Here is a 288,358-nt window from a genome sequence, read left to right as displayed (position 1 = left end):
CCTGGAAACACTGGGATCCAGGTGGGACTCCATGTGGAAACACACAAGGAGTTGATGCAAAGATGCTGAAAACCTGCATCTGGTATAACCATTCTTGGAGGTGACCAGGTGAGGTGTGAGTCCTTTCTGGCTAAGAGCTGTACCCACCGTTGGCATCGTCGCATTTATAACCAGTAAAAATCCATAGTACCATTGTTCCCACTCTGTTTGGTCCTCCCTGGGATAACCTAGGGGGCTTAAAAAAGACAAATATCTGAACCCCACTCCTAGGAACTCGAATTTGATGGGTCTGAGCAGGATCCAAGCATTTGTATGTTTTTAAAGCTCCCCCAGGTGATTCTAACCTGCATCCTCAGTTAATATTTCCAGATATTAAATGAAATAAAAGGAAAAGGGATGAAATTTAAATAATGGGTGAAATAGGAGAAAATAACCTTGCTGCTATCTCTCTGGGGGTTAGGAGAATGTTCTTCATATATTAACCATATACTTTTCCCTAGTATTTCTCATCCCTCCTTTGTCCTTAATCTCTGTGTACTACTATACTTCTCTGCCAATTCAGAGAAAATATAATGGCAGAAAGGAAGAATTAAAGGAGCCTCCACTGAATTCTCTTTTTCAAAAAACTGGAAAGCAAAACTTGTCCATCTCTCCCTAGTAGAAAAATTTCCCAGTACAGACAGAAGGGTGAACATTGGAGGTTGAATAATTTAAGTGTACCCATCTGTAGTATAGATATTTGAGAATAAACATAGTTCAGAAAAAGAGCCACGGAGTACATTCTTGAGGACGGAAGACTGACCAGTTCCTAAAACATGTGAAGTATCCAAGGGCAGAGGTATCCTGAGCCTTATTTCTTAGGTTCGGTCCCAGGGAGGCAGGCTGATTCCAGAGGATGAGAACAATGCATATATCTCTAGAAGGGGATTTAAGCACCTTCCTATAAGTATTTTATACAAACAGTATGTAGTAGAACAACGGACAGGTTCCGTCACCCATGAGGTACTGAGAAGGCAGAGGATCCCTGGCTCTGGAAGGAACTAGGACATCTCCATGGTTACCTGTGTAGATGGCTGATGGATAACTAGGTCACCTGGGCAGGGGGTGGGACTCAGCAGAGACTAAGAACAAGATGTCTGCCCCTCCTCCCAAGGCCTTGGCTTTGTTGTTGTTGTTGTTGTTGTTGTTGTTGTTGTTGTTGTTGTTGTTTTAAGTAGGCCCCATGCCCAGCATGGAGCTCAATATGGGGCTTGAACTCATGACCCTGAGATCGAGACCTGAGCTGAGTTCAAGAGTCGGATGCTTAATTGTCTGAGCCACCCAGGCACCCCTGGCCTTGGCATTTTATAATACAAATTTTAGACACAATCCCAGAAAGAAGCTTAGGAGTCTATAAGTTGTCCTATTAAATTTCTGCTGCCCAGACAAAATGAGGAATTTAAATAAAAATTAAATTTGGGGGAAAACAGGATTTAGCTCTGCATCTCTGGACTGATATTGGTACCCACTGTACCTCAACTCCAATAAGCTTGCTGTGATGCACTCATGTTCTCTGATTTCATTCACCACATCTATCCTGCTTCTGCCTACAAACACCATCCTTGTGTTTCCCTTCAGAAAACTGTCCTCACCTTCCGAAGCCACTGTGCCCACTGAAACAGCAAGCCAGGACTGTTTTGTCTTTCCAAGGGCCGCCCTGAGCCAGCGACAGACTGATGCGTGAGTATAAAAGCCCAGCATCCTTGCCTGAGGCTAGCATGACTCCCATATGTGACTCCAGAGTCCCAAGCGGGGTCAGGCTGAGTCTGCCCTTCATGGCATCTCCTTCTTTGCTGTTCTGCTTCCCTCACTTCCTTACCCATTTCTCCTGGGAGCACATCCTCCAAATAACTCTCATGGATCCTCATCTCCGGATCTGCTTCTGAGGAACCAGACAGGAGAGGAAGCCATAGTACTGCCCCATGCAAACTCTCTCTCTTCGGGATGACTCTTTCCTCCTGCCACATTCCCCTTCCGCATGCCAACCTCTTTCTTCATACAAGGCCTTTATTAACCTGATTGGCACCCACCACTCTGCTTTCTTTCCTCTTCAATCCCTGCCTCACCATTTAGATTCTAGGGACACCAAACTATAGTTCCTGAAGGCACAGACTACATGTCCATGTTTCCGCTGTGCCAATTACTCTGCACAGAGTACCCCTCCCTTCCTTGTCCTTCCGGAGAACTCTTATTTCCATCATAACACACAACCTTCTCAAAAAACCTGTCATGAGTTTTATAAACCATCAATCTCAACCAAAAGAAGAAATCCCTTATTTTTACAAAGGCTTAATCCCTCCATCTCTATGCTTTATCTCCACTTTGCTCCTAGTTCTACCTGATAGTTAGCACACCTGATTTTACTTTATCTACTTCCCTTTACTATTGGATAGGAAATTCTTTGTTGACAAAAACTGTACTTACCCCATACTGTCCTCGGTACATAGCAAATAGCCAATAACACTGGAAATGTTATATTATTTCTCTCCTCAAGAACGTTTTCCATCACCTGTCAATATGATGAAATCCCAACAATTATCCATAAGCCCACCCCCCCTCCCGGTATGAATATTGTTTCCTAAAACATCCAAATATATGCAAATGTTTCTTTTCTGCATAAGTTTGAAATTCTGGAATTCTTGTAATCTATAACACTCATTTTGCCATTTTCCCTATGCTTTTCCATTCTGCCACCATTAGGGTTTTGTAAAATCTAGGTTTATCCCCTCTCTGATGAGGTCAAGGACTATATCATATTCATCTTTGTTCCCTCTAAAATGTACTTGATAAGTATGTGTCAAACGAGTGAATGAATAAGACTAACAGATGTAACTCTTGCTTTCCTGATATTTCAAAAATCTTCAAATGCAGACTTATGACTTAAACTTTCTTATGTCCCCAATAGGGAATAGTGCCTTGCAGATGCTCAATAAATAAATAGTTGTTGAATTGAAATATTAAGTGTTTTAATAGTTAATTTCCACATGAGTTAATTCCACACTACCTTATTTTACAGGAAATGGAATTTAAGTTGTGGGGATCTGTCTAGAATTTCAAAAAGCTCCAGTGAAAAACTGAAGATTAGATATCATGGCTTTTGATTCATGACCAAGAATTTACTCCAAAAAGTCACTCGGTCTCTTTAAATTATATATAGTCAGCTCCTCATTATACCCTACGATATTAACCTAATGAATTATTCATGAACCTTGATTTACTTTCCATCATCGATTCTAGGCTGGTTATCATATTGCCAAAATCAAGGCCACTACTGAAAAGCCTGCATACAGAAAGAGTAGGAGAGTATTTGAGTTCATGTCCTCCAAAAGTACAATATATTTAACACCTACTGTATGCTAGGCATTGTGTTGGGTGGTTTATTTACATAAGCTCGTTTCATCCCCAACAAGTCCTTTGGAAGATTCTGGTATAATAATTACGGTGTAGGTCCTTAGCTAACTGGACTTCATAGTAATAGAAGAACAATGTCCATCTTGTCCACTTAATCCTTAGTGCCTGGAATACTATATTGCAAATAGTAAGTGTCCAGTAAATATGCAGTGAATGAATGAACTTGCCTGAGGCTGTGAAGTTAGCAACACAGGAGCTGGGATGTAAACTGAGGTTCCTCTCCTCTTCCCATTATGCCATGCAGTATCTTCTGTAGTTTTGCACCTCGGGGCATGGTGATCAGCATTCCCTGGGAGTCTACTAGAAACACAAAAATGTCATCCTTTCCACCCTCAGAACTACTGAATTAGAATCTGCATTTCACAAGAATTCCAGGTGATCCTTGTATGCACGGTAGCTTGAGATGCACTGTTGGAAGACATCTTTTATGGGATATGTCCAAAATCGGTAATAACTCTCATGATTTATTGACATCTTACTCTCTTCCAACAGAAGTGGAAATCAAGACAGTCTGGCTCCACAGTCCAGGCTCTTAGCCACCACCCAGCCTACTAAAAAATGGAAGAGGGCTGAATATCCTCAGCGCAGTTAACAGTGATGCTGCTGATCAGACCAGAGAAGGAAGATGCAGAACAATTTAGAAGTGGTGCCAATCCAGTTGTAAGCCCAGCTTAGGTTCTGCAAATCTGTCACTTCATTGTTTCAGACACATGTGCATAAATCAAAACTGACTGTGTATTTGTGTGTCTGTATCATAAACTCTGATTATATACAAATATATATGTACAAACATGCACATATGCAGACACACATGTGCACACATACACACATTAGTGGTCTTAATTCAGGAATGGAAATCATTTCAATGTCTACTTCTGTTTCTTTTGCTAAACTTTTCTGCATATTCCATGGGAACCAGATCATTTGTTCTACAGCGGTTCTCACCATACTCATCTACACTACTGGAGGGGCTTGTTAATAATTCAAATACCTGAAACCCTCCCTAACCTACTGAAAAAAAAACGATCTGCAGGGTTGGGCCCATGCAACTTTCATTTTTAACAAGCTTAGGGAATATGTACTTTTTAAATGAGCTCTTCAGGCATTTGTAATTCTCAGCTAAGTTTGGGAACAGATGCTCTTTCTTGACCCTTAAAAGTGCCTTCACGTTACCTGGCAATCTTAGTAAGACACAGCGTCTGGTTCAGCAAACCTGAGCTCAGGCCTGAGATTCTACATCTCAAGCCAGCTGCCGCTGCTGGTCTATGCAGCACACTTGGAGTACAAGGCTATGTATCCATTGTTTTAATATTTATTTTCCTTTTTTTTTTTAAAGATTTTATTTATTTGAGAGAGAGAGAGAGAGAGCGGGGTGAGGGGCAGAGGGAGAAGCAGACTCCCCGTTGAGCAGGGAGCCTGATGGGGGGCTTGATCCCAGAACTCCAGGATCACGACCTGAGCCGAAGGCAGACGCTTAACCAAAAGAGCCACCCAAGAGCCCCTTAATATTTATTTTCAATATCCATGGTAGCACTCTGTAAAACTAGAAACAATGCACTTCATCAGTTTGAGGACCTAAACCACTGTGTAGGATAGGAGCATCCTGGACTTTTGAGGAGCAAGTGGAGAGTCTTTTGTTTGGTGTTTGACATGAACCAAATAAAAACAGGTTATTCACTGCAGGCAGGAGGACTGTTCCGTGTCTTTAATACCACAAAGTTCCCTCCGTTGCTTGAGAGCATGGGTACTTGCTAGAACACAAAATGATCATCTACATGTTAACAAGTTGTCATTAAAGAGTGATGCCCACTTTCAAAGAACAAGTAATCCCTGACATCCTATAAAGAGGTGATAGAAGACATGATATTTTATTCATCGCAAGGCTTCATTAACAAACTTTCTTTAAGGCAGCTGGGACTCTAGCCCCTTATCTGAAGAGCTTCACCACTGACTGGTATAGTCATTAGTTAAACCTAAAAGTTGTGAAGATGTATTGGCAAGAGGTGGATTTCATGGGGAGTAAAGAAGCAACTTCTGAATGGAGGCATGCAAAATGTCTTTTGCCAACTGCACACCCAGAGGTCTGAAATCGCATTGCTGGAGGCATGCTGACATAAGACACTGCCTGCTCACTGTGCAGGGGTTAGAGAAGCAGGGTGGAGGAAAGCCATCTAGTTCCCCACCTGTGCAGCCCACATTTCCAGGAGGACATATCAGCAAATAATAAGAGATTAATAACAGCATAATACTAGAAGTAAGAGCAATCATCGTCATCACCATGCCAGGGAAGTTATAAGTGATAAAAACCCAACTCAAATTGGCTTAGGAAAAAAAAAGAATAATTTATCAACTTACATAATTTTAAAATGCATAAATGGACTGAGGAGCCTTAATCACTGACATGGTATTTTGCTTTCTCTCCTATCGTTCTCTCTTTGGCCTACTTCTTAGTGTAGGTATCTCTCCTACGCAGACCCTCTCCACCACACAGAGGCTTATAGGAACATGGGGTCTCATGGGCCCATCTTGGATCATATGTTCATCCCTGAACCGATCAGTTGGGCTAGGGGATGGAAGTGCCTGTGGGCCTGGGTCACATGACCAACTCATGACTTAGGTAGGAGTTGGGGAAGGGGAGGGCAGTTCTAAATCAACTAAATGACAATAAGCAAAACAAAGAACTGTTATCAGAAGAGAAAACACTATCTAGAGCGGACTACAATTCCATTTGATCCTCACAACACTGGGAGATAGAGATGTAGATACACTATAGATATGTTACATACACAAATAGGGACATATTCTGTTTTTAAAATGTGAAAAATGAAGCTTAGAGAGACGTGTTATCAGGATTCCTTTGGTTTCAAGAGATGAAGCTTCCTTCAAAACAAGAAAAGGGGAAAAAAAAAACCTCTCCAAAATCATAGGAGAGAAATACGTGTTGGTTCACACAATTGAAAAATTGAAAGTTCTGTCTCCTATCACAGCTGAATCCATAAGGCTGTGTCTCCCCCCCCCCCCCCATTCATCACAGTACTGGCATGATGTGTAGGCAATCGCTTCCCTTACAGTGGTAAAGTTCATGCCAATAACTCCATGACAGTCTTGTCTTTGTGGTGAGACTGGAGAAAAGATTAGTGGTTTTTAAAAAAATGTTAGCAAATTTCCCTAGAAAAATTTGTGTAGTTTATAATGTATAACCATCTTTACACCAGCCACTGTGGGCATGGGTGATACTGACCAGCCTGAGTCACATCATTTTGTCACAAAAAAATACAGGGATGTGATCATCAGTTCCATCAGGCGAGCAAGGGGCAGGTATAGAAAAAACACAGCCCAAAAAAGTGTTTCCAAAGTGCCTGATAAGGGCACCTGGGTGGCTCAGTTGGTTAAGTGTCTGCCTTCGGCTCAGGTCATGATCTCAGGGTCCTGGGTTCGAGTCCTGATGCAGGCTCCCAACTCAGTGGGGAGCCTACTTCTCCCTCTGCCTCTGCCCCTCCCCACCCTGCTCTCTCGCCCACTTACTCTCTCTCTCTCTCTGAAATAAATAAAATCTAATAAATAAATGAATACATGAATAAAGTGCCTGATATCTACTCCAAGAGATTAAGTAATTTATCCAAAGTCAAACCACAAGAAAGGACTTACCTTCCAGCTGAAATGGAGTAACAGGGACCAGACTGACTGTCCCACCTACAACCACAATCACAACAACAAAAATAAAACGAATAAAATGTATGAACCAGTGGTTTACAAGACACTGGAGACTCTTCTTCTACCCTTCCCTTAGACATTTCCTTAAGTGAGTCAACATCTCAATGCCTGGCTAAAGGGTCATAAACCCAGGAGTGCTAAGTTTAATCAAAACAGTTAATTAAAACCCAAACATGTTCTTGGTGACCATGTAACCAAGCTTCAGGTACTCTCTTTTAGACAAGGGCTAGCAAAATATTCTACCCAGAATTTGATTTATGAATAGTGCAGGATGAAGTGACTAATGGGCAAAATAATGAAGATGGAAAGGGAGTGGGGGAGCTGGTGGTGCTTTGCTTACGGAATTAAGGTTCTGGAAATAACTGAGGACAGGATATGTTCCTCAGACATAAATACTTATAATGAGTGTGGTAACACATAAACAACAACTTACTTAAACACATGTTGCCTATCAAAGAAAATGAACAGATCAGGACTCATAGAATGGAATCATTCTATGGCCCAAGTTTTGAGGGCTAGTTCATGACAGAACCAGAATTTGAAATTAATCAATCTATGTTTAATCACAATCACTAATCCATAATCACAATGCCATGCTACTTGTCACTAACATCAGTACCTAAAATATAATGGTATGAGGACCTCTGGGGTCCTCATCCACCTCTGCCCTTTCTCAAGCGTCTATAAGTGTCTTGGTGAGACCCTAGGGGTATTTCACATGGGTTTAGAGCCTGCCCTCCAAGGTTCTTCTGGATAAGAACAACAACCTTGCTGATGTCCCTGAGGTAGGTAGAATTCTAAAACATCTGAGATTTCTCAATCCCCTGGTATACACATCGTGCATCATCCCTTGGCTGAATATGGTGGATGGATTTTACTCTGTGGTGAGGTTACATTATATCCATGATATAATGGATGTAATGGAATATATATCCATATATATAATGGAAGTCACAAGTGACTTCAAGATATGGAGATGATCCACATGGGCCTGACCTAATCAGGTAAGAGCAGGGAGTTTTTCCAGGTAGGTGGCAGGAGAATGCTCAGAGACGAAAGGGGACTCAAGGATAGCAAATGAGGACAGCCTCCAGGAGTTGAGACTGAACACCGCAGACCAAAAAAATTGGGACCTCAGTCCTACAGCTGCAAGGACCTGAATTCTGACAAGAACCTGCATGATCCTGAGAGTGGACTCTCCCCTCGATAATCTGGCCTCCAGATCAAAGCCAGCCTGGCCAACACCTTGATTTTGGCCTCATGAGATCCCAAGCAGAGAACCCAAGTAAGCCCACCTGGATCTTTGACCTACAGAACTGTGAGATCATAAATGAGTGCTAAGTTGCTACATTTGTGGCCATTTATTAGGTGCCACAGCAAGGGAATATGGTTCCTGAGCCACAGTCACTCGAGGGAGGGGACCCAGCATGGTCACTTCAGAAAGCATCCTCCTTGAGACCATCTCTGCCCTTGATGCTGCCTTGCTGCATGCAGAGCCTTCGAGGTGGCAGTCCTGGCTGGCTCCCTGCAGCGCTCCCTGGGGCAGTCTCTGCGCATCTCACAGACCTGGGGAGAAACTTCTCACACAAACCTCAGAATTCTCCTGCCCCCAGGACCTGAGCAATACTGCCTATGCCTGAAAGCAGCCAGCCTCCTGGGGAAAACAGCCCGGGCCACCTTAACTCTCAGCCCTGCCTTCCCACAGACCCCATCCCGAGCCTGACGGAAAGCCTGAGAGAATATCCCCTCCCACTTCTATTTCTCTCCTCTCTCACCCTGGTCATAGCCTCAGGGCATCCAAGCTAGACATCTGGTCCCCAGATTTTTGTGGAATGATGTGAGTGAGAGAATGTTATGGGACAGTAGGTTTGCGTCCTCCCAAATGTATATATCGAAGCCCTAACCCCCAGTGTGATAGTATTTGGAGGTGGGTCTTTGGGAAGTGATTAGGTTTGGATGAGGTCTTGAGAGTGGGGCCCCATGATGGGATTAGTGCCCTCCTAAGAAGAGGAAGACACCAGAGGCTTCTTTCCCTTATGAGCACACAGCAAGAAGGTGGCCGCCATCCACACGACAGGAAATGGGTTCTTACTAGACACTGAGTGTACTGGGACCTTGATCATGCACTTCCCAGCCTTCAGAACTGTGAAAAGTAAATTACTGAAGCCACCCGGTCTGTGCTAGATCTGTTAAAGCAGCCTGAACTGAGTAAGACTGAGAATCTCTTGGGTTCTGTCCCCCCTGGGGCTGCTGAGAGGCTCCTTGTCGGCCTGAACAGTTTACAGCTCCGTGTTACCACCCCCAGGAGACCTTGCCTGGGAAGGAAGCCAGCTTGAGAAAAGAAGAGCAAGTGGGGTGGGGGGCTCCGGGACCTTGAACCTGGATCCCATTTTTTAGACAAGAGTCAATGCATGCATTTTTTTTTTTTTCCACTCAACCCTCTTTGGGTTGGGTTTTTGGCATTTACACTGAAAAAATTCTGACAAAGTAGTGTGGCTCATTCCTATAGAATTCCTGCCGGCCTCCTCACCCAACCTCTGCTTCAGTTTGCTCACTTCCAGCCTCCCTCAACTACCCTTATCCCATCTGACTTGCCAAAAGGTTTGGTTCACGAATGCGGTGCTGTTTTCAGTCCCCATTGAATGTTTGCGGATGGATGGAGCTTTTTGCATTTTTTAATTCAATTCTTGTTTTTAATGCTCCATTTTCTTTCCTATGTAATCTCTCCATTATCCCGGACAAATACCAACCAGGTAAAAGTTTCCCAATGCCCTTAATGAAACTTCATGAACTCCTTCTTAGAGAACTTGAGCCAGCTACCATGGTCAAATAGTTTATGATCTATCCAGGCAAGGAGTGCGGGAGAAAGGAAGATATAGAGGTACCTTAAACAATTGCCCTGGGCACTCGGTTTGGAAGATGAGACTGTCAGGGGAGAAATAGTACACATAAAAGTAAAAAATGACTTTGGTCCCCATGCAAGGGTGTTTGTTTTGCACTTATATTGGAGATTTGGAAAAGCTCTCCAGAAGTTTTAAATGGAGGAGAAATGTCATCCTGTCCAAGAAGTCATCTCTGCAGATGGGCTTCTTGCAGTAAACAAGAGTTTCTGCACACTGGGTGAGCCTGAGAAAGTTGCTACAAATCTTTTTTTATTAAAGATTTATTTATTTATTTATCTAAGGGGGAGGGGCAGAGGGAAAAGGAGAGAGAGAATCTCAGGCAGAGAAAGGAGGTCTTGATCTCACGACCCTGAGATCATGACCTGAGCCAAAATCAAGAGTCGGACACAACTGAGCTACCCAGGTGCCTCAAATTGCTATGAATCTTAACTCATTATTTTATTCCCTCCATGGGGGCAAAGTCAAACCTATTCTACAGGTGCATGTTGCTGTTAGAAAACTCAAGATCGAGCGGCATGATGATAACTCTCATTGCCCCATCCCCGTTCACCACCACTTACTGGGCACTTGATCAGTGGCATGCACTGGGCTACACACCTTACAAGATCTGCAACGTGAGTAATATTAGTATCTCCCTTTGACAAGTTTCAGGCAGGTTAGAGTACTTACATCAGTTAGCTAGTCTGTGTGTGAGTCATTCTTTAACCTAAGTCTCTGATTCCAAAATCCTTTTGTGGAGAGGGAACCCATCCACATGAAATGCATAGTGCATGACTGCTATTTTCCTAATTCACACCATCACCTTCTACACAGACCCATATGCACCCAACATAGGCACACACTCTTCCCTGCTCCAACGGCTCCAACTTTGCTTACCCTCAACCCCAGATGTTGTGTTCTAAGAAGGAGACCCCACACAAAGCCTGAAGTGTAAGTATTGATCCATTTGAGCCAATCATGGCAATTTCATCCCCCTTCCTTAATTTAGTTAGAAAGTCGTCTATGACCCAACTCTGTCTAAGGAGACACAGTGAGAATACACTGCCAGAGCTTCATGAAAATGTTTCTTAGCTCTTCAAAACAGAAGAGATGCAAGGAAGAGAAAGGCTCTTTTTTCTGTTTCTGAACAGTGATGTAAGCTCAGGAGCCACTGCAGCCATTGTGTGATCCTGAGGAAGTGAGATGGCATGCCAAGAATGACAAAACAGAAAGTCAAAAAAAAAAAAAAAAAAAATCTGGGCTCCTAATAGTAGCATTGAAACTCTGAATTGGCCTGGCTAGAAGCTATTCCAACTTGACATTTAATATTTGAAAAATAAATCCCTTTATTTATTGAATCATTGTGACTTGGATCTGGTGCATCTTGAAGTCAGATACTTTTGAAGATACTACTAATATTTCACTGCCCATTTGTGAGAATTCCAGTAAATGAGAGACCGACTGATTTATATTCTACGCCTCTTCTCCTCACTTTTGAGTCCTCCCATTCTGTAGGCGGCAATGGTCTGTTACTCACTAAAATATTCTTTTTGCTACAAAAATGAAAGAATGCAACCACCCATGACATGATTATTTGATTATGTTGCATAAGATGCAGCACACCCATCTTGCCAGACTCCTTTATTCCCATGACAGCCTTGAGCAAACAAGCAACCACATTGGGGAACCCCAAATAACAAGGAGCTTTAAGAGACCTCTTGATGCTCAGGGTCCAGCAGACAACCAACAGGAAACTGAGGCCCTCAGTACTGTAGCTGCAAGACAGTGAATTCTGCCAACTGTGTGAACTTGGAAGTGGGTTCTTTCACAGCCAAGCTTCCAGATAAATCCTCAGTCGTGGCTGGCGCCTTAGAGACAGTCTCACCAAGGACCCAGCTAAGTCGTGCTGAGACTCTTGACCCATAGAAACTGCAGGAAAAGGAATAGGGGTTATTTTAAACCACGACACCTGCAGCCATTTGTCATGCAGCCATGTGAGCTACCACAGAAGTTGGCATTTGCATCACGCTAAGAGTAAGCACTTCCGGCAGTTTCCTTGTCTCGCCCTGGTTCCCTCCTTGATGTAATATACTTTGGCAGCTACAGAGTTTGAGTGGAGGATTTGACAGAACTGAGTCATATCTTGCCTTATTCTTTTCAATCAAACTAGCATTACTGTTTTTCCCCCTTTAAGAGGTGTTAAATACAGAATGATTAAAAATGTTTAGTGCTTTGTAGCGTTGACCTAATTATATCTTATAAAAAGCACAGTTTTTTTTGAAATACCAGTAACCACTGGGTTTTGCCTATATCCATTTTTACAACCGCTCATCTATACAGTCCAAGAAAGTACCTATCCTTTATTTCTTGCCATCTCTGACAGCTCCTGGTAAAAACCAATGTTCAAGGAAAGAATTTAACAGGGATCAGGATGCAAGCCACAACAGGCAGAATTTCCAGGGTTGTTTTTTTTTTTATATAAAAAGTTCAGAAGATCTGCATTCAGAGAAACTTGGGTTTAATTCCAGCTAATCTCTAATTCACAAGGTGTGTGACTTGAGAAAATTATTTTTCCGCTAGCCTCCTGTCCCCTATCTGAAAAATGCCGAGACCAATAATAACAACCACATGCAAAAGCTTTCATGACATAATACCGGTAGAATTCTCAGCACAGTACTTGGCACAGAACACACAGTCAATAAATAATAGAAAACATTTCATAAATACCAGCTATGTGTTAGCTACCGAACCAAAACTTTACTCCCATTAGTCCATTACACTTGTATTGCAAACATGTAGTTGTATCATACCCATTCTACACATGGCAACACTAATCCCTAGAGGGAGCAAGGAACTTACCCAGAATTCTGTAGATCATTAGTGAATCAAAAGAAAGCTGTTTAATTCCAGAGCTGACATCACCATGCTCCTCTCTCCTCCCCACTGCCCACTATTATCTACCACTCTTTAGCAAAGATATCATTTCCCTGTACTTTTTTTTTTTTGAAGAATGGGCCTATCTGCTAACATGCCTTGCCCTGTATTATAGGGTAATGATACAAGGAAATGTGTCTCAGGTTGTCTTTTGAGAATTGCTTTGTTGTAAGTAACACTTAGGTCTCCTCAGCTTTTAGAAAAAAAAACTCCTTTTCTTTTTTTTTTTTTTTTAAGATTTTATTTATTTATTCATAGAGACAGAGAGAGAGAGGCAGAGGAAGAAGCAGGCTCCCCGGTGAAGAGGGAGCCCAATGTGGGACTCGATCCCAGGACGCTGAGATCATGACCTGAGCTGAAGGCAGACGCTTAACCATCTGAGCCACCCAGGTGCCCCCTTTTCTTTTTAAAGGGAGAGATTGGGGCTTCTTTGCCCTTTTAGTCCCTGTTCATCTCATCTGATGGACTCTTCAAATGAAGTTATGAAATATCCAAGTATAAATCAGTGGAGTCATTGGGCAATCCCGTTAAATTATTGCCTTTCTTCACACAAACACATAATGCCCCGAAGGAGACCCCCTCCTCTTTCTTCACCCACTCCCACCTACTCTAGCTCACTCACACAGAGAAGGAAGAAGGATCTTATGGATTTCACCCCATCCTCTATTTGCATGTGAATGATCAGATTACTCCGAAGTGAATTTTGAGAACAACAACAAAAAGAAGTGCAAAACAAAATACAATGATTATGAATAGGAGTAGAGAGAGAGTCTGGTCCAGATAAATACATACTAGTCATGAGTTTCATATAGATCAGAAATATTTCCTTCTGCTCCGCCCACTGAGGTGGAAAATTGATTCATCTGCTCTGCCAAAGCGCACTGTGTCTGATCTCCATAATCCAACGGCCATCTTAATTGATGTGGCACTGACTGTCTCTGGTTGGACACATAATCACAAGTTAGTTCTATTAAGTATTTTCTGCTGTAGGAGGATGAGGAAAACAACCTACAGGTGTTACATTGCAGAATTTCATTGGATTATCTCTCCAACCTGCCTTCAAACCAATCCCATGGTTTATTAATTTTGTAAACCTAGATATCATTCATTAAAGGTAAGATATTCAGGTATTAAATTCCACTGATCATACAGGATGGAATAGTTTAAATGGAAGCTGAATTACCTTTTCACTTATATTCAGAACATATATTCAGAATTTGCAATGAATATTTGCATCCTGCCTCTTCAGCATCTATTTTCCCCCGTTTTGCCAGCCATCTGTGGGTTTTTAAGGGCACCTTCCAGCTTTCCATTCTCAGCATACACGATCAATCCTAGGACTGAACCAAAGAGCCAGACAACTTGTCTTGAGAACACTCAGATTTGGGCATGTTATCTAAGCCCGATCAAGGAAAGTGCATGGTGGGGCTTTCCCCAGAAATAGGAGGGAGAAAGGGCTCGCTTTTCTTCACTGGATTTGACTTCAGAAGGATTTAGCCTCAGGTTGTCCTAGCAACCACACTGCAAATAGAAAAGAAAGGTTGTCTGGGAATAGAATCAAGAAAAGATGCGGAATTGAATGATAAAGAAAGAGAAGCAAGTAACTTTTGTCAATGTAGCCCAACCTGAACTAGATCTTGCCCTGTTCTGTTCAATTGTGTGAGCCAGTAAATTTGAGTTTTCTGCCTAGGACCAATTGGAATGGATATTTTGACCCTTGCCACTAAAGGAGAGCAAAAAGATACAATCTCTGATGGTTGTTAAATGGATATAGATCATTTCCTTGTCCATTTTGATTAAAGCAAACAAACAAAAAGAGGCCCCGTTGCACATCTGCATGGCTGGAAGCACTTTCCGTCAGAGGCTTGCTCCTCTAAGTTCGGACTGTTTCATCCATCTGACCCATGTGACCCATAAAGCATGAGTTAAGAGCTCAGGCTAGACAGCCAGACCAACTGATTCCAATCCTGTTTCACTAACCATCATGAAACCAGCAAGCCCTTTCACCGCCCTTGCTCCAAGGTCTCCTCATCTATAATAAAAGCATTTTCCTTCTAGGGGTATTGTAAGGCAAGAATGAGATATTTATGAGAACCATAGAACAGTATCTGGCATGCTCTTAAGTAAATGAATAAAATGTCAGTCTTAAAATCTCATTTGCCTGAGAGTTGTCATATTTATAATAAATGTTCTGTATCAACCGACACGAATATATATCAACCATGGGTACCCATTTTTAAATTTTTAAACATTTACTTCCTTGTCTAATATCACCCCTTCCCTGCTGGGTACCCACTGCCATTTTGCTCCCCATGGTCCGCCATCCCATATGTACATCGAAAAGAAGCTCATAGAAATTGTTTCCCCGCTTCTTACCATTTTGTCCCAAACAAATTAAACTTAGAAAGGCACTTATAAACTGATTCACATGCATGAGAAAACATTGGTTATAATTAATGCATTGACCTTACTCTGTATGTATAACCCATCTGTTTAAAAATGAAGAACGTGCCCTAATACAGAAGAATAGGTCAACAATATTAGAATCTGAGGGACATGAAATAGGTTCATGGAGCAGTTATTACATGACAGAGGAAAACTGGATACAAGAAATTAATTTGGCTTAAATGGTCACCTTTTTAGGGTCTACTTAGATCCATGATCCCAAAAGAGACATTTCTAGTCAAGGGACTTAATTAGCATAGTCCTTCATCAATTCTTCTATATCACAACATCTATTAGCATCTACTTGTGAGACAGACACTCTGAGAGAGAGTTACAATAACTGACAGTATATAATTCTTATCATGAAGTTGTTCCCACTGTAGTGGGGGAAGACAAAACCAAAATAATATAAAAGAAATGTGATAATATATTTCAATAACCATGTTCCAATTCTCTCCTAGGAGCTATATTAAATGCTGGTGATACAAAGATGAATTTTCACATAAATCGTACAGTTAGAGAACTCACAGCCACATGCCTGAGCCATATGTAAGATGGTAAAGCCAATGCAGTGCACAACTGTGTCACATGGCAGAAGGAAGAAATTAATGATGTCTCTGAAGAGGAGGTTGGCTGGAAGGACTGCCCAAATTCTGTAATAGATTTTTTTTTCTTTTTTTTTTATTCTTATGTTAATCCCCATACATTACATCATTAGTTTTAGATGAAGTGTTCCATGATTCATTGTGCATAACACCCAGTGCTCCATGCAGAATGTGCCCTCCTCAATACCCACCACCAGGCTAACCCATCCTCCCACCCCCCTCCCCTCTAGAAATAGATTTTTAATAGGATGCTCTCTGGGGACAGGTTGTTTAGGAAGGTTTTGAGCTTTCTTAGACTAAAAGGAAATCTAACCATGACTGGATCCCCAATGTTTAGCAGGGTACTTCGTAAATAAATCTCAGCTTAACATGAAGAGCACAACTGTATTTCTTCCTATCCCTGTCAGTGTAAATTTTATTGGCTGAGAAGGCATCTTTATATAACTTGGTGAAAAGACCCACTCAAGTAGATGTCATCTTTCCTCCAAAGAAGACAGCTTCAGTGAGCAGAAAGGAAAGACCACAAGACTTCCTCTACCAGAGAAGTATTGCCATGGGCAGAAAGTTAGATGAAATCTAAGAACTCTGGTCAGCATATGCTCCATAAACAAAATTAAAGGTTTACCACAAGACGGGGTTATGTGTTTGCAGAAAGGGGCTTGGCATCCTTATAAATCAATGAGCAAAAAAGGCATATTCCCAGCATACAAGCCCCATGAGAACAGGGCCTGGGTCTGTCCAACATGCTGTGTGTCCTCCGTGCCAAACCAAGTGATCAGCACAGACAAGGTGTTCAATAAATAGTCTCTGCATAGACACCTGATTTGAAATCCAAATTATTGATGATTTACAGACTATAATTTCCAGGATGAAGGGGGAGAATGGTCACTCAAATGCCATGGTGGAAATATAATTTGATTTGAACTTTAGAGCTTTACAAAGAGCAATTTGGCAATCTGTTTTTTTTTTTTTTAAAGATTTTATTTATTTGACAGAGAGAGACACAGCGAGAGAGGGAACACAAGCAGGGGGAGTGGGAGAGGGAGAAGCAGGCTCCCCGCAGAGCAGGGAGCCCGATGCGGGACTCAATCCCAGGACTCCGGGATCATGACCTGAGCTGAAGGCAGTCGCTTAACCAACTGAGCCACCCAGGCGCCCCGTGGCAATCTGTATCAAAAGCTGTGAACATGTGCTTCATCACATCTCCATCATCATCATCACATAACCTCAATATCTTTTAGCTGATATGACAGGCACTGTGCCAAGTACTTAATATGCATGCATTCATTTAATCCTCATCACGGCTTATGTGCTAGATTTTCATAGTAACTCCAGGCTCACATGCAAGGAAGCACTCTTGGAAAGAGACATGCACCAAGTTACCCAGCGAGCAAGTGGCTGAACCCAAATTCGAACACAGCCACTTCCGACGTGAGACTCAAGCAACTCACTGCTCTGGTACATTGTCCCTAAACAGATAACGTAATGCATTTTTTTTTTTTTATTGTGCAGTACCATTTGCACTAATTATTTGGGAATAATTAAGTCCGTGCTTCAAAATCCAAAGTATAAATTTTGCTTAACGTTCTTGTCACGTCATTTTGTGTCGTGCTAAAATTATATTTCTTGAGCTTCTGGTTCACGTTTCATCATAAAAATGTCATTTCCATTCATTAGTTTGGAGAATTGGGGGGGGGGACACAACAGCTTAAAATTAAACATCAGCTACCATATATGTTAAAATCTGTTGGTCCACACTGCAGACCCCGACTGGCTGTCTCTCTTCTCGAATCACCACACCATTACATTTCTAGAATGAGCTTCTTCTACACCAAGTTACTCCTCTCATTTGTTTTTATATTCACATCTACAGACCTCCACTTTCGGTAAATAGACCGTTCAGCGAATTGGCTTTCAATGAACTAGCCCATACTTTCTACTCTAGGACCACCAGGGGAAAACATACGGAGTTCCTTCATTATGCAGAACAACTGACCTCCTTCAACTCAATTGCTCTATTTTATTTTTTTATTTTTATTTTTTTTTAAAGATTTTATTTATTTATTTGAGAGAGAGAGAGTGAGAGACAGAGAGCATGAGAGGGAGGAGGGTCAGAGGGAGAAGCAGACTCCCCGCCGAGCAGGGAGCCCGACGCGGGACTCGATCCCGGGACTCCAGGATCACGACCTGAGCCGAAGGCAGTCGCCCAACCAACTGAGCCACCCAGGCGCCCGAGTTTTTAAATTTTTTTTTTTAAAGATTTTATTTATTTATTTGAGAGAGAGAATGAGAGACAGAGAGCATGAGAGGGAAGAGGGTCAGAGGGGGAAGCAGACCCCCCGCCGAGCAGGGAGCCCGATGCGGGACTCGATCCCGGGACTCCAGGATCATGACCGGAGCCGAAGGCAGTCGCTTAACCAACTGAGCCACCCAGGCGCCCTCAATTGCTCCATTTTAGAATAGACTCTGGGATTGGTTAAATAATTTACAGTATAGTAATACAATAGAACTATAGAGCAAATAAAAATTACATTGTACAAGAACAGTTAATAATCTGGCAAGACATCTAAAATGTATTGAGTGAATAAATACATTAAGGTTACAAAAAGGAGAAAACATATCACACCCTTTCAAGGGAAAAATTTAAGTTGCATTTGTGTTTATAAAGACATACATCACAGTTTTGTTTTGTTTTGTTTTTTTAAAGATTTTATTTATTTGACAGAGAGAGACACAGCGAAAGAGGGAATACAAGCAGGGGGAGTGGGAGAGGGAGAAGCAGGCTTCCCGCTGAGCAGGGAGCCCGATGCGGGGCTCGATCCCAGGACCCTGGGATCATGACCTGAGGCGAAGGCAGACGCCTAACGACTGAGGACCCAGGCGCCCCCATCACAGTTTTTAATAATAGTTTTTTTCTCTGCATTGTGGGATTATAGGCTTTTTAAAAAACCTATATAAATACATTCATAAATACATACAATTGCTTACATTGATGAAACCTGGAAGAAAATTCAAGATGCTTATCTGTATTGTCTGATTACTCTCAAATAAATATTATAGGATGTGGCTCCACAAGGGCAGTGGATTTTTGTCTGTATCCCATTCTCTAGAGTGACCCCTGAAATGTCATAGACACTTAATATATAATTTTTGAAGGAATAAATGTATATTACTTTATAATTTTAAAGGCTGTTTTTTAAGTTAAATGATGCCGAGAAAATTAATCATCTGTAAAGTAAAAGAACGGGTATCTACAATATACCATGTACCAAAAATAAACTGCAAATAGATACAAGGCTTAGATATAAAAACAAGACTCTGGTCCTATCTCCCATCTATTCCTGATACAGTCTGAGTGATCTTTCTACAACACACTTTCGGTCATATCATTCCTCTATTTAAAAACTTGGAAGGCTTTCCCACTGCATTGGTATTAAAGTTTAAAATATAAAAAATACTCAGCATAGCCCTGAGGCCCTGCATGGTACGGTACCCGCCCACCACTCCAGTTCATCTTGTTCTCTCTCTCTATCCCAGTTGCAATGGGACTTTGCTCTCCTCTGAGAGAATCATACAGTCTGTATGCTTTCAGGATTGGCTTTTCACACTCAGCAAAATTCCCTGGAGATTCATCTGGGTTGTGGTGGATATCAATAGTTTGTGACTTTTTATTGTTGAGTAGTATTCTATGGTATATTAGTTTGCTTAAGGTTGCTAAACATTTGGGTTGTCTTTTTCTTTTTTTTTTTTAAGATTTTATTTATTTGACAGAGAGAGACACGGCGAGAGAGGGAACACAAGCAGGGGGAGTGGGAGAGGGAGAAGCAGGCTTCCCGCCGAGCAGGGAGCCCGATGTGGGACTCGATCCCAGGACCCTGGGATCGTGACCTGAGCCGAAGGCAGATGCTTAATGACTGAGCCACCCAGGCGTCCCTGGGTTGTCTTTTTTTCCAATTTTGTGCTGCAATGCATAAAGCTGCTATAAACATAAATGCACAATTTTTTAACTGAACATAGGTCTTCATTTACTTTAGATAAATGCCCAGGAAGGTATTTGCTGGGTCATAGTATGATCACATGTTTACTTTTTTAAGAAACTGCCACACTGTTTTCCAGAGTGGCTGTACCATTTTATATTTTTCACAGCAATGTATGAATAATCCAGATTCTCCCCATCCTTACCAGTATATGGGATTGCCATGATTGTTTTTCCAATTGTAGCTATTCTAGTAGACGTATAGTAGTATCTCATTGTGGTTCTAATTTGCATTTCCCTGAGAGCTAATGTTGCACATCTCTTCAAATGCTTACTTTCCATCTACATATCTTCTTTTCCCCTTTGTGGCTATTATAAACAATGCTGCTAAAAAAATCTGTGTTAAAGTCTGTGTGGGCATATTTTTTTAATTCTTTTGGGTATATACCCAAGAGCAGAATTACGGGGTCATATATAATCCTATTTTTAACATTTTGAGCAAACTGTTCTCAAAAGTGAACAGTACCATTTTACATTCCCACCGAAGTGTATTAGGGTTTCAATGTCACTGAATTCTCACCAAATCTTTGTATTGCCTGTCTTTTGATTTTAGCTGTTCTGGTGAGTGTAAAGCAGCATCTCACCGTGGTTTTAATCTATATTTTCCTAATGATCGATGAAATTGAGCACATTGTCACATGCTGACTGGTCATTCAGACATCTTCTCTGGAGAAATTCCTAGTCAAATCATTTGCCCACCTTTTAAATGGGTCACCTGTCTTCCTATTACTGAGTTGTAAGTGTTCTTTGCATATTCTGGATGCAAGTCCCTTATTTACTTGATTTGCAAATATTTTCTTCTAGTCTGCGATTTGTTTTACTTGACTTTCTCGGTTTTTGTCTTTTGAAGGACAAACATGTTAAATTTTTATGAAATTCACAAGTATTTTTCATTGATGTATATATAATTTATATATATGAGAAAATAACTATTTGGAAAAGACAAACTGAACTATAGATGTGTATTTGTCATATACTTGGCTCAGGATCACAAAGATGAAGTAAACACAACGTACAGTTATAAGGGAAGCAGTCATAAAGAGAACCATAACCAAGTACCCATTCTAAGCCTCATTATGAAATATGGGGCACTACTAAATACACAAATCCCTAAGTCTGTCATAATATCATTGTCCTACCAGTTAACAGGAGGTTTCACCCAGTTTAAATGTCAGTCTTCTTAAGTGAACCATAAGGAGCATCATTAATGATGACTATGTGGGACACTATGAAGCCAGTCTAGTGAGCACATATATTTTTGTTATAATTGAAGTACCACTGAGACATTCTTATTAAAACCTGAACTTTTGGGGCGCCTGGGTGGCTCAGTTGGTTAAGCGACTGCCTTCGGCTCAGGTCATGATCCTTGAGTCCCGGGATCGAGTCCCACATCGGGCTCCCTGCTCGGCAGGGAGTCTGCTTCTCCCTCTGACCCTCCCCCCTCTCATGTGCTCTCTCTCTCATTCTCTCTGTCAAATAAATAAATAAAATCTTTTAAATAAATAAATAAATAAATAAAATAAAACCTGAACTTTTGGGGCACCTGGGTGGCTCAGATGGTTAAGCGTCTGCCTTCGGCTCAGGTCATGATCCCAGGGTCCTGGGATCGAGCCCCGCATCGGGCTCCCTGCTCTGCAGGAAGCCTGCTTTTCCCTCTCCCACTCCCCCTGCTTGTGTTCCCTCTCTCGCTGTGTCTCTCTCTGTCAAATAAATAAATAAAATCTTAAAAAAAAAAACAAAACCCTGAACTTTTTCACACCACGCATCTTTTTACTATTCATTAGGTCATCCTTTGAAAAAAAGGTTTGTATGAAGTGAAAAAACAAAACAAAACATTTCTCTTATAAAAGAAAATGATCCCGAAGTGGAAAAACACCTCTCACAAATGAAACCTGACCAATAAAAAAATATGTATTTCAAGCCCAATTTATGATAGTCTCTAGAGAAACAATGTTCTTTAGTTTTTTTAAAATGAGTAACAAACCGATGTTTCAAATACCTCACTTATTTTCAAAGAAAATATATTTAAGAATTTGAACACTAAAAATAATGGAAAGTGGATGTTAAAAAAGTACATTTAGAAAATTAGCCTTTAAAATTGTTTTTCCTCAGAAGAATCATCTTGAATCATCAAGGAAGAAACACTGCAGCCCATTTATTCTCAGTACTTGGGAAACAGAGAATGATGTTAGTTCCACGTTAGAGACATAAAAAGCCAATAGTTAGACGAGAAACTGACTACCTGCGGATGGTATTTTAAAGAAGGATACTATGCCCTAAAAATGAAAACCAGACTAGAATTCCACTAGGAAACTGTTCAAATGATCCCATCAATAATTTATACACTACGATGTTGAATGAAATATTTTATTTTAACAAAGAACATTCGGTATTGCATGTTTAATAAGAAACGAGTGCATTTGGATACATTATAAAATGTTATCCTACATTGCCTTGCTTTTTTTCTCTTCAAATAGTTATTAATAAATTATTACACTCAGTTAAGCTGAACATCAGTTCATAAAGTCCCAATTATCAGAATAATTATTCGGAGATAATCCCTGCATATTTGCTGACCTGGAGATTCAATATTTGTTCAGTGAGGCAAATGGTATTGTCCTAGGGTTTGTCTTTTAAACATCTACATTTTGAGATGAAGTGTTCCCCTGTCAAATGTTATTGACTATTTGATGAGCAAAGCCCATCTTAAGCATTAGTCTTGACTGCCCCCTTCTCATTTTGTATTCAACAAATTTGTAAAACACTAGATATTTGGAAGTATGCATGTTGCCAATGCTTGTAGAAGACTTGCTAATGTAACATGTTAAGCACTATGTATATATTCATACAATAACCCTGTATGAATGAAAATTAGATACTTCATTTTAAGAGGAGGAATTTGAAGCATAAAGAAAATCAGTAGCTTTCTCAAGGGGTCATACCGAGTAAATGGTAAAGTAGGCTTTTTCTCTTTAAAGCTCAACTCTTAACAACCACGCCATACGGTCTCCTTATTAAAAATTGAAGTGTTTTCCAAGCAAACACAAGTCTACAATCCTTTATCTGAAACCCAAAGGGCAGAATTTGATTCTGTGTTGAGAACTTTTCAATTCTAGAAGGGGAATATAGTTACGCGGTAACCAATCATCTTACTATTTCTACAGCCGAATGCATGACTGAGGGTTACTCTTGCCTCAACTCGGTTTAGGTTATGTTTTACCACCACATGAATTTTGGCATAGAATTTTACCAAAAACTAAAAGTTTCATGTTCAGAACCTTTTGTACTCCAGAATGACAAATAAGGGATATTTGAGTCTGTTTTCCAACTCAGAGCTGTTGCCAACTTAGTGTTGCACAGAGTTCATCTAGAAGCTCATGACACATTATACGATCCCTTCTGCCTGCCCAAATTGACTCTTCTGCAAACCACAGTCTTCTTTAAAGATGTTGCTACCATACACACTCAGATTCTGAGCTTCCACAGCCCCTGAGACAGCCCTGGTGTAATGACCCCAGATTTAAAGCACCTGTAGGAACATGAATTCAGTGGGAGGAAAAAAAGTCTCATTATCAAATAATTTTTTTAAGTAATAACCTCAAAAGTTATTTTTTAAAAAACTTTGCTTAGAAGTAAACTGCTTATACTTTTATATATAAGGAACTAATCTCACCTAAAGTCTAAAAGTACACCCACAATAAAAAAAAAAAAAGGACAGGAAAGTATGCTAAATTGTTAGCAGGCTGCTATCAACAATGATTTCTCATTTTACCTTTTCATATACATTTTTTTCAGTTTTCTATACACATTTTCATTCAGTCAGTAAACATAACATCTGTGTTACTTGCTGCTCAGGGAATGAATACTGGGTGCTTGGAATATAACAAAAAGTTTCTGATTTCCTAATGTCCACAGCCCGGTAGAAAACCAACAATGAATTTCATTAAGAAAACATATAGGAAAGAATGCAAATAGTACTTTATTTTTTTTTAAGATTTTATTTATTTATTCATGAGAGACAGAGAGAGAGAGAGAGAGAGAGAGGCAGAGGGAGAAGCAGGCTCCCAAGGAGTAGGGAGCCCAATGCGGGACTCGATCCCAGGACCCTGGGATCATGACCTGAGCCGAAGACAGACACTTAACCATCTGAGCCACCCAGGCGCCCACAAATAGTACTTAAAATATATGCACTAAAACATCACTGAATTACTTAAATTAGGAGGGAAATAAAGACAAATATGAATTAATTTAAATGTATGGTTCTTAGAACTTAGAAAAATGCTTACAGTTTTATAACTTTCAGCAGTCTCTACTAATATTACTAAGGAAATGGAATAAAGAAAGATAACATTTCAAGTGAAACTGAAAAGTTTTAGTACATTCCAGGAATATAAAAACTACTGCATTGGAAAGTTGATTAAAATTTACTTTTAGTTATTTATCTTATTTCATTACTAATTTCCTTTAGAAACCCCCTTTTAAAAATTGTACAATGATACATTTTACCACACAAGGCCTGAAACATGGCAATTTTAAAAAGAATGAATTGCAGATTAATATGGAATGCAGGACAAATATTGGCAATTTGCAACGATGTGGATGGAACTAGAGAGTATTATGCTAAGCGAAACAATGAGTCAGAGAAAGACAAATACCATATGATTTCACTCATATGTGGAAATTAAGAAACAAATCAGATGAATGTAGGGGAAGGGAAAGAAAAATAAAATAAGATGAAAACAGAGAGGGAATCAAACCATAAGAGTCTCTTAACTCTAGGAAACAGAGTTGCTGGAGGGGAGGGAGCTCAGGGGATGAGGTAATGGGTGATGGGCATTAAGGAGGGCACTTGATGGAATGAGCACTGGGTGTCATATGCAACTGATGAATCTCTAAATTCTACCTCTGAAACTAATAATGCAATATATGTTAATTCAATTGAATTTAAATATTTTTTTTATTTATTTATTTTTTTAAGATTTTATTTATTTGAGACAGAGAATGAGAGAGAGAGAGCACATGAGAGGGAGGAGGGTCAGAGGGAGAAGCAGGCTCCTTGCTGAGCAGGGAACCCGATGCGGGACTCGATCCAGGGACTCCAGGATCATGACCTGAGCCGAAGGCAGTAGCTTAACCAACTGAGCCACCCAGGCACCCTTATATATATATATTTTTAAATATATGGAATGCAGGGGCTCCTGGATGGCTCAGTCGATTAAGCATCTGACTTCGGCTCAGGTCGTGGTCCCGGGTCCTGGCATCGAGCCCCACGTGGGGCCCTCTGCTTGGCGAGGAGCCTGCTTCTCCATCTCCCACTCATCCTGCCTGCACTCTCTCTCTGCCAAATAAATAAAATCTAAAATAATAATAATAATAATAAAATAAATAAATATATGGAATACAGTATCATCTGCAAAATACCTAGGAAGTGATCGATAACCACTACATAAACCAAAGTATAACTACAGTATACCATATACAGTTGACCCTTGAACAACAAGGGGTTTAGAGGCACCAACCTTCCACAGAGTCGAAAATCTGCATTTAACTTTTGACTACTCCAAAACTTAACTACTAATAGTCTACTGTCGACCGGAAGCTTTACTGATAACATAAACATTAGATCAATACATATTTTGTACATTATACATATTCTATACTGTATTCTTAAAGTAAGCTAGAAAAAAACGTTATTAAGAAAATCGTGGGTGCCTGGGTGGCTCAGTCGTTAAGCGTCTGCCTTGGGCTCAGGTCATGATCCCAGGGTCCTGGGATCGAGCCCCACATCGGGCTCCCTGCTCTGCGGGAAGCCTGCTTCTCCCTCTCCCACTCCCCCTGCTTGTGTTCCGTCTCTCGCTGTGTCTCTCTGTCAAATAAATAAAATCTTAAAAAAAAAAAAAGAAAATCGTAAGGAAGAGGAAATACATTTAGTTCTGTATTTATTGAAAAAAAGTCCGCACATAAGTGGACCTATACGGTTCAAACCATGTGGTTTGAGGGTCGCCGTGTAGCATATATAGTGCAGATGTATGGGCATAGCATATATCCCGTAGCATGTAGGATCCCATCTAGCTAGCTAGCATCCCACCTAGCTATAGGATACTAACTACAGTGTAGCTAAAATGACCTCTTGAACGATCTCAGTAACAGTCCCTTGGCCTAACCTAAAATGCAGTTTCTCTATTTATGGTTTTACAATAACTGATGGGAAAAATTCAGTCAAAACTCCACCTTTGATTTTAAACAAACAAACAAAAAAAACAGACACTTAGAGTGATGGATCATTTTTCTTACTGAACTGACGATTTGTTTACCCATCTGTGGTCAACTGCACAATAGAAACAATTGTTTCAAATGATGAATTAACTGGCAAATATGGATACTATTTCTTTTTTCCTAAGGAATTATTACATGCCAGGAACTATTCTAATATTACAGAGGGCTGTTTCATTTAACCTACATGTAACCCTATTAGAGAGCAGACACTATTATAAAGCCTATTTTATGGTCAAGGAAACTGACCTACTGAGAGCTTAAATAATTTGCCCAAATGCTACAACTAATAAATTGTGGGACCGGGATTAGATTCTAAACAGAATTATTCCAAGTAAATTACTTCCTTAATTTGTAAATCAGCTGAGAAGAGATGAAAACAGAAAATTAAAATGAGTTTAGCATAATCATTTAAAAGGACTGTCCAGACATTCTCACCACAATTTCCCCAGAGATCTGTTTTTCTTGCTTTCAAAACTGATCAGGCCCTGAGACAAACTGAACACTGTTAAATTCCCCGCCCTGCCCCCGCCCCCACCAAAACAAGTTAGCTATAATGCCAATTTATTAATTTGAGAGAAAAGTCCAACTGTCAAAGGAATGATGAATGCTTGGGTTGGCAAGATAATATGTTTCCTTTGTTGTCACATAACAATCAAGCTCCATGGAAAATCAAGTCATAATCAGAAGCCATTTGAAGAATATGCCATGAAAAACTATTCTCATATAGACTGGAATTATTCAAAGTCCATTTGTTGAGTCCTTCAACATATTACATAGAGATTATAATACTGTTGATAAAAAATGCAACAAAGAAGTAGCTCTAGCTGAACCAAAAATGCTTTAGCATCAGCTGAGATTCACTTGTTAATTCCATAAGCATTGACTGAACTCCCACAATATGCCAGAGACTGGGACTACTACAGTGAATAGGACATACTAAATCTGATAAAGATCTAACCTGGTGCCTGACAAAGACATGATGAATTCCTTCCACACTACAGACTGTTCTACTAAGTAAGTCAATCAGAGAAAGACATGTATCATATGACCTCACTGATATGAGGAATTCTTAACCTCAGGAAACAAACAGGGTTGCTGGAGTGGTGGGGGGGGTGGGAGGTTTGGGGTGGCTGGGTGATAGACACTGGGGAGGGTATGTGCTATGGTGAGTGCTGTGAATTGTGTAGGACTATTGAATCACAGATCTGTACCTCTGAAACAAATAATACAATATATGTTAAAAAAAAAAAAGAAGAAGAAAAAGAAGATAGCAGGAAGGGAAGAATGAAGGGCAGGAAATTGGAGGGGGAGACGAACCATGAGAGATGATGGACTCTGAAAAACAAACAGGGTTCTAGAGGGGAGGGGGGTGGGAGGATGGGTTTGCCTGGTGATGGGTATTAAAGAGGGCACATTCTACGTGGATGGGTGTTATACACAAACAATGAATCATGGAACACTACATCAAAAACTAATGATGTAATGTATGGTGATTAACATAACAATAAAAAATTTTTAAAAATAACCATTTATGTAAAAGACATTGCAATTAAATGTTTTGCAAATATTAATTTGCTTATCACAACCATCCCAGGAGGTAGTGTTAAAAAGAAAAAATTATTCATGATACTTGTTAAAAGGATAAGGCAGACTTTTTTTCGGGGGAACTAGTGCACTGTGGTTTTGCAGCAGGGGAGAGAGATTAGGTTCAGTTTTGAATACAACAAGGAAAAATGGGGATTTATAGCCAGGGACCAGAGTGGGGAGGCATAGTTGGCAGATGGAAAATTACTAAGGGTTTAGGGTAATTCTTGCTAAGTAACCTGACAGGCAAAGGCAAGCCAGGGTGCTAAGATACTAATATATTACCTGGGGATGAAGAATTTGGTCAGATATCAATGGAGATCCCTGTACCAAGCATGGGAGATTCTGGCTAAACTTAGACTTAGCAGGATTCTTGTCAAGGGTAGAGACATAAGCTCAAGGTCAGGCAGAGGGCTCAGAGGAGTTCCACTAAAGTTTGGTCAAGGAGAGAATCTCTACTGGTAGGTATTATTATAATCCCCGTTTTACAAATGAGGAAACCAAGGCAAAATGTGGTTAAGTAACTAGGTTAATATCATACAGCCAATAGATAATGGATCCAGGAAATCAGTATCAATGCTGCTTTAAGAAGAACTGTATATTCTCTTGGTTCCCTTCCCCCAACACACACACACACACACACACACACACACACACTGCATCATCTTCATATAAATGCATGGAGCTCTCTAATTTTAATTCAGATTTCCTTTCCTAGGCAGTACTTAGGATGGGAACTGCCAACATTTCTCATGAACAATACTTTTACTATATTTCCTCTGCTTGCTGACATTTTCTTTATTAAATAAAATAAATCAGGGACCTAATCTGAAATGAGTTGGCTTTTTTTTTTCTGCCCTGTCCAACAACATGTCGATTTTATATGTTAAGAAGGCACTGTTAGCTGTATACAAGGATCTTTTCACTGAGTTTTTTCTATGTAGCAATCTACTCGGATAAAAGGTTCACCTCCCCAAACTTCCCTGTAGCAGGGGTGGACCTGTGACAGAGTTATCTATAAAATTTAAGCGGGAATCTACTGCATGGAAAGTTATTACATTCCTATAAATGGGGGTAGACCTGCCTGGCACTTGCCTTGTGGCCTCTGCCCTTCCCCTCTCCCTACATATCATAGGCTTCTGCAGTCATGCTGAGGTCATGAGTGGAGGCCACATGATTGAGAAAAGCAAAGCAGAACTACATACAAATGCAACATGGATCCATGCCAGCATCATGGACCTACCATTTCATCTTGGATTTCTTCTTTAGCCCACTTACTATGTGAGAAAAAAGAAATGCTCATTTGGTTCATCCACTACAGTAGAGCTTATATCTCCCGCACCAGAAAACAAGCAGAAGTAATACACACACCAACTGTGAAAGAGAAATTATTGATGTGATTTTCTCATTCTTGGTGAACATCTCACTGTACCTATTAAGTGCTTACAGTAAATATTACCACTGACAAAATGTTATTCAATAAAGTGAGGTGCATATTTTAAGCAATAACATGCAAAAAAGAAAAAAGAGATTACTCAGAAATTGCTTTCCTCTTGTTTCTACCTGTTGTTTCTAGCACTCTTCCTTCTTCTGGTTATTTTAGCATGGACTGCTGGAGAAATGTAAGTTGCTTTTTGAACTTAGGCCCTTTGGTATTGATCAGTTACTTGGAACAATGGTGATCCTAGAAACATAAAAATGGAGGGGTTGAGATGAGTATTCTGAAATATCCACGGAATACAATGTAAATCATGCAGCCTCAATTTCTGATATAATCTGATCTGACTTCAAAGAACTTGAACAGGTCCTTAAATTCACTCTTTATGAAAAGGACTGCGAGGTTTTCAAAAGAGAACACATTCAAGTACATTCTCACTTTTCTGAAAGCCCACTCATTACTTTTCAAGCACCTTTGCCTCAAAACCCACCACTTCCAGAAAGGCAATCTCTTCATCTGTAAGTGGTTTTGTCACAATGATTAAGGAAAGAAGATCAGAGAATCCAATGGTCCAGATTATTTCGGGAGAGAGGTGGCATGAAAAATGGTCCCTGGCATATAATTTCACTTTTTGAGAAACAGAAAACCTAGAGGGATAAAACAACAACAACAACAACAACAACAATACAGACGCAAGGTCTCTGAACTGCCTTGGAAAGAGAAAAACAGTTTAGCTCACTCTGCTGTTATAACAAGCCGCAGAGTTTATTGTTTTGTTTGCAGACTGAGGTCTGCAGAAAATAAATATCTGTAGCTGAGGGAATCTAGAGATAATGAACATCCAGAAGTATGACTACACCCTGAGGTATATGGGGAATCGTCTTACTGACAGAGAATAAAAAGGAGATAAAGTAGCAGAGAAGAAAATCTTAGCAGTGGTGAAACAAAGAAGAGATTTACAAGAGAGAGCAGTGGATGGGGAAGGCATAGAATTCCAGCCCCAACCAGCAGCCACATCTACGCAGGGCTGATTAAAGAACAGGATTCACTTGAATTCTGCCGTCTGGCCTTTAGCATCTGGAATGCTAATCAAGGGGAGAAACGGTTACAGTCCCACAGAGCCGAAGGGCACCCCTGTTTCATTCTCTTCCATCAGCTACATCCGCTTGCAGAGAGCACACAGTAAGACCATCACCCGAAGGAAGGTTCCATTCATGGACATTTTCAGAAAATGCTTCTAAGTGAATGGTACAGTGCTGATGGTACCAGAAAACTCAAGTCAAAAGAAAAAAGAAAACCCAAGTCAGTGAAGTTCATTTCTCTTCTCCTTCTATAAATTATGTGTCGCTCTACCAAATGATTTTTTTAAAATGATGCGTTGGAGTTTTTGTTTGTTTTTAATTCATGTCTCAGCTCCCAGATTATTTCTAATACCTCGGCAATTAACATGGAACATCTGGGTTATTTGGTGTTCTGGAACGCAAAACTTTAATATTCCTGAGGTGAGGCTGACTCGTTGCAAATTGACGAAGCGTCTGATGAATCAAGTACCTATTCAAATTGCCTTTATTCACTCACATATGAATTTATTGATTCCACGAATGTCTGTCTTGTACCTCCTGTGCCCAAAGTATTCTTCCAGGTGCTGATCCATCCAGGCAAGGGTGCTAAACACAGATTTTGCCCTCAGCATGTATAAGATATGATAGAAGCAGAAAACAAGCATATTTATAAGGACGTGTAAAAAAGTAGGTGAGGACTTCAATGATATAAAATAATCTGGGAAACCAGTATGGGAACATTTTCAGCTACGAGATAAGGAAAAACTTTATGGACACAGTGTGTGAACTTGACCTTTATTACTATTTAAAATTTAGTTATGACATAGGAGCAAGAAAAGAGGAAACAGCTAAGGCATTATAACTGGAAAATGTGTTGTTTGTGGAGAAAGGTAAGCTATGTCTGCAGAGCAGCATTCATCAAAAGTCAGAAAGTGAAATCATGTCCTAGGATTACTTCTCCTATAATCCAGTTACAGCTGTCCTGTCGATATGAAGTTTGTATATCAACTCACTTTCACTGACTTAATATTTTTTTGTTAAATTGATTCATTTTTTCCTTAACAACACTTTACATGGTACTTAAAAGCATTACAAACAAGCAAAAAAAAAAAAATCAGTATTATTTGACACAGTAGAAAGTGGACATACATAAAATTTAACTGAAAATAAAGCAAAATTTCTCCAGGCCTTGTTGGTTGCTTGAGGTCTGTTGTCAATGTTAAAAATGGAGATTGCTGAGAGTCAGGGAGGGATTAGTACCTACTAGAACCAAACCAGGAGTTTCTCCTTGAGACAATGTAGAAGAAGGAACCAGAAGAAAAGAAAATCAATGTCTCATCATTGAACGCTGCTTAGTGTTATGTCTGAGTTCCACAACAACATAGTTTTACCAAAGATGTAAGTGGCACCCTTTGGGAAAATCAACCTACAGGAAGGCTTAGATTCAAAATACAGTTCTACAATAAAATAACTAACAATTCTATGTGTTAAACTTTGTTGAAAAGATGTTTGTCTCTCTCTCTCTCTCTCCCCCTCTTTTTCCCTCTCTCCCTCTGTCATACATATGTGTGTGAATAATATATATATATATCATTATAGTGAATTATATATAGCATTATAAATATACCAATTATATATAATCTGTGTCATATGAAAGAGTATATAAATATTGATATATAGAGAGATAGATATATACAATTGACCCTTGAACAACACAGGTTGGAACTATATAGATCCACTAACCTGTGATTTTTCTCCAAAAATACAGTACAGTACTGTAATGTGTTTTATCTTATGATTTTCTTAATTTTATTTTTCTAGCTTTATTGTAAGAATACAATATATAATACATATAACATACAAAACATGTGTTAATTTATGTTATCAGTAAGGCTTCCAGTTAAGTTTTAGGAAACTCAAGTTATACATGGATTTTTGACTGTGTGGGGGGAGGGAAGGAAAGGGGAGGCTTAGCACCTCTAACCTTTGTGTCACTCAAGGGTCAACTGTACATATAAAAAGAGAAAGGGACAGAGACAGAGAGAGATATCTAAATGTACATTTATTTTTTTTAATTTTTTATTGTTATGTTAATCACCATACATTACATCACTAGTTTTTGATGTAGTGTTCCATGATTCACTATTTGCATATAACACCCAGTGCTCCATGCCCTCTTTAATACCCTTCACCAGGCTAACCCATCCCCCAACCCCCCTCCCCTCTAGAACCCTCAGTTTGGTTTTCAGAGTTCATCATCTCTCATGGTTCGTCTCCCCCTTCGATTTCCCCCCTTTCATTCTTCCTCTCCTGCTATCTTCTTCCTTTTTTTTTTAACATATAATGTATTACTAAATGTACATTTATATTTGTATCATTTAATGTCAATATATACAGATATACAGATATATAGACATAGGTAGATAGATAAATATATACATATAAAGAGAGAGACATATAGAGAGAAGCAGACAGAGAGGTAGAGAGAGACTTCTAAATGTACAGCTGTCTATTTATCTATCTGCCACAAAGAGAGAGAAAGAGAGAGAGAGATTCATATATACTAGACCTGCAATATAGTATCACAATCCTACAGAGTTAGGTAAAAGTTTGGGACCAAATCATGGGACTTCAGACCTGACATCACTAAAAGTATATATTTCGGAAAAACAAAAGCACATCAGAAAATGAGTGTAGCATCATAAGCAGGATGGGACACAAAACATTAACTGAATTCCAAACTTATAACATTCAATTTTAAGTGCTAATCAATATTCATGTCTATATATACCAGCATATATAAATTTGTTTTAATTTCAGAAAATTTTGAAATAGTTTACATATATTTGCATTATCAAAATTCTTCAGTAATGTTCTACATCTTCCAGGCAAAAAGGGAACAATTCAAATAACCAGCTGCCATCTATAGATCTCAGCAAGCAATAATTTTGTCCTTTTTGTGGGTGATGGTATTCCCCCAGAGATTTTCCTGATCTCTTTTTTGTTTGGTAAAATGACTAACTATTTGAGTATTCCAGCAAAAGAACATAAGTGACTGTTGCTTACAGTCAGACTCAATTATCCATATGCAAATAATTTCCGATGTGTTCGTTATCCCAGTCTGCCATTATCCCTCTGCCAAGAAGAGTTTTCTAGGCCAATTTTCCCCACTGCTGATTGGGATATACTTAGAAAATTCATAGTGGTTTCAGTATGAGCTTCAGCAAACCATAATTAGGTGAGTCTGCTGAAACAAAACACAGCCAAACTAAATAATGCATTCCAAGACCAAGTATTGACTACAGTAGATGCTATAAACCTCAGAGCTGCCATCCATTGGCACAGATAAGTGAAAACTATGTTTTATCTTCATTTTATACTTGAGTCTATATGAAAATGGAGGAATAAAGCGCTTGATTCTCACATCTGCCCTTCTCACCCTAGGTACTCATTTAAAAAAGAGAGTTGAGAAAGTATTTGTATATCCAGAGGAATTGTCTCTGTCTGTGATGCTGAGAAACCCAATTTGTCATTCTGTCTTTCTTTATCATCTAATTTGAGAAATCATACCATTTCCCCTCACCTCTTTCCCAGGGGACATAAAAGAAAAAGAGGATGTATCCCACTTGATGATATGAATGTACAGTTCACAAGTTAATCAGTAGTGGGCTTATCCATCTAGCGATTCTAACTGAAGACAAACTGATGATGCCCTTGACTGGAAGAACAAATTGTAGGCGATTTATGGTAACTTTCATTTTCTGAGTATTGTCTGAACATTTACTATGTGCCAGACACTTTCCTAAGCATTTGTAAAATGAATTGTGTTACATAACACACCCTGTAAGATAGGAACTGTAGGTATCCTTATTTACAAGTAAGGAAACATATTCAAAAATATTAAGTCCCTTGTCCAAAGACACAGTGAGAAAGTAGCTGAGGCATGGCATGAACCCTGGGATGCCTGACTCCAAAACATAGCTTCCCGCGCCTTCTTTTCCATTTCCAGATCCATGGACACGATAGCAGTAAATGATCACAAGCCAGAAATGTTCACTATGATCAGTTAAAGTTAAACTTAATAGCTTGCATGCTCAAATGTGATTGAAGCTTGGAGTCCTCACAAAGGAGAGACACAGAAGCTGGAAAGTATCTGGTGGCTGGAGGACAATGAAATAAAGGCCAGAAGCCTGAAGGTCATGTCATCCCCCCTGCAGATTTCTGTGTTGGTTATTTCAAGGTTGCTGCTTAAATTTGTTGTCTTTTCTAATCTATTTATTCAAAAAAGGTCATTTCACACTCAATGTCTTCTTGATGGTGACATACTGATCTTAATCAGATTTTTCAGCTGGATTTACTAAAGCCTGAGAAGGTCAATGGCATTGAGTCACAGGCTCGGACCACCCTGCAGTTGAGACTCCTTGGCTCACTGCTCTTTGTTCTTTCGCTAATCACTGCCAGTATTTATTTAACATTGTGGTTCATCAGACAAAATCCCTCGTGTTAGGCTAAAGGACTCAAAGATTCAACACTACTTCCCATCCAATGTCTGCTATAACCAAGTTTCAATTAGGTACAATGCATTGGGAAAGTAGGAAATTGTATTTTATGTAAGAGGAATCTCATGCATTACATTTATTTTCAAAGAGTGCCAAAGCATGTGCCAAGTGCTATGTAAGGAAAAGCCAGGGAGAGAAGTTTTCTGTTCACATGAAGATTACATGCTCGAGGGCATCTCTTGTGTATACACCAGTCCCCTTTACTCCTTCTTCTCATCACTGAAAACTGATTCTCCTTTGAGGAACCCAATGCTCTGCCTCTCTGAATCCATGTGTTTGGGTAAATCTGGCCCAACCCTGGCTACTGAAGAAGGGTGGTGTGTGAAAAAGGATGAAACACGTGACCCAGCCCTGGCCAATCAGCATTGTCCATTTCTTTAGTCATATTGATGGATTCCAAGATGGGTGTATGACCTAAGTGGGGCAAATGAGACTTACTTTAGGACTTTTTCTGGAATTTTGAAAAAAAATGGCTGCTAAGTAGGATGGTAGAATGTAATCCTGGAGCAGATGGTGGCCATCTTGCCACCACAAGGAAAGAGAGTGCATGAGAGAGAAGAATCCTACACACACACACACATACACAGTAAAAAGAAGTAGAAAAATTCGTGTGATGCTATTTGAACCCACAGATCCAGCTGCAGTTGTATCTATCCCAGAGCCTCTTAAGTTATAAGATAATGAATTTTCCTCTTTTCTCCTTTTCTTCCTGGGCTAGGTTAAGGAGGAATTCTGTTCACTTATAAGCAGAAGAATTCTGATTAATAACTCTAAGAATAATTCTAGCTTTTATCTTTTTTAAGGCTATTTTTAAAATGAAGAGATCTACTTCCCTCCCATAATAAATATAGGCATCATAAGCATTCCTTGCTAAGTTAGGGTCTTACGCAGAACATCAAATCTCAGTCTTAGAGATGGAGGAGGAGGAGGAGGAGATTGGCTCTAATAATTTTTGGCTCTGAAGCCACCCTGGAAATACGGGATTATAAAATAAGTAGTTGATACTCATTTATTTCCCTTTTTCTCTAAAAATCAAAGGAAGTATTTAAAATGTTTATATGTACATATACATGTAATTGATAAACGATTTTTCTGATTGATAGAGACAGAGGCAATTTTACTAGTAGGTCTTGAAAGCCTATCTTCTACTTCGGCAAAGCTAGCTTACACCTAACCTGATTTGTCATCTGAGCAGCATGCTTCCTTCCATGCCCCAACTTTCTAAAAGTCAGAGTGGCAAGTGTCATATCTAGTTTGGTGAAAAAGAAATTGGAAGGAGACAAAGCACCAGCCAATCACTTGAGGTCCTAGAAAAGGATTTGTCATTGGTTTTCTCTAGTCAACCAAACCAACCATTGAAAGCCAAATGATGGGAAAAACAAAAAAAGAAACCAGCTGTCTGGGGTAAACATATAGATGTTTGGTCATACAAAGGTTACAGAGTCATAGACTCTTAAAGCCTCAATGGCCTCAGAGACCATCTAGCTCAATGGCTTCATGCTGCTTTGGCTCTCTGCAGCCCATTTTTCATTCATCAGCAGAGATATCTTAAATGAAATGAAAGAATACAATAGAACAGAATAGAACAATACAACAAAATCTTGAGATACCCTACTGAAAAACCTCCAACACTTCCCCACTATGCTTAGGTCAACATAAAAACCCTTAACCTGGTCTATCAGATGGCCCACATTCTGATTTATGCCCACTATTCTCTTCATCTGTCTAGACTCCCCCTACTGCCTTACTCTCTGGTTTTTCTCATTTTCTCACATGAGTTCCTTCCAGACTCAGGCCTGTTTACTCTCTTTAATCTCTTTCACCTGGACAATTTCAATTTTTCCTACAATCTTGGCTTACAGTTAATTTACTTAGAAATTTTCTTTGGCATTACTAAATAATTAAAACTTCTCATTTAAATGTTAATTAAACACACTATATATTCTTTACATTTCCCATAATCTTTCAGTATATAGTTAATGTATACATCTTTCAATGTTTGTTTGCCCACTGGTCTTTAAGCTATGAGGTCAGGGCACTTGTTTGTTTTCGACATGGTCCCAGCATATAGCAGGTATTCAACAAGTGTCTTTAAAGAATTAGTAAAATAAATGGGATGTCTAGAGAAGTGAAATAACTTGCCCATAGCACCAAAAATGTTTTAGATGTTTCCATTTTTTTGATCCATAGATTCCAATGACTCTCTGGCCTTTGTTCTCAGTGGTAATGAGAGACTGACATATATGTATATATAAGTCATGGATGTTTATATACACTGTAATTTCTTTTCAATTTTCTGCTAATTATATTAATGTGCAACTGTTTTAACAATATCATGTTATGAAATAAAATATAAAGAAAATATAACTGAAAGTATCAGAATGTACTGTATGTCATAAGGTGGATGTTATCTCATATACTGTTTTATACAGAATAGACATGTCTATATTCTACATATACACACATACATATATATATACATATACATATGCAAATATACACATACATACATGCACATCTATAAACACATGTCTGGGTACAGTAAGTCATAATACAAAATATATTTCTCATTGTGAATTTGCTTGAAAATCACCAAATTAGTCTTTCAATAAGCCCTTTTAGCTTCTAATTCTTCAAAAGCATTTTTTTCTCTAGTCCACCACCACACTTAGAAAGGTCACTATTGGTATCTTGGGGTGCCCGGGTGGCTCAGTCAGTCAGGCGTGTGACTTGGCTCAGGTCATGATCTCAGAGTCCTTGGATCAAGTCCTGCTTCGGGCTCCCCACCCAGTGGGGAGTCTGCTTCTCACCCTTTCCCTCTGGCCCTCCCCCCAGCTCCTGCTCTCTCTCTCAAATAAATAAATCTTAAAAAAAAAGAAAAGTCACCGTTAGTATCCTATCTTGTATTTTGTGTGCTTTGTTACCCAAAATGGTAGAATGAACTTGGGATTCACCGCCAACTCATATTCATGGAGAAAAAGCATGCATCCTCACTGTCTGAAAGTACCTTTCAATATCATGAAACCACAGCACGATCAGTAATTCAAAGCACATGTTCCTGAATCCATCCAAAGGCTTAGAAGTTCTAAGTTTTCTAAAAGAAAGTATAGATACACACACTCACGCGCACACACACACCACTGAATATTTTTTTTCCCTCAGTCCCTCAGGGAGTGGCTGCCCACAGAGAAACTAGTTCATAGCTCAAGTGAAAAAACATGGACCTGTAAGTCCGGGAAACAAGTCCTTCTTAGGTGAGGTTTGCGGTGGGCGGGGGGACTCAACAAGGAATTATAAACGAAAGAAGAACAAAATCCTGTGCCTGAAAATCTGTTAGGAATCTGGCTCGTATTTCCAATGACTCTTACGTCTCTGTTGTCTTTAAGAGCTAGGCTCTAGAATCTGTTGGATCTTAGTTAATCAATTTTAACCAGACCTTTAGTAGAGGCCAATATATGATGGAAAGGAAAGAAAATTAGCAATGGCAAAGAAGGCGTTTTCTAAGACCAAACTGCCTGAGTTTAAATTCCAGTTCTGCCACTTCCCACAAGGGAGCTCTTCACCAACGTACTTGAGCTCACCTGGTCTCAGATCCCTCATCTGTAAGGGGGACACTGTCAGGGCCTTGCCAGAAGGACAAGATGCGGGCATCCAGGGAAAATTATAAGCTGAGCAGCTGGCTCATAGAAGGAGCCAGGGTGTATTTGCTACTGTTGTTACTTCTGTTCTATTTATGGTTACCATTATTAAACCTAGTACAGTCTTCCCTGACTAAAACACAGCTCCTCTGATTTTCATTGTATCTGCATATTTCAGTTTTATGTTCCTGTTTCTTCAGTATGTTGGAAGATCTAAGTTCCAATTCTATTCAATTCAACACCAGACATATTTGCTGAGGATCTACTATGTGCAAGTCAATAAGCAAAAGTATTAGTGATAAAGACATAAGAAGACACAATGCCTGTTTTCTTAAAGATTCCCTTTAACACTGTATTCTTCAAAAACTTCTGGTATGATGGCTGATGGTACATACCATGTCCACAGTTTCTTCTCTTTCAGAAAGACTGACATTCAGTAAATACCGCTGTAATATATTACCCATATAACAGTGTAATAATATTGATCAATTCAAAAAGTAAACAGTTGCTTAGCTACATTTTAAGCAAAGCTTTACTCACCACAAAATGAAACATACTCTGTTATCAAAGCTTATCTTCTCAAAATCATTAAAGCCAAATGAACAAATGAACATTTTTAGGTGTTTTCATCAAATTAAAAAAATAATAAAACTTGATATTTGAATTAAATTTTAATAAGAAACAGGACATCTGAAGGTGATTTTGCCCATTATTTGATTTCACACAGATAATTCAAAGTTCATTTCTACAACTAGCTAATTTTTTTTCAAGCACTTATTTAAAAATAAGACTTACACAGTTATTTTTCAGTGAGTCATTTGAACTGACTGAGGGTTTCAATATCATGGGGTCAATCCACAATGTTGAAAGAATAAAAGTAACTAAGGATGGTAAACAGCATATAATTAGATACATCACTCGCTTCTGGAAGGATCAGAAATCAGTCTGTCTTCAGTAATTCTTTTATCAAATTTCCCAGGGGGAAACATGGTATGGTCTGCTTTGATTCAGAACACAGATGCTCACTTTTCAAATACTTGACCTCGCTCCCCAACCTGCATGTGGTATAACTGGGCTGGGTGTTCTGGAAAGGGAGAATGGGAAGACCAACATGTTGGAAACCCCAGCCCTAACCTAACTCAACAGCTATTATCCCACCTTACCAATGAAGCCGCTTGATAGATCAAAAATCTTGGCCATCTCTTTGTAAATAAAATATGCAACATGGTTAGCCCACATTTTTACTTAAGATGATCCACTTTTGGGGCACCTGGATGACTCCGTCAGTTAAGTGTCTACCTTCAGCTCAGGTCATGGTCCCAGGGTCCTGGGATCGAGCCCCGCATCAGGTTCCTTGTTCAGCAAGGAGCTGGCTTCTCCCTCTCCCTCTGCCCCTCACTCGTGCTCTCTCTCTCTCACTCTCTCTCTATCTCAAATAAAGAAATAAGATCTTTTTTTAAAAAGATCATCTACTGTTTTTGCAGTTACTATAGTTGGATTTTCTATATTCCTTAGCAAGGCTTGAACCTTTTTTGGAGGTTGCTGAGGGGAGGAAGGGGACAATTAATTAAGCTAGAAGTAATCACAGTGCAAGGGGCTCAGGCCAACTGGAAAAGCCACCAAGATGCAGAAGTGCACCACCATCCACACCAGGACTTCCCCCACGTGGGAAAGCCTCCAGCTGGAATAGACAAAGAAACCCTCATATTTACAACTAAACCCATTCCCTCTGGATCTTATCCTGTGTCTAGCAGATCATGTAAGAGTCATAAAATTCATAGGGCCAAGACCCAATAAGTTAGCAATCTGAAATCAGAGATCCATGTTAGCCACAAGAGTCCTATGGCCCAATGCCCTGTGAGCCCCTGTGTGTATCTGGTCCCAAACTTCTCCCCAAATTTCCTCCAACACCATTGGAGCCCAAATGCCCATTGCTCTACCCAATTACAATTTACTGAATTTTCATGTGGCCTTCTCCGGACCATCCTGGCATGAAGGGGTGGGGGAAGGGCATCCCATAACACAGACATAAGATCCCATAACAGAGACAAACAAGGAATGGGCCACACAGGCTCAGCTTCACCTCTGTTCCACCTGGTCGAAGCACTCTCTCGTCATCACAAGACTGTAATGATTTTGCAGTCTCTCCTTTTCCATCTTGCTCATTTTTCTCTCAGTGTTTACATTCTCTTTAATTCCCTTTTACTTCAATCAGTTAATGTGTAAAAATCCCTAAACATATTTAATCTCCTAATTACAAAATCTCATGATCTACAAAATCTCTTGCCAGAAAGGGCTCTATTGAGAACCTACATGACAAGAACTGGTTTGAGGGCACCCATGTATTCAAATAATCACTTCTTACAAAACTCTCATGGGTAGTTACTACTATTAACTCTCGTTGTATAGAACTGAATTAGAGGTAAGAGAGGTTAAGTCACTCTCTCAGGGTCTCACAGCCAGTAAGCTCTGGTGCTGGGCTGCAAATGCAGGCATTTTGAATGTAAAACCCACACCTTTAAGTGCCATAATTACATTCCATATATTAAATTCCTTACTTCAAATACATAGGAAAATTCCAAATAGCATTATTCATCAAACAGTAGGGAATCACATGGAAGGTGAGCCTTGGTACATCAGATGACCAAAAATCCAAATTCATGCCAGGTAATATCCAGACAGGTGGATTAGAGGCTGCCATAATCTCTTGCACTAATCACTGTCCCCCACTTCCTTACTCCTCCATGTGGAGACCATTTCCCATCCTCTCAAAGGCTTATTCCCAATGGGCCCTGACAAGCAGGCAGAACCCCATCTGACCTCACTGCCCCAGGATCACCAAGGACTCCAGTTAGGCCCCTTAGATTCCCTACCCCAGAGATTTTGGAATTGGATTTAAAAGACTCACGCAGGCTCTGAACTTGAAAAGCTATGTACTGGTAGGTTGGGATGGCCTAGCTGTTAAAAAGATAGAGAACAAATTATATCTACACAGACAAGCAGAAATAGATTCCATTTGAGTCGTGAAAGATAGAGTAACTTTAGTTTTTAACTTTATAGTTTCTGGTTCCATTCTCTCAAATCTGTGTATATTTCCTCCCCCTGAGTTCTTAAGACACTCTGATCCTCCCAACATAGTTATACAAACACAAACATGTGCAAATATATTTTTTTCTAAAACTTAATCAAGTTGCATTAGGTTTCTGTCACTTGGAACCTAAAATTACCAGAAACAAGAATCAAAGTTATTATAACAAAAATAGCAATGAAGCTAATTGCTCAGTGGGATCTACTCTTCATAAATAAAACACTAATATTTCTATACCGGCAATTCAGTCAAAAAAATAACCACATAAAAAATCAAACTCCCTATAATTTACTTTGGTACCTAAATTGGCCACATCTCTTAATGACCTTTATTTCATTAAATAGACAAATTTTATGTTTTCCTTGCATTGGTCCCCTGGGGCAGAGGTCTTCGGGTAGCTTCAGAGTCACAGATTAGGACTAGGAGGTGATACTGGATCTAGCAGATCATGTAAGAGTCATAAAATTCATAGGGCCAAGACCCAATAAGTTAGCAATCTGAAATCAGAGATCCATGTTAGCCGCAAGAGTCCTATGGCCCAATGCCCTGTGAGCCCCTGTGTGTATCTGGTCCCTAAGATGTTACTCACAGGTCACAAAGGGTTGTCTTGGGGGAGACGTGGTTTCCCCAGCGAAAAATGCAAAGTTCTCTTAGGACCCTGTGCTGCTCCTTCAGTCATTAAATGGTTCAGATCCTTGGCTGCATATTTACTTCCGGATCAGACAATGTGCCCATAAAATGTAAGGTAACCACAACTGTTGTGAAGGTAAGGACATAGTTCTCTGGCACCCGACGGATGCGAGATTGATTACGCTACATGCAGGAACTTCCCCAAGTTGCTTACCTACCCTGAGCATCAGGCTCATGGCGGGTAAATAAACAGAACAATTCCCCTTTCATAAGGTTGTTGTAAAGAGTTAATATGAGGATGTTTTGGAAGTTCCTGGAGAAGCCCCCCAGCAGAGAGTAAGTGCTCATAAATGTGAGTCATCATCACCATCCGCCCTGTTAGGAAGCCCCCCAGGACACACAACTCTTGATTGTGGCTGTTAGATTCAGGTAGTAAAGAGTATCCCCCTCCTGCTGTTAATCCACTTGTATCCACTTACCTATATTGCTGACTAATTTAACAGTCATAATCATGCTTTTTTGTGATCTAAACATTTAAGACCAAAGGCTCTCCTTTTTGAACTCCCTTTTCATACACATCCTATTTCTTACCCCCTCAAATCCTATATTCCTAGCCATGTGAGTCTCCTAAGACCAAGAAATTCTGATGTGGAACTAAATGGGCTTTCTCGTAGTCTCCTTTGGAGAATGCCACTTGCTGTTAAAGTTACTGATGGACCATTGTTTATTTCTTTAATAGTGTTGTCTGATTAGGAAAACATGCTGATTTTATGGGGTGTAATGTTTGAGACCTGAAAGCAGGAAGCCTAACACCACTTAGCTTGTCTAAAAGACAATATTGACACGTGGCTCAGGTTGCCCTTAGGACCTACAAAACTGACCTCAGGGCAAGAACTCCCAGAGCAGAGAAAACACATAATTTTAGAGACAGTATCCTCCAAATGCTGTTGACCATGTTCAAACTTCACATTACAAAACAGCTTTCCTGCATTTCCCTGTGTCATTCATTCATGTCTTGTGGTTAATATTTGTATAGTTTCCACTGTTATTCTGAAAACCAGGTGTGAGGTCATGTGGCAGGTACACAATGACATTTTGCTGCTTTAATCTCCAGCACATTCCCTAATTAATGTGAAATGTTTGGTCTGGGAGAGGACATTTTCTAAACGAAACCAGCGATAATCATTTCAGAGATCTGTTCTGAAGCTCATTTGCTTTATCTCTTTTGAATTAACTATTTGCTTTCTCTTCCCATACTGTTTCAAAACACAATTAATTCCTTTCTTGGGTTTGGCACAGTGGAATATGCATTCTCAATGTGAAAACTCCACTGTTGAGAAGCTACATAAATACGAATACCATCTCCATTCCTACCATTCAGTATTCATCTGCCTGCAACTGTTGAATCACAGGTGGCCTTCTGCGAGGTGGGAAACCCTACAGGGGAACAGGTGGACCAATGGGAGCAGGGTAGAGCTCCATGGAAGAATTCCATATCTGAAAAGCAAATAATTTATCCCATCTCTCATCTCCACTTCTACGAGGACATCAACAGGAAACAACTAAGTTCTCCTTCCATTCAGAGCAGCTTATGTTTATGCAGAAAATGAACCAATGCAGAGTTATATCCAGGAACGAGAATACACTATGACCCTTACTAAGGTACATCTTTAAAAAAGATTAGGTTTGATGTCTCATTGGATTAAACAGAGTGAATCCAATGTGCCACTTAAAGGATTCACTGAAGGTCAGAATTTAGGATTGGTGACAAGTTCTAAGAGGAAAAGGAGCTGGAAGCTAGGACTAAAGCTTGCCTGGAAATGTTAAAGAGGAATAGAAATTTTATCTCAAACATGGAGAAAATTAAAAGTATGTACCAAAGACGATCACCACTAGCTTTATTGCTATCGCTCCTGAATCTATGGGCCAAAACTTTAAGGTGGCTTTACCCATGGACCCCTGATTATTTCATGGTCATTGTCAAGTGTTTGCAGCATAGCAAGCCTGCAATCTTTTCTCCCCTTTATTATGGATGTCTCAGAAAAGAAAGTAAAGTGTCCTGGTCAAATCTTGAAAATAACGCTGATGATTGATCAACCGGCAAATTCATGAGTGATATTCACTAGTAGGAGAATCTTTATCTATGAAATGCTTTCAGTAGAGTGTACCTGGTCTGTTTGGGGTTGTTAGTGGTAAACAAATCTGGATTCTATGGATCTATGGGACATGGTTCCCTGAAAAATGCTGAATGAGCTATGTAGCTATCAGAGTATAAAGAGGAGATGTTTGTGTAAGTCATGTACCCGCATACATTTCTTAGACACCTTACATGTTAAATTTCGCTGGAGTGTGCCCAACTATAGCAAGAAAGGACCTGGGGAGCTACACTTGGCTTCTCCTTGCTTCACCTACACTTTATTTTTTTTTTTAAGATTTTATTTATTTATTTGACAGAGAAAGAGAGAGTGAGAGAGCACAGACAGGGGGAACAGCAGAAGGAAAGGGAGAAGCATGCTCTCCGCTGAGCATGGAACCTGATGCAGGGCTTGATCCCAGGACCCTGGGATCATGACTCGAGCCGAAGACAGGTGCTTAATCGACTGAGCCACCCAGGTGCCCCCACCTACACTTTATGATCACTTGTGTCCTTGAAGTAATCAGGAAAGCTTGATACTGAGTAAGACCTTAGTTTCTGTGCTCACTTAACAATTTAGTCAATGCCTCAATATGCAAAACAATAATGCACTATTTAATAGTATAAATATCATTACTGTACTTTCATTAGTTATTTTATATAAACTCAGAGTGAAATGCAGATTTAAATTATTACAGAATTGGATATATACTAAAATACCACTTATTAGAATGTATACATGCACACACACACACACACACTCTTATAAGTACTTGGGAAATATCAAACTATTATAAGTAGTGGCTATTGTAGATTAAACTGAGTGGAGGAGATTTAAGAGTCTCTTTCTTCTTATATTTTTCAAGTATAACCACGTATTATCAAAATAAAAATCTAATATAGACACATTTAAAGTAAAAGTATTTTATATGCAATGCAATGGCTTAGAAGAGCACAGCATATTTACATTGGTGCTTAGAAAAGGTAGCTCTAGGGATGCCTGGGTGGCTCAGTCAGTTAAGCATTCAACTCTTGATTTCAGCTAGGGTCATGATCTCAGGGTCGTGAAATCAAGCCCCTCGTTGGGCTCCATGATCAGCATGGAGTCTACTTAGAGATTCTCCCTCCTCCTCTCCCTCTGCCTCTCCTCCTGCTGACTCTCTCTCTAAATAAATAAATGAATTAGTTAAAAAAAGAAAGAAAGGAATGGTAGCTCTAGTCTCCTATGATTCTTATCAACCAATTTATTTTTGTTTTTTGCATTGCATATCCTACAGAATCAAGTCAATCCTGGGTTATACAGATAAGCAGATCCAAATGCTAAGGCATTTTTCAATTTCCTTTCAAACTTTAGTCTTCAGTTGACTCATTCAAAAGCATAAGAATGAGGTATTAATCATATTTGTTTCAAAGTTAAAAATTAAGAATATCTAACAAATGCTTGATTTTGTAAGAATAAATACAAAAATGAGACAAAGAAGGATAGCCCAGCAATTCCACTCTTACACGCGTACCCTGGAGAAGCACTCACACATTTGCCTAAGGAGATGTGCGCAGCCACATACCCACTGCACCGATCTTTGTACAAATGAAACATTGTAAACAACTTATATATCCATCAAATGAGAGAAGGATAAATTCATTGGGATATATTCTTACAACAGTATTACTGCACAGTGATTAAATAAATGACATAGGGATGATTTAGTAGCCTGAATAAATCTTCAAAAAAAAAAAAAAGTTGAGTGAATAAGGGAAATGATCAGAGGATGCTGCAGAAAGATATATTTAGCAAAATATTATTTACCTGGCTTAAAAACAAAAATATGATGCCACATTTTAAATAGTGGCCTGTGGACCATACATTTATGCTAAAACATTAAACTCAGAGATGTGGAAGATACACAGCAGCTTCAGAATAGCATTAACCGGAGGTGGGAAAAAGAGGCAGATAGGGAAGGAAATGGAACAGAGTAGAAGAAATTGCATCTGTAGTGTTTTGTTTCTTTAAAAAATTAAACAACTTTTAAAGTTAATATTTATTCTATCTGGGTAATACATACATAAGTGTTGATTATGCTATAATCTGTATCTTTCTCTATTTTTGAGATATTTCACATCTCAAATGATATAAAATGATATTTTATAGAATATATACATATGTAAAATACATGTATCTCCCACGATTTGTATGTTTATATATTATAAAACTATTACTCTATTGCAAATGTTCATATATTTGTACATATACAATATAGGGATACTTATGAAAGATACATATAAAAGATATATAAAATATATAATGTATTTAATAAATATATATAATGCAAAACGGGAACATTACAAGTGCTCACTTCAGTAGCGCATCTACTACAACTGGAACAATACAGAGAAGATTAGTGTGGCCCCTGAGCAAAGATGAAAAACTCGTGAAGCATTCCAAATTTATGAGTATACTTATCGTGATGAACACTGAGCAATGTATAGAACTGTTGAATCACTATACTGTACACCTGAAACTAATATAATACTAGAATTAAAAAATTTTTTAAAAGAGAGGGAAAATGACATAGTACATAACATACATTATAATCAAATGAGAAACAACAGGAAACACCCCCAAAATAATATGATAGCATTCGGAGAGATGTTATACATTTCCCTGTTATCACCTGTCCTTGCACCAGTAGCTAATGATATATACAGTATCATATAGATATGGTGAGGGCAGAGCTGCAAACTTTCCAAATTAATGTTGCATTTGCAAAAAGTTCATATAGGTGAATGAGATGGCAGGTTAATTCTGAGCTCTGCATTGCAGTAGCTGCAGTAACAGATAAGACCTGACATTAATCTTGTGTTTCCTATGCACCAGCCTGTTACCTATTTAAGTTCATTCACTTCTTTTTTTTAATATATATACATATTTTTTATTATTGTTATGTTAATCCCCATACATTACATCATTAGTTTTTGATGTAGTGTTCCATGATTCATTATTTGCGTATAACACCCAGTGCTCCACGCAGAACGTGCCCTCTTTAATACCCATCACCAGGCTAACCCATCCCCCCACCCACCTCCCCTCTAGAACCCTCAGTCTGTTTCTCAGTCCATAGTCTCTCATGGTTCATCTCCTGCTCCGTTTTCCCCCCTTCATTCTTCCCCTCCTGCTATCTTCTTTTTCTTCTTTTTTTTTTCTTAACATATATTGCATTATTTGTTTCAGAGGTACAGATCTGAGATTCAACAGTCTTGCACAATTCACAGCGCTTACCAGAGCACATACCCTCCCCAATGTCTATCACCCAGCCGCCCCATTCCTCCCACCCCTCACCACTCCAGCAACCCTCAGTTTGTTTCCTGAGATTAAGAATTCCTCATATCAGTGAGATCATATGATACTTGTCTTTCTCTGATTGACTTATTTCGCCTAGCATAATACCCTCTAGATCCATCCACATCACTGCAAATGGCAAAATTTCATTCCTTTTGATGGCTACATAATATTCCATTGTATACACACCTTCTTTATCCATTCATCTGTTGATGGACATCTTGGCTCTTTCCACAGTTTGGCTATTGTGGACATTGCTGCTATAAACATTGGGGTGCAGGTGCCCCTTCAGATCACTACATTTGTATCTTTGGGGTAAATACCCAGTAGTGCAATTGCTGGGTCGTATGGTAGCTCTATTTTCAATTTTTTGAGGAACCTCCATACTGTTTTCCAGAGGAAAGAGAAATTAAGGAGTCGATCCCATTTACAATGGCACCCAAAACCATAAGATACCTAGGAATAAATCTAACCAAAGAGGCAAAGAATCTGTACTCAGAAAACTATAAAATACTCATGAAAGAAATTGAGGAAGACACGAAGAAATGGAAAAACGTTCCATGCTCATGGAACGGAAGAACAAATATTGTGAAGATGTCAATGCTACCTAGAGCAATCTACACATTCAATGCAATCCCCATCAAAATACCATCCACTTTTTTCAAAGAAATGGAACAAATAACCCTAAAATTTGTATGGAACCAGAAAAGACCCCGCATAGCCAGAGGAATGTTGAAAAAGAAAAGCGAAGCCGGCGGCATCACAATTCCGGACTTCCAGCTCTATTACTAAGTTCACTCACTTCTTACAAAGCTACGTGGGTTAGGTATTACTCCTGCGCCCATTTCCCAGATGAGGAAGTGTATCACAAAGAACACAAGCAATGTGCGCTATCACACGGCTGGAAAGCACTAAAGCCGCATCGGAATCAGGCCCTCTGGCTCTAACGTCTAGATTCCTAACTAAAGAGTTCATTTGGCAGCTTCACTCACTTTCACTGGGGCTTTCCAACTACCTTATGCAAGTTTTAGAAATAAAATACAGGGAGGTGCCCAGCTGGCTGAGTCCGCGGGACAAATATTCTTACTTCGGGTTTCTAAGCTCCAGCAATTAGCACGGAGCACAGCTCTCCCCCACCGCTCGGGCCCAAACATTTAGAGCACAGCAGTGCGCCCCGGCTTGACCCCGGCCTGGCCATGTTCCAGGAAGGCAAAGCTGCGGCGCCCTGGGCGGCTTTACGCGGACGACCCTGGCGGACCGAAGCCAACCAACTCGCAGGTGCTCACCGGGGTTGGGCTCGCTCCCTCCAACCGCAGGCCGTGGTCCTCCAAGTTCAATTCCAGCCTCCCCGAAGCAGCCCGGGGGCGCACCCGGCGCAGCAGAGCGCTCGCAGCGCCTCTCCGACCCGTTCTCTTGTCGGGAGGGGGCCGGGAGGTCAAGAGGCGCCGCGACCTCCGCTGACCCGCCCGCGCCGGGCTTTGGAGGCTCCCGGCCCGCCGCGTCCGTGGAGTGTGCGCCTGCGCGTCGTCGCCCTTGAGCCACTTTCAAGGTGAAAATGAGGGGGCGCCCCGGGGTTGAGGCCCTCTGGACGGTGGACGTGGCTGGGCCGCGTGGAGGCCTCTGTAAACTTCCAGATGCTGGAGGGCAGCGTGGAGCGGAGATCTCCTGATCTCCCGCCCAAGATAAGCCTCTTCTGCCGGTTCCCTTGCGGCGCATCTGGAGGGGCTGCCTCTGACTTGTGCTTCGCCTCGCCACGGCGGGCTGCGCGGCCGGTTTCCGACTTCACCCCACTCCCGCTGTTGGAACCAACGTCAGGTTCCACGAGGTGGAGCCGATGGCCCGAGAGAGGAAGGACGGCAGGTACTCTCTCAGCAGGGCAGCAGAGCTCCTGTACCCCCGGACCGCTGTGACTCCCACTCCCTAAGAAGATGCTCTGGTGGCTCATCTTCTAAGGACCCTCCGTTGCGACGCTGTCTCTTTGCCCAAGCTCGATCCTCGGCCTTCTTGCCACGTGCCTCAACTTTGATTCTACCCCACCTGTACTCTCCGTCCCTTTCTGCCGCGACCCACCTTCCGAGGCAAAGAATCTGATGGGACCAGTCGCCACCTCCCCGACGCAGAGCATCCTTCCCAGCAGGACTCCTCCAGCCAGGTGGTCCCTGAGGCTCCTGGCTTCTCTCCTGACTTGGCCACTTCCAGGTTTATGTCGTCTTAGGAAGTTCCTTACCCTCCCTGTTCCTCAGTTTCCTGTGTATAAAAGAGGAGTTATCACAGCATAGTTTTTCAAAGACATGATACATGGGGAGGTGTTCAGGTGGTGTAGGCTGTGTCCTGTGCCTGAACCAGGTTGTCCAGGCGCGTCCCAGGTCGTACTGATCGCCCCAGCACAGTATTAGTGAAGCCTCTTTCTCTCTCAGTATTAGCATAATTTTGACCATGCGTTATTTGGACATCTTAACCTATGCCCATGTTATATTTACTTTTGGAGCAGACATCAGCCTCTAATCCAGGTTGAGATGGCTGGGTATCATAGTCCCATGGCTCAAAATCTGGCTAGCAACCCTGCCAGGTATTTTGTGCATAAGGACCATGTAAGTATAACAGATTCTCAACATGTCAGACTCCTCTCTGTGACACCCATGAGTAGTACAAACCACTGATTCCAGTCCTCAAAGAACAAGCATTTTCTATAGAGAAGAACCCAAACTGCATTTATCTCATAGAATATATACATTAGGACTTTTTTTTTTTTTAACGCCCTTAAACTTTTTTTTGTTAACACCAAAAAATAGGTGACCTCAGTTTCTCTTGGTTGATCTGAAAAATTATAAACCATGCCTGGATTCTCTTGTTTTTCTGATAGATTAGTTCTGGCTCTTCCTAAGGCACAGCTAAGATCCAGATGACCTTTCTCCTAGCCCTGGGCTTCTACAGACCATACACGTAAGAAATCAAAAGCCGAGGAGAAAATGTAACCCGACAGTCTCTCCATGCAGAATGTCGAGAGGTACTCGGAGCTGCTCTTCAACTGTTAAAGGCTTCAGGATTCCAAATGGCCAGATCAGTGCAAGGCAAGTCTCATGCAGTACTTGCCATGGTCCTTTGGGTCAAAAGAAATTTCCAGAGAAAGATCAACAAAGTCAGTGCCTTTATGCCAAGATTCAACAGACCAGAGTGAACATAACCATCTGTACTTCTTTATTGAACTGGGGAAAGTGGCAGAAGGAAAGACTGGCAGCTACATCTGTTGTCTAGAATTTATTAAGCTCGCATACACATATAGAGAGTCTTGAAGTTAATTTTTTTCTTGTGACTGACACATGCTATAATGATATCCTACACTTACTAGAACACAATAGCAATGTTCACATACACCAGGAATGAATTTCACATACCAGACAAATTTCTAAGAGTGGAGAGATTAGACAAGCCCTGGAAGCAAGTATTCAGCAGCTAAAAGAACTGCTAAAATAATTGAAATAGGGTATTTTTATGTCTCTTCAAGGAAGTATTGAAAACACTATGCATTATTTATTTATTTATTTATTTTTAAGATTTTATTTATTTATTTGAGACAGAGAGCATGAGAGGGAGGAGGGTCAGAGGGAGAAGCAGACTCCCTGCTGAGCAGAGAGCCCGATGCGGGACTCAATCCCGGGACTCCAGGATCATGACCTGAGCCGAAGGCAGTCGCTTAACCAACTGAGCCACCCAGGCGCCCTGCATTATTTATTTTTTAAATGGTGTATTTTTCATTGTGTCAGCTAAAAATATTTCCTTCATCCTGCTGATAAAACAACAAGCACTACAACAGAAATGATCCGTCACAGAATCAAAGATATAAGGAACAGAGGAATCTGATTATGGTGTCTAGCTTTAAAATTCTCACCTACAGTTTGCACTTTGTGCTACATTTGCATGATCTAAGTTCAAGTGAACAGAAAGCGAATAAAAAGAATCACAAAAACTGGCTTTCGACCATTTGTTTTGACTTTGAGATGCAACCCTCCTCTGTGTTCATTCTATAGGCTTGAAGAATTCAAGCTAATAATATCCTTTGGAGGGAAACTGAAGAGAATGACAAAATATTAATATGGAAGTCAAGATGCTTGAAGAGGTGATGATTGCTGCACTGTTTGAGATATTAAATTCCTGAAAGAAAAGAAAACACCCCAAAATAGCAGTGGCTTAACCAATTGCTTATGTATTTCTCTCTTGGTGTGTCCAAATTTCCTCTTCTTAAAATAAGGGTACCAGTCAGATTGGGTCAGGACCCACCTAATGATCTCATTTTAACTTAATCCCTGTTTCAAATACAGTCCCATTCTGATGTACTGGGGGTTAGGGCTACAACATCTGAATTTAGGGGTACAGGAGAGAGACACAATCCAGCCCATAATGGATAGGTACCATATAAGCACCAAACACGTGTCCTTGGCCTCCTGTTCTTCAGCAAAAGAATGGATTCTTATTTGGAGTCCACTTTCTCCCCTCTGGGTCTACCTGGATTGAGGAGAGGTCTAATACTAGCTTCAGCACACCATGTTCTCCAGGCCACAGTAATGGGTTCAGGCATGAATCCAATCAGAGTGGATCTCGGGAATTCTGTAGCAATGAGTCAGGGCTTGCTCCTTCTGGGTAGACTTTAATCTATGAGGTTGTACAGTAGCCAATTTGCCATCACTGAGGGAGAGCCTGGAATGGGGTGGTGGACAGCATGGTACACCACACGGACATTGACCATAATTTCAGTCCTACTGAATGAAGCAATGAGAGATCAAGAGAAAGTTCCATTGACATCATGTGAATCCTGAATCTGGCCACATGCCTAGAAGCAACAAGACCCTCAACTTTTCAGCTATGTTTTCTAAAGTGAATTTGAGTTGTTTTTGTTTTTGTTTTTGTTTCTCTTGGAGCTAAAAAAAAGTCCTAACCAATCTAATAGGTACCCTACGTTATGGAGATGTTAAACTTTGAGCGGTTGCACTGGCATTCCCTTTCTTAGAAACAAGAGGAAAAAATTAATGACATGTTCATGTCATAGAACAAGTTTAGGCATTAGAAATGCTGCTAAGGTTCATTGAAAAATCACCTTGAGTTCTTTGAAACCGTGCCAGATCAAAAGCCCCATCTTTCTGGTAAGTAGCAAGCATCTCACCAGACTTGAACACATCTATGTCTCATGATACTGAGACATTCTGAGGACCATTTTTGCCATCCCCCTCAAATGGTCAATGATCCCGTGATTCTCCCTTGAGTGTTTATAATAGGCTACAATTCTCTACAAAGCATAGCATCATGTTGTTGTCTCATCCAAGGTCAACATTTTGGGCAAAGGCTTCAAACACATTGAAACTACCATTCCAGCAACTTCAGAATCAAGGATACCTGCCTTAAAAATGAATGTGCAATATTGTGCACACACATCTAGCCTGTTGCTTTGGAAACTTAATGAAGATAAATGTCATTGTTATCAACTTGGTATCGCACTCAGCTGGCAAGACAAGCCATTCTGGTATAAGCCAAGCCCTGAGTGTACATTATGGGAGGATGTTTATTTATGATGCACTTCAAGCCAGCCAGAATGCTACCTTGGCATTGCTAGTCTCTAGGAGGATACCCCAAAGCAATTGCCCTCTACAGACTTAAAAGATAAAACAAAATAGAGTAAAAATGAAATCCTAGAGTCTCTGCATAATATATGTGTGTGAGAGAGAAAACACACCCATTAAACTGCAGCCTTTCAGAGCATGATGTCACAAGTCAGATCCTATTAAAGGAAGCAGAAGATGAATGTTTGCTCCAGGCAGCTGGAAGGAGTCAAAAAGAAAATACATTGTAAATCTTTCCACTGCGTGCCTAAATTGTAAAAGATGATTTTCAGCATCACACAGACTTCTTCCAATGAATAACTTCTTCCCAAGGAAGAAATTCCAAACAGTCAGTAAGTATAATATACGGATAGTCTGTCACCCAGCCACTCCATCCCTCCCACCCCCCACCACTTCAGCAACCCTCAGTTTGTTTCCTGAGATTAAGAATTCCTCCTATCAGTGAGATCATATGATACATGTCTTTCTCTGATTGACTTATTTCGCTCAGCATAAGACGAACCATGAGAGACTATGGACTCTGAGAAACAAACTGAGGGTTCTAGAGGGGAGGGGGGTGGGGGGATGGGTTAGCCTGGTGATGGGTATTAAAGAGGGCACGTACTGAATGGAACATTGGGTGTTATATGCAAACAATGAATCATGGAACACTACATCAAAAACTAACGATGTGGGGCGCCTGGGTGGCTCAGTCTTTAAGCGTCTGCCTTCGGCTCAGGTCATGATCTCGGGGTCCTGGGATCGAGCCCCGCATCAGGCTCCCTGCTTGGCGGGAAGCCTGCTTCTCCCTCTCCCACTCCCCCTGCTTGTGTTCCCTCTCTCGCTGTGTCTCTCTCTGTCAAATAAATAAATAAAATCTTTAAAAAAAATGTAAAGAAAAAAAACTAATGATGTAATATATGGTGATTAACATAATAAAAATATATATATATGGATAGTCTGATTAGCAGAGGGGGACTTGTGTGTGATACAGTTTATTGCCCCAAATCAAAACCTGACTGAATTTTGAGGAAGAAGAAGATGATACCCGGGGAGGAACCAGGGAAGTGTTAGAATCCACACCGGACGAAGTGGATGGGTTAGAGCATCCAGAGTGACTTGATTCACACAGACACCCCAGCTGAACACATCATTTTCTCTAAGGGTGGAGATGCACTTGTGATATTTCCCCCCAACCAGACTATGTGTGTGATTACCCCATCTCTCATGCAGGGGACTTCATGCAGTCACCTCTGTGAACCCAGAGCATTGGTTTCATTATCTGTAAATGATGTTGATGGAATTTGATTTTGGAAAGTTTTTTTTTTTTTAAAGATTTTATTTATTTATTTGAGAGAGAAAGAATGAGAGAGAGAAAGCACATGAGAGGGGGGAGGGTCAGAGAGAGAAGCAGACTCCCCGCCGAGCAGGGAGCCCGATGCGGTACTCGATCCCGGGACTCCAGGATCATGACCTGAGCCGAAGGCAGTGGCCCAACCAACTGAGCCACCCAAGCGCCCTGATTTTGGAAAGTTTTAAACATGACAATTAAGAATGACATTGGGCCTGTCCTCCAGCACAATTTTGTGGGCACACGTGGAGACAAGTATGCACCCTCTACCACTATTGTGTTGCCAGAGAGAAAGGAGGTCCTCCAGTAGCCCAATATACGGAGGAGGGAAGCCCTCTTTGGAATAGGACCAAGAACCAAAAACCAAAGCTACTGTAGAATTTCAAACTATCGCTAAATGTCTCTCGTATATTATACACACAGACATCTGCACGCATCTGGGCAGACAGCCACAGCATATGTCTTTACTTCCGTGACTGCACCACAATATGTGCCACAGAGCAGCTTAGGTGAATGCAAAGTAAAGGGAACACAAAAAGAGTGGGGAGAGAAAGAAGAGAAACACAAAAGAACAAAGTGAAAAGGAAGTATGTGGAGAACAGAAGTACTGAGAAAAAGATATGGATGGAAAATGGCAGCGTTGTCAGTTTGCTTTATTAAGCATTGTTTGGCATGCCTCCAGATTAGAGACCCATACTCTACTGAGTTGAAATTAATGAATGACTGCCATATTGAATTGCAGAGGTATTGGATATTGGACAGAAAGTTAGTTTGAATTTAGAGTGGGAATTTAATGTTCCAATTTGTCATTCTAAGATAACAGAATTACCCTAATCCCCTAGATCTATTGATTGACCTTAACATCTTTTGGGAGGAGGAATTCTGCATTATAGATTTTCATATAGCATTGATTACAACTTTCTAGATATCCACCTTTAGATTTGAGAATGGCTGTTAAAAGATTCAGAGGGACTATTTTGCAAAACTCCCAAAGTTTAATCTAGCAAGTCTAGAGGTATCTTTCTAAAAATACTGATATTAGAACATTGACAAACTACAAGGATTTACTATATAATATTTGATAAAAGAGGGACATGTGGACAGATGTCAAAAAACAAAAGAGCAATGAGAATAGAATCAAACCTCAGATTTGGGAAATCATCTACAGACTCATGTGTGAAGGAACTCTACAAATCATCTCACCTGGGCATGACAGATATTCTTCAATTTCTATGTCAAATCCAATTCCAAGTCATTATCTGTGTTAAGAGGGATTCTGAGGCTAAATGGGAAAACAGCTGGCTTTCCTTTATTCACACCAATTCTGACAACAAATGTGTGGGTTTTTCTCCCACTGACCAATTTTTCAACACCAGCTGGGTATCCTACAAATCAATTCAATTCCAACATTATCTACCTGGAGTTAGCATCAGATCTCACAAGTTAAGAGCTTAATGGCAAAAGATTGCCTCTATTTCAGATGTTAATCACAAGTTGGAGCCTCCCATACTTCTGACAGACCAGTTACAAATTGGAAGTTCCCAGGATCTCCTCCTCAGGTTACTATAATGGCTCAAAAAACTGAGGGAAACACTTACTTATATTTACCAACTTTTTATATAATACAGGATATCCTAAAGATTACAGATGAACAAAAAGGTATTTAGGGTGAGGTCCAGGAGGGTGCCCAGCTCAAGACCTTCTGTCCCTGTGAAGTTAGGGTGCATCACCTTCCCAGCACATGGATGTGTTCACCAACCCGAAAGCTCTCTGAACTCTGCACTTCAGGGATGTTCATGGAGGCATGACTGCTTATTAACTCAGTCTCTAGCCCCTCTTCCCTCTCTGGAGGATGGAGGGAAAAGAGGCTGAAAATTCCAAGCTTCTAATCATGCTTGTTCTTTCTGATGAACAGCTCCATCCTGAAACTACCCAGGAGTCCCCTAATTAAAACAAAAGACACATCTGTCACCCAGGAGATTGCAAGGGTTTTAGGAGCTCTGTGTCAGAAACCATGGTCAAAGACCAAATGATAAAACAAAAGAAGCTCCTAGCACTTCTATCACTCAGATTATAAGGATTTTAGGAACTTGTGTCAGGAACTGGGGGCAGAGACCTATATATAAAGTCATGAATATAGGGAAGTGACATCTCCACCTCATTCACAGGTGTTTCTGTTAGAGTTAAAAAAACTGAAGCCCTTATCTTTAGAAACATTAAATAATTTGTATAATGTTTCGAAGTGAATTGCTAGAAACTCTCTTACAAGATCCTAAGTTTCAAGATATTCTTACCATCCTCAGTATAGCATTTGTTGCCAAGCTGTGTTACCTCCTATATTGATGGTCTGGTACATTTAATATAGAGTTGGATCAAAAATGTAATCAACTCAATACTTACAACAGCAGATGGCCCATTATGAGCAACCAAGTTATGAAAATTTAACCCAGCCAAGCCGTCCAAAACATGACCTCACTAGACAAAATGGCTACCAAGAACTTTTCCAAGTTATCATCTTGAAGAGGAAAATTCCCAAACCCAAATCAACTCAATTCTTCCTTTACTTTGTAGTTTCCTAAATTATAGTACAAGGAACTAGAAAGAGAAAAGGAGACGTACCACATATCGTCAAGCAGAAATGTCAACCTGTTGGCTAATTGTGAACTTGTGATTAACCAAAACCTCACCATTTTTCGAAAAATAACCTACACACATACAGACATCAAAGAGACAACAAAGGCAGTTGGGTTAAGAACGTGGTCATCTATACATGTTAATAAAAGGATTTGTTTTAATCTAATTGAACTTTCACTTTTATGCCTGTTCCAGGTGGTCTTTTTGGTTTGGATCTATCATTTTATAATCTGAGGTATTTTTCAATGTGATTCCATTGAAAGCCCTTGCTAAACTTAGGTCATTTAAAAATTTGAGAAGCATGGCTTTAGAATTCAAGTTGACATTCAGGTAAAAAGGCAATTTGGAATGCTGATCTGTCATTTAAACATCTAATTTAGCATGTAGTATCATAAGAGATTAGAAGTTATCTCATACTATCAACCCAACGTGGACTCATCAATTAATACACATTGGCCATTGTTAAGATAATCACATCCTACGTAATTGTGCTATTATTTAGCCAATTTCTTCCTTCTGTCCAGTAGTATATGTTGAAAAAATTTTGCCAAATATTTTCTGCAATCTCAATATATCTTCTGTCTATGCCACTCATCTCTTTTAATAATTTGATTTACCATTTTTTTAAGTTTGACATTTATTTTTGTTAACTCACACTAGGGAGTAATCAATTCTTAGTGTGCCTGCTTGTTTAATAATGCATTCCAATATATTCCAGCGATTGATCGCAAACATTCTGGTCTATGGTTCCCAGAAGTGACAATTTACCACCTTTTAGAAAATTACTACACGTCTGTCTCCAAATTTGATCCTTCACTCAGCCAATACCATCTGTTATGGATGGATGGCAGACTGATTCCTTAGCCATGTGTCCAAGTTTTTCAGTATGTTATTATACTTAATAGTAGAGAATGTCATCTCACATTGAAAGTGACTAAGTAATCTCTTCTTTGAACATCAGGAAACTGTGGCCCACGGACCAGCACATATTTTTATAGTGCTCAACAACTAAACATTTTCTATAAAATAGTTCTAAAACATTGAAAAAATTAAGAGCAGAATGACCTTGCATGACATGTAAAAGTTACATGAAATTCAAATTTCAGTTTCCCTAAATTAGGTGCTACTAGAACATGGCCCCACTTACTCATTTATATATCCTATAGGCAGCCTTTCTGCTGTGACAGCAGAGTTAAGTAGTTGCCAGAGACCAGGCTCCCTAAGCCAAAACTATTTAAAAATTCTAGACCTTTCCAGAAAAACTTTGCCAACCCCGGATTTATTTTTAAGTTGTAATACGTCTTTAACTGACTGAGCCACCCAGGTGCCCCGTAAGTTGTAATATGTCTTTAGTCCTCCCCTTAATGATGCTTGTTTGACACTTTCAGATTGAAGGTCAGATTTCTTGGTAAAGAAGATACAGACAAAAATGAATGAATGTGCCACCATTTCACTTCCCATTACGCCCCAAGCAGATGTGCTGATTCCAATTTGTCTTCTTGCCTGACACATCTTTGTGAAGCATTTTCCCCTTTAGATAATATTTCCACAAGGTTTAATGCATCACAACCTTCAGTCTTCCTATAGATCCTATAGATCTGTGATGACTTCCCCACTCTGCTCAAGTTCCTGAACACTTCAGACATCGACCTGCCTGCTCACATTGGCTTCTTCAGATCTTTCTTTCCCACATGACCAGATAATCACATATTAACTCTAAATACCTGGTTATCGCCTTTTAGTGACAGTATGTTTTAGAATCTCTTTTCGAGTGATTGTCCGATTTCTACTTCTTTTAAATCTGATTTTGTACAGGCAAGTATGGGGATTGAATTTAGGTGACACCAGCCCTCCACTCTGTAATTCTTTGTACATCCCAGACATTGCTAAAAGTTGAACATGCTATTCACTTAGCCCCCAGCCCGAATGTGATCTTAGACCTCTGATTGAGCAGGAGATTAAGAGACCAGTCAGAGTCTGGAAGCCCTGAGTTAATCTCACAGTCTGAGAAGCAGAAATCCCTCATTCAAAACTAGACTGATAGTATTTATTGAAAGTTGCAAAGTTTTTGAATTACACATCTGGTTCACTGAAGTTCTATAGCCTCAAGATATTAAAAAAAAAAAAAAAAAAAATATATATATATATATATAAAGGGGAAATGCCTGCTCAGGATTTGCTGAAGTGGAAATTTTAAAAACCAAGATGTATTTGTTAGGAATATAATCTCTATCTCTCAATGTAAGAACATGAGAAAATGCATTCTGATAAGAGACTTCTTCCAGATTGCATGTATATTTTTTTCCAGTGAAGAAGAAAGAAGGCATTTGAGGAGAAATTGATCCAGATTCTCAAGTTATTCCTGAGAAAAGGAGTAACCCAGCTGCCCATCTGAGAGATGTATCATCTGTCTTGTACAACATTCTGGGGGGAAAAAATGAATGATAAAGCTTCCTTTTTTCCTTTTTAAAAATTTATCTAGTATAAGTGGATGTGTGATACATTCACTAACAGGTATAAAAAATCTCAAAAATCTCATCTATTAGCTGAACATATGAAATTACTGATATTTGACAATTTTTGATCATCACAAACTATAATTTCATGCTTAAACCTAATGTTTTAGAATGACCCAAGTATGAAACACAATCAAACCTAAAATCATTATGAATGGAGCTTGAAGTGAAAAATCCCGATGACAATATATATGGATTTTTTTAACCAAAGAATAACTTTAGAAGCTCTGCTTGCTACCAGTTTCTTCATTTATTAAGACCAAACAGACCCCTATCAGTTCAATTATTCCATATAATAGTTTTTAAAAATTAGAAAAATTAAGTTTATTTGGAGGCCCCTGTTTAGGTTCTTTGAAACATATCCTAAAAAAAGTGATAACAGGCCTTCAGGAAAGGATGTACTCTAATGATGAGCACCAATCATCCACCAAGATCTCCAAAGAAATAGCCCATGAAACAAAAGGCAGCTTCAGGATTGAAAACAAAGAAGGTTTGTCATCCAAATATGCTGAATCTCCAGAAATTACTATGAGAGAGTACATGGAGTTTCGGTAGTTTTACAGAATCCTCAGAAAATCATTCTCTTTCTGTAAAAGAGTATATTGCCTGGGATACACTAAGAGGAGATCCTGGAAAAACCCCACTAACATGAAGTCACAGGATGTGCACTCTGAACTTCACAACTTAAATATATTTGCTGGATGGAAGATGGAGAGGAGAGAGGGGTAGAGAGAGGAGAGTAAGGTAGGAAGAGAGAAGGGGAAGGAAAGAAGCAAAGGTTAGATGAATTATAACATCAAAAGGAACTGAAATCAAGGAGGGAAGTAAAATAATGTAAGATAGCTACATTAAACACTACAAAAGATTACTGAGATAAATCAAAGAAGAACTAGATAAATGGGTATATATACCACAATCACGGGTTAAATCGCTCAATAGTATTACAACAACACCAGTCATATATGATTTATTGGTCAATGAGCCATCTACCCATCCATTCATCATTTATTATAATGCATGCCCTGAATGCAAAGAAGAATTATACACGATCTAATTGTTAAAGAGTTCTCAGTTTAGCTGGTACTTTAAACATGGACGATATAATTAAAATACAAATATGTACACATATATAGATAAGTTTAAATACATAGCATTGTTGGAATATAGAGGAAATAGTAGAAATGCCTTAAACTGTGTCTAGGAAACTGACTAGGCATGTAAAATGTGGATAATGGAGAGAAGGTACCTCTGGAAGAGGAATGGGCGTGGGCAAAATGACGGCCAGTGTTGATAGAGCGATGAGTTTGAAAAAGGATTCAGTAGACACAAAGGAGAGCAGGCTAGTAGTAGGATGCGACCAAGACACAAAAGCTGTACACGTCCTCAAAGAAGCTTTATGCAACAGAGAACCAGTGTTTAGGTTTTTTTTGTTTGCTTGTTTTGGTTTTATAAGCGGATGATATCACGTGGTTGGTTTTGTACAAAGGTAATTTGGTAAGATGAATCCGCAAATTTGCATGGAATGGTTAGAAGCAGGAAACCAGGTACTCCCATTTAATATGTAAAAATATCCCCCGGATATATTTTCTCCCTTGAACACTGGCAAGACAACTGCTAACCACTTAGACCTTGGGAAGAATTTTATTTCCCTAAAATGTATTAATGTACATCGCCATCAGCAAGTAGAATATTGAATGATTGGTTATAAATTATTCTGTCATTGTGCAGCCATCAGAAGGCATTTCTGAGGCATATTCCCATTTGGGGGCTCCTAACAAATTATTAGTGTTTCAGCACGCTGTGATAGCCACTTTTTCCCCAAGCTCCAGTGAAATCTGTGTGATCGACATGTGCTTACTCTACCATTGATGCTTAGAGATCAATACCAGGGAAGAAATACAATATGAATGTAATTTCAAGTTAATTCAATTAACATTTTTCATGTGCCTTCTGGACCCAGATTCCCTTTTTGCCATATGAAAACTTACATAAATAAGCAACGAAAACATCAGATATGACTTGGATCTATCACTCCCCTTGTAGACACTAGGGAAAGGAATTATATCTCAGGAGCCCCCTCAGTCCCGCTGGACTACACCTTCACAGGCTGTGCTCCTTAGGGGCTGTATTAGTCAGCTAGGGCCGTCATAACAAAATATCACAGACTGGTGACTTAAACAGCAGGAATCTATGTTCTCACAGTTTGGGAAGCTGGAGGCCCAAGGTCCAGGTGCCAACAGGGTTCTCGGAAGAGGCCTCTCTCCTTGGCTGGCAGATCCTATGCGCTCACATCGTCTTTTCTCTGAGCGCCTGCATTCCTGGTGTCTGTTTTTCTTCCTATCAGGACACCCGCCCTATTAGATGAGGGCCCCACCTTCTGGCCTCATTAACATCGGAGCTCAGGGCTTCAACCTAGGAACGTTAGGGGGTGGGCTGGAGGCGGGAGGGAGACAATTCAGCCCATAACAGGCACTTGACACAGATCAGCTTAAAACAACACGGGAAACATTTTACGACACATTTTACAGAAAAAGAAACAAAGACAAGGGCAACGAGCCTGTTTACCTAACGTCCTACTGCTAGCAAGTGGGGGAAATGGGGTGAAAACTAGGTCAGTCGGCTTCCAAATTCTGTCCTCCTTCCTCTCCACGGGGCTGTCCCACCAGCTCTCTTTGTATTTTTCATCTGTGTAATATTTGTATTTTTCAAGTGTGTAAATAGCATAGTTACTCAAGAGTCCTAAGTGGAAGTAAGGGCATCAGGGATGGCAGAGTCACTTCACATATCCACCCTCGGTAACCCTGTATCAGTTTGGGATTTCTACTGTCACACGTGACCACAAACTCAAGGGCCTAGAGCAACTCACATTATCATCCCACAGTTTTGTAAGTCTGGGCAACCCTCAATTGGCTTCTCCGCTCAGCGTTCCACAAGGATGAAGTCAAGGTTCAGTCCGCTTGGGATTGTAGCTGAAGGCTCTGGTGGGGGGACAGGCCACCTCCAGACCCATTCAGGTTGCTGGCAGAACTCAGTCCCATGTGTTTGTATGACTGAGGTCCATGTTTCCTTGCTGACTGCTGGCCAGGAAGATTGCTCAGCTTCTAGAAGTTTCTGTCCACATTCCTTGACTTGTAGCCTCCTCCATCTCCCAAGCCAGCAAGAGTGTATCCATCCCTCCTCTTGCTTCCAATCTCTGAACTGTTTCTGTTCTCAGTCGGGAGAAAGCTCTATTTTAAAGACCCATGTGGGGACACCTAGGTGGCTCAGTTGGTTAAGTGTCTGCCTTCGGCTCAGGTGATGATCCCAGGGTCCTGGGATCAAGCCCTGAATTGGGCTCCCTGCTCAGCGGGAAGCCTGCTTTTCCCTCTGCCTGCCGCTCCCCCTGCTTGTGTTCCCTCTCTCTCTTTGACAAATAAATAAATAAAATCTTAAAAAAAAAAAAAGACCCATGTGATTACACTGGGACCACTCTGATAATCCAAGATAACCTCCCTATTTTAAGGTCAGCCTATTGAGGTCCTCCCTATTTTAGCAAACTTAATTGTATCTGCAAAGTCCCTTTTACCAGGTAACATAACATTCTCAGGTACAAAACTAGGGATATCACAAGGGCCAAAATTCTGCCTACTATACCCACCCAACACACAAACGTATGTGAGCATAGGTCTTCACCAGTCATGTTAATCTCCAGCTCATGGAATTGATGATAAACTTGGAAATGCATATAAAACTAGAGGGGAGGGCGCCTGGGTGGCTCAGATGGTTAAGCGTCTGCCTTTGGCTCAGGTCATGATCCCAGGGTCCTGGGATCGAGTCCCACATCGGGCTCCCGGCTCAGCGGGGAGCTTGCTTCTCCCTCTGACCCTCTCCCCTCTCATGCTGTTTCTCTCTCGCTCGCTCTCTAAAAAATAGATAAAATCTTTAAAAAATAATAATAATAAAAATAAATAATAAAACTAGAGGGGAATGGATCACCTCTGTTCTAGAATTACTTTTTTTTTTTTTTTAATGCATACAGAATCTGATTCCTGGTATGAAGGGAATGCAGGGGGATTGTGTTAAGGTGGGAAAGGTTACGTGGACATGTGTGCAGTAATCACTCACTCCAAGAGGGAGGTAGATGGGTTTTGCAGAGCTTGAATCATCCACCTGAATCAAGGAAAATCTTGTATATATACAGTTCTAGAAATTTCCATAAAGTTTGTGGACCACAGGCCCTTCTGTCCAGAGGTACCTGCAAGAATAAGGTAGGTTTCGGGGCACCTGGGTGGCTCGGTCGTTAAGCGTCTGCCTTCAGCTCAGGTCATGATCCCAGAGTCCTGGGATCAAGTCCCGCATCGGGCTCCCTGCTCCGCGGGAAGCCTGCTTCTCCCTTTCCCACTCCCTCTGCTTGTGTCCCTGCTCTCGCTGTGTCTCTCTCTGTCAAATAAGTAAATAAAATCTTAAAAAAAAAAAAAAAAGAATAAACTTGGTTTCTTCTCCTAACCCTAATTGCTATAGCCCTGGTATTATGGTAAACTGAATAATGCCCCCTACAGTTTTCCATGTCCTAATCCCCAGAACCTGTGAATGTTACCGTATGTGGGCAAAAGAGACTTTGCAGATGTAATTAAGTTAATGATCTTGAGATGGGGAGACTCCTGGATTATCCGGTGGGTCCAATGGAGGGTCAGAGACAGTGATGTGGAACAGAAGTGGAGGCCAGAGACAGAAAGATTTGAAGATTCTGGGCTGCTGGTTTTGAAGACGGAGGAAGTGAGCCAAGGAAAGCAGGTGGCCTCTAGAAACTGCAAAAGGCAAGGAAACAGATTCTCTCCTAGGGCCTCCAGAAGGAACACAACCCTGCTGGCACGTTGATTTTCGAACTTCTGACTTCCCGAACTTGAGATAATAAATCTGTGTTCAGTCCCCTCACTGATGGTGATTCACTATCACAGCAATAGGGAACTAATTCATCTGGCCATATGTTTGAGCCATGTAAGCTCCTTGGCCTCTCACCCTCCATGTTTTCCTGTTCCAACAGAGAGATCTTCTTCCCTCTCGGGATAATATGTGAAAAGGAAATATTTCAAGGTAGACATCGGATAAAAGTCCATTCCCTTACCTGACAGACAGCCCTCAGTCCAAAAGAGGTCCCCTGCCTCTCCAGGCTACATTTCTCTTTCTTTGCAATTGCATTTTTAGGGAAGACACAAGGAATGAGAGGGGAGACAAAAGACTCCAGAATTTTGTCTCATTTATTGAAACTGTTTTGATGGCTTCTGTCCTTTTATTTTGTTATTCGACAACCCTAAATCAGTAACAATATGAATAAGTGAAGATAGGTTTGTGCAAATAAAATCGTGGGAAATTAACATTTTATTACACGTAAGAGCACACTAATGTCACATAAAACCTGCCACCTAAGCACTAAACATCTGTGCAAAGTACAGGATGGAACGTGGCAGGTGGACACCAGGCAGCTTACCTGGGAACACAATCGCCAAGTTCGGAAGCCGAAGCCAGAGTAAGAAACCATTTTGCCGATGGTGATGCTGAAACATCTTCCCGGACCCTCTGGTCCTGAAAAGCCTTTGCTGAATCCTGAAGACTCATTGAGATTTCATTGCTTTTTGTCCCCGCCTCCAATTTATGGTCCCCTCCTAGCAGAAGCTTAAGTGACAAGCTCAGCTCTTGCTATCCCACCTTCACATCCGGTGACAGCTGACAACCAAGAGTTGAAACTTTCTCATCACAAAGTTTATTCCCTCCTGATGGCTCCATTGTGTTTTAATGCACATCCAGCTGAAATTACAAATAGAAATGTAGCCCAGGCTCTGGGAAATGACATTTTATTCTTTGGCTCTTCTCTCTGATAACTGTTTTTGTTATCCTATTAGCCAGATGCAGACAGACCCTGAAGTCATCTACCCAATGCTTATATTCTTGTATCATCTTTATGAAAACAGGTTTTGTTCCCTTTCTTTGTGTGAGGGAGAAAAAAGATTATATTAAAGGTTTCAGACACCTCTGTGGCAAAAATGCAGAGAGGCCGCAATTAAACTTCAGTGGAGGATAATCATCGGGAAGTTGCAAATAAAAAGCAATGCACATCATCATGGATAAGGAACTGAGGTTGCAAATAATCTTCAGAAAGTTGCATTCTCTGTAACTTGGGCTAGACCGAAGCTGTGACTCAATCTTCCTCATCTGGTAGCATTTCTTTTTTGCTTTGATTTTGGCTGTCTGGTTCACAGTTGTAGTGATAACAAAAGCCTTGCAATTTAAAAGCAATGAAATTCTCAGTTGATAGGGCCTGGGAAGATATAACCAGCGAATCTGATTGTGTTACAAACAAGTTCACTCTCAAAAAAGGCAGCAGATGCTACAGCTGCCCACCAGCCAACCCAATCCCCACTGAACTCCACATCTACAAAGATAATTAAACTGTAATTAAATGCTCTGTACCCTTTTAAGCAATGGATCATGCAATTTAAGCACTCTTTCATTGCGATGGTATAGTCACGTGTTCTGGGGACAGAAGACGACTTTGAATTGATTTTGCTTCACTGTGTAAACAAGTAAATGAAATAATCCATCTGAGAAGCAAATGGCAGGAAGTAACAGGCTTGGTCCACCCCAAACCTGGTCTAAGTGACATATGCATTGCATATGGTTGCCTAAGATCACTTGCAAAAATAAATGATAGAGTATAGCAGAGGAAATCACCCCCAGCCAGGGAAGGGTTGAGCTGGTTGACCCTGTGAACAGAATCTCAGTTTCTCAAGAAATTGATGGTAAGAAAAAGAATATTTCAAAAGTAGAGACTTAGGGCTATAATAACTTTCCCTCTGCCAATGTATGCACACACATGGACACACACACACACACGGACACACACACACACACTTTTTCCCTTCAGTCCAGTGAGGATGGGAAGATGCTGTGATTTGCCTGGAATCACACTGCCCAGTTATGGAAATCTAGCTTCCCATCCCTGACCTCTGCACTCTGGCTCACACATTGATATCTCAGTGTCCATAAGCCTGCTTCTTCCAGCTCCAAAATGTGGGTGTTTATTGAAAGACTATCTAGACAGATCTGTGTCATTAATTATGAAAGGATACAAAAACTAGGAGAGATTATTGCAAGCATATCTGTCAGGTTCTATTCTTAAGACTTGGTATGCTCAGTTAATCCTCATAACAACCTTCCAAAGCAGATTCTGCCTCTGCTATTTACCTCCTCAGAGGGGCCTCCTCCAACTATCCTTTCTAAAATACTTCCATTCTACTTGTCCCTCCCCACTTCTCACTAACTGGTACCATGTTACCCAAGTACTTGTTATTTCTTTATTATCTCTCTCTGCCAGTGACATCTAAGTTCCTTAGTCACGAACTTATTTTATTTTTGTTGAGTCGTCTAACGAATTATGATCTTTTTGCTCCAAAATGTGTAATGCCAAAGGTAATAAAGCTAAAGTGGATCTAGGATTCCAATTGGAGTTCATCTGAATCTTCAGCCAATGTTTTAAATTACAAACCAGTCTTGTCTCCTTAAACATGGCCTGCCACTGCTCTGCATAGATATTACTTTCTACTAAATATGGTTGGAAAATAATTGAGAAGCAAGATTTCAAAAGACCAGAGATCCAAGTACTATATTTAACTCACGGTCTTCTTAATCTCCCAAAGAGAGAGAGAGATAGAAAAATAGGTCCATATTTAAAGAAATATATATTTACTTCCCCAACTACATTAGTCCTGCCTCTCCTCAGATTCAATCTAGGGCATTTATTCCAGATGTTTACAATAAGCAAGATGGTTCCCCAAAACAACGACCCATAATGTTGGTCAAGGTTTTCCCTAATGTTTATAATGATGCTGAAGTTACTACCGCTGCTGGCAATGCTGGGCCCCTGTCATACCTACCCATTCAGTACATTCAGAGCCATTTATCAGGCACAGGGTTAAGGAATTTACATTTATTATCCCATAAAATGGTCACAAATACTAAATAAGGTGGGCGTTATAGTTATAGAGAAAAAACAGGTTTAGAGAGGTTGAAAAACCACCCCCAAGGTCTCAGAGCCAATCAGTTGTAGAGATTCAAACAAACCAAGTCTGTCACTTGACCTATCAAGCACTAGTCTGTGCTATAATCCTTTACTTGGGGCTCTGAAGCTAATACATGGTTCTATATAAAATAAGTAAAACCCAACAATTAAAACTCTTAAATACCTCCAAATGAGTGAGATAGATAAATTAGAAAAATAGCAACCAAGGGCACTGAAGAGCTGATAGTCTCATATACTGTTGGTAGAAAGAGAAAATCTATAGCCCTTGTACTGTGTAATTTGACCACATCTTGCAATAGTGAATTATACTTACCATTTAACCTAGCCAGCTGTGGTGGGCACACCCTAAGTGACCCCCAGCGTGTCATGCCCTTATATAATTTCCTCCTCTTTAATGCAAGCAGATCATATGGCATGCTTCTAATCAGTAGATTAAAGAAAAAGTGATGGGATATCACACCCATGATTATGTTAACAGAGCAGAGGGAGAGAAATTTACCTGTTTACGTTGAAGGAGCAAGCAGCCATGTTGTGAACTCTATGTGTACAGGGCCACATGATAGGAGCTGTGGGCACCTCTAGGAGCTAAGAGGGGCCCTAGACCAATAGCCAACAAGAAAATGGGACCTCGGTTCCACAGCTGTAAGAAAATGAATTCTACCAACAGTCTGAGTGAGCTTGGAGGTGGATCTTTCCCCAGTCCAGTCTCCAGATGAGAATACATCCCAGAAGATAGCTTCATTGTAGTCTTATGATAGCCTGAGCAAAGGACCCACTTGACCCATACCTGCCCCACAGAAACTGTTAGATAATAAATGCATATTGCTTCAAGTAGCTATATTTGTGGTAACTTGTTATGCGGCAATAAAAAACTAGTACAAACCCAATTTGGGGACTCTAACCTATAGGAATGAAGTAGAAGCACATGAGGATATATGTTCAAGGGTATTTGTGGCAACATTATTTATAATGGGAAAGGTAGAAATAATCTGAATATACATCAAGAGTGGAATGGTCGAATAACTTGTGGTTTGTTCATATTATGGATTATTACATAGATTAAAAATCAATAGGTTACCAATTTCTATTGAACTGGAGGAATGCTTTTGATGAGTTAGTTTTAAAAGGGGATTTGGAATAACATTAATAATATAATAGTTAAGAAAAAGTGAATATTCTTGTTTGTTTATATTGAACATAGAGAAATATTTGAAAGGATACCCTCTATGCTATTAATATTAGGTATCTAGGTGGGATAGAGGGAAGCTAATGGAAAGATAGTGGAGGCAGAATATGGAGGTATATTTCATCTGTGTCATTCAATCATTATTACAACTGATATTAATTGAGCATCAATTATGAGCCTTGATCTAGACATGAAGGTAACTTTAATCATCTTGCTATAGGAGGAGCCAGACAACCAAATTAGCAAATAAATGAGCGAGATCATATCAGGTAAGAATAGTTGCTATAGAGAAAATAAAATAATGAAGTGTGAATCAGATGGGATGGTCTCACTTGTCTTAGTGAATTCCTAGAACTCTTTCAAGGTGTCTTATGATGCTAAGATTCCCACAGGGATGCCATTCAGTTTTACAATTTTGAGTTTATTTGTTGTCTACCTTTAGAACACAATTTAGGGCTGCCAAAGTTTTAAACATATACCCCAGAATTGAAGACAAAATTTCATTCCTGTCAAATGTTGCCTGTGCATTTACTGATGCATTACTGTGTCTTTGATGCTGAATGGCAACCATCGGAAGGTGTTGTTTTATGTCACCATTTGTGATAAACATGCTTTATTTGTATAGTTTTTAAGAGTCCTGTTTTTAGGAGCGTCTGGGTGGCTCAGTCAGGTAAGCGTCCAACTCTTTTTTTTTTAAGATTTTATTTATTTATTTATTTGAGAGAAAGAGAGAATGAGAGAGAGAGCATGAAGGGGGGAGGGTCAGAGGGAGAAGCAGACTCCCTGCCGGGCAGGGAGCCCAATGTGGGACTTGATCCCGGGACTCCAGGATCATAACCTGAGCCGAAGGCAGTCACTTAACCAACTGAGCCACCCAGGTGCCCAAGCGTCCAACTCTTGATCTCAGCTCAGGTCTTGATCTCAAAGTCATGAGTCCAAGCCCCATGTTGGGCTCCATGTTGGATACAGAGAGTATTTTAATTAATTAATTAATTAATTAATTAATTAAAAAAAGAAAAAGAGCAGTGTTTTTAAACTAAGAAAAAAAAAACCTACGGGAATGACAAGAAACACCAACCTTGAGAATGTTGAACTAGAACTCTTCCTCAATCGCAGAGCTTTCCAGGACTGCCATGCACCTGCCTTCCTTCCTCCCACACATTAGGTCTGGTGACCGACTTGCATGCTATTCCAGTTTGTCAGCTGTGTACATGGTAGAGCTGTTCCTCTTTTATTTTCCACCCCTTTTTACACACTGGGAAGGACTCAGACTGCTGGGAATGTTTCCTCACCAATACCTTTCCTTCTTCCCTAAATTTGTCTCTCCCTGATTCACCCTCAGCATGTAGGCATATCACTCACAGACGCAGGGCCGTGACGTGGTTTTTTGTTTTGGGGTTTTTTTTAAGATTTTATTTATTTATTTGACAGAAAGAGATAGCGAGAGAAGGAACACAAGCAGGGGGAGAGGGAGAGGCAGAAGCAGGACCCCCGCTGAGCAGGGAGCCCGATGCAGGGCTCGATCCCAGGACCCCGGGATCACAACCCGAGCCGAAGGCAGATGCCCAACAACTGAGCCACCCAGGCGCCCCTGTGACATGGTTTTGATGTCAAGATTCAGAGCCACAGAGGACGTCAGAGATCATCACAGGCAAAGGTAGCATTCTACAGAGGAAAGAAACAAGAACTCAACAAGCAGAATAAAAAGGTTGACTGTGTGGCCTTTGGATCCAGACCCTGAGCATTCCCATCCGAGTTGATCTACTGCCCACATGACCTTGGTACCACTTGGTGTGTCGTGGATTCAATTCAAAATCAACAGACATTCAGTAAACACCGTGCTCCCGTAGGAGGTGCACTGAAGAAAAGCAAATGCGCTCTTGTATGAGGCGCTTCATGGACTTTACCATCTAGTGGGTAGTGTAGTAACTGCCTCCTAGTGTGGCTGTGAAAACTAAGTGAGGAATATTAAGAGAGTATTTAGAGCAGTCTGTGGCATGTAATAATAATGATAATACAATGATATTAATTATACCATCATAATAATGAAAATGTTGTAACAACAATTGTTGCTGTTATGTTCTTATTTAATAATAATAATGTATATAATCACCACATCATAGGGTCAGAGTGAAGATCAAATAAATAATTTCTTTTTTTTTTTTTTTTAAGATTTTATTTATTTATTTGACAAAGAGAGACACAGCGACAGAGGGAACACAAGCAGCGGGAGTGGGAGAGGGAGAAGCAGGCTTCCCGCTGAGCAGGGAGCCCGATGTGGGACTCGATCCCAGGACCCTGGGATCATGACCTGAGCCGAAGGCAGACGCTTAACGACTGAGCCACCCAGGCGCCCCCAAATAAATAATTTCTGTAAAATACTTAGTAAAATACATCTAGAGATCATTTTATCTATTATGATTATGGCTATGTCAAGTGGTTTTGCCAAAGGCACAGAGTACTGGCAGAGCTGAGCTAGAATTTCTGCCACAGGCTCAGGCCATTTTGCATACCTAACAGGCTGTCCTACGGTTAATTGATTTCCTGCCTGTCTCCTCCAGTCAGCCTTGAACCCTACATTTTCTCTGGCTCAGACTCCTCGTGCCAGGCCCCAAGTGGGATCTCCACTCACCACGGCCTCAGCGTGAAAACACACATGATCGTTTTAGAGACCTTCTTGTACCTTTGGGGACCTTTTATCATTATTCATTTATTCAACATTCACTTAATATTTTGTGAGCTCCTAATCAGCACAACATCCTTCCAGCTGAAGTAAAACCCGAGGACTGTGCTTTATTCCTCTCCTTGTTTTGGTCATGACCCTTACCAAAATTTGCAATTATTTTAATGTTCGTCTGTTTACGTGTTTCTGTCTCCCCAAAAGGAATAGAGAACTCACACAGGGATGGGTCTCACGTATTCATAGACAGCTCTTCAACATGTGGTGTGTAGTAGGTGTGCTGCATGATCAATATTCATGACCTGGACAAACATGCCAGGTCCCTGCCCGCGATAAGATTAAATTCTGGTAGAGGAACACAAACTCATTTATTTGATTCCAGCTGTGAGAAGTTCCGGGAAGGGAGAGTTCAGGGTCCTGATCGCCTACCGCAACCACAGTCTGAGGGCAGGAGGTCAGGAAGAGCATCTCTGGGAAAGGATGGTTTAAGTTGAGTTTGGTTGGGGTAGCAGAAGAATTATTAAGGGAAGGATAAGAGACGCAGGTTGTGAGAGGCTCAGGCATGAGAATGAGCATAGCCGTGGTGGCTGTTGGAGGAAATGAGGGAGGAAGGGCGATATCCATGGGGCTGCAACACAGACTTGACAGAGGAGAGGAGCTCCAGGTGAGGCCAAAGAGAGCCTGGGATGACAGCCACAAAGGGCCTTTTAAGGACTTAGTCATGTAAGCCATTTTGGACCACCACCAACGGCTGCAGTGTGGATAATGGGATTAGATCAGGCAGCTGGGCAAGAGTCCCTGCAAAGACTCAAGAGGGAGCTGTCCTTAACTTTTAGATGGCCTTGGTTTCCTCCCCTAGTTAGCCAAAGGATGGGTTTTACATGCTATCCCCATAGAGACTGTTTGACCAATGTCCTGTTCATTGCTGATTCAGATCACATTAGGAAGAAATCAGAAACATGTCTACTATGCAAGTCAGATTTATAAAACATTTTTTTAAGATTTTATTTATTTATTTGAGAGAGAGAGAGAGTGAGCACAAGCAGGGAGAACAGCAGAGGGTGAGGAGAAGCAGACTCCCTGCTGAGCAGGGAGCCAGATGGGGGACTCGATCCCGGGACTCCAGGACCATGGCCTGGGCCAAGGGCAGATGCTTAACCAAGCCACCCAGGCGCCCTATAAAATATTTTTAAAAGATATTTATTTTTGAGAAAGAGAGAAAGAGCATGAACAGGAGAGGATAAGAGGGAGAAGGAGATAGAATCCCAAGCAGACTTGTCACTGAGCATGGAACTCAACACCGGCTGGATCTCACCACCCTGAGATCAGGACCTAAGCCGGATGCTTAACCCACTGCACTACCCAAGTACCTATATATAAACACTTGAATCCAGACAAATTTGACTAGAGAACACAAGTTCATCACCTAATTGAAAGACTTCAAAGAAAGCCTCCTAGAATTTCCCCGAGAGCTCAGATAACCCCACCCTCACCAGTAAGCTGAAGCCAACTTTCGGGAGATGGTCCACTAAGAGCAGAACAATGGGAGAGAGCCTGGGTTTGCAGCCAAGCCTTAGAACTGTGGCCAAAGATACCAGGCAGATCCTTGATCTGGACAAGATATACTCCACAGATGCTCACTCAGATACAAAACCAGATTACTTTGGTTGTAGGAGAACCAAAACATCCATTTTCAATAAGAGCTATTTTTTGAAGAACTCCCATTTAAAAAACATTACACACACATGCACACACACACATCCTATATGAAACATCCTGTGGTCTCATTATGAATTATTTCTTTTATTGTCCCGCATTCTTCCAAAAATACACACAGCACTTCATTAACGCCAGAAGGCTCTCTCTTGAGTCATTTTACATCAGTGGAGAAACAAGCATTCTGTGTAATGAGAGCACCAGCTTTTCCCAGCACATTCTTACAGAGCCATACAGTGATCAAGGACATCTTATAAATCATCTTCCCTCGCCTGTGTTTCATGTTCCTTATAGCCTTTCCCCCCTTTCTCCAGCATCCCCGCTTCTAGCTGCTGGTTAAGAAAAGGGAGGGTATGGGTCATCACTCTCTGCTAATATGTCCCCAGGGAGGATAGGTAGCAGGTCAGAACCTCAAAGCGGCTTCCACAATGACTTTCTTATTGCAAATTAAATGGATTGTGTCCCCAAATTGTACATATTTACATGTAACTTTATATACGTGCATATACACGTGCCATATTCCCCTTTAGAAAAACAAGGAAAATGGATGAGCCTCTTAAAATGTTGAAGTCGTATTAGATAACACCTCTGCTTAAAATCCTCCAGGAGTATCACATTTCAGTCAGAATGAAATGCAACAGACAGGGTCTGCAAAGCTTTTTATGGCCTTTGTGATCCCCACCCTCATGGCACCAACCTCCTTTGCTACCACTTTCTTCCTACTTTGTCAGAGCCATACTGGATTCCTTGCTATTCTTCCAAAACATTCCTTTCACTTCTACCCCAGGACCTTTGCATGTGCTGTTCTCACTGCCCAAAATGTTCTTTCCCCAGAGAACTGCTTTGCTCCTTCCCTCAGCTCCCCACCAAATATCATTTCTATCACACAGCCTTCCCTTCTCACTACCCTTAATTTTCCTTCCTAACCTTATTGCCACCTGACACATTGTGTATGTGCCATGTATCCCCACTCTAATGAATTCTCCATGACAGCAGGAAATTTGTCAAACTCATCTCAGAGCCCCCAATGCCCAGAATGGTGTTGGGAGGCTCTGTAACGTTTGCTGAATAAATGAGGCTGGCTTGATCCCATTGGACTAGACTGTTGCCAATCACAAAACTTAGAGCTGGGAGGGATTTGGAAACAGCAACTCATGCACCCTGCCTGCCAGGATGGCAAGACCACACCCACCCATCACACCCAGGTGAACCTGTGCCCTGAAATCAAAGTCCTGAGAAACCCATCGCAGTCCCGAACAGGCAGCTCAAAGAGCCAGCTTCTAGCAAAGGGCCCTTTAAGCACAGACTCTGGGGAAGGTTCTAGATGTCACATCCTTACCAAGCCAGTCAGTGAGGTTCTCAGAGCTGTGGCTTAAATCTGTGGTGCCCAGCGAGGAGGAGCAAGCAGGGCTAGGTGGCTGCATGCTCCTTTGTAATAAGAAGTTTCTCCCTGGTTTTCAGGCTTGCTGTCTCTCTGGGCAGGTTGGGCTGAAACCTCCCGACGCTAGGCCCACTGATAAAAAACCTGCAGCTTAAAAATCAACTTCAGCCAGCTACCCGCAGACCAGATGGAGTCTTACACACAAAGTGCATTGCAAAATGATATAGTCTGCTGGCCACAGCTGAAGCTCACAGGGCAGACTGCGGCCAAGAGGAGGACGTCCTGGGCACCCAGGCCCTACCTGTGATGCCCCTTCAGGAGGGAAGTAGCAGGCAGGCCACATGCGCTGCCCCCGGGGAGCCCAATGCTGAAAGCAGCTCTAGTCTGCAGCTCCTGCTCTCTCCCCCCGTTGTTCTACCCCATCTCACCCAGGGTGGGGCACAGTCCACCCCAAAGAGATGTTCTTTTATGTAGAAAAGGACCAGTCTTTGCTCCCTTTTTCATGGTGGGAAATCCAGGAGGTTTGCAGGCAATGGATGCACACGATCACCTTCCCATCAATGAGAGGAGAGGAGAGATGCGGAGAGGCCAGCCGGCAGAGGGCCGACGGAGAAGGGGGAGAAATGCGCCAAGAAAAAAGGAAGAAATGATTTATTCCCATTAGAGGAACAGAGGCAGATTGTGAATGGACAGGTATGAGAAACAGAACTGGACAGCGGAGAGGAAGAAGGGACCAGAATTGGGGCGGGGGGGGGAGGGGGATTTCTGTAGAATAAATAGATTAAATCTATTAACACACCTTGACCTCCAAGAAGAAAGGGTTAACACTTGCTTAGCACTTCATACCTGCCGGCCACAGACAAGCATTTCACAGGCATTGCATCCTTCACTGGCTTGTGCACCGGCCCCTCGGGTCCCCACGATGATACGGACCGTTGTAACTCTCACACGGAGAGCTGACCATGAACTCCTATTGACGTGCCCTGATGCAACGCTGTCACTTGGGGGTTGAGGACATCTACACGGGGTCTACCCCACCATCTGTGGGGTCAAAGAAACAAATGAATCGTTTAAAGCCTGCCTGCTGGGTGTTCTCTCTCTCTCTCTCATCCTCCACCTTGCCCTCACAGCTCTGGTATTTGCACCTTGCTGACTGTTGTGCAGAAACAGCCATTCACTTCTGATTGGGTGCTTTTGTGCTGAGCTTCTCCAAATGGACAGGCTGGGGAAAAAATCTTTTAAAAATCGTTCCATATCCCATCACTTTAAATGGCTCTTTGGGCAGCAGACCTTCTGTGGGAATCCACAGGTCTTAGAAAGCTGGAATGGAAGCTACAGCTTATTTTTTCTACCCTCATCCTCCAGAAAGTTCTCCGACCATCTATGCGCATGTACTTTTATTTTATTCTTTCACTTTTGCAGCAAGCTTCTAGAGAGGAGGCCCAGAATAATACAGACGTTCCCCCTTGTATACGGTTTGCATAGCAATTGCTACAGAATAAATATTATGGTCTTGGTGTGGCAAGGATCTAAGGAGAGTACCCTAAGATAAATAAAAAAGGAAAAGTGTGTAAGCTATTTTTACTTTATGAGCGATAAACCCTGGCTTAGGCAGGAATCAGAGAACCCAGCAGACATCATTAAACAAAAAGTTGCTCATGCTTTTGTTCTCTTTTCCTTTTTTTCCAAATGAGAACATCGCCACCTGCTGGGAAATTTCTAAATCGCCACCTGCAATTTTGGAAACCGTCCCGAGACAGAATTTAAACCCAAACCCAACCCCAGAGGTCAGCTGCTGACAGAAAGAAGGAACTGTAGATAATAGAAGGAGCACAGATTTCAAATTGCTTGCTGACCTTTTAGAGTCCCTTATATATGACTTATTCTCAGGAGACCAAACATCTTCCAAATCCTCCTTTGTTCTACAACTCTTAACTTCCCTGCACACGGTTGCCCAGATCTTGCGGCATTCCTTGCTCCTGTTACTCAGATTTTCCCTACTATTTAATGCCTGGTGCCTTACCCATCATATCAAAGAGTGCAGAGACCATCCCGGTGGTCCATGTTGGAGTTCTCCCACCTTAGGCTTCCCCCATGGAGCTCATTCGCCGTAAGACATACAACTTGACAAAATAATCTCATTATTTTATTGCCCTGGGCTGTTTCAACTTTCTCCTCAACTAAGGTATGAGCCCCTGGATCTCTTAAATGACTATGCCAAGGTCTCTAACTGGGGGCCACAGAGACAATCCAGCCTGGAGATAAGTTGGGTTTTTGACAAGCACATTACAAAAACAAGCAAAAGCCACTGTTTCAACATTAAAAGATTTCCCATAAGAATTTGGATTTCCAGGTTTACCAACAGAAATCTTAATATCTTCCAGAGCTGGGTCCACACGGAATAGGCATGTTCCTATTTTTCCACAGTCCCCACCCCACCCTATTGTCCCATTAATACCAGGTGTGAATTTCAGTTGCCACTTACCATTATGTTTGCTCTGAGTTTTTTTATTCAAGAAATATTTTTATAATCATGTCTCTATTAAAAGTGGGGAGATAAGTAGTAGCCCAAGCAGAGCATATATTCATAAAAACCAATGGCAGAAAGTATATTTCTCTGGGATCTTACCCATGTAATACACAAACATACAATCCACTTCATCTATTTCTGTTACTTGTCTGGCCTTTGTGAGCCTTGAATTTCTAATCTCTGGTTTGCTGTAAGCAGCTAGGTTTTTGCTCAACCCCAAATGCTCTTCCCAGTCAGCCCATCCATGCGTTTCTCTCCCTTTGCATATAGAACAGAGGCTGGGAAATCTTTTTCCTTAAAGAGCCAGACAGGAAGTATTTTTGGTTTTGTGGGCCATACAGTTTCTTTCACAACTCAACTCTGCTGTTATAGCATAAAAGCAGCCATAGATAATAATGGAAACAAATGAGCATGTCGGTGTGCCAATAAAACTTTATTTACATAAACAGAGAACAGGCAGTCAATCACTGCAATAGGATCTCTATCCATCCTTGGATCCTCCTTTTGACATTATTTCCTCCAGCTTAGTCAGGCCTTGCCTGCGGTTATGTTCTCAATGAAATAACTCTCGGTTTCAAAACTGTTCTTCCCTGCACCAAACCCCAAGGCCAGGGGCTCCTGTATCTGCAGGGCCATTGGCAGTCACAAGATACACGAGGATGAAGCTGAAGGAATGACCTCGAAGGGTGGCAGGTGAAGGCTGTAACAAACTCCAAAAAGTTTTGAGATTGTGATGAGATTGAAGTCGGCTGCTTCTCTCTCTGGTAACACATCTGAGCAGAAGCACTTCACAGCTGATATGGGGCTCCTCCCGCTGGATCAGGAACCCAGGCTCCCCCCAAATTGTAGTTCTGTCCCCTAAGACATGACACCCAAGGGTGTTGTCCGGGTGGCTGGACCAGTTCCCACCACCATGCTCGTGTGACAAAGCTTAAATTCCAGAGCATGTTTCCCAAAACATAGGTGAATGTCAGTGAAAGTACATGGAAGAGGTCATATCGTGAAACTCTGCCACAACCCTTTTTATTTTACTTACTCATTTGTCTATTAAGTAAATTCTCAATAATAATGAATTATTGTTACAATTCAAAACATGCCCCCCTTCAGACTTCCGCATTGTTGCTGCCTGGAATGTTCTTCAAGATTTCCTATGACTCCCCTCCCCCTTCACCCAGGCAACCCCTCCCCCTCCCATTCTCTATCAGTTTGCTCTCATTTTTTTTTCATAGAACCTAACCTGATAGTTCTATTTGCTTATTTGCTTACCATCTGTCTCACATTCAAGAGTATAAACTCCATGAGGAAAGGGAGGGCCCGCTCCTTAGGAGGCCTTCAATAAATATTGATCAGTAAATGAATCACCAGGGGCACCTGGGTGGGTCAGTCATTAAGCGTCTGCCTTTGGCTCAGGTCATGATCTCAGAGTCCTGGGATCGAGCCCCGCATCGGGCTCCCTGCTCCGTGGGAAGCCTGCTTCTCCCTCTCCCCCTCCCCCTGCTTGTGTTCCCTCTCTCGCTGTGTCTCTCTCTGTCAAATAAATAAATCTTAAAAATAAAATAAAATAAAAATAAATAAATAAATAAATGAATCACTGCTAAAGAGAATTCCTAGTTCTATACAATTCACACAGAGAACTGAACAACCCAAGGCCAAACTCACTCTGACAGTCCCGGTTTGCTTTGAGTCCAGCAAGAAGAGAAATATCCTTACTCAGATCACACCCACTGCCCACATCCTGTTGCCCACAGATCCTGCATTAGAGGTTTGCTTGTGACTGCTTCCTCTGCTAATGTGTGTGCGGCTGGAGTAAAGATCAATGTGTTAATCATCACAGGATTCGCTAGAGAACTGTGAGCTCGATGTTTAAAGAAGACAAATGTGTTTACTTATGTATATGCTCTCTCTCCAAAAAGGACATTAGTGGGATGTTGATTGCATAAAAGTGAAGAGTTCACAGAGATTAATTCCTTTGACTTAAATATGTCCTCTTTTTAATGAGAGCCACCTCCATGTCATCTGTCTCAAACAGGGACTTCCAGACTTGCCACAATTTTCTATTCGCCTAATGTAGCATAGAATTAGTAGAACCTGGACCTCAGAGATAAAATGAGAAGTGAAGCAGAAGGTATCTCAGCGCTTCTTAGTGCTTCAACAGAAGACCCCAGGACCTTTGTACGACCCAGGGGAGGCACAAGCTTTGGTGGTAGCAGAGAAAGAGATTTGTCTATCAATCCATCCGGATGGGGCCCCAGAGAGAAATGTAATTGAATTGGAAGGAAACTTAGAAATGTCATATTACCTAGCCTTCTTGAGCTTGCAGACCCAGATCCATGCCTACCATCCAATCTGGTCAGGGAAGGAGGTTTCCACATATCTAGCAACCAGCCTAGCACCAGACTCATTCCTCTGCCACGCCGACAGAAAGCAGAGTACCAAGAACAGGGATATCTGCACCTCCCTCGGGGAAAAGTACGTCTTTCTGTTTGAGAGGCACAGAGCTGTGAGCTGGGCTGATTGAAGGACAAATGCGCCCAAGCAACCCCTCACCTGGGGGACCAGAGTCATCCCCTCACTGATCTCCACGCTGTCATCCTTCTGCCCTAGCTTCTCCTCTCCACAAAACAAGGATCCTTTTAAAACGGGACCACTCTTCTAAAACCCCCAATGGCTTCCCATCAAACCTGGGAAAAAGTTACGTCCTTATGGTGACCTTCAAAGCCTATGGAGGCCACCCTGGGCTTCCTGCCACAGGGTCTTTGCTCTCACTGTTCCTTCTATCTGAAATGCCCATCCCCTCAAAATTTCTCATGGCTGTCTTTCTCACTTTATTCAGGCCTCAGGAAGATCGTTCTCGCCTAGTCTATTTTAAATAGCCTTTCTTTACCATTCCTGCCATACTCTCTGGTTGCCCTGCTTTACTTGTCCCATAGTAATAATCATACCTGACATGTTAATTATTTATTTGAATGTTGTCTGCCCTCTCTTAGAATACGGCTCTTGGAGAACAGGGGCTTGGTTTTGTCTACACTTGTTTCCCAAAAAAATGGCCTGACATAGAGAAGGCACCCAGTAAAAACTATTTAATGAGTGAATCCATCCATCTAAGCATCCACCCACCCACCTACCTTCTAGTACTTTGTTTCATCAATGGAATGTTCAAAGAGGTAGTGAGCTCACCATCACTGGAGACATCCAAATGGTGTCTGAACTACTCTTGCAGATTTTGTAGTGAAGATTCTGGTATTTGATATATAAGAGCACTGAGAGGAGGTTTAATATCCTAAGATGCATGGACATCTACATGAATAAGCTCAGGGAGCCTGAGATCTTGTAGATTATCTCAAAGTTTCATGTGCATGGTTGGATTTTTCCAAAGAGAGAATTCTAGACATGTTTGCTGGCTATTCATCAGAACGGTCTCCCTTTGTTTCTATGGAGCTCTGGATGGTGCATAATAACGCGACTGCTCCAGGTGCTCTAAGCCCGGGGTCTCCCGGTCATATCCTCATGTCCTCATTAACTTTCACAAGGACAGATTCAGGAAATGCAGAAGATTCAGGAATGAACAAGGCAGACACAGTGGCTGCCCTCATGAAGGTTCAGGTCTAATGGGGTCAACAGATGACAAAGAGTTCAAAAAAGTGCTTGGGATCCCTAACTGAGGAGTTCAGGGGGCCATGGCAGGAGCACTAAAATCAGTCTTGGGAGTCAAGGAAGTGACTTTTGCCTGAAAACACAAGAAACGATTGGACCAGCTCAGGTGAAGTTGGAAACCAAAGAGGTCTAGAAGAAGTGACCTGGGAGACTCCTTCCCAAACATGGCAGAAAAGCAGGCCCCAAATGGCCCCGTCAGGTGGACGATACTCACACTGTTTAGAGCTAACTCTCCTCGCTCTGAAAGGCAGGAATTATCATTTTCCTGCCAAAGTTTGACAACAGTCAAGACACCAAGTAAGGCCTACAAGAGCGGTGCCCGCAGAAACGCATCATTAGCGATTAGCGCCACAGAAGATGAATCTGTCCTTGTGAAAGTTAATGAGGACATGAGGATATGACAGGGAGACCCCGGGCTTGGAGCTCCTGGAGCAGTCGCGTTATTATGCACCATCCAGAGCTCCATAGAAACAAAGGGAGACCATTCTTTGCTATTCCGCGTGAGTGCAGGGCGGGTATTTGTATAAAGTCTCCAGAGCCCCAGATGTGGAGAGCTTACCATGTGCTTAATGGACTCTCCAGCCCCTAGGAAAGGCTTTGCACGAAATGACGCCCTACCGCTGGTAGAGGCGGAGAGGACCCACTGAAAAGAGTAGTTTCACGTGAACCTGTCAGAGCCTGGGGGCCTGGAGAGCCTGCCCTGATCTACTCAGTCTCCAGAACAGTCCAATTAACTTCCTCAAGAAAGCCAAACGCGGGCGCCTGGGTGACTCAGTTGGTTAGGCGACTGCCTTAGGCTCAGGTCATGATCCTGGAGTCCTGGGATTGAGTCCCGCATCGGGCTCCCTGCTCGGCAGGGAGTCTGCTTCTCCCTCTGACCCTCCCCCCTCTCATGCTCTCTCTCTCTATCTCATTCTCTCTCTCAAATAAATAAATAAAATCTTAAAAAAAAAAAAAAGAAAGCCAAACACACTTTGTTTTAACCGTCTCAACTGATAAAATCAAAGTCAGAAAAAAATGCCCCAGAAAAAAACCAAGAATCCATATTTTATAAATTTTAGGTTTTCCAGACTATAAAAGTGTTATTCCCTGCAGGAATCAGACAATATAAATGGACATTCATTAAAAAAAAGAAAGTTTAAATGTACACTAAACCCCTCAACCTAAATGTTAATACTTAATGCGTAGGCTCTGTGTGTACCCTCATGGACTCATTGCATACACATTCGTTGCCTTCACTACTCACACACATGTATATCTATGTAAATATATGCACATATATAAATCCACAACTTATCACAGAAATGGTGTTATTCATGTGCACGGTTCTCTTTCTCACTCAGGAACATGTCATCCATTCAACAAATATTTGCTGAGCACCTACTATGTGCCAGATACTCTCACAGGTGCTTAGAATAGCTCAGTGAACAAAGCAAAGATCCTTGCCCTTATAGAACTTAACTTTCTAGGCAGGGGACACAGCAGCAACAACAAAATCATGAAAAGGGGTTTAATGTCATGATATGTTAGAAAGGGATACACGGAAAGGGAAACAAAGACACGCTGAATAGACCATCGGGGATCACAGGTACGGTCAGAAGTGGGCAGTAGGCATTTTTAAAGAGAGCTGTCAGGCTAGGACTTTGAGGAGGATTCATTTGAACAAAGATCTTGACAAAAGAAAGCAAATGAGAGATGGGAGGTACTGGCGAAAGGGCAGTTGAGCAGAGGGGACAGGCAGGGCAAAAGCCTTGAATGAGATACAACCGGAAGGTTCCGAAAGAACGGGCGCCAAGGTGGGAGACAGTAGGACCCAGGGTGAGAGGGGGAGGAGAGGAAGAGAAACAGCAGGGGCAGGGGACGTTGGAGTGGCAGACTGTGTGGACTTGTTTAAGGCCATTGTTAAGGACCTTGGTCTTTCCTCTCAGCATGGCAGGAATAAATATTGTGATTGATGGGGGATGGCGGCCATGGACACAGAAATGGAGGCAATGGGTGAGCAGCTGTCGTCACCAACAACGAAGGTGACATCCTTGGGCCCATCATCCGATGATCCCTGTCAGCCCACTAATTTATGGAAAGGAAAGTATGGTGGATGAGTTATGCAACATGGGCTTTATATTTCAAATTTGTGATGGATACAGTGGACGTTCTGAGACGTAATTCAAACATACCAGTGAAAAGCAGATTCAGCTTTTTCATGCAGTGATGGAAAAGGTGCACATGTGCACACACATGCACACACAAGGACAAGGGGGAGAAGGTGACTCTGGACAGGAGACCGGTGTTGGAGATCAGTGGATCCGCACACATTTTTCTAGTGAGTACAGATCCTTCAGCAGTTCAGGGCTAGAGCTCAAAATCTTGCACAACTACCACCTGCTCCGTGGTCTGGATCTAGTCAAGGACAAACAAAATGCTCTCTGGGCTTTTCTCCCCTCTGTCTTTGCCATGCTGCTCCCCACACCTGGCCGGTCCCGGCACCCTGACCTGCTCTCCCATCCACAACCCCCGCCAACAAGAAGCTCCCTTCGCTCCAGCAACACTTGGTCCTTGACATCCCTGCCTTGGGCTTCTGCTCTCCCTGCACCCTTCTTAGAAGGCTCTTCCTCTAGACTCTGTGAGGTTGACCCACTTCAGGTCTTTGCTCAAAATCACCTCATGGCGACCCTCCGTGACCCCCCTACTTAGAATTCCAACACCCCTCCCAGAACTCCCCATGCCATTGCTGCTTGGCTTTCTTGGTGGTGCCCATCAGCAGCTGCCAGACCACAAATATGCCTATTCTTGACCTCCCTCCACTAGAATAGAAGCACCGTGAAGGCAGAGAATTTTATTTTATTCTATTTTATTCACTGTGGGATCTGCATTGTCTAATGCACATAAGAGGCCCTCAGTAGACACTTGCTGAATGGGTGAATGAGTGAACAACTGGAAGGAGCCATATGCATGGACAGGTTTGCCTTCTTTTGTGCCATCACAGCATTTCTCTTTAGCAAAAAATCACAGAGACCTGTCCTATAGTCCCTTGAAATAGGGGAGAAGGGGCTTCTGCGCAGGGCAATAAGATGGGCAGGCTTCCTGCATGCCACTCCAGAGAGGGGACACTCGGGGGCCAGACACCGATTGTCGCTACCACACTGGGCTCTCTCACCCCATGGCCAGACAGCTAAATCTACCAATCTCCTTTATTTTCCATCAGTTTTACAACATTGTCCTTCTCTTCCATGGCCTCACCCTCCTCCAAGGCTCTAAAAATCCTCTGGAGTGTCCCGTGTCCCCCCTCCACAACACCTACCTCCCCAGGGGGCAATGCCTGTTTAGGCTTCCACACTCTTCCTCATTCTTCAGGCATCACCTCCTCCAGGAAGCCCTCCAAGGCCATTCCAATTAGGATTAGGTCCCTCTCCTCTGGGGTTCCAAAATACTCAGGACTCGCTTACCATCAGAGACCAATCACCACGCTGAACTGGTACCTCTGCCCTCTCAGAGGGCATGGTATTAAGCGACTTGAGAAAAATCACTTCAATATGTGGTCCTTTATGTTCCCTACAACCTCACACAATGCTTGGCACATATCAAGGGCATTCGTCCATTTAGGGAATGAATAGATAAATGAATGATTGTATGTATATGTGTTACTTCGGGCTTTTTTGATGAAGACAATACAATCACTCCATTCATGATTACTCCCTGCTCTCCTGGGTACATTCAGCTTTAAGCAAAACAGTATGTTGAGAAAAAATGAAATGAAAGACTCAACAGAGAACATATCTGGGGGATCCCAGCATTCCTAACGTCCCCAAATTATTTGTTCACATAGTTAAATAATGTGTCAGATATGTTTGGAACGTCAAACTATCGGATGTCTTGAACATACATTTTTCCAAAGAAGACCTCCAAATGGCCAACAGACACATGAAAAAGTGCTCAACATCACACGGCATCAGGGAAATCCAAATCAGAACCTCAATGAGATATCACCTCACACCAGTCAGAATGGCTAAAATTAACAAGTCAGGAAAGGACAGATGTTGGCGGGGATGCGGAGAAAGGGGAACCCTCCTACACTGTTGGTGGGAATGCAAGCTGGTGCAGCCACTCTGGAAAACAGTATGGAGGTTCCTCAAAAAGTTGAAGATTAGAGCTACCATATGATCCAGCAATTGCACTACTGGGTATTTACCTCAAAGATACAAATGTAGGGATCTGAAGGGGTACGTGCACCCCGATGTTTATAGCAGCAATGTCCACAATAGCCAAACTGTGGAAAGAGCCAAGATGTCCATCAACAGATGAATGGATAAAGAAGAAGTGGTATACATACACAATGGAATATTATGCAGCCATCAAAAGGAATGAGATCTTGCCATTTGCAACGATGTGGATGGAACTGGAGGGTGTTATGCTGAGCGAAATAAGTCAATCAGAGAAAGACATGTATCATATGACCTCACTGATATGAGGTATTCTTAATCTCAGGAAACAAACTGAGGGTTGCTGGAGTTGGGGGTGGGTGGGAGGGATGGGATGGCTGGGTGATAGACACTGGGGAGGGTATGTGCTATGGTGAGTGCTGTGAATTGTGCAAGACTGTTGAATCTCAGATCTGTACCTCTGAAACAAATAATGCAATATATGTTAAGAAAAAAAAATAAGAAGATAGCAGGAGGGGAAGAATGAAGGAGGCAGAAATCGGAGGGGGAGACGAACCATGAGAGACGATGGACTCTGAAAAACAAACTGAGGGTTCTAGAGGGGAGGGGGGTGGGGGGATGGATTAGCCTGGTGATAGGTATTAAAGAGGGCACGTTGTGCATGGAGCACTGGGTGTTATGCACAAACAATGAATCATGGAACACTACATCTAAAACTAATGATGTAATGTATGGTGATTAACATAACAAAAAATTTAAAAAAAAAACTACTGGATGTCTTAAAGCGAGTGCCCTGTGGGTTGCTAGGCACACCGAAGTCATCATCCTCGTGGGTGAAATAAGGGAAAGGAACATCCAGCCGCCAGGATGGCCCATGAGGGTACATTCCAGGCTTCCCCACACAACAGGAGAGTGGGGAGGAGATTTGGCAATGACTGAGTGAACTCACTCCACATCTGCAAGGCTTCAGTGGAATTACTCCTGCCCCAGGGTGGAATCCAGTGCCAAACACTTCTCTCTGGCACACCTCTTTGGGATTCCTGGGCCCCAGGGGACGGGAGGGCTGAAAACGGGCATATTTAGAAAGAGGGAAGGTGATCTTGAGTCTCTATCTCCTGCAGAAAAGAATCACTGCTATTTCTTTCTTTCTTTTTTTTTTTTTTTAAAGATTTTATTTATTTATTCATGAGAGAGAGAGAGAGAGGCAGAGGGAGAAGCAGACTTCCCGCAGAGCAGGGAGCCCGATGCGGGGCTCGATCCCAGGACTCCAGGATCATGATCTGAGCCGAAGGCAGACGCTTAACCATCTGAGCCACCCAGGCACCCGAATCACTGCTATTTCTTACAGAGAATCTGAATAAGTTGGTACAAGGGAAATTTCCTCTTCTCTACAGGCAACTTCACATTAGGAGGTTTTCTTATCACAGCAGGATCTATCATGTGTTCGTCTCGAATTCACTTGGTGTGTTTTTCCGCATGCAATTGAAAAAATAAAGGAAACTAATCTTTTGTGTCAGATATTTGCATACAAATGATATCTGGCACTTTTATAACATGAATCTTCAAGGTGCTCTGATGTGTATAATCTTATAATGGGGAAATACAGTTTTCTAATAACCAATTGCTTTCTTCACAGATGGATCTGTAAGGGAGATCACAAGGCAGACGCCTTTGCCATCACAAGGCAAAAAAAGAAAAGAAAAGAAAAAAATCCCACAACAACAAAAATAAACCAGCTCTGAAATTCTGACAGCTTCTTCCAATGAAAGGTAGTTAAATGGGTCTTTGAATTACCGGAGCCTACACTGCGGTCTGATTGCCTTGCTGCTGCCCGTGGGCCTTCAGATCATCATGGAATAGATACATCGATCAGTCAATCTATTTTATAAAACCGATGCCCGAGGAAACGAGCCTGAAGTCGCGCTGGGGTTCAAACCCGGTTCTGCTGAACACAGAAGCCCTTTCTGGTGCCCCTGGCTTCCTCTGTTGAATGAAGGCGCGTTCTTGTAGCCACAGAAGGAAGATTTGGGAACGGAAAATGAACAAGAAGCGAGACCAATTCCTTCTTGAAATGAAGAGATACCCCAGGTCACATGATGACTTTCGTGGGCCTATAAGTACTTCTGCCTTCGTGGGCCCCTTCTTCCATAAAATGGTATTAAAATTTATATTATACAACTGAGTTTGTAAAAAAAAAAAGACCAATATAAGCCAAGTTGGATTTTTCTTCTGATTTTAAAAGAGTGTAAAAGATTTTTATGGGCTTTTAAAAGTATCATGGGTCCCAGGCACCCCAGGCCATGTACCTACCGTGTCTAATAGACAAGTAAAGACGCCATCAACTAGAAAACCCGCACACAAAAAGGATATACTCAGCCCACAGGCCTACAGATTTGTGATGCCCACAACGCTTGCCAAGCACCATGGAAATAAATACCTAACAGTTCAATTACGATTATGTTTGGTTCCAGATACTACAGACCCACCTAAGTGGCTGCCCACACAGGAATTTTGCATATGAAATAATTCCAGGCAAGGCCGTCCAGGGTTTGCACAGCTGCCCCTGCGGGGTCCACAGAGGAACCATGTCCCTCTACTCTCCTCTCTGGCATCCTTCCCACGTGTCTTTGCTCCTCGTGGAAGGAAAAGGATGTCACCTACAGGCATCCCACCTATATCCCAGGCAAGATCCAGAGGAAAGCGCCAAAGCTGAAGGATAAAAGGCTTTGTTTTACCGGGGAAAGGAAGCCTTCTGCAGGCCAGAATTGGGTTCTACGATGTTCCAGAGCATCTGGAAAGGTAAGTACTTTCAAGTGGAATCATTGCTTCCCTCACAGGAAATCAGGTTCATAAGGAAAAGGGTCAGGGGCGCCTGGGTGGCTCAGTTGGTTAAGTGACTGCCTTCGGCTCAGGTCATGATCCTGGAGTCCCGGGATCGAGTCCCACATCGGGCTCCCTGCTCGGCAGGGAGTCTGCTTCATCCTCTGACCCTATCCCCTCTCATGTGTTCTCTCTCTCTCATTCTCCCTCTCTCAAATAAATAAATAAAATCTTTAAAAAAAAAAAAAAAAAGGAAAAGGGTCAGTAAGGGAGAAAAATGGAGCCCAAGCAGGCAGGCAGCAATGGTGTTTCCAATGGCCCTAATTTCTATAGAACAAAACTCTCTAGTTGCGATGAATGACCAAATCTTTGAAAATACCACTCAGGTCAGGAAAGTTTGAGTGTAGCAGAAAACAGGGAGAGGTTTTAGGCTTCCACTAGAAGGAGAGAATCCGGGCCACTCTGCCCTCCGTCAGCCTCCTGGGCAAAATGAGGAGGTGATGTGAGGTCACGCTGCCACAACCACGTCCCCAGGCTGTATTCATTTTCATAAATCACTTATTTGCTGGTACAAGACCCTGGCGGTGTCTTTCTAGGCCAGTAAAAATAGGTGTGTCATTCGCATCTACTTCGGCCTGGCTAAATCTTACCGACTTGCTGATTTTTACCTCAAGTGCTATTCCCTCCACAGGAATGTTGCTGGATGCAGCCCAGCAGGCAGAAAACACCTCTGGGTGCTCTCCTGACCTAAGCTACCCCAAACTCAGCTCAGCGGGGCCTCTCCCCCTGGACAGCAAGGCACACGGAACCCTCGCTACTGAACGCGGTTCTTGGGAATCAAAGCTCACGGTCAGGGTTGGTGAACTGAACTAGGAACAGGACTTGACAGAATATTCTGTTGTTCTGCGAGGGGAGGATTCGGGTAACCAACTGTCTGGTTTGCTTTCTTTCAGTGCTTCCCAAATGGGGGGATGCTCTCCCAGGGGACATGTGGCAACGACTGGAGATACTTTTGGTGATGGGGTGATGCTACAGACATCTAGTGGATAGTGGTCAGGGATGCTGCTAAACATCAGGCCGGCACAGAACTGCCCCCCCCCCACAAGGGGGAATGACCCAGCCCCGAATATCCATAGTGCTGAAGCAGAGAAACCCTACTTTATTTGAATCTGCACAAAGTCTTGCGACATAGAAGCTGGAATCTGAGCAAGGCTAAGGGTCCTGTGGGGGTCAAGGGACCCATAAGTGGCAGAGCAGGGACTAGAATCTGGGTGTGAAGCCAAAGCCCATGCTCTCGACTACCCAGTTTTGGATGCCTTCCTGTCTTCTCTGCAGGCAGAACACACATCTGCTTCTGCCTGCTTTGACTCCTGCATCCGGCACAGGGCTTGGCAATTCAGAAGTAGCATTTGTCCATTAGCAGTTTGATAATCTAGGAGCAGCCAGAAATGGGGCTTTTTTTAAGTTATATTTTTACTCCTATTCTTTTCTTTCTCCAGTCCTAGCACCTGTCTAACCACATGCCCAGTGTTTAATCTTAATCTCCCACAGTTTGAATTTTCACTTGTCCTTCTGCTGGTTGTGAAGACTTGATCTTTGCTTCTTGAAGACCTCACTTCCCTCATCTGTAAGAGGCAGATAGGCCTCTGTCCAGGCTTGTGGGGAGGATTAAATGAGATAATGTGTGAGTTCTGTGCCTGGCACAGTGGTGAACACACAAGAACACATTAGCTCTCCTTGTTCCAACCTCCAGTCTTCTGGCTGAAAAACTGGCTCAGATGGCAGGTGAAATGGAAGTTAATTCCATGTATCAGAGAGCATTTTAAGACTATTAGAGTAGGATTGCTTTTTTTTTTTTAAGAAGCTTTTTTTATTTTTATTTTTTGAGAGAGAGAGAAAGAGAGAGCGAGCAGTGGGGGAGGGGGAAAGGGAGAGAGAATCCCAACCAGACTCCCCGCTGAGCATGGAGCTCAACGTGGGGCTCGATCTCAGGACCCTGAGATCCTGACCTGAGCCGAAATCAAGAGTCAAATGTTCAACCAACTGAGCCACCCAGGGGCCCCAGGATTGTCTTTTTCCTTTCGTTTTAACTTTGTTGATTCTGGCACACCGTGAAAAATGTCGCTTAGGTTACGAAACAGGACACATACACAAACCCCTAAAACAAAAGGTTTACATCTTATACTTGCTGTTACTAAATAGGATTCATTCTGATATTTTCTATTTCAGTTTTTTTTTTTAAATGCTGGCTGTAACACATTACATTTATTTTACCTGCAAGTTAAGAATACTATACATTGTAGGATTCCATTTATATGAAAGTCTAAAACAGACAAAACTATAAGGGTGAGAAAGCAGATACGTCATTTCCCAGGGCCACAGGGGGAGCTGACAGCAAAGGGACTGGAGGGAAATTTTGGGGTGATGGGATGTTCTAGATCTTGATTGTGGTGGTGGTTATAGGACAGTGTAAATTTGTCAAAATTCATCAAACTGTCCAAATAAAAAGGGTGGATGTTATGTTAACTGGAGTGCTATAAACACGAATTGTTTCAGAGTTTTGGGATAGTTAAATGCCAGTGTTCTATTCTACTTGATTTGAATTCCTTCACGTTCATATGACATATTAGAGGAATACTCATATTAACTATCTAAGAAGCAGAGAACCATGCACCTTCGTTGGTCAGCCATCAAAATAGCCATTGTCGGGCGCCTGGGTGGCTCAGTCGGTTAAGCGACTGCCTTCGGCTCAGGTCATGATCCTGGGGTCCCGGGATCGAGTCCCGCATCGGGCTCCCTGCTCAGCGGGGAGTCTGCTTCTCCCTCTGACCCTCCCCCTCTCATGTGCTCTCTGTCTCTCTCATTCTCTCTGTCTCAAATAAATAAATAAAATCTTTAAAAAAACAAACAAAAAACAAAATAGCCATTGTCATCAAAACAGATAATTATTAGCTCACTCAGTGATCACAACTAACTCTGAGTTAGAAGTTGTTTCAGTGATTTTAGAGAGGAGAAGACCAAGGCATGTACAGGTAACAACACCTGTCCAGGTTTATGTAGCTAATAAACGGTAGAAGGTGAGATTCAATCCTAGGGTCATCTGTGACACAATAATTCATGTTTGGTCTTTACCCAACACTTGTTATCTCCGGGTGATAGAGTTTAGGTGAGGAATGGTTGCCAGAAAGACCAAGACTTGATTAGAAGATTGGAACTTTCAGCCCCACCCCTGACCTCTGAGAGAGGAGAGACTGGAAATGGAGTCCAATCACCCATGGCCAATAATCTCATCAATCATACCTATGCAATGAGACCTACATAGAAACCCCTAAATAACAGTATTTGGAAAGGGATTGGTGACCATCCTGTGGTCCCGGGAGGATGATGTCCTCCATGCCCTTCCCTCATACCTTGCCCTATGCATCTCTTCTGTTGGGCTGCCCCTGAGTTGCATCCTTTATAATAAACTGGTAGTAGTAGATAACATGCCTTCCTGAGTGCTGTGTGCTGACCTAGCAAATTACTGAACCTGAAGAGATGTCCTGGCAATCCCCGATTCATAGTCAGTTGGTCAGAAATGCAGGCAGCAAGCTGACATGGGGACAGTCTTGTGGGACTGAGCCTTCCCGCTGTGGGGTCTTCATGAACTCTGGGGACTCAGAATTGAATTGTAAGACAACCTGCTGGTGCCAGAACTGGTTTCTGGTCTGGAAAAAAAAATCCACACATTTGGTATCAGAAGTGTTGAGAGTGAAAACAAAGCAGACGCTCTGATCCCATGGCCCATGGTTTAACCCTCGGGGGCATGACCTCCCATATTGAGGCAAGTCTTTATTTTCTATTCCCCTCAAAGCACTCCCAGAGTCATTTGGCTTCAATGACTATCTGTCATTCTTAAATGTTGGATCCAATCTGCTGCTGCCTCTCGAAGAAATAGATCTTACATGTTTTGACAGATGTTAGATGTTCCATATCAAATAACACTCCAGCACCAAAGCAATATTGTATCAGTTTGATTTTCTATAAGAAGGCTGGTGAAGAACAACAAATACAAATTTTTTTCAACAAATTTAAGGGAAAGCAAAGACCAAGTTCCCAGCATTTGCGGTCTTTCCAGAAAACTGTGGTTTCATCACACTGGCTAGTTGACTAATAACATCTGGACAAAGGTATTTACTGAACTGTCATGTCTATGACAAAATTTCCCATGCTGCCATTGCTAAAGAAACTGAATTAAGGGACTAGAGCTTTAAAGTCTCAAAAATGGCTCAGGGGGGAAAAAAGAACAAAAATATTAAATAATTAGAAGAACAAGATTAAAAGAAGAAAGGTCCCTGTGTCCTACCCTGAGAAACATGGTGCCATTTCCCTGTGCATTTCAACTCTTGGTCTCTGTCCCCACTTGTAAGATTATTTTAGTAATAGCTAATAACCATAGTTAATACCAATGCAAACCCAATTTCATTTGGGGATTTATATGGAAGGTCTACTCTAGATTTTAGCTCACAGATGTTAATTTTTCCTTCTATCTTTGGACCTAGGAGGCATTAACCAGCACGGATTCTCTTTATATTGGCTTATTATTAGTTTCCAATGTTTAAAAGCTGGGAAATTTCACAAATCCAGAGTTCCAGCTTTGAATTAACCAAAGACACAAAAACAAAAACCCTGATGATTTAGCAACTCTTGGCCTCACGTTTCTGCATGGCAACACTTGGCTGCCCCACTGAACCAGGGCTCCATTACTACCCAAACGTGGCCCAACCTCCCTTACTGGCATTACTTGTCTGGCCCCCACAGGCATGTGAATTTGGCCTTCAGTTTAAATATGACCATTACTAATTATCTTAGTAAAAAAAAACAAAAACAAAATCCAAAAAACTAATGTTGTCTCTTACTGCTGACAGATTGTTCAATGAAATAGTGACAAGCCCACTTGTAATTCTCACTGGTATACTCTGGAAAGGCAGCCAATACCTTCCCATTGCGCAGCAAGGAACACCAAGGCCAAGCAGAACAATGTAATTAATTGCTCCCCAGTGTACCAGAAACAATGCCTGTTTTAGAATTCTGACCAGCTTAATTCAAGGCAATCCCTACTCACCGGTTGTGAGAATTTAAATAATTCTGCTACCTCTCAGCTTCCTCTGCATCTCAGCTTCCTCTTCCTAAAATAATACCACTCATGTGTAGGTGAGGGTCAGACAAGGTAGTTTATTAAAAATCTCTGGAAAATAGCAATTTCTCATTCAGTATTACTCCCTTTTTCTCTCTTCTACAACATGGAGGTGACGGTTGTCTCATAAATAAGGCCAGAAGCATCTTTCATTTTAAACACAGTCTCTCATTTCATGCCATCTTGGAGGAGAGGCACTTGATTTGGGAAGAACTCCAAAGTTTAAGTATTTTTACAATTTTCAAAGAATTTTGGCGCCTATGACTTCTGGGGTCTTAACCACATGGGCAGGCAGGAGAACACCTGCTGTTATTTTGTAGATGGGGATATTGGGTCAAGAGTCTGCATTTCAGCTATCTCTGGAACTTTTCCAGTTTGTACTCTCTTTTGTAGTAGCCTGCAAGGCATTTTAAAAAATAACTTTTATTATTATCCCAACATCATTGAGAGAAGAATCCAAGAATCCTTAGAGAGGTTAAGTGCATGGAGCAGAGTAACACAACTACTCGATAGCTGAGAGGCACCCAGATGGAGATTCTTTCCTCACACCCATTAGTTCCTAAAATGGGGTCCTCACAACCCCAATCCTAAAGGATGCCCCAGGGAAAAGAGCTCTCCTAAATTTCAGAAACTACTGTAGTATCTATAATAAAATTTAAATTCATAAAGACAACAAAGAGGGTGATATAGGAGGACGTTCATTTTAAGCTACACATTTCATACTTGCAACACCCTCATTGGAAACCTACATTCCAGAATTTATGAGCTGGGATCTGCAAAAAGAAGAAAACAAAACAAAAAAATACTCCTCAAATCCCTCACTCCAAAAGCAGCTTCTGCTGTCTTTATATCTGGTTAAGACCAGAAGTTTTGTGCATTAGCATAATGGATGTCAGAAGTGGTTTTTCGGGCACCTGGGTGGCTCAGTCGGTTAAGCGGCTGCCTTCGGCTCAGGTCATGATCCCAGGGTCCTGGGATCGAGTCCCGCATCGGGCTCCCTGCTCCTTGGGAGCCTGCTTCTCCCTCTCCCTCTGCCTGCTTCTCTGCCTGCTTGTGTTCTCTATCTCTCTGTCAAATAAATAAATAAATCTAAAAAAAAAAAGAAGTGGTTTTTCTTGCTGAATAAAGGGGTGTCTAAGAATCCATGGAATCACTAGAAAAGCTGTAGACATTCTGATCCCTTTCAGGATTAGGCAGTAAGACTCCTGCAGACCCAGGAACCTTCACCTGGCAAAATGGTGCCCTTGCAGGCTTACGATTCCCAACAGGTCCTCCTTTCGATTGATAGCTGGGAGACTCTCCCACCTCCCACTAGAAACTTAGCTCAATCTTGCTGCTAGAATATGGTCTCATCCACCTCAGTGAAATCTTTACCACAATCAGAGCCTCTGAAAGTACAGGGAGCTCACCCCTCGGGCCATATCACTGTTTCTGTACCTGATGGCTAGTTACTATTAGCAAATGTTTGAAAATTGGTGCAACTACATTGTAAATTGCTCTCCAATGGCCATGTGTGAGAGCGAGGAGACCTGCCTTCACCTACCTTTAGTCACTGAGAGCTGCTAATTCAGTACCAACAACAACCTGACAAACAGGTGTAAGTCCAGTTGCGACAAAAATTCTGCATCCGATCACCTATTCTAGACTATTACATTACGTTTACTCAATGTCTGGCTTCAGGAAGTTCACAAAGTAAAAAAAACTAGTCTGACTCTACATTTACCAAAAATTCACTTAAGGACAAAACTGCCCTCCTCCCGCCCTCCCCCCCCCCCCCCCCCCCCCCCCCCCGCAACCTGCATTGGCATCTCCTGGAATGCACTTGAGGAAATCCTGGTCAAGCCCTGTCTGACCCTTTCACTGTTAACTGACATTTCCCCCAGGCAACGAAAGGACCAGAATTAGATATTGGGCTTTTATAACTTCAGAGCCCGTTCTTCCTATTGTTCTCTGCTCTTTTCTTCCTTCTCCAAGTAAATCACAGGATCATCAGAAACCCTATTGAAACCTTTCTAGGACTGCACTGTGATCTTTATCTTCAAAGCCATCCTGCTGGGCCTCTGGCTCACGATTTGCATGACAGCTAAAGGAAAGTAAATTTGGGGGCTGGCTTCCTTTGATAACCAAATGATTCTCTTTCTTTGTTATGAAGGTACAACTTTAAAAGGAATTCAGTGATGAGGAAAATAATTCTACAGTATTTAGCGAGGTGCAGTCACTGTGACTGGCTTGGGGCATTCGCTCAAAATAGGAACTGTGCCCCATGTCTTCAATAGAGGTCAATTATCAAATGACTGGACTGGAAGCTTAAAAGGTGAGCACCAGTTCTGGGTGGGAGGCTCGTGTGGAAGCAGGAGAGAGGCCCAGAAAGACACCCAAACATAATCCGCTGTCCTGCTCACCTCGCCCTTCCTTCGAGGAGCACCTTCTGCACGGGACTGGCCACAGAATCTGTGAGACCAACAAAAATGCAGAGCTCCTCGTGGAAAAAGCAGAAGTGCCGGTTAAGGAATATGAAATGTCATGAAATGCCAAGCTCTCCCCTACTCATCACCATGTTTCTCACTTGCTATTAGGTCATCGTAGGAAAAATGAAAATTCTAAGTTATTAGCATGAGTTTTACTGGTCATCTTTATATTGTGCAGTGTCCGACTTAATCCCTTGCTAAAGTACTTCTGCTTTTTATCAGAGCAAGTTCCCAAAACCCAGCTTCCCAAAAAGGGCATCACAGAAGTGAATTTAGTGTGATCTAATGTGGAAATTGAACAGCCTCTAGCCAGCAGTTCCCAAGGGCCCAATACATGTTGAGTACCACTGTCTCCTGCAAAAACTCAGTATATGCACAGCACCCCTGTGAGTTCATTGCGGCACCCCAGGGCACCTTAGCATACAGTCTGGGAAACCCAAGTGTAGAAGTAGAGTGTCGAAACTGGAGTTACACTGTCCTGGAGGCAAGTTGCTTCGAGTCTCAGTGCTGTAGGTTCTACTTCATAAAATGGGGGACAGGAGGTCACCTCACAGGGATGATGTAAGGATTATGTTCAGCACACACAAGTTCCAGAAATGTTAGAGCTTCCCGGCATGGACCTCTCTATAAGAGAGAGACTACTCATCCGAGGTAGAACCCATATGACGTATACCGTGATTTAATGATGCATCTGTTGTGGACTCACTTTCCATTTCTTTATAAAATGAATATTTATTGAGCACCCACTAAATTCACTGGGTATTTTGTTTAGTACCGGGAGTACAAAGCTAAGCCAAACAGACATAACACCTGCTCTTAAGGAGCTTGAGAAGCATGGAAAAGGCAGACAATCCAATAACCACAGGAAAATGTCATTCTAAACAGTAATGTGTGCTATGCATGAACGCTTCATAAAAACTTAGGACTGGTGACTTTGTCTGGTCTGGGGGTCTCAGGAAGGAACTCCGACAACCTGGTGTATAAGTTGAAGTCTCAAGGGTCAGTTTGGCAAGAGTGGAGGAAGGTAAGATTTTTCTAAGCCAGTGGAACTGTAGAAACAATGACCTCTGCCATGGAGGAGGGCTGAGCACTCCCGTGCACGGAGAACGTTCATTTCACAGGTAACACCGAAGATGGGAGACATGTGCAGTAGCAAGGATCTTAGCCATCAGCCAGGGGACAGCCGGGCTCATACAGAGCAGGGCCCAACAAGCCTTTCCATACAGCCCTGTCACAACCACTCAGCTCTACAGATGTCCCATAAAAGCAGCCAGAGATAACACATAAACCAATAGGCATGGCCCTGTGCCAATAAAACTTTATTTACAAAAGCAGTTAGTAGGGGCGCCTGGGTGGCTCAGTTGGTTAAGCGTCTGCCTTTGGCTCAGGTCATGATACCAGGGTCCTGGGATCTGGGATCAAGCCCTATGTCGGGCTCTCTGCTCAGCAGGGAGTCTGCTTCTCCCTCTCCCCACCCCTGCTCATGCCCTCTCCAAATAAATAAAATCTTAAAAAAAAAAAAAAAGGGCAGGATGTAGGTCGACTTTGGCCAGTTTGCAGACCGTTTCTAAAAGAGGGCTTCCACGTGCGCCACATTGTTTGGGCCTAGAAAGGGTAACTACCTACTGAAAAGACAAATGATTAAAACTGGTTCTTTGCCTCTTAGGGTTTCCAATGTAAACAAGCCAATAAAACAACATGTAAACAATACAGAGACCCAGAGCGGAGCCGTCACGGTCTGCCAAAGCTCAGACCAAAAACGCTGATCTTTACCCATCTTCAACATCTTCAGTTCGCTCAAGCAGCTCCTGCTTTTCAGCAGAGGGAAATGCAACAGTACCAAAGGCTAAAGAAAAGCAAGTTGCTGTTGCAGTAAGGTTGGGAGAAACCTGGGGCAGGAGGAGGGGTGGGAGGCCGGCTGGCTAGTGGCTCAGCCCTGAGTCGTCAACAATAGCAACTGGACTCTGGCCCCTTCCTTACCCTGCTCATCTTCTCCAGTCTGTGCTTTGCTTTCACAGGTAGCTCTTGGGGGGCGGTTTCCTATTAAAAAAGAACAGTGTGGGGGCGCCTGGGTGGCTCAGTCGTTAAGCGTCTGCCTTCGGCTCAGGTCATGATCCCAGGGTCCTGGGATCGAACCCCACATCGGGCTCCCTGCTCGGCGGGAAGCCTGCTTCTCCCTCTCCCACTCCCCCTGCTTGTGTTCCCTCTCTCGCTGTGTCTCTCTCTGTCAAATAAATAAATAAAATCTTTAAAAAAAAAAGAACAGTGTGGGAAGACCTTGCACTTCAGGCATCTTAGAGAAACAAAGAAGGTCAAACCAAGTCTCCTTATTAGTTGTTATAGCAACAAAGAAAATATCCCCAAGGCGCTGAAAAGGCCATGTGGGAGCCCACTTCCAGAGCCACAATCACAATACATCTCCCCATCCTGTGGGTAGCCCACATGCAGAATCACATTTGTACCTCTGTGCCCGAATTCCCGCATCTGCTGGCATCCCAGCTCTTCCTGCTGACTTGCTGGCCATGTCCTGGTTAAGAACACCTTAATGATTGCCTCTAGGGGCCAAATCTCACCATTTCTATCTCCTCAAGGTTTAAGACGGGATTTTATACCACCTGCCCTAGAATTACCTAGAGACACTGATCGGAAATGTAGAACCACGGGCTCCCCAGTATCTTTTGCCAACATTTGAGAACTACAAGCTCAGAGAGTAGAATGCGGGTGGCTCCATCTTATTCAGCACAGCTGTAGGCAAATGATTATCACAAGGTCCTGCCTTGGCTGAATGGAATTATCACAGATTGAGCCAATGGGCTTACTCTGAAATCAGCCAACTGTTGACTTTCTTCAGAAGATGGGCAGCCTTACCTCCAATATTTAACCCAAAGAACTTAAAACCTCAGTATGAATGGAAAGTATTGAGTTTGCTGTCTTAATGGGAATCTGAGAATGGATGTAGTTTTTTCCTGGGACTAGAGGGAAGAAGATTTTGTTAACACAGGTGACCCTTGAGCAACACAAGGGTAAGGCACACTGAATCCTCCTCAGTTGAAAACCTGAGAATAACTTGATTCCCCTTAACTTAAAAACCTTAACTACCAACAGCCTACTGTTGACTAGGAGTCGGATTTCCAATAACGCAGTTGATTAACACATGTTTTGCATGTTGTATGTATTATATATTATAGTCTTATAATAAAGTAAGCTGGAGAAAAGAAAATGTTAAGAAAATTATTATGAGAAAATACATTTACAGTACTGTATTTATGGAAAATAATCCACATATAAGTGGACCCACACAGTTCCTGGAAACTCCCACACACAGCCAGGCACACCCAGGGATGATACTGAATAAATACTTGGGAAATGAATGAATGACTTTCAGAAACCCAAATAGTCTCACCCTAGAAAGCATTTTAATAACTACTACATTAATCGGCCTCAAACTGAGTAAAAGATCTTTATATCACTGGCCCTGCATGCGAAGGGGACACACAGAACATATACTTTATTCACCAATCCCCCCATCCCACCTCCCACCAAAAAAATTGTTGCTTTTCTTAGTATATAATTAAAGCAGAAACAACAACTATGTCAAAGAAGAATTCTGTAGCTTAACCTCCAGATTCAGCTCATTTCCAATGTTGGCATGGGTGCTTGCTTTAGAATATAGTTTGAATCACGTACAAATCCACATGGCTTTGAAAACCTCCCCCTTTTCTTACATTACATGGTCATCACCTGGGTTAGAGATTAGAAAAAGACAAAGAAAAATCAGTTCAAGTCCCTATTCCCTTTATTTAAGCTCCAGGATTAAGGCGTTTAAATTTTTCATGGTTTCGATCCCAAACCTGAAACCAATAAAAGGGAGTATTTGAGGTTCTTATAATTTAGAGTAGGGGTTGGCAACTACAGGGTGGGTGAATCCAGTCTGCCACTTGCTTTTGTAAATAAAATTCTACTGGCACACAGCCATGCCTATCGGCTCACGTATTATCTATGGTTGCTTTTGCACAGCAGAAACAGAGACCATATGCCTAAAATATTTAGATTCTCACCCGTTAAAGAAAAGCGTACTGCTCTCTAAGGCAGCACGTGTTAGGGCTCGATATAGTAGGCTCAGGAATCAGACTGCCTGGGTTCAAATGTGAGTCTGCCCTTTAGTAGCTGTTAAAGTAATTAAACAAGGATGGGGTGGGGCTAAGGCGCCAGGAGCCCCCACAAGCCAACCAAAACGCAAGCCAGAGTCAATGCATGGGAATCCTAGAATATGAAACTCAAGCACAACCAATCACGAGACTTTCCCAAATAAAGCAACCACTTAAACTAGAGTCAGTCAAATGATTTCTTTGCTTTGCTTCCTCATCGTCTCTATAAAAACCTCCCCCTGGCTCCTGTCTGGGATCTTGTCCCCAGAGCACCCCTAGCCACCTTTGGTTTGGCGTTGCCCAATTCAAACGACTATTGCTCAAATAAACTTGAAAACGTTAATGTGTCACCGTTTACCTTTCAACAAAGCTAAGAGATCTTGGGCATATGATTTAGATTATTAAGGCTCCTTAAAGCTCAGTTTCCCCATCTATAAAATGGAACCAAGAATTCTACTTACCTCGTGGACCCATTGTGGAGATTAAGTAATACAGGTAAAGCACTTAGAATGGTGCTTGACAATAAATAAAAACCATTAGGAAACCAAGTAGGACTCTAATTCTTTTTTGGTCGAATGTTTCTTTTTTAAAAAATCCTAAAGGAGCTTCTGATGTGTAGTTTACTACATTCAGCGACATTTCTTTACACGCTCATTAAGCTTTAGACTTGCTTCAGCAATTTTGACTTCATTAAAATGATAATTATTTCTTTAATTCCATTTCCTTTATCTCTTTCTTCAACATCAGCCCCCATGTTGGCAGCCAAGGCCCCGGGAACCAGGGAGAACCTCTTATGAGACAGTTTTAGAAGAGAAAGAAAATAAAAACAAGAGCCAGCTAGAGTTAGGATAATAAATGGTGAAGAAATAGTCAAATGTTTGTGGCGAACCAGATTTTTAAGAAGATGAATCTGAATACACCTGGGAGAAGGAGGATGAGCTAACATAATGTGGAAAGTAGCTACACAGAACACAGAGAACACAAAAGCATTCCAGCAAAGCCATTAGCGCTGTGTCATGTCTGTGTCCCTAATCTGCTAATTCTTAGCTGAATTTAATCTTCCTTCCCCCTCCCCCCCGATTTTTTTCCACCTCCAAGACAAACACATCCTAACCAACAGTGTCCTTGGAAACCCCAACTAACTCAGATCCAATGGGGATTTTCGCTAGGCAGACCTGGATTTTAGCAGGTCCTCTGGGGTTTCATTGGTCAATCTCCATTTCGAGAAATTATGCACTTTTGGGAAGGAGCACAAATGAAAGTGAACCTTTTTTATGGCCCTGAGTAAAACTCACTTTTTCCTAGAAAATACAGGAAAGATTTTTCTGGGGAAAACTAATTTTAGAAGGGCCTAGCTCAGTGTCTGGCACTGAGAAAGTCCACAATCAGTATTAACTTGCCTCCCCTTATGGGAAGAATTCTTTCGCCGGGATAAGAGTTTATTCATCTATCCATTCAATTATCACGTATTTTTCAAGCATGAGCTACGTGTAAGGCACAGGTCTAGAGCCTGGGAAATAGGACAGTCAGATTTAGCAAAGAAAAATACAGAGCATGCCATCAAATTTCAATCTGAGATATACAACAAATAATTTTTAGTATATCTATATCTCATGCAATATTTGGGATATATTTACACTAAAAACTTAAATCATCGTATATCAAATTTAACCAGATGCCCTATATTGTATCCGGGAATACTACTGACAAGAGGGTAGTGACCGAGACACACACCATCCCTCCTTCCCATGCAGCCATAACCATTCTAGCTTCAGGACCTCCCAAGATGGAATTCCCATCTGGCAGATCCCAGTCGGAAAGCCTGGGGCATAGACTGACCACCTCTTCAGAGGCACATGACCGCTGGGGACCCATTTAGCGGTTGTCACTCTGTATTATAATTGCAACTTGATTTCCCTGCCATACTCCTCTGCACTTAAGGTGACAGGGCCTTCGTCTCTTTAGCCCTCCATCCCTGGATTCTATTGAGCACAGTGTCCGGAACTAGAAAAAATGCTCCATCCAGACCAGCTGAATGAGTAAGTGGGCGAATGTATAAATGGTCGCACTAAATCAAGGGCAATGCCAGACCTCTCATGGCTCCTAAGGAAGACAGTCACATACCTTCATAAATACCGAAGATAGAAGAGAAAACCAGATCACCAGAATCCAAAGAACATAGGGGTGAAGAATTGCGCTTTTATTTATTTATTTATTTATTTATATATTTTTTAAAGATTTTATTTATTTATTTGAGACAGAGAGAATGAGATAGAGAGAGCATGAGAGGGGGGAGGGCCAGAGGGAGAAGCAGACTCCCCGCTGAGCAGGGAGCCCGATGCGGGACTCGATCCAGGGACTCCAGGATCATGATCTGAGCCGAAGGCAGTCGCTTAACCGACTGAGCCACCCAGGCGCCCCGAATGCTCTTTTATCTTAAAATGTTTTACGAAGGGACTCCAAACAAAACAAAGGCTTTAAAAAAAAGGAAGATAGGGGGTAGGAGGAAGATGGTGTGAGAGCAAAACTATAACCCTGAAAAGAAGACTAAAGGGTCCTTGAAAGTTATTTCTTAACCTAATAGGTAAGAGCCAGTCAAAGCACTGATTTAACTAATTGGTTACGTAATAAGAAATAATTTCCCGTAGTTAACCAGAACCATAATATTAACAACTGAGGAATACGGTATCAACGAATAACAAATAACGAAGAACCATTTTATTATCAGTACTGACTGTCGTACAATTGAAACACTCAGAAGGAAAATCACAAGAATCCACAAAAGGATAGATTCAGAGAAGTGCAAGGGACATAGTATCTACAATAGAAAATCATTCTGTGGCATCGACTCCTTTCTGTCCAGCTGTAAAAGAGGGAACAAAAAGTCGGTATCTATAGAGCATGTCTCAATCACGCTAAGATTTTTTTAAAAAAAGAAAAAAGAAAGAAAAAGACAAGTATTGCATTGCAATTTCCCAATGACCAACACAATTAGCCAGGACTTCCCGCCTCTTTCCATCGTGGCTCCCCTCGCTGTCATCCTGTGGCCTCCTGGTGGATCTGCGGTGGCCAACACATCACGAGTGTGTCACACAACGATTCTCGATTCTCGGCAGCTCCTGTCAGTGCTCCGATCGGTAGGCAGGAAAAGTCTCTGTCCGATGAAGCTTCAGAGGGCTGGTGACATCTTTTCCGAAAAGAATTTAAAACCGGCGGTTATATTTCAAGAAAGCACGCGATCAAATTAGCTAGCAACAGGTTTCTATAGCAGAGAAATAAGTAACATACAACATCAGATTTTTTTTCCGAGGGCGCTCAAGTAAGAGTCAGGAGAGACTACATGATTAACATCTCATTTGCACGTGGTCTTTGTACTGAGCTATGATCAGACTACTAGCGGTTACTTTCCTCAATTTTTTATCTTCATCAACTCCTTGTTCAGGATATTGAAGGGAAATGAGAAGGAATCATAGGACTATGAAAACTTTTGTCTAGGACACTCTTTGGAAACCGGACTAGAAATAAGGCAATACTGGGACGCCTGGGTAGCTCATATGGTTGGGTGTCTGCCTTCGGCTCAGGTCACGATCCCAGACTCCTGGGATCGAGCCCCACGTTGGGCTTCCTGCTCGGCGGGGAGCCTGCTTCTCCCTCCCTGCTTGTGCTCTCGTTCTCTCTCTGACAAATAAATAAGTAAAATCTTAAAAAAAAAATTGCCAATATTATATTTATACTTAGGAAATTTTGTTGTAAGGACTCCTTAGGCTTTATCAATTTCAGGCTTGGACTCCAAACCAAGATAAGTGAAGAAGTCAGGAAGGCAACACAGAGGGCCCATGTCAGCAGCCTCTGTGAGATAAGACAGGGGTTGGCAAACTTCATCTATAAAGGGTCAGATACTAAGTATCTTAGATTTTGCAGACCATACGGTCTCACTGCAACCACTCAACTCTGCTGCCCGCAGCATAAAAGCAACCACAGTGCATACATGACGAATGGGCATGGATGCTCCAGCAAAACTTTGTTCACAAAAACAAGACAGTGGACTGTCTTTGGCCGGCAGTCCCTGGTTGGCCGATCCCCGCAAACAGAGCGCTTGATTTTATACAAACAAGAGGTTTTACTGCCACCTGCTGGCAGTAGTATTTAAACCCATTAACACTGTCTCTGTGTTACAGTGTGTGGGTATGAATATGTGTGCAGTGGAAACAAAATACAATCTGTGTTCAAAATGGTTAGGAGGTTGGGTTTGAGCCCCGTGTTGGGTGTAGAGATTACTTAATGAGTTTGAGGACTTCAGGTAAATACCCCATACATCTTTATTACAGTTTGATAAAAGTTCCCACAGGAAGCAGACAAGTGTGCAAACGGCATGGATGCAAAACCCAAATCTTCGGTCAAGAACAAAGCCCTTCCTGAACTTTCATTTATCACTGCTTAGATTGTAAAAGTATGTGAGAAAAGTGACTGATAGTATTCACTTGGGGTCACATCAGAATGGAAGCCCCTGCAGCCTCGATCATCATGCTGGCTAACAAATCTTTCTGGTTTGGTTTCAGTGCTATTTTTAGCTTAAAGCCAGGAAATGGATAGAATCACCTGCCCCATATTTTTGCAGGTCACACAAAGGTCATGAGCTGGGACCAGCCCGTAGACCCTATCTCGGCCCAGACTTCTTCTCCGGCCTGCACAGGTCATAAAGCATTTGGAATTGATGGTCAATAGTTAACTTCAAACTTCCATAAAGGTGTCTATTTCCCTGTTCTCTTGTCCCTTCTTCTGCCCCAGGGTTCCTGGGATTCACCAGGGACCCCACCACGCCCATCCGTGCCCTGTCTCACTGTTTGCACATCCTCCCTGATCCTGATAGACATGAGAGCTTGAGACTTTCATTTATTTGTTACCCTTTCACATTTGCTCAAATCTTAATCTATTCTCTCTTAACTGATGCACACACCACATATGTGACTGTGTTAGAATTAATATTGAAAAACCAGTGTTGATGTCTCTGAAGTAGCCGCTTGCTTCTAGGAATCTACCATCGTTAAAATAAACATGAAAATTGCATGAGCTCTTTCCTCTGGAAGAGCTCTTTCCTTTCTATGGTATGTGCCTTTGAGACACCCATGGTGGCAGAATTTCTTCTCACGGGTAAGAACATACGATAAAAGAAAGGAGTTTTAACGCTAGTCCCTCCACCCACTAGCCATGTGATCTTGAGCAGGTACTTGACCTCCAAGCATCTCAGGTTCTGCCTTCATGGAAATGGAGAACACAGTCCTGCTTTTTCCAACTCCAAGTGTTGTCAGGAGAACCATATACGGCAACGTGAAGGATATCAGGAAGATGGTGACACAAACATCTGGTGCCAATCTCTGATTTCCTAAAATTATCTAAAGTCAAATCTGATAAATGATACCTATTTTCTTCTTGTTTATAAACAAGGGACACTGTCTTCCAAGGCAATTCCATTAGAAGGATTCTGGAACTATTAAGCAATGGAGCACCTTTGAAGTAAAAGAAAGATTCCTAAGAGGATAACTTTGAAAGGAAGTGACAGAGTTTAAGAAGGGCCCCCACTGAAGAGGGACACACCTGCTGTCTCCTACCGCCCCCAAGCAGGTCTTTAAGAAAGGCTATCTTCATAAAAGATACTCATTCAGTATGTTTTGTCTGCCTTGTGAGGAACAAATCTAGCACTTCACTAGTGGTCTGTTCATGTTTATTTACATTAAAAAAGGAGCGAACAGGTTTCATGTGCAAATAAATTTGCAGAGTCTAGTTTAAACAAAATTAAACAGATTCTTTATGGCAGGACAGTGATTGGCATTCTCAAACTCCAAAAGGAGAATTTAACGTAACATGGAGCATTTCCCCCAAACTTACTGGACTACAGTACTGTTTTGGGAAAGAACCATATCTACTGAGGCTAATACTCCACGGAACACACTTGGGAACCCACCGCTCTGTGGTTATTTTAGGCGATGCATTCCTGAAAGAACCCTGTGAATACAGTGTTCAACTTGATAAACGCTTCTCTTTCATGAATTTCCTCCAGGATTCATGATAAACCTCTTTCACGTGTTGATTTTGTATATGCTCAACCCTCAAAGGCATTTCGATATGAAAACTGGAAATGGGGCAGGAGAGGCAGTGATGGTGGATTAAATCTGTCTTCACCCACCAGGCTGTGTCAAAGCCAGCCCCTCTTGCCCACCACCGACAGGAATAATAAGAGAATAATTCCAAAACCAACCAGGAGGTGGCTCTGTAGGACTGAATTTGGAGAGGAATTGACCTGTTCTCCAACCAGATGGACCAATGTCCCTGTAAGGGTCTATATGTTTTCCAAGATTAGCTTCCAGATCTGTCATCTGGAAAAGTCATCCTGAAATACCCCCCAGGCAAATGAGCTGGCCAGAGGAGTCACAACGCACAAACACCATCAAACAAGAAGACATCATGGGCCATGTAACCTCAATGTATGGCACACACAGGCAATGATGTCATTCATTTTCTTCCAGTTTCAACTTTATTCTGGGGGTGGGGGGAGGGGAAGGAGGAAGACAGGTCGCATATGCAGATCAACACACGAACTGATCCTATTTGTCATGTAAGTGACCACCTCTAATAAACAAGATAATTTTAGGTAGTCTGAGAACTTTTTTTTTTTTTCTTAAGGTAACAAATTACTGGTAAATTGAGTCCCATACGACACATAGACCACATATTGGCCCTGTATCTCAATGAATACTGGTGACTCAAAAGCGATCCACAAGATAAAACAAATGTAGACAAATCAACGCAGAACATGTAGGTGAAGAAATCTCTCCGTAAACATTGGTACAAATTAAATATAAAAATTAAACACATTCACCAACACAGGGAACAAAAGTATGTAGAAGCAAATAATCTGATGGAGTAACTGGTACCAAAACATAAAGCAAAAAATAACTCTGAAACAATTATCATGCCATTTTCATGCATACAGATACTCTAAGATATTAGAGTATTCAGCAAGTATTATCCGTGTGCCAAACAGGGAAAAACTGTAAGAACTCAAACGGAAATTCATGTTCAATGAACATCATAATGTGACAAAGAGCAACCAAGAGAAGCTTTAATTATCACCTTCAAAACCTAGAACACAATCATCTTCAAAACCTTATAGAGTATCAATACAAAGCTTGAGAATCCATCAGCTCTGCAGGAAATCTGTGGTATTCATTCGCATTGTGGTGGCCATTAATCTCACTAGAAATTAAGAAATCACTATCCTCGAATTACTGTTCCGGGACTCCTATGTCTGTGATCACTTGAAAAATCTATACCAAGAAACCCAAACCTGATTTTACAGTAATCTCTCATTATTTTTGAGTGATAGATTGTAGGGATAATTAATAATAAAAACAATAAAGGGAATAAACCCAAGTTTAATTCTGATGAGTTGATTTGTGACATGCTAGTGTTGATAAAAGGAAATAATGGGAACTTCTCAAAGAATGGGAATTTCTTTCTTTGCTGTTATGCTGTGTATAGCTCTTCTCTACTTCTAGAGGTACCATTATCACTCCTATTACTTTGGAATTAGGGGATTACTAGTCTTTGACAATCATCCCAGACCTGTGAGCTGTGTATGGCCTTCCACCCTTAATATGGGCTTTTTGCGTGCAGGTGAATTTGCAAATTTTGTTGTTGTTCTTGAAAAAATGTGTCTGTATGCTGTGGAAATAGAGCTGTTTCCTTCATAGTAACCAGATGTAGATGTTGTCAGAACAGTCTTATATACCTTGGGAGCATACAAACAGAGTGTAACAGTATCCACAACATCCTCTTTATACCTAAAAAGATGTTTTTTGAAACTCCAAAAGATTTTGTAAAGTATTATTATACCATTAGGGTCCTGATAAGACCCTCAGGCTTTGTCATTGCTGATGAATGTCTGCTCATTTGGGTTAAGGATAGTTTGATAAGTTAAGGAGAGGAAGGTTAGTATGCTCTTCATATGGCATCTTTTCTTAAGCTTTTCTTAAGCTCTGGGATATTCACTAATAAATTCTAAAACTGCAACATATCCTAAGTGTTCAGGTTATCCCACTGTCAGTGCATCTTTGCAAACATGCTATTCTAGGGAAATCCCACCATACATCACCTTTGATGCAAACCGACTTCTCAAATTACCACTCAGTATCTCAGGAATTAAGGTCACTTATCAATTTCCTCCCTATGAAGCCTACATCACTTTGGTTCCCAACTTTTCTTTGCAGGCCCGACATGCAGAATCTAAAATGACAAACTTTCTTGGTAAAGATCATCTTGGTTAAGTGTAAAAAGTCAAGTTACAAAGCAATTTAATAGCTTTGTGTGAATTTATGTTATTCATACTTCTTTAAACTTTCAATAATTACTATTTATCTGAAGGGGGGGAAATCGGAGGGGGAGACGAACCATGAGAGACGATGGACTCTGAAAAACAAACTGAGGGTTCTAGAGGGGAGGGGAGTGGGGGGATGGGTTAGCCCAGTGATGGGTATTAAAGAGGGCACGTTCTGCATGGAGCACTGGGTGTTATATGCAAACAACGAATCATGGAACACTGCATCGAAAACTAATGATGTAATGTATGGTGATTAACATAATAAAAATTTTTTAAAAATAAATAAAAATAACTGCTATTTATCTTATTGTATATTAAAAAACACAGCCAGTTGCTGGGCTCCTGGGTGGCTCAGCTGGTTAAGCGAGTGCCTTTGGCTCAGGTCATGATCCTGGAGTCCCTGGCTCAGCAGGGAGTCTGCTTCTCCCTCTGCCCCTGCCCCCCTCATGCTCTATCTCATTCTCTCTCTCAAATAAATAAATAAAATCTTAAAAAAAAACCACCGCCAGCTGCTATAATAGTATAAAGGCAGTGGCATACAATTTTCTTTACAAAAAGGAATTTATTTAAGGAGACGAGACCGTGTAAAATTGAATAATAGTACAGAGGGTATGCATATGAGAAAAATGCTGATAATGTAATTCGAATATTGCAAAAATTTGTGAACATGCTAGGGAACAAATGGTCTTCGGGACAACCTGATCTAACCCAACTCTCTCTCTCTCTCTCTGTGGGTATGTCCTGGGAAGTAAGCTTGTTCACTCACACGGGCACTCAGGATATATTTTCTGAGCATCCACACTGTGCCATGTTCTCTGCTGGGGAGCAGAACTTACAGTCACAAAGACTAGAATGTAAGTACCCTCAGTACACATTCGTTCAACAAATACTCAGGATAGCCACTGCGTCAAGGCACTGGGGGGATAAAATGATGAGGACAAAAGACCCAGCTCTCCTTGGCTTTACTGCTTCCTGGAAGACGAGTCCACTAGCCACACAATTCAACATGATGTGAGCACTGGGATAAGGACTCTAAAGAGGGGGGTCAGCACCCTCGTCTTGGGAGCACATATAGTCAAGATCCCACGCCAGTTATACGGGAGTCCGGGAGGGCTACCTTGGAGTCGGGAGGTAAGACCTAGAGATGAAAAAGAGTGACCTAGGATGGGGGGAGAGGCCCAGGCTTCCAGGAAGAAAGAACGGGAAAAGCTCTCTGGGGGAGAAATGGCCACCAGGAAGGGCTGAAAAGGCTCAGTGACTAGCGAACAGTCAGTGCTATTTACGGCCACCTCTGTGGCCCTTCATTTGTTCTCAGATTCATTTATTTGACAGATTACTGCATGTGAACTAGGTGCCGTCTCGCGCATGCCCTTCAAAGTTCTGGCGTCTTCCAGCTGATCGTGCAAAGTTCTTCAGCAGGGGTCCCCCCCAGAGGCCTATTTATTTTTTATAAGTTACATATGCACAAGCTATTCTTGCATACTGTAAACCATAAAAACTGCATTTGAGAAGATAAGAAAATGTTTAAAATTTTTTTCCAATTATTCCTGCTGTCCCCACCATGGGCCCTTCTGTATCCCGCTTCTGAGCCCACTTTTCTGGAAGACAGGCCTCCTAGGGTTTGCTTAGAGTCCCCGCAGAACCAGAACCCAGGGCCCTGCCCAGGGCATCCCTTTCCAACAGCACATGGCTCCTAAGCTTGGGCATTCGCGAGAATCACTTGGAGGGCTAGATGAACACACAGATGGCTGGGCCCCAACCCCAGAGTGCCTGATGCTGGAACTTTCAGGATCCCCGAAGGGGCCTGAACATTTGCCTTCTAGCAAGTTCCCAAGTGATGCTGATGCTGCACTACTAGCCTGTTTTCTCACCGCGTGGACCCCACCCCTCTTGCGCACACCCTGTGCAGGTGTTTGATCAAGGTGGTTTGCTCAGCCACTTCCAGAAGAATCTGCATGTTAAACTATTTCCCCAGGACGCTGTGATCGAGGACGTGCCCCGGAGTGCGGCCTCGATGGGGGCCCTGGCCCCGGGGGAAAGGGGACAGCCAGGCTGGCTGTGCTCCCCCACCACAGGGCTGCCAGGCGCACTGCCCGGGCACCTGGCCCCGCGCTTACCTTGCAGGTGGCAGAGCTGTCCAGCGCTGTGCTGTCGTGTGATGTGCTGCCAGTAGGCACTACGGGGCAGGGGCACCATGGTGCTCAGGGAGGCGGCCCGCTCGCTCATCTTCATCTGGAGCTGCACAAAGGGAAGAAAGGAGTGTGTCAGCGACCCTGGGGCTGGAAAAGACTTGACTGAGAACTGGGGCACTGGGAGTCAGAACCTGAGAGCAGCTGGTGGGCAAATCGATGGGCATTTCCCCGCCGAGCCACGGGGCCAGCTATTGTTTTTGCTTAGTTAGCAGCATCCGTTCTTCCCCCTGCTGGCAACAGTGTGTCCACTTTCCTCTGGAGAACCTCCCCCCAGCTCAGCCCAATCCATCCGGTTACAGGGCGCTGACCTCACCAGTGATTCTAGGGATGGTTGGTGACCCAAGTCAGGCCAGTAAGACACAACCCCTGGGAACAGTTATTAGAACTTTTGTGGAAGAGAAAATCAACAGAGGTAAGCCAAGGGTTTTTGCCTGCGTGGTTCACTGCTCTCTCCCCCAGGTCCAGAATATTTCCTGGCACGTGGTAGGCGCACAATAAATACACGTTGCGTTGAATGAATGGGCTTCCTTGTGGGGCTGCTGGGGACAGGAGATGAACAGGAGCCTGCCTTGGAACAACGAAGGGAGAGCCTGCCAGTCAATGAACTGATTCCGAGGAAGACAGCCAAGAAAAGGGGGTGACCTTGGATCCCACCTAAACCTGGAAACTGGCCCTGGACTTCTCAATTATATGAGCCAATTATCTCTTTTCAGTTCAAGCTGATTTGAATTGGGTATTCTGTCACTAGCATCAGAACAAAACACTGTCTGCTCTTCCAAGCGCCTGATCCTTGTTCCAGATACTGATGGAGGGAAGGGGAAGCCAGGGCTCTTGGGCCCGGGTCCTGGGGAGTCGTCTGTGGCCTGTCTGACACACTGGCGGAACCGGCTTTACAAGGGACGTTTCAGAGAGAAGGTGGCCTCGTAGGATGGGTAGGAGTTGAGTAGAAGGACAGGTACACAGGGACAACACAGCTGGAAGAGCATGAGTGTGATGTGAGGCAGCCCTCCCCGCCCCCCTCTCATCTCAGCCCCATCTAAATGCAATCATGGCTTAGTTTTATTACACATTAACAGGAGAAGTGACTACTTGCAATGTTTGATTTCCCGGAGTTGTCTGAATATCAAATAACGAACCTCAGTTTTACAAATGTGCCCAGAAATACACAGATCTGCACAAGCTTATGCAGTGGGACATAGTTTGCAAGCATCGCAAACCAACCAGAGGCAGCTTGAGTCTCTACTGCTGAGGACCTGGTTATTTGCACTGAGACACTAGGACATACTTGGCAACTGCAAACCAGAGGAAGTTAGATTCACGTCAATGAAAAAGGAAACATTTATATATTGTATTGTTAGGGAAATGGTGAGTTGCAGACCACTGTATCTAGTGGAATGTCATTTTAATTGGTTGTATGAGAAGCAGTGACATTAAATGCCTGCCCACTTGGGTTGTATTAGAGTTCAGTACCTGCTCAGCACCTGTCTAGCACAAACTAGGTACAGGAAAAAAATGAGGGATATAATTATTATTATTATGAATTGCAAGGCCCATTTAGAGATTTTTTTTTTTAAAGAAAACTCAAACTCTCCATTCTACACACCTCATCAGTATGGTAGATCCAGGCCTAATATCTGTCCATTCATTCAGTGAAGCTGAAATAATAGGAGGCTTCATACCCCAGTGACCAAAACTCATTCTAGTTGATGAGATTGAACTTGAAAAAAAGATTAGAGCCATTTATTCCAAAGATAATTTAACTTACATGTGTTGCATTTATATGCGATGGATTGAATTCTCCATCCTATCACAATAGGACAATTACCAGAATGTGTTCCCAGGTAGAATTAGTACTAGGTTTCATAGGGACATTTTCTTCCCCAAACATGTCCTGTCGGATCAAAAGGGCAAAGAGCCGAGCACAAAGCTAGTAGAAAAGTTCTGTCTCTCTATTTCTGTACACATGAAAGTCTCAAAGCTTAAGAGCAAAAAACAAAAACAAAGAAGCAGAAACCTATTTACCAGTGACTTCCGGTGACATTCAACCTCATTTACATGGAACACAAAAACAAACAAACAAACAAACAAACAAATAAATAAATAAATAAATAAAGGAAAAGAACTGGATTTCCAAGGTCCTGATTATTGGATTTTCTTAATAAAAAGATATTCTATTTAATACAATAAAAAATTTAATATAAAGAAACATTTGGGAAATAGCCGTCCCTTCAACTTATTCACTGCAGTACCGTGAATGTAGTTCTGCAGGCCAGCATGATTTGACTGTATTTTTAGAAAGCTTATTTAGGAACAAGAATGCAATAACACCAACATCATGTTTCATGGAGAACATTACACAGCCTGGCTCTCTCTTTCTTCCTCAACCCTTTGGAAGATTACCGCAGTTCATGAAAAAAGGGGCATCTTAATTGTCTCCAGAGAAAAATAATGAAAAAAAAAAAAAAAGTCTTATTTAACAATGCAATACTTTAAGGGTGAGAAGTCATTTGGTGAGATACCTATCAGGGAAGTTTCCACCCTCATTCTTTATTGCTGCAAGGCACTCTGAGTCTTAGTCTCAACACCCAGTGCAGGGGACATGAATGGATGCTCACTGACACCACAGCTGGAAATACAAAGTAACACTACATTTTCGGAGGATTTAAAATTAGGTCATCTTGAGTACATGGAGAGAAAGGTTGCATTCTTCCTCCTTTTTCTTTTTTAACCTTACACACTTTTATATAGTTTGGTTTTTCTCGTTTATAAAAATCATAGTAATTTCACATTAAGGAGTAAAAGAATAGATGACCCCAAACCATAAACGTTTGAAGTACAGCTATTTCTGCTATAACGAGACATGGACATTTCTGAAAAACCTCCCCATCTGCAATTCTTTTGGGAAAATCGGCTTATGGGACGACCCCTCAAAACGTATGCTGCTTTCTAAGCAAAGGAATCGCTCCTCTGAGAGGCAGCTTGGAGGCTTAGAGGCTGGAGGTTTTGCAAGGGTTCTTTAAAAAAACACACACACAGGAAAACATTTGGTTAGAAATGCTGTCTTCAGAAGTCCAGGCTATGCAGATGGAGCGTAGGCTCTTCCCCAAGGGTGTGCCCTGCTGGCTGTGTAGCCCCGTGAACAAGAGCTGGTCCAGAGCTGTACAAGGTGGGGATGCACCTCTCCGGGTAGAGCCTTTGGTGCCTCTGCCAATTTCTTATCTTCTTAAACTCTAGCTGGAAGAGGCTCTGCTGTGCAGTAGTTTACTGAGGGCTTTTCCCTTTCCTGCTAAAGGTTATAATTCTACTCCTACTATTCTGGGCTTCCCTTGCCTAGGAAAAAGAAAAGTGGGTTGTTTTTTTTGTTTGTTTGTTTGTTTGTTTGTTTTTTGCACCAACGCACTTTGATATTAGAATAAATCATTCTCCAATTTATCAAATGCATCTCAACTCAATGTGAATACGGAAATGGTGTTTTAAGTAGAACTGTCTACCATATCTGATAGTCTTGTTCCCACCTTTTCATTAAATAGGTATCTTTGAACTCTATATATATTAAAAAAAAAAAAAATTATCCAAACCATCCATTTTGCATCCTGCGACTATTAGGAAAGTTTAATACAGTCATGGAACACCAAACTACGGGAATATCCAGCCCAGTTGCCTATGTTAAGAAGCCAAAAAATCGGTACCCGAGTTCACAGCAAGGTGTTAGCTGGCCCCTTCGTCCCAGGACCTGAACTCCATCTCTCAGAACCTACTGACCAGCACCTATTTGTTCTCCACGTTTGTTCAAGTTCAAGGTCACATTCAGATTGCCTCCTAAAACCATGGCGGCCAAGTGGGGAGCAGTCTTTACACGTGCACATAAACATGCTAAGTTTGATTTTTCCAGAGATGATAAACTTACAAGGTTTGGCCATCTGAACAAATAAATGGAAAGAACATTTCTTCAGCTTATCATCAAATACTTGTTGATTTTGAGGCACAGTCTATAACCTCAAAGAGCTTGTGTCTAAGACAATACAGTAAGGGCAAAGCACAGGAAATCTGGGTGCCCTGGGATGACAGGAAAAGGGCATCACAATCTGAGCAGGAGGAGTGACAAAGGAACATAGCAATCAGGTAGGAACACAGATTAATCCCCAGCCGTCTCCCCCGGGGTCACAGAGGTTCTGGTAGCTCCGCATCTTAGTACATCTCTCAGACTACCTCCGGTCCGCAGGAGGGCTGCAGGATGTCTGAGGTCAGACTAGATGTCCTTAGCTGCTGCTTCTGAATGTTAGACTCTTGAGATGCCTGGATGTATGCGCACTTGCGGCTCTGGGAATGATACACCCAGGGAGCCCGGACTGTGGTCAGTGCAAGACAAGGCTTGGAGACAGTAAAGGGAACATGGAGGCTCAAGGCTGGTTGGAAAGATCAGTGATTAAAAATCAGAATTTTAGAACCAGAAGGGAATTGTGTTCTTTGTTTTGTTCACTGAGGTAGTCTCAGCTCTCAGAACAGTGCCTGGTAAACAGTAGATGCTCGGCACACTCTTGCCGAGGGAGAGAATGAATCCAGTCAATGATGTGAGAGAGCTGGCTCGAACCAGCTTGCAAAAGCCAAGTATTACATTTCAGGCATTTTTTGAGCTGGTTGTTAAATGCAGCCATCAATAAAAATTAAATTACACAAACTTACAGTTAAATAAACTGTGTATATAACATATGCAATTGTATAGATGTTATTCAAGTCATAACAGATGTATTACTCAAGACTCATCACTTCCTGGGTATTTTACTATCATCTATGCTCTGAAATTATTTGAGTCGGTTACATCTACCTGGTAGAAACACTGTAAAATAGCGTGTTTCTCTATGTCATTTCCCAACTCTGTGTACACACGCACGCACTGTTTTTCAGAGAGCCAGTTATTAAACATTTGCGAGCACGTGAGTGAATCCAACCCATAAGGGTAAAGAAGGGCTTGCCAGCCAAATAGGGAGTACAGACAGGCTGTGTGTGGTCTGTGTGCACCCCATTTCCCCACTTCTCACCTGGTTGATGCCTACCTTCCCTTCAGGAGTCAGCTCAGGAACCCCTCAACATTTTCCTGACAACTCTTCTCCCTTAATGACATCTAGTGCTCCTACCAGATATCTCTAGGTCTGTTCTTTTTTTAAAATTTATTTTAAAGATTTTATTTATTTGAAAGAGAGGGAGAGAGAGAGTGTGCACGCACAAGCATGAGTGGGGGGAGGGAAGGGGCAGAGGGACAAGCAGACTCCCTGCTGAGTGGGGAGCCCCACTTGGGGCTCCATCCCAGGACCCTGAGATCATGACCTGATCTTAACAGATGGATCCACCCAGGTGCCCCTCATGCTCCATTCTTACTCTCATCATCTCACTGTTTTGTTGATAGTTGCTAGACTACCCCAGCTCTACCCCAGACCATAAACTCTTGGAAAACGGTGAGTATATATTTTACCTCCATATCCCCAGCACCTCACTAGGGCCTCCAGCAGCTTCACAAATACAGACCGGATGAATGAATGCATGAACAAATGAAAGAACCCCACTTTTGCCCAGGTAGCAGGGAATAGTTTTCAGAAATCAATCCTAGTCAACCCAGCAAATGAGAAGCACTGTTAGCCCAAGGCTGAATTCCTGTGGAAGCTCTAGGTCCAGGTTAAATTAATTTGGCTTTCACTGGCTGTGGGGTATGTGCTAATAAGACTCTGCTCCATCCTACTTTGCTATTCAAGTGATGAGCTGCAGCAAGGCCTCAGGGAAAGATCGGCCTACATGCAGATGCACAATTGGCCAGGACAGTCCAGCAGCAGGGGAGTTCAACTCTACCCATTTATTCATTCTATTAGCAGTGTTAGCTCGAGATCCCACCAGGGAAGAAAGACAGGCTTCATGAAAGTCAAACAAATGCCGTCTTGTACTTGAACACTTGAACTTTCTCCCTAAACAGAGGGATGCACATAGGTCTCTTCCTAACCCAGGCTAAGTGAGTACTGATGCTGCCCCGTGGCTGGAAATACTCAACCAATCAATGGTTGTAACTGATAGGGTTTCAAAGGCACAAAAACACTATGTTGCTGGGAAGAGAGATTGACCATAGAGTCAGAGACCATGCTCCAGTTTAGGCTGTGCTCTACAAGAACCATGGGGTATGGGACACATCCTCCTCTTATCTGAGCCTCAAGGTGCCCTTTCTCATAGAACTTCCCTTTTAATGAGACAAACTAAACGCATAAAAAGTAATCAGATTGCGGTACAAAAGAATGAGGTCCTGCTACCTGCTACCACATAGATGCAGCTGAAAACATGATGTCAGGTGAATGAAGCCATTTGCAAGAGACCATTATGTTGTATGAATCCATTTATACGAAATGTCCAGAAGAGGTAAATCCAGAGAGAAAGAGAAGGTAAATTAGTGGTTGCCTATGGCTGGGCAGGTGATGGCTATAGGAGACAAGTTTCTTTTTGGGGTGCTGAAAATATTCTGGAGTTGATGGTGGTGATGGAGACAACTCTGTGAATATAGTGAAACCGCTCAAACTGTACAGTTTAAAGGGTGTATGGCATGGTATGTGAATTATATCTAAGTAAGCTGTCCTCAGAAAAATAAAATCAGATAGCAGTAGGTGCTATCCAGACTATTAAAGAATTCATGATATAATAAGTTAGTGGGTGATGAGTTCTGGTCAATCAGTCCCAGGGGGAAGTGACATTTAAGCTTGAGTGACACCTGGCCCAAGCATGGTCGCCCATCATTATCATTGTCAATAACAAAGACAGATCCTTTTAAAGACCTCCCAAGGCTCACAGTGACGGAAATGCTGATTGCCCAGGCCCTTCTCTCATAATGATGGGCAAAACATATCAACCCTCTTGGGAGAGAAAAAACTCTAATGACTGCTATTTATAGCTTCTTGGTGAGAAAAACAAACAAACAAAAAACTGCCCTCCTCACCACCAATCACATTTTTGGTGTCTGTATTCTTCATTTGGTCTGGCTGACACCTGTTGCTTAAGCACTTCTTTTATGAGTGGGAGAACAGGAGTACAGAGCAGTGGTGAGTCTCAGCCAAAATACACCACCATATTGTCCTTCTCTGGAGTCCAACTATTTTACGGCAGAGCATTGTGTTTGTCGAAATTGAACAGCACGACAGGATGTAGCTGTCTGCTGCTATGGTGGATCATGAATACCATATGCTGTGTCTGTGACATCGGTCTGGACCCATTCAGAAACAGGCACACATCATCACAACAGCAGGTTAGTACTTCAAGAACTCACTCCCTCCTCCTCAGGCTCTTAAACTTGCACAGGTTGCTCCTTCAAGTAACTACCGCGGCAGTGTGGCAAGAGCAACTCTGCATATGCAAATCAGATCGTAATTTTCCATCTCCTCCACCTGGGTCCTGAAGTGACGGAACCAGGACACAGTTTTGACAATGAGATTCAGCTGTGAGTCAGAGCCTCCTCTCTGCCAGGATGTCTGCTCAACCTGACAGACTTCCAGAGCTCATGCAGTTCTGAGAGTATCCTCAGTTTAGGTATATATAAACCAACTTATTTTCTACAGATATTTTAAGCACAAAATGTGGGCAAAGTTGAGTCAGAGGGACAATTCAAGAGAGAAATAGTAAAACTGTGTTCCAAAAAAAGTCGGCATCTCAATGTCTCCTTTATTCCACTCACCGCTCAGCTTTGGTAACACCACCCTCCCTGTTCACTGACATTCTCCATTGGGCTTCCTGAACTATGCCTTCATCTTCTGCCTACTTATTCTCCAGTGAAAAGAATATTTGAAAATAGGCCTTACCTACACTTTCCAGACCCTGGGTCAACTGTTCTCCAACCTTAGCAAGCAGAAGAATCATCTGGAGGGTTCATTCAAATGCAGATTCCTGGGCTCCACCCACCAGGAATTTGCATTTCTACCAAGTCTCCAGATGGTTCTATCTTACTGGTCCACAGACCACACTTTGAGAACCACTGTCCTATGTCCTTTGGCCCAATCATGCTGGGGGGAAGAAAGTTTTCCACTGTGGTAAGAGCCCAAACTTGGCCAAAAATTGGGAAAAAGTCTAGAAGCTGCCACTAATTATTGCATGACTCTAGGCTAGTTATTTAACCTCCTTTACTCCTTACTATCTCATCAGTAAAAAAGAGAGAGGAAAAAATAGCTTCTACTTTGCAGTTAATTTTAAGAACATCCATGGCTTATTGTGGGGTTCCATAAATTTAGCATTATTGTAATTAAGCCCATATCAATCAAAATATTGTCTTTAGCAAGAGTTTCTGAAAAGGGTCCTAATAGGAACATTCACATCTTTTTAAACCTAAATATTTGATACTGGACTGTTCCTGGCTTCACAACAGAAGCTTTAAAAAGTATTCAGGCAACAACCACAAAAAAAGCTACCCAATTAAATAAAAAACACAAATATGTTTAGAGAATACATTTAATCACCTGTTCCTAGTTAGTACACAATGCATTCAATGAATAAGTATGAACAAAACTCTTAGTGTGGGCACATGGAATAACTGTAGGAAAAGGAGAAAATCCACAAGCTTTAGAGTCCCCCTAAAACAAAAGTCTCCCTCTCCCCCACCTTGGGGAGCTTAAAATCTCCAAGGCATCTCTACCTATACATCTGGTAGCATTTTGCTTAGTACCTAAAAGGGGGTGGGAGGGAGGTCCACCTTTTGTTTATGATCCATTTCTTTAAAACTTGTAATAAATTGTATTCTTTCTTCCCTAGTACTGATATATTTTTATTATGTTCAGGAAATACACAAAAGAATATAAGGTAGATTTGAAATAAGTCCTATACACATCATCTAGGAAAAACAAAAGCAAAGAAATAAAGAGAACTTTTAACATATTAATAATTACCTCCGGTCTTTCTTTTTTTTTTTAATGTGCATACATAATGTGTATTTAACACAAACTGCATGACTGTGGATATGTTGTTATGCCATCCTCTTTTTTACATTTCATATATTGTGAATAGACCTTAACGTTCCTAAACACTACTATCTTCTACATGGCCATTTTAATGTCTGTGTCACAGCCCATCCTTTTCCTGTGCCATACTTTATTTTCTCATTTCCTGAACCATTTCTAATTTACCAGATGAGATCGTAGAATTAAAAATTTTTTTTAAAGATTTTATTTATTTGACAGAGAGAGACACAGCGAGAGAGGGAACACAAGCAGGGGGAGTGGGAGAGGGAGAAGCAGGCTTCCCGCCGAGCAGGGAACAGCCCGATGTGGGGAGCTTGATCCCAGGAGCCTGGGGTCATGACCTGAGCTGAAGGCAGACACTTAACAACTGAGCCACACAGGTGACCCAACATCGTGGAATTAAATTCTGACCCAATCTCCTTCCTAACATTTTTTTTCTGCTAACCACATTTTTATTCTGGGACCCACTCTATCAACAACTATTCCAATAACCAGTTTTTAAATGAATTTTAAAATTTAATTTTAATTTACATGTCAAATTGGATTTTAGAGTGACTCAAAAATTACTTTTAAATGCTACAACATCAGAAAAGTAGATGAGTTGATAATTTTGTTTTTATTCTTAAACAAAGCTGTCTTACCTTCACATTACTGTGCATCTATACAACAGACTAATCTGTAGCCATTAAAAAGAAAAAGGTAGGCCTCTGTGAAGTGATGTTGAAACAATCCTAAAAATAAGGAGCCACAATTACTTATCTATACATGCTCACAGGGAAAGCTCTTCACTGGGATGGGTTTAAGTATCATCTATCCACACTGTGATGATTCTCAAATGCATATCTGGAGCTCCAGTCTGTCCCCTAAACCTCAGACTTGTGTATTCACCATCCCATGTCCACCTATGTGCTTAGTAGGCAACTCTCATTTAACACGTCCATTCCTGAACTACCGTTTCTCACTGTCCACTCCCTCCAATCTCTTCCCCTTCTAGATAAATGGCTCTTCCATTCTACCTGTTTCTCTGCTTAAAGCAGAAAAAGCCCCGTGAGGCTACCTTGTTTACTCTCTATCCTACAGCATTGCTTATCCATCAGCAAATCTGGTTTTTCCAATCTTCAAAATGTGTTGAGAACCCCCCACTTTTCACCATGTCCAACCCGCCATCTTGGTCCATGTCATGGCACTCACCTAGATGTCAATATGGCTGAAATAGCTCCCTAATGTGTCTTCCTGTTGATACTCTTATCCTACCTACCCGGAGTCTTTTCCAAATAGCTGTCAGGGAGATCCTTTTACAAGTGAAGTCAGCATATCTCACCTTTCTCAAAACCTTCAAATGATTTCCCAACCCACTCCAAGAAAAATCCAAAGTCTTTATCACAGCTACAAGGTCATATAGTGCCTGGCCTCTAGTTACTTCTAGACCAGACCCCCTATTCTCCCTCTCCCCACTTTATCTGCTTCAAAATCATAGCCTTCTTGACCTTGAACATGCAAAGCATAAAACAGCCTCAGGACCTTTGCACTTAAGGTCCCCTCTGGCTGGAACAATTGGCCCTCAGAAATTTTCAAGGCTCACTCTTTACTTCCCTCAGTTCTCTGCCACTGTATCACCCCATCAGAGTAATAAACCTCCATCGTTCTCTCCTGCTTCACACTGTAATGTTCTTTGTTCTTCAGAGCATTCATCAACTCTTGATATAGATTTATATGTCTATTGTTGATTGTCTGTCTCATCCCCCACAACAATGCAGCAAATTCTTTGAAGACAAGGACTATTTCTTGTTCTCTGCTGTACTCCTGCTTCCTAGAACAGGGCCTGCCACAAGGTAGATACTCATATTTGTAGAATAAATGAATGTTTTAATAAATAGATATGTTTTCTATCTAATAAGTGATAACATATTCTGGAAGAATACAAAAGAATCTGGCAAAGACTTTGCTCCTGAGAAAGTAAAATGGGGGTCTGGGGTGATAAAGCATGGGAGAGAGACTTATATTACACTGCAGGTCCTCATGCAGGATTTGCATTTTACATCATGCACAAATCCAATTCTTAATCCAAGTCTCCTTTTGATACTAAATGCATCTAAAAATAAATCACAGCTTCCTCCCTCAAATACACCCTGTCCATTCACTAGTTTAAAGAATTCTGTAGCTCTGAATAGGGTACTGAGGACTATGTGTAAGAACAGCACTCCTCCAAGATTAGGCTTGCACAGAGCAAACATCTCTCTGCTTCCAACACTTAGCTTTACAGGTCCTCCCCCTCCCCAGCCCCTACCCCTTTGGATCTTCTCCAAATGAGACTTACGAGAAAATGAAAACCAGGAGAAGTTAAAAGGAGACGAAAAAAGAGTTCTCAAGGAGGCTAAAACATAATTTCAGATCTCTAGCCAGAGAAAAGTACTTCAAATATCTCATGAATAGTAAATATGTTTTGAACTGAATCTTAAAATGTTAGGTTTATTCTTATAAAATCCAGACCAAATGTCTCCCTTAAAAGAGAACAGTGGTCTTAGACAATACTTAAAAAAAGAAAAAAAAAGACATAAAGATCAAACATGTGTTTGTGGAACATGCACTCTATTTACCAAGTCTGACAAATCTCTATTTCTGAGGTTTATCAAACACACTGCGAAGTTCTAGCAAATATATCTTGTATAGTTTGGTGCTAGGAGTCATTTATTGAGATAATTACATTTGCTGCATTCTGTGGGGTTCTTTCTGCTTGATGAAGCAGATTCATTTAATCAATACAAACTGCTTAAAATGCTAATTGGTACACTAAGTGGTGGTAACCAATCCCTCCTGAACAGAGATGCAAATGCTGTTGAAAAAGTTCTGTAATCACTGTGGGGCAACCACATGGTGCATGAGAAGATGTACTTCATTCTCACGGTGGTGTACAGAGGTGTACAGAGAAGCTCTTGTGCCCGCCTTCTTCTACCTGCTGGACAGGTACCCTTCCCTTTGTGTGGGAGGAGGAATGATTTCTTAAAATGGCCTAGCGTTCTCCACATGTTGTTGCTTTCCTAAACCCTGTAAACATAGACCACCGATACACATGTAAAGAGTGGTTAGTGTCCAGTAATTAGACAATGAGGGAACTATGCACGCATTGACACTCTGTTCCCAACAGAGGAGTATGCTCACTGCTCGGCTTATGTCTTCCCGATACAGAACATCAAGGCATGCGGTCCCATGCTACGCTGTCTCTAGCTCTTGTTCCATTTCTTCCAGGGACCAAGGAGCCAGATCCTCAGTTACTTTAGAGCAGTGGTTCTCAAAGTGTGGTGCCTGGACCGGCAGCATCAGCATCACTTGAGAATTTACCAGACATTCAAATTCCAATGCCCCACCACAGACCTGTGAAACACTGTCAGTAGAACCCAGTGACCTGTGGTTCAGTAAGCCTTCCAGGTGACTCTGATGCAATCTGAAGGTGGAGAAGCACTGTCCCGAGTCTCCCTTCCCCGACTCTCTCGCCCTTTCCCCCCGTGCCCAGCCCACAAGCACACACTGGGGCCCTAGAAGTCCTCAGTTTTCTACCTACATAAAGTCCCCAAATTTGATCCTCCCTGTCAGTTCCCATTGAATCCATGTCCTGGGCTTGACATTCCTCTCCCGACTCTTCACTTACTAATTGTGAGCTACTGAGCCTCAGTTTCTCCCTCTATGAAACAGACCTAATAGTGCTCCCAATGAAATGCAAAGTGTTCCAGTATTTTGGAGGCAATACAGCAACACCTATTTAAATTTAAAAATAGTTACAACCTTTAATTCAGCAATCCTGCTCCTGGGTTTAGAAAATTCAGTTAAATAAAGTAACATTCAGAAACTCAGTTAAAGTTAACATACATAAGAGCATGTATATGAGGATGTATGGTGTAGAACTGTTTATTAGTGGCCCCCCAAAATCTGATATTACCATAGATAAGCTTAATAAGTTAGTGTCACATTGAGACCCTAAAATATCAAGCATTCCATTTAAAAGAATGAATAAGAGCAAGGTTGGCAACCTTTTCTGTCAAGGGCCAGATAGCAAGTAGCTCTGCAGGCTATCCAGTCTGTGTCAAGCCAATGAATCAACTCTTGTTTCAGTGTGAAAGCAGTCATAACAACGTATCAATGAATGGGCATAGCTGTGTTCCAATAAAACTTTACTTACAAAAACAGACATAAGCCAGATTTTGCTCATGGGCCACAGATCGCTAACCCTTGGGTCAGACCTAAGCTATATGTCTTTTAAGTACTGTATTTCCATTAGGTATTTACTATTAAACAAGAAAACCAAGGGGGTAGTTTTAAAAATGTTTAATAGGATCACAATTTTATAATATAAACAATGGCTTCCAAACACCCATCTTACATATCTATATCTATATCTATATCTATATCTATATCTATATCTATATCTATATCTATATCTATGTGTGTGTCTATCTATGTGTGTCTGTAGATATGGATTTTTGTATAGGATTATATGGATACAGAGAAAAACATGGAGAAAGGAATACAAACTTCTGAACAAAAAATTTAGGAGTTGCTAAGGAGGGGAAAGGAGGGATTGAGATGCATACATTATGAAGAGAGAAAATACTGTAGTACTAATCATCATCTATATGATCATATCTTTGCAGTTAGTTAAATTTCACATACATGTGTTTCTGTAAAAATAAATAGGATTCAAAAACCAACCCCTATGTCTTAAGAGAGCTGTGAAAATTAAATGAAATACAGCATTCAGATCCTCAGCACAGAGCCAGATGGAGCTACTCATTCCAATTTTAATTATCCCTCTATTAGACTAAGCCCCTTAACTTGGTTAGCTGCTTACACACTCCCTAACAGCCCTTCCTCTCCCCTTACCCCTTTCAGTGGATTCTGTACTGAATGTTCTTCAGTTCTTTCACTTATTGCATCCATTTGTATGCTCTGGGCATCACCTTTAAGTCATGCCATGGGCTGGAAACTTAAAAATGAATGAAACACAGTTCCTCTGCTCCCCAGGATTTTATAGTAAATGGCCGGCGAGCCAAGGGCCAGCTTTATTCATGTAGCCCGCCATCTGCCTCCACAATGGCACTCCTTCCTCTACAAAAGGGGAACAGACTCTCATGTCAGCTGAGTTCTCCTTCATGCAGGTGGGGGGAGGGGAGAAGATTTCTTGTATGTGTGTGTGTCACACGCCTGCAGTAGGTGTGTGTGCAGTAAGATGCGGGTCAATGACTGAGTCACTAAGTGAATAAGAAACCTCTATAATGTCTCACCCCCCCTTTGCCATTTTATCCTTTCTTACTCTAAGTCAATGATAATAACAGCTCAGGTTGATTTGTACTGAGTAGGTGTTAGACACTGTCAAGGAATCACTTGTCTTATCCCACCTGGCCAGGTAAGTATTAATAAAATCCCCCTTTATCGAGTGAGGAGCAAACACTAAGGGTGGTGAAGTCACTTGCCAAAGACACTGAGTCAGCATTTACAACCTGGCCTCTTTATTACTCCAGAGATAAAGTTCCTATCACAACCCAGTGTGTTCTAGAAAGCACTGAGGATGTTACAAAGGCCTTAAAAGATGGGCTCAAATCCTGTTCTGAATGATAAAAGGCACCTGAATTTTATTTCCAAACCTCAGAGAAATGGCCAAAAGTCTACACTGCTAGGAAAGGGTAATGTCCCTGCCATCTTGAGCAACAGAATCTACCAGTGATTCTACCAGGCCCTCAGAGCCCCACTGTCCCAGGGGCCTTCTCTCAAGTAGAAATTAGCAATCTGCCAAACAGGTGGTCTTCCTTGGCTTCCTAATGAAACCCATTCTCATGGCAGTCTGATCCTGATTCCAGCTCTGACAGATGTTTGGCATAAACCACCAAAAGAGCTGTCTTTACTTCCTCTAACCCCTCTCCCTTGTTCTGACATTTGCAGGAAAAGTGATGGGTATTCCCATCATCAAAATGTTACCGAGGTATCACAGAATATTACTGAAGTGTCAAGGAAAGAGAGCACGCAGAGGCTTACTTACTGAATGCTACAAAGAAAAGGAGAGAGAGAGACAGAGAAAAGAAAAAGTGGGTAGGAGAGCAACACTGCTTTTCTCTTAAGGAAAAATGCAGCAGAGACACTACTTGGTGTACAGAACTAGCTAAAACAATGCCTCCATTGTCACCTCCAGCTTTGATAAAGCAGACTGTTAGTGAAATCAACCATTTGGGGCCAAATTTCCAAGTGAAGCATTTTGCTGAACACCAGATGCACTCAAATGGTTATTTTCATGGGGAATGAAAGTGATTTGCATCAATTTATTCAGAGCCATCTGAATTCTCAGCCACATGCATAAAACAAAATCACTGCTCCCTTTGCTTCTGGTAACTTTTTATGCCTCCTTACTAAGGAAATCCTCTTCCTACCCGTACATCAAAATTGATATCCTTGGGGACTGTTTTCCACAACCTCTTAAAGCAGACTTGCTTAAAACCTGTGCCCTGGAGTGGCATTAAGAGGGAACTGGATTTGGTATTTGGGCTTCATTTTTCCTTCTCTCTATGCTCATAAAATGACCTATTTGGCCCCCATTTTTGTTCATTCAACAAACATTTAGCAAGTCCTGTGCCAGAACCTGAGCATATTACAGACACATGGAGCCTAGCCTCTGCCCTCCAGAGGCTTCCAGCTTCTAGTGGAATGGCCTGTTACTCGGTCAGCTTTTGAAGCTAATGCACGAGGCAAAAATCCCATAGGGTCAGACTGAACTCAGCGGCTCACCTCAACAGAAGCAGGTGCTTTGGGGACAAGATGCAGGATACATGCTAGAACTGAGACCAGGGAGCAAAGGAGTGGTTCGTGTTTTCTGTCTTATGCTTACTCCAGGCACAAATCTACTGAGTGGAGTGGTGGGCTGGTGGCCCAGGTGGGACATGTAGGTATGGTATACTTTGTTTTGTTGCACTCCAGAGTGGGTATAACCACTCTGGGCATATTTATGGGGCCCTGCTGAGTTCCAGCCCCGGCTGGAGCCCCACACCTAAGGCAGCGGCCTGACCTCACAATCTGATGCTGCCACGCATACACAAACAGTATTCAGCCTCATCACCCGATTTCCTGGAGTTGCCCATTAACATCCCCATTGCTTCAGTGTGAGTCTCTTCCTCCTGGCTTATCCCATGCCAGTTTGTGTGAGTAAAAAGGGAATCATTACGGTAGCTCACATTTGTTGACTCTTCCTATGTCCCTCCTAAGTGCCTTACATGTACTAACCCGTCTGAATCGCACCACATTGTGAGGCATAAACACTATTATTATCACTCCCATATGACATATAAAATAAACAAGGCAAAAGGAGGCCAAGCTACATAGCTTGGAAGTGACATTCAATTCCAGACACACTGACCCATCAATTTCCGGCCCAGCCTTCATGCAGAACCTGCTATCTTTAGAACAGGGTTCTCAACCTCCCACTGTTGACATCTGGGATCAGGTTACTTTTTGTTGTGGGGGACTGTTCTGTGTATTACAGCATGTTTAGCAGCATCCCTGGCCTCCGACCCTGGGCCCTGTGTTAACAACCAAAATGATTGCAGATATTGCCAAATGTCTCCCGGGAGGCAAAATTGCTAGCCACTGAGAATCACTGGTTTAGGGTGACCATACATTTCAGTCTTCCTGGCTGGATCCTGTTTACATCTGTTATGCAGGCATTACTCTTCATCAGGGCCAACTTCAAGGGCAGATGACCTGTGTAGTCACACAGAGCCCCATGCTTGATTTGATCTTCTGCCATCACTATCTTGAAAAATCTTAGCTTTTGAACAAGGGACCTTACGTATTCATTTTGAATCAGGTCTACAAATTACATGTCCAGTCCTGCTCTTAAGAAGGTTGACCCTGACTCTCAAAAGCTCCCAGCTTGGAAAAAACTCCTATGGTAACCCTACTGATTATATGTAATAGAGCCTTTAAAAGCTTACCATGTGATTTTTTTGCCTTATTGATTGAAAAATACAAAAGTCCGGTTTGCTCTTCTTTTTTTTTTTTTTTTTTTTTAAGATTTTATTTATTTATTTGACACAGAAAGAGAGCCAACAAGAGAGGGAGCACAAGCAGGGGGAGTGGGAGAGGGAGAAGCAGGCTTCCCGCTGAGCAGAGAGCCCAATGTGGGGCTCAATCCCAGGACCCTGGGACCATGACCTGAGCTGAAAGCAGATGCTTCACTGACTGAGTCACCCAGGTGTCCCTGGTTTGCTCTTCAGCAACAGGCTGCACAACTGGTTTTATTCACCAAGCAGCATATTCATGCTTACACATTTTGCATTTTCCATCATAGATTCCCTGATGCATATCCACCCTGACATTCTCCCCAGTAAGAGCCAGTCTTTGCTACCAGGCAAATGGCCATAATCTTCCATAAAAAGATGTATCAAGGACACAGATGTCTTGCCAAAAATATAAGGGCAAGAGGTTTGTTCCCCTAAACCAGGGGTTACAAACTTGAATGCCTACATGGGTCATGCAGGTAACAGGAATCAGTGAAGTCTTCTGGTTATTGAGACGACAAGAAACGATAAGAGCTATGCAACCCTGAAGGGCATTAATCCTCTCAAAATGGTAGCTGCTACTCAATTTTAACTCAAGCAGACACGGTGTTACCAGATATTCTCATTTTTCCAAAAGGTACAGCTATGTATTTTATGTGAAACCTCCCATTGCAAATGCTGGGAACTAATTTAATTTTTAAAATATCGCCTGTGCCAATACCTTGTAAACCAAACAAAAAGTGGTCTGCATGCGCTAGCTCCCAAGACCTGTGCTATCATCTTTGGCCATCTTAACTCCTTTTCCCTGCTCTGGTCATCTGGGGACTCTCCCAAAGTTTCCTTACTTCCTGAAGCTGAACCAATAATTTTACCCCTCCCCCTGGCTAGTCACATAGTGGAGAAGGAATTGTATTTCATGCTTGGATGGGTTGATAAATATTTGGGTAGGTACACAATATGTAATCAATTTCCAGTTCCGCAAAAATAATCGACTGGATCTCCCTAAAATATTGAAACTCGCGTAGTTGGTGACAACAGTCAATCCTGACATCCCCTTTGAATGCATTCTCTAGGCAATATTCTGAATGTCAGATTCTGGTCATACCCAACACCTTAATAGCATGAAAAAAAAAAAAAGAGCCATACAAGGCAGAACACATCTGCTGGGGCAACCAAAAGCTGAAACCCCTGTTGAATGATCTCTTAAAATCACATAAATGGCCTCTGGTTTTGCTGACAGGCATCTGGGATTATTGCTTTGCCTTCAGTAAACTCCAAGGAGAAAAAGCAAATCCACATGGCGTAGAGGAGAGGGACTGATTAATAATATAAGCACATTTGTGTCTAACACCTAAAACCAAGGTGCAGAGGGGTTATCGGTGAACTACAGCCCAAAGGCCAAATCCTGGTGGCCTGTGTTTGTATGGCCCAGAAGCAAGACTGGTTTTTACATTTTTAAAGTAAAAAAAGAAGAGGAGGAGGAAGTCAAGGAGGAAGAAGAGGTGGAGGAGGAGGAGGAGAAAGCAGCAGCACCATATGTGGCCCACAAAACATAAAATATTTACCATCTGACCCTTTACAGAAAATGTTTACCAACCCTTGGTGGAGATGGATACATCCCTCATTTCCTAACTTCTCAAAATCGATTAAAAATGGCACTGAAATGATCCAACTTGTCTCTCCATCCCCAACACCATCCCTGTCTCTTACCACCATCGGGCTTTCCATGGGCTGCCTACTTACAGAGCTGCCATCTTAAACATAGTATTAGTGTCAGAGTTTCCAAACAAAGCTACAACCTGTTAGCATCATTCCTTTCCCTGTAGAGACACAGCCACCAGCTGACCGTGACCATGGCTAGGTCACAGGAGCCTAGCTACAAGGAGGAATTGCATAAGCTAGGGCAGCACTTAATAACCAAGGAAAAGGACTACTAAAATCCACCACTGCATGTCGCAAGTTACTAAGTTATTATAAGAGACTGGAAAGGACCTCCTCCGAAAATGACATTTCCCCCCTAATATATGGAAACAAAAGTCATAGCAAATTTAAGGAAGAAATCTGAGTTTCATCTGTTTCTGTCCTATCTTTAGAGTAAATTCCTGGCAGTACTATTGCTGATAAAGAGATAAGTGAGTTTAATTTTGATAAATAAAGACAAATTGTCCTCCAGTGAGATCGTAGCAAACTGAACTCACAGGATTATACCGTTGCATGCACTGAAAGGTATAAATCATAACTCCTTATCGAAATTTTAAGCTTCTGTAAAGATTCAAAAGGGTTTTTTTTTAATGTTTATGTTCTCCATAAGACTTACTACAATGCTTTCTTTGCAAGCAGTAGATGGGTGTTCGCTAAAAGGTTTTTGAATCATAATTATTATGCCAGGATATAAAAAGGGTTTATTTGGGAGGGGAAAAAAGCTGATAATTGCTTTAAGCAGAACACAATAAACAAAGAAATGAACAAATTAATTAAATAATGAATAAATCAATCCATAAGTTAACCCAATTAACCAGAGCCCACAAAGACGAGAAGAGATAAAACCTGATTTTTTTGAGAGGGAGTGGTGGGAACAGAGAGGCAGGTTGAGCTGGGAGAAGAGTGTTTATATACATTAAAAAAAAAAAAAAAAGATTTAAAAAAACCCAGCAGGGAAGAGCTTACTTCAGTGTCTGAATAGTAATGAAATTGATTCTATGATTTCTTTGATTCTCTATTTTAAAAAAATGGAATAGTTTATGGCTTTTTAAATTAAGCTGAGTAAGAATTACTGTGGTTTCCAGAATTGTGGAAGAGTGTCACTTGAATTCTACAAATTCATTACATTTTATTTGCAAAACCAAGTTTGGAAGTGAACCTATCAATTAGGCAAACAAAAAAAGATGTGACAAAGAATGGTTCAGATGAACTCTCAAACCTGGGTGCCGTCCAGGGCTCTAGAGCACAAGGGAGAAGTTGTGCCTGGGGCTTCAATGTCACCTGGATGGAACCTCACTTGCAGCCCCTAGGGAGAGCCTGCTAAATTAGTCTTTCTCCATCTTGTCACTCAATTTGCCTTGAAGGAAATTCTAAAAACGACAGGCCCAGGAGTGGAATGAGGAACATCCCACACACCGCCACTCCTTGGTCCAAAATTAGACTTTGTCACAGACACTGATCTCCAAGGTGGCAAAAATAGCAAAAGCTGCTCGGGGGAGTCCCGAGCTGTCCCTGCAGAGTCCCTGCAGCTTCTCCAGGAGGCCAGCTGGTGGCTGGTGAGCAAACAAGTTCTTGCTGCTCAGTCTCATTCAATAGTTGGTCTTTCCCTCCCTCCTGATACTCCAGCTACCCCAGCCTCCAGCACTCACTGAGAGTACAGAATAACAACACATTGCATTTAAAAAGCGAGAATGTTCGAGAGGAATTTTGAGATATAATATTGCTATTTGGTGCCAACACTACCCAAAGAAATGGGATTTCTTGTAACTGTGATCTTCTTAGGCGTACTCTAAGTTGATAGATATTTCTGAAAGGCACTCTGATATTCAAGGTAATTTGCAAACACTAAGCCAGGTCTTAGTGGGGACATATGAGGGCTATAAGAGCTTTCACAGTCTCCAAGGGAGCAAGGCACTGTAGCCAGAGGTAGAGGTTTAGGAATCAGACAAAAGGATCTCCCATTCCTGGCTCCAGTAGTAAGGAGTTCCGTGCCTCCAAGTAGGTGACTGAACCACACTGAGAGTGAGTTTTCTCATGTCTCTGATAGAGACTGTGATTCCCCCCAGGTCAAAGGTCATGAATAATACTCTTTTGAATTGTGAGCCCGATGAAAGCTTGAGCCTTACTGTCCATTCACCACTATATCCTGGAGCACAGAGCAGAGCATGTCAGGTCCTCAATGAACATTCTTGAATGAACAAATGAATAGGAATGAATGAATGAGTCTGCCATCCAGTTAAGGTAGTGATGAGAGAAAGAGCAAGTGAAGTGCCTGGCATATTATAGGAGGCTTGGTAGATGGTATTGGCTGCTATGATGGAAGAGACTAAAGGAGGACAGCAGATGGCCGGTAAGTGCACGGTATTATCAGCAAAGCACCCTCAAGTAGGAAATATTTACAAAGGTAAAATCAAAGCACTAAATAAATACTATTCCAGAAGTTTGTGCGGTGTGGCGACAAACACCAAGATGGCGGCCTCCAAGGTCTATTCCTCCAGGTGTTCACACTCTGTGTGGACCCCTTCCCTGACTACGGGAAGGACTTGTGACCTGCTTTTAATCAGCAGAGAGGGCGACAGGATGTCACTTGCATGGTTAGGATACATAGGATTGCATGGTTTGCAGTCTGCAAGGAAGTCAGTGGTGTGTTGGGGGAGCCCATGCAGTAGAGAGCTGACAGTGGCCTCTGGGAGCTAAGGATGGCCTCCAGGTCACAGCCAGCAACAAACTGAGGCATGCAATCCGACTGTTACAAGCAACTAAACCCACCAATAACCCCGCTCGCTCATGAGTAGATCCTTCCCCAGTCTAACCCTGAGATGCGCCTGAGGCATCTGAGCTTTGTGAGAAACTTAAGCCACACCAACACTCCTGGCCCAGAGCAACTATGAGATGGCAAATGTGTGTTGTGTTATGGTGCATAGATGTTGAAAACAACAGGCCAGACATTGATTGTCCACAGCATGGGTAGCCAACACGCAGAGAAGGACCACTTGCGGAGAGTAACAAAAGGGGGAGGTAGGGACTGTGGGGAAGTGAAGCCCCCCAATCTGTCCAAAGAGGGCAGACAGGACTGGGCGTATCTGATTGTTGTTGCCTTGTGGGGGTGTGAGATCATTGCTGTCAGACCTTTTCACTTTTTAAAGATAGCACAGAAATCTGAGTTTTATGTGAAACCTCTCAATTTTTAAATGCCGGTCACTAATTCGGTATTTTTAGAACAGCAAGCTAATCTCATGAAGGACAAAGAAAACAGGTTGTGAGGAGAAAAGTGGGGGCTACCCCAGGACACCTCCTCCAAATTTGAGTCCCATAACTTCCAAGCTGGTGGCCTTGGGTCTCCCATTCAGCAGTGGTCGTAGGGTTAGAAAGCCCTAAAAATATTACTTGTTACAGAGTAGAGACAAGATACATATTTAGTGTTATGGATATCATTATTGTACTCGCTTCCTACGGCTGTGGTAACAAATTACCAGGACTCGGGGGCTTAAAACAACCTAAATGTGTCCTCTTACAGCTCTGGGGGCCAGATGTCCAAAGTCAGTTCACCGAGCTGAAGTCAAGGTGTTGGCCGGGCTGGGTTCTTCTGGAGGTTCCAGGGGAGAATGTTTACCTTCTCCAGCATTTAGGGGCACCCACATCCTTTGGGTCACATCTCTCTCTTCTACCTTCAAAGCCATCAGCATACAAACTTCACATCTCCCTCTCTGTCCCTCTGTTTCCACTATCACATCACCCTCTGACTCTTACTCCTCCTGTTTCCCTCTCACAAGGACCCTTGTGGTAACACTGGCTCACCTGGATGATCTAGGATAATCTCCCCATCTCAAGAGCCTTAACTTGATCACATCTGCAAAATCCCTTTCGCCACGTAAGGACACATTCATAGGTTCCAGGGATTAGGACACATCTTTGGAGCCAAGATTCATCCTATCACTATTATCATTGTTGCTGGGACGGGACCCACAAGCCTCCTCTTTACAGCTGCTGGGTTCAGGTCACAAGTCTGATCCCAATGCACTTAAGGCTGTAACTTCAAACTGATACAGGCCCCACGGGGAAGCATCTGTCTGTAGAGGCAGTCTCCGGAGTTTTATGACAGAGGCAGCCAACAGTGGGCCAGGACTTTCTAATGAGGCTAAGCCCAGAGATGAGCATCGCCATCTTTCTCCATTTATGACCTTGACTATCTCAGAGAAGCCAGTAGTGGTGAACATGCAATTCCAGGTTGAGAATATAGCCAGATCTACGTGGATCCGTTCCCAGTTACCGGAAAACGCAGTACTGTAACCCTGGGAGGGTGGGCCAGCAGGATTGTCTTCATTTGCTTCACTGTCATGGGGTATCTCTTTTCTCCCCAAATCGGGGACTGACTCACGTACATTAATTTTCAGCATTTCATAATCCCCACTTAACGTCCCTGAGATTCAGATCCCATTTTGAAGCTTACTCATTTCCATTTAAAATAGGATTTTGTTGCTTTAAAAATCATATTCATTTTATGGAACTCGTTAAGCATAGAGCAAATTAAGAGCAAACAACATTATTTTCCAGTTAAATTTGCAAAGAGATAATCTAAATGAATTACTCGTATTCCTGATTAATTTTTAGTGGAAGTAATGAGGAGGTTGTAAATGGAAAAACATGTACATATAGAACCTGCCTTTCAAGCACAAAACAACTTATGCTAATTGATGGCTTTACCAGTAAGGTAATCTTGGAAAAACTCCTTCAGATCCTTAAAGGCATCTAATGGGACAGCTAAACAATTTTAATGCAATGACATATTGCCCTGTAAAGTTCCAAGTGACTTGAATTCTACTTTACAGCCATCTGTCTGCCTGTCTGTCTATCTATCTATCTATCTATCTATCTATCTATCTATCTATCTATCTACCTACCTACCTACCTACCTATCTATCTACCTACCTATCTATCCATCCATCCATCCATCCATCCATCCATCCATCCATCCATCCATCCATCCATCTCTATAGCAATATCCAGAATTGGTAAGCATATGGGGAAATGAATACCAAGACTGCATTAGTTAAAAAAATATTTTGAAATCGGTGGGGAGAAAATCAAGAGAATATTTCATGATGTGTGAAAATTTCACAAAATTTGAATTTCAGTGTCCATGAATAAAGTTGCTTTGCAGCAAAGTCATGTCCACTGGATTATGTTTTTACCTATGGTTGCTTCTGCACAACAAGGGGCAGAGTTAAGTAGTTGCAACAGAGACCATCTTACTCCACAAAGCCTAAAGTATTTACTGGTTGGCCCTTTACAGAAAGTTTTGCTGATCTCTGCTCTAAAATCCCAGACCACTGCATGAACAAGTCATTTGGGAATAATCTGAGGCTGCTCTGGGACAGATCATATTTCTGGCATGTTTTTCCCCCCTCTTTAAATCCAACCACTCCACATGTTTAAATCATAAATTTTCAAACTACCCTAATCTTACCATGCCAACCCAGTTCCTTTTGGTTTTGCAGATTTCCTTCCAGATGTGAAGCTTTATGCATGTATTTGCAGCCATGATGCATGATTTGCATTATTTAACTGTTGTGCGTTAAGATTTCAATCCTAACTCTCTGTGCAAGTCACAGTCCCTAGCACAATGCAATGAACAGCGGAGGTATTCCCAGAGAGCTATACACTCATGTGTATTTGTGTTTGTGCTGTCTTTATATATCAATGTCCATGAAGGTTGATCAACCAGAGATGGGAGATGCATGGCTCTGGGCAGGATGGAGTCTCTGGACAGGTTTCCCTTGGCCCACAAAGTATTACTGTTTTGTTGCTGGTTTTAACTAGAATTCATTTCCAACAGTTACAAACTACAAGATATTATATACAGACTCAAATCCTTGGCTTCTCTGGAAAAAATCAAGAGCCCAGTACATGGAGCCCATGGTCTCATCAACAGTCTTCCGGGCTTGGGCTTTTGACATTTCACCCCTCACCCCTCTTCTCTCTGGCCCGTTACCAACTGAAATGATAATGTCTGGTACAGCTATAAATATATATCTGTAGGTAGATCATCTACATAGTTGTGTCCACAGATATCCATATGCATCCAAATTGATTCTGATGAACATACTCATGACAGTGGACTAATGATGATGTCCCCTCCCCAAATTCATATATTGAAATTTTAACCTCCAAGGTCATGGGGTTAGCAGGTGGGGCCTTTGGGAGGACATTATGTCATGAGGGCAGAACCCTGACAATTGGGATTAGTGCCCTCATGAAAGAGACCCCAGAGGGCTCCCTTGCCCCATCCATCAGTGAGACAGAAAAGGTAGCCATCTATGAACAGGAAAGCGGTGCCACCAGTCACTGAGTAGGCCAGCACCTTGATCTTGGACTTCCAGGCCTCCCAGTGAGAAATACATAAATTTCTATTGTTGATAAGCCACCCAGTTCTATGGTATTTGCTGTAAGAGCCCAAACTGATGAAGACACACACAAGTAATAATCGAGGCACAAAGTAGATAAACAGGGATGTCTGGTTACTGTGCTACCAGCTGGCTCTTGAGGCTTTGCAAGGATGTTATTAAATCCAAGTAATACACTGTGGAGTACAGGAGAAAGCCATCTGCTCAAATAATGCAGGCCATATTTTCAGCATAAAGATTCTAAGATTGCATTCTACACGGGTATGCACTGGGTCATAAGGAAGACATTCCAGACGTACCATTGAATTTTTCACGCTTTGGAGCAAGCGATCATGCTGCTCAGCTATTGCCAAGGCAGCAGAGTGGACCTTCTGGTAGATGGCCTCCCCATCTCGCGTTTGAAAGATAAACAGCCCTTCCCCAGTTTCACACATCCTGTGAAAACAAAAACAAAAAGCTTTTGAAAATCCAGCTCCAAGAACTTCCATGCATGGAGGACCTAGAATACTCCATGAAACCAGACCCCTTTATTTCACATGAGTTCAGGATTCTTGTCCACATTTACTAAACGAAGTTAACTAGAAACAAAATTTCCAATTAGTTGTTAATATGGGCAGGAAACCATTCATTCTAGGCTAACACAGTGCTGATTTTTTTTTTTTTTTTTTTTGGTCAAGAAGCAAAGATTAATATAAAGCTGTTTCTTGATTCTTAGTATAATCCCAGTACTCTGGCTTCCCACTTTCAAAGGGGCACCTGAGCAAAACTGTGTTTTCATGACTGCCCATGAATCAGAAGCTCATCAGAGACTATGTCATCCAGCACAGAGGTGGAAGAAGGATTCTATGACTCCCAGATTCTGTTCTTTCCTCAGAGACAAAGGCTTTAAGGATTCTTTCATTTCCAAAATCAATCTGGATCCCTTTTTTTTTTTTTCCACTTTACCCACTGACTTTTACCTTGGACACTTTTCCAGCAACCAAAGTGGTCCCAAATGTCCCAACACTCTTTCCTCATGGCCTTATGCTAACAGAAGCCAGCAGATGGAAACCCAGAGCCCAGAGAAGGTAAAATAATGAGTTTTAGTTGGGTCTTTCCTACGTCCTTTGTGAAGATAAGGATTCAGACATAAGAACATGGTGGCCATTACAGATACACTTAACAGTGTTGAATTTCCCCAGAATTACTTTGTCTACATGATAAGACTGTCACTCCAAACGATGATTATGCAATTTAGTCAAGAATCTAGAAGACAATCAGGAGCTCAGAAAGCACTGGGAAATTTACTCATGCCTGCATATAACAAGTCTGTATCAGGCAGAGTGAAATAAGAAGCAAATCTGGATTCCAGACTGCCTGGCTGGGTTGTCCCCTTGCCAGCTTTACGAGCTGGTACACATTAGCCTCTCTACACCTGCATTTCCATTTGTAAAATAAATAGGATAGTAACCATCACCTAAATGTCCTGAAAGTGTTAGACAGGATTTGTGAGTACACAAAGGAAACCTTCACGTCCATTATTCCACTGGTAGGTAAGCTCCATGTAGACGAGATTTGTTCCTGATTTATTCACAGTTCCTCAACCAGTGCCTACACCATGGCTTGCCCTATATCTGGCACTCAATAAAGAACTGTAGAATGGCTTGTGAAATAGCAGGTGGTGGTAGGCAAAGGTATAACGAAGAACTTGACCCTGGCTTCCTTGAGGAAGTTTTATTTAAATTAAGGTTTCATAGAGCCACTCTGGGGAGGGCAGGGCTCTGGCAGAGAAAGCAGGAAGAACAGTCTGGCAAGGAACTGCACACAGAACGCCTTGAGGTGAGACAAAGTTGAGTGACCCAGCACACCAGGGAGACGGTGGCAGGAGGGACCGCCTATGCTCCTGGAGCTCCAGGGGCTTCATTCTGCAGAGTTGCCACCTGAGGGCAACAGTTCCCAGAGGCACGAATGCCCAACTTTGGAAACTGTTCCCTCTCTTTGCCAATGACATTTCACACCAACATCCTGTATGAGAAAAATACTAATGGGATTGCAATTATGAAAACCAAAATAAATGACCTCATGGCAGACAGTATTAAGAAGCGAACTTAAGAGATCAGAATCCAAGTCAGTTCTACATTGCCTCACGGTCAAGATGTATTTTGTGCGTGGGCATGTGTGTGCGTCCCTGTGTGTTTAGAATTTTTGGACACTGTGACAAGCAGGATGTATCTTATACTCAACATGTGTATTTATGGTAATCTTTTCTTCTCTCCACCCCTGCAAAGTGGTTATTAAGTCAATGTTACATTTCACATTTACGATTACGTAATATTTGAAAGAATACGGTACTTGTCAGACAAACATAAGGCAAATCATAAGAAGAGCAGCAAGGGATGTAAAGGTAAAGACCTGGGATGTTTCTTCCAGGAGTTTACAATTTACTTGGCTAAGTAAGATCTATATAAGTGAATTGGTTTGAGACTAACATCATGGTACAATGAGCCTTAGTGGTCAGAGAAGCAGCTGATAAGCAAAGTATAGTCGGGGAAAGGGGTGGGTATTGATGTTACATAGTAACAGAGAAAATCAGGAGCCAAAAACTTGAGAGAAATCGATCAGAAGCACCTCACGGAACAGACACAAAATTAGGAGCAGAGCATTGCAGAACGGTGACGTTGATTTGTCCGTGAAAGTGAGGTGAACAAATGGAGTGTGACCCTTTCCCCCCTGTGGCTACAGCGGGCCAGAGACACCATGGTAAGAAAAACAGACACACAGACATACAGAACGAAGTAAAGAGGCTTAAGCACATGGGATCTGGTGGCTCCTGCTTGAAGAAAAATTTGGGAAAAGGTCTGTTAGGAGCTTGTAACTTAGAACAGGGGCTCTCTACACTGGCACATTGGCAATATTGTATGGCCAGATCACTCTTGGCTGTAGGAACGTCCTGTGTGTTGTAGGATGTTGAGCGGCATCTCTGGTGTCTATCCACTGGCTGCCAGTAGTATCCTCAAGTTGTGACAACCCAAATTCTCTCTGGACATTGATAAATGTCCCTGAGGTGGCAAAATGTCTCCAGGTGAGAAGCACTGAAATAGACCAAACACAAGGGGTCGAGGGAGCACCGAACTTACGGGTTAGTGGTAGAGAGGTTATACACGTAAGGCAGCTTCTGGGTTCAGGGGAGCTGCTGCTTCGCCACAGACGGTATTCAGGTCGAAGCAGAGAGTACACCCCCCGCCTGTGGTCTGTGTGGTCTAGCCCATTCCAGTCACTGGTGCCACAGCCTAGTGGATCTCAGCTTGAGACACGGTGGCAGGTGACCCTGCCAGTGTGTATGTCCGTGTGTGTGTGTGTGTGTGTGTGTGTGTGTTAGCTGGAGACCAGGCAATCTGGGCTGCCTGCTAATGGGATGGCTGTCCTGTCCTTTCCTGAGACCAGTGGGGTGTGAAAGAGAAATCAGTGTAAGACCCTACATGATGCATCACTGTTCTACTCAGGCCGCCGAGCATGCGGCAGCTCTGCAGAATGTCAAGTCATTCTTGCACAACTTTCGGTCGTCAAATCTTTGTGCTGCCTATTTAATACTTTTAAAATCAACTCAGGTTTCTCCTCCCTTTAACAAATGTATTGTCCATGAGCCACCAAATCAATAATCATAAGCTGGTATGCTCCACCATACATTGAAGGCAGATGTGAAAATGAATGCAATGAAAACAAAACATGTTATTGAACTCTGTCTAGGTCCTCTTGTCAAAGATCTGAACGGGACATGTGCTCACTTGTTAGTAACACAGGCAAATTAGAAAAGTGTTAGAAGATGTGTTTTAGATGTGCTAGCACCCCACTGAAATGTTTTTTCTATAATTTAATCAAAAGGGTCAAAAAGGTAATTGGGAAGAAAAAGACTTCATTGCTGTGCGAGTCACATTCATTTAGTTATGCCTCTATCACTAAAATCACCCCACATTTGGGGAAATGTGGATGTGCTTCCTGGAGCCCTCCTCGAGGTGGGGTGGGAGAGAGGTAGGGAAGACAGAGTCTCCTCCAGTTCCCTCATATGCTGGAATCATGGTCAAGTATCCTGACCTCTCCAAGTTTCCACGAGCTCATATCCCAAATTTGAGTAATAAAATCACCCAAACCTCTGAGGGTACTGGGAAATTATATTTTATCTTTAGCAAAGGATCTTGTATCAAGGTAAGCACTGAACTGGGATTTGTTGTTGTTATTTTAACCCTTTAAAATGTCAAAGCCAATGAGGACGTGGTCCTCACGGAAAACTTCAGGAGGGAGGCAAAACCGCATTTTTGCCTGGAAGGAAACGCGGGAGACCACATCCCGGAACAGTGGGGAAGCGAGCAAAAGATGCCTGGTGGTGGAAGGTATGTGGCTGGGGAAGAAAGTCTATGTTTGAGGCTCATGGGCTATGAAAACAGAATAATGCAAAGTTCTTCTTTGAGAATGGAAATACGAATTCAGGAATAGGATTCTCCCATTAAGAAAACCAGCAGCTTTCACTAAATAAAAACTACAATGCAAATGACTGGGGGTTTTGTTTCTCCAGCCCCAGTGAAGTAGTATACTGTGTCTGTTCCGGAGTGTTAGCAACAACTTAAATAAAGCTCATCAGAACCATGAGAGACTATGGACTCTGAGAAACAAACTGAGGGTTCTAGAGGTGAGGGGGGTGGGGGGGGTGGGTTAGCCTGGTGATGGGTATTAAAGAGGGCACATTCTGCATGGAGCACTGGGTGTTCTACGCAAACAATGAATCATGGAACACTACATCAAAAACTAATGATGTGATGTATGGTGATTAACATAACATAATAAAATAAAATTAAAAAAAAAAAAGCTCATCAGCCCAGTGAGCGAGGTGAAGATAAGGTCCCAATTCGGAGGGTGCACTGATTGTCACATGATGTCCTTTCTCCCGTGGCTTCGCTATCGGCATCACCAGACTTCCTAACGGTTCCCTTAAATGTGCACATTAGCACTTTTTAGATTTAAATTCTAACCCCATGTGTATGGACTTGAGAGTTTATGAAAACAAAACAAAACTAAGCTAAACTATCCAAAGTCATAAAACATGGCTCGTGTAAGAGACAGTGATTTATTAATTTTATCTGTTCTTAATCACATAACAGGTAAAGTCAAAGAAACATCCCCTTTTCCCCTTTTGCTTCCCCATGCCCTGACCTAGATCTAGGTCTATTCGCCCAGACCTTTTGCTTCCCCATGCCCTGACCTAGATCTAGCGCCATTTGCCCCTCATTCTTCCTGCTGTAGCGAATGGAAGTGCCTTTCACAATTTTTAAACTCAAACACCATGTGTGGCTTTCCTCATCCCCAGGAGAATGAAAAGTTGGGTTAGCACCAGAGGGAAACTGCTGAACAAGCCTTGATGTTAATATACCCGAAACTGAAGTCCAATCATCCCCACACTGCCCCTCTTACCCCACCCCGGAGTTCCTCCGCAGTTTGAGCTGCTCCTGGAGGATCCTGACTCCTCTCTCTCCCAACTCATGTCCAGCCAGTCAGTACATCCTTTTGGCTTTAGCTTCAAAAGATGTCAGTATCCAAACACTTAAGCCTACGTTCATTGTCACCAACATCCTTGTAGCCATTCTTGTCCTCACTGTGAGCACTACAACATCTTCCTAATTGGTTTTAGCCTGAGAGTCTAGTTAAAAAAAAAAGTGAGACCATGTCACTTCTTTGCTTACCACTTCCTATGTAGTAAAGAATTTAATCTTGTCCAAAAAATCTTGTCTAGCCTTGGCGTTGGCGATTACCTGGGAGATCATTTTTGTTTCCCTTATTCTGCCCCAGTCATGCCAGCCCAAGTGCCCACCAATGGATGAAATGCATAAAGAAAATGTGGCATATATATATGTGTGTGTGTGTATACACACACACACACACACACTGTAATATTAGCCATAAAAAGGAAGTAGATCCTGCTACTTGTAACACCATAGATTATTATTGGCGCAGAAGGTCTCGGGGACTCTTTCTTTGAACCTTGCAGTGACCCACCTCTACCTGCCACCCCCAGTACCACCCCAACTAAGACTAAAGCCAAATTCTTTACAGTGGTCTTCAAGCCCCACACAGCCTGACCCTGTTGCATCTCTACCTTTACATACATTGCTCCCCCATCCCTTATTCTGCCCCAGTCATGCCAGCCCATTGGCTCTTCTTTGCACACTCCACATATACCCCCCACCTCGGCACCTTTTCCCCACCTCCTTCTTCTGGGTGGAATGCTCTCCCCCTGATTCTTCCTGGAGTTTTTGTCAGGCATCACTGACTTGGCAAAGCCAGTCCCACTAACCCTATTTAAAATTTCACTCCCTCCTGTGGCACTTTCTATTGAATGACTTTAGTTTTTGCTGTGGACTTAAACAATCTAACATCTCTTTTACTTTTTAAAATGTCTATTATTGTCTGTATCCCCTTTCCTCTACAGAATGAATTTCAAAAGGGCAGAACACTTGTATGTTTCATTCACTGCTACATCTACAGTGCTTGGAACTGCACTAGGCTCTTAGGGTGCACTCAGCAAACATTTGATGTAAGAGGGAAATGACTCATTTTTACTACACCCTTCTAGAATGTGAGGTACCATCACATATAAAGTGGTCACATACACTAGTGGATCATCGCCTGCAGGAAGACGGCTGCACCACAGAAATGGCCAACAGGTTCATGAAAATACATCCAGCATCACTAATCATCAGGGAAATCAAAACCACAATAGGATATCACCTCACACCTGTTAGAACGGCTAATATGAAAAACGAGAAGAGATAACAAGTATCAGAGAGCATGTGGAGAAAAGGAAATACTTGTGCACTGTTGGCAGGAATATAAATTGGTACAGCCACGTGGAAAACCGTATGGAGGCTGTTCAAAAAACTAAAAATAGAACTGCCATATGATCCAGCTATTCTACTTCTGGGTATATATTCAAAGAAAATGAAATCACCATCTCAAAGAAATATGTGCACCCCATGTTCACGGCAGCATTATTTACAATACCAAAACATGGGAACAGCCAAGTGCCCACCAATGGATGAAATGCATAAAGAAAATGTGGCATATGTCACACACACACACACACACACACACACAGTAATATTAGCCGTAAACGAGAAGTAAATCCTGCTATTTGTAACACCATGGATAGACCTCGAGGGCATTATGCTAAGTGAAATAAGTCAGACAGAGAAAGAAAAATACCATATGATCTCACTTGTACGTGGAATATAAAAAAGCCAAACTCACAAAATCAGACAGTAGAATGGTGGTACCAAGGACTGGAGGGTGGGGAAAATGAGGAGATGAGCACAGGGCACAAACTTTCAGTTAGAAGGTTAAGTTCTGGGGATCTAAGGTACAGCATTGTGACTACAGTGAAAAATACTGTATTGTATACTTCAAAGTTGCCTAAGAGAGTAGAACTTAAATGTTCTCAACCACACACACAAAAATGATAATTACGTGGGGTAGTGAAGGTATTAACTAAACTCACTGTGGTAATCATTTTGCAATATACAAACTGTACACTTTAAACTTAAACAATGTTATAAGTCAATGCTACCTCAAGAAAGCTAGAAAAATAAATAAATAAAATAAAAAATATACATAAAAATTTTTCTTAAAAATGATGGCCACAAGACAGGATGTACTGACGAGAGGTTTTCCCCAAAGGTCATGAGAAAGTCATCCTTTCCTTTAGGGATTTCACATGTTAAAATCACAACAAGGAGGTAGAAGGGACCTGGCTAAGCTTCTTATGTATGATGTGGCCTTGCCTTGTCTGTGTTCACACCCTCACACCTAGCACAGATCTCTTGAAGATGATTACTAAAAAGCTTACTCCATAGAGTAGAAAGGAGAGCTCTCTCTTCTCTTTTACACCTGCCTCCATTAAAGGAATATTTATAATACGGGTGCATTACCTTTATAATTAAAATTACTCTTGAGATAAATGCTAATGGGGAATCAAAGGCCACATAAATGGCACAACTGTAGTTGGCATTTTCTTGCAAAAGAAAAGAATCACACTTCTAAGCAAGCCTGCATGTGAGATCCAGGACGTGTTTATGCCAATTTCTCCGCTCAACATGGCAGGAAGAATGGAGTACTCTTTGTTTGTCAATTTGCTTCCGATCATTTAATAAGAATGGGTATATGTTTCCTAAAATATTCAGGAATGAGAGGTTACTAAGTAGCTTAGAATCAAAAGGAGAAATAGAGAATATTCAACAATTTATGTTAGAAGAGTGGTCCTGTAAACTCATCAATTACAGGGGGAAACAAACAAAAAAACCCCAAAAAACTTTTCACATATTTGTGCACTCCCTTTAAGAAAAATAATTTGTACATACAATGTCGATTTTCACATATACTTGGCATACCTAAAAGTTTCTCTTAAAATGATGTCAAAAGCACAAAAGAGACTCTCTCTGGCTGGTAAAGAGAAGCACTCACGCGTGGTAATTATTCAGTACCTTCTGCCAAATGTCACCTGAGCTTCTTTCACTCCTGCAGGTGCTAAACCCAGGGTATTAATTTAAATCAGTCAGGAGGTAAGGCAGAGCCTGACACTGGAGCATGCTAACTCAGCAGCCAGCTATAAAATTAACAGGGGTACTTACTGGACACCTGCCACCTTTCTTTAAACAATCATATTTCAAGAATGGTTCCAAGGGAGACGTTAACGCAGTTAGAACCTCATGTCAGTTGGATCTTCCCATAAAAAAAATCAGAGCCCCTGCCAGCCTGATGTGTTTCACTGAAGTTTCAGGGCTTCCAAGTGGAAAGAAACAAACAAAAGACCAGAAAAACCTCAAAGTAAGCAATATGCCTCTCAGCCCACCAGATAAACTAACAGTTCTTGGTCTACAGGGGCTAGGAGTGGCAATTAATCATGCAACTGCATTTTATTAAAAAGCTTACATTTCAACTCTGGATTTCTTCAAGGAAAAAAAAAACAGAGATATGATCTGATTTGCTTCTATTGGGTAGAGAGGGGGAGAAACAACATCTAGAAGACTCTAATGACCTATGATCATGATCCTGTTGTCCAGGAGAGACAAGCAATCCTGGCTCTATGCGCCTGTACTTCTAAAAGAATAGGAGGTTCCAGGAACTAAGAAAATTCGTACATTAGCACACATCCAAATGGTTTTAGGGCGCTCTGGTGATGTAAGAACGCTTTCTCTTCCCTAGCTCCGTAGAAGTTAGTGAAGAACTAGGCTCACCTAGTGGAATATGACATTTAGCCTTCCTAGATATCTGCAGGGTTTGGAAGTAAGAAGACCGGAGTGTGACTCCTGAATCCACCACTTACTAGTCTAATGTCTCTGGACCAGTCATCCAGGTTTCCAAATTTCCTTTTAAGATGAGAATGATAATATTCCCTACTTTATATGAGCAGCGAATGACTTAAATGAGACTGTGCATGCAAAATGCTTAGTATAGTGACCTTCAAGTAGTAACAGCTCCATAAATATCAGTGATTATTTTCAGTGGCTGGCATGCCTGCTGGAACAGAGTTTTGCAACTGGCTAATTGGACCAGATACCTATTTGTCGTGGGAGGTGGTTCTGTGTAGTGTATGTTTAGCAGTATCTCTGGCCCCTCTACCCACTAGACGCCAATGGCATCCCTGTCCAATTGTGACAATCAAAAATGGCTCCAATGAATGGATAAAGAAGATGTGGTCTATATATACAATGGAATATTATGCAGCCATCAAAAGGAATGAGATCTTGCCATTTGCAACGACATGGATGGAACTGGAGGGTGGTATGCTGAGCGAAATAAGTCAAACAGAGAAAGACATGTATCATATGACCTCACTGATATGAGGAATTCTTAATCTCAGGAAACAAACTGAGGGTTGCTGGAGTGGGGGGTGGGGTGTGAGGGATGGGGTGACTGGGTGATAGGCACTGGGGAGGGTATGTGCTATGGTGAGCACTGTGAATTGTGCAAGACTGTTGAATCTCAGATCTGTACCTCTGAAACAAATAATGCAATATATGTTAAGAAAAAAAAAAGAAGAAGAAGAAGGTAGCGGGAGGGGAAGAGTGAAGCGGGGGAAATCGGAGGGGTAGACGAACCATGAGAGACGGTGGACTCTGAAAAACAAACGGGGTTCTAGAGGGGAGGGGGGTGGAGGATGGGTTAGCCTGGTGGTGGGTATTGAGGAGGGCACGTTCTGCATGGAGCACTGGGTGTTGTGCACAATGAATCATGGAACACTTCATCTAAAACTAATGATGTAATGTGTGGGGATTAACATAAGAATAATAAAAAAAAAAAGAAATGTATAAAAGTAAAAAAAAAAAAAAAAAAAATGGCTCCAGACATTGCCAAATGTTCCCTGGGACAAACACATCCCTGGTTGAGAACCACTGTTCTGTATCTCTGCACCATTATGAGTGATACGACTAATTACAGTCCAATAGCTGCTTCGCCCTATTTGCTTTGAGCAATTATTAAATGCTGTATTGGACACATTCTGTTAGATTTTCTTTCATTTTAAACCTCACATCCATCCCTCTTCGATGGCATCGGTACCCTCTTCCTGCTTTGGGAGAACCACCCCACTGTATTTGTACCCTGTGTGCTTTGTGTAAAGTCCCCAGTATAGTACTTGACCCCTAGCGAATGTGATGGTCAATATATGGTAGGAATTTCTCTCTCTTCTATTGGCTGACGGTGTGAGAAGATCCCAAAGCTCTTGGAAGCCACCGTGCAGAGCCAGAGCAAAGCTCTCCTAGAAGAAACAGGACTGAGAGATGAAATCTATGGTCATTTAGACTCTGAATCAAGTCAAGCCTGATGCCATCTCTACCTCCTTGACCCTCAGTTATGTGAGCCAATGAATTTCTTTCCTGTTGTGTCGGTTTGGTTGATATGACTGTCTACTACATGCCAGGCATTATGGCAGGTTTTTGTGTAGGTCCTTCTTTAATATTCATGGCAATCTTCTGAGATACATAGTGTATTGTACCCATTTTACAGGTGGCCAATGGAGCTTAGAGGGTTAGGTCATTCCCTCAAGGTCCAAAGACAGTATGGGGTAGAGCTGCAATCTCATTTCATTTCCTCCACAATGCCCATCCAGTTTATTACACATGCCCCGGCGTCAGTCTTGGTGGGGTAGAGTGGGCCCACTGAGCAGGAATAACACTCAGTCTCAATTCTAAACAGAGGCTGAGAGTGAGCAGAACCTTGTCCAAAGTTTTTGGGGGAGATTCCTTGTGTTCTGGAGGGCAATATTGCAAAATCTTTGATGATGCATGTTGGATGCATGAAAACTATTTGCCTAACTCCTCTTCATTTATTGACATGAGATAGGGAGAAAATTCTATTAGTTAAAATGAAACTGCTTTGTTTTGAACACATTCAAAAATAGCCAAGGAAAAAATTATCTTCACTAATAAAGCAAGGCAGATATGAAACCGTCATGCTTGGGGGAACACAAATGATCTTATTATCCTGAGCATCTTGATGGTAACTATAAAAATTCATCTTTATTTGAGTTTCAGGCAAAATGTAAAGTAGTAATATTACCTTGTGTTTAACACTGTCTGTATCCTGCAAACTCAAGTCCTACTCCAAAAGTAATCATAATAAAATATCAAAGACACTACTAAGGGGAAGCTCAGCACCCTTTCAGATCATCTGCATGCATCATCACTGCTGTTATCCACAACAATCCTGCAATGAAGTTATGACTTGGATAAACTTACAAGGGAAGTTAAAACCTTTGTTCAAAGTCAACCGCTGATAAAGAACAGACATTAAAAACTAAGGCCTCTCTGACTCCTGAATCAGTGCTTCTTCCACCCCACCATGCTGTCTGAGAAATGAACAAGATCTTAAGAGCACCATCCCGACAATTTCCCTTCTGAGGACTCACTCTCCAGTTAGCACCAGCCCCACAAACTTGACCACTGAATAAGAATGGGATTCAGAAGTAAAGTGTTCTAAGTCCCTACAATATTTGAGACACAACACTGTGGGGTGTGGGTTGGAGGTACTGTACTCATCTAACAGCTGGAGATCTTGGACAAAGTACCCTAAAAGTCAGACCATACAAAGTACAAAGTCATGGAACAAAATGCTTTCATTTTCTGAGTCAGCACCTTATGGCTTTTGGTCAAAGGAATATTTTTGAAATTTATGTCTCCAATATATCCATAATTTTCATCCTTTTTTTTTTTTTTACCTGAGCTCCTGTAGTATCTCCCCATATGTACATCTGCCACCTCTATTCCATTGTCCACACACACACACACACACACACACCCCTGCTTAAAAATCTCTATGGTTTCCTATCACACTTAGGAGAAATATCAGTCTTTAAAATAATCTCCTAGATCCTTAGCAGTCTACTAGACTAATATGAATAAATTAAACGTTTGCAAGATGTGAGTAACATTAAAACCTGAAAGATAATGTCAAAAAAAGTTTAATATTAGTCATGAGATACTAGAAAAGTTTACTAAGGTTTTAACTTTCAGAAATTATGAGGGAAAGACATATTCTTCCTACTACTATTCCTATAAATCCAAGGAATAATTTAAAAATTTTAATGTTTGAATAAGGGCTACCCAAGATAGGCCCCAAATATCCTGATCAATGCAGAATTCTATTGTGCGTCGATACGAAACAGAAGTGGGAGATGATATGAGGCATATAATCAATAGAAAAGTCTACTCTTATCATAAAACATTTTTCATACATAGATTTCACTGGTAATGATTAATACATAAATAATTTCTGAGACCCAAACAGGGAAATATACCCACTTCCCCAAACAAATTCTGATCTTTCTACAGAGATGTTCCCATAAGGATAATAAACAAGTAATTCTGACAAAAGAACATTGCTCCGAAGATATATTTTTTTTTAAGTTTTATTTTCTAACATGAGGACTTTTGCCGTCTCTGGGAGATTCACAGACTCATTTATAACATTTCAATTTCCAGGTACTTAAAAATAAAACAGAATGGGAAAGAGCTGTTTGGGAAAGAAAGCTTAAAAACTTTTGAGGATAGTTATAGGAGAATCAAATGGATCATATTTCTGAAAAGCAAAGCTTAAATAATTGGGCTTTGCTTATGACAGAATGAGCACACTAAGTTGAGTAGAGCATTACTGTTATATATTCACACAAATTAGGGTCTTACATGTTTGGAACTCCTGTTTTTACTCTCCTTCTATCAAGTATTGTATCCCTGTCGGGAAGAACCATCCACTTTTACAAACAAACAAAAGATTTTTCAAAGTCACAAGCTGACTGCTTTAAACTTTAATGTAAATGTCAGGCCATGTTACAGAAGGACTTGTATTTCTTAAAATTTAGTCATTTAAAATTCTAAAATACAAAATTAATCTGCGGCATTTGAAAAAAAAAAGAGCCCAAATTCTGAGGGAGGAGGGTGGGTGAGGGGGAGAAAAGTGAGATCCTGATTAGATGAATCTCTTTGTAGCTAATGATCAACCCAAATATTATTGGCACCCTCTTCCCTTTCCAAAATTGACTTCTGAAAGGAAAAAGGGCAAGCCCTAGAAGGACTTATTGGGTATTGATTGCAATAAGCCAGTTCTAGAATCAACCTCCTAGTGTTAGCGCTATTCATTACACCGTGGATGGAACTCAATCAATGGCACCTTCAGAAATGCGTGGCCCCTCATACTGATAATCTACCATAGTAAGCCAACAAGGAAACATAAGCAGAATAACAATATGGATGTTTTCCAAACCCGAGAAGCTGGCCTGTGTTCAGCATGACCCAGGAAATGGTACATTTTCAGCCTTTTTACCTAATTCAACTTCAGTTTGTGGTACGGAATCAAACCGTGCAATGAAAATTCATGTCACATTCATGAAACATTAGAATCCCGCAGGGGAAATAAATCCATATTGAATAGATGACTCCTTTATAATATGCCTAGCACTGTAGGGTCATAGCTCTCCACGGTTGCAGAAGCATGCTTCAGGGTGGATCTGATATGCAACCCTGGGGAAAGACAAAAAAGTAGAAGAACAGTCTTGAAACTCACCTCCCTGCCTCAAAAGTGAACCAAGCAGCATCTCGCCCATACCGCCGCAGGGCGCTTAGCGGCCAAGAGATGAGTTTGACTCTGGGATTCTGGACGTCCCAAAGACAGATGTGCTCATATGTAATCTGCAAGGCACATTCGCCATGTACATCTAAGTTAGGGGATGGCATCAAATACACATTGAATCTCTCTGGGAGAAAAACAAAAGGTTAGTCTAAAATCCCGGGAATAAAACATCAAAGACATTGTAGGAACAAAGAGGCATTTCAAAAATAATTCTAGCCCATATTCTAGGTTTAGGTTGAACATTCAGGAAGATAAACCTTTCTCATAAATTCATAGTCCCAGAAAATGATTTTTTAAATGAAGACCATGTTAAGTAACATAATAATGTCACAGTCTGGCTGTCAACATACACTAAACACTATTTACATGAGCAAAGACCATTTTTAGAATTTTTGAATTTGCATAATAAAAAAAATTTGTATGCCAATAAAAGACTAAAGCAATGAAACCATTAAAAACAATTTTTTTCCTGCCAAGTACGTATTAATTACACCCACATTTTTGTGTTCACAAAAGATGCAGGTGCAAAATAATTGTCACATGATTTAATGATATTAAAGTTATACTGATCAACTCATAATTTTCATAACTAAATGAATAGAACTACATCCCAAATTATTTAAATAAAACCCCATGCTAATACCATGCACTTAACTGACCACCAGTTTGGGAAAAATCCAATGGATGTATTTGAATTAGTTTTAACAAGAACTCTCTTTAGCCAATTACAAATATCCATTTGCTTATTTGGATGACTGTTAATATTTAACCAAGATTACTCTCAGTAAATGACTTGGCTTATTACTGCAACCAAATTTCCATCCCCACAGACTCCATCACGGTATTTCTGTTATATTTCTAGAAAATTCATTAATTTAGGAAATTATGAGTCAAAACCTCTAAGCGAAACATGAGCAAAAATATTACTACACCAGACACATTTTCACCTATCCCTCATTATGGTAGATCGCCCATTATCTGACAAAACAGTGTGGCACTGATCTTACCAGTGGTATTCTAAATTAATTATTTTATAATAAGGAAGTCATTAGAATTCTTGTTGATTTTAGCTGAGTTGAGTAAATGGGAGTGTCATGACTGCATGATTTCATGGATCTATTTTTCCATATTTTCTAAAGTTATTTCAAACTCCCAATAACTAATTATTTGCTACTTTCTAGCAACTATCATTTTAAAAGTATATTCTAATGGAGTAAAATCTCTCCCAGGGTAGTTCTAGAATAAGTCAGAAAGACTGTCATCATTAAGTAAAAAGCAAGAGAGACCATTACCAATTCATTCACTTAAAAGTTCTTCTATAACTCTACTTCACTCAAGGATAACAACAGTAACAGTGGTAAGAGTAACTGCCTAAGTTACAATTACTTGAAGTCACGCAAATTAATATCATAAAGTGCCTTCAAAGACATAGGTGAGCTTTGTAATAATCCTTCCTAGTTATGTACCAGGGATATTCTTATTCCTATTTGACAGAAGAGGAAACTGAGGCACAGTTGGCCCGGTAAAGGGAACACCTAGGCACAGCCCGTTCTTGGATTCATTTGCAGCATGATTGGGATATTGCTTCATAAATATAAATTTGTGAAAACCAGGTGCTGATATGAGCACTCTAGATTTTAAAAAAATCAAAATCTATCATATTTTCCTCTTTATGTCTGGCTTCATATGCATCTGTCCATGAGGCACCACAGGTGCATCCTCTTAGCCTGGAGCATCCTGATTCAGGGAACTACACAAGCTAGAGCCCAGGGCTTGGTTGTATGACCTTGGAAAATGGCTTGGCTTCTCTACAGCTCAGCTTCCCAGTCTACAAAGAGACTTTTTGAATTAGCCAAGCACTTGTAAGTCTCAGTCAATAACATTTCCATGGAGATGGGTTATGGCAGATATGGTGCACCCAAAATAGTCCCAGCCTGTAAAGGTGTCATGAAGACAGAGTTCCAAGTGAAAGCAAGGGCATTTTTTATTAACAATTGGAGTGTGCACCCATGGAAAGGGTCAGTACATTCCACCTCTGCCACGCTCATTATCAAGCCAGTGGACCAGTGGCCTTTTCTGGTGTGTTCCATCCTCACAGATCAAGTCAATGGGCTACAAAAGAGCAGGACTCTGGGATCCAATCTGCCCTGTCACAAGGCTTGGTTACTTGGAAACGAAGAAATAATTCCTCACCTCCAGGCTCATACTGTAAACCAATACTGAGCTTTGCTGAAATGTTCATGGGTATTTTGGTCATTATTACCTAAAATGATTTAGTTCCATGTTGAGTGTTGAGCTCAAGGCGTTGGCTCAAGTGTTTAGTTAAAAAAAAAAAAAAAAAAGCACAGAATTAGGTAGGTTTAAACCTGAGAAAACAGTCATGAAGTTTGGATTCTATTAAAAACACTGGAAAGCTTTCAATGAAATACTTCTAATGAAAAACTTCAGACAAAAAAAAAAAAAAAACACAACCCATTATGTGGTAAAATCAGTATATTATGAATACAGGTCCGGAGTGTATCCAACATAAGCTGTTGGAATTAGCGCAAGAAGTGTAGCTCTTCTGAACGTCAGTCTCCTCATCTGTAAAAGGAGGGAAGGTATGGTGCCTGCTTCATGGAGCTGCCGGGAAAATTAAATGACCTAATGCACCTGCCACAGGACCTGGCACATTGCAGGTTTCCTCAGATTCCTAGCTGACGGTATTCATACAGATACATTCGTATTTGTGCATTGAAAACACATTAAGAAAAGAAACACATTGAAATAGTAACATAGGATCTGGGTCAACTAAAAGGTTCTTTTTACTTCCTTATACATTTTTTGTAACTTCAAAAATGTCACATAATGAAGATGTCTTATGGTGGGACAAAAACAGTGTTCAAGAGAGCAAAGGAGAGAATTTTCTTTACATACCACTCTGTTCTCTCTCAACCCCAGTAGCCAATAAGTCAGGCTCTCCGAGGCTGATGTCATTGATCCGCGTGCCCACACACTCCATCTGGAGTACTTTGCACCATTCATCGGCCTCAAGATCTGTGGAAATGTCCAAAAGATTAACATGCATGCCCAGCGCCTGCTTAAAAGCTAAAAGCAAAAGCCCTCCCTGCCTTGGACGAACCTGATTCACAAGCAAAGGTCTTGGAGGTATCATCATTGAAATAAATCCCTATGGCATGTTTCTTGGTGCTCTTTGGCAACCGAGCTACGTTCTTCACGTTGTTGAGCTCTGTAACCTGAAAAATGAACAATTGCAAATCTGATCACACTCCCTGAACGAACACGCCCAGTCAACACCACCACACTAAGGGAAGGCACAGTAAGTGGAAGGCACACCACACATGAACACCACTTGACCGAAAAGTGCATTTTTGAAAGCTGCAAATTATTTCTGTGTTTTCCTTAATACATAGCAAGGAATGCCAGTGAATTACCTTCCTTTTTATATTTTCTGAAGCATATTAGGCGGCATGAGCTCAAAACTTCACAGAGATAGAAAGCTCGTTTTGGTGTTTTTATCTCCCAGAAGATTCTCCCCAGTGAATAGTTCTCAGAACTATATCCCCATCTCCGTGGAAAGCCTTTCAAATACGCTAACCCCTCAGGGTACTCCCAGTGAAGGTAACTTACACCCATCCACCCCGAGAAAGGAAGGGAATGGTGGCCCAATTCATAACTGTGTCATCTCACTCTTCAATAATCAGGAATGGAGTGTCAGAAGTCCCAAAAATGCCCCTCTACTCGGGGTTCAAGTCCTATATTCCAAGACAGACAGTGGCTTTGTCCCATGCTTCCCCACTCTCTGGCTTACTCCCAGCTTCTCAGTGGTTTACAGGGCCTCTGTTTTAGAGTCTGCATGGCATCACCTTTTTCTTCCCAATAGGGAAAGCTTTCCCCATTAGACATACTCTCTTTCCTTCCTCTAACCCACAGTCACTTGGTCCCTGTTATAAACTTTCATAATGTTAACACTTGTATAAACTACTTCCCTCCCGCTAAGGGTATTGGCTTACTGTATTTCCAAAATGGCTGTCCCTCCTTCAGTTACACCCAGATCCCCTGCTGCATTCAAGGGTTGTGATGACTGGCTGCCTGAGAGAAGGCACTGGTGGCCTCAGGGTATTTACAAGATAAATAATGCACATTAACAAATTTAACCTCCCCTTAGTATATCTCTTTTATGTTATTTAAAAGAATATATCTCCCATCAGTCTTTGCCTTTAGCACTATCTCTCATCTTATTCTAGATTTAAGGAATGCCTGGTTCAAGAAATAGGGGAGGAGAGAAGTCAATATCCTCCACACATACCCTAACCTGATTCTTTCATTCCCCAACTTCTTAACCTCCATTGGCTCTCTTTATAGTATAAATGCAAATTTCTTGGCATAAAATATCTTAACAGTTGTTACTGACCAAATGCTTGTGGCTCCCCAAATGTATACGTTGAAATCCTACCCTTCAAGGTGATGGTATTAAGAGATGGGACTTTTGGAGGGTGATAGGTCTTGAGGGTGGAGCCCTACTGAACAGGATTAGTGTCCTTATAAAAGAGACCCCAGCACACTACCTCCTGCCTTCACCACGTGAGGACACAGCAAGAAGATGCCTCCTATGAACCAGAAAGCAAGTTCTCACCAGACACAAAATCTGCTGGTGCCTTGACCTTGGACTTCCCAGACTCTAGAACTATGAGAATTACATTTCTGTGGTTTAAAAGCTACCCAGTATACGGTATTTTTTATGGCAGTCCAAGTGGACTAAGACATCAGTGTCCCCCCAAAGCTGGCTAAAGCACTACCTACCTTAGTAGGTAACTTTAGTAGCTTGACACCACCGACTTTATTCTCTAGCTACTCCAAATCCCTCAGAGTTTACCAGATGCAACTGTTGATTTTTTGAAGATTTTATTTATGTATTTATTTATTTTAGAGAGAAGGAGACTGCAAGCAGAGGAAGGGGCAGAGGGAGAAAAAGAATCTCAAGCAGACTCTGCGCTAAGCACAGAGCCTGACATGCGGCTCAATCTCAAGACCCTGAGATTATGACCTGCACTGAAATCAAGAGTCAGATGCTTAACTGACTGAGCCATCCAGGCACCCTGCAACTGTTTATTTTTTGTCTATGTATTTTTGTACCAATATCCCAATCCAACTATTTATTGGTCTCTCCACTTCCATGTAACCTCATTAATTCACTGTAAACACAGCATCCAGAAGATATTTTCAAACATAAGTCTGATACCAGCATTTCTGTGCATAAAACAGAACACTGCAGTGACTTCTCATTGCACTTGGGACAAGCAGCCAAGCCCTTAGGATGACCATCAAGGCCCTCTGTAGTCTTCCTTAAGCTATCTTATCAGCCTCCTCTCTTACACCTTCCACATGAGTCCTAAGTTCCAGCCACACTGGCTTTTGTTCAGGCCCCAGAAGGCACCAGGATTCTCCTGGCACAGAGCCTTCCCTACACTCTCCTTACTTCGCTTACACCCACCTTATGGGTCTTAGTTCAAATCGCAGTTACCTGCAGAGCCCTTACTGGACACCCCCTATCCCTCCATCTAATCAGAGTCTCCAGGCTCTATCTTCTAATGACATCTTTACCCTCACACCCTCTGATGGCCATATAGGCCATATAGGCTATGGTTTAGTGCCTGTCTTGCCTCTAGAATGAAAATTCCCTAGGTTTTTGCTCACCACTGTGTCCCCTGAATCTAATACAGAGCCTGCCACATAGTGGGACTCAATGAATATATGTGAATTGATGAACAGAAGACCAAACACACCCACAAATTTACTTGCACAGGGCCTCTCCAAGGTGAATGCCTCTTTCTCCAGGGAAATTTCACTTTTCCTGCAAGGCCCACTTCCTTGGGGATACTTGCCCTGACCTCCGTGTCAAGTACTCGTTGCCTTCTCTCTGTTCCCATGTATGCTGTATGAAGCTTTGTTCTATTATCTGTGATTATAATTAATCCGTTGATCTCTCCAGCACCCAGCTAAACGTGAGTCACCTATCAATGACTGATGGACCGAATCAATGACAATCATCTGAGAGCCAACATTTATTGAGCATGCTCCATATACCACATGCTGTGCTTAGACTAGTCTTACATGTGTCTCATTTGATCTTCATAAACACCCTGCAACACAGATATTACTATCAGTTATTTTCCAGCTGAAGTAGCTATAGATGAGAAAGGTCAAAGTCATGCACTCAAGGTCACAGCAAAAAAATGGCAGAACCAAGTTTTGAGTGAGGCAAACTGACCCCAATGCCTGTGCTCTTCACCCATCTGAAATACTAAGGACTGACTCTAAGTCCTTTCAGCCCATAGAATCTTCAGCCTGGAAAGTCATCATATATTTGAGGACTTCTTTGTTTTCGCTGGTGTAGAGGAGGGGCAGGGGATTGAGGGGGGCAGGTGAAGTAGGGCGTGAGTGCCCCAGGCTTTATTCTGACCCTCTACTGAGACATTATATAAAAGTAGTCCACCCTAACCTGAAGCACAGCAATGACTTTGAAATATGTCATTTCATTACACATCCATTAAAGGTAAAGAGGAAGGAACGTCACCTGAAAGGGTCAGAAAATGTAGGGTGAATTGCATGAGTCAGAACAAAATTACCCATTTGGGAAATTGGTTTAGAGAATAAGCAACCCAACACCCCCGGCTCGGAGGAGGTGAGTGTTCACAGAGCAGGCAGGATTATGTTTGATGTGTCAAAGGGCTAGCAGGTTCTAACGCAGTTTCTGCCCCCAGTTCAGAACCACATCTCAATGAGCTCACGCTTGCCCACATCCCCACCCCCCACCACCCACATACACACTCCTTACTTTCAAAAGAATTGCAATCTATGCTAATCCATAATAGAGCCTTCCTCAAAATACATGCTAGAGTGAAAATTATAAGAATATTTGCAGGTATATTTATAAGTCACTTTAAAACCTGTGTAAGGCAGATTTATTTCCACCATTGCTCCATTTTGTAAATGAGAAAACCAAAAGCAGAATATATTTTTTTAATATTCCTTTTTTTTTAAGATTTTATTTATTTGTCAGAAAGAGAGAGAAGAGAGCACAAGGGGGAGCAGCAGAGGGAGAAGCAGCTCCCCGCTGAGCAGGGAGCCCAATGCTGGACTTCATTCCAGGACCCTGGGATCATGACCTGAGCTGAACGCAGACGCCTAACTGACTGAGCCACCCAGACATCCTTTCAACATTCCTTTTCACAAAGACATAATTTGCCCCTAAAGAATCACTTTTGAAGCATAGATTTTGATAAGGTCTCAGGTTCATGTGTAATATGAATGTTATTTTAAATGGGGGCTAATAAGTGTATCTGATCATCAAAGGTGACTGCATCAGGGGCACCTGAGTGGCTCAGTTGGTTAAGCATCTGCCTTCGGCTCAGGTCATGATCCCAGGGTCCTGGGATCGAGCCCCACATTAGGCTCCCTGCTCAGCGGGAAGCCTGTTTCTCCCTCTCCCACTCCCCCTGCTTGTGTTCCCTATCTTGCTGTGTCTCTCTCTGTCAAATTAATTAATTAATTAATTAATTAATTAATTAAATTTTTTTAAAAGTGACTGCTTTGGATCCTCAATACGACCTCAAAGAAGATGAGCTTTCAGGACCACAGGCAGGCAATACCTTCAGGTCACCTTCAGTTTGAATTTCTTGTCTTTTCCTTAGGTCTCAGATCCGAAGTTATTTCCCACCAAGTTCAAAACTTTTTAAGAAAACTCCCTCCTGAGCCTCTGTAGTCAGAGATTTTATTTTTCTTTCACAGTGTAAGAGAAAAGATACACCCTAAACTCTACATGAATTATACCATCTTTGTGTAGAGATTCACAAATAAAATGTAAAAATTTCTTCAAGGTGTTAACAGCATCAGGAGGGAGTGACTTAAACACAATTATAGGAGAGCCACATTTCCTCTTCAAGAATCTTCCTGGAATCCATTCACTCATCAAAGTTTTTAAACTCATTGTTTATTCATATTTATTTATTTTTTGTTTATTCTTATTTAAAGGGAGGAAATAAGCAAAGAACCATTTTACCAGGCAGGGATAAGGAAGTGCTATGAGGACAAACAAAGGTGTGAAAAAGGATTTCAGGGGGCTCAGGAGATTCTGCTATTTTACATAAGGGGGTAAGGATGCCCTTTCAGAGAAGGGATCATTTGAGCAGAGACAAAAAGATCTAAAAAAGTGAATCATATGAATAGCTGGGCCCAGCCACTCCAGCCACAGGTAACAGAAAGTACAAAGTCTCTGAGAAAGGAATTTACTTGTTTGGCAAGGATGAAGTTTGCTTATAGGTTTGAACATTTGACCTCCTGCCCTTGACATGTGCACTTAAGGATAAGCCTTCTCTGTAGTCCCCCTTCTCCCCCAGGCATCTCCCTGCCCACATTCCCCATAAGGCTATGCAGCTCATGAAAAGTCAGGGGACCTAAGGAGATCAATATCTCTAAGCTTTTTCATTTTTTCCCCCCTTTAATCTGGCCAAAATTTGTTTTCCTGAACTCATTGAGGCATCTTCATGATGATGATCTCAAATTCTTTCTCAGGTAATTCATATACTTCCAATTCTTTAGGGTCATTTTCTAAAGATTTATTTTGTTACTTTGATTGAGCTATGTTTTGTTTCTTCATATTCCTTGAAAGTTTGTGTTGGGATCCACACATTTGAAAAAACAGCCAGTCTCTCAGACTTTGTGGACTAGTTTTGTATAGGGAAAGAACCAGTCTTGAGCTGAAGAATACAATAGCTGAATTGAAAATTCACTAGCAGGGTTCAGAACAGATTTGATCAAGCAGAAGAAAGAACCAGAAAACTTGAAGACAAGTCCTTTGAAATTATCCAGTCAGAGGAAAACAATGCATGAACAAAAGAATTGCATGTTTGAGATCAGAATGTTATCTCAGTACTCAGTTACCTGGAATTACTCCCTGCATATCTTAACAAAGCAAGGGCTTAATTCATTATTGGGATTTATGTATTACTTTGAGAGTCACACTCATTGTTAGAGTATCACAAGCTAAATCCATACAGTACACTTTATTAAGCCAAAATACAATTTAAAATGTAAAATGTTAAAACACCATATTCGAAACAGAAATAGTTTTGTTAAACCACCATGGGAGATATAATTTATTCCCATTTCTATAAAAATAATGTTTATACATGCATTCTTGCACACATACATATTCTTGTATGTATATGTAGTGAGGAGGACTAAGGGTCTGGGTAGGCTTCTATTGTCCCTTTGTTTAATTGCTTTTTACTATATGCATCCAGATTGGAAAAGAAGAAGTAAAATTATCTGTTTGCAGATGACATAATCCTGCATGTAGAAAACCCTAAAGATCTCTCCCCCCGCCCCACACACACCTGTTAGAACTAATATATGAATTCAGTAGAGTTGCCAGATACAAAATGACACAAAAATCAATTATGTTTCTATATACTGACAGTGAACAATCTCAAAAAGAAATATAAGAAAACAATCCCATTTACAATAACACTAAAAAGAATAAAATACTTATGAATAAATGTAACCAAGGAAGAAAAAAAATTTTTGCACTGAAAACTACAAAACAATGCTAAAAAAAGTTAAATAAGCTACAAATAAATGAGAAGACATCCCTCGTTCATGCACTGAAAGACTTAATATTGTTACAATGTCCACATTTGGGGTGCCTGGGTGGCTCAGTCAGTTAAGTGTCTGACTCTTGATTTCGGCTCAGGTCATGATTCCAGCATCGTGAGATCAAGCCCAGGGTCAGGCTTCATGCTCAGCGAGAGTCTGCTTGATATTTTCTCTCTCCCTCTCCTTCTGCTCCTCTGAGCCCCCCCACTCATGCACACTCTCTCTCTCTAAAATAAATAAATAAATCTTTAAAAAAACAAGTAAATAAAATAAGATAAAATTTCCATACTACTTAAAGTTATCTACAGATTCAATGCGATCTCTTTCAAAATCCCAATGCACTATTTGCAGATATAAAAAGGCCATCGTAAAATTCATATAGAACCACAAAGGACCCTGAATACATAGTCTAATGGTCTTGAGGAAGAATGAAACCGAAGGCTTCACACTTCCTAAACTTCAAAACATATTACAAAGCTACAGTAATCAAAACAGGATGGTACTGGCACAAAGACGGACATGCAGACAGATGGAATAAAATAGAGAGCTCAGAAATAAACTGTTGCATCTATGCCAAAAATACACAATGGGGAAAGGAGAGTTTCTTCAACCAATGGAGTTGGGAAACTGGATATCCACATGCGAAAGTATGCAGCTGGGCTCTCATCTTAAGCAAAAATTGACTCAAAATTGATTAAAGGGTTAAATGTAGGTCTTAAAAGCATAAACCTCTAAAGAAAACATAGCAGAAAAAAGTTTCTTAACATTGGCCTTGGCAATGATTTATCAGATCTGGCACCGAAAGCACAGGCAATAACCCCGAAAAATTGACAAGTGGGACAAAACAAACAAAAAAACTTCCATGCAGCAAAGAAAACAATCAACAGAGTGAAAAGCAACCTAAAGAATGGGTGAAAATATATGCAAACCATGTATCCGGTAAGGGCTTAATACCCAAAATATATATGGAACCCCTACAACTCAACAGCTAAAAAGCAACCCAATTAAAAAAATGAGCAAATGGGGCGTCTGGGTGGCTCAGTTGGTTGAGCAACTGCCTTCGGCTCAGGTCATGACCCTGGAGTCCCTTGATCGAGTCCTGCATCGGGCTCCCTGCTCGGCAGGGAGTCTGCTTCTCCCTCTGACCCTCCCCTGTCTCATGCTCTCTCTCTCTATCTCATTCTCTCTCTCAAATAAATAAATAAAATCTTTAAAAAAAAAAAGAGCAAATGACTTGAATAGACATTTGTCCAAAGACCTAGAAACTGCCAACAGGTATATGAAAAGTTGTTAAAAATCACTAATCTTCAGGGAAATGCAAATCAAAACACAATGAGGTATATCACTTCTCACATGTTAGAATGGCCATTATTTAAAGAAAAAAAAATAAAAAGTAGAAGGGAAATTGAAAGTTTCGTGAATTGTTGGTGGAAATGTAAAACGGTGTAGCCACTATGGAAAACAGGATGGAGGTTCCTCAAAAAATTAAAAATAGAACTCTCACGTGATGAAGCAATCCCACTTCTGAGTATATTGTATATCCAAATATATAAAAACAGGATCTCAAAGAGGTATTTGCTCTCCCATATTCATAGCAACATTATTCACAATAGCTAAGATATGGAAACAACCTAAATGTCCATGGATAAATAAGTCAAGAAATATGGTATATGCATACTATAGAATATTATTCAGGCTTAAAAAAAGAAGGAAATTTTACCGTTTGTGACAACATGGATGAACCTGGAGGACATTATGCTATGTGAAATAAGCTGGTCATAGAGGGGCAAACACTGCATGATTCCACTTATACAAGGTATCCACAGTGGTGAAAATCAGAAGCAGATACCAGAATGGTGGTTGCCAGAGGATGGGGAGAGGGGGAAGGCAGACGTAGCTGTTCAATGGGTACAGGGTTTCAATCATACAAGGTGAAAAAGCTATAGAAATCTGCTGTACAACAGTGGGCATGTAATTAACAATACTGTACTATATACTTAAAAAGTTACTAAGGGGGTAGATTTCATGCTATGCATTTTTTACCACATTAAAAAAAAGATTTCTGTAGCAAAAAGTAGTTAGAACTTAACATTATTTTCTTTCCATTGTATTTCTTTTTAAATGTTAATTCCTGTTCATGGCAGTAGATACTCGTCTTCTACTGATGGTAGTAAGAAAATTTGCTCTTATGGTGAATTTACTTAAATAGAGAAGTGAGCTGATTTAAAGCAAATGATTAAGTAAATATGAGTAGAGGTGTTACTGTGACAACAAACATTAATGAATAAATAACAAATGACTGAAAATTAAGAAAAACACCATAAACCTACTACTACTGATCTAATAATAGTATTATGAAACTGAGTTTCATTTCATTTCATCTCATTTTCTACTGAATCAACAGTCCAGGTGAATCAATTGACCTAAAGGTCCTAGAGTCACCCAGAAGGACTCTCATTGGCTTGGTAGAGGCATGACAAAGATTGCGATAGAAACTTGGTAAAGGCTTGGTTCCCACTTGAGATCCCAAAGGTCACCCATCTGAATAGCATCATCTGTTTTCCTTTTGCCTTTTTTGCCCATTTCATTGAATGCATTTCCTGAGTGAGAAAGACAATAAAGTATTTCAAGCCTCATGATCAAAATCTGAAATATCTCTGAGAAATATGATTTAAAGGATGAAAGAACTATTCCAAAGAGAGGTCTAAAGTTAGGTGAGATATACTTTTTCATCTCTAACAGAAGAGTTTTGATAGCAGAAAAGAAGTTGAATTTTGTGATTAAAAATGTTATATAGGGGTGCCTGGATGGCTCAGTCATTAAGCGTCTGCCTTCGGCTCAGGTCATGGTTCCGGGATCCTGGGATCGAGCTCCACATCGGGCTCCCTGCTTGGCGGGAAGCCTGCTTCTCCCTCTCCCACTCCCCCTGCTTGTGTTCCCTCTCTCGCTGTGTCTCTCTCTGTTAAATAAATAAATAAATAAATAAATAAATAAATAAATAAATAAATAAAGGTATATAAATAGACTTTAAATATTTTTACCTACCCTTTTATATCCTTTCCATGCTAAAACAATAGCAGATCCCAAGTTAGACTATCGAAATAACTTCTGTTTATTTGGGGGGCTGCTACCAGTCTGGTTACCTTTTCAAATTAACCTGTGACCTCTCAGTTTCGACCTTGCTTTTCATTTACTAGGATGTATTTAAGCTTACTGACTCCAGAGATTTTTCTCTTGAAATGAAGCTAAAAAACATGTTGCTATCAAAGAAGACTGGAAATATCTGTATGGCTTACTGAAAATGTTGATATTAGCACCTTTGAAATGCTTGATTTTTCTCTAGAAATTGTTATGTTTACTTTCAAGAGCCCCACTTAGTGCCAGGCTTATCCTGGGGCCATTTCTTTCTGACAGAAATTATCATGGACTAATTAAAAATTCACAGAAGATAGTAGCTTCTTAAAAATTCTGCTGGTAAAAGATAATGAACACTAAATAGGAAGTTCTCTGATGCATAAAGTATGCTTCTAAGCATGGAGGTTGGAACAGATTAAGCAATGGTAAGACTTGGCAAAATGATTCTGTCTCTAGGATTTGGAGGAATTTAAAATAAGACCAAAGGTAAATTCTGCCCCTCATAGTAATCTTCATTTTCTACCACTTATTGAGTTATTTTTTCATAATCATCCATTCTCTCCCAAGCCTTCTGATTCTTTACTAATGAGTTTGGACTTAGCCATGCAACTGACTTTGGCCAACAGGACATGACCTGATAGGCCATGTCCAAGTAGATGCTTTAAATGCATGCATAATTAGGTCAGTTCTGCCCTCCTTGAGCTTCAACCTTCCACTATGAGAGTAATGTTCCCCACCCTCCTGGATCTCTGAATGTACAGACAGATGGATCTCAACTGAGTGAAATTAATCCAGCTGTGCTCAGTCCACCCACAGCCAACCCAGACCCCTCATGTAACAAGGGCAGGAGACAAAAACGTGTCGCTATAGGCTACTAAAATTTTGGAACTGTTGCCACAGCAGAAGTTGGTTAATACACCCTCTGTTCGATTTTCTTTTGGCCAGGAATTTTCATAGAGATTTTCTCTCAAATCTCGCTGTACAATAATGTTGCTTTTTGTACAAAGCAGAACAGATTTCCTAGTCAAATACATTATGAGTTACTAGGATATTGGTTATCAGTTTTACTTGGTAGTCAAATCAGTTGCTTTTTAAAATTTTTCAGAAGAAATCTTACACAGTGTCCCTAAGTAAAAATAAAGTATTTGTTAAATTAAAAGAAGACAGTCTGAACTAAACTCATCTTTTCCTACTTGGACCTTAAAGTGTTGAAGAAAACTCAGCTTTTCAAAAACCACTTGCTTTTCTGTGGGTACATACAGCACCCTGTTTTATAACTTGGGCTACTGCTCAGTGCAATTCTGCTTGAGACACCCAGAACAGGAATTTATGTACAGGTCCTGGGGATCACACACACAGAAAAGGACAGAAATCTTGAGAAGACAGCCCAGTGCATCTTTACGTGCATACACATCTGTGTAACCACCATGCATCCTGAGTCATAAAAAACATTTTAGTCACTATCACCACTTCCTGGGTCAGAGCTGCCCACAAATAAGATTCACTACTCTGATCTCTATCGTGGTTAGTTCTTTTAAAAAGCTTTTTATAAATGGAATAACATCATATGTATTTTTCCATGTCTTGCATTCTTTCACCCAACCTCACCTCTGTGAGATTCTTCCATGTTGTCTCATATATAAGAGGTTTTGGTTTCTGTATGGTACTCCACTGTGTGAATGACCATTTGGTTTTTAAATTTTTGGCTTGCTTTCATTTTAGATGTAGCTCTGGTAGAAATATGTAAGTGATTTTAAGAAACATATAGTTGGAATATTACATTTTTATCTAATCTAATCCATTGCCTCTTGGTAATTAAAGTAATTTAAATTCTTATAATTGACATTTTGGGAATTAGTTCAGTCCTTTTTTTATTCTTTTTTTTTTTAAAGATTTTATTTATTTATTTAGAGATGAGCAGGGGAGGGGCAGAGGGAGAGGAAGAGAGAGAGAATCTCAAGCTGACTCCATGCTGAATGCAGAGCCCATCATGGGGTTCTATCTCATGACCCCGAGATCATGACCTGAACTGAAATCAAGAGTCAGACACTTAGCTGACTGAGCCACCCCACCCAGGAGCCCCAGTCCTTTTTTATTCTTTCCATCCCTTTTGTTTTGTTTTTTATTTTTATTTTATTTTATTTTTAAGATTTTATTTATTTATTTGAGAGAGAGAATGAGAGAAAGCACATGAGAGGGGGGAGGGTCAGAGGGAGAAGCAGACTCCCTGCCGAGCAGGGAGCCCGATGCGGGACTCGATCCCGGGACTCCAGGATCATGACCTGAGCCGAAGGCAGTCGCTTAACCAACTGAGCCACCCAGGTGCCCCTGCTTTTGTTTTGTTTTTTAAAACAAAAATTTTCTTTGTCTTTTGGCCTTTGCTTTTGCTCAGGGCATTTTGTGTTCATCATTTTCTTTTCCAAAATTTTATTGTGAAGATTTCCAACACAGAAAAGCTAAAAGAATAATACAATGGGCTCCATCACCTAGAATCCACAATTATCAACATTTTGCCACCTTTACTTAGTTTGCTCCATCTCTTTTTATATTTAAATATGTGAGGGTGTGTGTGTGTGTGTGCACGCACACTTGCATACACACTTGGTTTGGGTTGAAGTATTTGAAAGTAAATTATATACAGAAACACACATCAACCCTACAACTTTGCAAACAGTATTTACAAACACCGGGGATAATCCACATCACCTCAGTGCCATTTTCACAACGAACTCCTTGTATTACCTAATTTCCAGCCCATCTTCAAAGCTCCCTAAAAGTCCCCAAAATGTCTTTTAGAGCTGTGCCCACATCCCTCCGCCACCACCCAATCTAAGATCCAACAAAGATGCATGCATTGCATTTCTTCTCATATCTGAGTCTCTTTAAATTTAGAAGAGTCCCCACATTTTACAAATGATATTATCATTTTGAGAAGATCATGTCAGTTTTCATGTAGAATATTCCATGTCCTAGGTATGTTTGTTTTTTCATGGTGACCTTAATTTTTCTACCCCTTGTACGTCTTCTGAAATGGAAGCTACACCTAAAAGGTTGATGAGATTCAGATAACATTTTTGTTGAGAATACTTTGGAAGGGATGCTGGTGGGCTTCACACCGCATCATGTATCAGAAGATACATAATGTCAGAATGCCCCTCTATTGGTGAGGTGCAGTTTGATCACTTGGGGGTAGCCACCATTTCTATCATAAAATAGCAATTTTTGTATTTGTATTTAAGCTGGGTGACACTTAGGTATCACGTTCTGTTCCTCAACCACCTGCCCGGGAATTAGCATCCATTGAAGACTCTTACCTGCAACAAAATGCTATTCTTTTTATCATGATGATCACATGATGTATAGAATAATGTATAAAATTGTTGAACCATTGTATTGTACAACTGAAACTAATATAACACTGTATGTTAATTATATTTCCATAAAAATTTTAAAAATACTATTCTTTTTAATAATTGGTCTGTCACCCTAAGCCCATATCCTATGGGCTTCAAGATAAATATTGACTGAGGATGCTTTTCCTGTTCCCACCCCCATACTGCTTTTTATTAAAATAATCTGGAAACACAGATCACAAATATTACTAGAATCGCTATTCTTATTCAGCTATTATTTCAAAATTGTGTAACTACTGCATTTAATCAGGTGAGCAAGTTCACCCATCTAGAATTTATTCCGGATGTTTGGCTGATATAAGTCCCTACCGTACACTCCTTATACATTTGGGCATCCTCATCCTTACTCTTTCACTGCGATTTGCCAATAGGTTAGTTGCCGTACACAACTGGGTAGCTTTATATGAAAAGAGAATCATGCCATTTGTGACTTGACACCATCATCAGTCTCTTCCCAGGCATTTCTGTGGGAACAACCAGCTAACTGTTAGCACAACTGCAAGTTCCCACTATAGTTAGTTAGGATCTAAGAAAACCATGCACAGGTGAATATGGGGGTTCATTTAGGTTATACTTCTAATGCCTGTTAAGAAGGGATATTGGTGATTCTTTGCTTCTCAAGCCTTTATTGGCACTTGCACACCATCTTATGGGGACGTCAAATCTTCTGCCTGAAATGAGGCAACCTTCTTTCATCAGAGACTCAAGGCAGATGGTGAAGGCGGTCCAACTTGCCTCTCCTGGACCGACACAGAAAATGACAGAAGGCTACCTTGTTGGTGGTGTGCCTTTTGGCTCCAGCATGTGACTATGTTGGATGGCATGGTCTGAAAATCAGTCTGAACAAATTTTGATTCCCTTTTCTCAAGATAAATTCCAATCTTGTGTTTTCTTCCCACAGATTCTGGGTTCCTCTAAGAGAAATGGATTTCTTTCCATGGCTGGAAGAAATAAAGCTGCACACTGAAGTATCCATCTAAGTCCTGCTCATCTAATGGACAGTTCTTTGGAGCTTTCAGACTATTCCTATACATCACTCTGCAAATATAGTCTATTGTAATGCTAGAGGTCATTATACTGAAGGGACACAACTCTACCAAAATAAAGGCAGTGCACAATTTATTGTTTTCCTTAAACTAAAAGCCCAACTGAAGACCAGTTCATTTATACAGACTTTTCAAGTCCCTTCAAGCAGGAACACTTGGTACTTGCTTTTCTTTTGCCCAGAAACACTCTTCCTTTAGATACTTCCATGGCTCACTTCTGCCCCACCTCCAGCTCCTCACATACTATCTTCTCAACAACACCATTTCTGATTACTCTATTTGAAATTGCAAACTCTCATTCCATACTTCCTATCCCTTTTCCCTGCTTTAATTTCTTCCTTAGCGTTTATCAGTCACACCAACATACTGTATCTTTTACTTGTGTATTTCCTTTATGTCTGTTTCTTCCCCATTAAAGTAGGGGCAGAGAGCCATTCACATGGGAATCCATGAGAAGGCCACCCCGTGGAGTTGAGCTGTGAGCAGCTGTCTTGCCCATACATGGTGGCCTTAGCCACAGGAAGGATGGCAGCATGGCCTGAGGGTGAAGGTGAGGTCTGGGGAGGCCAGCAGACAACCAGGCAATAAGTGGCGACAAAGTGGGGTGACTGGGTGATAGTCATTGGGGAGAGTATGTGCTCTGGTAAGCGCTGTGAATTGTGCAAGACTGTTGAATCTCAGATCTGTACCTCTGAAACAAATAATGCAATATATGTTAAGAAAAAAAAAAAAGAAGAGGATAGCAGGAGGGGAAGAATGAAGGGGGGGAATCATAGGGGGAGACGAACCATGAGAGACGATGGACTCTGAAAAACAAACTGAGGGTTCTAGAGGGGAGGGGGGTGGGAGGATGGGTTAGCCTGGTGATGGGTATTAAAGAGGGCACATTCTGCATGGAGCACTGGGTGTTATGCACAAACAATGAATCATGGAACACTACATCTAAAACTAATGATGTAATGTATGGTGATTAACATAACAATAAAAAATTAAAAATTTTTTTAAAAAGTAAGGGGTGACAAAGTCAGACCAAGAGAAATGAGAAGACAAGGAGAGATTTGAGAGCTTCTTGGCCATTAAGCAGTTCTTGGTTTTCTGAATATCAAAAACACAAAGTACTATGACTCCATCAAAGGAAAGAAATATTCAACACTCCCTTAAACTTCTGATAAATCTTTAAGTATGCCAACCAATTAGGAATTCCCCCCAAAAAGACTGCCAAATTAACTTGGCTCTTTAAAGCCATGCTCCAGATGTGTTATTCATCATAAACGATAGCATTCACTGAAATACATGTTTAACAGCCAGCAATTAACAGTGTGGGCACACTTTAAAAGTTTAATTTGCTACTGATATAGTTTTCATTAACAACTTGGAAAACAATCACAAATTGCACAATTCAATTTTCCAAATGCATTATTTTGTAATCAGATGGAGAAACTGTTGAAATTTCTTCTGGTGTTTCAAGGGAAGATTAATACAATCGGGTTTTTAAAAGTGCATACATTCCCTTGAGGAACTGGTATATTCCTGTCAGAATTATGTAATTAGTCAGCATTATATGGGGATATTAAGTATGTTTCTGGTGTGCTGCGAAGTCAAAAGCCATTTAGGAAAACAAGGATTTGATTTCCAATTTTTCTCCTTCTTTTGCTGAAGGTAATTTACAGATGATGATTTATTTATGTTTATAGAGTAAAAACAAGACCACTACCTAAAAGGCAATTTTCCACCTTGCTTTTATAGGCTATATCCTAATTGTTTTTCCCCTTGTGGGACTGAATGAATTAAGTAAGCAATTCACTTTGTATATGCAAATGGCAAAGCTCTGCGGAAGCTTCAAATTGCTTCATTCTCAAAAAAAAAAAAAAAAAATTAAGGCCATTATCTTACTGAAAATGAAGATGCATAAGCCCCTTCGACATCTGTGGATTATTTTTGAAAATAAAAGCAACATGAAAACAATCCATTTCTGGGTCCATAATGTTTTCTTAAGTATTAATAAAATAACTATTATTATTATTGTGGTTATTACATTATTATTATCTGTTGAAAATGTTCAAAGTACTCTAAAAATACCCTAATAAACATTTGTTAAACATTTCCAAAAAATCTCTTATGACACGTTCCAAACCTTTTAACTTTTTTAATATTGTCTTTCCTGAAAAAGCACCAGTGTTTGAAGTTTCAGTGCCAGGAAGCAGGGACAGGCAAATAAGAAGGGATATGCTCAGTTCTAATCAAAAGTCACCACCCAAAACATCTCTCTGCCCACTAGCTTCCCCTAAGAACCCTGAACCTGGCAGTTTAAACAAACATTTTATAAAAGATTTCTTTAAGAAAGAACCAGTCTAGACAGTTATAATCCCAGTCCCCATAAAGATGGTTTCATTCTTTCCAAAAATACCTACATGCCCTTGGTCACTTACAATAAATTGGACTAGGGCCTGTCTGAGTTATAAATATGGACTGTCTCCCTGAAGAAGGGATCTTTATTTGTCCATGTGAAATAACTGAAATAATCCATTTGTTGCATCTTCCTTAAAAATAAAAAGCTACACACACTAAAAAAAGAGGTGCTTAAACTGAAAAGTGAACATGAAATTTATAAAGAGAATGGAATTTGGAGTGAAGGGCACTTTTCTACACTGTCAGTGGGTATGCAGTTTTGTCTAACCTATCTGGAGACAAGTTGGCAGTAGCTACAAACATTTTAAAGGTGCAAGATGTTATCTGAAAATATCACTTCTAAGACTTTTCTTCCAAAAAGATTAGCATGAGCCCATAAAGACAGATGCACATGTTTTCCACCGTGATAGAATCTGTATTAGCAAAAAACTGGAAACACTTTTGTCCATTGATTTGGGTATTTTTAAACAGATTTGGGTCCATCAATATTTAAGTGTACTCTTAAGCTATTAAATTAACGAGGCGTAACCACTAAATACTGACTTGGAATTACAGTCAAAATGTGAGGGAAAGGATACTAGTATAATTAATGTGACCATTTAGTTTATCTCATAAACCAGAATATTGTGAATGGGAAAGGAATTCCTACTAAAAGTTATGAAAGGACTTGAGGCTCACAATGAGTGAATGTCCTGGGGAAAACTGTATTTACAATCTCCTTAAACAAAATATGTATAATAGCATATAATGAATTACTCCATTTTTGCTTTAAAAATATCATCTGTGTATGTGTGAGAATATGTTTCTCTTTGTATATAGAGAAAAAAGAGACTGAAAAGTATACAATCTATTAGTATATTTTTCTGAGGACTGGGACTAGGGTCCAGGATGAGGTTCTTTTCTTTTATTTTACTCCATGCACTTCAGAATTGTTTAAATTTGTTACTGTGTGATGTTTATAACTTTAAAAATAAGAAGAGAAAAACAAAAGGAAGAAATCTGCCAAAAAATTTTAGATGAAGGAAGTGGATCTCCATCCTTTGTCAACACATCTCCTTCACTAGTGACTCACTTGGCCAACAACATTCTGTGATTTCTTCCACACCCAAAAATCATTTGACTAATTTTTCACCAACTTGAGAAAACCTACTTTTTTTCTTTTGACATCATTTATTGAGAGCTTTTGTATGCACCTGAATTACAGTCTAGTGTTTCCACACAGATCAAGTCCAAAAGATATGCTTCTAAGAAATTCATGTAAAAATATATATGCATGGGGGCAAAAAGCATTTATAATCAATGAAGTTTGTAGCTAATTTTCTATTTGTCTTGTCCTTATTTTGGTATGTGTATATGTGTGTTTCTTAACAATATAACTAAGACAAACAAACTAATAATGGTAGAGCAAGCAGATTAAATTTTCATAAACCCTCAAAAACTGGGGACTCTATCCAAAACGGAAGGACAACTAATCACTTCAAATGATAAGTCAAATAACTGTGGATTTGGGATAAGAAAAAAGTCATTTAACTGACATGATTGTTTTATCAGGTCATAGGTCCGAAATGACTGGTTTAAACAAGTTAGGTTTTTAAACCAAAAGGGCTTTAAACCTCATGCAAATTAAATGAAATAATCAGGTATAAACTCAACAAAACATGTATAGGATATGGAGGTGGAACATTACAAAATGCTGATGAAAGAAATTTTAAAAGATTCAAGTAAATGGGGTGACATACCATGTTCATGAAGTGAAAGACTTGACATAGAAGAGATGTTAGTTTTCCCACAATTTGATATATATATATATATATATATATATATATATATATATAGGTTTAATGTAATTCTTCTCAAGATCCTGACATGGGTTTTCTGTAGACACAGACCAGCTCCATTTAAAATTTTATGAAAAGACAAAAGAATAGCTAAAACAATCTTGGAAAAGAGAATAATTGTATCCAATATTAAAGATTATTACACATCTACAGTAATCAAGAGGGTATGACATTTAGCAGAGAGATAGATATATGGCTCAATGGAAAAGAATAGAGAACTCAGGAATAGACCCATGCTAATATGCCCAAATGATTTTTGACAAATGTGCAAAAGCAAGTAAATGCCAAAAGAATAATTTTTTTTAAACAAATGGTATTGGAGTAATTGGAAATCCATAGGTAAAAAGAATGAAACTCAACCTACCTCTGATAGCTTATACAAAAACTAAACTCAAAGTGATTCATGGAATTAAATGTGTAACATAAAACTATAAAATGTTTGGGGAAAAACAAACAAACAAATGGAGAAAATGTTCAGCATCTAAAGCTAGGCCAGGGGCACCTGGGTGGCTCAGTCGGTTAAGTGTCTGCCTTCCGCTCAGGTCATAATCCCAGGGTTCTGGGATCGAGACCCACATTGGGCTCCCTGCACGGCGGAAGCCTGCTTCTCCCTCTCCCACTCCCCCTGCTTGTGTTCTCTCTCTCTGTCAAATAAATAAATAAAATCTTTAATAAATAAATAAATAAATAAAGCTAGGCCAAAGAGTTCTTACATTTGATACCAAAAGCATATTCCATAAAAGTAAAAATTCAAATACTGGACATCATCCAAATTAAAACTTTTGTTCTGCAAAAGACCTTGTTAAGAGGATAAAAAGATAAGCTGTGGAATGGGAGAAATTATTTACAACCACATATATGACAAAGGACTCATATCTAGACTATATTAAAAAAAAAAAACTATAAAAAAACCCAAACTGAAAATAAATAAAATAAAATAAAAACTTCCAAAATTCAATAGTTAAAAATTGGCAAAATACATGAAGAGGTATTTCATAGAAAAAAAATATACAGATGGCAAGTTAACTGTATAAAAATACGTTCCACATCATTAGCCATTAGGGGACACAAATTAAAACCAACATGAGATGTCACTATCAGAATAAATAAAATAAAGAACAGTGACAACACCAAATGCTGGTGAAGATGCAGAAAAACTAGACCACTCATATGTTGCTGGTGAGAATGTAAAATGGCACAGCAACTCTGTAACACAGTTTGGCAGTTTCTTATAAAACTAAAAATGCCACCCCATATGATCTAGCAATTGCACCCTTGGGAATTTATCCCAGAGAAATAAAAGTTGTATTTGTAATAACCAAAAACTAGAAACAACCCAGATGTTCTTCCATCGGTGAATATAAACAACCTGTGGTAATCCATACTAAGGAATACTGCTTAGCAATAAAAAGGGTTATTGACACACACAACAATTTGCATCAATCTCAAGGAAATTATGGTGAGTAAAGAAAGCCAATTTCCAAAGGTTATATACTGCATGATTCTTGAAAAGAAAAAATTATAAAAAACATATTAGTGGGGTGCCTGGGTGGCTCAGTTGGTTGAGCGACTGCCTTCGGCTCAGGTCATGATCCTGGAGTCCCTGGATCGAGTCCCCACATCGGGCTCCCTGCTTGGCAGGGAGTCTGCTTCGCCCTCTGACCCTATCCCCTCTCATGTGTTCTTTCTCTCTCATTCTCTCTCTCTCAAATAAATAATAAAAAAAAATCTTAAAAAAAAAAAAAGAGGCTCTTATAAAAAAAAAAAAAGAAGTTTAAAAAATAAATAAATAAAAAAATAAAAAACATATTAGTGCCTGCTGGGGTAGGGACGTGGGGGATGTAATTACAAAAGGAAACACAAGGGATCCTTTTGCTGATGGAATCATTCTAATTAACTAAGGTGGTGGGTAAAGAAGCCCACAGGTGAGAAAATTGCACAGAAATAAACACATGCACACACATGAGTACGGGTAAACCTAGGCAAATCTGAATGAAATCACTGGATTGTATTAATGTCAGGATCCTGGCTAGGTTTAATATAATGTTTTCATTTATATAATACATTTGCAAAATGTTTCCACTGGGAAAAACTGGATAAAGGATATACATTTTCTCCGTGTTATTTCTTACCACTGAATATAAATCTACAATTATCTCAAAATAAAGTGTAACATTGAAAAACGTAAACAAATAGTTTTCACCTGTGTTCTTCGGAATATCTCTACGAGCCTCTGGGAACATGAGGACCAGTGGGGTAAGAATGAATGTGGGGACCTCTCTTCCCCACTCCAACCTCCATTCCTGCTTCAATGAGAACAGTTCTTTCTTTCATTTACCTAAACGCTGGGCCATCTAAACAAGGTATCATGTGAACTAAGACCCTATCTCTGGGAGGTAGTGTACCATGGGTATTAAGAATGTGGGCTTTGGAGTCAGAATGCCTAGGCTCCATCTCTAATTCTGTCACTTCCCAACTGTATAATTTTGGGCATGTTCCTCAACTTCACTCATCCTGAATTTCCTCATCTGTAAAACGGGAATGATAATACTCTCTGTCTCATAAAACTGCTGTGGAATTGAACTAACATATCTGAAGTATTGTGTTCAGTGCCTATTGGGACAAAGTAAGGTCTCAATAAATATCAACTATTAGAATGATCAACGGAAAACCTCTAGCTTAAACAGTATTGCCCAAAAGCACAGGTATTTAAAGAAGTTATTTATAATTTATTCCAAAGGGCTTACAAAGTATAAAGTGCCCACCTTACATTATTTCTAAAAAATCTTCACATAACCTTGTGAAGCCAGTCTTACTATCTTTTTCCCACTTTGTCGATTAGAAACTTAAGACACAATTTAAATGTGGTGAACAGCCTTTCTTTCCCCAAACCCATGGTGTACTATATTCTCCCTTCTACCACAAATTCAACCAACATTTAATGAATGCTTATTATATTCCCTATGTTGATAAAGATGCTGATGGAGCAGAGCTGAACACACAAGACAGGATCCCTGGCCTCCTGGGGCTTACTGTTAACTAGCACTAAACAAGCATAGAAGTAAATGAATGACATACTTTCAATAGTGGTAAGTGTTATGAATTTAATAAGAAATGTGATTCAGACTTGCACAGAGGGTTCAAATAAGGCCTTTCTGAGGCAATGACATTTAAGTTAGTATCTAAAGTAAGCGGGCGCCTGGGTGGCTCAGCGGTTAAGCGACTGCCTCCGGCTCAGGTCATGATCCCGGGGTCCTGGGATCGAGTCCTGCATCAGCCTCCCTGCTCGGTGGGGAGCCTGCTTCTCCCTCTCCCACTGCCTCCCGCTCCCCCTGCTTGTGCTTGCTCTCTCTCTGTGTCAAATAAATAAATAAAATCTTAAAAAAATAAAAAATAAAATAAAGTAAGAGAAGAAACCATGGGAAAGGCTTTGCAGACCAAAGGAACAGCAGATGCAAAGGCCCTGAGATGGAACAAAAGTGCAGCAAGGTGATGAGTGGCATGGGATAGTCTGAGATGTGTGCTGGAGCACAATCACTCAAGGCCTTAGTTTTTGCTAACAGCAGTGGGTTTAGATATGATTCTAAGGGTGATGGGAAGCCTCAAACAAAAGATCCTTTAGAGGCATCGCTTTGAAACCAGCTTGTTTCACAACTCACAGATGATATAGGACCCAATGGCCAGGACGGACACCACGGTTGAAGTGTTACAATTTGGACTGACACCACCTTCAGTCTTGAATCAAGCATGGCTATACTGCCTGTTAGACTTTTCTTTCTCTCTGATTTGGTTCTCTGCGTCTTCTTCTACTCTTGTAAGGGAGGCATACAGAATAAACCTATCTTTGACAGCTTTCATGGGTGTTTTGGACTAAAATAAGATCTCAGGACGAATGTGTGTGGCTCTGATGAAAACCCTATTGTAGCTGAAGTGTTGGTGAAGTTTTTCATCATGATGCACATATATATATATACACACATAAGCCCAATATAAATAACTGAAAGGGAAAAAGATGTTCTATTCATCACAAAGTATTATGACAGTTTTGTTTGTAGTTTATACATGCTAAAAGAGTCGACCTACTAAGTATAATGTCTCATGTGGACTCCTGCAGGACTGTCACTTTATCCTTCTACTATTATTCAAGAAGTAACTCAAAGATTAAAAAAAGGTTTGGGTGGGAGAGCCTACGAGTCAGTGCAACTCAGAGAGATGTTTGATTTGGTCTATGCTGTATTTTACAAATACACTTAAATGTTAGAAGTTCTCACCAAAAAAAATCTGCATTTCCAGTTTCTCTTCAAAGAGTGGACTGCGTAACAACAGTGGGCTCCTATTTCTATAAGGCAGCAATAATCTGGAGTTGGATAAGATGGAAGCGAAGAAAACCCGACAAGTTGGAGCAGAGACGGGTAAAGGGTAGAGGAAACAGCTACCTTCATCATATGAGGTTGTGTGTCAAGAAATACTTCCCAACATTAATGGGGAAAGGCACATACGTTTAAGTATGTTATCGAATGTTGCAGATATAATCAGTAGTTCTTTAAAATACTGTAATCACCAACATTCATAAGGAAAAGGAAAGATTTGGTGAGGGACTATGTAAGTGAGCCACATCATTAACTTCCTAACATGGGGAATCTGTTCATAATGTAGGAGGTTGACAAAATAAGAGAGATAAAACACATCATTTAGAGTTACAGAAACAACTACCAAGAAAATGAAAGCAAGTTACGAAGGTGGTGATTAGGCCTGGGGAGGTGTATGAGCTTCCTAGGGCTGCCATAACAAAGCATCACAAACTGGGCATCCTGAACATCAGAAATTCTTCTCTCTGCAGGCCTAAACCCAAAATCAAGGTGTCAGCGGGGGTGGTTCCTGTTGAAGGCTCTGAGGGAGAATCTGTTCCAGGCTTCTCCCCTAGCTTCTGGCAGTGGCCCACAATCCCTGGCATCCCCTGGTTTGTGGCTGTATCATTCCAGTCTCCGCTCCCATCTTCCCTGGTGTGTCTGCGTCTTTTCTTACCAGAACACCAAATCCAGTAACCTCATCCTAAATTGATGACATCTACAAAGACCCTATTTCCAAATAAGGCCATATTCATAGGCAGCCAGGGTTAGGACTTAAACATACATAATTCAGCCCATAATTGGAAGGGAGAGATGAAATAAGCAAAAGTTAATTTTTATCATCAGCCCTTCAATATCATTTGATTTTTTTTAACCTTGTGTGTATTTTATATAGATTTTTAAAAATTTAAGTATCTCTACAACTGTGACAGGGCTGTCTTTATTATTAGACAGTCTTCTCTGTAAGACAAAACCATGCAGTAATTTCCAATGACCGAGAATTTGGCATGATCCACACAGCTCTTTTTATGCTCCATACACCAAAGGGTTTCCTAACATCTCCACTACAGGATACTAGTCTACTAGGCCACAGATCATTTCCTGGGCTCCCTAAATGTTCCTGGGATCTAAAGCAGCCACTGTACCAGACACTATGGTGGGCCCCGAGGACACACAAAGCTGAATAAAGCACAGTTCCCACCTTTAAGGAAATCACAATCCAACAGAGAGGATCATAGCAGGATCCTCTTGGTTGTAACAGAGTTCCCTACCCAGAGTGCACTGGGCAATGAGGAAAATGTATTCTATTGTCTCTACCAGTTAGAGTAAACTCTACCGGTTCTCTGCTGCACATGAGAAAAAATCCAAGATTATGAGGTTTGAATACAAATGGAGAGGAGAGTTACTCCTCTCACATGAGAGAAACAGAGAGAGTCTAGGGCTGACCTGGTGTTCTGTGGTTCTATAGGCTGAATATCTGTGTCCTCCCAAAATTCGTATGTTGAAACCCAATGCCCAGTGTGATGGTATTAGAAGTGATTCTGTCATGGCGGTGGGGCCCTCAGGAATGGAATCATTGCTTTTATAAAAGAGAATCCTGAGAGCTCCCTCATTCCTTCCACCACATATGGACACACCAAAAAGTCAGCAATCTGAAACACAGGAGAGGGCCTTCACCAGAATCTGACCATGCTGGCACCCTGATCTTGGACTTATAACCTCCAGAACCACAAGAAGTGAATTCCTGTTATACGAATCACCTGTCTATGATATTTTGTTACTGCAGCCTGAACCAGACTGGGACATATGGTATCAGGGAGCACAGACCAGCCCCTGACATCTCTCTCTACACTTTTATGGGACATGTCCTATTGCTTTGCCATCCTCAACCCATGGTCTTTTCCATTTTGTGGGCCAAGATGGCTAATGTCCATTTTCTAATCAACAGGAAAGAGAAAGAGATGAAGGACATATCACATTCCCTGCTTACACTCAGGCCAGGATTTAGTCATATGGTTATACCTCACTACATAGGGTTATTTTCTTTAGGTAACCTTGTGTTCAGCTAAAAATCAGCCATCCATCACCAAGGAAGAAAGGGTATGATTAAGGCGTCAGCACCAACCAGACAGAATCTGCCACCAGCATGAAAACAAATCACTGCTTTCAATATGATAGGGGCATCCAGGCAAAAGGGGCCCAGAAGACAGGCTAACTTGGGGTGGGTCAGGAAGAGTCCCGGGGAGGTAAAGACACAGTAGGTACTTCAAGGGATCGATTAATGTCTGCCACATGGACCAGGGAAGAAAAGGTGTCTGTGCAAGGGCAGGAGTATGAGCAAACGTGGTGATGGACTAGACAAGAGAGGGCATAAGGAAGAGGGTGAATCTAGGACAATTCCTTGGCTTCAGACTTGATTAACAGAATGGATATCAGTGCCTCACACTGAGACATGGAACTCCAGAAAGGAACCAGGCTCAGATAGGAAAGAGAGTTAATTCAATTGTGAACATATTTCAGAAGCCTCTGGCACACTGGTGCATACTTTTATCTCCTTGAACACTTAGAACAGGAAAATGTGGTTTGGGTACTATAGTTAACCCCTTCTATCCACTCTACCTTTGCCTAAGAAATGTGGATATGGAGGCATTTACCATCTGGGAAAAGCTTCCGAGTAATAAGTTATAATTTAATCTGTGGAGATGTGAAGAGGCATGTACTTACTGGTGTAAGTGAACGCAGCTTCCAGAACAGGGTCTGGTGGGTAGTTTCTTGCACAAAGAGGGAATGACTCCAAAGCTAGTGTGTGAATATTGAAAAAAGAGGCTATGATATACAGTAAAATTTTGAAAAGATGTATCATAGACAGCTACATCACAAGAGGAAATGTTTTAGAAGAGAAAGAAGCTGAGTAAACAAGAATGAGTCATTAGTACAGAATACATCAACACACAGACACACAGACATGCAGACACACACACACTAGTGATAAGCTGGTGGAAATTCTAGAGAAATGATTTTTAGGATGTTAGCCTACTGTGAAGAACCTGGAATCCTACTTTTGCAGAAACCAAGAACAAGGTCTAACAATGGGTTTGGGAGATGGAAAGTGACCTACTCACTTAGGAAGGACAGAATGACAGAACAAATAACTCTTGGCAAAAATAATAATGGCTATTACTCTTTGCAGTGAGAGGGTCTCCCATTTTTCTGATACATTCATGAACATGTATTCATTTGATACACAAGTTAACCCTATGATTCTGGTGAAGTAGGAATGACCATCCGCAGATGCTCACTGTTGAAATAACAACAGGCCAAGTGGACATTTAATAAACAAGGTAACACACATAAGCAGCATATCCAAAACTGTTCCTTAGAATTAAACTTATTTGTTCCATGGAACATATGATTAAAAAAAAAAAAAAAAAGTAGCTCCATGGCCCAATTAGTTTTGGAAATGTTGACTCAAAGTTTACTCAGGTGTCCTAACCGTAGGTCTCCTCAGAGGCTCTGATAAGCTACAGTGGATTAGGAATCTCAAGAATGGATGAAAATGTTGCAGTTCCCAAACTTCTTTGACCACAGAACCCTGGTCCTCCTGGAACTCCCTTCTTTCAGAGTCCCTGGAATACATTTTGGGAAACACTGTATTAGAGAATCAGTTAGAACTGTCCTTCTGGCCCAGAGTGAACTGAATCCTGTAGGCTCAGCAATGTGTGATGATGGAGAAGCCATGCTGTGACTTACCTTGGAGGTGTTAACATTAATTAAACAAGGAGACCATTAGACTGATGTGGCTCTCATGCCCTGAGAGCCTATGGAAGCAAACCAAATCACGAGCCTGTAAATGCCTCAAGGTGATGAAGTCAAAATGTTAAGGACAACCAATCACAGCCAACTAGGCTTTAAGCTACAGCCAATCAATAACTGCCTTACTTTGCTTCCTCCTTTTCACAATAAAAGTCCCTCCCCAACTCCTCTTGGTGGGGGATTCCTACCACTTCCAGTTTGGTGCTGTATGACTTGAATCGATTTTTTGCTCAAATAAACTCTTAAAATGCTCAATATGTGTCTTTTAACAGAGGTCACCCTTACACAGAACTGAAGTAACCTATCATCCACGTATGGTGGCAAAGCCAGGATTAGAAAGCAGGTCTCCCAAATCTGGGTCCAGCATACTTCCCACGCCACCATTTGGCTTGGTCTCAAAAACAGTAGATGGTCTTCCTTCCACTTAGATTGCCTTCCAATTGTTATTCATTTTGAAAAAATAAAATTATTCATAGAAACGCTCAACCCCTTCTGGTTGGGGTGAGCCACTTTGATTTCCTAAATGAAAACAGTGGAACTTGCCTTTAACAAGAAGGTTGAGAACTATATTTAAAGTCACTGGAGTATTAATATTGTTGCAATTACAGTTAATCAATTTCACAGCCATCTCTGACAGCAGTGGTGCTTGAGCGGAACCTCATGGAAGAGGTAAAGAAATGAAAAATGAATTGTTCTGTATGTGCATTATTCATGTATTTATTTTCCTATTTTTTTTCATGAGCTCATCTTTAGCTACATTTTCAGAGAGGAAGGCATCAAGTTTTAAAATTCTGCAGTCAATTTCCTGTTTTATAACTTCTAATAAGAATCAGATATGCAAAAGTGGCAATTTTTTTTCTTAATAATATCTCTTAAGAATGAAACAAAAGAGGCGCTGTGGTCTCATCAATGCTACAGATTTCCTCCACACCACCACTGTACTGATCAAAAAGCATAATGGACAGTTCCTCATTTCTTTCCGAAATTGCTTTATTTATATTTGAATAAATTCTGAAATCTGGTCATGGTGTGTTACTTATAACCTCAGTATTTTATTATCAAGATTCATAAATTACACAGCATTTAGATAAAAAATGCATATTGCAGAGTTATTCTGGCTTTTTATATGCCCCCAAGAGATTAATACTAAATGTATCAGATCTGAGAGAGTAAGGAGGATGAATGGCTACAGGAACTCATCAAGGGCTTGGAGGCTTAATGTAGATAATTCTTCCATTCTAATGCTTTGAACTTTGGTTAATGATTATTATAGATGAAAGAGAATGTGGCTTACCACAGTCCTCAAAGATTTACATATTAAATTCCAAAGCCAGCAGGTAGAAGTCTGAAATAGGACAAGTTTGTCCTCAATCTTCCCTTACTTGGTTCACATTCTGGGGGGATCATTATAATCCACTTTGGTTTTACATTTGAGTTTGTCCTCCTAAAACTTCCCAACCCTGGCTTTTTCTTCCCCCATCACTATCCACTCCATATCCTTCAAATCAAGATTCCTTTTCCTGGCTTCAGTGGTCTCAAGTACAGATTTCTTTTGGTAAGCTAAGTAAGAATATGACACAAAGCCATTTGTATGTACTCTGTCTCATCTATTGATAATATTCATTGCTTCTCAACCAATAGTTTAAAATATGTCTACTACGTATTAGGCAATGATTACTGATAGTGAACCATGCCTCCACCCTCCCCCCCCCAATAAAACCTGCTCTTGTGGGCCTTATTTTATGGTTGTGGTGTGGGGAAGACAGTAAGAAATAGCCAAACAAATATACATGTAGTGATAAGTGCTGAAGAGAAAAATAGAGATGGACAGGGTGTGTCAAAGGATTCTATATTAAATAAGAGATCAAGGAACAGCCTCTCTTAGAGGAGGAATTTGAGCAATGACCTGAACAACATAGGGAAATGAGCTACATGGATATTTGTGGGGAGAGCATTCCAGAAAAGGAAACACCACACACAATGCTCTCAGGAAAGCAGAGAGCCCAGGGTGCCTGCCGCAGAGTAAAGTGGGATGGGGGGACTGAGCAGATGAGGTGACACAGGGGACAAGGGATCAAATCATGTGACTGTGTAGGCCATTATAAAGACCTGGCTGAGGGTTTTGCATGGACTACCATGATGTGATATGAGTGTTTTGAATAGACTCTAGAGGGCTGGGCATTAGGCAGCCCAGTGGCTTGGACCACAGCGGTAGCAACAGAGGTTGTGAGAATGTCTGGAGTCTCTACACATGTTGAACACAGAGCCAACACCACTTGCTGACAGACTGGATTTGGGGAGTTCTTATAAAGTATTCCTCACTTGTCTTCTTTCTTCTCTTAGGTATGGGAAAGTCTGTAAGCAAAGCATAGCCTATTTCTTTATTTTTCTATATTTGGTACAGGGGATTGTGAGGAATCAGGGATTTCTGGGCTCTATTTGGAACTCTGCCAAAACAAGAAAGGACTGATCAACATTAGCGGTCACACACAATGACTAGACAGGACAAGAGTCTGATGGTGTCTTAGTCCATCTGAGCAGCTGTAACAAATTACCACAGACTGGGTGGCTTATAAACAAGAGAGATTTGTTTCTCACAGTTCTGGAGCCTCGGAAGCCCAAAGTAGCCACTGGCAGATTCAGTGTCTGGTGGAACCACTTCCTGGTTCACAGATGGCTGTGTCCTCACATGGAGGAATGAAGGAGGGAGCTCCCTGAGATCTCTTTTATAAAAGCACTAATTCCAGTCATGAGGGCTCCACCCTCATGACCTAAACACCTCCCAAAGGCCCCATCTCCAAATGTCATCACATTGGGGGTTAGGCTTCAACACATGAATTTTGGGGTGACACGAACATGCCATCAGATGGTGAATTGTAAAGTTACAGACCAGCTGAGGTTCTCAAGAGAGAGCTGATGCAGAACCACAGCTTCTGGCCACCTAGGAGATGAAGCCTTTAGATGACCTTGTTAATTATAATGAGAAGGCGATAAAGAACAATAAAGAAAATAGTCAATCAGGGTAGGAAATCTGGTCACCAGGATTTGATGGACCTGAGACATGGAGGGAAGGAATCAATGTCAGTTAAGGAGGAGAAACCTGGAGAAGACTCTCCTTTTGTCCTATAGATAAACCAAACACCTCCTTGGGCATTTTGAGCTCCCTTTTAAGGCAAGGCCTCTCAAGTAAAAATGAAGCAAGCCATTCCCGCATCATTGTTCACCATCTTACTATTAGTGAAGATACTGGGTAAACTTGTGGGATAATTGGGACATAATACACCTGGTCCAAACATCTGGATGCCAGGAGTTTCAGGTGTTAATAGAAATACTGAGATTGGCTCAAGATTATTTGCAAGGGTTCAAAGGTATGCTATCACTGCCCTCACGGATCACAGCTCCTATCTAATAGATTTGCAAGTCACCAACTCTTGCCTGAGGACAAACACCCTTATCTGAATAGTGGACATCCGTGGCACCTAGAAGAGAAATGGTGGAGGAAATTCTAGACTCCTAAAGAGGTTTCCTTGGGTTCTCCCTTACGTTAAAGGTAGGCTGGGCACTCTGGAAAACAGTATGGAGGTTCCTCAAGAAGTTGAAAATAGAGCTACCCTACGATCCAGCAATTGCACTACTGGGTATTTACCCCAAAGATACAAAAGTAGGGATCAGAAAGGGTACGTGCACCCCGATGTTTATAGCAGCAATGTCCACAATAGCCAAACTGTGGAAAGAGCCAAGATGTCCATCGACAGATGAATGGATAAAGAAAATGTGGTATATGTATACAATGGAATATTATGCAGCCATCAAAAGGAATGAGATCTTGCCACTTGCAACGACGTGGATGGAACTAGAGGGTATTATGCTGAGCGAAATAAGTCAAACAGAGAAAGACATGTATCATATGACCTCACTGATATGAGGAATTCTTAATCTCAGGAAACAAACTGAGGGTTGCTAGAGTGGGGGGTGGGGAGGGAGGGATGGGGTGACTGGGTGATAGACACTGGGGAGGGTATGTGCTCTGGTAAGCGCTGTGAATTGTGCAAGACTGTTGAATCTCAGATCTGTACCTCTGAAACAAATAATGCAATATATGTTAAGAAAAAAAAAAAAAAGAAGATAGCAGGAGGGGAAGAATGAAGCAGGGGAAATCGGAGGGGTAGAGGAACCATGAGAGACGATGGACTCTGAAAAACAAACTGAGGGTTCTGGGGGGGTGGGGAGGATGGGTTAGCCTGGTGATGGGTATTAAAGAGGGCACGTTCTTCATGGAGCACTGGGTGTTATGCACAAACAATGAATCAGGGAACACTACATCTAAAACTAATGATGTAATGTATGGGGATTAACATAACAATAAAAAAAAGGTAGGCTGGGAAGGAAGCCGACCTTGGAATATGGAACTTCATTATGAAATGGTGGGGAAATAGTACACATGGAAGATATAACTCTTGACTCCCTTCCCTACTTATCTCAAAGTCTTGCTTAGTGCTTTTTCTTCCTTATGTATGTGCAGATGTGCCTATAAAGCACGGCATATGCTTTATTTCTCTAAATTGCAAAGGAATACAGCTCGCCCTACTGCTTTTCATTATTGGATAAACCAAGGTGTCAACACAGGCCCTTAATAAGAAGTTGTAAACTCACCACCTGTGGAGAATTTGCATAAAAAGGAAAGATTATTCACTTTCTATCACCTAGCCAAATTTCTGTGCTAATGAATCTACTGGCTTCACATAAAATTTTAAATGGCACGTAGCCCCACTCCTGATAAAATCTCACCAAATAAGCATCAGAATCTCAAGATAGAATACTGAAATAATTAAAATGTTCTGCCATAAAAATAAACAATTCCTCCATAGACAAGAGTAGTATTTTCCCCAAACAGAAACAACCAGCACCTTGGGGGGAAAAGAAGTTAACCACATTTTTACATAATTTCATGAAAAGAGAAAAGACACAGGCTGCCCATTAACAAGGACCATGGAAAAATATTGCCCTGTAGAGGGAAAAACATGGCTAATTTGTAAATCCAAGTCTGCCTTGTATCTTCTTTCATTTTCTACTCCCAAAGGATGTATTTTAATACACCATTACTATTTTTAGTGAGGAAAGCTGACTACCACTATTCAAACTGCAAGTCTGAATTAAATTTAGTCATCAAGCTTAAAAAAAATAAACTAATGAGTAGAACTTCCTCCTCCTTCACCATTCATCTGTTTTCCAGGTTCTTCCCCTCGTCCTCATCCCACATTCCAAGCACTGAATGAGGATCTAATCTGCATCAGGCACTAGATGTGCTAGATACATGGAGACCTATCTTTACTCCCAAGGGGCTTCAATGTTGGGAGTTGGGTTTACTACGCAAAATGAAAATTCAAAAAGAACATGGTAAATTCTACACTAGAGATTGGAAAAACAACAACAAATAGTACAAAATCAGAAGAGAAACTTTATGGTAGTCCATTATTTTAAACAATTAACAAATAGTAATTTAGAGATGTTTTGTCCTTGGAAAAAGTATTAATTGTACTTTTGTTAAATGACCTAGACAAGTTTTTAGATTCAATGAACTCAGGTTACCTATTTGTGAACAGACTTCTAGAAAGCCACAACAATCAAGTTTTACCTTATGATAACACCTAAAATATGCAGCACGTTCATCGGAAAATTTCTCCAGTCTTTTTGGACCTTTGCTTGAAGCTTTCTTGAATACTAGCCAGCATCGCTGATATATCTGGGAGGAAATACAATGACAGAGTTCAGCATCACTGACTGAGATATTTACTGACATTTACATTTAAGTTTTCTTTCTGATGTTTTCATGTGTAAAGTATTCATAAGCCATAGTATCATGCTACTTTGGGAAAATAAAATTTTAAAACCCAAAACTGTTTCCACAACAGGCATGTTATGTCATTTGATTACTGGAATCAAATGAAAATGAATATTTAAAGGCAAATTTCTTAACGTTTCACTAACAGTGTTAGTAGCAACATTTCAGAAAAAGTCCCAGAGATAAAAATCCCAAATCAGCACAAATAATATAGGCATTCATGGCACATGCTCTTATTTCAAATGCAATTAAATATGGAAACCCTGGGCCCAATATATGCTGAAGACTTCACTGACAGCCCTAGAAAGAGATGGCCCCTATGTGTCATAAGACATCCCTTATAACTGAGGGTCAAAGTTGGGTGACACACTAGACTAGCTAATAAGTGACAGATAAACACCAATCAGATTCTCCCTCAGAATGTCCAACCCAGAGACTCAAAAACTACTGTCATACTGAGGCACAGGCTGAGTTGAGAGGTCAACCCTGGTAGGTTATAAACTGAGGTTGGTGACCATGTTGAATCACGTGCCTAATAGTTAAGCAGTGGAACCTGGTACAGAGAACTAGATAATTTCTATTCCAGACAGAAGAGACATTTTAGTCCTTTGTCATCTTTCTGTTGCTGACATCTGGTTTTCTTGGAAATCATCTCTGTCCCTAAGAGCTGAATAGAGCTCTTATCCGAGCAACCAAAGCTACCGAGATTGGAATAACCAATATAAATTAAATTAGACACTAAAATATTAATCATACCAAAGAGAGGAAAGTGCAAAGAGCTAATGAGTAAATGAAAAACAATGTTCTCCAAAAGCAAAATAAAATGAGATGTTTTAACCTAAAAATTAATAAGGATGTATATTAATGATAATATTCACTAATAGCAGAGATCTGAGTGGCACTCTTATACTCTCCTGGTGACCTCTAGAGCCCATCTGACAACAACTATGAAGAACCTTAAAAGAATAAGAATGTATCCTAAAGAAAAAGCCCAAATGCAGCCCAAAATTGACAGAGGAATTCTGAGTTCAAGAGCAGACAGGTGGGCACATATTCAATCACAATTATCTCCCTGATCCTTAAATCACCTTCTAAGTACCATATTTATGCGGTTTTGTATAGTCAACCCATAAATAAATTTTACGCACTATAAAGTTTAAAGAACCTCTGAGCTAGTAAGAAGAAACAAAAAGTCCACATAAAACATTTGGCCATTCAAACCATACTCAATTTAAAATGCCTTCTACAACTTTATTAGTAACTGGCAGGTGGATGAGGAATTCAGGTTTGCTACTACTTGTCTGCAATGCTGAGTAGATTCTGTTTTTCTCTTCTCACTCAGTAAACTAAACATTCATTAATCATTTTGTTTGGGGTGGTAAAAAGAACATGAACTCCACTCCACATTGAAGTTTTGCTCTGAATACAGAGGGTAAGATATGTGCCTCATCCTACTGAATGTATAATTCTAGTATTATTATTTATAATAATAATAAATAGAAACTACAAAAGCCTCAAAAATAAGGAAAGACAAAGTTAATGATAGTACTTCTATTATATACAGTAAGTATGTGGTACATAATATATGTAATACAATATAGATGTACGCATCTGTAAGATAATATAGGTAGTCATTGTATTAAAAATGTAGTAATATGAATAGTACACACAGTATATATAGTAAATTATGCTACACCAGTAATATATATGTTACCTATCTATAGGATACCATAGGTATATCATTTGAAATAAATTTCAGAAGGAATTTCTAATGACATGGAAAAGAAGGGGGGGTTGCTTGTTTTTGTTTTGTTTAATAAAAATTAATACTGTAAAATAAATGAAAGAGAATTGTTATTTCTTTTTTTTTTTTTAAGATTTTATTTATTTATTTGACAGAGAGAGAGCGAGCGAGAGCAGGAACACAAGCAGGGGGAGTGGGAGAGGGAAAAGCAGGCTTCCCGCCGAGCAGGGAGCCTGATGTGGGACTCGATCCCAGGACCCTGGGATCATGACCTGAGCTGAAGGCAGACGCTTAACTTCTGAGCCACCCAGGCGCCCCGAGAATTGTTATTTCTTAAATATCCAGAGGCATCAGTAAAATAGTACAATTAAAATCGATTCTATTGGCTTTCATCTTGCATAGTTATTAAACTTATCAAGAAATAAAAAAAGCAGGGAGACAGAAACAAAAAAGTAATTCGGCAGAGAAAGGGTAGCCTTTCAAACAACTGGCACCGGAATAATTGAATATCTGAAGGAAAAAAAACAAATACAAAAAAGCACAATAAACAAACACCTTAACCTAAAACATTCATCTTAAACAAAAATAAAGTCACAATGGACTTAAATATAAAACAAAACTTAAGACTTCAGGGAAAAAAAAAAAAGACCAAATTTGGGATCATGGTCTGGACAAAGAATTCTTAGACTTCATACCAAAAATACAATCCATAAAAGAAAAACTTGCCAAACTGTACCTTCTCAAAACTTAAAATTTTTCCTTTGTGAAAAACCCAATGAAGAGGATGAAAAGACAAGTTACAGACTGGGAAGAAATGTTTGGAAACCACAAATCTGGCAAAGGATTAGTATCTGGATACATAAAGAACTCTTAAAACTCAACAGTAAAGAATCAAACAATCCAATAACAAAATGGAAGGAAAACAAAAGACAAAAACCATGAACACACATTTCACCAAAGAGGATGCACAGATGATGAAGCACAGAAAACATTATTAGCCATCAGGTAAATGTAAATTAAAACCAAAATGAAATATCACTACACATCTATCAGATTGGCTAAAATAAAAAAAAAAAAAAATACCACCACCAAGTGCTGAAAGGATGCAGAGAAATTGGGTCTCTTCCACTTTGCCGGTCGGAACGTGGAATGCTACAGGCACTCTGAAACATAGCTGAGCAGTTTCTTTAAAAACTAAACAAGCAACATATGACCACAGTTGCTTTCTTAGGAATCTATCCCGGAGAAATGCAAACTTCCCCACCCCCAACACACACACCATCTGAACATAAATGTTCACAGCAGCTTGATATGTATCAGCGCAAAACTGAAAACATCCATTTATTCTTCAGTGGGTTAATGCGGTCCATCTATATCATGGAATACTACTTAGCTATAAAAACAACTGAACTATCAATACTGCAACAATTTGAATGAATCTTCAGATAATTATGCTGGGTGGGGGGGCAAACCTAAAAGGATACATACTACATGACCCTATTTATAGCATTCTTGAAATGACAAAATTACACAAATGGAGGACAGATCTGGGATTATCAGGGGTTAGGGATGGGAAGTGGATATGTCAACAAAAGGGAACATGAGGGATCCTTGCAGCAATGGAACTATCCTGTATCTTGACTGTATTAATGTCAGTATCTTGGTTATGATATTTCATTATACTTTTGAAGATGTTATCACCAGGGAAACTGGGTAAAGGGTACAGGATCTTTGTGTAAGATTTCTTAAAACTGAATATAAATCTACAACTGCCTCAAAATAAAATACTTAAAATTTTTTAGATGGAAAAATGTAGGGATATTTAAGCAAAATCTTAAAATTACAGCCTAAACTAATAACAGTTATCTACATTCTTCACCAGTCCTCCTTCTGCTGCTATCAGACCACAGTGTAATTAACCGGTGGACTAAGGAACTTTAAGAAGCTACATTGTAAGAGCCATTGGTAAGAATTCAAACATACACTTCTCAGGATAGAGACCCCCACCATGAAAATTAACATTTCCAGTCCTGTGGTTGACACATAGAAGTCTTACCAACATCTCACTCATGTCTGAATAACAGATGAGACAACGGTCTCCCTGAAAATTTGACCACCACCACAGGACTGTAAATACAGTGGGAATAACTGTCACTCTGTTTCCATAAAAAGTGGGGAAAATAGGCTATCATTCTACGATCGGCAACCCCTTTCTTTTGCACATGCCCCTGAAAATGTTTTAGAAATTGAGCATGCTAAAGGTATGCAAAAATATATCCACCGTAGCAAAACATTATTTTCACTTAGGAAGATAATTTATATCTCCTAATTATGCCTCAACTTTCAGACTCACTCTTAAATGATACCATTTCTAACTTCCTCTTATACTTGTTCATTTTCTTCACAATCAAACCAGTCTTTTCCTGGCTTATGTCCAAAGGCTGTTCAATGCAAGCTAAAGACTCCTCAAATTCAGCATGCCTAATGATGTCCACCTTTGATCCATCTATAGCAGGTTTAGGAGATTTTTGTTTTTCATTTTTTGTTTTTCTTTTGTTTTATTAAGTAGTAAGGGCAAAAGTGCAATATTACAAATAATTGCATAAATACTATTACATAAATTCACATGCAACTATTGGTGGGGGCATCACCGTGGAATAGATTACATCATGTTGGTTCATCAGGAGAGAAGGAAAACCGAAATTTGGCTTATGAAAAGGCAGCTCGGGATGTTTGTAACATACAAACACATGGTACAAAATAATGCAAAAGTTGGGAGCAATCGTACCATCGAGGCCATTCCTCATTCTGCCACACATCACGCATCAGTGACTCTCAGCGCTGGTCCAGCATTACTCAAGATAATTGTTAATTATGTAGATTCCTAGAGATTAGCCAAGGTCTACTGACTCAGAACCTCCTGGGGTGGGGGCCAGACAAATTTGCTCTTTAACATGTTCCCCAGGTGTTTTATTTGCAATTTGCAAACCCAGGCCATAAATATTCATAAAGACACAGACAACACAGTGCTTCCCACTCGGGACTGCCAACAAAGAGTTCTCCAACAAATGCTCCATGAGGAGGGCCTCTGTGATGTGTGCTTTCCCAGAAGTGGTACACAGAAGGCTTTGAAGTCGAGCAATGTGAGATGCTGTCATGAGCAGAAGAGAGATAAAGAAGCAGAAATAAATCTGTTCAGCTCCGGTGAACTCTCAACTTCACTGCTGGACACTCTCTGTCCTAAGAATTCTGGGAGAGCCACCTAGTACCTGAGGATTGAAAACTTACCCTAAATATCTCAATATTCTTCCAAGGGAATGAAACAGGACTCCCTGAATATGGTCATGGGTGACTCACTGGAGTAACACAGATGTTGTTAAAAAGATGACAATTTGAGAACAATCCCACTCAAGGGTTTATAGCGGTTTTTTTATTTCCTTAAAATTAATTCATTCAACCATCTCCTTCGTATTTTATATAGCACATCAACTTACCATCTGTAGTACTTATTTTAGTTAACGTTTTTTTGTCAATTGATTTTTTAACTAAATTTTTTTCTATTTAAAAGAGGAAACTGTTATTCCAAGGATAATAGCTAAGTGTAGTTCTCGCTAGACATAAAGAATAGATAATCTTAATGATAAATATACTGTTAGAGAATCTGATGACAGAATAAATTTCATCTTGAAATAGCTCACCTCCCACGCATCAAGGTTCCACAATCTCAGGACTAGTGACATTTTAGGCAAGGTAATTTTTCATAGTGTGAGGGGGTGGGGTGTCCTGCGAGTTGCAGGATGTTTAGCAGCATCCCTGGCCTTTGCCAACTGAATGCCAGCAGCACATGCCCCCCTACCCAGCTGACAACCAGAATTATCTCCAGACATTGCCAAATGTCCCCTGGGGGACAAAGTCAGAACCACTCCTAGAGATGAGTGCACGCTGATTTGAGATTGCACATTTGAAAAATATGAGGCTTTGTGAATATCTTCAAAGTCCTGGATTTGAACAAGTTAATCCGCATAAGCCACTGCTGAAGCCAAAAAGATAAGCACATCACACAGTTCTGACAACCTGGGTGGACAGACACCAGATTTAGCAGTTACATGACAATTTTCTTCAGTGTGCACTTGCTAGTTATTGGTAGTGGCTTTATTACATCTAATTTTCAGCCTTAAATTGTCACCAACCCCTATATGATTTGTACTGGTCTTTTTTCCCCATTTTCTTTAAAATTGGATACCCTTAATAACTGCATAGCTCGGGTTTCAAATCGCTGACACTTACTAGCTTCTTCTCCTAACAAAGAACAGTCTGGTAAATTCACCGAGACTCCCAGTGCCAACAAAGCAGCTGAAACAAGTAAGAATTTGTTTTGAGTTCCTAATTTTATTAGCAGTCCGTGACAATGGGTTGAACAAGAGTCACAAATTTAACTTCTGGAGAACGCATGGACAGTTATAAAGGTGACAGAAAGCAAATTTTGGTAACATTTCTGTTAATTGGAAATTACATAATGCCTCCATGTACAAAATCAGAAAGCCTACGTAAGATGTGTTCATTTAGGTCTCTATGGTCCATTGCAAGTGTCAAAAACTTTTTTCGTAAAGGGCCAGAGGGTAAATATTTTAGTCTTTGATGATCATAGGTCTTAGTTGGAGCTACTGAACTCTGCAGTTGCAGCACAAAAGTAGCCAGAGAGGGCGCCTGGGTGGCTCAGTTGGTTAAGCGACTGCCTTCGGCTCAGGTCCTGATCCTGGAGTCCCAGGATCGAGTCCCGCATAGGGCTCCCTGCTGGGGGGGGGCGGGGAGGGGGTCTGCTTCTCCTTCTGATCCTCCCCCCTCTCAAGCTCTCTCTCTCTCTCTCTCTCATTTTCTCGCAAATAAATAAAAATCTTTAAAAAAATTTTAGGGCACCTGGGTGGCTCAGTTGGTTAAGCGACTGCCTTCAGCTCAGGTCATGATCCTGGAGTCCTGGGATCGAGTCCCGCATCGGGCTCCCTGCTCGGCAGGGAGTCTGCTTCTCCCTCTGACCCTCCCCCCTCTCATGCTCTCTCTCTCTGGCTCATTCTCTCTCTCAAATAAAAAAAAAAAAATTTTTTTTTTAAAAAGTAGCCAGGGAATATGTATAAATGAATGGTGTGGTTATCTTCCAATAAAACTTTATTTAAAAAAATCAGGCAGGGGGCACCTGGGTGGCTCAGTCGTTAAGCGTCTGCCTTCGGCTCAGGTCATGATCCCAGGGTCCTGGGATCGAGCCCCGCATCGGGCTCCCTGCTCCGCGGGAAGCCTGCTTCTCCCTCTCCCACTCCCCCTGCTTGTGTTCCCTCTCTTGCTGTGTCTGTCAAATAAATAAATAAAATCTTTAAAAAATAAATAAATAAATAAATAAATAAATAAATCAGGCAGCAGGCCAGGCTGCAGCTTGCCAACCTCTGGTCTATGGCAGTATTTCTCAACTGTTGAAGCTCATGTGACCTTTTGATCAACCTAAAAATCCATTTGACATGTCCCTCGTGAGAGAAAATGAGGAGGGGCTATAGCCCAGGTGAGAAGCTTTAGATATTCCACATCTCCCCACAAGCCCAAATTTTACTTACATAAAATTATATTAAAATGTTGACCTGGTGCCTTTTCTATGCCCTCCACCACACTTCTGAGTCCTGTCCACTGTCTGGGGTTTACTCCTCTGCAATGAATTTGAATGCTGTCCTAAAGAGAGCTCTCACATGTATTGACACAGCATCCCATCTCTACCCTTGGGATACAGTTAGCTTTTGATCATTATCTTTTTCTATGAGGTCAAGGTGCACTTTGGAAGATTTTCCATTTTGCCAACATCCCCTTTCTCTAGTCAGGTCGGCTCTTCTCAAAGCATTCCCCCCAACTATCAAGATACACCCCCAGCCACACATTGCTAAATTAGCCTCACTGCTCACAGGCTAACCTTATTTTTACCTACTCTCCAAAACAAACCAAATGCTCTTCTCATCCAGGATCTTAATATCAACACCCAATACTGGCTGCACTTTCCACTGCAGACTGCCGGCAGGGCTCTTTTTGTGCATTCTTTTCTTTCAATTAACTCCCTCCCCTACAGCCCTGTGAAGCACGTGCTTCCCTATGCCCATTGTATAAGGACATACAGCCTCAGGAAGGTGACTCGCTAAGTATTACTTGAGGGCATGAAGCTAGCAGAAAGCAAGCCAGGATTTCACCTTTGGTTTGCCCTGCTCTGGAGAACAAGCTAACCACGACCCCAGGAGTTTCCCAGAAAAGTTGGACTCCTAGAGAGGCACACACTTATGCCAAGGGTCGAGCCGTCTGTAAGAAGTTTATTTTCAAGCTTATCACAATCTAAAAAGAGACATTTCGTTGTAACCATATGCTCTTTAATCTGGACAACTTTAGAGCTTAGCTATTTCAGAGTGACATTTGCATTTGTAATGTTAAATTCTCTGGCACCAAGCGTTCATCTCCACTGATGGTTTTTAATGGAGTATGTCGGTAACTGGGGTCTTAATATCCCAGGCTAGGAAGTGTTTGCTTTTAAAAGAATTTCACATGCTCTCTCTTTAAGTGACAAAGTATTCCGTATCCTTGACCGAAGTCCAGAAACCCAAGTATTTCTAACTACATTAGAAGTATCTCAGTTTTTCTTGGCCTTCCTTGCCTTGCTAACCTGCAGCCCCTCTTGTTCTCAATTAGTTACGGCTGCAGCTAAGAAACATCCTGACTAGCTGGCTTCCTGCGGACATATGCAGTCAGCTACCTGGGGCTGACTTGTCACTTCTCCAGCAATGCCTGGCCCTCCACTTTGATGCACGACACATGGCCAGAGTAACCAGCTGCCCTCCTAGAGTCTCGGGCTCCTCTATTACTTCAAGACTGAAGAAATGCCACTATCTAAGGACAGCCCAACAGCCACAGAGAATAGGGCCAAAGAATGCAATCTGGGGGTAGAGAGGAAGAGTCTTTAACGAAGACAAAACAGGAGGTAGGATGAGCCCACCAGATAATCCCCACTCTGTCCTGTCTGCCAGGGTCTGCAAAATTCTCCTTCCACATCCAGCTTTGACCTGGATGATCTCTGAGACCAAGGTGGTTGTAACTTTCCAGTTCTACAAACAACGATCATTATGGGATTTCAGAAGGTGAGAGATGAAGCGTATACAAGGAGTTCTTTGTCATCTTTGAATGGTAACTTGTAGGCTGCGACCAAACGCCACTTCCTAAAATAATGAGCTGGTTCAGAATTATTTATTTCATGAAGGGAAAAAAATTTTAATGAGTAAACAACATGATCCCATGCCTATCATTTACATATGCCTTTACTTGTAAGGGAAGAAATGCTAATTTGGGGAAGACTGCACAGTGGGCAGCAAGGTACATTTTAAATTCACTGCGAAGAGAAAGACCAGCAAGAACAGGATAATTAATCATAAAATAAAAGTTGTACAAAGAGGATTAAAAAGCCTTATAAAGCATTCACAGGCAATAAGTTAGCTATTGTCAATCCTTTGTTGATGGTGAGGTAAATGAGCACAACCTTTCTAGAGGCAGAATTATGCCTACCCTCTGACCTGGAAATATTACTTCTAGGAACTTACCCCCCTAAGGGAATAATTACGGAAATATGCAAACATATGGGAATAAGGTTCTTCCACATAAAAACTGGAAACACCTCAACGTTCCAGGGGGCTGGTTTAATTAATTATGGCATATCTGTAAACTGGAAATTGCTATCATTAAAAATGATATTGTCACATAATATTTATACCATAGAAAATGCTATGAGTAAATTATTAAGTTTAAAAAGTAGGCTATTCCTGCTTTTTAACCTGTTTCTACTCCAGTATACACACTCATTCAGCAGATAAGGCCCTGCTGTTTATGCAAGAAGATTGTGAGCTACATTCGACCCTTCCCCGCCAGCCCTCATACACACACACACACACACACACACTCATACATGCAATTATTGGGGAAAATCTGTGCTTTAATGGAAAACTGCATTCCTTAGCACACACACTTGTGGGATTATCTGTTTTGGATTTTGTGGGAGCTATTCTACATCTAAATTGTAGATAACTCATAGAAATGCAACATAATTCTAGTCCACGAAGAGGCAAATTCTGTCCTGTGCAGCAAAGGTTCAAGTGACTTCCCTCCCCCACTGCCAATGAGGCACATTTTTGCCTCCTTTCCAACATTCATTTCACTTTGACAGATACATAAATGTGTGGTTTCTCTGGGTTAGCCTTTGAACTACTCATAATATTCTGCTTTGTTCTCTCATTTAACTGATGAGTTAAAGCAGAATGTGTAACATGTTCATTCTTCGTGATTTTACCTGCTTTGGAAAAATTATCTTTTAACACAACCCAGAAACCGCAAGTCCTGTGTACTTTCCTTCTAGCTAAGCCTGGAATGTCCTTACTGCTTTGCTGGGGACGGCCACCCTGACCCAAGTCACCATCTCCTGAACTTCAGACATTCCCTGCTCCCACCTGGCTGCAATTCGGTCTGTTTCCCTCAGGGCATCTGGGGTGATCTTTAAAAACTTAATCTGACCACATCAATCCACTGCTTTAAGCATTTCTGTGGCTGCCTGTTGCCTCTGGGGTAAAAACCAGTCTTAAGACATTCCAGAACCTGCAAGAACTAGCCCCTCCCTATGGTTTTAGCCTTAGTTTGTGGCTTTCTTCTGCTTACCCTTCTTCAGTTGTAAATATGCAGATATGCATATTTTAGCAATGATCAAACAAGTAATACATTATTGTTAAAAATTCTCATGGAGGGGTGCCTGGTGGCTCAGTCGTTAAGCGTCTGCCTTTGGCTCAGGTCATGAACCCAGGGTCCTGGAATGGAGCCCTGCATCAGGCTCCCTGCTGAGTGGGGAGCTTGCTTTTCCCTCTCCCACTCCCCCTGCTTGTGTTCCTTTTCTCTCTGTGTCTCTCTCTGTCAAATAAATAAATAAAAATCTTTAAAAAAAAATTCTCATGGAATCAATTATCTGCTACCAACAGTACCCAACACCAAGGAAACTCTTCAGTTGTCCACACAGAGTTGGCCAGTGTTGGAAAAGCCAGCTCTGAGACAAAGTTATGCAGCCCTTTCCTTCTCTCTCCAATTCCTCTCTGTTCTCCAGATCTACAAGGTGGAAGGGAGATGAGGAGTGAGGAAGATGGAGAGGAAGATGAGGAACAAAAGAACTGCTTCAAGAAGCCATAAGCAGTAAGAGTCATTTATTTAGCTTTTATTTTTAACTAGCTTTTTAGGAAAAAAAAAAACAACTATCCTTTAAAAAAATGCTAGAAAATCTTAGCTACTGTATGGGCATGTCCGGGAGCCGTCATCTACCACTAACTCATTGGACAAATATTTCCTGGGTGCCTACCCCATGCCGGGCACTGTCAGGCACTGACCAGGGCCACAGCTGTAAACAAAACAGGGAGAAGTCGCTGCCTTCGCTGGGCTTACAGTGCATCGAGAAGACAGTAAGATGGATGTGTCTGCTTCCAGTATGTGGATAATATAGCATATGGTATTACGGACCACGAAGGCAAATAAACCAAGGAAAAGTGGACGGAAATTGCTAGTGGTGAGTATTTTCAGTGGGGTTATCATGGAAGTTCTCACAGAGAAACTGCCATCTGAGAGAACACCTAGAAGGGGACGGAAGAGGGGAAGGAGTGAACAGAGTAGGTATATGGGGAGGGGAGAGGCTCCAGGCAAAAGAAACAAGTGGGTGTTGAGCAGAGGCATGACTGCATGCAGAAGAGAAGGGAGGCCAGTGGAAGACCAGAGAATTCAGGGATGGTGGTGGTGACAAGTGCAGGTGGGACTGCATAGGTCTCATGGGTCTTCCTGTAAAGACACTGGCTTTTTCCCTGAATGAGATGAGAACTGAGCTGAAGAGTTTTGAATTGAAATAATATAATCCGAAGTATGGTCAACAGACTGCAGGGGTCTGAAGGCAGAAGGAGGGAAATGAGTTAGGAGCCTCTGCAATAAGGCTTGAAGGAGAGGATGGGGACCGGGGCCAGGACTGAAGTGAGGAAGGGGTGAGAAGTGGTCAGAATATGCATCTGTTTGGAAAGCAGAACCAGCAAGATTCACTGATGGGACTGGACATAGGGAGAGGAAGGAAAAGACTCGCAGATGATTCTAAGATTTTTAGCTCAAGCAAGTAGAAGTATGGAGTTCCCACCAGCTGAGCAAGGCTGTAAGGAGACCAGGGTTTGTAGAGATGATGTGGAATTCGGTGGTGAGTTTGCCATGCCTATCAAACATCTAAGTTTATATGAACATCACATTATCAAACATAATGAATAGGCAGTTATGTATACATTCTCTATGTGAGCCTGTATAGACAAGATTTTATTCTATTTTTAAATGACTTAATAATACCATCTTCCCTATAGGGCTGCTCTTAGAATTGAATGAATTAGTGTATTTTTAAAGTGCTTCCATTGCTTGGGAAGCACTCCAGAGCAGTCAGTGGCTCACACCATCCAACTAGGTGGTGATCCCCATGCAAACAAGGATAACACACATTTTGGTCCCTTCATTTACTCATTAATTTTGTGAATATTTACTGAGCATCTACGATGCGCTAGGCCCTATTCCAACACTGAAGAAATGGTAGTGCATGAAGCAGAGTCCACAAAGCATACTTTCTAGTGTATAGAAACAGAGAATTAAGTCTCCCAGCCCCTAGCACAATGCCTGGCACATAGTGATAATAATTAGACACTACGTTTGTGAACACTGTCATTTGGTAGTACATACCTAGCTAAGAACTTGGAGGAGTTAAAAAAGAAATGATCTCACTGTGGCTTCCCAAGTGACTTCCAGAGCAGTCTTTGAGTGATCACCAAACCCACATCACCAAGACTAAGGTCCAGTTTCATAGCCTGGCCCTACAAAATCGGACCCCTGCCAACCTGCTGAACCTCATCTCCCACCACTTCCTGCTTCATGCATGACACACCAGCCTCCAAAATGTTACATGCCTTTCTGACAAAGGATGAGAGAACTTGCCAGAACTTTTTCTCCTTGCTGTTCAGATAGCTGCTTCCTTTCATCGGTCAGGTCTTCAGTGAAATTTCTCTGTCACTTAACTACTGTTGCACAAAACTTACCGCAGAGCTTAGTAGCTTAAAACAATAACCACGGATCATTCCTCATGAATATGACGGCTGATCTGACCTGGCTTCATTTGTTCTTCATGGACAGGCTTACTCACACGTGAGCAGTCAAGTCACAGATTTTCTTGAGTTTGCAAGGGGCGACTCAGCTCTGTCCCATGTAGTCTTGGATTCTCCAACAGGTTAGCTGGGGCTTATTCTCCTGGAGCAAGCAGTAGTCCCAGAGAACCAGCAAAAAAATGTAGATGCTTATTACTTTTTAATCTATCTCTTCATTTGGAGATAATCATAGAGTCATATGCAGTTGTAGCAAAAACTACAGAGACATCCTATGTATTTTTTATCAGTTTCCCATGAAGGTAACATCTTGAGAAACTTTAGTATAATATCCCAGCCAGGATGTTGACATTTCCTTCAAGACCGGAATCCTCATGTTGCTCTTTTATGGCCATACCTACTTCTTTCCTGCACGACCCCCTCCTCAAGCCCTGGCAACATCTAATCTGTTCTCCATTTCTATAATTTGGGCATTATAAGAATGTTATAGGTGGGGCGTCTGGGTGGCTCAGTCAGTGAAGCCTCTGCCTTCGGCTCAAGTCATGATCTCTGGGTCCTGGGATCAAGCCCCACATCAGGTTTCCTGCTCAGTGGGGAGTCTGCTTCTCTCCGTCTCTTTCTCTCTCTCCCTCTTTCTCCCTCTGCCCTTCCCCCACTCATTCTCTCTCTCTCTCTCTCTCTCTCAAATAAATAAATAAAATCTTTACCAAAAAAAAAAAAAAAAGAATGTGATATAAATTCAGTCATTCAGTGTGCAACCTTTTGAGTTTGGCTTCTCTCACTCCACAAACTTCTCTCAAGAGTCATCCAGGTTGTAATATTCCCACAGTACTGACATACCATAGTTCTTTCAGCCATTTACTCATTTGAAGACCAATTGGGTCATTTTAAGTTTCTGGCTCTACGGATAAAGCTGCCATAAACATTCACATACAGACTTTTCAGTGAAGAGAAGTCTTAATTTCTCTGGGATAAACCTTATCACCCTTCACATACTTTCACTTCTCTGGTTTATAATCATCTTTAAAAAAAATTTCATCAACATACATTGAGAACTCTACCAGAGCAGTGTTATAATTTTTGCTTCAATCATAAAATATAATTTAGAAAACTTAAGAGAGGCAGGAAAGCCTATTGTATTTACCCATATTTTTGCTTATTGACTTTTTTCTTCCTTTCCAATGTTCGACTATTCCTTCTCTTATCCCTTCCTTTCTGTTTAGAAATCTTCCCTTAATTCTTTTAGAGTAGATCTGCTGGTGACATATTCTCCTGGTCCTCTTTCATCTGAGAATGTCTTGTTTCTCCTTCATTCCTGAAGGATACTTCGTAGGTGTAAGAATCTGAGTTGATGGTTCTTTTCTTCATCATTTGACAAGTGCACTTCCTTGTGCTACTTCCTGTCAGCCATTCTTTCTTCAGTACTTTTTTAGTTCCACCTTCTTTCTGAGCTTGGATGACATGAATGTTAGATCTTTTGTTAGAGTCCCACAGGTCCCTGAAACTCTGTGAATTTTTTTTCATTCTATTTTCTCTCTCCTGTTCAAACTGCAGATTTCCTATTGTTCTATCTCTCCTCTATCCCCTCCATTCTGCTGTGGAGCCCATCCACTGAATTTTTTATTTTAATTATCATATTTTCTGTTCTAAGAGTTCTACTGGTTCTCTTCTCTGTGTTATTTCTTTTGGGGGAAACTCTTTATTTACTGAGACATTCTAATTTTTTCATGTGTTTCAAGCATGTTGGTAATTACTCATGGGAGAATTTTTATCATGGTTCCTTAAACATCTTTGCCACATAAATCTAGCATTTCTGTCATCTCAGTCTTGACAACCATTGTTTGAAGTCTTCCTGATTCTTGGTACACCAAGCACATTTTGTTATGGAAATGTGGACATCTGGGATGTTACAGGTTTCTGGATCTTAATTAAACCGTCTATTTTAGCTGGCTTCCTTCAACCCCACTCCAACATGGGAAGGGGTGGGAGGCAGCATGTGCTTCCCTGTTACTATTGGTAGAAATCCAGGTTCCCCACTTGGAATCGTTGATACCTGAGGGGGGCCCTTCATTACACCTGGGTCGGGATGAGAGTTCTGAGTCCTCATGTGATCTTCATGCACACTGCACTGGAGGTGGTCTCGTTACCACTGGGTAGTAGTCAAAGTTCAGACTCTCCCATAGGCCTCCTCTGACACCATCCCAGTGGGGAAAGAAATGGTACCTCACTGTAGAAGTCCAGGCTCCCCACGTGGTCTCTACTGCCACCATGATGGAGAGAACTAATTACCAGCCAGTGGGGAAGAAAGTCCTGGCCCCTTCCTTGGCCTTCATAGATACCACTTCACAGAGCACCTTATTACAGATGAAGGGGATCACAATATACTATCCTAAAACATGCCACTTTGGCACAGGATTATTTTGAGCTGAAGGCAACTGAGAAATAGCAGACATAGGAAAAGCTGTCTGCGCTACCCCCTTCTGCCTAAGAGCAAGGCATAAATTTCCCTTTAAAGGTGACATAAACCTGCATTTTTAGGTGTTTCTGCATCTTGTGCCCAGAAGACCAGAGATGGCACTGAGATGAGTCTGTGTAAGAAACCTTACTAATCCTAACATACTATACATTTCCTAGTCACCTTCCCATAATTTACCACCCCTGGCAACTCAAATCCCCTTTACCCTTTGTCTAGTCACTTCTCCCCAATTTATCACCCTCTGTTAAAATGGTATATAAGACTCCAAACCTAACCATTTCTTTGGATTTTTACTTCTTTTCTGTGAAGTCCCCATGCACATAAAGTATCAATGATATCTGTATGTCTTTTCTCCCATACATCTGTCTTTTGTCAGCTTAATTCACAGTGCCCAGGTACAGCAATTAAGAGGGTATAGGAGAAGTTTATACTCTTCTACACATTCTCACAAGGGTTTAATTCCAGGTTCCTTACTCTGCCTCCACTGGCAGGGGCTGGGAAGTGGCCACAGTCTATTCTGTGGTGTTTGGCTAATGCAGAGTAGTTACTTTCTAAAAGTTTTCTGTATTGCTGGACTGCCTCATTTCCTGGTCCTTTGGCCAGAAAAAAAAAAAAATGTTTTTTGTTGGGGCTTTTTTTGTCTGTACCTGTGGGCATTTCTGGCTTACTTGCTTCTTTAGCTCTAAGTCTGGCATATATAAGGCAAAAAGAAAATGCAGGAAAGTCAACACTGTGTTGTTCCTCCATCCTAAGGTCCCTAGCTTGTCTACCTTCTCTCCACCTTTCAGGTTCTTAGGTTTGATTGACATATAATGTTCAGGATCTTAGTTGTACTTAAAGGAGACTAGGAAAAGGTATGTCTATTCACCTGTCCCAGAGCAGAAGGTAAATGTTTTTTTGCAGCCTCTAAATAAAATGCTTTTATTAAGCCTCTGCTTGTGTCAAGTTGGCTAATATTTCATTTCACATGGTCAAATAGGGCAGACAGGGACAACAAAGTTTCAGAGTAAAGCTCATGGAAGTAATTGAGATCATCAATGTACTCACAGTTGACCACGATGTCACCTCCTCAGAGACACCTTCCCACCTCCCAAATCTACAGTACTCCCATCCCCCAAACACACAAACTTCAAATCAACATCTGCAATTATCTCCCTCATTGATTTGTCCACATATTTATGTTGTGCCTTCCTCCCTGGAATGTTAAAAAAAAAACAAAACCAAAAACACATTTTATCTGAATTACCTTGAATCCTCAGGGCCTAGGAAAGCATGAGGCTCTCATTTCTTTATTTTGAATGACTGAGTGAATAAATAAATGAGCAAATAAATGAATGGGAAAAAGCCACATTCAGAACTCAATAGATTTCCAGAATTTCATAATGGATCTGACATTTCCAGACCAGCCTTAACATCTTTATGCGAGGGACCAAAAAAAAAAAAAAAAAAAAAAAGCCCAAGTTATTTAGCATACGAACATTAAAATGATATTGAAGGACAGTCTTTTCAAAGAAACAATCATATAATCACATTTTTTTCCTTAAAAAGTGCATTCCACAAAATGTTACTTTCTATGCCATGGAGAAAGACTCTAGTGGCTATTTGTCAAGTGTTTTCAGACATCAGGGGTTTTGTCCTAAAACCACAGAACCTCAAAATGACTATATTTCCCTATAGACTAAAGCAAATATATTCCTATAATTAGAAACAGGCTTTAACCAAACTGGAAAGAGATCTATCCACTATGGCAAAAATACATACATACATACATACATACATACATACATACATACATAAAAATAGGGGTTTTCATTAAAAAAAAAATGCCTATTCTGGAGCTGTCACTGTAGTGATTTCAGAAGGAAACATTTCAACAAGGCTCACTCCTCCACATTTTTGGGATATCACTGAGTAAAAGTCATTCTGTGAGAAGGCTCAGTACAGAAAATTAGAATGTCACTCTCCAAGGAAGGAAGAGAAATGAATTCCACGGTTGAGAAGGCACTCCTCAAAAAAAAAAAAAAAAAGCAACAACAACCACCAAAAAAGCCCCACACGGAACAGATGTTGCCAGAAAAACGTAAAAAATCCTGAGCCAAGAATTGAAGAGAAGGAAACCCAGGTGGCCACTGAGAAATCCGTTACAGATTTTCATGGACGATTTACAACAAAGAAACGTATTTGCAAAAATTATTCTTGATGGGAGGAGATGTGAAATTGACAGCACTGACAAGGTTGTTGGTTAGTTTGTTCGGGCCTTTGTTTTTTTTGGGGGGGTGGGGGTTTGATTTTGTTTTGTTTACAGATGAGTGGTATTAAACACTGTCAACACATTCAGTGTCTATAACACATCATCATCATCATCTTCATCAATCTTCGCTGAGCACTGGCTACATGATGGACAAGCATTACTCATGTATCACGCACACTGTGTGAGCTAGGACCTATTAATTTTCCCTTTCTACGGGTGAAAACACTACAGCTGAGACTGAAGCAATATTCCCATGGCCACACTAACATATTAGCTAATGCAATGTGGAGTCAATGTTTGAAATCAGGTCTGTCTGCCTCCCAGACTAGGATCTACACTCTGAGCTCCAATTCCCAACATCTGAACAAAAGCCACACTTCAGAACCATCCATGTTTTATAGCTGGTAGTCCCACCACACTGGCCAGTTTCTTTTCGAACTCATTCTTCAGGGATTGAAGTTACTCTTGACAATAAAGTGACACTTAGCTAAGCCGTTATCAGAGCAGTAAAAAATGAGATGATTATCAAAGAAGAAGTTATAATACAGGCACTGTCCATAGACATTGCTGCTGAAAACAGCATCTGGGGGACTTACTTTCTCTACAATTATAAAAGTCAATCAAAAATATAATTTTCATCTTTTAGCTTTGACATTTCTTTAGAAAAAAATAACAACTGATCTTGTGGACTAAATCTAATAATAAAGTGATAAAAATTAAAAATATTGGTTGTTGTATCATAAATTTACTATTAAGAGAGGTACAACTGAAGCTCTAAAAATAGGAAGCTTGGCATAAATTGCGATTAATAAAAATACCATCAGTCTGACTTTGAGCAAATAACTTACCTTTTTGAACTTACAGGTTTCCAGCTGTTAAATGGTGATACTAGTGCTTACTGAGCAGGTTTGTAAGGCAGCCTTGTAAGTGTTCAATTAATGTTATTATTATTTTGTTCTTTATATATTCACTTCTTAATTGTGTTTTATTATTTTATTATTACCATTCATACGCATTTAATTATAACAGGTTAGAAAAAGATGTCCAAATCCCTGATTATTAAGATTCTGTGAAATGGCCTTTTACTAAATATCACCTAGATTATAAAAAAATATCTAGAGGCGCCTGGGTGGCTCAGATGGCTAAGGTCTGCCTTCGGCTCAGGTCATGATCTCGGGGTCCTGGGATCGAGCCCCACATTAAGGCTCCTGGCTCAGCGGGGAGCCTGCTTCTCCCTCTCCCTCTGCCTTTCCCCCCTGCTCATGGTCTCTCTCCATCTGTATCTCTGTGTCTTAAATGAATAAATAAAATTTAAAAAATATATCTATATTTGAATGACAGAGGACTGCAGATGATAAACAACAGTCCGGTATGTTTAGATCAGTGGTTCTCAACCGGGGACAAGTTTGCCCTCCAGGGGACCCTTGACAATGTCTGGAGACATTATTTACTTCTCACACTTGGAGAGATGTTACCAGCATCTCGTGGGGAGAGGCCAGGGGTACCGCTAAACATCTTACAGTGCCCAGGATAGGCCCTCTATGACAAAGAATTATCTGGCCCCAAATGTCAATAGTGTCCAAGTTGAGAAAAAGATGACGTTAGATAAAAGTATTCTCAAAAGTAAAGGCTTTATCCCAGATTCAAGAGGAGGAATTGATCAAAGTCAGGTCTGTTTGATAAGGCAATATACATACCCAAACTATTTTTAAAATGCAGTAAAACCAAATATTATTCACGTTGGAAACCAAGCATCAAGATGACCAAACACTCCTGTTCATGTGATAGAATACTTTAGGGTCAGGTAGACACAGATCCCAGCAAGCTGAGACAAGCCCATAGTACCAGGACAAGAGATTCAAAACTTCAAAGAATTTTCCATATCAGGTGGCAGCAGTTAGTTCCAGACCAGGAGGTCTGGATGAAGGCTGAGGAAATGCCACCCAGACTGCAGTTGTCCAAGCCTGCTGGCATCTTGCCCAAGTAGGAGCCTGGCTAGAAGAGTCACTGCCGCCCAAGATGCAGAAAACAAGAGGAAAAAGTGGTATGGTAAGGATTAATCAGTACGAAAAGAAACACAAGAGGCTGTGGACAGCAATAATCCCCGCACAGAAGTCTCAAGTGTGAACATGATAAGCTAGGCACCTATCCACCTATAACCTTCCCCACCATCAGGTACCTTTCTTTGCCAAAATCATCGCCCCTTTCTTTCTTGCACCTGGAGAACACTCTTCCCATTTCATATCCTATCTTTCCTTTGTCCTGTTACTTCCTCTAGGAAACCTTCACTAATGCCTTCTCCCCGTCACCCCCAGGCCAATATCCATACAGACCATACAAAACAGCACATACAACAGAAATCAGGGGCCCAGCCTCAAAAACCAGCCTGCCTAGGTTCTAATGTTCATTCCATGATGACACACTGTGTGGCCTTGGGCAAGTGATTAACCTCTCTGGGCTTCATGGGATAACTATAATAGTACTGACCTCATTGGGGATCCAATGAGTTACGACATTTAGAGCCCCCTGGAACAGTGCCTAAAACATAAGAAACCTCTAATAAGTGATAGACACTCTTATGAAAGTGCAACCTCCATTAGTAGAAGGTATTGGTTTATGCTCTTGATTGTTTTATCCTCAGCTCTAGCACAATGCTGGTCATATGGAAGGGACTCGATAATTGCTAAGTAAATAAATTATCAGAGTCCTCCCTCACGTACACCCAGAGCACTCTGACTTTCCATCATCATAAGCAAATGATGCTGAAAGGTAAGTTTTAATTCTCTCTTCTAGACTGTAAGTTCTGTGAAGGGCAGTGCCTGCTTTATGTATCACTCTGATTGCTGGATGGTGGCAAGCACACAACAAAGTAGCTCCCAATGGGATGAAGAAATAAATGAATGCTTAAAAAAAATAAATAAGATTGTCAGTCTAGCCAGTAGCTTTCATACAAATTTCTTCTTTTTGCTTTCTTGGAAACGTGTCTCTACAAAGTTTTGCTAGAAATGCCTTTGCCTTTACAAAGAATATGAAGAAATGAGAGCTTTTCCACTAAAAACTAAAAACTAATTGGAACCACCTTCCCCAAGACTCTGTCTCCAACACTGCTATGTGGACTTTCATAAGCAAACTTTCATAAGCAACTTTCATAAGTAAAAAGGAAACACTAACATAAAAATCTGTAATACCATTCCACATACTTACTAATGGTGGCAACATAATACAAACTTGATGAGTTATGAGTCAATGCTCCATAAGATGAAACAAGCCAATCACTGAGGAGAGTCGCAACCATTTTTTATACTAGATCCAGACAGAAATGCTTCCTCCAGGTCTTCACAACAGATGGAAGCACAGTTCAGTCAACTTCCATGAAGGCAATTTGGCAAGATATTCCCCCAAAATGTACATATCCTTTGACCCAGCAATTCCAGAAATTGAGCTTACCCTTAGTCTTGTATGTGTGAAATAATGGGTGTATAAGAGTGTTCACATAGCATTATTCGTAATAGAAAAGACTGGAAACAACTAGAATACCCATCATGAGATTGCTGGTGAACAAAACAAGAATGTCATGGATGACCATGCGGTTGTCAAGAAGTCAGAGGCTACTCTGAATCTATCAAAATGGTCTCCCTCAGGAAGGGATGCTAAGTGAAAAAGCAAAGTGAGTGCCCGGGAGAAATTAAAACATACGTCTACACAAAAGCTTTTACACAAACGTTCATAGCAACAGTATACACAATAGTCCAAAGGTAGAAACGACATGACTGCCCATCAACTGATGAATAAATAAAAGGTGGTCTATCCATGCGATGGAATATTATTCAGCCATAAAAAGGAATAAAGTTTCTCAAACATGAATGAAAGTTGAAAACATTAACAGTATGCTAGAAGAAGCCAGACTCAAAAGATCACATATTCTATGAGTCCACTTATATGCGATATCCAAGAGAAGCAAATCCATATACACAGAAAGTAGATTAATGGTTACAAGGGATTGAGGAGAAGGGAAAATCAGGGATGAGTGCTAATGGGTAGGTCTTTATGGACCATACAAAGAAGCATGTACAACAGAAGCTGTGGGTGCCATGAAAAAACATCATTCTCAGAAGGAAGGGAGCTAACACTTGCTTCTTGGGACAACCAGGTATTTGCAAATGTAAAGAAGCTTCATGGAATTCTAAGCACAGGAATATACGCTTAAAATGTATCTTCACTTGGCAAACCATAAAACAGCTATTAAAATAAAATAAAATAAAAAAACTTTGAAAGCCATCATTGCCCGAGAGAAGGCAAATTCTTAAACACGGACCCTGAAGTTTGCCATTGGACCTTGACCTGCGGTTGCATTGCCAACATATATCTCCCGTATCATCCGAAGACCAAATCCACGTTTTTAGGCAAGTTGCTCAAATTGTCCATTTTAGAGAGAAATACTAATGAAAAACAGTCTCTCGATTGCCCTTTCGGCTCCAAGTACAATTATTGCAGCATCCTTATCAGACCTGTACAGAAACCACGACTACTTTGCATCACTTTGCAGGAGAATAAAAGACCAGCCAACATTGTCCATTATTTCACAGACATTACCCATTTGTGGTAAGCAATTGATTTTAAAACATCTCTACCTCTGAATAAGTAAGTGCGCTTGTCTTTGACACTGGTGTTCGGGAAGAAAGAAAGGCTCCTTCCTGAACCAGGTGGTTGTCCTGCCTTCTCTGAGTTCAGATCCAGACGTGTGTATGAGAAGATATCTATTATTGGGAGATGGAGCTGCTCCAGGTATTTCTGAAATAACACAGTTTAATTTAATTACATGGCTCGAGGAGGCATGCTGCAATTGGACATCTTTTCTTGTGTTTTCAAGGTTTTTTTTTTTTTTTTTATACCAACTGTGCTCGGTTTCTGCCAAATACTCACTTGGTTTATAACTACGAGTCAACAGCAAGAAAGTTCATTCCTAAGGAGACATTCATTATTTCTAGCGCTCTTAATACCCAAGTTGTCAGGCCCCACATTTCCTCTCACTTTCCAGCATCAGCCCAGGGATGCCAGCTCTGGATCAAAGGGAACAAATCCATTTCTTTCCTGAATATTCACCAGCTAGAACTCCATGAATCCTGGCGCCAGACTGTCGGGGTCCCAGCTCGGGAGGGGGGAGGTTACCCCTCACAATGCAGAGAAAGGGCGCCCCTCAGACCGAAACACACTCTTGAAACGTCCTGGCTTTATCCAACACCATCAACAGAAGAAGGAGAAAACTGTCAGGTTGGCCATTCTGAAACATGACCTCTTTGAACCTAAAAGAGAGGAATGTGGGGAATGGTGAAAAGACTCCTGGTTGGCTTTTAGGCAGACCTCTGGGCTAGAGATCAATCAGAGAAGGGGTTGGAGGCGGGGGGAGGCAGCCAGGTTTCGAGTAAAACTCAGAGCAAGTGGTTAGAACAGAAAGGAAACAATGCAGGGAACTGGCCCAGAAAAATCAACCACTGGAACACACACGTTTAAAATAAAAAAGCAATTTGTTTCTTAGAGTTTGGCCCCAAATTTGCAGGCATATCTTCAGAATAAATCAAATCACCAAACGGGAAGCATGAGAAGACCTGAAAACAACGCCTAACAAGCCCCTCTATGATTTCCTTCTTTAATGAAAGGATTGCCTCAATTATGATGATGATACATTTTAAGTTGTAAAAATAGGCAGCACGAGTGTTATGTGGTTTAATTTCAAATGTATAATAATGGCCAATATTCAGTGAGCACCTCGGCTCTGGGTTTCGACATAAACGGAGCCTATTTAACTCTGCCCACAAGTGTATTATGATCACTGTCTCCACTTTATTAATGAAGAAACTCCCAAAAGTTTACACGATAGGCCTTGACATTTCGAAACCAGATCCACATCTAGGTTTTTCTTTATTCCCTCCCACCTCACACTCAGAAAGGTGTCCCACAATTATTATGAGCCCTGAAGAAATAAAATCATCAAAAACTAACCAGAGTATGTGCGTTACCTGCTCTTTTGGGGCACTTCAGCAAGTTTTTTTTTTTCTCTGACAGAGATTGTTCCCTGCATAAATACATTCAAGGGGCACACGAAAATGAAGTAAGAATTTTAATGCTCGAGTCCAAAAAAAATCCATTTGGGTCCATTCAATGAGATTCCTTATGTCCACGCAATATTTCCTCTGTACCCCACAGTCAACTGGGAAGACTCATGTAAAGTTTTTTCCAACCAAGAGAACAGGAATCCACCTTCTCCTGCCAGAGCTCAGGAGTCTGTTAGCCAGTCTCCCATCCTTGGGGAAAACGCTTCCTTCAGGGCAAGGACATTCATAATTAGACCCACTATAAATAACCCGAGCTTTAGACCAGTGCCCCTTGGAATATTTAACACATGAGCAGGGCAAGAGCTTGGCCTTGCTCTCACACCAGACGGTGACCATCACCCACTCACGAACATACTCGAATAATGTTCTTCACCAAAGAGCTGAAAGCAAACTACAGCCGGGAACCACACAGGAAAAGCTATAAAAACCCAACCTTTTTCATTTTCTTGTTAAGATCTGATTTTTAACCTGATAGAGATGTCAGCTACAAACTCAAGAGCATGCTAATTATCTTAATGAAAATTAAGTTATTAAGAAAGATAAAGACAGCAGAGGGGAAATATCAAAACCCCAAGAAATGACCTGTGTTGTGAATTTGCATTGAGAATGGCAGGGAGCGGAGTTTGAAACCCTCCCCTCCCCTGCTTCTACTGTGTGATCCTGGGCAAATAAATTCCCTAACTGCCTGGCATCTCAGCTTCCCCCCAACGAATAATGGAGAAAATACAACCAACACCTTCCTTCCTACTCCACAGCGCAATTACACGAGAGGGGCATGCAATGGTCTGTTTCAGTGTTAGTCACCGTAATAGAGATTCCTAAAATCAGATTATTCGAGGATAGTACACAGTCAGAAAAGCAGAATTTGGGCTTTCTGGGAGCTGTAAGGATTTCAAGGGCAAATCCTTTTAAAAAGTTTCACTGCATCCTAATGAGGACACTTATCAGCAAATATTTGCTTAATGTTAGTAAGTGGAACATTACTAACATTAAGTAGTAATGTTCCTGTTACTACTGCCACCTTCCCAGCACCTTGATGCATTTACCAATCCTGAAGCTTCCCAAACCCTGTCATTTAGGGGAACTTCTATGGAGGATTCGTATATCAGTGAATCCTGACTGATATATGAGGACAAGTGGACAAAACCCTAAACAGAGCTGCCCCTTCACTTCTTCCTGCTTTAGCATTAATGTCGTGGCTCTTTCTCTAGTCCCAGACTTCCTTACACAACTTTCCTCCCCTCTTCCAGCACACAACGTTCCTCGCCTCATCCCTCCACCACCTCAAAATGGGAAGACACTGAACTTGGGTTGATCTAAGAGGTGCAGGGGGCACGGTTGAGAAGTAAGGAGTTGAGGGTATTTTCATTCATTAGAAAATATTTACTGAGCACCGATTATGTGCCAGGCATATTTCTTTTACTTTTCAAGGCTTATTAGGGTTTCACTAGCCAAGGCACTTGGGCTTGCAACAAATGGAAAACCCATTCAACCTTGCCTAAGTAAAGGGGCATTTATTTCCAGGAGACAGGCAAAGCTCATGGAACTTTCTAAGTTAAAACAATAAAAGAGTGTCACAAACTCAAACCAGAAATCTCTTCAGAAAACCTCTCTCTTTCTTTTTCATGGTTCTGACTCTCATGGACCATGTGTTTACTCATCTCTGCCTCTTTCTGTCGTCTTCCTCCATTAACTCCTGAATTAATTCACATTTCAATTTAATTCAATTAAGTATCTCATTCAATATATATATATATATTTTAAAGATTTTATTTATTTGACAGAGAGAGCACAAGCAGAGGGAGAGAGAGGGAGAAGCAGGTTCCCTGCTGAGCAAGGAGCCCGATGTGGGACTCGATCCCAGGACCCTGGGATCATGACCTGGGCTGAAGGCAGCCACTTAACCGACTGAGCCACCCAGGCGTCCCTCTCATTCAATATATTTATTGACTATTGACTGAGTGTCTATAGGGCATCGGACACTGTTCTGGGTGCTGAATGAGAGCAGTAACACAACTGGAAAAAGTCACCTGCTGTCGTGGAGTTTAATTCCAGCAGGTGCAGACCATCAACACCCAAGTGCAAGATGAACCAGGCTGGTGGGTGTCGTCTAAGAAATAGATATTTCATTTTTGTTCCCAGTTCTTGGCACAGAGCTCCAGAAAGCCTTGGAATTTCCTGAGTGACTGGAAGGATAGGAGTTTTAGGGGCATCTTTTATTATCCATAAGCAGTTCCTTTCAACCATACCTAAATTTATGCTAATGAGGTGACTCTTGATGAGCCAGAGGAACCAACCAGGTGATGAGAGGCTTGGAACTCTTTGCTCCATCTCCCCACTCCCTCCACCTCTGGGGAGAGGAGAGGGGCTGGAGATTGAGTTCAATTACCAATGGCCAATAATTTAATCATGCCAACATAATGAATCCACCATAGAAGCCCCTAAATGACAGGGTTTGGGAAGCTTCCGGATTGGTAAACGCATCAAGGTGCTAGGATGGTGGCAGGCCCAGAGAAGACATGGAAGTTCCACACAGGGCACCCCCCAACCACCACCACCCAACACACACACCATTCCCTGTTCTAGGCCTCTCTTCAATTGGGCTGTTCCTGAGTTACATCTTTTATAATAATCTGGTAAATGCAAGTAAAATGTTTTCCTGAGTTCTGTGAGTTCTTCTAGCAAATTATTAAACCTGAAGAGGGAGTCATGGGAGCCCCAAATTTGTAGCCAGCAGGCAGTTGTGTGGCTAGCCTGGGCATCCATCTGCAGTAGGGGAAGTCTTGTGAGGTAGAGCCTTTAGCCTATGCGGGACTGTGCTAACTCCAGGAGTCAGCATCAGAATTGCATGGAATTGTTGGACACCCAATTGGTGTTGGAAAATTGGAGAACGAGTGTGGAAAAAGACATGAAGCCGGAAAATGGAGGATAAGGTCAATGGGAGAAGACATGTGCTACTTCAAAGGTTGCTCACAGGTCTCTCTGACAGGTGTCATTCACCCAGAGGGCTAGATGATGTAAGGGAGCAAGTTGAGCCATTTACAGAAAAAGAACAGCCCAAGTAGACAGTGAGTGCAAAGGCCCTGAGGCAGTGTGCCTACCATAATTAAGGAAAAGCAATGCTGTTCGTAGAGCGGATGGACAAATGGTCAAGGAGACCAGAGAAGGAGCCAAAGGCATGATTATGTGAAATTTCAGAGGCCATGAATGGACTCTGGATTTTATTCTTTTTTTTTTTTTTTTAAAGATTTTACTTATTTATTTGAGAGAGAGAATGAGACAGAGAGAGAGAGCACGAGATGGGGGAGGGTCAGAGGGAGAAGCAGGCTCCCCGCCGAGCAGGGAGCCCGATGTGGGACTCGATCCCGGGACTCCAGGATCATGACCTGAGCCGAAGGCAGTCGCTTAACCAACTGAGCCACCCAGGCGCCCTGGATTTTATTCTTAATAAGATTTGAGACTTGTGAAATTTTGAGCAGAATCATGGCATGCTCTACCTTACAGTCTCAAATGTCATCTCAACTAGAGAAGCAAGTAAAGCAAGCAAGGAAGCAAGCAAGGATTGAAGCAAGGGAACAAGTTAGGAAGCTGTTGTCAGTGTCCAGCCAATAAGATAATGGAGTTTTGACCTAGAGGGATAACAGTAGGGATACTAAGAACTAAATCTTAGATCTATTTTGAACATAGAGCTAACAGAATTTGCTAAGGGAGGACTAATGAAATGTGGGAGAAAGAGAGGAGTCAGGGATGACTTCAAGTTCATGGACCATGTAACTAGAAGGATGGAGGTGCCATTGATTGAGATGGGAAGGACATATGAGGGGCATATTTGGGAGGTGGTCTAGGAGACTGACTGAGATACCTTTGGTCCAACTGACTGGAAGAGGAAGGACCCAATGACACGAGCATTACAACAAGAGTCCGATGTTCAGGGGCACCTGGGTGACTCGGTCTGTTAGGTGTCTGCCTTCAGCTCAGGTCATGATCCCAGAGTCCTGGGATCAAGTCCCACATCAGGCTCCCTGCTCATTGGGGAGCCTGCTTCTCCCTCTGCCTCCCCATCCCCCCCAACTCATGCTCTCTCTCTCTCTCTCACACAAAAATAAATAAATAAAATCTAAAAAAAAAAAAAAGAGTCTGATGTTCAGCAGAAGCTGTAGGTCAATGAGCATCAGTAGGCAGGTATGTGCACTATGAAAGTTATAACACACTTGATTTTCAAAGACAAAAATGCTAAAAAAAAAAAAAAACAGAATTCTCTTAACAATTTGAAATAGTGTTTTACTAAAAGCCTGTAAGTCAGATTTGCCACAGATAATATGCAATTTCTAATGCATCACATCTCCCTGAAGCCAAAACAAGTATTAATTCAAAGATAAAATCAAACAAATTGGTTATTTCGCAGCATAGAGCCAAATTCACAAATAGTTACTGAATGCGTCATTCGCTCTCAAATGAAACACGATATAGCATCATGTTTAAACAACCCAGTGCTCTTTCCTAACCGAACCTCAAGAGGATGGTGTTATAGACTTTATGAACTAGTTACTTGAAAAAATGAGTACAAGTCATATTTCAACTTGAAACTGAGACCTAAATGAAGAATTTGTTTCTGCCTTTCAATAGATATTACAGCAATCTTGTCACTCCCTCATCTTCACTGGTATGGGCCCTGCTAATTTTTGTGTCTCTGTAGAGGAGAGTAAATACTTTAATCATTTCTGGTGGTTTTTAATGTTGAGCAGAATCATGGCATGCTCTACCTTACAGTCTCAAATGTCATCTCAACTAGAGAAGCAAGTAAAGCAAGCTTTATATATAGTAATGAAATAAAGATGATAATTGATAAGTAAAAACAAAATAAACCTACTGTTAATTAAATACCTAGTATTTATGCAGCATTTAGCCGGGACAAACACTCAACATTTAATATCTACTATATCTTTTTCAATCTTCATACCAGAAAATGCAGTTCAAACTGCCAGAGGGCAAGACATGGTACACATCAAAAGTCAGTCAAGTCTATACTGAAATCCTATGTGTGCTAATTCCTACCTAGGTGAACCTGAACATGTTCATTAATGCCCCTAAGCTACATTTTCCTTCCTTTCCATTAAAACAAATGAGATGAGGGGCACCTGGGTGGCTCAGTCGGTTAAGCGTCTGCCTTTGGCTCTGGTCATGATCCCAGGGTCCTGGATCGAGCCCCACATTGGGCTCCCTGCTCAGCAGGGAGTCTGCTTCTCCCTCTCCTTCTGCCCCTCCCCCCTGCTCATGCACTTGCACTCACTCTCTATCTCTCAAATAAATAAAATCTTAAAAACAAAACAAAACAAATGAGATTATTATAGTACCTGCCATAGAGGGTCACAGAGGACACTATGAGGTGATGCACGCAGAGTGCTCAGTGTGGTGCCTGCCAAAAGCAATGACCTTGAGGCATTACCATCAACATCATCACTTTCCCATCCCAACCAGCACCTTCACCGTCATCAACCCTATAAGGGAAAATCTATTTTCATTCCTGTTTTACCAAGAGGGAAACTAATGCTCAGAGATGTTCAATAAATAACCCCAAGCCACACAGTTTGTGAACGTCAGAGCCAGGGTTTACGTCAAAGACTCATTCAAAGTCAAGTTGGAGGACTCCAGTGCACACAAAGGTGAGACCATTTTGGTCTCACATGTTGTGGAAATCAAGATGCTTCTAATGTATTTCAGAACTTACACCTGCTATGGCATTACTTTGTTTCATGGAACTCCTACAACATAGCATTTGATCCTTGTAAGAATCCATAGCTACGCCTGTTATTCAGGTGAAGAAACAGAGGCCAAGTTAACCCAAGTGAGTTAACCAAATGCTAATAAAACCTTGACAAGAGAAAAAAAAAGGGTTAGAACTCAAATCTGTTATACTCAGTGGTTTAACATTGCACAGAGGGTGGGAAGTCACATTTGAACCAAGTCAACCCTGCTAATTCTTTAGGATTTTTGCAACACATATTTTCAAATTCTCAAACAAATAGAAGAAATTGAAAGAATATTACAAAACAAAGAAAATATGAATCTGATATATGGTTATATTTAAAAGTGAATGCATGGCTTTCAAGAAACCTGATAATAGGAGGAATTTTGAGCCCAGGAAACAGTTTGTAAAAGCAGAACTTGCTTCTGTGAAAAAGCTGTTTTAAATTCAGTGTTGCAGAATAAATGCAAAGGTGTTAAAGACTTAATTGCTGATTTAGAAGTGGGTTCCCCCTACCCTGTAAATTCTTTGAGGGCAGGAACGAAATCTAACTTCTACATTTCCCAGTCCAGCAAAAATTTTGATCTTCGTATTGTGATATTGTGATATAATAAGGAATACATATTTGGTTTTCATCCCTATTTCTCAATACAGAGTTCTTAAAACCCTTCTTGAGTGAAAGAGGTAAGGAGCATCTTTTGTTATTTATAACAAGTCCCTTCAACCACACCTGAAGTTAGGCTAATGAGGTGACTCCTTAGATTGGGAGGTGGTTGCCAGAGAAACCAACCCTGTGATTGAAGGGTTGGAATTTCAGCCCCATCCCCCACTCCATCTCCAGGGAAGGGAGAGGGGCTAGAGATTGAGACAACCACCAATGACCAGTGATTAGACCAATAATGCATATGTAATGGAACCTCCACAAAACCCCTAAACAATGGGGTTCAAAGAGCATCCAGTTTGTGAATGCATCGATGTGCCAGAAGGGTGGCACACCCCAAATCCACGGGGTCAGAAGCTTCTGGACTCAGTACCCTTCAGGACCTTGCCCTATGTACCTTTTCATCTGGTTGTTCATTTATATTCTTTATAATAAACCACTAACAGAATAAAGTGTTCCCCCAAGTTCCATGAGCTGTGTTAACAAATTATTAAACCCAAGGAGGGGTCATGGGACCCCCAACTTGAAACCAAGTCAGACAGAATTGTAGGTAATGCTGGGGACCCACTATTACAATTGGCATCTGAAGTGGTGGGCAGTCTTGTGGGTGAGCCCTTAACCTACGGGGTCTGCACAAGCCCTGGATAGTTAGCGTCAGAACAGAACTGCACTCTAGGAAACCAGCTGATGTCCAGAGGGTTGGAGAACTGGTTGGTGTGGGAAAATCACGTACACATTTGTCACAGATATGCTCTGTGAGTAGAAACTGATCATAGTAGTACGTGTCTATTTAGTAACTGAATGAATGAATGCCTGCGTTAATTTTCCTCACTTACTGCTAGGCTAGAGCTTGGGTCGGTGCAGAGCACAGATCTGGGGTCAAATTGTCTGAATTGGATTCCCATCTCTATCACTTAGAGGGACCTGAGTTTTGTGAGAATAAAGCTCTTAGCACAGGACCTTAGAAGAAGATAGAGCTTAGACACCAGACCCAAAGAAGACAACAGAATGTCCCTAAAGCCACAGTATTCCCAAAGAGTTAAATGTAAATTATTTTCTTCCCTCACTTATAGCTTTCCATCTGCTGTAAAAGCCTCCTTAAATAAAGCAGGGCTATAGAAACACATACACATACTGTCTCTCCTAGGAGGCTGTCATTTAAACAACACTGCTCAGTTCTTTTTAGACTGAATTAGAACCCTAATTTGAATAAAATCAACCTCTACATCATATTCAAATTTGTGGATTTTTTTTACAGTAATTAAATATGTATCTGTAGCTGACAATGGGTTCTCCACATGCATATTTAAATATAGCTCCTCTTCCCACTATAACACGGTTATATAACCAGACACGCTTCTGCCCACTTAAGGAATTACATACAGGGAAATGAGCATCTGGGAGCTGGATTCTGAGACGCTGTCTATCTTTAGCCTCAGGGTGCATGGCACACTGCAAGTGAACATTTTACTATTATACACACCTTTCTTTTTGCTTCCCCGTCCACTTTAAGAGTCAGAAGTAACGAGAGCTGGGAAGAGATGGGCTGTGTCAGGGACTGCTGTCAGCTATGACATTGCCCAATTACTGCCGCATCGCAGATTGCATGAAAGCAAACTCTAGACATTGATGTCATCACCTGACAAAGCTGGCTCAGGGCCAGCATCTGGACGCCTCTATGTTACTAGCATACATTTCTGGGTAGTTAAGCATCTCCTTAGGAGGCACGGAACCCATCAGGGCACGCTCTCCTTGGTAGAACCATGACTCTTTTCATTGGCAACCAATAGAAGGAATGATTGGTTTGCTTGGGAAATAAACCAACTTTCTAAAATGGATTAAGCAGACAGAACCCAAGCTCAAAACTCTACAAATCTGCATCCGAAGGGACATGGGTAGGATCTTCCCCTTTATAAGATCTCAGAGGAAGATTTTAGTAATCAATAGCAACAAGATCTACTACAGTAGACGAGAAAGTATTCCCACAAAGATGCCCAATTTCTAATACCCAGATCCTGTGAAGAGGTTGCCTTCCATGGCAGAAGATACTCTGCAGATGTGCCTAAGAGAAGGATTTTAATATGGGGAAATTATCCTGGATTATCCGGGTGGGCACAATGTCATTACACATTTCCTTACAAGAGACAGGCAAGAGGGAAAAGTCAGAAGAAGGAGACATGACACTGGAATCAGAGTTTGGAGAGATGTGCTCTGAAGATGAAGGAAGGGGCCATGAGCCTAAGGAGTATAGGCAGCCTCTACAATCTGGAAAAGGCAGGGACACAATCTTCCCGAAAGCCTCCAGAAGAAACACAGCCTGCCGACCTCTGGATTTTTGCCCCAAAAGGCCCAATTCAAACTTCTGACCTTCAGAACTATAGGCTAATAAGTTTTGTGTTCTTTTAAACCACAAGTTTGGGGCGCCTGGGTGGCTCAGTCGTTGGGCGTCTGCGTTCGGCTCAGGTCATGACCCCAGGGTCCTGGGATCGAGCCCCGCATCGGGCTCCCTGCTGGGCGGGAGGCCTGCTTCTCCCTCTCCCACTCCCCCTGCTTGTGTTCCCTCTCTCGCTGTGTCTCTCTCTGTCAATTAAATAAATAAAATCTTTAAAAAAAAAAAAACCCACTAAGTTTGTGATAATTTTTTACAACAGCAGTAGGAACATAATGCATATATGGTTTAAAAAAAATTTCAGACAAATCTTTTTAGGATTAATTTCCATTTCTGATAATCAAATCCATATAGAACTATTTCGAACACTGAAACAGAAGTATTGTAACTTAACAAAATTACTTCTGATCCTTAAAAATGTATGTATGTCTTGGTTCCTCATTTATTTGTCCAAGTATAACACATTCATTTATTCACCCATTTAATATTTTTTTCACTTGTTCAACAGCCCTTATTGAAAGCCCACTCTCTGAGCTAAAGTAGATTAGAAGACACAAATGAAAATTTCAGCTCCTACCCTCTTGTTGCTCCCAGTCTAATAGAGGAAAAAGCCATGTCAAAAATTTCAGTATCGTGTCATAAATAATTTAAGGAAAAACACAGATATAATGTATAGTATATAGAGAGGATCTCTCCAGTCTTATGTATAAATAAGATTTTAAAATAAATAAATAATATATAAATATATATGTGTATATTTCATTCTTTTTTTATTAACATATAATGTATTATTTGTTTCAGGGGTACAGGTCTGTGATTCATCAGTCTTACACAATTCACAGCGCTCACATCATAGCACATACCGTCCCCAGTGTCCATCACCCAGCCACCCCATCCTTCCCACCCCCCTCCACTCCAGCAACCCTCAGATTGTTTCCCGAGATTAAGAGTCTCTTATGGTTTGTCTCCCTCTCTGTTTTCGTCTTGCTTCGTGGTATATTTCATTCTATAGCTCCTTCATTCTTTTTAAAACTATACAGGATTCCATAGTATGCATAATTAACAGCCATTTGGCTGTTCCTGTGTTAATGGAGAGAGATACTGTTTTTAATTTATAGCACCGTACAAGCTATAAATTAGTCATCCTGTTGTATCTCTGGTTATGCACAAGTGTTTCTCTGTAGGTAAGTAAGTAAAACATCCTGCAGAACACTCCAAACAAGGTATCATTTACATAAAAGAACACACATACCAAATAACGATATTTCTGGGGCTACATACATTTATGCATATTCCTGGAAACTATTTGTAATTACATTATGCAAATTAATAACAATGGTTACCCCTGGTAAGAAATTAAAGGCAGGATGATATTGCCAAGGGACATCAGCCTTGGCATTTATTTGCAATGTTTTAACTTCCTATAATGAGAATGTGTTTTGCATTATTCATGTAAAGTTAATGGGTAGAAACTGAGGAAGAGTCAGGCAGACACAGAAAAGAGAAGGACGGGTGATCATGGCATGGGGCTTCCAGGGAACACAAGAAAAAATTCAGAAGAAAAGACAGAACAGACTGGCCAATGATTCATCCAATGCAGAGACTCCAGAGAACATTTAGTGAATGAACGAGGTCATTGTCTCTGAAAGGTTAGATGGTAGCTAACTTTCCCTAGAACGAACTGTGCCTACAACATACCTAAAACCGCTGTGAATCAACCCAGCCCTTCAGTAAACTAGGAACTCATTTTCCCATCCCTAAAAAACACTTCTTTCAAGTTCAGTGCCCTTCCACAGCTAGAAGACTGAGATTTAATCAGATGGGAAAAAATGTTCTAGGGGCATGGTCCTTGCTTGTCTTCTTCATCATGCTATCCTGAGGGAGTGTTCCTGCCTCAGAGATGGCAACTACTAAATATTTTTTATTCAAGTCTAGGTTCCCTGCCTCACACAGTGTTAAGAGTTTCCTTCACTTAAATTGCATTTTCCCTCAGTCTTCTTTCTTACAGGTCAAAGAGTGTTAAAAGAGAGGAAGGGAGGGAGGGAGGGAGGAAAGGAACACACCCTATCTCTGAATATGGGAAGGTGCACGGAGACTATCAGAAGTTCATAAATCTCTCATCATCCCCATACAACTCTGCAAAGTCCAATTATTTCAGCTCTTCAGCAAGTCAGTTACAAATCTTCACTGGCTCAGTAAAACCAGATGATGGTACCAACTATACTTCATCCTGATCGGTGATTAATTATCTCCCACCAGGTTAAAAGAAGCAGTATTAAGACAAGGAGTAAAGTCAGTTATGAAATCAGTTATAACTAACCCATATCTCAGAGCCCAAAGTCAGGTCCACAACACACTAACAGTATCCATGATGTTTGTTATGGACTGAATTGTGTGCCCCCCGCCACCCACCCACAAAGTTCACACGTTGAAGCCTCAAACTGCAACGCGACTGTATTTGGAAATAAGGCCTTTAAGGTGGTGAGTCAGGTTCAGTGAGGTCAAAGGGTGGGGCCCTAATCCTATAGGACTGATGTCTTTGTAAGAGGAGGAAGAGACACCAGAGATGTCCCTCTCTGCACACACACACAGAGGAAAGGCCGTGTGAGGACAGCTGTCTGTCTACAAGCAAGAAAGAAATGCCTCCCCAGATAGCAACCTTTGTGGGACCCCGATCTTGGACCTGCAGCCCCTTGAACTGTGAGAAAATAAATTTCTGTTGTTTAAGCACCACCCCACCTCCCGCCGCCCCATCTGTGGTATTCTGTTAGGGCAGCGTGAGCAGATTAATACACTGCTTTAAAAAAGGAAGGAAAGATGGACAGAAGGATGGATGGACAGAAGGAAGGAAAGGAGGGAGAAAGGGGGGAGGGAAGGACAGACTGAGGGAAAGAGGAAGAAACAGAACATTTTCATAATTCAACTCTACAATACATTTCACTCAAACTATTCAGCATCGCAAAGATAGAGGGGTAGCTGATTTCCTTGAACTTGCTCCTAATTACCACAGACAGGAACCTAGTGTTACATGTCCCTGCTAATATCAGTTTTGTGTGACCTCAAACCCCAAAGACACACCTTATTTTCATATTTTCATTAATTCCTCAACAAACCCTGTCTCCCTTTATTCTTCCCTGATCTGCCAATTCTGTAGGCGCAAAAAAAAAAAAAAAAGCAAACTTCCCTTGCACAGCTAGTGAAGCTGCGGTTACTAGGCAACCCTCCATATATTTTAAAATAACTTGAGGTTCTTCAGCAAAAGGAAAGGGAATATTCAAAACCCTGTTAAGCTTCAAAATTTTAAAGCACACCTGAATCAAAGTTAGTAAGAAAATAGATCTACTGCCATTTCTGGAATCCTTGGAATTCCCCTTCCATCTGAAAACCGAAGAACGACCGTGGACTCTTAAAAACCCTTGACATCTTTTGACAAGTGGAAAAGGCAAATTCTCATGCTCGATACATTACTGGAATGAGGAGGGCTTTGCAGAGTAATTCAGAATAATGAAAGAGGACGAAAATGTCAAGTTGGCATCTGTCAAGCTGGAAGACGTGACTTCCCCAGGGGAAACTCCTTTTCTGTATCTCCAAAAGGAACCTTGTATTCAAAGCATGTGTCCATTAGCTGGAGCGGCTCTGGCATATGAGGGGCAAAAGACTCTCTCGAATAATCAGAATCTAAAATCACTCAGGACTTCGCAGTTCTTCCTTTGCCTTGCACCCTGCAACAAATAGTGGGTACAAAAAAGTTGGGTGTAGCGGTTGGACCCCTTCAGGAAAAGGAGGCACTGCCTCACAATTCCAGATGTGGGGGGGCACTCCAAGGTCCTTCTGATAACCTGTCTTATTTTTTAAGAGCCTTTACCAAATAAGGGTTCACAGTCTTTTCTCCTGTTTTATCTAAAACTTAGTAACTCCCAGTATCCAGGAAATTTTTCTCATATTCCTTCATAATTATTCTCCTTGAAAAAATAAATCCATTTTCTTTTTGTACTATTCTCTAGAAAATAAAGGATTATTAGTCAACATCAACTGCTTAAAATTCCTTCATATTAATTAGCCAACTCACAGCCCTTGAATAATCTCAGTGTCTTTTACAACTTCCTTTGAAAGTCTTGTCCTCTCGCCCTTTTGTGACTCACTTCTGAATTACCCTCAACCTCTCCACACTCTGTGGAAGAAACAAATGGAATGATTCAATGACCTGTAGTGATAAAATGGCAGCGTACAAATGGAAATGGAGAATTTTCTGCCCACAGAGTGTTTAAAAAAAAAAAAAAAAGAACCAATATTTTACAATCAAGTTTCCCATAAAATTAAATTGCGATTTTGCTTTAAAAATTGGAAGAACTGACAAAGGTAGATTCCAGATGATGACCAGTTTTAAATCTGGGACAAAGGAATTTAACCAACTTCTCTGCTCTTTACCTGGTGACACAGAATATATGATTTCCATATTCTTCTGAAATTACGTGTAGTTGTGAACATTTCCTAGGAGGCAGAGTGTTTACTTGTTTATTTAGCTTATATGTCATTCAGTTTTACCTACCAATGTCACCACGAGCCCATTATAAAAAAGCCAGCTTATATCTTGCTTAGGAGCAGAAGCTTTGCTGTGGAACAGACCCTTATTCACATGTAACCACCCAAGGACAAGCTACTTACAATCTCTCAGCTTCAGTTCCCACATTTGTAGAACAGGGATACTATTGCAATTATCATTAACTATGTGGTTGGAGTAAGGATTAAATGAAATAATGAAATTAAAGCATTTGGCACTGTTCCTGGTAGACAGCACATCCTCAATTAAAACTCAATAAACCACTGTTAGGATTATTGTACTTATTAGGAACTGAGTAACAGAAAACCACTCACTGTGGCTTGTTAGCTCATCGTCCAAGATGGCTGCTCAACCTCGGGTAACGCTTCCTTGTTATGTTCTGAGAAAAGGTCAAGAGACGAGTTGCCAGAGGACTCTGCCCATTACTGAAGGGTTTTACTAGAAGCCCTATGGAGTGACCGAACCCAACCTGAGCAATGGAGTCATTTTAGCTGGATATACCATGACCCCAAACCAACCAGGGACCTGTTTGTTGGTAAATAAGAAGCAGAAAAGAGATATCAATTACATGCACAGCAGTGTCTACCAAGCAAATCTACATGATGGCCTTGTTGGGAAATAGTCGATGGAAAACTTCTGAAACAGGCTTCCCCCTCCACAAATCCATGCTCCTGCCTCCTTCCTTTATCCCCTTCCATTCGTGTTCTTCCACTTACAGCTGGTAGGTGCTCCTCTTATGACTGTCTTCCTCAGGACCATGTGACAGTAAATACACAGCAACTGAGGCCAAAATCTAATAATCATCACTCAAATAGAATTGGTCTTTCACAGCAAATTTCTTTTTTTTTTATTATTTTTTTATTGTTATGTTAATCACCATACATTACATCATTAGTTTTTGATGTAGTGTTCCATGATTCATTGTTTGTGACAGCAAATTTCTTTTGAAAGTGTATTTTGAAATAGTAAAGCAAAGTGCAGTATTTCAATAGGAAAGACTGCTATTAAAAATGCTGCACTTTCTGGGCACCCGGGTGGCTCAGTCGGTTAAGTGTTTGCCTTCAGCTCAGGTCATGATCCCAGGAACATCAGGCTCCCTGCTCAGCGGCAAGCCTGCTTCTCCCTCTGCCCCTGCTCATGTGCACATGCTCTCTCTCTCTCTCACTCTGTCTCTCAAATAAATAAATAAAATCTTTTAAAAAAATGCCACACTTTCTCACCAAACCACTTTTACACATTCACCATCCCAAAGGTGAAGAATTGGTGGGCCTATATTTAAATCATTGCCTGCTGTTACCACTGTTAAGTAAGCAGGGTATAAATGGCAGCATCAGATTCCCAAATCAACCCAAATAATGATGAGATTCACAATTCATGTCTTACAACGTGTAATTGTCCAAGTGAGTCACTTCCTTAGCATTTCTGCTAATGACCATTAAATGTCATGATGGTTTGAGTATAACTGATGTGCCACAATATTCAGGGGACCCACAGAAAATATAAAAGGTTGCATTAGAGTTGGTTGTTTTCTCCGGAGGATCATAAATCTTTTTTCCTTCATTCTCCGAGTAAGCATAATTTGCAGAAAGAAAAGTTTAAGGGAAGTGAGAAAAAAAAAGGCAGGGAAATAGGTTTCTCTAAAGGTTCTTAGAGGAGTCTGCTCACTATTTATTAATTCATCTAGTGGATTTCTACTGGTTGTGCCACTTGGCATCTCTCCACTCCCACTGGTAAACAGCACTCAGATTCTCCCTGTGAAACCACCTCGGCTCCGCTGGTTTGGGCAAGGTCGACCATGCTCAGGTTCAAGACAGGAACCTGACTGGCCAAAGGCAACTTGCCCACCCCATCACCTGAGCCACAGGATTGGTTCAATCATAGATCTATGATCTAACTCTGGCCAGGCAGAGCCAGGCTCATAATGTTTCTTCAACTGTTAGGAGAGAAAGATGCGCTCTCTCCCACTGGATAAGAATCTGAAAGGACATGAGCTATGGAACTGCCATGGCCACCTTGAAACCTCTTCCCATCAATGTCATCCGGCCTCCTGCCACAAGCCATCGCTCCACCTAGATGCACGCTGGCCTTTGAGTCTTATGAGCCAATTCCTTCCTCCTAACTGGATTTTCTGCCTATTCGCCTCATAGCTAATAAAAACTCCAGCTATGAACCTTCAACTAGTATTTCAACAGTTGATCAGACAAAGACAAAGGCTGTTGTTGAATGCCCCAGGGAATGATGGATAACCTACTAGCATATTGGAAAAACATTTTTTTTTTAAGTTATCAGCTACCTGGCACCTTTTCTATTCTACTTTTTTTGGTTCCATCGTTTGGTAAAACCAGAGGAAATATTGGTTGTGTGAGTATGAGTGAGTTAGACAGGCTGCTTCTCTTCCCTATGCCTAAATGTCCTTACTAGCAAAGCAAATTCAACAACTTTTACTGAATACCTACTATGTACCAGGCACTACAGTATCCTGCTTAATACAACAGTTCTAGACAGTCACTACTATTGTTATCCCCCTTTTAAAGATGGGGAACCATGTCCCTCCAGGAGTCAGGCCATTCACACAGGGTCACATAAATGAGGAAGTGGTCAACACAGCATTCATACCTAGGACAAGCACCCTCGTCCTCAAAAGTCATGCTACATCGCTCACAAGGTCACAGTAAGGCTTTGTGAAGAAGTGTATGAAAATGTTTAGCTGAGCACTGGGCACACAGAAAATGCCCAAGAAATGTTAGTTATTACTGTTGATGTTGTCACTGTTGTTGGAGTCTGGTGGCTCTGACTGTCCTCACACGGAAATGCTATTCTGTATTGTCATGTGCAGCACAATGGGCAGGCACTGTTGATCAAGCCAGTTTGGCTGAGCCCTCTGGCTCATTCCCATTATGATGGGCTGCTCTTTCAACTCCAGAAGCCCAGAAGTGAAATCCAGTGGATGCATTCGTAGACAGCATGTGCTTCCAATGGCCAAGCAGGGAGAGTCATTCCAGCCCGGCAAGGGCACAAAGCCAGGCAGGCTTCCAATCCAGCCCAACCTGCGGCAATGTGAGTGAACTCAAGCGAAGCAGGAAGGGGATGGCCTAACTGGATTCTGGCAGATGAGGAAGGAGAAATGTTCCCTCTCAAACTAAGCCATGGGATCCCACGCTGAATCCATTTAGAAAGCCTGCACGACGTTTCTCTCATTGTTCAAACAATATTGTCTGTTTTCTCAATTAGTCATCAGTATAAAGTGATTTTCTGAGTATACATCTCTGGCTGTGGTTTAAAGAGATTAGCAACAAAACACCTCTCTTCACCATGACCAGAAGTTGAATATGAAAGTGTTTATTGTCTTTTTAATTCTGGTAAGAAGCTAAAAATTATACAATACAAAGTGTAGAAAAGGCTGTTCTAAATGTAATGATATTTCAAGTACATGTATCTTAGGATTAAGTATAAAGTATGACTGTTCATTACTGAGTATTTGTGGATACTCCCACAGCCACTCTGACTAATCAAGGAAGGGAGAAAAGAGAACCCACAGCCAAGAAAAACGAACGGCTTTGTGTCTTACAGCAGCAACGTTTCCAGGACATTGGGTGTAAAAGAGCAAAGAATGCAAAGAAAAGGAAATGTAAATCGGTATTTTCAAAAGTGTCCGTACTCTTGCTGAAAGCTTCCGGTGGACATTTCTAAGTCTCCAGTATAAGTGGATGGTTTTTACTGGATCAACCCTTAGACGGCCTTGTTCTTCTAGAGCCGCAGAGGTAGAGGTCAGGGTGAGCTGGCATGCGGGCTGTCCAGGAATGAAATCTCTCTCTGTGATCAAAGCTATAGTCTTTACCAGCATGAGTTTCCCACTTAGAGAATTTAATTAGAGAACTGGAGAAGAGGGGACGGAGAATATTCTAGTCCGTAATAAATAATCTTGCCTTAAACCCTTTCATTTGCTCTTGCTCTATGTATGTTAGAGAAAAATAACATGAGAACACGAACATAAAGTGCTTACCAAAATGGCGGATACCCTCTCTTATATTAAAGCCTGCCAGTGGCCTCACATCATATACAGAAATATGCCGACATCTCTCCGAGAGCGTTATACACTCTGCACAGCTCTGCAGAAACAACCCTGAACACTTCCTCACCATCGCCGACCCACCTCCCTTTTAACACTCTTCCCCCCAGATGGGTTGAGCTGCTGCCATTCCCCATATGGGTCACGTGCTGTCATAGCCTCACTTCACCTGTGCCCTTCCCTCCGCCCACAACAGTCATTTCCAAACTGGGGTGCAGCCACGTGAAAGGAAATAATATGAAAACTTGTATTTGCTTGTGTGTGTGTCTGGAATGAATAAGAAAACAAGTTTACTAAAATATAATACTGTAATATATGGATTGATCATAGAGCACATGCATAATGAATAATGAAGTATAAAGTTATTAGGAGTTGCTTTTTTTAACTGAATGAATCATGTCATCAAAAAAGTTTGAAGCCTCTGAATCTAAAACACCCTCTGTGTCTTATAATCCCATCTCAACCCAACTGTGCCTGGAGAAGTCCACTTTATGAATTCCTTCCTCCAAGCCATCCTTGGAGTCCCAAAGCTGTCCTGGATGTATCTCCAATGCCTTGCTGCTCCCATTCTTGTGTCTTACCATTCCTCTCTCCTCATGGCAGCCTGTGACAGCTTCATCATTTCACTTCCTACTTCGATCCTTCCACTGATTCTCAACACACTTAGAATTCATCCACACCCCTCACTGCAGACTCTAAATTCTACAAGATGTGGCCCCATGCTGTTCCTCAACCTCATATAACTGTTCCCTTTGTCCTCTGGGCTCTTGCCCCATTGGCCTTATAGATCTGTTCTCAGTTACCACAGGAAGCCAATTTTGTCCTAGGCTCTTTGGAACTTTTAAAAGTCTGCTCCGCCGAGGGACGTCACTCTGGTGGCTAAGCGGGGGGTGGACCCCCTCCGGGACAGTGGGGTCTCAGGACCCTCGGGGTCACAGAAAGACCGGGGGTGCCTGAGTGTGGCCGAGCTCCCAGGTAACGAGCAGGGAAGCCGGCGGCAGAGGCGGAGCCCAGGCGCGGGCTCTCAGCTCGGGGTCGCCATAAACCGGGATCCGCGGCCCAGTCGGGCCCCTGCTCCTCCAGCAGGGACCCCACAAGCGGCAGATCCGGGGAGACTCCCCTTCCTCCCCCGGGAGGAGCCGCGCGGGAGGGCACCGCAGGGATCTGCTGGGTCTGGAGACTCCACACGGGGTCGGGTGCCAGAGATAGAAATGCGCGGTCACAGGCCGGGCGAGCACGGAGTGCGGCCGGAGACCGGGGAGACGGGAGTGACTGGCGGCTTTTCTCTGGGGGCGCACTGAGGAGGGGGCCCCGAGTTCTCGGCTCCTCCGGGGCGGAGATTGGGAGGCCGCCATTCTCACTCTCCGCCTCCAAAGCTGGACGGAAAGCTCGCAGGGAACAAAAGCCCCGGAGAGCAAACCCGAGCAGATGACGTAGCCGGGAGGGGGCGAGGGCGGGGCACTTCCGCCTCCGGCAGAGACATTTGGGAACCACGGCAACAGGCCCCTCCCCAGAAGATCAGCGAGAACGGCCGGCCAAGACCAAGTTCACCGATCAATGAGAACGGCAGAACTCCAGCGCTAGGGGAATACTGCATAAACAATTCATGGCTTTTTGGGCGCCTGGGTGGCTCAGTTGGTTGAGCGACTGCCTTCGGCTCAGGTCATGATCCTGGAGTCCTGGGATCGAGTCCCACATCGGGCTCCCTGCTCAGCAGGGAGTCTGCTTCTCCCTCTGACCCTCCTCCCTCTCATGCTGTCTCTCATTCTCGTTCTCAAATAAATAAAATCTTTAAAAAAAAAAAAAAGAATTCATGGCTTTTTTACCATGATTCTTTAGTCTTTCAAAGTTTTTTTTTTTTAACTGTCTCTTTTTCTTTTTTTTCTTTTTGAATTTTTCTTTTTCCCTTTTTCAACCAACATCTTATCAATCCCTTTTTTAAAAAAATTTTTTTTTATTTTTCATTTTTAGAGTCATATTCTATCCCTTCATAGTAGTTACCCGTATTTTTGGCTTATATATATCAGTTGTTCTCTCTTTAAAATTTTGAGATAGTTTCTTCTAACAGATTAAAATATACCCTAAATCTCTAGTATATGGTGTTTTCTATTCCCCTGCCTGATCACATCCTCTCCCTTTTTTTTCTTTTTCTTTTTTCTTTTTTAAATCCTCTTTTCTTTTTTCAAACAACTTCTTATCAATTCCTTTTATAAAATTTTTTATAATTTCCATCTTTACAGTCATATTCCATCCCTTCAACATATCAACCCTTATTTTTGTACATATATAAGTTTTCTTTCTTTAAAATTTTGGGAGTCACTTTCTTCTAAAAGACCAAAATACACCCCAAATCTAGTGTGTGGCACTGATCTATATACCAGCCTGATCATATTTGATCACATTCTGGTTTTTTTGTTGTTGTTGTTGTTTTGTTTTGTTTGTTTTTGTTTTTATCTTTATCTTTTTCTTTTTTTTCTTTTTCTTTTTTCTCTCTCTCCCTTTCTTTTCCCACTGCTTCAGGTCTTTTCTGATTTGTTTAGAGTATATCTTCTGGGGACGTTGTTACTCTGCTAGCATTTTGTTCTCTCATTCATCTATTCTCCTCTGCACAAAACGACAAGACGGAAAAAAATCACCTCAACAAAAAGAAGAAGAGGTAGTACCGACTGCCAGGGACCTACTCAATACGGACATTAGTACGATGTCAGATCTAGAGTTCAGAATCATCACTTTAAAGATACTAGCTGGGCTTGAAAAAAAGATGGAAGTTATTAGAGAAACCCTTTCTGGAGAAGTAAAAGAACTAAAATCCAACCAAGTAGAAATCAAAAAGGCTATTAATGAGGTGCAATCAAAAATGGGGGTGCTAACTGCTAGAATAAATGAGGCAGAACAGAGAATCAGTAATATAGAAGATGAAAAGATGGAAAATAAAGAAGCTGAGAAAAAGAGAGATAAACAACTACTGGATCACGAGGGCAGAATTCGAGAGATAAGCGATACCATAAGACGAAACAACATTAGAATAATTGGGATCCCAGAAGAAGAAGAAAGAGAGAGAGGGGCAGAAGGTATAATGGAGCAAATTATAGCAGAGAACTTCCCTAATTTGGGGAAGGAAACAGGCATGAAAATCCAGGAAGCACGGAGAACCCCTCTCAAAATCAATAAAAATAGGTCAACACCCCGACATCTAATAGTAAAACTTATGAGTCTCAGAGACAAAGAGAAAATCCTGAAAGCAGCTCGGGAGAAGAGATATGTAACCTACAAGGGTAGAAACATTAGATTGGCAACAGACCTATCCACAGAGACCTGGCAGGCCAGAAAGGACTGGCAGGATATATTCAGAGCACTAAATGGGAAAAATATGCAGCCAAGAATACTATATCCAGCTAGGCTGTCATTGAAAATTGAAGGAGAGATAAAAAGCTTCCAGGACAAACAAAAACTAAAGGAATTTGCAAACACAAAACCAGCCCTACAGGAAAACTTGAAAGGGGTCCTCTAAGCAAAGAGAGAGCCTAAAAGCAACATAGACCAGAAAGGAACACAGACAATATACGGTAACAGTCACCTTACAGGCAATACAATGGCACTAAATTCCTATCTTTCAAAAGTTACCCTGAATGTAAATGGGCTCAATGCCCCAATCAAAAGACACAGGCTATCAGACTGGATTAAAAAACAAGACCCATCGATATGCTGTCTGCAAGAGACTCATTTTAGACCCAAAGACACCCCCAGATTGAAAGTGAGGGGGTGGAAAACCATTTACCATGCTAATGGACACCAAAAGAAAGCTGGGGTGGCAATCCTTCTATCAGACAAATTAGATTTTAAACCAAAGACTGTAATAAGAGATGAGGAAGGACATTATATCCTACTTAAAGGATCTATCCAACAAGAAGATCTAACAATTGTAAATATCTATGCCCCTAACATGGGAGCAGCCAATTATATAAGGCAATTAATAACAAAAGCAAAGAAACACATTGACAACAATACAATAATAGTGGGGGACTTTAACATCCCCCTCACTGAAATGGACAGATCGTCTAAGCAAAAGATCAACAAGGAAATAAAGACTTTAAATGACACACTGGACCAAATGGACTTCACAGACATATTCAGAACATTCCACCCCAAAGCAACGGAATACACATTCTTCTCTAGTGCCCATGGAACATTCTCCAGAATCGATCACATCCTAGGTCATAAATCAGGTCTCAACCGGTACCAAAAAATTGGGATCATTCCCTGCCTATTTTCAGACCACAATGCTTTGAAACTAGAACTCAATCACAAGAGGAAAGTTGGAAAGAACTCAAATACATGGAGGCTAAAGAGCATCCTACTGAAGAATGAATGGGTCAACCAGGAAATTAAAGAAGAATTAAAAAAATACATGGAAACCAATGAAAATGAAAACACAACTATTCAAAATCTTTGGGATGCAGCAAAGGCAGTCCTAAGAGGAAAGTATGTAGCAATACAAGCCTTTCTCAAGAAACAAGAAAGGTCTCAAATACACAACCTAACCCTACACCTAAAGGAGCTGGAGAAAGAACAGCAAATAAAGCCTAAACCCAGCAGGAGAAGAGAAATCATAAAGATCAGAGCAGAAATCAATGAAATAGAAACCAAAAGAACAGTAGAACAGATCAACGAAACTAGGAGCTGGTTCTTTGAAAGAATTAACAAGATGGATAACCCCCTGGCCAGACTTATCAAAAAGAGAAGAGAAATGACCCAAATCAACAAAATCATGAATGAAAGAGGAGAGATCACAACCAACACCAAAGAAATACAAACAATTCTAAGAACATATTATGAGCAACTCTATGCCAGCAAATTAGATAACCTGGAAGAGATGGATGCATTCCTAGAGATGTATCAACTACCAAAACTGAACCAGGATGAAATAGAAAACCTGAACAGACCTATAACCACTAAGGAAATTGAAGCAGTCATCAAAAATCTCCCAAAAAACAAAAGCCCAGGGCCAGATGGCTTCCCAGGGGAATTCTACCAAACATTTAAAGAAGAATTAATACCTATTCTTCTGAAACTGTTCCAAAAAATAGAAATGGAAGGAAAACTTCCAAACTCATTTTATGAGGGCGGCATTACCTTGATCCCAAAACCAGACAAAGACCCCATCAAAAAGGAGAATTACAGACCAATATCCCTGATGAACATGGGTGCAAAAATTCTCACCAAAATACTAGCCAATAGGATCCAACGGTACATTAAAAGGATTATTCACCACGACCAAGTGGGATTTATCCCTGGGCTGCAAGGTTGGTTCAACATCCACAAATCAATCAATGTGATACAATACATTAACAAAAGAAAGAACAAGAATCATATGATCCTCTCAATAGATGCAGAAAAAGCTTTTGACAAAGTACAGCATCCTTTCTTGATCAAAACTCTTCAGAGCAGAGGCATAGAGGGTACATACCTCAAAATCATAAAAGCCATCTATGAAAAACCTACAGCAAATATCATTCTCAATGGGGAAAAACTGAGAGCTTTCCCCCTAAAGTCAGGAACACGGCAGAGATGTCCACTATCACCACTGCTATTCAACATAGTATTGGAAGTCCTAGCCACAGCAATCAGACAACAAAAAGAAATCAAAGACATCCAAATTGGCAAAGAAGAAGTCAAACTCTCACTCTTTGCAGATGATATGATACTTTATGTGGAAAACCCCAAAGACTCCACCCCAAAACTGCTAGAACTCATACAGGAATTCAGTGAAGTGACAGGATATAAAATCAATGCACAGAAGTCAGTGGCATTCCTATACACCAACAACAAGACAGAAGAAAGAGAAATTAAGGAGTCGATCCCATTTACAATTGCACCCAAAACCATAAGATACCTAGGAATAAATCTAACCAAAGAGACAAAGGATCTGTACTCAGAAAACTATAAAATACTCATGAAAGAAATTGAGGAAGACACAAAGAAATGGAAAAGCGTTCCATGCTCATGGATTGGAAGAACAAATATTGTGAAGATGTCAATGCTACCTAGAGCAATCTACACATTCAATGCAATCCCCATCAAAATACCATCCACTTTTTTCAAAGAAATGGAACAAATCATCCTAAAATTTGTATGGAACCAGAAAAGACCCCGCATAGCCAGAGGAATGTTGAAAAAGAAAAGCAAAGCCGGCGGCATCACAATTCCGGACTTCAAGCTCTATTACAAAGCTGTCATCATCAAGACAGCATGGTACTGGCACAAAAACAGACACATAGATCAATGGAACAGAATAGAGCGCCCAGAAATGGACCCTCAACTCTATGGTCACCTAATCTTCGACAAAGCTGGAAAGAATGTCCAATGGAACAAAGACAGTCTCTTCAACAAATGGTGTTGGGAAAATTGGATAGCCACATGCAGAAGAATGAAACTGGACCATTTCCTTACACCACACACAAAAATAGACTCCAAATGGTTGAAAGACCTCAATGTGAGACAGGAGTCCATCCAAATCCTAAAGGAGAACACAGGCAGCAATCTCTTTGACCTCAGCCGCAGCAACTTCTTCCTAGAAACATCGCCAAAGGCAAGGGAAGCAAGGGCAAAAATGAACTATTGGGACTTCATCAAGATAAAAAGCTTTTGCAAAGCAAAGGAAACAGTCAACAAAACCAAAAGACAACCGACAGAATGGGAGAAGATATTTGCAAATGACATATCAGATAAAGGGCTAGTATCCAAAATCTATAAAGAACTCATCAAACTCAACACCCAAAGGACAAAGAATCCAATCAAGAAATGGGCAGAAGACATGAACAGACATTTTTCCAAAGAAGACATCCAAATGGCCAACAGACACATGAAAAAGTGCTCAACATCGCTCGGCATCAGGGAAATTCAAATCAAAACCTCAATGAGATACCACCTCACACCCGTCAGAATGGCTATTATTAACAAGTCAGGAAATGACAGATGTTGGCGGGGATGCGGAGAAAGGGGAACCCTCTCCTACACTGTTGGTGGGAATGCAAGCTGGTGCAGCCACTCTGGAAAACTGTATGGAGGTTCCTCAAAAAGTTGAAAATAGAGCTACCATATGATCCAGCAATTGCACTACTGGGTATTTACCCCAACGATACAAAAGTAGGGATCTGAAGGGGTACGTGCACCCCGATGTTTATAGCAGCAGTGTCCACAATAGCCAAACTGTGGAAAGAGCCAAGATGTCCATCGACAGATGAATGGATAAAGAAGATGTGGTATATATATACAATGGAATATTATGCAGCCATCAAAAGGAATGAGATCTTGCCATTTGCAATGACGTGGATGGAACTGGAGGGTATTATGTTGAGTAAAATAAGTCAAACAGAGAAAGACATGTATCATATGATCTCACTGATAGGAGGAATTCTTAATTGCAGGAAACAAACCGAGGGTTGCTGGAGTGGGGGGTGGGGTGGGAGGGATGGGGTGACTGGGTGATAGACACTGGGGAGGGTATGTGCTCTGGTAAGCGCTGTGAATTGTGCAAGACTGTTGAATCTCGGATCTGTACCTCTGAAACAAATAATGCAATATATGTTAAGAAAAAAGAAAAAAGAAGAAGAAGAAGGTAGCAGGAGGGAAAGAATGAAGCGGGGGAAATAGGAGGGGTAGACGAACCATGAGAGACGATGGACTCTGAAAAACAAACTGAGGGTTCTGGAGGGGAGGGGGTGGGAGGATGGGTTAGCCTGGTGGTGGATATTGAGGAGGGCACATTCTGCATGGAGCACTGGGTGTTATGCACAAACAATGAATCATGGAACACTACATCTAAAACTAATGATGTAATGTATGGGGATTAACATAAGAATAAAAAAAAAGTTAAAAAATAAAATAAATAAATAAATAAATAAAATGCCAGGTTTTGAAGACTTACTAGAAAAAAGAATGTAAAATGTCTCATTAATAATTTTATGCTTATTATATGTTTAAATGATAACATTTTGGATATATTGGATTAAATAAAATATATTATTAAACTTAATTTCACCTGTTTCATTTTACTTTTTCAATGTACCATCTAGAAAATTTTAAATTGCATACATGCAGCTCACATTATATTTCTATTGGACAGTGCAGCCTAGAATATATTTAATTTTCCACGTGATTCTTAGCTCCACCTACCATTTTCATTTATTTACCATGTGTTCTCCACCTCTGCCCCCTAGGATCTCCTTGAAGGCGGGGTCTTCTTCTGTCTTGTTCACACTCTACCATTAATGCCATCCAAGTTCCTGACACATGGCAGACACACAACAAATATTTTCAAAACAAACAAATGATTTTACAGCACCTTTTATACCAAGCTTATGTTTACTGAGCACTTAGATGCATTATAAAAATCAAGTCGATGTCTCTATTTTATAGATGAGGACAGGGATATAGAAAGACTAAGTAAGCTGCAAATCACTAATTTTATAAAAATCATGACTTGGATCTACGCAGAGTCTGTGATTCCCCCACACTGCCCCACACCAGTGATCTCACATAAAATTTCTGAGTATTTATCTGTCTCCCTACCAGTACCATGAAGACAGGGACAGGAACTCATCCAATGTTGTTTCTCTAGCACTGACACGTAATAACTATATATATATTATATATATATATAATATATATACACACACACACACACACACACAGATACTGAGCTCTCAGTAATAACATCAGTCACAGCAGTAATAACAGTGAACATTTACTATTTACTAAGTGGCCGGCATCGTTCTAAGCATTTACATTCCCACCTGGAAGCCTAACAGGCACCTCAAAATTAACAGGCTTGATTCTGAATTCTTATTCTTTGCTCCAAAACCTGCTCTAGCTCCCATTTCCCCACATTTCAGTGAATGGCAGTCTCATTCTTCCAGCTGACCAAGTCTAAATATTGAAGTCATCCCTGACTTTTTTTTCTTTCTTTCCCAGGGCATTTCCAACCCCTTCGGAAATCCTCCTGGTGTTATTTTTACAATACATCCAGAGCCTAACTGCTCCTCACCACTTCCACAGCTATAATCACCATCCAGCATCTTCCCTATTGCTCAGAACAAAATGCAACGTCCTTGCAGTGGCCAAGGAAGTCCTACCCCACTGACCACACCTTCTGCTCCTCTCCCACTGCTCCCTCTGCTTCGGGGACACTGGCCTCCCTGCTGGTCCTCAAACACCCCTCCCCACATGTCCACACAGCTCTGTTCCCCACCACCCTCAAGTCACTGTGTAAACGTCACTCTTTCAGTGAGGGCTCCCTGATCACCCTAACTAAAATCACAACTCACCCCATACACCACACACACACACACACACACACACACACACCACACACCACACACTCGTTCTCCCTTTCCTGATTTTTTCCTCCATAGCACTGGTCACCACTTGATATGTATTTTACCTGTTTTTTGTTTTTTGTATTTTTTGGTCTTACTGTCTGACTCTCTCCTGGACTGAAAACTCCATAAGGGTAGGGATTGTTGCCTGTGTTTCTTCATTCCTGCATGTCTACTACCTAAACATAGTAGCCAATAAGCATTTCTGAATTGAATGTATGTGTATTATTTAATCCGGACACCAGCGCACTTTCTCAGGAAATATCTTAGGCTCTGTGGGCTATAAGGTCTCTGCTACAATCACTTAACTCTGCCGTGTACTGTGGAAGCAGCCAGAGACGATACATAAACAAATGAGTATGGCAGTGTCCCAATAAAACTTTATTCACAAAAATAGGTAAGGGACGGGGGTTACATTTGGCCCACGGATGAACAAAGTCAGTCCCTGACTTAAATCTCACAACTACCCAATGATTTGGAAAGCATAATATCCCTACTTAGCAGGGACTTGAAGTGGCTTGCCCAAGATCCCATGGCTGGTAAATTCCAGAACTTATTTGAATCCTTGCAGTCATATATGGATTTGAGGATTCTGGGAAACCAAAAAATGCCTGGGAAACACCAATGGGACAAATATGAAATGGAAGCATCTCAGCGAGAAGCCGGCCCCTGCTGCTTCTATTCGCACTTACAAAGGAGGTCCCTCAGAGTCTCAAAGTCATGAGGTTTTCTCAGCCACTCAAGGTTATCCAATGAGTGGAGACAGCCACCAAACCCTCAGAGATCTGAGCCAGGCTCTGCTTGTTTCCCAGCCACCCCCTCAAAAGCCAACAAGCCTTTCATGCTGATGACCTATGCACTCAAGTGTGTCCATGACAGGTCTTCAACGAGGTGGGTCTACAGGTGATAAAATCACATCTGGGGCTTTGCTCTGTTCTCTCCTGTCTACCACACTGTCCTCCCCCTTGCTGTTTCCTTCACTTAAGAAGGAAAAATGCAGAGACAAGTGAACAGAGCATGGCACCATCTCTATTCACCACCACATATTCTTTAAACTGGGAGGACCAGAAAGAACTGTACTGGCGAAGGCACTAAATAACACGGACTCTCACGGTGAGCAAGATACTCATTTTGTCATTTCAGTCCTTCCAAATGAGTCAAGGAGAATGTTCCAGTCAGTTGCTAGTAATGATTTTAAAACCTCTCTAAAATTTGCTAATCTTCCATTTCAACAAAGAGAAAGCCTCAGGATCAGTACCTCCATTGAGTGATGTGTCCAGTTAGAATTCAATAATATTGTTTAGTTTTCAATGCATTTACGTTTACAGTTATCTTTTGTGGTGGATTCATAATATGTCAACTCAGTTATGCTGGAAATACTTTTCAAAGAATTGCCTTCCCTGCATAGATAAGAGTATGGACTACAACATCTGGAAGGAGGAAGTGAAGCTCTGTATTGTTTTTACACCTGGGAAGCTCAGTGCAGGGCACCATATTGACAGTCAGGCACACTGTCTGGGATCTGCTGGTTCAAACTGTAGACATGGGGCAAGAGCTAGGCTGCAGTTTCTTCGGTTCCTGCCAGATCCTCCTTCAGCTCCTCAGAAACCTAGGCCAAGTGTCTGTTTAGCTCCTTGACAATGGGCACCATCTTCCCATCTTTTCCTGGCAGAACATCCCCATTGTTGAAGATGGTGGATTAGAGGCTTTGTCAATCAGAGGCTCCAAGCCCATCCTCATAGGTACCAGTTTGTATTTGCTTCCCAGCACTTCATGTCCATCTTTACTTCTGATGTCAAGCTCTAGCATCAGGCACACCCAGACCCTATAAACTAGATCCTGAAATTCATTAAGAATGAATACTAAAAACAAATCCCCAGTGAAGTACCTCCTCCTGGTTCTGCTTCTCTGATGGAACCTAAACTAATACAGCTTCTATGTAGGGAAGGTGACATTGGTTTTTCATATTTGGTACTTCTATAAAATGTAAGCATAAAGAAAAGTAAACCAGTCAAAGCTGTCCACAACTATGATAAAACTATGGAGGGGACATGTGAATCACTGAAGTTTGGGAAATACTCCATACCTTTCCATTGTTTTTAAGAACCAGGGATAGAGGCAGCAGACCTCTGAGTTGGATCCTACCAGTGAACAAGATTCATGACCATGTGTACTTTGTGACTTCCCACATTTCGCTTGATGGTAGTACTTTCCAATAGCCCAGTCTTAAAAAAAAAAAAAAAAGCTGCTCATATCCATATATTGAAAATGGCAGTATACTAGAGATTTACATTTCAATTTTTAACTTCATAGTTAAAATTGAAATTTTACTATTTTTATAAGACAGTCACATGGTTCAAAATTGAAATGTCAGAGATATATACTGATTAGGCTGACTCCTATCTCTGTTTGCTATCCCCTGAACCAGTCCCTGTCACCTATCTGCAACTACAGTTATTAGTTTCTTAGGCAAACACAAGCACATACAGACAAATATTCATATATAGCCTTACCTCCCACTTCTTACACAAAAAATAGTACTGCATACACACGGTGGATCAGTACTTCCAGATTATAATTAAAAAAAAATATTTTTCAATGGCCCTAAAATTTCATCACTTTAAACTCACAATGAGACACTTACTGAGAAAAAGAAAAATCTAAAGGAATGAAACCTATGCACAAAGACATTCTTTGCAGTGCTATTTCTAACAATAAAAATGAGATAATAAATCTTCTTAAGAATTCAAAGTTAATATAATATTTAACATAACGAAATACCATGCAGCCAGGAAAAAGAAGAAATGAGCCTGATCTTTAAGTAATGATGAGGAGAGGTTTTCTGAATTTATTAAGTAACATAGGATAGGTGCAGAATAATGTATAGAGTATATGCCATAGATGTGGGAAAACGGAGTATACAACATAACACATATGGGAACTTATCTACATGTGTATATGTTGATATGTGCCTGAAATACAGCTGAATAAATACATAAGAAACTATAACATTGATTGCCTATTTGGATAATATCGTGCGGCTATAAGGAGAATTTTCATCGTGTATCCTTTCTAACTTTTAATGCTTGAATTTTCAGTCATGTGAATCCCATAAAAATTTTAAATCAAATAGTATAAAACTGTTACAATAATATTAAAATTACTGATTAAATGAGTGCATTTATCATGAACATATTTTCTAGTTTATTCTGATTTACCACTTCTCTACTAGCACTAAGAATTGAGCCTTGCACATAGTAGGTCCTCAAGAAAAAGGAGCTGAATACATGAACGAATGTGTGAAATGCACGGACCCACAAATGCAAATAAATGTATTAAATATTTTAAACTACAGGAATGATTAGGTCACTGGTATAATGATTATGAAATAGGTCTCAATTGCTAATGTGTTTCTGGTACTGCTGTGTATGAACTACTCATAGCCAGAGGTACCCATTCGTTCAGGACACAACTTACTCAAAGGAGCATGCTCTCACCTTCCCAACTTCAGAGTGGATGCAGATCACTTTATTGATGGAGTATAATTAATAAAGGGCATAAGCCACAAAACCAAATTCAATGCTCTCCCCTGTTGGCAAGCGTAACAAGAAAACTGCACTCAAAGTATTAACTGAGGAATCTAAACTTTGCTCAAAGTTCAGAAATAGATATCATGTGTCCCCTCTCCAGTTTTGGAACAAATGAAACCAAAAGTTCATTGAAATCATTTGGCGGCAGTTATTAATGTGCTGAAAGACAGCACAGCTCACCACTTCAAAGAGCATATTTCATTTTTCTCGGGTTATAATAAAATTCCTAAATGAGCTAGGGAATTTACAGAGGGCCTAAATTATGGAAGTCACAAAACACTGTATATATTCCTTTTTTTAAGTTTTTATTTTAATTCCAGTTAGCTAACATAGGGTGTCATATTAGTTTCAGGTGTACAATGTAGTGATTCAACAATTCTACACATTACTCAGTGCTCATCATGAGAAGTGTACTCTTACTCCCCATCATCTGTTTCCCCCACCCCCCACCCCCTTCCCCTCTGGTAACCATCAGTGTGTTCTCTACAGTTAAGAGACTGTTTCTTGGTTTGTCTTTTTTTTTGCCCCTTTGTTCATTTGTTTTGTTTCTTAAATTCCAAAGATGAGTGAAATCATATGGTATTTGTCTTTCTCTGACTTACTTTGTTTAGCATTACACTCCCTAGCTCCAACCATGTCATTGCAAATGGCAAGATTTCATTCCTTTTATGGCTGAATCATATTCCATGTTGTGTGTGTGTGTGTACCACCTCTTCTTCATCCATTCATCAATCAATGGACACTTGGACGGCTTCCATAATTTGGCTATTGTAAAGAATCCTTCTATAAACATAAGGGTGCATGTATCTATTTGAATTAGTGTTTTTGTATTCTTTGGGTAAATACCCAGTAGTGCAATCACTAGATTGTAGGGTAGTTCTGTTTTCAACTTTTTGAGGAACTTCCATACTGTTATCCAGAGTGGCTGCACCAGTGTGTTTTCCCACCAACAGTGCACGAGTGCTCCTTTCCCACCCCCTGCATCCTCGCCAACACCTGTTAATTCCTGTGTTGTTGATTTTAGCCATTCTGCATGAGGCGTGAGGTGATAACTCACTGTAGTTTTGATTTATATTTCCCTGACAGTAACTGATGATGAACATCTTTTCATGTGTCTGTTGGCCCTCTGTATATCTTCTTTAGAGAAATGTCTTTTCACGTCTTCTGCCCATTTTTAATTGGATTATTTGTTTTGGGGGTGTTGAGCTTTATAAGTTCTTTATATATTTGGGGTATTAACCCTGTATCAATATGTCATTGCAAACATCTTCTCCCACTCAGTAGGTTGCTTTTTAGTTTTATTGAATGTTTCCTTCACTATACAGAAGGATTTTATTTTGATATGGTCCCAATAGTTTATTTTTGCTTTTGTTTCCCTAAAACACTGTATATATTCGTATGCTAAGAGCCAAAACATGTACTGAGGCCTATAGGTATGACTCTGTTTTATAGCTTGAGATCCTCAGCCCAGCCCTATCACCAGTGAATGGATGATTGCAAAACAAAAAGAACTTCAGCTCATCTGTGGCATACTGCCAGATTTCTAGTCTTAAATAAAACTGGTCTTCATCCCCTCAGACGTTGCTGACAGAGGTGTAAATTGGTGTGGCCCTTCAGGGAAGCTAATTCACAATGTATATCAAGAGTCATAAAAATATTCACTTTCTAGCCTCCTAATCACCTCCCTTGAAAGGGAACAATCCGAAACATCGTCAGTTACTATAAACCTGAGTGTTATTTGAATTAGAAACAATTTAACTGTTTTAACCAGCAAGTAAATTAGGTACTTACTCAATGGAATATTGTACACTTCAAAATTATGGTTTTGGTTTTTTTTTAAAGATTTTATTTATTTATTTGACAGAGAGAGACATAGCGAGAGAGGGAACACAAGCAGGGGGAGGGGGAGAGGGAGAAGCAGGCTTCCCGCGGAGCAGGGAGCCCGATGCGGGGCTCGATCCTAGGATGCTGGGATCATGACCTGAGCCGAAAGCAGACGCTTAACGACTGAGCCGCCCAGGCGCCCCCCAAATTATGGTTTTTAAAAATTATGTAAACCCTTTGGGGAAATATTTACAGTATAACACAATCTATTTTAGAATATACACAGGATATGACATTGCAAATATGTAATAATTGCAAGGATGGGAAATTTTAGATGGGTATGGAAAAAATGGAAAGTATATATACTAAAATAACAATTTTATGTTGGGGTTTTAGGTTCATGTTATTACAGGGAAAATACTGGAAAACCCAGCAAAACAGTAACAATAAAAAGAGGGAAAACATTTTATTGACACTGATGTAGTCTTTCCTATTTTCTTTGTGTCCAGTGTTCAAATTTAGTTTGAATGAGATGATCTTGGTTACTAAAATTCTTCTAAAGATTCTGCTTATGGAACCTAGCTTAGTCTAGCGGTCTATTTTCTTAAGGAATAAATAAACTCACAAAGAATGCTCAGACACCCAGCTGTACTCTCTTTCCACTGTCTTTCAAGCCAGTTGTTTGACATTCACTTTGTCATACAACTTTGGTTTTTACTCAAATGCAGTTTTTAGTTCTTTTCCTCATTAGCAACTCTGATGTTTCTTCTGATTTTCAGGGAATCAGGTAAATAAAATAGGTCAAGAAAATATCTAGAAGAGGCAGTCCTACAGTAGTATTTCAAGGTATTCAGCTTAGTCCCATTATTGATACTAAAATTACAAGGACTGGGTATAGAGACCTGCATTAGTGTAACAGAGATTAAGCAGAGAAAGACATGGATCTCAACTTCTTGCTCTTTTCATTCTTAGGCTGAGCCATCTTGAGTAGATTGATTCCCTGTAAGCCCAACTCCTTCATCTATAAATTGAGGACAAGGACAGTATATTGTAAGGGGCTGAGACTGAATTCAAACCCCTGAGGGGCATGATCCTCTCCTTCCCTGCTTTACATTATAGTCCTAAGCAAAATATGCTGGTTACACAATTTATACAGATCATTGGGACCATGGCTCTCAAATAGTTAATGTAATTTTGCTACACACAAGAGCAAACACCAACATTTGCAAAATAACACAGAAAACTAGAAGTGAACAGATTATCAAGGTAACTTGCAATTCCAAATCAGCTTAATTTGCTCTGAAAATCTGACCCAGCTTCCTTTTCCCCATGTTCTCAATCTGACTACTGTCTCTCACTACCAAATCTGCCATATTGAAATATTTGAGCATAAGAACCCAAATCCCATCTTTCTCTCTTGACAAACTAGAGCTGCTTTTGTTCCCCTGATAATATGATATGTAAAAAAGACCATTTAATCCTCTAATTTATAACAGTGAGTGAGATGTGGCTGAAACCCTGAGCTATCAATGCTCTTAATTAAAACAATATTAATAATGATCACTAAAGGAAAATATATTTCATTCTAATTGGGAAGATGTCATATAAAGTTTCTGACAAAGCCATAATAATTATGGTAAGGTGCAGGAAGTACCGCTGCCTAGATAGCTCTCTTGCAAAGGAAAATACACAGTGAAAGTGACAAATGAATGAACATGATCCATTGCTGTCCAAAGCCCCAAGAGCTACATAAGAGAAAAGGTCAGTGCCACTACCGGATGATGTCTTTTAGGAAAACACAATATATAAGTATATGCCCTTATATAAAGAATGGATTTGCACTATATTTTTAAATAAAATGAGTTCACAAAAAGTCTCATCTCCCAACCAGTGTTCTTTGTCTCTAGCCAATTAAGGTCATAATATTTTTGTTATGCTACAAAAGATATGAATGTGCATTATAAAAATACATAAACGGGCGCCTGGGTGGCTCAGTTAGTTAAAGCGACTGCCTTCGGCTCAGGTCATGATCCTGGAGTCCCTGGATCGAGTCCCGCATCGGGCTCCCTGCTCGGCGGGGAGTCTGCTTCTCCCTCTGACCCTCCCCCCTCTCATGTGCTCTCTCTCAAATAAATAAATAAAATCTTTAAAAATATATAAATAAATAAATAAATAAAAATACATAAACAAATAGATAAAGAAATTGAAAAGCATAAAAGTAAAAGGCAGATGACCACCCACCTCACCTTACCTCCCCCAGTCCCACTTCTTAGAGGAAAGCACAGTTACTTTATTTATTTATTTATTTTTAAAGATTTTATTTATTTATTTGACAGAGAGAGAGAGACACAGCGAGAGAGGGAACACAAGCAGGGGAATGGGAGAGGGAAAAGCAGGCTTCCCGCTGAGCAGGGAGCCGGATGTGGGGCTCGAACCCAGGACCCTGGGATCATGACCTGAGCCGAAGGCAGACACTTAACAGCTGAGCCACCCAGGCACCCCGCACAGTTACTTTATAATAGTTACTACCAGAAACCATTCCTTTCTTCATTTTTCGGTGCCCACACAGTAATCTATTATGTGCACACATCTGCACCAAAATTCCTCTTTTTTTTCTGCCATTTGCTTTTTCTCATACATCACAAGATATCAGGACAGTTTTCCAGAAGATACAACAATGGAGTAAAGCAGAACAGAGCAAAACCTGAAGGCTTCAAAGTTTCAGTCGGCAATTTTTCACCTTACAACAGATTACGCCACCTTTCAACTGTCCACTCCTCCCTTCAAAGGATGCCCTTTGGGCGCCTGGGTGGCTCAGTCGGTTAAGCGGCTGCCTTCGGCTCAGGTCATGATCCCAGGGTCCTGGGATCGAGTCCCACATCGGGCTCCCTGCTCGGCGGGGAGTCTGCTTCTCCCTCTCCTCCCCACTTGTGCTCTCTATCTCACTATCTCTGTCTCTCTCAAATAAATAAAATCTAAAAAAAAAAAAAAAAGGATGCCCATTACCAACACCTTAATTACATGATTTCACACCTTAATTATAAGAGTTTGGAAATATATATTCAAAGAGTAAAATATCAGTATGTTCTTCAAGTGCAAGTCTATTTAAATTAACATTTTAAATGGATCACAATTTTAGTCTTGGTAATTCCACAAGGCTGTCTCTCCATATTTCGATGTGTGGTGTTCACTCCTTGATTCATTAAGGAACCATGATGTTCCTGGCAGAGTCCTTGGCTTAAGAACCCATGTGAGGGCGCCTGGGTGGCTCAGTTGGTTGAGCGGCTGCCTTCGGCTCAGGTCATGATCCTGGAGTCCCGGGATCGAGTCCCGCATCGGGCTCCCTGCTGAGCAGGGGGTCTGCTTCTCCCTCTGCCCTCTTCCCTCTCGTGCTCTGTCTCTCATTCTCTCTCTCTCAAATAAATAAATAAATAATAAAATCTTTAAAAAAAAAAAAAAAAAGAACCCATGTGAACAACCAGCCAGGCTCCCCAACTTCAAAACCTGCTTTTCAAAGTAACCTACAAGCCATGAAATGCACTTTATTGATTATTTTATGTAATTTTCACACACCCCTATGAGATGGGCACCGTAATTATTGACACCGATTAACTGAAAAAAAAAAAAAACTAAGAGAGATTAAGTAACATAAACAAAATCACAGTAAGTCAGTGGCCTAGAAAGATCTGTCCACCACCTGTCACCGAGGTTTATGCTCTTAGCCCCCATGTTGTAGACTTCACAGCTCGATTCCTGAGGGACCAGAGCTCTGGAGAAGTCATGAAATCTCTCATGGCCTCAGTTTCCCCATCAGTAAAACACAGGGATAAGATAAATTCAATATCAAATCAATTTTGTTATGAATGTCTATTTATCCTGGCCCTTCTCTCTATCCTCTGGTATCAAAACTTGAAGACGTTATTCTTTTTATGTTATATTTAACATATCACATTTAACATATGCAACTTTCACTTGCATGCCTCTCTAGGTAGGAGAAGAGTAAGAAATATTTTTTAATAACCCTTATATTCTCCTTATTAGTCATTTTTCCAACCAATATGCCAATGCCTTTCTCAGCTTGAACCTTTGGAAGATGAAATGAAAATTGCTAATTTTTAACTCCATGTGCCTAATGCCCATCTAAAATCACAATTATAAGTTCCCTGGAATGCATGACCTGAACCTGCGGAAAGCTGACCCACTCTTTGAGTTAATATTAGAGCAATTAGTCTAACAAAAGGATTTTTTTCATCTTTGAAATATTCAACTTCATCTTTCTCTGAAAAATAAGCTTCAAAGTTAAACACCAGTAAAATGTCCAATCTTCTTCACACATACTCTATCCTATATCCATCTCTCTCAAGTGGATTTAACTTTGGAAATTTATTTCTGTATGATAAAGAACTTTTTCTTTATGTGTAAAACTGTCAATCTCATTAAAAGGTAGCCCAGCAGTGTGAGGAAATGTACTTCTTTCTAAATCTTTAATCAATCTCGAAACATCTGCCAGTCAGCATATCTTCTATAACTCCCTCTATCTTACAAATGTTCCCCGGAAATTCACAGTTGCCCAATGAAATTGACAGTTATGAAAAAAAATCAAATTGTCTCCTCTCAGTGAGTGGGCTACTTGATGGCCAAACGCCCTGTTCAGGAATAAAGTAGGATCAAATCCACAGACAAAAGCATTTCTCTTCCTTCTGGCTACAAAGCTATAACCAGCGCTCTCCTTTTATGATGGGGTGAACAGGTACACAGGAAAAAGAACTGAAATCAGGACTTTCAGGCAAGAAAAGCCAAAGTAATGTGCATATAAATCTTGCCTACTGTTTATTTGGAGCTTCTTCCTCCAAGAAACAAAACAAAACAATCAAGGCTGATACTAATAATTTACGGAGTCCAGATTCAATGTAATAAAGTGGTTAAGGTATTTTCTTAATTCATTTATTAGCTGATTCTACTGAAGAGACTGGAGCATTTTAACAACCTAATAAATGAAATAAGCCACCAAACTTTTTATGAAAATTAAATTAACGAATCATTTAATTTTGAGAATAGGTAAAACACAGAGAGAATCCATGGGCCAACAAATCAAGCAAAAACATATTCTTGCAAAAGATCATGGAACCTTCTTTGGAAGGCTGAGCTAAAGCTGCGGATTTTCAATTATAAATCAGATTGTCGCAAGTTGAGTTTACTGGGAAGCAGATTCTAAGAAGGAGATTCGAATTCTGGAAGTTCAATGAGAAGGGCTCTCAAGAGCAACACCTAGGAGGGAGTCAAGGGTGCAAGTCATCTGTGATGCACTCTCTACAATACCCTCTGAAGATCCACCATCCACCCAGAGTCAACCCAAACTGGGCAGCTCTAGAGTGTGGAAAGGGGTTTGGCTTTTGGCCAGGTAGCTAGCTCTCTTCAGCAGCAGCAGGGGGCTCGGCTGCAAGTTGTCAGTCTACACCACTCTGAGCACTCCCAGCTGGAGAAAGGAATGCTTCAGTTCCAAAAGGGGGCAAAGGGATGGGGAGGGAGATCTGGGAGGCCGGCTAAGATGCCCACTGCGCAGGTCTAACCCAATCCTGGGCAACCTTTCGGGATAGTTAGGCAATGGATGAAGTATCAAGCCCAATGGAAAGGTCAAATATGCCCAGATCATGATGGTATGAGAATCAGGGTCCTGCTAAGGCTCCCAACTGAAATGTGCAGGGGACTTGGATAAAGGCATGGAGGATTCGGCCCCTTCCCAGAAGGACTACTGATCAGTGAAGCACAACAGTAAAGAGCTTGGAGGAATTCTTTAATTCACTCATTCACTCACTCACTCACTCATTCATTCACCAGTTATAGAACTTCTATAATGGGAAAAAGCAAGGAGCCAGACATGGACAAGCTGTGCCTTTATGGCGCTCACAGACTAGTAAGGGTAAGATCATCAAAACAATATTCTCAAAACATGTATTTTGAAATAGCAATGAGTGTTATGAAGAAACATAAGGCAGCACTGTCCAACAGAATTCTCTACAGTGATGGAAATATTCTGTATCTGTACTGCCCAAGATGGTAGCCACTAATGAAATGTGGCTAGTGTGACTAAGGATTTGCATCTTTTAAATTTTTATTTAATTAATTTAAATGTAAAGGGATACATGTGGCAAGTGGCTCCTCCCACCACGGAGATGGGGGATGGTGTCATAGTGTCCGGCAGGGGGATGGGGGGGGAAGCATGTCTAAATCAAAGACATCCCAGCTGGGATTTTCAGGATGAGAAAAAAGTAGAGAAAGTAAAAGGAAGAGGAAGAACTTTCTAATCAATGAAACAACAGGCGTATGGGCAGTAATGAAGGAAAAAGCCTGGCCAGCGGAGCAACTAGAGAGGGCATATTTGCCTTGAGCATTGATTTGGGGGTGCACTGATCTGAACACTGATATGGGTGGTATGAGATACAGCGGGATCCAAATCACAGAGTGTCTTGAGTACATTACAGAATAATTATTTGTAAGGGGAAGGCATTTGAGAATATTTTAAAGTAGAGGTAGGGTAGGATTAGGTTTGATATTTTTTAGGTGATCAATTTCCAGTAAGCAGAACAGATTTGGGGAGTGGGAAACTGAGCTGAGGAATGGAGGCAGGAGAATATCCTTCAAGAGTTACACACACACACACACACACACACACACACACACACACGTTAGGACTGGCAGAAACAAGTACTATACTCCTGAGCACTCTCAGTGGGAACATACCTGGTACAACCTCTTTGAAGGAAAATTGACTCTATTTATCAAAATTGTAAGGTACACCACTTTGTAAGAGAAACTCCTTTTTTCAGATTTACCTTAGAAACATTGTATCATGGATGCATACAGGTATGCACAAGGATGTTCACTGCTTTACTGTTTAATTAGTCAAAATGAGAAATTACCTTAAAGTGTCCACTAATAGCGTTAACTAAAGAAATTGTGAAACAGTGAAATAAATGAACAATGGGCATCCATAAAAAGTGCTGAAAAGTGCTCCAACATAAATTAGAAGAAAAAGGACAGGGTATACAACAACAATCCACAATATTAAAGATGAGCCCATATGTGCAAAACGACCTATACAGAAACACCTGCATTTTTATGTATGCCTATGCACACACATCTCCGCACATATAGACAAGAATCTGCCCAGAATGGCATACCTGGGAAGTGAGACAAGTGTGGGGTGGGGGAGAAACTGCCTCTTCATTCTATTCTTTTTTGCGTTGTTTTATTTATTTGCCACATATATGTAATATAAAACACTAGTTAAAAAGAATTGATACATATACACACAGAGAGATTATTATAAAAGCAATCTTTTGTTGTAGAGTGGACTTCCTTCCTCCCTTTCCTTCCTTCTTTCCTTCCTTCCTTCCTTCCCTCCTTCCTTCCTTCCTTTCTTGCTAGATATTCAACTATCTTTTTGAAATTCGAGGTAAATAATAAATTTACAAAGTTATCTGGTTTGGTCTTGGGTCTGACCCAAAAAGCACAATAGAATCCAAGTTTTCTCTGCTATTTTTCACTCAGGAGGCCCTGGGAAGACCCACCTGGGACAAAACAGAATATTTCATGTGCTTGGACACGCTCTTCCCAGCCACAACTGCACTTCTGGCTCAGAGGTGGACAGGTGGTGAGACAGGAAGGCCAGACATTAATACCTCCGTCTTGCTGCAACGGAAGCTGAGGTGTGAGTTCAGTGACAAGCTCTGGTCACAGCAGATGGCCGGCAGCACCAGGACAAGGGCAAAAGAAAGGCCCTTTTTTTTTTATGCCAGCCAGGTTTTTCCCCTCCACATGTCTGGCCTGTGCCGAGGACTACAGTTTGGATCCTGCAAAACGGCTACAACCAAAAATCACGCAATGGAACTCCACAAAACTCTTGGAGTTTCTTGGGATTTATAAATACGTATATACATTATATGTTAGGGTTACTGTCTGCTTCATAATTTAATATGCCAAATGTTATTTCAGGGTTTCATTCATACTTAAATGTTTGCTGAACTCCTACTATGTGCCCAGAAATTATTTTAGCCACAGACAATTCTGCCATTTACAAAACTGAGAAGATTTTATCCTCTTGATGCTTAGAGGCAAGTGGGAAAAAAATGGGAGATAAAGAAATGAATAATTTAAAAAATAATTTAAAAAACAAAAAGGAGATGAGACCAAGAATACCTGAGGGGGGTGGGGGGCACTTTCTACTGGATGGTCAATAGTTCCCTGGGGAGGTGACTTTTGAGCTGATGACTGAAGTGAGAGCCAGCCACCAGGGAAGGGCATTACAGATGAAAGGAAGCAGTAAGTGAACAGGACCTGCATGACAAAGAGCTTGCCATGTGAGGAACAGAAAGGAGCTGGTGCATGGAGTTTAGAGAGAAAAGGAAAGAAGGAAAGAGAAGCTGGGGCGCCTGGGTGGCCCAGCTGGTGAAGTGTCCAACTCTTGGTTTCAGCTCAGGTCATGATCTCCCGGTCCTGGGATCCAGCCCTGGATCGGGCTCTGCATTTGGTGGGGGGCTGGGAGGATGTCTGCTTGTCTTCCTCTCTCTCTGCCCCTCCCCCTACTCATGCTCTCTTTCTAAAATAAAATAAATAAATCTTTAAAAAAAAAAGATTAAGAGAAGCTCAAGATAGTGCATTAAACAAGGCCTTGTGGTTCTTAATATCTAGGAACCACATAAACGGAATATGCAGAAATTGCATCTAGCTATCAGTAAAAAGATGCATCTCATCCCGCCTCCCAGCCAGACCCACTTGAAGCATCTTACAAGACTTGACCAGGTTAATAAAAATGTTAACCACATTAATCAATATATATGGGCTGCATTAGTCAATATTTATTTATTTGATTCAGTAAACATCTTTTTACCCAATAGATATTAACCAAATTTTCAGTTTTTTTAAAAAAGATTTTTATTTATTTATTGAGAGAGAGAGAATGATAGAGAGAGAGCATGAGAGGGTGGAGGGTCAGAGGGAGAAGCAGACTCCCTGCTGAGCAGGGAGCCCGATGCAGGACTCGATCCTGGGACTCCAGGATCATGACGTGAGCCGAAGGCAGTCGCTTAACCAACTGAGCCACCCAGGCGCCCTCAGTTTTATAATTTTATTTTTAGAATAAAACTTAAAAACACAGCCACAGTTAACATTTGATTTATTGTATCTTCTAAGTGAAAGACTTCTGCATAGCATTTCCCAGGAAGGTGCTTTTCTTAAAAAGTAAATCATCTCTTCCGTGTTTCTAAATCCTAGTAATAACTACTTCTTAAGTTGAATGTTACCCTAAAAAGAAAAAAGACTACAAAACTGAAAAGATTCTAATTATAAAATTGCCAAGAGCTCAATCTCAGACTGGAGAGAATCTATACAAATGGGTCTGTCTCTCACCTGCTGGACTAGCAAAACCTTGAAAAGGCTCTCGAAGCATACTTGTGCAAGATGAGAGGAACCAGACATTCTCACAGATGGCAGGGCAACCTCGATAAAACTTTACGTGTAAATACACTTTGGACACTGAGTCCCACTTCTAGGAATTCATTTATCAGTAAGCTCACCACTGGGTGAGAGAAGAGGTCATCCATGGCACCTCTTGTCACAGAGAAGAAAAAGAATTACTCAAACGTTCCACAACAGATATGCAGCTTGGATTCAAACTCAGGCTCTGCTGCACACCAGCTACGTGAATTGGACAAAAACTTACCCTCTCAGGCACTCGGTCTTGTGATCTGTAAAATGGGCACAAAAACACCTACTTCATGCCCACCTTTAACAACAGACAAAAGGAAGGAAGGAAAGAAGAATGAATAATCAAAGAAATGTACAGAATTTATTTATACACTGGAATCCTAATTATTGACAAGCATGATATATTACTGAACAAGAAAACCACACCACAGAAGAGTATGTAATTATATATTGCACACATGTGCACACACACAAAACTAGATATACATAGACCATTCTGGAATATTCATAGTGGTTGCTTCTGGGAACTAGATTCCTGGGAATGAAGTTGAAAGGAAATCTTACTGTTCAATGTTTAAACTTTGTACTTTCAAATCTGTACCAAATATACATATTACCTACCACAAGAAGAAATCAAATAAGATTTAATTTTAAGGGGGTCAATCTAAACCTCCAGCATTAATTGCTATATTCCCTGATACTCACTTTGCAGGTTACATACCAACAGCAATTACAAGAAATTCTAGAACAGTCGGCCACTCAAGCACAAAATCTACAACAAAATTAAGTGGGATATAATTTGAATATCTCATTCTATTATCCTGACCTGCAGCAAAATCATTCGTTCATTTGGTAAGCAAATATTGAACATTTACTATGGGCAGAGAGCTGGGGGATACAGAATGAACAAGGTAGCTAAGGTCTTTGGCCACCTAAAACTTACACCCTTGTAGGAGAAGAAATAACCTACAAAAATATGAAGAAAAACATCTGGCACAAAAGTTAAGAAAATCTAAAAATCCTATGCGTACTCTTAAATTAGAATGAAGTTCTAGAGGGATGTGAGGAGAAGACTTTTTAGATGTGATGGTCCTGGCAGGCTGTTCTGAGACAGGAATTATGAAGTTAAAATCTGGAGACCAAGAGAGAACCAAGCAGGAGAAAATCAGAGAGAAGAAGAGCCATTAATGGAGATCTATTCAAACTGATGAAGACCTCTCAGGGCAAACTCCCCGGAAAAAGTTCCTTTCAAACCTCACTTCACACATTTTCCATCTGAATTCATGGATGTTGAGAACTAGACTAGTTTCATAACATCTAGATTTGGGGCCAATGTTGCTAGAATACAACTCGGGCTTAAAAAGTGGTTCTTTTGCAAATTAGCCAAAGTATCTGCATATTTACAGATGGAAACCTGGAGCCCTAAAGAAATTGTTCATCATATGAAGAGTTAATTTTGCTATAGGATTCAAAGAGGCATGATTTCTTGAAGGTTTTTAAAATAAATTTCTTTTATTGAGTTAATGTGTGGCTTTAAGATAATAAAATGCATTTTAAGACTTCAATTGCTTTCCTAAGCAGTGAAACTTGTATTAAGGAAAAGCTCTGAACTCAAACTAGTGTTTTAATTTAATTTGAGTTAGTCCATTCATAAGACAGACTTCTTTTTCTTTCTGTTAACCACTAAAGTAGTCATTGTAAACATGAGTGGAGAGAAGACAAAATCAAGGTTTGGGCAAATCTGAGATAAATTTGTGGGGGGGGGGTTAGGGTGAGAAGTGACATATACACTATGGTGATATCAGATGGAAGTTCCTTAAGAGGATGGTATTGAATACATGGGATATTTTTTCTTAGGACCCAATTTTTAAGATATTTGTATAAAATCAAGCCATATGGCCAGTATAAGTTTTACATGTAAGGGTTATAAAAACTATGGACTCTGAGAAACAAACTGAGGGTTCTAGAGGGGAGGGGGTGGGGGGATGGGTTAGCCTGGTGATGGGTATTAAGGAGGGCACGTAATGAATGGAGCACTGGGTGTTATACACAAACAATGAATCATGGAACACTACATCAAAAACTAATGATGTAATGTATGGTGATTAACATAACATAAAAAAAAAAAAACCTACTTAAGAAGAGAAGTACAATAGTGGTGAGTCTCCCAAGCTTAGTCATGCATAGGCCACCATTTGGATTTGTGCCATACTGAGTTCCACCACCTACCTTCCTACTTTTTGCCACTCTGTGGTATGATTGCACTATGAGTTAGTCATCCATTAAATAACTTTACTTTTTAAATTAAATAAGCTTATTTAAAGAGGAAGCTACACATTTTTATCTTAAATGGAAAACCAGTATCACTTGAAGGTAAATGTAAAATTTAATGCAATATAAAGTTAATGAATACAATAAAACATAAGATTGTTACCTGAAACCTCTGCATCTAAGTAGGGTTTTCTCCCTATTAAAAGGCCTTCAGGGAGTGCCTGGCTGGCTCAGTAGATAAAGCATGTGACTCTTGATCTCGGGGTTGTAAGTTCGAGCCCCATGTTGGGTACAGACATTACATAAAATAAAATCTTTAAAAAATAAAAATAAAATAAATAAAATAAAAAAGTAAAAGGACTTCAGGGCATCAGTTCTTTAAGATAAGTTGATTAAGAAGTAGCATTTTTCTTAGGATTCAATGTTACTGACCTCCCTAATAATTATTTTCTCTCAGGTTATATAATTCCCACATTTGGGGGCCACTACTAGAGTTAATAGGCAAAAATACTGTGGTTAGTCTTTTAATCAAAGGTCTGCTATTTGGACCAATATATTTATTTAACTCTATATTTTCTAATACGGTGTTTCATGAGTGGCTCCTAAATAAGTCCCATATTACAAAAATGTATTACTAAAGTTAACAGCAAGAGGAAAATAAAATGCCTTCTGTTTTTCATTACCAAAGCCATGAATCTTCTGCTGAGATGAGTGAATTAAGTTTTAGCAGCTTATTTTTCTTACAATGAACAACAAATATCACCTCAATCTTTCAACAATAAAAAAATAAAAATCAACATTATCACCATTCATTAAGTTCCTACAACTACGAGTCAGGCATAGGATTAAGAATTTGATATACTTATCCCTTATGAGAAGTATATTACTATCCTCATTTTTGTACATGATGAAGCAAAATTTCAGAAAGAATAGGCAATTTCCTCAAAGCCATAGAGTCAGTAAGTGGTCAAGTTGAGATCCAAGCTAAAGTGTCAGTCTCAAGTATATGCCATTTCCACCACGGAAAAAATAACGCCATCAATTCAGTTATGAAGGAAAGAAAGGAAGAAAGGAAGGAAGAAAAAAAGGAAAGGAGGGAGGAAGGAAGGAAGGAAGAGAGTATCCCAGCAAGATTTGTGGTAGCTACAGTCAAAATTATTCTAAATTTCATATCAAAAGGCAAAGGAACTAGAATATCTAAAACAATTTTGAAAAAGAAAAATAAAGTGGGCAGAATCAGCCTACCCTGTTTCAAGAGTTATTGTATAGCTATACATATAGACACATACAGACATACCGCTACATGTATTTGGGTACACAAAGCAATGGAACAGAATAAAGGACCTAAGAACAGAAACACATAAATATGTTCAATGGAGAAAAGACAGCCTTTCCACAAACAGTGCTGCAGCAATTGGCCATCCATAGGCAAAAAATGAATCTAGACCTAAATGCGCAACTTACACAAATATTAACTCAAGGGGCGCCTGGGTGGCTCAGTTGGTTGGGCGACTGCCTTCGGCTCAGGTCATGATCCTGGAGTCCTGGGATCGAGTCCCGCATCGGGCTCCCTGCTTGGTGGGGAGTCTGCTTCTCCCTCTGACCCTCCTCCCTCTCATGCTCTCTGTCTCTCATTCTCTCAAATAAATAAATAAAATCTTGAAAAAAAAAATTAACTCAAAATGGATCATGGGCTTAAAGGTTAAAGGTAATACCCTAAAACATCTAGAAAAAAACACTGGGAATCTTGAGCTGGGCAAAGTGTTAGTACCAAAAGCATGATCCACAAATGCCAAAAAAATAAATTGGATTTCATCACACTTAAAAACCTTTGTTCTGTGAAAGACCTTGTTGAGAAGATAGGAAATACAAGCTACCTACTGAGAGGAAACATTTAAGAACCACATGTCTGAAAGGATTGAGATCTAGAATATATAAAGAACATTCAAAATGCAACAGTCAAAAAACAGACAACCCAATTAGAAAATGGGCAAAAGATATGAACAGGTATTTTATCAAAATGCATGTCCAGATGGCAAATAAGACATGAAAAGATGCTCAACATTGCTACCCAATACGAAAATGTAAACCAAAACCACAATGAGCTATCACCACACATACGTCAGAATGTCTAAAATAAAAAATAGTGAGGACACCAAAACCTGGTGACAACATGAAATGCTAGCATGGACACAGAGAAACTGGATCATATGCTGCTGGTGTGAGGATAAAACGGTACAAACACTGTGAAAAGCAGTTGGGCAGTTTCTTTAAAAAACTAGACTTGCAAATACCAGTACCACCCAACAGTGGCACTCCTGGGCATTTACCTAGAGGTCTGAAAACCTATATTCCTTCAAAGATCTGTACACAAACATTTATATCTGCTTTCTCTGTAACAGCCCCAAAATGGAAATCACCCTAAATGTCCTTCAATAGATGAATGGCTAAGCAAACTATGGTCCATCCATTCCATGGGACACTATTTAACAGTAAAAGAAGAAATGAACCATGATACCCACAACAATCATGACAATTCCAGAGAATTATGCTGAGTTAAAAAAAGGGGAAAAAAAGAAAACCCAAATCCCAAAAGGTTCCATTTATATAATATTCTCAAAATGATAAAATTACAGAAATGAAAAACAGATTAGTGGTTGTCAGGGCTTTAGGACTGTAGGAGGGGGAGCAGTAGGGGAAGCTATAAAAGAACAACAGGAAGGACCCTATGGTGAGGGAATATTCTGTCTCTTGATTGTATACCAATGTCAGTATCTTGGTTGCAATACTGTACTATATACTTGAAGAATATTATCATTGGGAGAAACTGGGTATTAGAGACCTCTCTGCATTATTTCTTATAACTGCATGTGACTCTACTAGTATCTAAAAATAAAAAAAATCATTTAAAAATGAGACAGTGGTTTTTAATCTTTTGGAAGTTGTAGAGGGTGGGAGGTGAAAGGCCTGGGGGCAGGGTGGTCCAGACCTCTACAAGAATCTGATAAAAGCTATAAAGCATCACCCCAGAAAGGTCACCTGCATTCTATCCCCAGAGCCTACTTGAAGGACTCCACTCAAGAACATAATACACACAAGCTAACATTTATGTTCTCTGGGAACCAGGGCATGAAGAGAGACTTATTTTACTGCTAGTAAAATAAAGACAGCCCCCCAACTGCTTGGCAAAGATCAGATTCCAGATACTTATTCAAAATTTAGCCATCTGCATCCTAGAAAGAAGCTATTTTAAAACTTCAACATTCACACATATCTGTGGCATTTCTAAACTCACAATTTCATTTTGAATTTCAAAGGAACAGGGGTTGCAGGAGGGAGGCATCATAATCTCTTCCTGGTTTAGAATCTCCAAAGGCTTAATTTCCACCCAACTGGCATCAAATTCCTGGAGTTAAGAGGAAAATCAAATTTGACCTTCCTCATTTCACAAAAACGGAACAAGGAGATTTCTGCAGAAATCTTTGCACTTCAATATTTTATCTGTTACTCAGACTAATTCACCCTTAAGTATAGGGAATATATTAATCTCATGTTAACAATACAAGTCCAACAACAGACTGTCAATTCCTTGAGGGCCGTGACTGGACCTGTCTTATTTAAGGTGGTTTACCCTGATCTTATACTAGTACGCACTCAAGAAATATTTGATGAATGATAAAACAAATGAAAGCAAATATAGCCCAAATGAAAACTAAATTCTTAAAATATCCAAGATAATGATTTCTCATAAAAATTACAAAGCTGCTTAAGAAATAAATATTTCTAGTCAATGAATGAATATGACTAAAAAAATATGGCAGATATGGGGCAAAATATGGCAGATATGGGGAAAATCATCCCATCAGTAATTTTGTTTATGTTTACACACAAAATCACTAAATTGGCCATTCTTTGCTTAAGTTGGTTTTGGGGAGGATGATTAAAAGCATAAAAAATCATACACAATTAATCATAACATCCACAAAGGCCATCAAATAAAGACGACTAAAATACCAGCTGAAAAGCCCTTCTGACACAGAAACTGGAGAAGTCGATTCATCTGGGGGCAAAAATCGCTGAGTGGTCTTGACATAGGCATGTGTATTCAGTCTACATGATCATCAATTTCACCACTGCAAAGTTATCTCCAAAGCCTCTTTCTCTTGAGGATGAAAAACAGTGCTCCATGTATCTTACTGAATGGTTGAATTTTGATGTTAGGACTATAACTTTGTCGAGGTACTGTAAAAACCGTGGATCATCTATGGATCCTGAAACCCTAAAGGCACTATTATAGCTGCTTTGGCATAATGGGTCAGGTCAAACAGGGAAACAAAGGAGTGAGAAAATATTTCTGCCTAAATTCGGGCCATTAACTAACCAATTTTTCAAATCCATTCTCTACCACCCAAGAGAAAGACCCCCAAATTAACAGAAATACCTCCTAGTCTGATGCGCTCATTCAAACTGAAGTTTCATGGAGGTGAGTTTCTTCGTCTCTGATTATCTTTGTCATTTATCCCAGGGTCATGAAAAAGCTTACAAAGGCAAATATTCTTTCTAGACCTAGCATTATTGTCAAGCAATAGTTGCATTTATATATCAATTACTGCATGTGTATTGTTTGTTTTCCTAACTAAACAGCAAGTTCTTTGAGGATGAGAGTTATTGCAGTAGAGCCTCTATGCTAGGCTCTAGGCTCTATGCAGCCTGGGTTAATACCACTAACACTTCTTACTTTGGACAGAGGGTCTATACCATTCCCTGAAGCCATTCTTCCCTATTACTTGGGACCTCCATGAAAACTTCAGTTTGCAGTGTTTTCTGACAACTATGTAATCAGCCTCTTTCATTTATATAAATCAATCCCATCTTAAGAAGAGCTCTGGGGGCTCTTTTTGCCCCCAGATGAATCGACTTCTCCAGTTTCTGTGTCAGAAGGGCTTTTCAGCTGGTATTTTAGTCATCTTTATTTGATGGCCTTTGTGGATGTTATGATTAATTGTGTATGATTTTTTATGCTATTGCAGTAGAAGCAGTCAACATAATAGCCACCTAAGCATCATCATCCCTAACAGCCCTGGTAGTGAGAAATGGCAGTAATGAACATTAATTAGGTTTCCAATGTGTCAGGCATTGTGTGGAGCCCTTTGTGAGGATCATATATTAGGTGGGTACCATGAGTCTCCTTATTTTTACGGAAGACCGATGCTTACAAATGTTAAGGAACTCACCAAAAAAGCCACAGAACCAGTCGCTGACCTGGGATTTTAAGTCTCATGTCAGAGTGTATGCTCTTAAACCAGTTCACAGTGATGCATCCATTCATTCATTCAAGAAGTCTTCATCAGGAAGACTGTCGATGAAGTGCTGGGCACTATTCCAGCACTGGGGTTCAGCTATAATTAAAAGAGAAGTCACAGACCCCATGGAGCCTCATGTGCTATTTGGAGGATACAGACACTCAACATGTAAAACAAACAGACCAGTACGTGAGGGGATGATAAGTCTAGAGAGAAGAAATGGAAGGGATGTGGGGGAGGAGAAATAGAAGAAGATATGGGGGAGGAGGCAAGAAATAAAATTAAGTATCTGGAAGGCCTCAGGGAGCAGGTGGCATTTGAAGAAAGACTGAAGGAGATGAGGGAGCCAGCTGGGAAGAAATACTGGGGATAACAGCATTCCAAGCAGACAGAACAGCAAGAGAAAAGGTTCTGAGTCAGCAGGGGGCCTCTGAGCCCATCTAAGGCTCTTCCCCTGAATTGCATGGAAAGGCATTGGTGGTTTGAACAGCCAGGGGGACAAATTAGGAGATATTTTTTAATATTATAAGGAGGAGATGATGGGGACTTGGGCCAGGATGGTAGTGGCACATAGTATGAAAGACAGATTGTAGATATATTTCAAAGATAGAGCCCATAGGATCTTGTGATGGATTGGTTGTGGGGAGACAGACAAGAGCAGATAGAAATGCAACAGAGGTTTGGGGCGCCTGGGTGGCTCAGTTGGTTAAGCGAATGCCTTCGGCTCAGGTCATGATCCTGGAGTCCCGGGATCGAGTCCCGCATCGGGCTCCCTACTCGGCGGGGAGTCTGCTTCTCCCTCTGCCCTCTTCCCTCTCGTGCTCTCTGTCTCTCATTCTCTCTCTCTCAAATAAATAAATAAAATCTTAAAAAAAAAAAAAGATTGTTTAAAAAAAAAAAAAGAAATGCAACAGAGGTTTGTTTGCTGTTTTTTTGCTTGCCTGATTAATTTTTACCAGGGCAATTAAAATGTTGGGACCTCTAGTGGCCAAGATGCAGACTCCAGGAGAAGCTGGTTTGGAAGAAACAATCAAGGGTTTGGATGCATTAAGTTTGAGACTCTTAGTCATCCAGATGGGGATGCAGGCTAGACTGGAGAAGAGGCCCTTGATGTACAAGAGCATCATGATGTGATTTAAAGGCGAGTAATCGAGAGACTGCATGTAGATTAAGTGAATAGCTCTGAATTTAAACTCCGAGGCATGCAGGGCAATTATCGATTGGAAATTCTCTTTGTTGCAAAGGAAGAAACCAAGTGAGGACAGTTATATGACACCATCTAAGCCATACACTCAGGTTAATGATGTGCAAATCGCCTGATTCACCATCTCTCTAAGAAAACATTTTTAGTGTCTTTTGTGGATTAGCCAGATAATTAGAGACAATCGCCTCCTTTCCTCCCTCCCCAAGCCCCCCAAATTGTGGCACTGACATTTCTGAACAAACACTTTATCCAGGATGCAGCTTGAGACCTCCATGAACCATTGGAGCTCAAGCTGGAGAAGGCAGATGTAAAGGTACTGAGACTTTTGAGTTAAAGGAGTTGAATTTCATTAAGCCTTTTGATGTTTACAGAAAAGAGTAAGTCTGGATGGAAAATGATTGCTTAATTGCTTGAACTATATAGGATCTCAACTAAAAGTGACCATTTATCTTTGATTCATGTGAATGGAGCTAGTCTTAAAATGTCTCATGTCCCACTGTAAAATCACTTAAATGTATAGAATTTGTAAAAACTTCACTCAATGAAAACATCTAGATCTGAAAAGCCACTATGCCATTGGACACTTCTGGACAGAAAGATATCTATAATCCCCATATCCTTCCACCAATCCTCACTCACCTTTGATTATACCAAACAAATAATACAATCAGAATCAATGTTATGCTTTCATTACATATTCACAGATATTATCTTAGTCAATACTTCCAACATCATGAAATAGTGTTCACTGTACAGATTAGAAAACTGAGGCCAAGAGAAGTCAAGGTCATGGAGCTCATGAGTAATAGAAGCAGAATTGGCTCTTTCCTCCTTTTCCAAATCTGAGGGAGCATTCCTTGTCACAGCAGCTGCTTACCATGAAATGTTGTTTTCTTGTTTAATTATAAACCCCCCCAAACATGGTTCTAATCCACAGACACTTGTCTGGATTCCATATATAAAACAACTCTGTCATATTAGTTCCTCAAGAGGCTTATGAACTGCAAAGTCACACATCACCCTGTAGTTCAATGTGCACGTATGAGTGCCTACTTTGAACAGAAGTCATGCCGGAGCCCTGGCTGAAACTTACACAAGGCACATGCTGGTCTAGGCTCTATGCAGCCTGGGTTAATACCACTAACACTTCTTACTTTGGACAGAGGGTCTATACCATTCCCTGAAGCCATTCTTCCCTATTACTTGGGACCTCCATGAAAACTTCAGTTTGCAGTGTTTTCTGACAACTATGTAATCAGCCTCTTTCATTTATATAAATCAATCACATCTTAAGAAGACTTTTAAAAAATTAACTGGTGATAAAACCAGTATTAATAAATAAGACCAGATTTTACTGATTATGTCTTTGACCCTTCTCTCCATGAACAATAACCATCATTCTATAGATATTCTAAAATCTGCCTGAGTAGTAATGCAGACAAGATTAATAAATCCTGAGAAAGTAGACTGCTCACTGGCATCCAATATACAATATGTACAATATAAAATGAATACAAACTAAACTAAATTTCCTTTCCTTCTGCTTCAAATACCTGTCTGTAAACATTGGCACACATATAGGACCATATTATGTCAGCTGTAATAATATAGAAAAATAATCTTCATTACCATAAACTAGAAAGTCATGGTAACTAGTCTTTCAAAAAAATCACCAAGTGTCACAATTTGGCATACACTCCAATCCTTATGAATAATTCACATTTTGTGCATTAATAATGCATGTCTTCTTCCTATTGGAATGCTCCCTAACACAGAATGGATTTCTCTTATCAATTTCCTCAACTGACATGATGGAGTAAATCTAAAATTAGAATGGTGTTTTTAATGCTCCCTTTAAAACTGTAACAACTCAGCTGGCCCTTAAGGTTATCAAAAACATAAAGCTCCTGTTATTTCTTGCCCTTTGCATGGGAGTCACTAGGTTAAGTACCCTAACAATAGTTACTCCTGCTGATGAGAAGAGTATGTGCATGGCGGAAAAGATCAAAGAAACTTGCACAGGGCTGATAGGGATTGGTTAGTTCTGTTACAGTTCTTCCTAATTATATATGTATATATTCACAGTAACACGGGACATAATTGCTAAAACATGGTAACCAGCAGGGAAAAAAAGAAAGAAAGCAAGCAAAGGGTCAAAACAAATCAGGCAAGAGTTTCTAATAATTACAGATGTTTCCTCTCATCCTCCCTAGCTGGTTACCACTGTGAAATCTCTTTTCAATTTTCAGTAAAATTATCTAGCACATAAAAAAGTACAAAGACCAAGGAAGAGAAAGGTGCCAATGACACGTTATTTGTGGGGAAAGACATTCAATTTATCACTGTAACTATACTCCCAGTGTGGTCATTGCACACCATTGCTGATATTATTTCAGACATTACTAAACTTTCTGCCCACCCCCAACATCCAAACACACCCACTAAACAAAAACAGCAACAATATTTGACACAAAGCAAAGAGAAATGAGGTAGGTTGGAATCTGGGGGGAAAAAAATCAGTCCAGTATCATCCCCTTCTCTGGAGAATTCCTTCACCATCACTCCATCTCAAAGAGAAGCTGCATGAGTTCTGTCTGAAGTCCTATCAATGAATAGCAAAGGGAAAGGGGGCAAAAGAGAGCCATCCCTATGCCAACATCTGTCCCCTACAAGTACCCTCAGGCTCATTCATTCTTTCTTGTGGTTCATATTTAGGGAGCACCTGCTCTGTGCCAGGTATTATGTTCCACCCTAAATAATCTTCCATTGGGTTTCCAATGTGTATTCCAGCAACAGAAATCCACCACCCGGGATAAGGAAGAGAGAAAATTCAGATTCGGGTATCCACCCCAAGTTGGCCTGGCCAGAGGCCAGCACACACCGCCTTAGCCAACACCTGGGACAGCGGTGGGTCATTGTCCAGGATTCGATGCCCAAAGAGACCTTCCGCTTGGCAGCAGTGTCTCCCTGGGGTCAGGGGGTCACTGACCTTGTTCACACCGAGAGCGCCTGCCCTCTTCCTCAGCTAGCCTCCCACCCCCTGGAAAAGTTAAGTTGGCAGCGAGTGCGAAGAGGGGCACCAGGGGCATCCTGCAGGCTCAGCACCCCCAGCCGGCTTTCTCAGCTCCAACTCCCTTGGCTACCGAGAAATATTTATTTCCAGTCGATGCGCTCCAGTGGCTACTGAAGCCGAACACGCGGCCACCATCAGAAAGCCAAGTCATCCGAGAGATAAAGACAGATCCATTACATACCTAGACCCGGCTTTACAAAAGGGGCAGCCGCAGGCGATTGTGAATTTCGGCTGAGAAAGCCACAGTGCAATTCACCAGCGCGCAGCCGGGGAATCTCCTGCCAGCCTCCAGGGATGCTGGCGAAGGATGAAGACAATTGAACGCACGAACAGGGGAAAAAAAAAAAAAAAAAAAAAGGATCATACTTACCCCTAGGCGTCTGCTCCGGATCCTCACGTACCCTTGTTTCACTATGTCATTAAAATTGGAAGCCATCCCGGGCAGCCGGTGACCCCCCTCACCCGAGCACCCGCACCCGAAGTGGCTTTGGGGAGGGTTAAGGGCAGGGTCAGGAGAAAGTTGAAAAGGCGAAGCTGCTTCGGCTGCGGCTCGGCGCGGCTTTAGAAGGCGCACATCACTTTGTCCCCCGAACCCCTGAAAGTGGGCGGCCGGCTGGCAGCCACTTTGGGGGAGCGCGGAGAGCGCAGCGCAGCGCCGCGAGGCGAGGCTGGAGCGCCGCCGTCAGCTGACTCATCAGCCAGCCTGCCAGGAGGAGGAGCGGCGGCTGCTCAGGGCTGCAGCCCTGCCTCTTCCCGGGGCCCGGCAGGGGGGGGGGCGGGGGGAGGGGCGGGAGGTAGGGCAGGAGGAGGAGGAGGTAGAGGGAAGAGAAGGACGACCGCGGAGTGGTGGGAGCCCCCGCCACCCGGCCCTGCCGAGGTGGAGGAGCCGCGCGGGTCCCAGCGCCCGGCTGCGGCCACCCGAGGGCGGCCACCCCTGAACGCGCTCGCACCCCTCCCCTCCCCTCCGCTCCCGCCCACCTTGCCCGACCCGCCTCCCCTTCCGATGCCTCCCCGCCTCCAGGACCCCGGGCGCGCCCCAGCCCGCCCCCGCACCTGGCCGACAGCCTGCCGAGATAGCGCGCCCTCTCTTCTCGCTCTGGCGGCTGATTTTAGGAGGAGAAGAAATTTCACTTTTTCACAGCCACCGCCTACCCCGCCTCTCCCTTCAGCCCCATCTCTTTTGAAGGGCCGATTTTTACCTCTGTTGTGCGGGTGTCCGGGGAGGCGGTGTTGCCGTGGTTTGCCTTGACCTTGGCATAGGAGGGGAGGGAAATTGCCCTGGCTTAAGCTACATAAGAGCTTCCTCCGGTTTCCTTGGCATCCTGGACCCAGCCTTCGGTGGTATCATTTGCTACATTTTCCTTGTTTGAGCTTGTCTTTCCCGCCCGAATGGAAGTTTCCCAGGGGCTAACCCTTGGCCTCATTAATATGTGTACCCCCAAAGCCTAGTCCGTAGCAGGTGCTTGATAAATTCTTAGTGCCTGTCAAAGCTCTAAGCCGCATGCACGGATTAACTCACTTAAACTCCCCTGTACCTATGAGATACGTCTTCCCTTATGTAAATACCAGGCCCATATTTATACCCCAGTAGCCTAGCAATGGAGCTCTCAGAACCATTAAGGGATACTGCCTATAGAATAAGACGAAAAGGGGAACAGATTTTGCACTCACTGCCCCTGAATGCACTACCCTCCTGAAGCATGCTTGAGTTGATACCCACTGACATTTATTGGGCACCAGGCTGCCAGACATGGTCCTAATACTGTTAAAGGAATAATGAGATACCTACTATCCCGCACATTTACCAATGAGATACTACTATCGCGCACATGGAAACTGAAGCTCCAACAAATTGAGACTTGCCCCAGGTACCACAGGACAGGGACTGAAGGGAGATATGTGTGATACCAGCTTTGTCCTATAGCCCTTCTGAAGAGCAGACGTCATGAGGGAGGGAGCTTCCTTCCTTTCCAAGGAAGATCTTTCTAATCATTTGCCCTGTCTGCAAAGGCACAAAGACAGCATCAGAAATGGACAGTTCTTGTTCACGGGAGGTGACCAAACCAAGGCTGGATGACCTGTGGTCAGAGCTATGGAGAACAAAGTTCATTTATTGAGTGGACTATTTGACCTGATGAGATTTGAAGACCTTTCAACTCTAAGATTGTATCAATCTTGCCTTTCTGGCCAGGAACGCTAGCTTTTAGTCACTTTGGTTTGGTACGTGTCAGATAAAAAAGAGAATCACCCAAGAATGTGTCGTAGGAGGACTGAGACAATCAAAAGGCAAATATTCTGGAAGGAGAATGCTTTTTGCTATCTAGTAAATCATTAGCTCTGTCATTGTGTTGCCATTTGATATAAATGATGTTTTAAGTTTAAATCTCTCACCAAAGAAGGATGAAATAAAATCATTTGATTAGTTCTTTTTGAAGGCTTAGAACTTAAAAAAATACTGTCCATGGTTGCCACGAAATAGATGTGTTCATGGAAGACATTTATCTAACACATCTCTATAGACCAAATCAACAGTATCATAGAAACAAAGAATGAGGCATAAGGACCTAGAAGTGAATGGCTCAAGATAAAAGAATTACCGACAAAACCTGAAGCTGAGAAATCCATCCCGTGATAATTAATGTTGAGTATAATCTACATCCATAAATAATTAAGCCAGACATGAGGAAACTAGAATCAAACTAGAAAATATCAAACTGGTTGTGAAGAGACAAGTGATTTTTTTTTAACTGCAGGACAGAACCCAATATATGGTTTTATTTGTTTGTTTGTTTTTGGTTAAATCAAACCATTAAATGTGGAAAATACACAGATTGTACTATTCATAGGATGGACAGCCACTTGTTCTTGTCCAAAACGTGTAATACACAACCGTGGCAGAAGAGGAAAAGAGGAATTCAGAGATATACAAGTATAAGTATGTGCATATATATATATATGTAGTGCTTATAGATTTGCATAGTGCACAACTCACAAAACTATTCGCTGCGAAATGAACATAGTCACACACAATTCAGTTTCACTGGGGATAAGGGTGACACACAGACAGAAATCATTATTTGGGGCACCTGGGTGGCTCAGTCAGTTAAGCATCCTACTCTTGATTTTGGCTCACATCATAATCTCGGGGTCCTGCGATCAAGCCCCACATAGGGCTCTGAGCTCAGTGGGGAGTCTGCTTGTCTCCCTCTCCCTCTCCCCCTGCTCTCTCTTTCTCTCTCTCTAAAATAAATCATTTTAAAAAATCATTATTTCAATCCCTGTTTTTAACTCAATTTCCAACACTTTAAGCTTCTTATTTGTTTCCTCAGCATCCAAACTCCCTTCTGCCAACAGTGGTCATCACATTCACTTTGAGTATGCTTAATCCCTTGCTCTCGGTCTAAACTGGGGGAATAAGAGTTGATTGCATTAAAATGAAATAAGTGTGAGATCAAAATGAATTACATACAGTAGTACTTTTCTCTTCTTTGGACATCTTGTTGATAAGAAGCAAAACTGTGTCATGAATTGAAATAGAAGTTCATAACCACCATGTTGCAGAGCCAGAAATTAATCCATAGTTCCCCTACTCCGACATATTCAAAGTGGAAACCCACTCTAGCCTGAAACATGAATGACTCATGCCATTCCCTCGGTATTCCATTCAGCCAACTATTATTATTATTATAAAGCTCTTCAGGACAGAAAATTATGTGCAGAAATCCAGAGGCTTCTGCACTTTTCCAGAGTAGGTGATGGGTTCCCATGCTTCGCCCAAGAAGAGTGTACTTTCACCAAGTACCGCAAAGTACCAGGGCAGAGGCTGAAATGGCACTTGTCCAGTATCTTTACCAAAAATAGCTTGAGCTTTGGCCCCATTGCAGGCTGCTCTCAGTGGGAGAGTCCAGAAACAGGCAGCCTTTCCCCTGGCAAGGGGAGACAGTGCTAATGAAAATGATTTGGCTATCACTAAGGAGAGAGGGTATTTGCTGGGCGGCCAGGTCCCCCTCCACCAGTCCTTACCCACCTAAAGAAGGATGGCTTGGAAGATGACACTGAAATCAGGTGAGAGAAAACCTGGAAGCAGGTCTGCTTCTGTCATTCATTGCTTCCTTGTTTCCGTCCTGCCTTCAACAAATATTGACTGAGGACCTGCTATGGGTGGAGACTGTCCACAGTAAGTTTTCACTCACATACACAACACACACACACACACACACACCCCACACACAAACAAAATCCTTGTCACCACGGGGCCTATATCCCAGGAGGAGAGAGAAAAAACAAACAAGCAGATAAATAGTTTAAATAACTATAGATGACAGTTTAAAGAACAGAAGTGGTATGTTATGTGGGGGGTAAAGGAAGCCTTACTTTGAGTAAGAGAGAGTCAGGGAAGACTTCTCTGAGGAGGTGATATTTAAGCTAAGACACAAAAGATGGGAAGAAGCTATGGGAAATGTTGGGGAGGTGCATTCCAGCTAGAGTGAAGAGCACTTGAGAAAGCCAAATGCAGGAAAGTTATATATATTTTAAAGATTTTATTTACTTATTTTAGAGAGAGAGAGTGCGCAAGTACAGGGGGAGGGGCAGAGGAAGAGGGAGAGAATCTCAAGCAGACTCCATGCTGAGCACGGAGCCTGACACAGGACTTGATCTCAGGATCCTGTGATCATGACCTGAACCCAAACCAAGAGTCAGATGCTGGACTGCCTGAGCCACCCAGGCACCCCAGGAAAGTTATATTTTTAAAATATTATTCTGTCTGATGAATAAAAAATAGATTACAAGGAACTGGACTGGAAGTGGTAAGACCATATAAAAAAATCTACTTCTAAAGATCTGTACCCAAAAATCTTTAAGAAAAGAGAAATGAAGCTTCCACAAAGAATGTAAATTGATATCAACTGATACAACTGTTTTGAAGCATAAGTGATATCTATCAAAAAATTTTTAAAACTTTTATAATTGCTGATCCAGTTCTGGAAATGTATCCAAAGTCACAAAGGTTTAGTTATGAGAATATTCACAGCAGCATTATTTGTGATAATATGCATAATTATCTTCATATTATATATATATATAACTTAATATAATATGTATACATCTAAACATATATTTTACATGGAAGTGGGTACATACATGCAACCAAATTTCTGAAGGAACTGGGATCAATCGAGTATAATCTTTTCCCATTAAACTTTGCTTATTGAAAAGTTATTTATCTACACCTGAATGAAATCTCCAGAAGGTCTCTGGCTTTTTTGGCTACTACTAGGTAATGAAGAGTCATCTCAGCCTAATAGCCCTATAACACTGAATATCATTCAATTACGTTTTATCCCTTACCCCAGTCCAGGACTAGGAGTGTGGGGGTTGGAGATGGCTTCTTCACTGGTTTTCTGCTCTGCCTCCTCTTCTATGTAATAACTAAAGGCTTCTGGCCTCCACAGGATTGGAGGGCAGGGGGAAAGGAAAGGAAAGTTTTGCTTGCTCCAAGTCTTTCCTTGGAGTTGATGCCCTCTGGGTAACAGGTATATAATGTTTGCTCTTTCTCTCAAGGAGCTTTTGTGAGTTCCTTAGAGACGCACCTGCTAAGAGCTCTATCTCCAATGCCCTTCTCAGGCTGGCTGCTTTTATTCTTGTGAAGACCCCAGGGTCTCATGCTCCAGGCCTATGTTGGGTTTTTGCCCTTCCAGTTGGTTCTCTTGGTGGATCTAGTCTAAGACAAGCCCTACCTGGCCAGAGGAAGAACTCACTCAGTATTGCCCATGCCAGTGAATGGTCAGCTCACTCCCAAGGCGGCCACTTGTTCTTAGCTCTGCCTTAAGTCAAGTCAACCAGTTGACCCCGGGCCTCCTCCTTTACAATATTAAGGAGTCTACCACCAGTCCTTGTGTCCTCTGCACTTATGTCCAGCCTTCTGAGTGATTCTCTTGAAAATCACTCCCTTGCTCTAAAGTAAGGGGAAAGATCTTCCCTCCTTGTCTCATGGGGAGGAGAAAACCAACTCTCTGCCAAAGAATCTTCCTTCTTATAGCAGGAGGGGAAGAATGAAGGGGGGGAAATCGGAGGGGGAGATGAACCATGAGAGACAATGGACTCTGAAAAACAAACTGAGGGTTCTAGAGGGGAGGGGGGTGGGAGGATGGGTTAGCCTGGTGATGGGTATTCAAGAGGGCACGTTCTGCATGGAGCACTGGGTGTTATGCGCAAATAATGAATCATGGAACACTACATCTAAAACTAATGATGTAATGTATGGTGATTAACATAACAAAATAATAATAATAAAAAAGAATCTTTCTTCTTTAATCTCTTGAATCGCAATGTCTTATTTAGGCTGGAGGTGCACTGTCAATGAATGCAGACAAAAGGGTTTAGAGCTGCTCTTTTTGCAATTTCTGCACAGAGATTCCAACGCCTTGCTTCAGAATGTTTTCTAAATGTTCCTCCCACTGGGCTTTTGAGGCTTCTGCTGAAACTGAGTCAATAGGAAGAGTCACATTCACCCTTTTGTTACAAACCCATATCAAAACCATTAAAATGCATATAAAAGATACTCCCTCTCATTCGTTCATCCAACAAACACTATCTGAGCCAGGCTTACTAGGTGCTGAGGAGCCAGTGAGGCAGGCAGGAAAGGATCAGACTGAGCTTGTCAGGGTGATAATCCATCAGGAGCACAAACATTAAAAAAACACTCAAATATGTATCAAATTATGCACAGAAGAAAGTTACATGATGCTGTTTGAGGAAGGACTAAGAGGTCCTGACCCTTTTGGAAGATGGGGGGCTGGTGGAGAAAACAGGGATCTGGAATAGGAAGGAGAAGGAACTCTGGCCTGAGAGAGGGTAGAGAGGATGGTGGGGAGAAGGACAACAGGTGCAAGTGTCCCAGACAGAAGAACATATAAACATCTCGAACATCTAGCACAGAAGGTGGTAAGAGTGATTGGAATTTGGAGAATGACAAGTGGGTATGAGGGATGAGCCCTGGAGGATAAGAGGGTTTCTCAGTGTGTTATAGATGATCTGTGAGGTAGGGCCTGGTTTTTAAAAAATGAGTTAAAAAAAAAAAAAAAAAAAACTAAGGTCGAATATATCTACACTAAAATAGTAGTGGTAGTTTTTTGTTATGGGGAGTATTGGAAATGTCAACTTGCTCCTGTGTGCTTTTTTTAAAAAAAGTAAATAAATCCTAAATGCCACTTTTAAAAAAGTGGATGACTATTTCTTTCTGCATGGGTGGACCTCATGTCTTGAGTTTTATAACCAAGGACACAAAAGCAAACCTAAACTTCTAGTGAACTTGATTTGGAATACAAAAAGAAAGGGAGTCCTGTGATCATTAGGCTCTCCCAGATATTTTTTATCTGTCATATTTTTTAGTCCATGTGGCTGGTGTTTTTTCTTGCCTTATCATTCATCGACCCAGAAAGTATGTTTTCAAAATAAAAACATTCCAGATTTTGGTATCTTTCCAAAGATATTCGAGTTTCTTTTCTGATGAGAAGAGCCCTCCCCTCTGTAGGTCAGTGCAGAGCTAACCTAGGAAGATCTAGGCCAACACATGAGAAAAAGACCAAGAGAAGTAAGTAGATGACAAAGGCACTTGGCATTTACAGAGCCCCTTTGCAAAATGAAGCATGTGTCCAGGATTGGCGCAAGAAGATTAGAAGGTCAATATTCCAGAGGTCTTCTCAGGGCTGTTCCCCTAATTCACCGAGTGACTCATAACCTGATCTGGAAAACAGAGATAAATGGGACCAGCCTCATTGGTTCAGTCGGTTGAAGTCCCTGGATAAAGCATGTGAAGAGGACAACGTCTTATGTTCAAAATGCTTTGCCAATGTTAATTAATCCTCACAGCACCCCCAAGCCCTGTCATATTATCCACATTTTGCAGCTGAGGGACCTGAAGCAGAAAGCCTGAATGCCTCGTCCAAAGACACAGAAGACGCCTACGTCAGAAAGAGGATCAGCCAGTGACACCTTTTTCACTTCACTCATAAAATACAATTCAGTGAATTGTGTCTGGAATGTTTTTATTTTGAAAACATACTTTCTGGGTCGATGAATGATAAGGCAAGAAAAAACACCAGCCACATGGACTAAAAAATATGACAGATCGGTTGGCAATTTTAAGGACTCCTTTCTTCAGCTGGTGACTGTAAAAGCTGCACACATCGATTCCACTTTTATCTCATTAGCCAGAGCTGAGTCACATGCCCTTGGCTTCACAGAGAGCTGGGGAAGTGGGAAAATGGAGGTTGCGTTCTAGGCAGCCATGAGCCAGGCTAAGTGGGGAAGTCTACAGCAAGGGCAGAGGGCTGTTGGCTTGAGGACTGAAGCAGAGAAACCTGAAGGCACGGAGTGACCCATGAGGAATCTACGCAGGGGGCGGGGGGGGTCACAAGTCATCCTAACATCCTCCTATCTTAACATGGCTAAAAACAAATTCAGTCTCCCTGATGGTATCCCCCACTAGTATTTCCTCTTTTGTCAGTTAGCATGTTTTTAGCTGAAAATAGCATAAAGCTCAGCCACCAGAATCTCAGGCCAAAGGCACTTATTGCTGTAGTTGACGAAATCTAAGATGCCATTAATTTCAAAGGGCACCACCCCTCTATATACCCTAGTAAGGAAGAAAAATTACTACCAGCCTCGCTTTTCACGTCGATGACAAACCACAACAATTTTTAATGGCTTTATTGAGTTATAATTGACATACAGCAAACTGCGGATATGTGAAATGTAAAATTTCATAAGTTCTGACATATGTGTACACCAGTGAAATCATCCTCATAATCAAGGCAATAAATATATCCTTCATCCCCCAAAGTATTCTCATGCCCCTGCTGTCGCATGCCACCATGCTGTGGGCTCTGGTGGTATCATTTTGCAATATATCAATGTATCAAATCAACACTTGTACACCTTAAACCTACTCAACATAATGTGTCAATTATATCTCAATATAGCTCAGGGGAAAAAATAATATTTTTCTATACCTATTGTACCACAACTTACCTTTCCCCCTCCTCATTTCGTGGAGACCTGCACATTTGATCCGTGTAGATCTAGTTCATTAACCTGCTGAATCACATTCCATCATTTGACAATAATACGTTTTATTTCTCCTTTCTCTACTGATGGACATCTAAATTATTTCCATTTTATACCGTTATAAGCAATAGGCATTAAATTGTTACGCCTAAAACACAAAAGAAGATCATCACCATAATAATATCCTTCTTAAAAAAAATCAGAAATCACTGACAGTCATTGACACTCAATATCAAAATTCTTAAAACCTATAGCTGCTCGGGCGCCTGGGTGGCTCAGTTGGTTAAGCGACTGCCTTCGGCTCAGGTCATGATCCTGGAGTCCCTGGATCGAGTCCCGCGTCGGGCTCCCTGCTCGGCAGGGAGTCTGCTTCTCCCTCTCCCACTCCCCGTTTGTGTTCCCTCTCTCGCTGTGTCTTTCTCTGTCAAATAAATAAATAAAATCTTAAAAAAAAAAAAAAAAACCTATAGCTGCTTGTGGGCTCTTTTTATGAAATCAAATACTCAACAGGAATTCTAAGGAGCAAGTGCAATAAAAAAAGTCTGTTTTGCAGAAGCTCTGCAGAGAGAATAAAAAACTGAACTAATATATTTTAAATATTTCTTTGATTTCCCTTGTAAGCTTCAAACTATAACTCTTACATCAGTCCATTTAAATCACTGCAAACATATAACCATGACTGATAGAGGCAGGGACAAACAGGACATTGCATTCGTATTTTAGCTCAAAGAAGGGTTACATCTGGCCTTCCTCTTAAAGTGACTTGAGGAAGATCATGTTCAGTATGCACAGAGAATACAAGCCACACTCCTCCTTGTCCAAGTTCAAACATGCCCGTGGGTCCTCATGCATCTCCTGGACGTCAGCTACCTCTTGCCCCTGCACACTCCCCTCCCATCCACAAAGACCTTCTTTCCATTCCTGAGATACACCACACTCCCGCCTCTGCATCTTGGCATTCCCTTGTTTCTCTCTTTGCAAACTCTCCCTTTAGATTTTCACATGACTTACTCCTTCTTGTTATTATGTCTCAGCTTGTGTCACCTCCTCTGAGAAGCCTCTCATGATCTCTGAATCCCAATTCACACGCTCCTTCTAACCAAGTCACTTGCCCTCATAAAACCCTTTTATTTTTTTCAAAATACTCGTGACAGATTGACATTCCCTTGTTTAATGATATGTTAGCACGTCTCCTGTCTCTTCCCCACCCTCTATGAAACTGAGCGTGAGTAGGAACCTTTCTGACTTGTCCACTATGAGCCTCAGTGCCTAGGGCAATGCCCCGCATTGATGAATGAATGAATGAATGAATGAATGAGTGAGTGAATGAAATTAAAGCAACACAAACAGTGTCTGTAGGCTATTATTTATCATTACATGTGATATCATTACCTGAGATATTGAACAAATGGTAGGCACCTAAAACAATGTCTGCCTTGTCTTCCCTGTATCTCTTCCTCTGGGGTGAGCCATCTGTAGGTAAACACACCTCCTCACTGCATTGCCTTCAATGAAGGCAGTTAAACATCAATGGATAGGACCCAAGATATACCTTTTCTTAGAGGCATTGTACACTAGATAAAGAAAGAAATCCAAGCAAACAAGCAAAAACAACCAACAACGATAGCCATTCAAGTCAAACAGAGTTGATTTGAATTCCCACCCCCCTACGTACTCTGTCTCTGAACCAGTATTCCCCCACCAGGACACTTTTGTCACCCAGGAGATACTTGTCTGGAGACATTTGGGTTGTCGTAACTCTGCGGGGACAGGGGCTACTTGCATCTAGTGGGTGGAGGCAAGGGATGCTGCTGAACATCTTAGAATGCACAGAACAGCCCCACAACAAAGAATTACCCAGTCCCAAATGTCAATAGCACTACAGTTGGGAAACCCTGCTCTAAACAAATTACTTAATCTCTCTTGTATTTCATTTCATTTTCTCATCTGCAAATTGGGCATAAATAATATCAACCATGTAGGATTACTGTGGAGATTAGTAAGCATGTGCTTAAGGCTCATGTCTGGAGCATGATAAGTCAACAAGTAAACATTATGTTTATTATGAGCATCACATGTTATATTTGTTATCATTTCTCTTTATTAGTTACTAAGGCATGTGGCTCCTTCTTTGGTTGGGGTTTTCCTTCTTCTCTTTGATCCTCAGTTTGTTTGGTTTTTTTTAAAAGATTTTATTTATTTATTTGACAGAGAGAGAGATAGCTAGAGCAGGAACACAAGCAGGGGGAGTGGGAGAAGGAGAGGCAGGCTTCCCGCCGAGCAGGGAGCCCGATGCGGGACTCGATCCCAGGACTCTGGGATCATGACCTGAGCCGAAGGCAGACGCTTAACGACTGAGCCACCCAGGCGTCCTGATCCTCAGTTCTTAACAGAGGGCCTGGCACTGAGCAGATGCTTACTTAATGTGGTCTTGATAAATTAAATTAAATATTGAATTGCCTAAAACATCTTTATGGTATCTTTTAATGAAGTTTTAATTTTTAATGGAGTCGAACTTCTTGGTTATTTCTTTCATAGTCATTTTTGCGTCTTTTTAAATAAATCTTTCAGTATCCTAATGTCATAAAATATTTTATAATATGTTTTTCCACCAGCTTGAAAGTTTTGCTTTTCACATTTAAGTCTTTAATTCATTGTGAATGACTGTGCCGTGGAAGATTGGAATCCAATTCATTTTTTCCATGTGAAACCACTGGCAGTAGACCTCTTTCCACATCAATCTATGGTGTCTCACCTGTCATAGATCCAGCTTCCCTATGTGGGTCAGCTTCTGGATCTTCAATTATATGTGCCCACTCCCTTATGATCATGGCTGCATATCAATTTTCTTCCCTCATCTAAGAGTGCTCCTTCTTTTTTTGTTTTTTGTTTGTTTGTTTGTTTAGTTTTTTTTTTCTTTCAGGCTCCTCTCTTTTTGCTATGCCTTAAATGCTGGTGTTCTTTGGGATTCAGTGGATTTCTCTCTTATTTCCCCATTCTACACAAATTCTTTAGGATCTCATTGCCATATGCTTCCCAAATACATGTGTGAACTATGACTTCTCTCCTAAGTTCCGTAACCTGTATGTACAAGAACAATACCCTACACATGCTGAGTACAGACCAGGAGCATACCAAGCACAATCCAGGAGCTTATGATGCATCAGCTCACCCAATCCACCAGCAACCCAGTGTGGCAGTGACTACTGTCACGATCCAGTCACCAGTGAGGTTAAGAGACTTGCTCAAGTTCTCAGCGCCAGTGAGTGAGGAAAGGCAGGCAGAGAACACCAGGAACAGAGGAGAGCACACACTCAGCCAGTCTGTTCTACTGTTTATTGGGGAGTTCTAGCTTGATGTCCCCAGCACATGTCAAACTCAGGGTGTCCCAATCTGAGCTACTGTTAATGGGAGTTTTTCGGTGTTCTGAGAGGAACTGAGCGCATGTATATGCACACACACATTCATACACTCATACACATGATACTTGCAGGAAAAAATTATTCAGATGTCTGCTTCTTATTTAATTTTGTTAATATTCAATTTTTTTTTTGAAACTCACAAATTAAAAAAAACCTACTTGCTAAAAAAAAATGGGTGAAGCGTACAGGGGACCTCTCTATACTATCTTTGCAACTTCCTGTAAATCCTTTAAGTATTTTAAAATAAAAGGTAAAGAAAAAATCTGGCTGTTCCTTTCAACTTTAACTGTAAAAAATGAGTATTGTGGGGGCGCCAGGGTGGCTCAGTCAAGTAAGCGTCTGCCTTCGGCTCAGATCATGATCCCAGGGTCCTGGGATTGAGCCCCGGGTATGTACTCCCTGCTCAGTGGGGAGCTTGCTTCTCCCTCTCCCTCTGCCTGCTGCCCCCACTCCCCGCCTGTGCTCACTCTCTCTCTCTCTCTCTCTTTCTCTGTGTCAAATAAATAAATAAAATATTTTTAAAAAGTTAATAATGTGTTTACTGGTTTCACAGAATCTGACTTTCACTTCTAAGGAGTCTTTGAATGATGTTTGGTTCATTTTTTTTTTTTTTTTTAATAGAGAGCGAGGAAGAGAGAGCATGTGTGAGCGTGCATGCACAAGCCAGGGGAGGAGCAGACGGGGAGAGAGAATCTTAAGTAGACTCCATGCCCAGCTCATCAAGGAGCTCAGTCTCACGACCCTGAGATCATGAATGGAGCCGAAATCAGAATCAGACGCCTAACCGAATGAGCCACCCGGAGGCCCCTGGTTCATTTTCAAACTTAAATACTTCTAAACATTTTAAACTGCATTTATGAATTTAATATATTTGATTTCCTTCTTAAGTACTTCCACTGTCTACTTTGACATGTAAAATATTCCCCAATACAAATAATTTTTATGAATTTTAAATGGGTAAATACTATGAGCCTAAAACTTTCTTAAATATCTCAATGCATAGTGAGATTTAAGTATAAGCCTAAATCAATTCTTCCTTTACTTCTTTTTTTTTTCCTGTGGAGTTATAAAACTCGCACTTGAACAGATCAAAGTCTTTCAAATTTTATAAGTAAATTTTAAAAACTAACTATGTGACAAAATGTTAATAATGTGGTTTTGCAAGCTGGTACAGCCTCTCTGGAAAACGGTATGGAGGTTCCTCAAGAAATTAAAAATAGAGCTACCCTACGACCCAGAAACTGCACTTCTAGGTATTTATCCCAAAGATACAAATGTAGTGATACGAAGGGACACCTCCACCCCAATGTTTATAGCAGTAATGTCCACAATAGCCAAACTATGGAAGAGCCGAGATGTCCATCGACAGACGAATGGATAAAGAAGATGTGGCTTATATATATACAATGGAATATTACTCAGCCATCAGAAAGGATGAATGCCCACCATTTGCATCAATGTGGATGGAACTGGAGGATATTATGCTGAGTGAAATAAGTCAATCAGAGAAAGACAATTATCATATGGTTTCACTCATATGTGGAATATAAGAAACAGGACAGAGGACTGTAGGGGAAGGGAGGGGAAACAGAATGGGAAATCATCAGAGAGGGAAATAAACCATAAGAGACTCATAACTCTAGGAAACAAACTGGGGGTTGCTGGAGGGGAGGTTGGTGGGGGGATGGGGTAACTGGGTGATGGGCATGAAGGAGGGCACTTGATGGAATGAACACTGGGTGTTATACAAAACTGCTAAATTATTGAACACTACATCTGAAACTAATGATGTACCAGAAGTTGGCTAATTGAATTTAAATACAAATAAAATAAAATAAAATAAGTAATGTGGTTTTGATTCTGCTGAAACTGTCTATACTCACCTGTCCATCTTCCTGTCCCCCAGGGGGCATGGAACAGAGGAAGGTATCATCAGCTCAGCGTACACAGGCTGGGATCCCAATACTGCTGAAATTCCAGCTAATCCCAAAGCCGCTATCCTTATGTTCAGATCAGTTCGGGGCTTGCCTATTCTGCTAGAGGTTCCTAAAGCCTGGGACACTGACTGATACTTTTCAGTAATACTTTCACTCATCATAAGCTCCACCTTAGAGTTGCTCCATGGTGGGCCACAGAAAATAAGAAAAGGTGGCCTGCCAGGTCACATGCGTCACCACCTTCGATTCCAGTTACATTCAAGATCCTAATTCTGTCTGTCTGCTCCCAGAGAAACTCTGCTTGCACTCTTGAATGGAATCTGCATTTCCATCTGGGTCTGAATACCAGTGGGTTTGTCAGGAATCCTGAATTCTTTTTTTTTTTTTCTTTAAGATTTATTTATTTATTTGAGAGAGGAAGAGTGAGCGAGAGAGCGAGAGAGAGAGAGAGAGAACATGAGTGGGCGGAGGGGCAGAAGGAGAGGGAGAAGCAGACTCCCCACTGAGCAGGGAGCCCGAGGACCCCAGGATCACAACCTGAACAACGGCAGATGCTTAACTGACTGAGCCACCCAGGCGCCCCAGGAATCCTGAATTCTTGTACGTTCATTCTCTCCTTGGACCCCACAACTCAGTGATACTCAAAATGGCATCACTTTACACTTTGCTTTCTCACATTAGACTCGGGAGGCCATTCCCCTGACCCTTTGGCAGTCTTTCACCTTCCCTCCACACCTCTGCGACCCCTCCCCACACCCCACCCCGACTCACTCTCTCAATACCTGGCTTCTCGTACTGCCCTAACCCTAAACTACACACTCTTCCTTAATTCCTCTTTCTCCTACATTCTGCCCTCAAAAGTTTCTGATTTATATATTTCGGTGCCCTTTTATTTTGCGCATAAAATTCCATGACTGCATTTTTCGTTGATTTGTGTAACACCAAAATGAAACGAGCTTCCTTCACATCAATAAATTGTGCCTTGAAATCTAATGTCTTAGATTAATATAATACACCCTCTTGATGTTTTTGTGATAGAGACATCACTGTCCATCTTTTATTCTTCATCTATAGGTATCATGTTAAAGTATGTTCATCTTCAGTTAGTATATGATTGAATGCACCTTTTCACTGGATAATGTAATTAATTTTCATTCTTAACATTTACTGGTGAGTTTGATCTTCCTCATGCCCTCTTAATTTTTGTTTTCCGATTTTATACTCCGTTTACATTTCATCTTCCCCCATTTTATATACAAGCTGTATTTTCTTTTTAATTTTAATAATGCTGATATAAAAAAATGTTGTTGACAATGGCTATTATCTACATCAACACACTTTACTCTCTACATTACCATGACTTTATTATGCCAGGAAATTCTTGCCCAGAAAAATGAAGTTGCAAATAACTATATTGTTTGTTTGAGGAATTTACCGAAAATCCATTTATCTAAACAATAGACTATCCCCCTTGTTCCTTTCAGTACAAGGAATAGTCTCTTCTTCCTACTAAACAATAGATTGCTCAAGTGGATTCACCAAATTATTGTTTATTCTTGAAAGACTTACTTCAAGATGTTCACCTTCCCACATCCATCAGTCCTCAACGACATCACAGACTTTGCCAAATCCCAATGAGGTCCCTGCACTGAAAGATTCACCTTAAATCAGACCACAAAAACCTCACAGACGTCCACTCTTGACTTTCCCCTCTAGAGATGTTACAGAGACTCTGCTGTCCCTTACTGCAATAAACAATAAACTTGGCTTTGCTTGATCTGTAGGTTATTTAAATGGTCTCTCTGGGGAGTCAGCAGTCAACACTATCCTCTTTTATTCCCCCTGGTTATTAATTTTACAATTTTGTGAATACATTTAAATCTATTTTTGAAAGTCTAACATTTTGTACAAGATAAAAAATTAAGCAATTTTTATTTCCCCTAGAGCCTCCCCTTTCTGGCTTTTGTTACTATGATATATGATATAAGATTATGATGATAAAGATGGTAAGGAGTTTACAACACACGTGCTCTTTGAATAATTATTTTTGAGCTTTGTATTAGGTTTTATAAGCATATAACATCTATGATGGAAAATTTAGCACATTGTTTTATATCATTCCCATCCTCCTTCTTCTAGTATCTATTATAATGTATCTGTATAATCTGAGATTTTCAATTCACAGATCTATTATTCATCTTTTTCCTGCACCTTGTCAATCAAGAGTTATTTTCCATATGTACAATATAGTGATTCAACAATTCCATACATCACCTGGTGCTGTGTGTTAACTAACTGGAATTTAAATAAAAACTTTAAAGAAATAATATAATAATATGGGCAAGCAAAACAAAGTTATTTTTAAATTTTGTGTTCACTATTACTATCATATTTGATTAAATTGCACCTATTTTGATCATTGGCAGTTTTTTTGACTGTCATTTTCCTCCTCTGAAATTCTTTGACACATTCTTATGAATAGCAGGAGGGTGTCTTTGATTTTATTTTTAGGAAAGGTACTTACATTTGCTGCCAGTGGAATGACCTCATGAGTTTAAATGCAAATCAGACAAACGCCATGTGAAGTATACAAAATTCAACCGGATATAATTATCAACATTTCCATCGGTGGTACGAATTTGAGAATATATATTTAAAAAACAAGCTCATCCAACTGACAAGTCTTTAACCTTGGGTAGAAATTCTAATCCTAGGTCTTTAAAATTCCATCAAATGCATAAGTCTGAGTCAGCATAGATCAATGTCATGTGCTTTTAAGATGGAAAGAAAAAGCAAAAGCAAAATTAAATCAAGTGACCAACTTGGGTGAGAGTCACAGAGCCTGTGAATAGACATGAATTAGTAAATGTGTGTGACTTGAATTTAGGGCAATAGGCTACTCAGCCACATCCTGGAGTTACAAAAACAGGAGGAGGAAATTAAAGTAGAACTCAGTGAGCCCCAGCAGGGTAGCCACGGATAATCTGCAGAGTCTCTGGGTGAAGCCTCTGCTCACGGATCATTCTGGGTCGTGGGAATGATAACTGTATTCCTTAAATGGGAATAGATTTCTTAAACTCCAAAATTAAATCCAAAAAATTAGAGAGTAAAAAACCATAATATTGATAGTTTTCTGTAAATAATACATTTGTATGCACTTTATATGTATGCATTTGAAACATATTAAGAGAATTAAAACTTTAAATTTTTGTGAGTTTCAATATTCATAAATTAAAAAGACTTGGTAACTATTCAGAAAGATGGTTTTTATTAATCTAGTCTCTTGGGGGACACTTAAGGAAAGTGAATATGTTAAATTTATAAAAGTTGTTTAAAATATTTGAGCCATTTCAGCTTGTAAAAGAAACGAAATATTTGTCAAAGATCCTGTAAAAGTGATTACTATATCAGCTGGATTTAAAATATATCTAGCTCACAGCTAAACTTAAAGCTGGAGAGCTAGTTTTTAGTTTTTCTTTTATAATTGTAACTTCAAAAAATTGAATACTATTTTTTTAAAAAAACCTCTTGAATAGTATTTTCTATATGTACAAGCATCCCCTGAGGGCACCAAAAAACCTCCCATAAATATATCCTTCCTTTCATACTGCTTTCTTAAGCATTTTTTTAAATCATTAAGCAGAGATTTATTGAGTGCCTATTATAATCCAGGTAATGGTCAAGACCCTGGGGATATAGTGAGGAATGAGGGAGGGTTACTAGCAATATGTTTACACAGACACATATTTTTGTGTTTTTCTGTATTTTGTGAGTGAGGTGTTTAAGCACAGTTAAGTTAGAATGCTTCCTTCCCCACCAACTTCCTGCTTGTTACACATCCCTGTCATCAGGTGGTATTAAAGTGATTGGATCTGGCTAAGAGAAAGATGGATTTAAGACACAGTGTTTTTGGTTTTAGTGGGATATAGGTATGTGATTCATAATCATTGGTGTGTTCAGTTAACATTTTGCTTACTGTTCTGGTGTAGGAATTACTTCCTGAGAGATTCTCGGGGACTACTGGGTTGGCTCTCCCTCATAAAGGAACAAAGACGAAAGAACAGAAGTGGGATCAAAGTGGACACATGTTTCTGACCTCACAAGGATGTAGGCCATGGATGGGAAACAAGGCTGGGACTGTTCAGAGTCAGATGACCACCTATGAAAAATTCTGACACCAAAGGTTTCTATCATTGAGAATCCACTTGATAATATAGCATAAGTAACAACAAACACACTATACACTTTCATTCTTCTTGATGGGAATTCTGAGAAACAGCATTTCAGAATCCCTGAATTCATAGTGTATAAGACACAAAAATCGAATAGAAGCATATTAAATCACATCTCAGCTTATCTGACACATCTTGCCTTGATGAGGTCTTATAGATCTAGACAAAACAGCATACAAAATGACTCTCAGAACAGAAATAGCCAACCATTGTAGAAAAAAGACTGAATTATCTTTCCATTTTCCCTCTAGAAATAAAATTATGAAATCATTATTACATGATAGAATGATCAGAAGTTAGATCCATAAAAAAGTAGGGAAAAAGGAACTACAGAGGCATGACTCAGTTAACAAGAAAATAAATTCTATGCTCTTTTGCTGCACTTTGAACATATATGGCTTTTTTTTTTTTAAATCAGCTTTTAAGTCATTTGTGATTTATGAATTTTAATCATTTTTTATTTCATATTTATTTTCTCATTCTAAGTAAATATTTGCTCTTTATCTAATTCTGTGTTCAAAAACTTATATATATTTTCTTTTTAAGGAGCGCTCTAGTAATTGTAAAAGCTTCAAGTCTCAAAAACCAGGGTCTATCATTAACAGTGGATGTCTGAGAAAATGGAGTTTACAGTGCAATGGGAAGTGTCCACTGCCCTTAAGCAGTAAGAGTGATGGCTTGGGCCTAGATTCTTGTTTTTTTTTTTTTTTTTTATCTTTTCTTTTCCCCCTCCTATATCTGTAGACTTCATTTCATTGGATTCTGGGTTTTAATACTGCAAAAGACTGGCAATGGGAAATAAAAGGCAACAGGGCAGTGAGAGGTGGATTCATACATCACGGCATAAAAAATTGGGCTTCAGTGGAAGGCTCCACAGGTCTACAGCACCCTCTCTGAGCTAGCATATTCCAGCTCTTCTGACTCTGCAGCTGTAAATCACTGAGACGTGTGTGAAGTGTGTCTTCATGTGGGAGAGGTTCAAACTGTCTTCACTCCTACCCTTTGGGAAACACAGTGTTCGTCTTTGGCTACAGCTCATCTCAACATCTCTTTACTCTAGATAAATCTCTGCTGTTTGGACTTTCCCTTTGAACCAATCATAACATCAGTCTGGGTCCTTCGTATGCATAAAATAAAATCTTGAACATGTGTTCATTTGGATGTCTGTAGGTAAGTCGTGATTTTACCTTTTCCCAAAAATTACCTTTCAATAATGGGCAGTGCTTCCTAATCCTCTTTCCCAGAAGGGAAGGTTGGAGCTGACATGACTTTTGTTTCCTTTGAGATAATTTGGTTTTTCCTTCTAGATACTCAAGGTTTTGTTGTTGTTGTTTTTTTTCCATCGTAGATGAATATTGTTAGTTCACTGTGACACGGTGAATTTAAAAATAGTTGACAGCCTCTAATTTAAGACAAAATAAAAAATCATTCTGATTCCCTTAACTGTGAACTCTCTGGTTTAGTGGAATTTGTGGATGTTATTAAATACTGTTGAAATGACAACAAACTACTGATTTTTCACATTAAAAGCATTCAACCATCTTAGAATTAGACAAAGCCTAGAGGATATTGTACAAGCCTACACTCCTGTGCAGAGTTTTCATTTCATGTCCACAGGGCCTGTTTTGATCCAGCCTAATGGTATTATTATTATTTCAAGGATAAATTTTAAAAATCTGATATGCTATTTTGAGCCAAGATTTGTTCTCCAGACAGATGATTTGAGATGGTTATTATATTGTCAACAAAGCTTGTAGGGCTTGTAATGATGCAGGTTGTGCAGGTCTTAGGCTTAAAGCATCATGGAGTTAGCAAGCTCAGACTGGAAGTTCAAATAAAGAGAAATGCTTGTTTTTAGAAAATAAGTACTCTGCTTAAAACCTGACATTTTTACCTTCTACATTTTCTTTCTCAAGACACGTTCTTTCTCATTTATCACTCAAAATGCCCCTTCATAAAAAAAAAAAAAAAAAAAAAAAAAGGAGCCGGTTATTTGATTTCTGTGAATCACATGATGAGTTGAAACAGATCAAAACCAATCAGTTTGGGGCGCCTGGGTGGCTTAGTCAGTTAAGCGTCTGCCTTTGGCTCAGGTCATGATTCCAGGGTCCTGGGATCAAGCCCCACATCGGGCTCCCTGCTCAGCGGGAGGCCTGCTTCTCCCTCTCCCACTCCCCCTGCTTGTGTTCCCTCTCTTGCTAGCTCTCTCTCTGTCAAATAAGTAAATAAAATCTTAAAAAAAAAAAAACAAACAACAATTTGGCAGCGAGGAACGGTAGTTCTAAGCCATCTTGATGTTCTCCTAGATTGTAGAACCTCTGCTTGTTACTAGAGTACCAGAGTTTTAATGTAGATATATAACAACACTATGTAGAAAAAATTTCTTCCAGATAAAGTCCACGGTATAATGTTAAATGAAAAAAGAGAGAGACAGACAAAAGTATGTATACCTTAACATTATAATAAGCTAAAATTAAAATAAATACATTATATTAAATTCATTGAATAATTTTTAAAAAGACTGAAGGACATTAATAAAACACAAAAAATTTATCTCTGGCTAAGGAGATTAAAGGTGATTTTAATTTCCATATTATACTTCCTGCTGCTTTAGGTTTTATATAACAAGCTGAGATTTTTTTTTTAAATAGATTTTATTTATTTATTTGAGAGAGAGAGAGCATCAGTGAGAGGGAATGGCAGAGGGAGAGGGAGAAGCAGACTCCCCACTGAGCAGAGCACCGGATGCAGGGCTCCATCCCAGGACCCTGAGATCATGACCTGAGCTGAAGGCAGATGCTTAACCGACTGAGCCAACCAGATGCCCCCAAGATGAGATTAATTTAAATGAAGAAAAATCAGCATTAAGAAAATAAAAGAAAATTACTACTTTTTGATGACCGAGTTTAAATATTTATGATATGGTCCCTGAACACGCCTCACACTCTACTCTCCAGCCACAGAGGACATCATACAGTACCTAAACTGCTTGGCCTTTGCACAGTCACATTCCCTGCTTGTGTTGTTTCTGCTTCAAGAAAACCTTCCCTGATTTCCTTCAATGGCATCAGTTGTATCCACAGCATTTTGGAAATAACCTCTTCGATGGAACTTATCATATTATTCTATTTCTTTTTTTTTTTTTAAGATTTTATTTATTTATTTGACAGAGAGAGACACAGCGAGAGAGGGAACACAAGCAGGGGGAGTGGGAGAGGGAGAAGCAGGCTCCCCGCAGAGCAGGGAGCCCGACGCGGGACTCGATCCCAGGACCCTGGGATCATGACCTGAGCCGAAGGCAGTCGCTTAACCAACTGAGCCACCCAGGCGCCCATATTATTCTATTTCTTGACATGCTTTCTCTACTTCCCTGTGGGCTCCCAAGGGCAGGGACCACATCTTAATACATCTTTGCATCTCCCTTGTCCATGCCTGACATCCAGGGCCTCTATATTTATGTTGAACAAATGAGTGAATGAGCAACAAAACCCCAAACAAGATTATGGGAGCTTTTTGTTTCCCACTCTCATGCCAACTTTACTTCTCAAGAGGTCTGAGCATCCTTTCTGTATCTCCATAAAATTACTGTCTGAATTGACATTCATTTCTACAAGTTCAGTGAAAAAGCCAAATATGAATGGTCCAGGCTGATGAAAACTTCCTTTCTTCCAGAACAAATAGAAGAAACAATCTTTTGCATCTCGGGGGAGAAACTGGTTTTCTCTTAAGAAGTGTCCAGTCCATACATAAAGGAAGCAATTTCTGAAACTTGCTGCAGAATCACATCTAGATCAGAAATTAGCATCCTTTTGTGTATACCTCACTTATTTTGAAGTTACTTATTGTTCTGGCAAGAATACACCTTGGGGAGCTCAGCTCCTGTAAAAAGGAAGTTGGTTGGGTGTGTAATAAAAGAATTCTAGACTTCATAAAGCCTATCCTATGAATAAGTCCTCATCTTTTCGATTAATCTGTCAGTGATATGTTTAATAATTACAGAGTACTTTTTCCTCAAAGGACTTGAATCACATTATCCACCCTGTAGTACCCCTATGAAGAAAGCAATCTTATCACAAAACCAATGAGAACATGGAATCCTGGTGTTATGGGTTGAACTATGTCCCTTGACAAAAGATATGCTGAAGTTCCAACCCCCAGGACCTCAGAATGGGACCTTATTTAGAAATTAGGTCATTGTCAATGTAATTAGTGAAGATGAGTCAAAGTAAAGTAGAGTGGGCTCTTACGCCAATATGGCTGGTGGCTTTAGAAGAAGCCAAGAGACTCAATGGCAGAAACACAGGGAATAAACCTATGTGTCGACGGAGGCAGAGATTGCAGTGATGCATCTATAAGCCTGGGAATGCTAATGACTGCTGGTAAACACCAGAAGCCCGAAGAGGCAGGGAGGGATGCTCCCCTAGAGTCTTCAGAAAGAGTGTGGCCCTGCCAACACCTTGATTTCAGACTTCTGGTCTCCAGAACTATAAGACAATAAATTTCTGTTGTTTGAACCCACACAGTTTGCAGTACTTTATTAGAGCAGCCTTAGGAAACTAATATATAGGGACAGATTCAACCCATTTCCCAGGATTTTGCAAGTTATTCATGAAAACAGAAGGAAGTCCACGTCTTCTGTCCTCTGGATCAGTCTGTGGTCAGGTAGGAGACTATTACAACTCTCTAGTTATAATTCTCCTAGTTCTGCTGTAAATATTGGCCATGAACTGTTGAGTCTTGTGAGTTGTAGAAGGTGGAACAAGAATTTGCAGAGAGACAGACTTGTCTTTCCCTTAATTTTCCATTTAACCTTTTGTAAGGCTGGTCTAAGAGTCAAGAACAAACCCAGTAGGGTTAAAGTAGGCTGTAATTTTGCATTATCTTTCACATACTCATTTATCTGTCCTGATGTACTGTGAAGTCAAGATTTCTGCTTATTAACCTTTTAGCAAAAGCAAGCCTGACTTTTCAGTTAGAAGCCAAAGTATTAGGAGCAATTACCTTAAATGGCACTGCATTTCACATCAAGGAATTTGGCCTTGTGGCTGTTCTTTTTTAAGTGGCCATTTGTTACCTAATAGAGGGAATGGAGATGAAAGTGAATGATGAGCTGAAATGAATAAAATGGATAGATTCGAATGAGGATTTCGTTGACATGCCCATAAGTGACCAACCTGTAATTCTCATGAAAGCAAATATATGACACAGGAGGCAGAAGAGGTCCACTTGGAGAGCAGAGAATATAGATCCAGACTTTCAGATTTAAAATCCTGGCTCCTCCATTCACCAGCCTTAGGACCTTGGGCAAGTCACATAACCTCTATATGCCCTGTTTCCTCCTACATTAAGTGGGGGATAAGAAGAGTATCTCCTTCACAGGACTGCTGTAAGCATAAAAAGTTTTTAGTATCCAAACTCAAGAGAGAAAAATGCTGATTGTATTTTGACCCTGTCCATACTAGGAGCAAGGAATCACCGGAAGTGGTTTTAAATCCATCTCCAACTATCCACAGCAACTCAGCCTCGGACACTAGGCAGACCTGGAGAGCTAAAGGTGACCAATCCCTCAGCTCTGCTTCTGAAAGCCCACCAATCCTTGAACTCCCCAGGTCCCCAAACCAACCGTTAAAGGCTCAGCTCTCTCGCTTGTTCAGAAACATAGGAAACCAGAACAGTTCTCCCTTCCTAGCAAGTGAAAAATGCAGCTTTTTATTTCAGATATTGAGTACTGGCTTCTTCCTTCAACACCATAAGGATCAAATCCCTGAATATATACATAGATCCCTTCGATAATGCCTGGCGTGTAGTAAGCAGTCACTATGTTCATTATAGTTATTAAAAAACTGTGGTAATGCTGACCTACTAGATGGGGCAGCAGAAAGGAGGGGAAGTAAGTATGGAAATGCAGTATTTGAAACCTAGCATTCGGGAATCAGGACAACCTGAGTTCAGACCCTAGCTGCCACTCGGCTGCTATTGAAATGCAGGCAAATTTCCTTCCTTCTGTAAGAGAGGTTGGCAGACTGCACGTGGCTAAATCCGGCCCACTACTTGTTTTGTAAACAAAGTTTTATTGGAACACAGCTACACCCATTTGTTTAGCTGATGACTCTGGCTGCTTCTGGGCCAGGAAGTCAGAGCCTAAGAGTTGAAGTAGACCCGAGAGCCCACCAAGCCTAAAATATGTACTATCTGGCCCTTTACAGAGAAAGTCTGCCCTGATCTCTAAAGGTAAAGTACCGCATATAAAAATGATGTCAATTCCAGTACCTTCTTCACGGGGCTATTACGGATGTCAAATTGAAGAAAATATGGAGACGGTGTAGGAGAGCATTTGGCAGAGTAAGCACTGCATCAAGGACTAGAAACCAGTCAGCTGAATCGGTGGCAAAGGCTACAGTTTTTGTTTTTATGTTTTAAATTGAATTTGAATTATTTTAGGCGGGGGCATGACTCTTGAGCTGGGCCACCTCTCTCACTCTTTCTCCTGTTTTAAAAATGAGCTTGACTTCACACACTGTTTCCCTGCCCGACTCCTGTGCCCATTTAAACAGAAGCACACCATCCCAGATATTACCCATCACTAATACTGTCTCTCTTCCAAGAGATCAGCTATAATCTCAGGAGGCCGCCCTGGGTTTAATTATACACCTACATATTTTCTTTAAAAGGGAATAATTTGCACACAGTAGAAGCATAATTCATGTGACTTAAATTAATTAACTACTGGTACCTGTTATGTGTTTGGTACTGTTGGCAGGCCCTGGGCGAGAGTTCCTTTAAGCGGGATCCATAAGAAGAGCCTCCATGAAGTGGAAGTGTTGGAGCTGAGCCCCTCATGGAAAAGGTAGACAAGAGCACACTGGGAATGGAAAGGCCTTAAAGCTTGGTAAGTTTGGCTCCTTGAATGAGACACGGTAAGACAGATGGGGCTGAAGCAGAGAGACAGGGCTCATAATGAAAAACGAGGACAAAGGCCTGTGGGGTTCATGCCCAAGGTAAGAGGACAAGGTTTCATCCGATGCATAAGAAACTGCTCAAGCTTTCCAACATTTAAGAATGTTTGTGATCTGCTTTGCTTTTTTCACAGGCCTCTCTGGGTGCTCTTTGGAGAATGGACGAGTGAATGAGTGAGCGAATGAATGG

General features: G+C 41.0%; 1 protein-coding gene and 1 non-coding gene across 3 annotated transcripts; one reads left to right on the top strand and one right to left on the bottom strand.

The window, feature by feature from the left end:
• The first annotated feature begins 46,820 nt into the window (after positions 1–46,820).
• On the top strand, positions 46,821–46,923 carry LOC123840521 (U6 spliceosomal RNA). Its single transcript, XR_006790012.1, has one exon. It is a non-coding gene; the product is annotated as a U6 spliceosomal RNA (small nuclear RNA).
• A 55,655-nt stretch (positions 46,924–102,578) lies between these two features.
• On the bottom strand, positions 102,579–263,515 carry DOK5 (docking protein 5). 2 transcript variants are annotated; one of them, XM_064573377.1, is made up of 8 exons: positions 262,923–263,511; positions 184,998–185,105; positions 152,824–152,938; positions 152,619–152,738; positions 149,637–149,826; positions 135,857–135,992; positions 110,370–110,490; positions 102,579–103,062 (listed from the first exon to the last, which is right to left on the bottom strand). In XM_064573377.1, exons 1-8 carry the CDS (start codon positions 262,986–262,988, stop codon positions 102,998–103,000), a joined length of 921 nt encoding a protein of 306 aa, XP_064429447.1. In that variant the 5' UTR covers positions 262,989–263,511; the 3' UTR covers positions 102,579–102,997. The 2 variants fall into 2 exon arrangements, with proteins under 2 accessions (XP_064429447.1, XP_045741931.2); XM_045885975.3 differs by lacking the exon at positions 184,998–185,105 and having other exon boundaries at positions 262,923–263,515.
• Between the last annotated feature and the right edge of the window lie 24,843 nt (positions 263,516–288,358).

The sequence above is a fragment of the Mirounga angustirostris genome, unplaced genomic scaffold, assembly GCF_029215605.1.
Source record: "Mirounga angustirostris isolate CCGP_5_RB_7025 unplaced genomic scaffold, mMirAng1.0.hap1 SCAF_10, whole genome shotgun sequence".
NCBI classification, from domain to species: Eukaryota; Metazoa; Chordata; class Mammalia; order Carnivora; family Phocidae; genus Mirounga; species Mirounga angustirostris.
Note: the sequence above shows the minus strand (reverse complement) of the source record. Positions and strands in the feature narration are given on the sequence as shown.

What these genes read in the sequence shown, in the direction of transcription:
- DOK5 (XM_064573377.1), bottom strand. Translation starts at nt 262,988, where the DNA reads ATGGCTTCCAATTTTAATGACATAGTGAAACAAGGGTACGTGAGGATC. An exon ending in TCCGGAGCAGACGCCTAGGG is followed by an intron (nt 185,106 to 262,922) that starts GTAAGTATGATC and finishes ATTTCCTCCCAG; the next exon opens with ATATATCAGCGATGCTGGCT. An exon ending in TTCACTTTTGAGGCAGGGAG is followed by an intron (nt 135,993 to 149,636) that starts GTGAGTTTCAAG and finishes TTGTTTTCACAG; the next exon opens with GATGTGTGAAACTGGGGAAG.